Genomic DNA, 267379 nt, shown 5'->3' on the forward strand with positions numbered 1-267379 from the left:
AAACCCTTACATTTATGGTCAATTGATTTCCGTCCATAATGCCAAGACAATTCAATTGGGAAATGAATAATGTTTTCAACAAATAATGCTAGCATAACTGAATATCCATATGCAGAAAAATGAAGCTGGACACTTACCTTACACCATACACAAAAAACTAACTCAAAGATCTAAGTGCGAGAAAATCATAGAACTATTAGAAGAAAACATGTGAGTAAATCTTTTTGACCTCAGGTTTAGCCATCATTTCTTAGCCATGACACCAAAAGCAGCAACAACAAAAAATTTGATTAATTTGACTTCATCAAAATCAAAATGGTTGTGCTTCAAAGGATACCACCAAGAAAATGAAAATAGAGCCTGTAGAATAGGACAAATTTTTTGCAAGTTATATGTCTGAAAGAAACCTGTATTTAGACTACATGAAGAATAACAAGTCAATAATAAAAACACATTAAAAATTAATTACCAATTAAAAAATGGGCAAAGGATCTGAATACACATTTCACCAGAGAAGATATATGAATGGTCAATAAGTACATGAAAAGATGTTCAACATCACTAGTTATTGGGGAATTGCAAATCAAAACCACAATGAGATGTCACTTCACACACACTAGGATGGCTGTGATAAAGAAGACAGGCAGTAACAAGTGTTTGTTGTCTTGTTAGGCTGTGGAGAAACCACAACCCTTGCTCACTGCTGGTGAAAATGTAAAATGGTGCAGCCACTTCAGAAAAGAGTTTGGAGGTTCCTCAAAGGTTATCTATAGAGTTTTCATATGACCCAGAAACTCCACTCCTAGATATATACCCAAGACAAACGAAAACGTGTCCACTCAAATACTTGCACATGACTCTTCATAGCAGGATTATTCACTCTAGCCCAAAGCTGGAAAGAACCCAAATGTCCTTCAAATGATGAATGGATAAACAAAATGAGGTATATTTATACAATGGAATATTATTTGTCAGTAAAGAGTAATGAAGTATTATACATGCTCCAAAATGGATTAAATCTTGAAAACAATATGCTAAGTGAAAGAAGCCAGATGCAAAAGGCCACATATCGTATGAGTTCACTATATTAGACTGCTAGGGCTGCCAGAACAGAATACTGCAGACTGGGTAGCTTAGACAATAGACATTTATTTTTCTCACAGTTCTAGAGGATAGAAGTCCGTGATCAAGGTGCTGGCAAATTTGGTTTCTGGTGAGGCCTCTGTTCCTGACTTGCAGACAGCCACCTTCTCGCTGTGTCCTCACATGGCCTTTCCTCTGTGCTCTCACATAGAGAGAGAGAGAGATCAAGAGAGGAAGAGAGAGAGAGGGTGGTCTCTGGTGTCTCTTCTTATAAGAACACTAATCCTATTGGATCAGAGCCCCACTCTTATGACCTCATTTAATCTTAATTACTTTCTTAAAGATCCCCATCTCCAAATACAGCCACACTGGGGGTTAGGACTTCAACATGTGAATTTTGAGGGGATACAAGCATTTGGTTCATAACAGCCTGCCATAATAAAATACCACAAATTGGGTGGCTTAAGCAACAGAAATTTATTTTCTCATAGTTCTGGAGGCTGAAAATTCAAGATCACAGTGCTGACAGCTTTGGTTTCTCTTGAGGCCTCTCAACTTGGCTTGCAGATTGATGTCTTCTCCTTGTGCCCTCACACACTTTTCTCTGTGTGCACATATTCCTGGTATCTCTTCCTTTTCTTATGAGGACACCAGTCTCATTGCATTAGGGCCCCCTTTAGGACCTCATTTAACCTTAATTACCTCCTTAAAGGCCCATCTCCAAATCAAGTCACATTGAGATTTAAGGCTTCAAAATATTAATTTTGTGGGGAGATACAATTCAGTCTATAAAATCCACTTATATCAAATGTTCACAACAGGCAAATCTATAGAGATAAAGGGTAGATTAGAGGTTTCCAGGTTTGGGGAGATGTGAGGATGAGGGTGTGACAGCTATGGGATATGTAAGTTTCTTTTTGGGTGGCAAAAATGTTCTGGAGCTGATTGTGATGATGGTTGCATATCTCTGTGAATATGCTAAAAGCCATTGAATTGTACACTTTAAATGAGTGAATCACATTTTAAAAAAAAAAAAAAAAAAACGCCTAAGAGACAAGAGAAGTCATCAGGGAAGTCTTTAAGAGGTAGCAGGATTCCACCTGATAACATGGAGCTCAGAGCCAGGACTAGGGTCTTTAATATGTGCAAGGAAAAAAGAGCCCAGTTCTGATCTTAAACCTCACACATTAAGAAGCTCTGGGCAGAAAGGCAGGTATCAGATCTGTAGCCCATGGTTAGGGCTTCTTTGGCTGCACACTTGGCTTGAACCTGAGTAGCACAGGATTGGCCTAGAGCTCCTTCAACTCCTGTCCAAGGCCAGCACTCATATTTGAGAGCAAGGAAAGACATCCCAGCCTGGGGAGAAGAGAGTTCCTGAGACTGGAACTCAGCAGAGTCTGAGGCTGGGTCTGAAGTGATCCCTCATGTGTTCCTGACTTCCCCCTTCCATTCCTTTAGAATGAGAATGTTAGACTTTAGGGAGCATGTAATCCTTTCGGTATGCTTCTCTCACGAGCTCTGGGTTTTCAAAGCGTAGGTCTGCCAAACTGCATTTATTAAGCACATATGCTATATTGTCATTGTTCGTTTCCTTACTGATCTGCTCCACTGGACTTCAAGATACTGGAAGAGGGGCACTGTTACTTTTATATCTGCACTTCCGTTCCTTGCCCACTGCCAAGCACACAGAAAAAACTCCACAGACATTTGTTAAAGAAATGCGTAAATGAGTACTTGGCTTTCTCATTTTTAACTTGTTGGAATGCACATAACTTCTTGCTTGTGCTAGACTGAAATATTTTCAGAGCTATAATCCTAGTTTTTTCAACTTAAAGAATCCTAACTAAAACATTGGTTTTTCCAGAGTTGACATAATTATCAGTAATAATAGCTTAATATTTATTTAACATTTCTGGACGAGGCCCTGCACTAAGCAATGTGTATTCGTTATCTCATTTAATCCTCACAATAAACCCCTGAGTAGATATTATTACCCTCTTTTTACAGATGTGGAAACTGAGGCCCACAGAGGTTAAGTGACTTGCCCAAAGTCACAGAGGCAATAGTAGTGGGGCCATGATTTAAACCTTGGGACTACAAAGCCTATGCTCTTACTCTCTATGTAACATGACTTCTCCATACTTTATCTTGCCAGTATACCCTTATCAGAGATAAATGGAAAAAGAAACAGGAGCTGTGACTTGAGAGTGTTCATGTGCCTTTCAGGCCCAGTCTGAAGGTCTCCTGGCCTCAAGTGTTAGCGAATCCCTGCCTGGGTCCAAAAACCAGACAGCTGCCTCAAACTCAAACTTGCAATGTTGTAGGGTTACTATACTCCATAAGCAAAAGTTACTGCCCAAGCAGCCGCTTACATTGAGGAGGGGACCATAAAAATAAGGCACAAATAGAAAGAATGAGTGGGCTTCTTCCCCTTGGTTATAAATTAAGTCTGTAATCAACCAAAACCAGAAAGCCTTTTCAGATTGTTTTCACTGTCTAGTGACTCACAGCTTCCGCGGTTTTCATTTTATTCTCTTTCGTTCCCCTTACACATTTTAGCTGCACTTCACAGAGTTCTGCACAAAGGAAGAGCCCCATACAAGTTGAATGCTTACCAGCCTGGAACATTCTGACATTTCAGAACACAGGCTCAACTTGAGGTGTTTCAAAAAGTCATGCATCAAATGTCTGGAAAGTTGTTATAAGAGATTCAACAGCTTTCACGTTGACCTCAATAAACAAAATTAAATGTTTGCTCATTTCATTGTTACCACATCCCAGTGCAAACGGCCCACTATTTTTCCTGCTTTCTATTCACCTCTGTTACCTTGGCCATGTATTTTTTATGACTGGATAGCACTCAAAGATCGTTGTCTGTAAGGGGTGCAGTGCAGATATCCCTGTCCAAAAGGGGGCAACTCCCATTCCAGGAGCATTTGGAATGATCCAAGACCAATGCCTACAGTTAAGGAAGTCAAAACAGAACCAGTTAATCCTCACACTCAGGGTGTGTGTGTCTAGGACTAAGCTAAAGTTCTATGAAAGGGCAGGGTTGCCATTGCCAATAGTATAAACTGACCTCAGACTTTAAATAAACTGTATGGGCAGAGAGAGAGGAAGTCCAGATGTTGCTCTTGAATTCTTCTTTCAAAGCAAGGGCAAATGGCCTCCGCCCTCCTACCATCCTTACCAATTCTCATGGGTAGGTGAGCTGCTCCTATGACAGTCCTTGTGAATAAATAACACTCAGTCTTTGGCCCATCTCAGCCCTGGTTCCATGGCTGTTGCTTGTTTCACTTCCTGTCACTGTGTGCTCCATGAAGGCAGGGCTAGGTCTGTTTTGCTCATCATTGTACCTGCAGAACCCAGCATATACATAACTTAATAAATTTTTATTTGTTGCATAAATGAGTTATAAGGCTGATGGAGAAGAAGAAATGTCTGGCAAAAATTTGGGCTTGGATCCCACAGAGGATGCTCCTTACAATAAGAATGAGCCAAGCCTTATCTGCTGGGGGGAGACCTTTGTTGGGAGGATAAGGTCTTTTAAAGACCAAGGCATGTTTCATCATTTTAACACCTTTTAAAAGCACTGGAAAGCTTGGCTTTTTAAATGATTCTTTCCTTGTTTTTATTTCTAATCAAAATAGCATATTTCAAAACCAATATTTTTCTTTCGTCCAAGTTTAAAATAATGTGCTTACATATTTGAAATACAGAATATTTTGAAAACACTGAAAGAACAGAGATCAAAGGAGACCGTTTTCATAATGTTCCTTTCAATCTTCATGAAATTTGAAGAAGTTTAATTTTTCTATTATGAAATGTTTGTTGGAAAGTATTTCTATTTTAAATAAAAACAATTAAGTGTCACTTAAATTTTCACATTAATCATCTAAGAGTTGTCCCCCAAAAAACCTTATAACACAGACTATGCATTTTATATATAAATATAATAACATTAATCAGTTTCTTCTGTTCCTCATTTTGAATCTGCATATTTGGTAAATCTCCTAGAACGGCTTTTTAAATACTAATGTACTGTCTGAATTTTCTACCACTGAAATAATCATCGGGAATATTTCCACCTGGTGTTTGACAACAGAAAGTCCATGATAAATCCCTAGAGAGAAAGTCAGCCTTCCCGTTTCTGTATTTCATCCAAACCCAGATCACCATTGGAGGGATTTGCTGCACCACCGAAGTCTTCCTGAGTCAGAAGCACATCAGTTTGACATTTACTTCCTGTTATGATCGTTTGGGTCCCTTATGTTTTTGCCTTCTTCCCACTTCCAAAACAATGCCAATCTGCCTAGGAGAAAGGAGAGGTGATCAGAATATTCCAAGCACCAAATGGAAATGCAAACAGGGCAATGTATGGCAAGTGGAAGCTAAACCTGGGAGGAGAGGGGACTGGGTGAGTTTCACGTCCTCAGCAAAGGATTCCTAGATACAAGTGGTGGAAGCAAATTGCCTGTCAAGAGATTCACTTCATAATGAGGCCAGCCATGTGGAACTGCCGCAGCACCACCAGGGTCCCGTCGCTGCTGAGCCAGATCTTTGGGGCTCCGAGGCAAGCTGTAGGGATGATGTCTGTGCTCCCCAGCAACAACCACGTCTCAGCAGGGTGGGGGTTGGGGGAAGGACAGACAACAGGGTTAATGCCACCAGCCACCCCTTCATGCTGCCCCTACCAAACCATCAGTCAAATGAGGAGTGGGAAAGGAACAGAAATACTGAAATCAGGCATGGGGGGGTGGGGGAAGGCAGGAAGGAGTGGAAGTGAATACCCACTTATCTTCGGGATCTTTCTGTCCTCTTTGGTTAACAGTCCACAGGTCTACAACGAGCAAAAGGATGAAAGCATTGAATGACCTATGTCCTGACTGTGTCTTTCTCTTGTTTTCCCCCAGCTTGGTGCTCTCAGATGCCCATGAACACACCATACGCTTTTCCAAGCTCACACACAAACTACACACATGCACACGCACATTTCACAGTGTCTTACTTGTGTCTGTTCACCTCTGAGCTTAAAACTGAAATGACAGTAGGAGGCATTGTGGCCAGTGTGCTAACTTTCTTCTCACCATTTGGATTCTGTATAAGGCGTAAATTTCCCTGCACAGCAAAAAAACAATGTCATTCTCAAAGTCAAGATCAATTCTCAACTGCTTCCTCATGCTGAGGAGAACCCATTTTCCCTCATTTTTATTCCATCCCTAACAGGTGACTTTGCATTGAGGACCCAGGCAGGTGCAGTGCTGCAGCAGCAGTGGCCCCTTGGGTATATTTCCAAGCCGATTGTCAGATCCCGGGCATCCACACTGGCTTGGTGGGGCCATGTCAGGCTGCTGGGTTAAGTGCAGGACCTGCAGCTGCCCGATTTAAGGAAAAAAGCAGCTTCAAGTTTGATAGATCCCAGGGACCAAGTTGAATAACAAAAAGCTCAATGAATGGTGAATTCAAGCTTAGGGTAAAGGAGATGCCAGGGCTGTAAATTCAGGTAAACATCCAACACTAGAAAAACACCATGATGTTAGGACTAGACCCTCAGGGAGAGGCAATGGAGACTCAAGGTTTGAGAGACGATTCTGAAGAAGTTGGAAGAGCAGAAACAGCAGAAATCATTGCAGGGCACCTGGGGGAAGATTCCTTGGCAGGATCATCCTTGACTCCTCCGGGGTACCTGGCACAGGAAAGATGCCCAAGAAAAACCTGATGGATCAATAGATGAGTATGCCGTGACTGAAGCTTTCACGGAAAATGCAGAAGGTGGCAGGATGAGTTTGACGTTCTTAAGAAAACCTGTGCCTGCCTTTTGAGAGCCCAGCCTTCTTGCATTCTTGAACACGTTTTCTAAACTCATGTCCTGGGGAAGCAGAAGGCAGTTCTCAGGTTCACTGAGCTAGAACAGCATTTTGATACAAAGAGACCTGGGCCCACGGAAAGAGTTATGCACTTGGCAGGAACACCACCTTGAGTTCAGACAGAAAGCACATCTGTGCCTCATTGATAACGTAATAACCTACATTACATTTTTGGCCAAGAACACCTGTGCACAGCCCAGAAAGCCAGCCCAGGGCAACTGTTCTGATGGAGGTGATATTAACAGCTCTCATTAAAAATGATGACTAGAGCGGTGCCCAGTAGCGCAGCTGCAGTGAGGCGTCTGTCCACATTTCCATTACAAGCCCCATTTTTGGAGTTCATAACTTAGCCATAGGAATATGCTTTCATTGAACTGAAACCTGGAAAGGAAACTGTCACTGGGTAAAGAGAGTTTGACTTTCAGAGCTATAAAAGTATGTCAGTTGTCCATTCCCATCTGGACATGTTTGACTCTACCTTATGCAAAGCGTTACTGTTTTCCTGCCACATCTAGCTGGTGGAAATAGAAGACTCCATGAGGATGGAGGATTCATTTCTGACCTGGCTCAGGCAAAATTTGCATGTCTTAACTTTTATGTATATCAGGGATGCTAAGAGTGCCGCTATCATAATGGGAAGTAACCCATGTATGGTAATCATTTATCCTTCGCCTTTTGTTTACTGTCACCTGTCCAAAACGAGGACTCAAGAGAGTTCCTAGTGCTCCACCTGGGATTAATGTGGTCACATGTGGCTGGATCTTGCTCACTTTCAACACAGCACCTTTCTCTTATGAAAGGGAGACCTGAGACATGTATTTCACTGACAGTGATTTGGAAGGACTCTGTTATCTTTCATTTTGACCAAAAAAAAAAAGTGTTGTGAAATGCATTCCTGTCCTCAGCTAGGCAGGTTAAAGCTTGATGGTCTGTATATACATATCTCTGTCCCAATTGTGAGTGTAGAGCAACTATTATTCCTATTGAAATATGAAGGATTAGGTTCAAAGAAGATTGCTTTAAAAATACAAGCAGATTATAACTTCTGCTTTTTCTAAAAAGTATTGCTTGGGAAGAGAAAGGTCATTATTGTCTTCAACATCCTCCAGTTCCTTTCTCCACACACCATAGGAATTAAGGCATGGATAATATTGTGTTGCTTCTCTGCTTAAAATTCTTCAATGGCTTGCTGTTGTATGTCAACTGAAATCCATACTGTGCCCATGAGTGCTGTGTGACCTGGCCCAACCAGAACCTTGTAGCCTCACATGTGCCCTCTCTCCCACACCTTGCACCCTCCAATCATACTTGACATTTTCCAGTTTCTCAGTTACACCAACCTTTTTCCCCACCTCAGGGACTTTGCATTTACAAATCTCTTTGCCTGTGATGCTGTTCTTCCCACACTCAGACTAGCTGGCTTCTCCATAATCTTCCAGCCAAAATGCCACCTCCTCCTGCCTGCCATATCTGAAGCGGGGACCTTCTCCCAGAAGTCTCTATCTCAGCTCCCTGTTGGTTTCTTTTTTAAAATCCTACAGTTATTGTTTTACTAATCTGTCTTTGTACTTGTCCTTTGTTTGTGTGCCCATCGAAAACGCATGCTTTGTCAGGGTAGAAACCTTGGTTGTCGTCGTGTTCCCACTGTGTAGCACATTCTAAGTGCTCAGTGCATATTTGTTGAATATATCAAGATTTATATATAATGTAATACATTGTAAGTTTAAGCTTTAGTAGCCATTATTTTCTTTGTAGTGTATATAAAAGAAAAATTCCCCCTCAGTCTTTATAGAACCTCCACTTTGCATTAAAGGAACTAGGATTTCCACACCAAATGACAATCTTGGAAATTGGAGGATTAAAGAAATTCTATTCTTTTACATTTTTCTCCATCTTCATAGCATCATAAAGTGATGCCAAATTTCTGTAAAGAGTTTATGTAAGTAACCAAGGGGCTCCTGTTGCCTCTTGAACCTCTAGAGCCCAGATTCTTGACTTGATTTACTTTGAGCTCTGAATACTGAAATAACAAAAAATAAGTTTAGTATTCTGAAAACCTTAGAAAAATAGATATGAGAACATTGATTAATGTTCCAACTTGGCCTCATTCACTCAAAACATTAAGCCTTGTCCTGGATGTGACTGGCCCCCCACCCCACAGCTAATATAAAGCATTTGGGACCCAGGCCCAAGCCTTCTGATGCCAGATATAGGACTTAATTCAGTGTACTGTGACTGTCCCTAGGGAGGCAAGGTTAGTTCAGAATTAACAACCCATGATTCTCCAGTTGAACTATTTAAGTGCTAGATACTCATGCATTTCAATGGCTGGCTCTAAAAGTTTCTTAAATATCCAATCCCCTTATTAGAGTGATAATACAATTCAGAGAAGCTGGAATCATCCATGATACCTTATTCTGAAATACTTTACCAGATTCTTTCATCTCTGCCACTTGCTAAAATTTGGTTGATTGAAAGGAAAATGAGAAGAGATTTAGATAAAGTAAGAGAGTTGCATAGCAATGTGACATTTGACAAGTCACTTACTCTCTAAGCCTCAGTTTCCTCACCAGTAAAATGGGGACGTAACCTACCTCACAGAGTCCTTGAGCAATTAAGATAGTGTATGCAGAGCACTTAGCACAAATGTATAGAAAGGGCCTGTTGTGAGCTGCTGCTGTTTTTATTAGTATTATTATTAATAACAATTCTGATGTAAGAGAAGCTCTAGGCAAACAAGAGTTGTGTTTTGGTTTTGGTTTTGGTTTTAAAGGAGGGTGAAAAAGCTGGAGGGCTGATAAGAGGAAGAGGAATATAGAGAGGTACAGTAGCAGAGTACCTAACACAAACCTCACAATTCTAGAATCTTGCTCAGTGTAGGACCTCAATCAAGCCACTTCATCTCTCTGACCTTAAATTTGCTTGTCGATAAAAGAGAGATAATATCAACTCTACCCACCTCCCCAAGTTGTCAAGCATTCAAATAAGACACATGCATATAAAAGCATTTTCTATATCCTAATGGGAAAGTTAGATATTGCTTTCCGATGGGTTACAGTTAGCTGGCTGTTGTTTCATTCAGGGCAGTGGTTCTCAGCCCTGGATATGCATTAGAATCACCCAGAAGCTTCAAAAAATCCAAATGCTCAGGCCACGTAGACTCTGTGGGTGAGACCCGTGATCAGTAGAATTTTTTAAAGCTCCCCAAACGATTCCAATATCCAGCCAAGGTTAAGAGCAGAGAACAGAGTGTTTCTCACACTTGCCCAATAATAAGGACCCCCAGAGTCCCACCATACCTACAGAATCAGCCTTCCAAGGGAAGGGGGCTGGGAGTCTGTATTTCCAACAAGCACCCTTAGCTGCCTCTTGTCAGTGGGCGATTACGAAAACCCAAGTGTTGAGTCATAGCCTGAGAGTTGGAAGGATTAGTATTTAAATTCTCCACACTCAAATCATCTCAAAACCATGTGAAACTTTATGAATCCCATGAACAGAAGGCCCATGCATGTTAACTGTCTATGTGGACAATAAATAATATGACTGTTAGCTGTTTCACTTTGTGCAGGAATTATCACCAGCCACTTTCTAGTTCAGGAAATTTTGGCTGATGGAAAAAAATTTCAATGTTATGAAAATTTTCTGAATCAGACAATTTGGAATGCCAAGAAATGCATCAAAAGAAGAATTCTTTCACTTAAGAAGAAATGTTTGAATATTGTGAAATAAAATAATAACTGAGTTTTTGGTGTACACAGTGGGATTTGACCTCCAGATGGGACAGATATGATGAAATTTTTTTTTCCCCTCCAAAAAAGATATATGGCACAGCTCTATAAAGCTTATGCTATTACTTTTAGATCTCATGGGAAAGTGAGGCAGATCAGGTTTAATGTAGATAACATACAGACAAGCTACTACGTCATACAAAGTAGCAAATATTTTTTAAAAAAGAAAAAGTTAATCAGCTGCTGATATCCAAGTTGCAAAACTCAGCTCAGCTTTGTGTATGGCAGCAGATAATTTTCCTATTCTCCACCATTTCTAAAGCATCAAACTCTGCCAGAACCATTGCTCTATCTATTCCTACTGAACATTCTAATGTTGTCTTTGAAAAGTTAAGCCCCGTGGAATCTCATTTCCCTTGGGAACACATCCACCAGCTTGGCCTAGGTAGTTAACCTTAAAATATTTCCTCCTTTCTATTTCCTGTGCTCTTTGAGTCCAGCCTTCGTCTCAGCTTTGATTGAGCCATAAATACTGTCAGTATTTAGAGACTATATTTATCCCTAAGCTTTTTAAGAAGAAATATAATAGAGCTTGATTTTATAAATATATAAGTTTGGAATATTTGCACTTCCTTCATAATGGCTTCGTTTAAGTTACTCACTTCTAAACTTTGTCAGATAAGACATTTGGGAATAATGATGCTGGATCCAGTTTGAATTTTATCTTTGGAAACCACAGCAACGTGCTCCATTGTAATAAGTGCTTGCGTAAATGTTCATTCACCATGCCCATTCCTTAGCATTTCCTTTTATTTTTGATAAAATCAAAGGGAAAATCAATGTAGCCTACCTTTTATGGTATGAAATAACAATACATTATTGCTGCATCTGTTTATATTTGGAAAAGTTTTTATAATTAGTAAGAGGGTGTGTGATAAATGCCTGGCTCCCATTGCCCATGGAGGCGCCAACAGGAAGCAGAGCTAAGCCCTGACTCGTGGTGAGCCGGTGCACATGATGCCCTAACAAGAACGAAATCATGGGCTTCCCAGGTATGTGCCCTCCCCACTGCCTGGTTTCTTTAGGGTTATATATTTTTTGTATTTTCCTTAGCTTTGTTGAGCCATTTCAGCGTTAGATTATGTGTCTGGGGGGTGAGGGACAGAGACATATTAGAAACTTTTTTTTTTAATTTGAAAAATATTGCTGCGGAAGACCTTTCCCCACTGTCACCCATTCCTGGTGCCTGTTTCTTCCAGCACTCACATTCCTTAGCTCCAGAGTGCCTTGATTTGTGTAAAGTGAGTGTCTGACACATAACAGGATGCAAATGTCATGGCAAGCGGGATTCAGAGGATGCCAGTTGTCTTGGTCTGCTAGGAGGGCCATAACAGTACACAGTCTGAGGACTTAAACAACTGAAGTGTATAGTCTCACAGTTCTGGAGGCTGGAAGTCCAAGGTCAAGGTGTGGGCAGAGTTGGTTCCTTCCGAGGACTATGAGGGAAGGACCCATTCCAGGCCTCTCTCCTTGGCTTATAGGTGGCCGTCTTCATGTTCACACAGAGTTCTCCCTATATGTGTGTCTCTGTGACCACCTTTCCCCTTTTTATAAGGATACCAGTCATATTGTATTGGGGCTCCCCCTGATAACCTCATTTTAATTTATTTACCTCTGTAAAGATCCTATCTTCAAATAAGGTCACATTCCAAGGTAATGGGGTTAGGACTTCAATATGTGAATGTCGGGGAGGCGCACAATTCAGCCCATCACACCAATATTATACATGATTATCGTTTTTTCTTTTTAATTTATTTCTTCTTAATTGACCCATGATAATTGTATATATTTATAGAGTACAATGTGATATTTGGGTGCATTTATACAGTGTGCAATGCTCATATCAGGGTGCTTAGCATATCCATCACGTCAAGCATTTGTCACCTCTTCATATTGGGAACGTTCAATATCCTCTGGACTAGCTACGTAAAGTTATGCAGTAATTTGTTGCTGGCTGTAGTCTCCCTATATTGCTATAGAACACTAGGTCTTTTTCTTTCTAGCTCTACAGTTTTTATGCATGATTATTTTAAAGAATGTTCATATATTATCAAATCATAGCTGAGAAATAAAAATAGGTTTATGGGGAAAAAAAAAAACCCTTAATTATGATGATGTGTTTGTAACAGGACTTTACTGGGGTATCTGAGCTCTTTTCTGCAGGTGAGTGGATATTCCCACAACGTGAAAAAACATCAACTCAGGTTAGCTGTAGATCTTTGCGTGATCTAGTTATTATCTGATCTATGCTGTACACTGACATACACTGATTTTATGGGCTTGGCTTCTGGGCCCCTAAGGGCCAAACTCTAAAACAAAAGTGGCGTTTCTCTTTTGGTTTTAGGGAGAGCAAGAGGATGGACAGACCAACATCTTCTTTGTGCAGACAAGGAAAGAGAGGCCTAGAATGGGGAAGCACTGTGGCCAAGGGTACAGAGTAGCAGTCCTGGAACTAGAACTTGGTCAATCTGACTCATAAACGCATAAATTCTTTCACTAAACCACACTATATTCCACCCTGTAGTATTCCCCACCTGACCCCATCTATGAAAATTACCCACTGCTCAGTGACAATATCTGGATTTCCTTATCCATCTTAATTTTTTAAAAAAAAAATTATTACACTGATCCTAATTGCTAAATAAGCACATTATTGATGCCCATAAGCAGGATCAGAATTTTGGAGTTATGCCTTTGGTAACTGTTTCCCTAAAATCCTGTCAACCTAAGAAAATCTAACTGTTTAATATGTAGAAGGTAGTAGGTTTCTTACCCTTCAAATCCAACTTGTTAGCTAAAATCTGCCTTACCACCATAATTGGAAATATATGCTCCAAGGGGTAAATAATTGTGTTTGGAATATCTGGCTAGTGGCCATTAGTAATTACTTTTGAAAACAAATGAATGAAAAAGCTTTTACCCTTTGTTTTACCTGGTCTTGGTTAATATATCATGGCTGATATTTGAGTTTTGCATTTTAGAAATCATCTGCCTAATTCAGCCACTTTACAAATAAGAAAACTGCCTTGGGCAATGGCTTGTCCAGGGCCACTCAGTTAAAGAGAGATGTGGGGACAGATCCCTTTCTGTCTCATCCAGAACTCTTAATACCCCTTATAATGCACTTACTGGTCATTTTAGCTCATTCCTGAGCTACAGGAAGTTCAATTGGAAGTTTAATCTATCTCTCCCCATGAAGATAGGAGACATAGTAGCCCTAATGTGCTTTGGTGACTTGATGTCTTACCATGCAGCTCTGTTATGTCACGATCATAATATTAATTTCAAAGAACAGACTGTGTTTTCTGAGTGTATATTTTGAATGTGACTATCTTCTGACTATTCACCAATATTACTTATACCTAAACTGATCTGTGTGGGGAAATGCCAGGCACATTAACTTTGGGGGTTTTTTTGTTTATTTGGTTTGGGTTTTTTACAGATTGTTTTTATTAAAATAGTCTAATTAAACCAGAATTAACACAGTGTTTATTACTAAAAGCTTCAAAGCAAGTATACGTTAGACAATTAAATAAATGCTCCTCTTTACTTTCCCCTAACCCTTCCCATGTTCAGCATATCAACTGAGTACCTCATAATGTGTCAGAGAGAAGCAACGTGAATATGTCAGCAATAAAACAAGATGAAAGTCGCTACCCTCACGGAGCTTCCATTCTAACAAGGAAAGAAAAAAAATTATATAGTATGTCGTCAGGTGGTGAGCAGGGAAGGAGAATGGGGAACGTGGGAGTAGAGATGCAATTTTAAATAGGGCGTGCACATTAACTTTGAATTATTTTAAAGGATTCTATAAGACTTTTGTTTTATTTTATTGAAAGTTGTTTTATTAATTTTTTTTCCCTTTAGATGTCTTTGAAATTAGTGTGGTTTTTTAACTGCTTTTCAGGGTTATTAAATTGAGTTAAACTATATTAAACCCCAGCTACGTTTTTTCAGAATTTAAAATCTGGCAGCTGAGCCAACTCTAGAGAGTGGTTTCAGAACAGGGGGTGTTCTGAGATGTAGACCGTTCATACCACGTGAACGCTAATTCTAGAACATTAAACTTAGTGTTAGATGGATTTCTGGGTGTTTCTCTGTGGAAGCCTTGGAAGAGTTCTCCTCGTCCTTTTCTTGAGCCAAGAAAACTCTGAACCAGAGCGATTTAATTTGGATTTGTGGAAAAACTATATTTAATGAGCCAAGCAGAGCTAATATAGTTTTGTGGGGGGCAGAAGGGAGGAGCATTTTGGTCACCGTTGTATGTTATTAAATATCTGAATTTCTATTTACATGCTCTGAGATATATTTACCAGCTTTGTTTCTGATGGGTATTTGCAAACTTCGATTTAAAGTCTGAGAACTTTAAGAGCAAACTTGCTTTTAGGTCGTAGTTATTGTGTTATATGTTAAGCCTTTGGAAGGAACCCCAATGAGGCCTCCGGAAGCAGTTACTGCCTCTCGACTTATCATTCTGAAGGCGATTTGTTTTAAAGTTGATAATCCCTAGGGCTACAAGAGTGTCTCACATCTGCCCTGAATTGAAACCAGATTCCCATTAAGAGCCTTACATCAGTGCTGCGGATTCATGAGATCTGAGTCAGAGAGGAAGTCAGAGACCATCTGAACGTATGGCCCGATAGACGCCAGAGCGGCTCCCTTCATGGAGGATCAAGATTGCAGGGTACGTTGGCTGTCCGTTTCGAATTTTCAGTGTTTTGGGTGTCCTTCTGACACTTAGGCAGGAATATGCAGGAGGGGACTATTGTGGGAAACAGGTATAAAGTAACCGTCCGTCTCTCAGGGTTTTCAGTGCCATTAACGAATTGATCAAAATTGTGAGGCTAGTCAGTTTCTGCTTCGGAGTCCCTCTGCCAGGTTTTGCAGTTTTGTGGCTTATCATTTGTTATATAAGATATATAATTATGGAGATATTTATTTCCCCCCCAAGACTCTGAAAGAGTCTTGAAAGCCAAGAAAAGTTTTTACTGTTAAAGACCAGAGCTTTTCCACCCTCTGCTTATCTATGAACTTTTTAGGAAGATTTCCACACATGCTAAGAATGAAGGATGTAACTATGTACTTCACTTTATAAGCCTCGGGGGACAGGAACCATCAGATTAACTGTGCAGCCTCTAATATTCTGCCGAAAAAGTTTTCTTTGCAGATCGCTGAACAACTTTATTCCTGTCTTCTCTGTAGAAGCAATATTCTATAGATTGTGAAGTTCTTTTCCTTTTTAATTAAAAAAGCAATTAGATTTGCTCATGCAAGATGATTAAAGGAAAGAGGAGTTGTAAGTAAGGGTCTGAGGGTCCAGCAGCTTGAGGCGTGGGTGCTGAGACCTCCAGCCTGGCTCCACGGGCCCTTGTTACTCCTTCTCTGGTTCTGGGCTGGACTTTGGTGAGTGGTAGCCTCTTGGGTTGGCTTCCAGAACTCTGTTTTGCTCACCAACATCTCTGAGGAACTGAGGACAGTTCCTGGCACAGTCAGTGCCCAATAAATACATGTTGAATGAAAGTAGAATTATGGAAGGGAACCATAGAAGAGATGTCAGTTTGGACAAATTGATTAGTGAGCTTCTGCTTGGGTAAATTTCCAGTCATCTTCTTGGTAAGGTTGTGACCAGAAGTAGAGAATAGGTGGTGATGGGTAACTGAGAGACAAGTGCAAGAGTGCCAGTCAGAGCAACTATGTATAAAATGTATGATTCCACAGTTATGGCATTAACAGAGTAAAAATCTCTGAAATGTGAGTGGTGAAAAGTAATAGCTATGCTCTATGAGGGTATTCAGGAGTCTAAGGAAAGCTGTCAAGGGAGAAAGTGAACAGACACGGCTGGTCCTATGCCCTTCAGCTTGGTGCAGATGTGCTCATCAGAAACGTTCTGACAGCACAAAGTCTGCTCTTGTTACATGTGCTTCCCCTGGTTTCAGAAACAATACGTTAAGAGCAGCCCAGTTGGCAGGTAACATTTTCAGTCCAAATGCCAAAAGACTGTTCCCTCTTGACTGGTTGCCCACAGTTCTTGAGAGAGGGAAGATTTTTCTGATGCCAAAATTTGACTGCAAACTGTGTCATGGGACTATGCCCTCTTAATCCCAGCAAGACAGAGGTTTCTTTTAGAAAAGGAAGCAAACACATTTGGGTTTTTGTGCTAAAGGATGCAAAAAGATGTATTGATGAACTCAGACAGAAAAGAGAATTATCAGGCTTACAAATGTCATTCTTGTCCTACCTAAAGAGACTGGCAAATGAGCTTTGAAATCTATAGAAATGATTCCAGTTCGGACCAGTTTCCTTTTGGGGAAATGATTGTGTGTATATCTTAATTTCACTAACCTAATTAATCTACCTGATTAATTTCTGAATCCCAGAGGTTTGGGGAAAAAATGAAAGCCGTGCAGTAAACACTTCCACAGAGATACCTGGATTATTATTACCTCAGGTAAAATCCACATCCAAAATCTTTCTGCCTCTGAGTAGCAAAATAAGCAGATCTTCATTTGGGACAATATCCTCTTTTGCTGCCCCCTCCTCTTATACCCCATGTTTGAACACCAGGCATTTGGAGATATACCACCAAGGTGCCCACAAGCTATGCCATTATGCCAAGTCACAGCCTCACTGCTCTTCAGAAGTTTTATAAGCCATTGTTTGAAATTCAGAACACATTATTCCCTAGAAACAAGGTTAGGCTCCCAGCTCAACAACTGAATGCAAATTTATTCTAAACTTTAGAGAATTCGCTACAAGTTTCTGGAAAAGGACAGAAAGATTTTTTTTATCATTTTGTTTAGTGGCACCGGAAAATAAATTTTACAATGAACTATATTCATGCTTTTGAGAGCGTTTTTAGTATTGCTGAAAATTCATCCTTGGCCTTGCACATTATTCCTTTCTTATCTGGACCCTAACCACCTATCCTAGGTGCTTTGTCTCCTGCTGCTCCCCCAAATAGTACCCTCGGCTAGCTTCCAAGCAAACTATTTGCATGTACTTTTCCACTTGTGGTTTCTTTTGCCTGGATGTCATTTTCCTCTTCTAATTCTTGGCACTCTTGATCAGCTCAAACATTAACACAGCTAAACTCCCCTGTGATGCCCCAGTCAAACTCCCATCTCCCTCCTCTCATGGCCACAAACCCCTCTGAAAAAAATTTTGCACAAACTTCAGGTGGTTCCTCCATTGACCTTCTAAAGTTCCAAGGATCCCAGTTTAAAAATCCTCCCTAGGAAAAGTTAGAGATTTACCTCTCCACCCCTCCTGCATTTCCATAGCACATTATTAGTACTGCTATATATGAACATTTACCCCATTATATTGTAATTTTTTTATATTTACATGTTTCCCCCCTTCCCTAAACTGAGAACTCCTTATAGATGGGGATTTCTTCAGAAGTTATTACAATGCCTGTAACATAGCAAACAATTAATAAACGAATAGATGGATGGATAATTAGATGGATGAATATGTAATTGGGTGAATAGATGAATGGGTGGAGGGATAGTTGGATGGATAGACAGATAGATGGATGGAGACGTGATTGGTTGGGTGATGGAGTACTGGAGAAAAAGTTGATTTATTTAAAAAAGGAGAAAGAGCTAGATGAGGGATCTTCAAAAAGTTCATGGAAAGATTTGTTTTTTCCTTTAATTCCATTTTTTCACAAACTTTCTGAAGTACCCGCATACAGAAACTTCTGTGAAATTCTGACTGAGACTTTCAGACACTTTTAAGAGCGTGAGATTGATGGGATCTGTTCACTATTATTTCATTTCTACTTTCATGTGAGGAAAGGACTGTGAGTAGAGAGAAGAGAAGAGAGCTTGGAGTCAGGATACACGGATCCCAATTCTAGCTCTGTCCTTTCTAGTGGTGTGGCTTGGGTAAATTGTTTCCCTTTCTTTTTTTTGCTGTTTTTCATCTGTAGGATGGGGGTAATACCTGCCTTCAAGAAGTTGTAAGGATTAAATAGTAATCCATCTGAAATCCCTAGCCTAGTGCTTAAGCCGTACAAGGTGGAAGATAAGTGTTAGTAAAATGTGAATCTAAATCCGAAACAGCAGACACAAAACTTTGAAACCAGAAAAAAAAAAACTGGGCCCCTCTGTCCAGCTCTGGATTCCCTACTTTTACTGCACACCCCCTTACTTTTGATGCAGCGTGTCAACAGCCTGGCTCTACCTTTTATCAGTCACCTCTCATACTGCATGGGTGATTAAAATAAAATAAAATGAAACTTGGAAGAGTGAAAGAAAAGAGGAAGAGGGTTCAGGGGGTTTGTGAGTGTAAGAAAGAAATTGCCCAAAGTAGAATTAAGTAAGCTGTGCTGCAGGAAGAGGGAGCATTTTATGTGCAAAGAAACATGGGTGGAGATGCTGAGAAAGCTGCTCGGTGGCAGGTGGTAGCCAAGGGAAAGGAAGAGAAGAGAATCTGCACTGTAGGGAAATTGCATTCCCAGGATTATAAAAGGAGCAATTGTTAATTTAAATATATATTCCTGCAAGTGCCCTCCTGTGCGTCTGTAACCCAAGAAGTACCTTGTGTAGTTCCACGTACTTTATGTAAATAATAATGATAATAATACATTTCTTACTGACACATATACCATTTACCATGTGCCAGGCACTGTTCCAAGCTCTTTACACATATTAACTCATTTAATTCCCTCAACAACACTGTGGAGTAGGTACATAAAATCTTTATTTGACTGATAAAGAAAGAGTGCACACAGGTAGTCACATAACTAGAATGTGACAAATATTGTGCTTGGTACATGGTGGTGAGGAAGCCAGACAAGGTCTCAACCCCCATGGGACTTACCTTCCCCCATAGAGCACTTGACACAAGTGCTGCTGTCACCTCTCACTAGCACCTTCCTTAGGGTGGGCAGCAAAGCACCCCGGAAGGAGCAATCAGCTCGGAAGTCAGACTGATGCCTATTTGCATCCAAGCTCCAGCACTTGCCAGCCTTTCAGCTGTCAGAATCCAGAGGGTCTTGGGAAAAGTTTCCCAGCCACAGTGCTTGTCTGTAAAATGGGTATAATAATCCCCACCTTGGAGGTATTCTATAAAGACAAAATGAGACATGCTGAGTATAAAGTACCTAGCACGGTATTTGACATATAGTAGGCGCTCAATAAATGGTAACCCTTTATTACTTTAGTGAAGAAATAGAGAGATCAGAAGAGTGTCACAGAAGAAGGATGCCTAGAGGTAAGGAGGAGAGTTAGGGGGCAGTTGCTTCCTCTGGGCACGTTCTACATCTTCAGTCATTTTTGAGGGAGTATGTTGACCTGGGGTTTGCTGACAGTGTAACGTAAGAGAAACCTGACTTATTCAAATAGCAAATTGAACATATGCTCTTTTTCTCCACTCCCTCCTCAAACTCCTGTAAAAGGAAAAAAAGGGGGGATCTACATACCAACAGTAACTGGGGACGGGGGATGCGAAACAGAAAAGAGAAATGCCAGCAAAGCTGGGACGATGAGACGTGGACTGAGGGAAGCAGAAGCACCTGACACAGTATCATGGAGAACACGGAAAATGAATTGCGGGGGGTGAGGGGTCTGGAGAACGCCCGAGCTCTCTGGAGTCAGTAATCCCAGAAAGGCCCTGGGAAAGGAGGCAGAGACTGGGGTATTCTCCCCCCACCCAACCAAGACCAAGGTCATCAGGGTAGGGCTGAAAATTGTTTGAAAGTCTGCAGCCGGAATAGCCAGAAACAGAGCCAATTCCTTCCCCTTCAGAGCAGGAAAACCCAGGAGATGCTGAAACAAAAGAACTCGCAGAAATAGACGAAGAAGGAGTTGAGGCACTACCCAAAAAACAGGGGGATTCAGTGGGAATCTGTGCACCGGAAGACAAGACTTCCCAGTGACCTTCCCAAATTCAGCTCCCGAAGTGCTGTGAGCCAGCTTTTTATAGCCTGTCCCCACTCCTACCACGACCACCAAGAGGAGAGATGGGAGGATTCATCTTTGTTGAAAATGGTCCGCCCAACAGTAGAGGTCTACTGACATTCAGAAATCCCCAACAAGAACCTGAGCCCTACACCAGATCAATCCACAGTGAGGCCAAGAATGTCCAAAGAGGCAAGAACCCCCACAACGCGGGGCTCCAACCTGATTTCTAGTGCCTCTGTCTTAAGTATGAACAGAGGGCAAAGAATCATCATCAGACAACAGGGGAAGGCGTGGACGGGCACGACAGATACCTACACAGGAGAATGGGGGCCGTGAACTCAGAGACAGCACAGACAATCTGAGAGACAGAAGAATGCGTCAAAAATATATGGGTATCTTCAGGGAGATAAGGGAAGCAAAAACAAAACCGACATTTTTAAAAAGGAACATGTTTTGAAAACAAAAACAATCTGTAGAAGATTTAGAAGATAAGGTTTAGAAAATCAGTCAGGAAGAGATAGGATACAGGACAGAAATTCTAAGGAAGTTAGATGGGCAATCCAAGAGATCAAATACCCAAATATTCTAGGAGAGAGCTGAAAAAACAAAATCAAGGGAATCAATGAAATAATAACCAAAATTTCCCAGAAGTGGAAGGCATGAGTTTCCAGATTAGAAAGACCCACCTAGCACCCAACATAGAGAATAAGGCACCTCACTGGGAAATTTCAGAACAGTAGGGATAAATAGGAGATCCTGAAATCAGGCAGACAGGCAAGGAGGAAGGAAGGAAGGAAGGAAGGGAGGGAGGGAGGGAGGGAGGGAGGGAGGGAGGGAGGGAAGAAAATGAAAAAGAGAGAGAGAGAAGGAAGGAAGGAAGGAAGGAAGGAAGGGAGGGAGGGAGGGAGGGAGGGAGGGAGGGAGGGAGGGAGGGAGGGAGGGAGGGAGGAGGGAGGGAGGGAGGGAGGGAGGGAGAGAGGGAAGAAAATGAAAAAGAGAGAGAGAGAAGGAAGGAAGGAAGGAAGGAAAGAAGGAAGGAAGGAAGGGAGGGAGGGAGGGAGGGAGGGAGAGAGGGAGGGAAGAAAATGAAAAAGAGAGAGAGAGAAGGAAGGAAGGAAGGAAGGAAGGAAGGAAGGAAGGAAGGAAGGAAGGAAGGAAGGAAGGAAGGGAGGGAGGGAGGGAGGGAGGGAGGGAGGGAGGGAGGGAGGGAGGGAGGGAAGAAAATGAAAAAGAGAGAGAGAGAAGGAAGGAAGGAAGGAAGGAAGGAAGGAAGGAAGGAAGGAAGGAAGGAAGGAAGGAAGGAAGGAAGGGAAGGAAGGAAGGGAGGGAGGGAGGGAGAGAAGGAGGGAAGAAAATGAAAAAGAGAGAAGGAAGGAAGGAAGGAAGGAAGGAAGGAAGGAAGGAAAGATACATGAAGCATCAGGAATCAAATGGCATTGACTTCTCAACAGGAGCTCTAGAAGCCAGGAAATAATAACCTCAAGATTCTAGGGGCAGATGATTTCTGACCCAGAGTTATCTATGAAATGTGGACATGGACTAAAAACTTGCAAGAGGTCAGAACATTTGCATCACGTACAGCCCTTCTCAGCAGGCTCCTGAAGGACGTGCTCCAGTAAAATGAGGGAATAAGCAAAGCACAACCAGCTCAGATGGGGGCCCCGGAGGAACAGCTCCAAAAAAGAAAAGGAAGGAACTGCTGATGGCCTCATGTGGTAACCCACTGTGGGGGTGTTATAGTTCTGTCAGAGAGTTTGGGGTGGAATAATGGACAGGGACATAGAAAAGTAAGCAAATTTTAAAAAGAAAACATCAAGAAAGGAAAAAATAAAAGAAGTATGGTGATAGTACACAGTAATGTAAGCACTGGATATGAACAGAACCAAGAATTCAAATCTAAATGTGGTGGCCATGGAGCGGCACCACTGAGCCCTCCCTCAGAGGACAGCCTGCTTGAGGAGAAGCTGCCCTGGGGACCCACTGCTGGCTGCACAGGGAAGGCTGGCTGTCCTGCTCCCGCCTAGTCACTGAGCATGGCGGGGGCTGGAGCAGCCTTTCCTGCCCGGGGAGGACTTCTCCAGTGGGCCACCTTTATTCGGGGTCTCCCCATGGGCCTGGCCATGGGTTTCTCCGAGCGACACTGCAGCCTAAGGCTCTTCGCACCCGACCCTCCTTCCCTGCCCCTCTCCTTCGAAGACTTCGGACCAGCCCTAGGCAGCCCTTCATCCTTCACGGGCCTCTTCCCCAGGCGATCTCGGGCATTTCTAATTCTGCCTTGGGGTTCCTGCTTCGCAGAGGATCAGAACTAACAACACAGTCACTGCCCTGGGAGGCCAGGGAAGGAAAAGTGGCAGGGGAGGGGGACGGAATGGAATGTTATATCGTCACCTTCTCTTTTAGGAAGTTGCTGGATAATATCTATATGTCTATAATAAAAAAAATAAAATAAATAAAAAAAAACAAGAAATAGCAAGATAAGCACATGATTTAGAAAGGAGGAAGAAAATGCCAGGAAAAAAAAAAGCTAAGGGTGGCTGTGTCGGGGGTGGGTAGACGAGGGAATTGAACGTGTGGGGAGGGGGAGGAATGCCTTGAGTACTGTTTCACTTAAAAACTTTGCTTCTTAAGCTCTAACATCATGACAAAATATACATGTGTGTGTATACACACACACACACACACATTTAGGTGGAACATATTTAAAGACATTTGGTCAAGATTGTGATAAGGCGTGAGACGGGGCGTCCACTCACCAACCTACAGCCCGAGGGCTGTCCCCAGCCCCCTTCTCTGTCCTCAGAACCGGTGCAGCCTCTGGCTCTGCACATAGCTCATTTCTCTGCCAGAGAGGACAGACCAAAAGTTGTTTCCAGAGAACACCTGGAAGCAGGGAAAAATACCCATGTATCCCAAGAAGGATTGCTGAAGAGATCCCAAAGCAACTGCTTCCTAGTTTTATCTGGGCTCCCCGCTCCAGGAGGCTTAGTGTGCCCTTGTACTGGAGCAAGGATTTGCTTCTTTATTCTGAGGCTTCAGCATCTGGTTAAGTTCATCAAATACTTTCCTCCTGTACGGTTGGCTGGGCTGAATAAAGAGGGGGGGACGTGAAGAAGAAAGAGATGGTTGCAGCTCAACTCCTTCCTCCTCCTCTCCCCCACCTCCCCCTGCAGCTGTGACTGCTGCCATGCGGCCACCTGGGCCCAGAGACAGCTGCCACGAAGGCCCCTGGACTCCTGCCACATACCTTCCTTCCAGGGAGCTCAGGCCGGGTGGAATGTAGGCAGGGAGTGTGTGCGTGCATGTGTGTGTGTGCACACGAGAGAAGCCTCACGTCATCCCATGCCATGGTCACAGCAAGAACAAAAGTGTTCCCCACCTGGTCAGAGCATGAGTATCTACAGGGTCCACACGGAGCCAGCAAAGAGCTTTCCTCACCTACAGTATCTTGTCTTATGGTAGATGGGGCAACACAGGGACATGCTGCATTATTTGAGAGGAAATATCCTTCTCCATATAATAAAAAAAGTGCAGTAAACAGTACCTACCAGGAGGGACCAGAAATTCCGTAACGCTTGTCCACAACCCAGTACAACTCTCACCGTAGAGTCTGTTCACAGCTACAGCACGTTGTCCACTTCAGGCCAAGGGACAAAAGCCATCCTAATTACCAATATGGGGACCTACTCGAAGATTTTTGAAGACAAGAACCAATTGCCAGACTAATTTTTATAATTTTTTCACTACATAAAAGTCACACATGCTGTATTGTATAAAAATTAAAACTTAGAAACAAGTGTAATAGGACCTAATTGCACAAACCATATGCACCCGTTTGCCTGTTTTCTTTCAATCTTTTTTTTTCAAAGTTGTTTCAAGAGCTTTGAAATCTTATTTTTTAGTATTATTTTATTAGCATATTCATTATTACAAATCATACTTATTCTTTATGCCCCTTACCCAATCTCTCCCTGTCGTCCTCCCTTGCCCCCTTAAATAACCATAGATTTGTTCTCTCCATCTGATAGATTAACTGTTTCTCTGCTGATTAGTTGCCTAGATGATCTGTGCAGTACTGAGAGAGCTGTATTCAGGTCTCCCACTATTATCATATAGCAGATGCTTCTTCTCTTACTCTGGAATGGGCTTTGTGGAGAGAGAGGACCTCTTCTTTTTTTTTGGCTGCACAGTGTCTGTGACTACTGCCATAGCGAACTGTGGCAAGTGTAGTGGCTGTAGTGGGCCACCCACATGGAAATGGTGTTTCTGCTGTTCTCTTTACTTGGTTGTGACTGGGTTTGGCTTCCCCTGGCTCCATACCTTAGGACCCCAGAGGGGCCCCAGGGCCGAAATCTTATTTTATGCATAATTTAATATACTGATTTACCACTTAAAATATTATCAAATGCATTTTCTTATACCATTAAAAACTCTTTGTAAGCATCTTTTTTTTTATTTGTGTAATGTTTCAGCTCCCAAATTTAGCAAAATTTGCTCAATCATTTTACTTGGTTGGACTTTTTAAGTTATTTCAAGATATTCAAGTTTGAATAATACTATGATAAACTTTTGGCCTATAAATCTTTGTCCTCAGTTCAGATTATTTCCTCCTAATAGATTCCCCAAAATGGAGCTGCTCAGTCAAGTGGTATGAACATTTTTAAAGCTGTCAATCTTTTTTTAGGCAGACTGTTGAAAATTTTGTTTAATATTTAATAATTTTCAGACAACATGAATAAAGAAAAAGTACATGCCCAACATCCAGTTAAGAAATATTAGCTATACAGCTAAAACCACCCTGTACCTCTCCCGTAACACATTCCCCCCTCCCTCAACTCCACAGGTAGCCATTATTCTGAATTTGAATTCTCACAGATTTTTTAAGGAACAGCACTTCAAGGATATGGGTTGTTTCTGTAAAACCATGAGAGAGAACAAGAGAGACGGGGAGAGGGCTCAGACATGATTGTTGAACCACATAACAAAGCAGAACAAAATGGAAAGACCCAGATATGAAGGACGCTGCCTGCCCTGAACCCAACTTCCAATACTTGCCATCTCCCGTCTTAGAAACGTTGCCTAACCATTTCCAACATACCATTTCTTCACCTAGAAAATGAGGATGAAGATAATACTATCTACCTGCTATGGCTGGGGCATGGGTTAGCCAAGATAAGCACCTAGCACCCTGCAGTGTATAGAATATTACTTTGAGTATGTGGGGTACAAGGAAAGCCATTGTCCAGAACGGTAGCTGGAGACTCCTTTACAAGGTTGCTGGAGACCTGATATTGACACAGCATTTGTCATTTTTTCCAAAAGCAGTGAGAGGCCGTGTATTTTTCTCTTTTCTACAATTGTCCATGTGTTCTAAAACAGACATTTATAAAATGTCTGAGTAGGGTTCCATACAAGTAATTCCTATAGAATATTTTTTCCCTTTTCTTTACTGTTCAAGTGAAAAGTGAAATGGTCTAAGTATATGTCAAACCTGCAACTCTGGACTCACTTTTACTATGTTCTCACCAATTGGGCATAGACGTTCCAACAGTTTTCAGTACAATTGCACACATAACTGAGGTAATCTGATGTCTGGAATACAGGTTTGGTGGACTATGATGAGCAGATGCCTGAGATTTTTTCTGTATTACCTGAATCTCTGGTCTCATATATGGGTTAGAGATTGAGGGGATTGTATTTTTCAGGGTTGAAGTTTAGATCTAGAAAGAACCTTATCGATAATCTAGTGATAGTCAATGGTTAAGTTTCTTGCATCAGGAAAATCCCTAAAAATATGATTCTTTTCTAAAGAACATGTCCTTTCTCTAAAGAGTGCACATATGTACAGCCACACAAAGTGTTTACAAACATTAAGGGATTTGAGATCTCCCTGAAGCCAATTCATGGACCCTCTGGTAAGACTCTTGTATTAGTTAGCTAGGGCTGCCATGACAAAGAACCACAGACTGGCGAGCTTAAACAGCAGAAATGGGCTGGCCAGTTAGCTCAGTTGTTTAGAGCACGGTGTTATAACACCAAGATCAAAGGGTTTGGATCCCCCGACTGGCTGGCCACCAAATAAAAAAAAAACAGAAATGTATTTTCTTACTATCCTGGAGGCTGAAAGTGGAGATCAAGGTGTCAGCGATTAAGGGTTTGTTGGGAACTGTTTTCTTCTGAGGCCTCGCTCCTTGGCTTGGAGATGACCGTCCTCTCCCTGTGTCCTCACATGGTCTTCCCTCTGTGTGTGTCTGTGTCCTAACCTCCTCTTCCTACAAGGACACCAGACATATTAGATTAAGACTCACACTAATAACCTCATTTTAATTTGATTACCTATTTAAAGACTCTATCTTCAATTACAGTTCCATTCCGAGGTGCTGGGAGCTAGGACCGCAACATATAAATTTGAAAAGGGGGGACATAATTTAGCCCGTAACAAATTAGGAACTGTTAGGGACTGAAGTCTAGGAGGTCCAGAGGACTTGCCCACAGTCACACAAATACTTAGCAGCAGATCTGAACTACACCATATGTCCTATCACCCAGGCTGCTATACCACCTGCCTTTTCTCCATGTGCTCTGTTAGACTGCAGAGTGCTGTCCCGAGAGCCTACGGACAAAGTCCAGAGGGCCAGTTTTGAGAGATGGGACATGAGTGGAGGAGCTGTTCTTACCCTGAGTCTCTGATGGCATCAGGGTGAGACTGAAGACCAGAATGCACTCCTTTTTCCTCCCAATTGTGCAGTGCCCCAAATTGTGCAATACCCAAAACAATATGAGTATCTCAAGACGTCTGTTCCTAATGCCTTCCGTGTGGTGATTATGGGGTGCAAATGTGATCCAGTGTGATCGCTCCTCTACTGTCAAGATCCATAGAATGGTCTGGGTCGATGGCTCCTAGAGCTTGTAAAATTAAAGATTTGATAACAAATGTTTAGCATCTGTTGGCATGTTACCATCCAGTGTTCTTTAGTCACTGTTCTTACCTCTATTGGTGTCAAGTGGCTCCTGCTCTCTCTCCTTCGGGGTGTGTTTCAAATCTTTTCCAGGATTCTTGGGGGTATTCATGCCCCCCTGCCCCACAGCCAGAGTCAGTCTCCCCCCCGACCCCTGGCAGTGCCCCAGTAACATTCATCAGAGGCAGAGACTTACTATGCTTGAGTCGTTGCCTCGATTCTGTATTAAATCTATGCTAATGCTCTCATCGGATGTCTGTATTTAAGATTATTTTATCTTGGATTTGTTTTCCAAGCAGAATGTTAGTTCATTTTCTGCTCTGTGTGTGTGTGCATGCATGTAATTGGCGTATATGTGTGTCATAGTATTCTTCTGTTTGCAACACCTCCCTGTTGGGAATCCTTTGTAAGTGTAGTTAATGAGCATTTAACACATTCCCTTTGATAAAGCTGTTAAATCTGAGCTCTGTGCTGGCATCCCAGCAGACATCTCTCCCTATCCCAAGCCATTTGTGTTTACCTATTCTTAACTACTTAGTTATGGTTTTTTGTTTGTTGGCACAATGTGGAACTAACCTTTAGTACTCTCTGGAAAAAAGTAGAGATTGAGCTTTGTAAAAAAAAAATGCCTAACTGTATTCAAAGCAAGCCCAGTTTACTGGTGGGCTTTCATTTTTACCAAACAGAACAAACTGCAAACAGAACAGACATTTCATAATGACCCTGACTGGTCATGCATGTGGCAGTGCGGTGGCACATAGCGATAGCTGCGGGCTTTCACAAGAACAAATACAAACCCAAAAGCTGTGAGCTCCAGCTGTCAGAGAGTTTTCCTGGATTTAATTATAACTTGATCCCTGAAGAGGGAGAGTGTGTCAAGTGTGCTTTTCCGTCACTTAGAGAAATCAGAGTAAATGACAGAGCGGCCCTGGGATTCGCCTGTGAGACGAGCCCTCATCATTGTCCCCTACAGTAGAGGCATCGTGGGAATCATGTTCCACCCTGTCCCAGTCTCAGAAACACAGGCTGTCTCGGCTGTCAGCTTGAAAAGAAACAACACATAGATGTCTCCAGAAATCAGTTATTTAAAATACAATATAATGAAAAATATAAAAAGTAAAGCAAAGGAAGGGATTGGACTATATATGCATCCTTACATGAAACAGGAAGTGATCTCTCAGCTTAAAACATTTCTCTCACTGCTATATTTCTTATCTACCATGTGCATGCTTCTTGCTCACCTTTTCCTGACTTCAGGAATGATATTTCAGCTTTACAATTTTCTGCTTCTCAGCAAATCCCATGCCAGCCCTAGTGCCGACACAGACATACACAGAATACACCTGCACAGGGGTGCACACATGCACATACACACATCCATAAACACATACACACCAATTTAGGGCCACTCTACGATCAGAAAAATGTCCTGGTAACAATTAGAGTAACATTTCCAACCTGGTTCTCAGCAGCAGATCCCAGAGTCTGTGCTTCCAAATGTGAACACAGCATGTTGTTGCCCAAATTATTCACCTCAAAGTCTGGTTACCAAACAAGATGGGCCAGAGAGATTTTTCCTTCTAGACTTTAAGTTACCAGAGAGGCAGTAAACTAGAAACAGCTGAATCTCACACGGTGAACAATTTAAGGGCACACCTATGCCCTTCTCCTTCTTACTGTGCCAAAAACTAAAACAAAAACAAAACCAGAATACAATGTTAGTTTCAAGGGATGGTTTGGGCTTATTCCCAGCCTGGGCCACCTGACAATCCATAGCTTGAGAAGCATTTATACTCTGAGCTGATGGCAGGCGAGAAAAGAGAAGGAAGGGGACTGTCGGTGTTGACTCTGGGCAGGCTGGAAGGTTCACCTTGTGCAAACAGGACCACCGGTCCATTCATGTGTAAAGATGTGATCCTACCCAATCCTGCCTGATTTCAAATGCCACACAGTCTCAAGACTAGAGCCTCTAACCTCATTTTTGTCACTGTTTTTCTTTCCTGTCGACCTGGGAGAAAAACGCAGTGAAGTGGCAAGAGGAAGGGCTCGCCCCCACGCGTCTGTCCCCTGGCCTCTCTGATGGTTTGTCTGGAGGGGCACTACAGAGGTCTTCACAGTGGCCGGTAGTAGTCCTGCCACAGCAGAATACGCTTAAAGAAATGGCTTTTAGGAAAAGTTTTCCTTTTAAGCCTGGTTAGCCTCAGAGACAGACAATTGTTACTGCTAAGACTATTGCACTAAGGGAACATCCGAAAAATAGGAACCTAAAAACAAGTGCTGTGAGTTCTGTATGTTGGGGTGTGGGGGGTGGGGACACTGCTCCCATTAATATACAACCAGAAAGTGATTTCCTTTCTATCCTGCCAGCATACACATGACCTATGGCAAGTGCGAGTGCAAATAAAAGCCACTTGATTCTGTAAGGACCGTCTCAGTGCTAATGAAATGTTTAGTTTTTATCTGTGACTACAACCAACGTGCTTTAGATGTTAGTCTTTGACTCCCAGATATATAGTCAAAATTTCCTTTCTCTCTCTTAGGTAAGTACTGGAAATTAATTAAAAAGTTATTATAGATTTCAATATGTTTTATGGAAGAAATGAAAAGGCATCTTTTCTTTATGCCTGCCTTATTCTGCTTTATTCTTTATTCTATCCCACACCATTCCTGGCATTTTCCTATTATTATATTTGTGATATCAGCACCAGATGATACAGAAATGACCATAATATCACTTCTTTACTTTCTTTATTTTGGAGGGAGAGCTGGTCGGTACAGGGATCTGAACCTGCGACCTTGGTGTTATCAGCACCACACTCTAACCAAGTGAGCTAACCAGCTGGCCCCAAATCTCTATTTTTGATAAGGCACTAGGTAATTAGGACAACCTTTTGTGGCACCGATTCTCTTTATTGGTGTTTTTAGAGTATTGCTTGATCCATGCCCGTATTCTTTTAAACATTTTTTATACTGAAGAGTGACTATCATAAAAATATTTTCTGACCAAAATATTACATTTTGGTCTTCTCATTGGGAAATCTTCAGAATATGGTAAAAGAAGGGGCCTGATCCCTGCAATCGGGACTGGGAGCCAGATGTCCATGAGGATCTGCCTCCCAAACACTCTTTCATTCACTGAAAGTGCAATTAAGATGATGTCACACTGAAGGGATCACAAGTACCAATTTTCAGTGTATCTTAAATATTAGGTAAACTTGAATTTCTACAAACTTAAGAACCATGAAGTAGTGTTATTACTCAGACTGTTTCTCTTACTCTTTTAGAATAAAGTTCAAAGTAGTTTAAGTCCTGTTTAGCAAAACACAGATTACATCACAAAAGAAAAAACTGTTCAACTTTATTAAGAAATGCCAAGGCTTGTGATATGGCTGAGAGCCAAGGAATTTCTCCTGTGGCATATTTTGTCTTGCATTCCTCTCACTCGCTTGAATTATGATCTAACTTAACCAGAATTGTCCAGACTACTGAGAATTCTCAAACAAGAGCAAACAGTAAGTATGTAAGTTTGGGTTGCCATTCAATAAACTAAGAAGTTTTAAAAGCAAAGAGATCGATGGTAAGCACATGCTATATGACAGAATTTCCACTAAGGTGAGCCTTGTGGCCTTTGTCTGTGTTCAATCAACTAGGCTGACATTGGCAAATTTGGGCAGTCAGGAAAGTTTTGTCTCTGTCTTTCTCTTTAGTCTTCTGGATTTCTTCTTCCTGTTCCCTTTGTATGACATTCCTTTTCCCTGCTTCTTTTTAATCTTCTTTCCTTATCAAAATCAGAAATGATATATTTTAATTTTCTACTTTGGCTACAACTCATTCTTGAATCTCTCTTGCCTTTTCTAGGACATTTGTACTCAAGTCTCTTTTATCTACTTCTAGAATGAAGAGTTAAAGAGATTTCAGGGGTTGGCCATTTAGCTCAGTTGGTTAGTGCCTGGTACTGAAAACACCAAGGTCAAGGGTTTGGATCCCCATACTGGCCAGGCCACCAAAAAGGGGGGAAAAATTAAAATAACAACATGTGGTCAAGGGAGATATTTTAAGGGATAGGATAGTAAGAGTTTTCACTCAGTTTAAGATCTTGTAAGACCTGCTTAGTAGGTATATTGGGTCACTTGGACCATGTCTACTCTGATTTCTCCTACTTACCCTAACCTTAATACTTCCCTTTCTCTGAGCAAAGTCTCCAGACATGGGGGCTCAGAGGCCATTACCTGTGCATTCTCTGATTCACCAACTAGAGTGGATATCCAATACTCTCTGCTGCACAGCTCTTTTCTCTCTTTTCTAGCAACGGCATCCGAATTTCTTCACAGCCCACTATTGCCTACTCCCAGTCTACATGGACAGTGGGACTGAATCTACTTCCAGCTTTAAGGGTTGCCCTGCGACAGAGGCCTGGCCATTAGAGCACCATGTGCCCCTGGCCTCTCTGTTTAGTTCAGGGAAAGTACAGGCAAACCAAGTACAGCAAACCAGAGAATTTTGCTGCAACTATTGGAAAAGAGGAGCTTCCTTCTGTAGTTTCTGAGACGATTGATTTAAGCCCAGAGCTGCTGATGGTCATCTTCCCACAATGCAGAAAAGCCTGCCCAAGACAAAATCATCACAGAGAAAGCAGAACTTAGGTAAAAAGAAAGACACATTCCCAATGACATCCCCAAATACTTAGATCCACTCATGATATGTCAGTTATTGGAGCCAATAAATTCCCAGTGGTCTAATCCAATATGAATAGGATCACTTGCAACAAAGAGATCCCACACTCAGCAGGCCACCTAGGCCCAAGCCTTTCGTTCTCCATCCTGCAGCTCTGTTTCATCCTCTTTCACATTAACCCCAGCATAGCTCCCCTGCACCACAGCAGAGCCTAGACTTTAGTCACCTCAAGCCTTTAGCATCTAGGATGTCAAAGGAGAGGGAAAAGCACCGCTTCAGTGGCTGCTCCAGGACCCTTCAGGGTGTGAGTTTGCACCTGGCAGGTGCAAATGGAATGAACAGAATCCAAGAAGCAGCTGTCCTAGTTTAGGGATTGGGGAAAGGACAAGGAAACCCCTACCATTGAGGGAATGGGTGCACAACCCCATGCTGGCCAGCACGTGTGATGATGATGATGATGATGCATGGAATCAGGGGATACTCCATATTGGTACCCATTATTGATCTTAGAAAACAACATGATCAGAGAAAACCTAAAAATTTGGTTTGATTGTGTAAAGTCTCACCAACTACAATCATTTATGTGAAATGCTTCCCATTTATGTTTAATTGCCATGCGACATAATAATGATTATATACTTCATTAAGTATGTGTCAGACTAATTTAATTTCTTAGTTTATTTGATGGCATCTATACATACATTTTCTGGACTTCTACTTTGTTCGTAACGCATACAAATTGGCTATCTGCCTACAGCTTTAGAGTTTTTAATGTCAAAGCATTTCTACTTGAAGGAAATGAGGGAGCACAGATTGATAAGTAAATGTCACTGTCCCTACAGTTCCCTTATCCACAGGGAGGCATCACCATCCTATCTTGGGCAATTAGGACATGGCAGAAATCAGGTGATTAATAATTTGCTCATATTTGCTTCAGGCAAAATCATTTGAAAAGGAATCCCAAGAATAGCTTCAGAAAGGGGGAGAGTTTAATGCAAAGAGGAGCAGCACAGTAGCTGAGGAGCACAAGGGGAAGCATGAGGCAGACCCCCTGCATTCAGACTTCCAAGCCTTGGGTTCAGATCTGTGAAATGGGAGTCATAATTCCACCTTGTGAAAGTGGCGTGAGGATTAAATGGCATGAACAAGTATGGTTCAATAAATACCAGCTCTTATCATCTTTAGAAAAATGTGGTATTCAGCCCAAAGGCAGTCTGTGAAAGAGGGAAAGACGATCTCATTCCCTCTGCCCGAGTGGTGTTTACAGGGGGGTTGTGTGGTTCACTGCATGATCATGAACCTCAAACTCCTACCTTCTGGTATTAATTTAAACCATGTGAAGTTACTTGTATAGATCAAAACAGTCTATTATTGGCAGTTTCATGTGGCCAACTGAAGGTGAGTAATGGAGTGACTTCTCTGAGTCCACCCCGCCTCAATGCCTCCAAATCGTCAGGGACATTTCCCCAGTCTGGTGAGGTCGGCTAAGCTTTCTCCAAGAATGCTAAGTCTAGCAGCACTCTTGAGAAACACATGATGGGAGATGAAGGGAGAGGCAAGATGTGAGTGATCTGTTGACATGCTCTTTAAAATCTAATAATAGCAAAAATAAGGGGCAAGAAGACGAAAGCCACAGTTTAGGGGCATAAGGTATTATCCCTGCTGGTGGCAGTTTCCCAAGGGGGCTTGGGGATAAGGAAAAAGGAAAAGAACCAAAAAATCCAGACTTGGAGAAGAAAGAAAAGTTAGAGCCAAGAAAAATAGATACAAGTATTTGTAAGAATTTGGTTATTTTAAGTTTCTCCTGAAAAAGAGCAGCTAGCATATCTAACACTGGTAACAAAAGCAGGCAAAAGAAGGGCGGAAAAACACTGAATATGAAACAAGAAGGAGCCAACTTTGTAAAATGTATTTAATGGAGTGTTTTCAGTGCTGCTTGAGATTAGAAGGTAGGCAGAGCTGTCTTCTGTGATGATCTTTTCATAAACTCATGCAGGTGGAAGAGATAGGTCAGTCTTATTTCCTGCCTCAGGGAGCTATATAAGTAAGCCGTCCAATTTGGATGGTTATCCAATTCATTTTTTAAAAGGTTTTAAACCATTGCCTGCCCCGAGTTCTGAGCTTGCCTGCCATTCACCACGGGCAGAGGATGACACAGCTACCTCGGGGCTCCCGTCGACCCCAGGCTCCTACCCTGCCTGCTTCATATCAGGATATGGGCTAATGGAACCATCCCCAGAAATGGCATTTTCTCTGGGATATTACTGATATTGGCAACACTAGGCCTTCAGTCCCTTTTAAGTGTTTATAGAAATGCACTAGCCTGTGGAGCTCTACAACTCAAAAAAGAGCCTTTAGACAGCTCTAGCCCTGGAAGAGAGCCGTGAAGGGCATGCTGCTCAAACATTGAGTCCCCTGGGAACTCAGTCACTTGGGATGTGGCGGAGCCAGAACCAAGCCTGGGCAGCTCTGCTTCTCTCTCCAGTAAATTAGCATCAGGGCAGAGCAACAAAGGCAGATGATATGTGGACTCCATCAAGCCTAGGTTTAATGCCAGGCTTTAACAGGTCCACTTGAATCAACAGCAGCCAGAGAGGTGGCTCAGATCTACCACATCTATAATAATACAGAAGAGCTCATTTAAGCTGGATATAGTCCATCCCTGAGTGACCACAGAGCAATCTGCAAACCCTAGATAATCCAAACTCTATAGGTAGCAGCGGTGCTGGCAATGCCTCTCCAGATATTCCCAGAACTATAGCACTCCAGAACTAGAAGTGAGCAAAGATGTCACCCTTTTTCTCTTTGGGCTTGGCTCCATGCATGCAGCAGGAAATATCCCCAAATGGTCGGATAAATGCCTGGTTTGAAGAGGTGCCTTTGAACTGTTTGCTTTTCTTCCCTTCTGAGTGGAAGAGGAGGGACTGCATCCCATGGGTTTCAGAGAAGGCACTAGGTTGGCATTCCACTGGCTTGGCCCAGGACACTGGGCAGCAGTACTGTGAGTGGGGCTTTCCACCTGTGCTTCTCTGTAGCTGCTCTTTCCCAGGAGGTGAGGGCACACACTGGAGCCAGAGATCCAGCTAGTCCTGGCAGGGGATGGGAATTGGAAAAAACTCATTTATTTCACTAATGCCAGGATCTAAATTTTCTAAAATCAGCATGCCAGCCCTCCGTAGCCTGCCCACGTGGCACAGTGAATTAGAATTCTGAGGGAAGCCATCAGCTAAAGCCTCCCCGCAACTCACAAATCATGTGCTCCTGATTCTCTGCCAACGATACTGTTACACAATCCTTACCTTGGAGCAACCGTGTCAACTGACCTGTCAGGAGGAAAAGTGAAGATTCTGGTTCCTTATTGGAACTTAAGGAATATTTGTGATTATTATGCTCCCTGCAAGCATTAACAATCATCAGAGAGTGAGAGAAACTTGAGAAATAGCCACTGGCCTAATTTGGATGGCTGAATTCTTTCACAGAAAAGCTCATGAATTTAATTGGGCCCTTGGCCATTCTGGGGAGGCAAAGGGGAACCTATTGTCTGAAAGGCACGATGTGTCTATGTCCGCCACACCTGGACTGGCCCCACCACACAAAGATGCTCACGTGGCACTGGTCACTAGCACATTTTTGGAGTGGTGCACTTGAATTTTGCACAGAGAAATTCCATTCCTTGGCCGCAAATGGCTTAACAGATGTGTCGTTGGCCATGAAAGAAGGCAGACAAGAATTCAAATGAGGCCACCCAGCCAAGAAACTGTCAGAGAGTCGACGGTCAAAATGGAGACCACTGGCAGAATCCAGGAATGGTTGAGAACACAAGCTTCAGGGTCAGAGTTGTACAAATTCTGGATCTTTCCCTGTCTAGCTTTGAGACCGTGGACAAATTAGTGAACCTCTCTGTACAGATGAGTGATAGGTCCTTTCTCACCAGAATGTAGGAGATTAAGCAAGAACTGGTAAAACATTTGGTTAGCACCCTGCCTAGAATGCAACCAAGTAATTGATATATGGTTGCTTAGCATCCTGCCTAGAATATAATTAAGTACTTGATACATGGTTGCTACTGTAATTTTTATTATTCTTCTTACACAGAAAGGACTACATGAGACATGGAGTTGCTAATGTGCAGTTGCTAATTCCTCACATTTTAAATAACACCTTATAAATGGCAGTGCTGAGCTGTGAACCGCAGCCTTTGTGATAAAATTCCGAGCTCTTAATCATAATGAGAAAAGAGAGTGGAGCAAACAAATTGTCATGAAAATTTGAATTGTCCTTATATCTTGCTGGATGGAAAAAAACACCTGGGAAAAGTGCCTACTTTCTTCCTAAAGTGGTTCAAAATCTCAGTTGGGTATTCTAGCCTCAACTCTGTGCTGCATAATGACATTTACGTTTTCCAAAGAATGGGGGATAAAAACTGCTAGTATGGCCATTTTCCTTAAATATGTGGAATCTGGTTTCCATTTTTCAAATAAGCAAAGAAAAATTTCATGGGTGCCTAGTAAGTCCTTTGTACCAATAAGACTTATTTTTACAAAAACACACACACATACACAACAGTGTTGACTTTGCTTTGCTTTTATGGTGGTTTCCATCCACTGTCCCTAATTCAGTTAAATTCTAGAGCATTTTAGATCTGGAAGGGCCTGAGATTGTGTCTAATCCAATGTCCCCATTTTACAGACGAGCAAACTAAGACCCAGGATAATGAGGTAACTGAGTACCAGCCTTCCTGGCTACCTACTTTTTTTAAAAAATTATTATTTATTTTTTTTTTTTACAAAGATGACCGGTAAGGGGATCTTAAAGACTTGGTGTTGTGAGCACCACGTTCTCCCAAATGAGTAAACCAGCCATCCCTACGTAGGGATCCAAACCCATGGCCTTGGTGTTATCAGCACCACACTCTCCCAAGTGAGCCATGGGCCAGCCCTATGGCTACCCACTTTAAAGGTGGTTTAACTGTAGCTTTGGGGGAAAAAATAGCTCTAGTTTTGAAGACTCAGTCGGATGGGCAGGCTCATTACAGAGGCATTTTCAGCACTTAGAGAAAGGAGTTCTCTGTTTGTACACACACATGGATATTCTGTCTCTCTCTCTCCCCCAATTTTTGCTTTGTTCCCAAAATTCTGATAGTCTCCTTCAGAGAAGGAGCTGAGATAAACAAATCAACAGTCAAGGCATTTTCTGAACAGAATGGATGCATTATTCTTGGGGTGAGCAGAATCCAGATTCTGATTTTTGTTCTTAACTCAGCTTCCTCTCCTGTGGAGAGAGGGAGTACTGGAGAAAAACTGAAATATGCAATGTTAGTAAGAACTCTTTCAACTCCTTTTTGACTACTGACTGGGTAATGATCCCACAGGGCAGAGAGGCATTTTCGTGGTGGCCTGTGGTACATTCAGATTAAGCTGACAGGAGCATAGCACAGAAGACAGCGGACAGGCGCTGTCCCCCACCTGAGGGTGCACACAGTTGGCCAGAAGACCAGTGAAACTGTTCCCAGCATGCCTCCCTTCCTCAGACCCCAGCACAGGTGAGGGCTGTGTGATGACAGCAGCCAGCGCCACACCTAGTGCTTGGAGACAATCTCTGCTTTGCCCACACTCTGCCCCTCAGCGAAATGACTAATTTCCAGTATTCCGCCAGTCTGTGTTCTATCCTCTGCACTAGCCCAATGGAGGCACGAACACTGTGCAGTTCGTGTAGTCTCTCTGTAAGTGTTGGGAAGCCAGCTGCTTAGAGTTCTTCCAAAAAATGAAATGTAGATCTCCATATTATTCTAATACCACTTATTACATGTATTATATACCACAGATTATTCTAATACCACTTATTATGTGTATTATTACATGTATTATATATGTATATATAAGCCTTTTGTTACTTACCATTAAAACTTGTCAGAAATCCATTACTTTAAAGGAGGCAATACTTGTTAAAAAGCAAATTTCTGTGGGATAGTTGCATATTCTTAAATATGTTTTTTAAATACTAAAAATAGTAATATTTACTTAGTACTTACGATGTCTCTGGAAGCTTTACACCAACTCACATGACTCCATGGAATAGATGGTATTTATCGCCCCATTTGACATATGAGGAAACCGAGACTCAGTAGGATTGAGTAATTGACCCAGTGACGACTGGTTTTAAATGCAGTTCTGTCAGGCTCTCAAGGCAGCACATTGGAACCTGCAGCCTCCCTGACCCTGTTTACCCAGAATGTCACACAAATGTAGGTATGTGTTCACTGTCGATCTGGGGGCAGTTTGGAGGAAGGAGGCAAGGGCAAGGGAAAGAAGAAATGAGTTTTGGCACCACAGAGCATTTAATGAGAAGGAGTTCACATGGAGGACACCAAAGTAGGAAGTCATTTTCTGCTCTGCTCTGACTGTTGCCTCTTGTTCAAAGGATTTGGAGAATTTAGCAAAATATTGAAGGCACGCATTTCCACGCTTGTGAAGGCAAAGGCCAAGAGTCTGCAGCTGTGGATACTTTTACTTCTGTGTGAGGTTAACCTGAGGGAAGAAAGGTCTTCAGGGAAGAGAATCTCTCTGTTGCTGCATTCTTAAATTTTCTAGTATTTTCACATGGACAGGGCTGCTCCTGCATGTGTGGGAAGAAATATCTGGAAGAGTACCCTCATGATGGTCTGTATTGTGAAATATGGTTTATTCTGCACAGAAAATAAAACCTTGAGCCCTGGTGACCACTGCCCCAGGGAGCTGCTGACCTTACAGAACTACAAAGGAGAGGCCCTGTGGAGAATCACACCAGGGCCAGCACTCAGGAAGCCATTTTCTTCCTGAGTTTATTTATTTTTCTGAAGAAAGACAATGGTAAAATAGTTTAGATTAAAAATAATGTGTTTGAAGACAGTCAATTATAGCTTTATATATTGAGCAACCTTTATTCCATTGAAACAAAGGGGAGAACAATGATACTTTGAAGCTAAGGTGGTCCAATTTGAAGGAAAAAAATATAGTGCATCCAGTTAAATGTGAATTCAGGTAAATCGTGTTTTTTTTTTTTTAGCATGCATATCTTTCATACAATACTTGGGATATATGTGATGTTGGAGGAGGGGGTCTGGGAGGCCATGATAGTTGGCCTCAACCCACGCTGTCCTCTTACCAGATTCTTGGCACGACCACAGGAAAGAATTCAATGACATAGTCATAGTAGAAAGTGAGAACAGGTTTAATATAATGAATAAGAGATACAGATTTCACAGAGAGTGCTCCCTAGCTCCAGAGACTGAGCAGGGCCCACGCCAAATTTAACACACAAAAAAAGAAATACTTAAAGTTCAGTACAGATTGCAGGCTGGCTCAAGACACTGAGCAGCCAGCCACCTGCTAAAAGCAAGTTTGATACAAAGTAAAGCACACACACCTCAACCAGCGAAGTGGGGATTGGCCCCAGGAAGGTGATCAACAGCCCTACCTTCTGCTGGGATGTGGTCCTTATAGTTTTGCTAACTAATGCATAGTAAATTAAGAGGGTGGTTCCCAACTATGTAACATCATCTTTCACATGCTCAGTTGGTCTCTTCCTGGAGCATGTTCATGGGTCAAATCCTATCACATGGACCAGGCATATTTAAGAATATTCTGTGCTCTCTAGCATCTCTAATGGAAGGTCATTAAGAGGATAAACTCCACTTTACTGAGCATGTCCAGAAACCAGGGTTATATAACCCCTCTCTACCGAGCATGTCCAGCCACTGGATTTGCATAAGCCAGCCCCTTTGGTCTCATTTTCCCTGCATTGGTGCCAAAAATAGGTCTAACCAGCAACAGCAACTTTTCTCTAGGGGAGAGCCTAGAAGAGGGGCCTGAGACCTTGGAGAATGACTTGAAACCCAGAGGTATGTCATGAAACACAAGTCCGGGGAAACTAAGAACCTCCTATCTCATATGTATACTAAAACATTACTCATATGTTGTCTGGCAACCCTATTGAGGCATCAATGTTAACAAAATACGACCATCTTTAGTGTAAATTAGTACATGGCTATAATTTACAAGTTTTAAGAGAAATACCATTCATTAAGAGAAAATATAATGAATTGTTGATTTGCAATTAATTTTACCATAATTAGTTTCATTAGTATGATCAAATTCATAATTTTACCATACATGGCAATTTCTCACTTTAAATAAATTTATAAGTTTGCTATCAGAGAACCAGTAGGTTATGTTTTCTCTTGAGTCAAAGTACCGTTAAGTAATTCATAAATAAAAACATACAGAAAATTTGACAAGCACTTAAAAATACTTTAAACCGTATATAAATGTTTTTGTACTAAAGGAGGGAATTCATTCAACAAATATCTATTGAGCACTCTATGCTTGACACTGTTGAAGGTGTTTAGGGGACAGCAGGAAACAAAATGAATTTCTCTGTCCTCTTAGGCTTTATATTGTAGAGAATGGTTTATGAGGACATGTGAATTTTAAGTTATAGCCAATTGTAGGAGAATTAGAAATATTGTGTGGGACAATCTTACATCATAAGGATTTCTATTTCATAATGATTTTAAAGATGGATATTTATTTTTCAGCATTTATTGATGATATAAGATTTATACATCTTGATATAATCTTAGTCCTATCAAAAATTCTCTGAAATCTTATTCCTGAAAATTATATAAACTTAAGAAGACTTTGGGGTGAAAGGCCAAGCTAAATTATGAGGACACGAGAAGCAAGACATTATTTGAGGATGCTACTTTCAGTTACAAAGACTCAACTCTTAAATCAGAATAAATTTACAGGATTTCTGTCCACTTCTCTCCCCACATTTTGGTGAAGATTTTTAGGAGCAGAGAATGTTGTCAAGATGTTAGTGAGGAAAGGAAACTACATTTCTAGGGCCTGTTTTTATTGATGAATGGATATCAGTTTAGCAACACATTGTAGTTCTTATTCTACATTTGAGAGGCAGTAAATTGCTTTTGGGTAGAAATGAATTAACTCTTTCCTAAGACTACATTACCCCCAACATGCTATCAGAAGTGATTTAGTAATCTGAATATGGAAGGCTAAAAACCTGAATATACTTCCAAGAAATAACTTGATTAATGTGTCTTTTTTTCATTAGTGTGATCAGATTTACAAGACGGTTTTATGCTACTACTCATTTTCATAGCCTCTATCATCTACCTCAGTAAGCTAAAGGTCAGAAGGATGCTAAAAGTTATCCAGTCCATCCTTCCTATGCCCATCTGATGTAATTTCCTTCCATAATCTCCTCACCAGCTGGTCCAACCTTTTTAGGTGCCCTAGAAAAAGCTTCAAGGAACCGGTTAAAACAACAACAGCAGCAAAACAAACAGAGAAACAAACAGAAAAACCTCTGATCCTCTCAGAAATAGATATTTTGTTCCTTTCATTTAGACCAAGGAAACAAGAGCAGGCCAGAGTTTCAAAAACCCTAAAGCATTATAAAAAAAAAAGATTTCCTGTATCCTTTAGGGAGGAAAAGGGCTGTAAAATCCATCTTTATTAGTAGTAACAGCAGTTCTATATCTTAAAAACTTAACATTTATTGAATGATTATTATTTGCCAAACATTGTGCTAAGTAATTTTCATGTCATTTCTCATTTATTAAAAAATTTCACCATTTAGTTTTTACAAGACCCTTAAGAAGCTAGTACTGTTATGATCTTGGTTAATAGAGGTGATGAAGTGAGAGGGGGAGAAGTTAAGTAATTTGCCTACCACTTAACATTAGAAGGGATCTCTGGAATCATAGAATCCACCCTTCTAATATTCTAGGATTTGCCTTGATACTAGTGTGTAAGAGTCAGAGTTGGAAATCTTTTTTATTTCTTTCTTTTTGTTTGTTTGTTTTTTGGCAGTTGGCCAGTGTGAAGATCTGAACCCTTGACCTTGGTGCTATCAGCACCATGTTCTCATGGAGTGAGCTAACCAGCCAGTCCCTAGAGTTGGAAATCTAAGTTCTTTGCTCTTTTTATTACTGTATACTCCCTTATTCCCAAACTCATATAACACATCTCCTTGATGCAGAAGTTATGTATGTGTGTGTGTAAATGTACACACACAGATGATTGCAACTATTCTTTTTCTCCCAGTTTGACCATGGATAAGATAAAGGAGAATGAATTTGATTAATGTACCTCTGTATTTTAAACTCAATTAAAAAACAAAAACATGGCTTCTCCCAACAGCAGCAAAAAACACATTCATCTCAAGCACAAATGTAATATTCTCCAGGATAGACCATATGCTAAGCCATAAAATGAGACTCAATCTAAAAGGATTGAAATCGTAATATGATTTCTGACCATGATAGAATTAAATTAGAAATTAATAACAGAAGGAAATTTGGGAAATTCACAAATATGGGAAAATTAAGCTCCTAAATAACCAATGAATCAAAGAAGAAATCAGAAGGAAAATTAGAAATGCTTTGAGATGAAATAATACAGCATACCAAAAGGGATAGGATGCAGCTAAAGCAGTGCTCAGAGGGCAATGTATAGCAGTAAATGCCTATATTAAAATGGAATAAAGATCTCAGATCAATAACCAAAACTTGCACTTCAGGAAACTAAAGAAAGAAGAACTTAAAGGTTTAAAATTTTACAACTTGTAGAAAACTTTATTAAAATAACATCTGCATTCTATAGTAATCAGTTCTTTCTATTTATACACTTTTGGTAATTGTTTCTGAATCATTTTCTCATTGACATTCTTGAGCTGAGCCTTATTTTCTCAAGTCTTTTACCTCCCTTATCTACTGCTGTGTGGTTCCTGAGGAAAGTTAATGATTCCATTTGTTCCTGAGTTTACAATCAGGAGCTCACTAAAACTCTTGCTTGCTGTAGAAACTTTGACATTGATCCCTATTTCAGTCAAGATTCAGAGAGTAAACAGGTGGTAGACTCAAAGAGTTTGACAAGAGTTAAGTGAGGACTCTATTTAACAGAGGTGTGGGCAGGATTCAGGAACAAACAAAGTTGATAAAGCACTAGAGACTACTGACATCAAAAAGCCTGTACCATCTCTAAGCTTGAAGGGAAAATTAGAGGAAACTGTTTTTAAAGCAAAAACCAGAACTCTGGAAGATGGGTTACCTCTCCTGATCCCTGGCCTTAGAGGAACATAGCAACTGCTGAAACTTTGGCAGGTGTGGGGCACAGGTAAGGACAGACATAAATACCCTACCCTGCCTCTCTCTCCCTCTGCTCCCTGTTCTCCACCATTGACCCAACTCAAAGGAGCCAGAGAATCATCCATAGACATCAGACTCCTAAGGACAGCTGGCAGAGAAGGCAGAGAAGGATGTCTGGTGCAGGGGGAGATGAGCCAGCACAGGTCCTGACCCACCACGATCACTGGTGTCTGAGCCCAGATTCAGCCTCCAGCTTGGTCCCAGGAGCCTCTTCTTGATTGTTGAGGAACTTCTCTGCTGCCACTTCCTCTGTTGCTGATGTTGCTTCTTGCTTGCAATGCTTCGTGGTCCTTTCAAAAGTAGCTGCTATTTCAACCCCTAGTAGGTTTCTCCAAGGAGTCTTTGATCTTGCTGAGGTAGGGGAGGTGTCTCTTCCCCACTAGTATTCACACCTTTCCTTTGACTTATTAAAGTAGGCTTTTCCTTCCATTTTTACAACCTCCTCTTCCTAGGAACAGAGACAGGTTCCCTCAGGGCCAAGTATTGTGTGGTTATTGCATGTCCCAAGCTAAGCCTCAGGTCTTTTTACACTCTCACATACAGAGAGAGTTCCTTATTGGCCTTATTTCAAACTGGGGCAGTAGCCAGAGGAGATTGTTGCTAAGAATAGCCTTAATATTTTGAAAATCAATTATTGTGTTTTGCTTATAATGTAGTCATGACCTCAGGGACTACTACCAGATCAAATTGGACAATGTGCCCCTGCAGGTAACATTGATGTTTGTGCCTTCAAATTTCTTCGGTGGTTGTCGTGCAGATGATGCATCTTAGCTGATCCATGTGTATTGGCTTGCTTTACACACAGACCTAAAGGGGTCTCTTTGCTTTTGCCCCATGCAGAGTACCATAACATTTTCATAGCTCTATTCTAACAACTTAAAGACCTTTTTATCTTACTTCTGAGTTTGCAGCTAAGTTCCAAATAGTTGAGGTTGCCAAAAATCTAACTTCTGTAAAAGCAAAACATTGTTGGGTTTGCTTAAACTGTTTTCTTGCACTATGGAATCATTCAGTAGTTATTGAATTCTGAAGTTTCCATCATGTGTCAAGTTTAAAGAAATAGAAGTAGGAAACGTAATCCCAACAGATGCTGCTGCAGTGGTTCTCAAATTGTGGTTCCTGAACCTGCAACATCAGCACCACCTAGGAACTTGTTAGAAATGCATATTCTCAGGCCCAGCCCACATCTACTGAAGCAGACCCTCTGGGAGCCCTCCAGGAGATTCTGATGCAGGCTAAAGTCTAAGAAACACTGCTCTAGTCTACGACGATACCACAGGAGTATGTCTTAGTCTGGGTTCTCTGTAGTACCTAAATAATGGCCTAACCATAAAAAGTAGGCCTTGCAATATGACTGGCTTGTTGCTTTTGTATTTTTTTTTTTTTTTTTTTTGGTTATGAAGATTCTTGGGGTACAAAGTTGATTGTCACCACTTATGCCCAAGATGTAATGGCCAGATCCATACTGGCAGCATGCCCATTACCACAAATTGTTATTATACTCCATGTCCCCCACCCAATTATCCCTGACCTCCCTCCCCATCCCTCTTTCTCCACTCCACTTTGTATCCCTAGTTGAGCTCTCTCCTCTGCAAGTCCAACTCACCACTGCAGCCTTTCTTTTCTTCCTTCTTTCTCTCTTAGCTCCCACTTGTGAGTGAATACATGCAGTATTTATTCCTCTGTGCTTTGCTTATTTCACCCAACATAAGCTCCTCCAAGCTCATCCGTGTTGTTGCGAATGGGAGAATTTTGTTGCTTTTGTATTACTGTCCAAAAAGAAGGCGATGCGGGGCTGGTCTGAGTTCATCCAGTGGTATCACAAGTAGTCAGCCCACTGAGTCTCAGCAACCAGCTGCATCTGAGGATTGGGAGAACTTCACCCTGGCCACAGGACTCGGTTAGTGTCTCTAGGGGCTCACTGTATACAATATGCTCAGGTAGACATGGCTCATATGACCAGAGCTTCGTATTTTTAAACATATGTGGTGAGAGCTCCTCTTAGTCATCCTTGCGTGCCCTAGAGAACTGGCTACTCGCCACATCCTCAGCACGACCTTCACAGGCAACTGGAGAGGAAGTCGGGAGCCCTGCCCCAAAAGAGCTTATAATATAATGAGCTGCCAAACCCATAAAATCATGGCATCCTCCCAGAACAGGGTGTCTGTGAGCCAGGTTGCATAGTGTCCCAGTGCTTCATGCAGCCTGTTGTGTTTACTATTCTTCCACCTCTGCTGATCTCAGGCTTCAAAGGATGATGTGTGATTTGTCCCAAGAATCCAACCCTACCAGAATGACCTGTCATCTCCCTCCTGCTGCTAATGGGCAGCTGCTTGCTGAATGAGGTTATTAAATTTTTTGCTCAACCTATTAGTCAACTTAACTTGGCTTTATTTATTTGGGTGAGAAGTAAATCATTGGGTCAATAGAATTTTGTTAATTGGTCACTTGGCTCAGGGTTTGATGACTTTTCCATTAATATTTATATAACGAATAGATTTTATTTAGTTTTCCCCTGAAATAACTCAGCTGACTCTGAATGTTCAAAATGTGCAAAGCACTGAAGAGGAGTCATGAACCCAGAATGAATTCTATGATAATACGAGGATAGAAAACATGGTAGACAGATAGCCTGAACACCCAGGGATTTACCATGAAGGTAAACAAGATGTATACACAACCACAGTGTTTCACAGTCTTTTACATCTTCTTTGCTACATTTGGGTTATCTTTTTCTTTGGGTTCCAAATCTCTATGTCCCTCTATATTTCTCTCTTTCTAAGTGTCTCACGTATTTGTGTATGTGTGTGTGCACATGCATGCATGTGTATATGCCTTGCACCTTGTACTAAATTTAATAATGGCATTTTACCACAAAAAAAAAATAGTTAAAAAAAAATATGTATATATATAGTAATGGCTAACAATATGACATTTCTAAGAATTTGCTCTGTAATGGGCCCTGGGCAAAAAACTTTTATTATGTCAGTTATTCATCACAAATTTGGTTGCTTTTTGAAGTATTTTCTGCTTTTCTATCTTGTGATCCAGTTGCTCAGGTCTGGAAAACAGAATTGTTTCTTTTCAGTCTGCAAGACTCTTTCTCTAAGTGGCCCCATCAGAAGTGGTTTGGTGCTTGTAGTAATACGGCCTTGGAAAAAAAGAGAATCTGGAATATGGGATAAGAACTGAAGGGTATAATCGTCTTAAGAGAGGGATGGATGGGCCGAGCCCGTGGCGCACTTGGTAGAGTGCTGCGCTGGGAGCGCGGCAACGCTCCCGCCGCGGGTTCGGATCCTATATAAGAATGACTGCTGGTGCACTCACTGGCTGAGTGCCGGTCACGAAAAAACGACAAAAAAAAAAAAAAAAAAAAAAAAAGAGGGATGGAGTATAAATGCAATAGCCTTTGAGAGAGACTTTGCAAGACCTTCTTACCTTTTCAGTGGCAAAGGCTGAGCAGTGGTCTGCTGGCCTTGCCCTTGGTAAGCTGGAGAAAGGCCTTTGCTCATAAATCCATGGAGCTGAAGGTCATGTGGAGGGCTTGCCCACACTTGCTTGTTTACTCTAGGATCAGAACCAAGACCTCAGTTAATCTCAGTTACACTGGTGTTGCATATTTCCCGCCTCCGCCCACATCCACCCACTAGTTCTGGCCCCAAATTGCTTCTGCACTGACCCTGCCCACTGGTGAGAACAGACTGGCAAATGATCATTCCTTAGGACAGCCAGGGCTTGTACAGCAGGAAGGAATGTGGTTAGAAGCGATGCAATTGTCCTCATGTCATTGGTAGACTCATGTTACCTTCTCACATTGCTTTAAGGAGAAGGCTTGTTCCTTCCTCCTTGCATTAAAAAGCCTTAGGGTGTAGAGGTCAATTGTAAATATTAAACAGGTGACCTTTGCCTGCTTGCTGGGTGGGTCAGAGCTCTAAACACACAGGCACCAGTACACTGTTCCTTTCTTAGGCAACAGAGAATAAGGATTGGCCAGCTTTTAGTGGTTATTATTCCACCCTTCATTTAAACAGTCAATCCAGGGAATTTAGTGAAGGCATGCTATGTTCAAGGCACTGTGCTATGGGAGATGTGGAGAAATCTGTCAAGGAGTTTAGAATTCAGTGGAGGATTAGAAATATAAATAAACATAGTACCAGGAAGTAGGTTGTAAGAACTTAGCCTCTAAAATCAGAAAAACCTGAGTTCAAGGGCCGGCCGGTGGCTCACTTGGGAGTGTGTGATGCTGATAACACCAAGGCTACAGGTTCGGATCCCTATATAGAGATGGCTGGTTAGCTCACTTGGGAGGGTGTGGTGCTGACAACACCAAGTCAAGGGTTAAGATCCCCTTACCAGTCATCTCTTTAAAAAAAAAAAAAAGAAAAGAAAAGAAAAACCTGAGTTCATATCGTTCTATCTTTTTAAGAGGTATCTTAAAGATATCTTATCTTTATCTTTGCTAGAACAATTGGAGAAATGAACCTCGAGCCAGGCATCATAGCTTATGCAAAGGTTAACTCAAAATAGACCATGAACCTAAATGTAAAACTCAAAACTAGAAAAATTTCTAGAAGAAAACACGGGATTTGGGGCGTGGGGAGCAGGGCAGCTTCCCGTTAACTCGGTTGGTTAGAATGTGGTGTTACAACACCAAGGTCAAGGGTTCAGATCCCATACTGACCAATCGCCAAAAAAGAGAAAAAGAAAACATAGGAGAACATCTTTGTGATTTTGCTAGATGAGATTCCTTAGCTAAAACAACAAAATATGATCCATAAAAGAAAATAATGAATAAATGGGACTTAAAAATTCTCCTTGAAAGAGACCATAAAATGAAAAGGCAACCACACACAGAGAGAAAATATTTGCAAAGCACATATCTAATAAATGATTTGTGTCCAGACTACATATGCAGATATCTCAAAACTCAATAGTAAGAAAGCCCAATTGTAAAAATGGGCAAAAGATGGAGCAGAACACCTAAACAGATACTCAACATCATTAGTCATTAGGAAAGTGCAGATTAAAACCTCAGTGTGATAAGTGTTAGAATGACAAAAAAAAAAAAAAAAAAAAAAAAAGGACTGGTAATACCATGTAACAGCAGGGGTGCAAAGGAAAATCTCACACATTGCTTTTTGGAATGCAAAATGATAGACTGCAGAAAAACAGTTTGGCAGCTGTAGTGGCTTTGTTCATAAACTACAAAAACTGGAAAATATACAAATGTGCTTCCACTGGTGACAAACTGTGTGCATCCACACAGTGGACTACTACTCAGCAATGAAGAGGAAGAAACTACTGAAACATTCGGCAACCTGCATGAACCTCAAATTCTTCATGCTAACTCAAAGGATCCACACTCAGAAGACCAAATACTATATCGTTCCATATATGACATTTTGGAAACGGCAGAACAGTAAAAACAGAAATCAGATCATTGTTTTCCAAAAGTTGGGGCAGGGGGAGGGGTTGACCTCTAAACAGCAAGAGGGGATTCCTTGGGGTGATGTAATTGTTCTATATCTTGATTACGGTGCTGGTTACATGACAGTAAAACCCATAGCCCTGCACGGTAAAAAGCGTGAATTGTACAATGTGTAAATTATACCTCCACAAACCTGCTTTGCAAAAAAAAAGAAGTCATACCACAGACAGTACTTAGGCATCAGAAACCACGAGAGTGATGTGGCCAGTTAGTTTAGTTGATTAGAGGGTGATGCTGATAACACCAGGATCAAGAGTTCAGATCCCCTTACTGGTCAGCCGCCTACATAAATAAATAAAATGAGACAAAATAGTAGTAGCAATGCATAAAAATATGTTCTGAGAATTAAATGACATAATATATGAAGTAAAATTAGCTAAAGTTTACTGACTATTTACTTTCTGCCAGACTTTAGACGTGTCTTTATGTCCATGATGTAAGTCTATTCTAACCACCTTAGGAAATATGTTCTATTATTAACATGCTGAGAGCAGTGCCTGGCACATAGTAAGAACTCCACAAGAGTTGACTATTATAACAGTATTTATTGAGAAGCTTTTTTTTTTTTTTTTTTTCTGGTGGCTGGCTGGTACAGATTGAGAAGCTTTTCTGTCCAGGCATTGTGCTAGGCAGTAATAATAAAGAAGAAAAAAGAAAAATCATTGTGGTTCCTGCCCTCAGGCAGCTTCCAGTCTAAGAGAAGTGTCAATGAGGCACACTGACAATTAAGATTCAGTGTGATACATGCTGCAAGAGCAAGAGCGGGGTCTGCAGGCTGCTGTGCCCCAATCCTGGAGGAGGAAGGAAAGGAGGAGGCTCTTGCTGGAGGCCAGAAATCATCAAGAAAATCTTCCCTGGGAAGGTGGCATCTGTCTGTGCCTTGAAGGACAGGTAGAAGTGACAGCAGACAGAAATCCAATGCGGTGTGGAGTGACTGAGGAGAGAGACTCACCAAATGATACCAGCAAAAATGACACCCCCCAAAACAAAGAAACAGGTTATGGGAATTAGTGGCAGAGGAAGGGGAGACGAAATGAGCCAAACCTCAAAGATAGGCTCAAATATTGTAGAAGAGGGGAGACTGCGTTAGCAGAGACAAGGAAGGAAGCCCAAGGAAACTGACATCATATCCTGATTCTGACATACTATCCTAATGTCTAGATCATTGGAAAAGAGCTTTCATAGTTTCCTCTATACCCATTTCAGTGTCTTAGTATTCACCCTGAGAACATTTCATTTTAGCTCAAACTGAAATCCACTTGGCTTAAGTTTTCCTTCGTGTTTATTTACAAATATTTGCAGAGGATGGTTCAAGAATAACATAAAGCTATTATTTTCTCTTCTACTTGAGGTATATTGCCTGTTTTTCAATGTCCTGTGATTTCTGGGCCATGATATTTAAGTGCAACTAATGCTCTTCTGGGCACCAAATACCACGGCAAAACTATTCAAAAGATTTTTGGCAAGGAAAGGGAGTAGAAGGCGGTGGTAGAGGGAGAACATTGAATCAAGTGGCTCTTTGTTTGTATAAATATACAAACCTGTGTCAAGGCTCTTTACCCTTCTACTGCCCCGACAACCCCTCAACAGGTGGTACAAGCTCACTGACATTTGTAGAGCAGATGGGATGTCATTTTAATACTGTTTCTAATTGACAAGGGCCTTGGTGGCTATGGCACGTGCGGCCGCATGCCTGGTTTAGGGTGAGCAGTGAAATTAGAAACTGCTACCTGCTCCTTGCAGCAGCGAAGTGAGAGCTGTAACTGTGTCAACTGGCTTGAGCATGTTGTGTTAACTCCTCATCAAAGAACTTCTTTTGCTGGTTTTATTTCCCTTAACTTGCTAAATCCTTCCCTCCCCATTATGTAGCTCTGAATTTTGGGCAACTTCAACAAAGAAACCCTGTTCCTCTGAAAATTACCTTTAACATATGCTCAGTGTTTTTTCCTGTCCAGGTTTTCATAAGCGATTCAGGTTGCATTAAATTTACACCACAAATAATCTTGTGTTTCTCAGAAATGGTCCAAAGAGGAAGCAAAAAGGACTGGAAAGTAGCCCAAGCAATCCTGGGAGCCTATCAGGTATTCTAATCAGAGCACAAACAACATGGAGTCAGAAATCCTGTTCCTGAGCAGCCATAATTTTTGCAGTTCTCATTTTATAAGCCATATGGTGAGTAGATGCAGCCCCACTTCCTGCAGTGGACACATGCCACAGCAAGGCCACAGCTCATACAGGATCACGCAGCACCCACAAGGACCTGGCATACTAATTAGAATCTTTTTGTTTATAAAAAACAGACCAAAAAACACATACTTGATCAATTTAGAAATGGTCTTTTAAACTGTATTGGGTTCCCTTCAATCATCCAGCTTCTTAAGAGAAAACAAATCCCAATTATTAATCATATCCTATTAGATCAGACTTGAAAACAATTTATATGGTAATGAGGAATTTACTGAGCCTGCTGAGTGTATTATTTTGTGCCTGAGCCTAGGGGTTATTTCTAAGACATTCTCTGTCATTTCCTCCTAATCAGCAGCATACGTTTTCACTTTAGGCCCTCAAACAAAAGTTTGAAAATGGACTTTCTGTCTTCCTTCTGTCTTCTCCACTCATCATCACTGTGTCTTTAGCTCATGAGGAGAAACAAGAAAGAGAGGGTGAATTTAGAATACCTTTTGCTTTCCTAAGCCCCAAGTCTATTAATGAAAAAGAGAATAAATTAGTTTTTAAAAGCAGTTATAATCTGCAAGCATTCAAGAGATTAAGTGAGCTATTTATCACTGGTATTAAATAGAATTGAAATGAAAATTTTAATTATCACTACGATCGTTTATTGAGTGCTCCCTTTATGCCAGGAGATATTATATGAAGTGCTTTTTCCACATAAAAAGTAGCTAATATGTTTTCATTGATCATTTACTATATGCCACTCATGGTGTTAAGTTCTTTGCAAACTGTCTTATTTATTCCTCATATCTACACGGTAACAGACACTATCATTAACCCCATTTTATAACTGAAGAAAGTGAAGCTTAGAGAATAACCTGCTGGGGGTTGAACTTGGTCTGTCTCTGAAGCCAAAGCCCATGTGGTCAACCACTACCTTAGATTCTTTGAAGAATCCTTAAGAGAACAGATTTTTTTTTTTTTTTTTGATGCAAGTAAACCCATTAATTGATAAGTTTCATATAAATTGAAACTTTTTTAAATGTAGGAGGTTTTCTTACCTTAGCTATAGGAGCTTCCTTACCATGTCAAAATCTCAAAACTAAGAATAGTCTGCCACATCCCTGAGCATCACAGCCTTCCTGAATCCCTGTGCTGGGGACCAGTAGATTCTTCGCATAACTATGAGGTTACAGTTGCTCTTTTGTTCTTTGATTTCTTGGAGCACCACTGTTTTCAAAATAGAATCAAAACAGTCCAAACATTACTTCTACCTAGCTTTATTGAAAACTCTCATTATTTTTCTAAACAATTGACTTAAAATATAATATTACTAGAGTCAGATCACAATGTTTGCTATTTAACATCATATTTTCCTCTTTTTTTTGTTGTTTGGTGGCTGGCCAGTACAGGGATCCAAACCATTGACCTTGGTGTTACAACACTGCACCATAAACAACTGAACTAACCAGCCAGCCCCACATTTTACTCTCATCTAGGTTTTTCCAGTTGGAAGCAGCTTCCCTCATCTTCCCTCTGTCTCTCTCGTTTTAGATGAGAGAAGCTGAGAGAAACCCACCAGCATCCCTGGCATGGGCATGCAAGGCAGGCTGGACTCTTTATTTTTAATTCACTGACTATGAAGTGAACCGCTCTGAAGCTGTTTTCAGTCTAGACAGGATATGATGATAATAGCACAAATAAAAGTTCATGTATTCCAGCCAGGGACAAATTAAGTGGGTACAGGGCATAAATATATGTCATGCTGTTATTGACAGCAAGCAGCACACAGCCCACTTCAGGGCATGGTGCCCAGATTAATTGGCTTACCCAGAATGCATCTATGAGTAGAAGAAAGCTCTGGGAAATGCTGGGTGCCTGCATATGGACTCTCTATTTTTCTTCTCCTAGGGACTGACAGCTAGACATTTTATTTTATAGACCAAGAGAGTGAGTGGAGTTTGACACCATTCATTTACAAAATGTTTTGCTGGTTTTCCTTCACAGATTATAAATGTTTCCAAGAGAAAACAGTCACCATATGTTGAGATGATCCAGGTAGTATTTAAGATTGCTTTACAGAGGTGCTTGAGCTCTTGAACAGTTGGGGATTTTAGAATTATGGGAAGAGGTGTGTATCTTGGGTATACATGTTCATGAAAGAACAAACTGAGGCTCTTTATGTCTTCCGAGCTACTGAAATAGAAGAACCCCTGAGATTCCTGTGCTTAAAAATATTGCCATGTGTGCTGCAAAGAATATTAATGGTGTTCGTACATGGCACCTAGCTGACTCTGCCTCCATTCTGAGTCAGCTGGAAAGGGAAGGAATCAGGAGAAATAGCCAATGGCACGGACCAACTTCAAAAATAATATCTCTCATTGGAAAAACTAGAGATGAATAGTAAGGAAAGTAGATTCTGTATCCAAGAAAATCAAGGGTGAAATTGCTTGTATTACTGACCAAAGGCTAAATACTTCTCTTGGATGCAGACAAGCAATTCCAGTGGCCTCTGCAGAACCTATGCATGCATAAGCCAATGATAAGATCTGGTCCAATAAAGAACTCTTGTTCATCTGTGACACTATGTTTATTATCAAACCTGAAAAACCAGGAAAGTTAAATGCTATGGGTGGATCAAAAGCGGTGCTTCCAGAATATTTGTTATCATTAAGGTAATTTAAGGAAATTTTGAGAAAACTTTTTAAAATGTTACTCTCAACAATAAAAGCAAGTTCCTGCTTTTATTGGATGCTGGGTCCATTCGGGATCCATTTGTAAAATATTTACCATAGTGCATTCCTGCTTTTTTGGAAATGCTGCAATATGTAGACCTTCTGTAACACATTCCATTAATTAACAATGAAGCATTTAGGAATTCATAAGTAATATGAAAGATTATGCTTTCTGAAAGTGTTTTAAAAAGAACTCTTTCTTTGTTTCTCACCTTCAGGAGCTCAATCTTTCCAAATCTAGCAATTACTTACATAGAGAATCTAGAAACCTAGTACTCAGACTGATGAGTACTGAGAATTCATACCCATGCATTATCCCAGAGACCTTGTGGTCTAAGGTACTGGTATCATGGGCCTCAGTCTCTGACACTCTCAGTCACTGACACATTCATTCATTCATCACACTAACTCTTAGGGCATTTCTATGTCTGGCTGGCATTGAATTTGGCTCCAAGAATGCTTGAATTTGGCTCCATGAATGCTTGAATCTAGAAGTGGAAAAAGAGCAGGCATGTTTTGGAAGATGATGAAAGGTAGCATTACAAAATATTTAATATATAAGGCCTTGTCTGTACATAATAAATATTCAATAAATATTAGTTATTAACATTAACTGTGTTTATCATTGAAAAGCATTGTTACAGTATAGAAAGTTTTTCAAAAATAATTTAATTCAAAATCTCACCATCCTAATGCATCAACAGTTTTTCATTTTACATTCATTTATTTGTTCAAAAAATGTTTATTGAGCCCCTACTATTTTGCAAACACTGGCATAGAACATTTGAAGTTTCTCTTCTTGCCTTTGTACATATGCACTCCTAATTTTTTAGAGTTAAGTTTTTCATACAGAGGATATTTTCCCATGCTGTAATGTGTTTTTATATTAACATTTTAAACTGTAGATGGTATTCCTTTAAGATACCATATCATCATTTATGTGACCATTCTCTTGTAATGGAATATAAAGCTTCTTCCCAAATTTTCTGTATTATATAAAGTGCAATCGCAAGCATCTGAGCACAGAACTTCTGATTTCTTTCCAATAATTTACTAGGATAAATTCCCAAGAATCTAAATACTGGGCCAGACGATGTGAAACTCTTTACAGCCTTTGATGCACCCTGCCAAATTTCTGAATCTTATGCCAATTTACACTGATAATTTTCTTCACATCAGTCACATTCCATTGGTATTTCATGAAGATACCGCTGATTTCTAGATGGAGAATCAAGGCATACTCTAGTCTCATCAACAATGCATGCATTTCTTGTGTGGGCTTCCAGATGGCTTAACCCATCCATTATATAGATAGGTTTCACTAGCAGGAAAGTTTTCTTGCTTCCTAGTCTTCTACTGCCTCTCTTACTGCTTTATTCCTTAAGCCAATTCCTGCACCTAAAATCCACTCATGGGTTACAGAATGTTAGAAATGGAAAGAATCTTGAATATCTCTTTTTACCCCCTTCCATTTGGAGATAAGGAAACTGAGAACCTGGGAGACTGTGAGATCTTTCAGATCACAGAGTTGGTGGGCAGGTCTGGAACAAGATCCTCTGAATGAAGCTCATTGGTACTACAGCTAGAAAATATCAAGGGGAGTGGCCCATATGCTGATATTGGAGAGAAAAAAATAGCAGGTATGACCTGCACATTAGTAAAGAGTTTCAAATTTTACTTCCTCCCTCCCTCTCTAATGTGTGTACTCTGTTAGAGAAGGCTTTGGAATTACCCATTCGGCCCAGGCACTGTCACTGGTACATGGTACACTTTGGAAGTAAAAGGAAGGTTACCATCCCACAAAGGAAATTAGGAAGCATCAAGATACAAAGAATGAGCTTTTCCAGAGCATTAAGACCAACCTCCTTAGCTTACAGCATACAAGGTGCAGAATCGTTGACCACCCACCTACCTTCAGCTTCAGATCCAGCCATTTCCTCATTTGTATTTTTTAAAACAGAGAGCTTCAAGTTCCTCCAACACATATGTCATTTTGTGTCTTTGTACCTTTTCTCCTGTTGTTCTCATAGTCTGAGTCCAGCTTAGCCACCATATGGCTGGCTAGTTTTGACTCTTCCTTGAATACTTTTTAACTCAGGCAAAGCATCTTACAGAAAGTCTTCCTTGATGCCGTGATGCCACTGGCTGTCCAGTCTGTCTGCCCATAAAGCACCTCGGGCATCCTTTCATCACATTGGGTTGATAGTACTTGTTTATGAGTCTGTCTCCCTCACTAGGCTGAGCTTGTCAAGATCCGGGTCTGTGACTTATTTTCATATTCCCAATGCTTAGTACAAAATAGACATTCAGGAAATAGTCATTGGACTGGAATCCATTGAAGATGGTCTGGGCATCACATCAGGGAAATGTGGCTAGAATCCAATCCTTACTTAAATACTTAAATCTGGTCAATTTTGATGTTGCTACTGGGTCAGAAAAATGTTTTAATAGGGAAGTAATAGTCTATTTGGCCTCTAAAAAAGAGAAGCTCCACAACGATAATTCATCTTAAATGTAGATTATTATCATCACCATTACCTCCTCTGGGATCTTGTTCTAGAAGAGCCCTCCCTTAAATCTTCAATTTCTCATTCTCAACTAGTTTTTTTCTGCTTAATTCATAAATCTGTTCAGATCTTTCACATTCTTAAACACCTTGCTTCAGACCTTGTGTTCTACCCTATCATCTTTCTTTTTTTTAGCAGCTGGCCAGCAAGGGGATCTGAATCCTTGTCCTTGGTGTTACCAGCACTGCACTCTACCCAAGAAAGCCAGCTGGCTGGCCTTGACTGTCATCTTCTTTCTTAATCCATTTTTCTCTCAGTCACTCTGCAATCCACTGCAATCTAGTTTCTGCTCCTTCTCCAACCCCGAAATTGCAGTGGCTGAGTAAGGTTACCAAAATGCACATGCAGTTGGTACGTCTCCCTTTTCTGACTTTTCCATGGTGTTGGACACTGCTCCTTCCTGTAATTCTCACTTTCCTGAACATCATGCCTTCCTAGTTCCCCTCCCACTTCTGGGATCACTCTTTCTCCCAGATATTGTGTCATTTTTCTATGTTGTCCTCTTAGTGCTGATGCTCTCCAGTTTTTGTCTTTCACAGTTTTACATTCTCACTTACATGAGTGGATTTCATCCCTGGCTCTGCATCAGAACCACCTGTGACTCTTTCAGAAAATAAGTAGTAAAGGTACCTGGGCCCCATCTCCAATGATTCTGACATAGTTCTAGGGAGGGCCTGAGAACGTGTATTTTTAAGTGTCACGGTGGTGCTAATGTGTGCTACATTTGATATTTACTGTTCTGCTTTGTCTCTGTTGGTGATCTCCTTTATCCAGTAATATTTGAGTATCTACCATGTGCTAGGGACAGTGCTAGTCACTGGAGTATTAACAGTGAGCAACACATCTATGGTCTTTCCCATCACAGAATTTGCAGTTAAACATGAGAGACATGGTTCAATAAGCAGTTACGAGGAAGTACGATAACTGTTGTAACAGGAAAATAACTGGATCTTAGAGAGATGCGTAGCAGGGGCAGTTCTCCCAGTCTGGGGAAAGGCCAGAGAAGGCTTCCAGGATGACCTGCATTTAAGTGGATACCAGTGACAGGGAAGGACTGTTCAGGCATGCATGACCCACATGTATGAAGGCCGCATGTATGGCCCACATAAATACAAGCGTGAGATACTCTAATAAGGACATGGATAAATGTCATATGTTTGGCTGAAGCAAGGGAAATGGGAGTGGGGGCAGGCTGGAGGGACCAGGTCAGGAAGAACTGAGAAAAGTAGTAGAAAATCATTCAAGGACATCCCTGTAGACAAGTCTCTGATGCAAACTCCTCTCCTGAGTTCTAGATCATTCATGAACTGTGGATATGGTTATTCTACAAGCAGTTAAAATTCCACACAGATCAAACTGGACTCCATGCTTCCCTTCTCAAACCTGCTCGCCCTTCTCTGTTCTCTTCCTCAGTGAGTGGCACTGTCACTCACCTGGCCACACAAGCGAGAATCCTGGGATTGGCCCCGATTCCTTCCCTTCCTCATCTCCCCTATCCAATGAATCACCCAGTCCTTCCAATTCAGCTTCTGAATGTTCTCAAATTCTTCTCCTCCACTCCAAACCCCTAGCCATTGCTCATGGCTGTCTTCCTCTGAGTTCTTAGCTGCAGAAAAAATAATCTACTTCAGTTGTTTTTGTTTTGTGGGTTTTTTTTTTTTTTAAGGATTTATTAAGTCATATAGATCACTCAGAATTGTTGGAAATACTGAAGAAATAGACTCTGGGCTGGGCTTTTAGGAATGATTGCAATTTTATAGAATGACTAACAGTCCAGATTAGGCTGAGTAGGAGGGTTTTACAGAATGCAGGATTTTCAGTACTAAAACAGTGACAGTCCTGAACAAATTAGTATGGATGGTCACTAAGACTGCAAACCACACCCAGAACTGAGCCACCAAGAACTAACTGATGCCTCTGCCACCCTTGGGCAGCCCCCAAATCAGGGAGCCAGCACTACGGGGTCCTGATACTCTGCTTCCATCTGCATGCCAGCCACGCCATGCACAGAACAACTCCCCACTTATGAACCAAAGCCTTATGCAAATGTATTAAATTGGTAGAACCTCGATTCCATCCTTTACCACAGCTGCAAGGGAACTGTGAGAAATGTAATTTTTGGCTTCCCAGCCCCTGCATGCTAGAAAGTTGTAGAAACGGGTGTTGGGTGAGCAAATCCATAGTATTTGTCATGGAGCCATTGTAACCTCTTGCCTGGATTAGTAGCACGGTGTCTCTAATCTCATCCTCTTCTAGGCTAGGCTCTGCATCACCATTAGTTTTAAAATGAACTTAAATCGGACAGTTTGACACTTCCCCATTTAAAACCCTCAGTGACTCCATATTGCTTAGGTTTCAGTAACTGGTAAGGCTTATCAGATTTTATTGCAGGCTTGCATTACCACTCTGTTTTCTTGGTTGGAAGATAAAGGAGGTGGAGTTACCAGCAAAGCAAGACACTAGAAGGGGTGTCCATAATAAAATGCTCCCTCTTAGCTGGGAACACAGGACCATTTATCCTTACTGCTTCCTTCCCCTAATATCCTATTGCACCCTCCACATTAGGCCTTTACACTCTGTTTTTCCTTTTGCCCAGAAAGTCTTTCCTTTTACTTCCTTGACTGGCTGGTGAATCCTGGGTCTTCAAACCTGTCTTGGGATCGCATCCTTTGTGAACCCTTCTAGCACTCCATCAGGTTGGCCACTCTCTCCTCTGAGCACCTCTTTATTGTGTATATTCCTATTATTTACACTTCTATTTCCCTTACTGGATTAGATGATCCTGAAATCAGGCCTGTTTATTTTTGATCATTAACACCTTACCATGGGGTCAGACATAATCAGCACTCAATCTGTATTTGTTACACAGATAAATGAATAAATGAGTGAATGATGGACACTATAAAATCTCTATAATTTGTGCTGGTAGAAGAAAGACTAATCAAAATTAGGGAATATTTTCAAAGGGTACAAAAATTAAGTTAAGTAAATCAAGTGGCAAATTTGAGAATTATAACAGGAATGTTCTATGGTAATTTTAACCAGCTTTAAAAGATTATCTTATTACATTGGTTAAACTTTGCCCCAGTTCTCTTCAAGTTTTATCCTGTTAATTTAGTTAGTAAGCACCCCCCGCCCCTCATAGCACAAAAGTAAATCTTGCCCAGCCTGAAATGAATCATCATGAATTGAGATTAGCTGGTCTAGATTTAAGTAGACTTATTCATAGCTTTACCAGTGAATGACTGATTTGTCCCTTTGTTATCATTTATCTTTATGTTATTAGAGAAATAAAATTTTCATACAAATATATTACTGTTTTTGTTTATTTTGGTAATAACAAAAAGAGTAGCTCTTTTTTGGAGAATCCACATCTATGCTACTATTGAAGAATTCTTTAGCATATCAAAGTTTGTATTTTTCATCTTTTCTTCTTTCATGTGTGTTCCATTTAGATCAGGAAATTGACATTTCAGCCTAGAAGACTTAGGCCAGATGTTAGTTCACTGGCTGAAAGATGGATTTCCTGCCCCGATAGGTGACCTCTGAAAGCAAAATAGGCTTTTTCTTAATGGTTAGACTGTCCAAATGACCTCATTTCTAGAACAAGGGTTCTTTGTTAAGTGTCTCTTTGCTATTGGAATCAGCATCATCTGATTTTTGAGAACATTCATTAGATAAAGGGTAGCTAGTACCTAATTGTTTCATTTATAAGGCATAGGAAAAAATATGCCTAAACAATCCATTTTTCAAAAAAATTTACGTTCATTGAAAAGGAAATGGTGCAAAAAATCCAGTGCCTGCTCATCCATATTAATATTTCTTTTAGATTTCAACCCTCACTCAGGCCAGCACTAACCGTATAGGAGCAGAACACGTTACGTGCTTCCCCAAACAGAGAATTGTTTCACTAAGCTTGACCAAGGCACTATTTAAAAAGTAGCCATGACCCAAGTGTCCTGTCACTCGAGGCTTCTATCTCCACATGTGAGAGGCTCATTGAGACATTCCCATGGTGCCACCTCTTTGATGAGTTCTTCACAGAGTTCATTTATTTATATCTTCAGTTGTACAAGGCAGCTCAGAAAAACTGAGATAACTGTGCCTTTGTGTGTGTGTGTGTGTGTGTGTGTGTGTGTGTGTGTGTGTGTGTGTCTGTATCTGTGCATCTGTGTGTATCACAGGAAATGCCATTTAAAAGAAAGTACCCAGGAGAGAAAAATGAACTTGAACAACTGGGGGAAGTCCATAAGACTTACTATATACATGGAAAGGAGGGGAGGTAGATTGCATGAGAAGGAAGATATAGGTTTCTGAGATCCTAAAATAATAGTGTTTTATAGCTGGGGGAAAGGTGAGATTTTTTTCTTTTCTTTTTTCTAGGAACAGGAATAGGAGCGTCTCTTTGTAATAGCCAGCAGGTGAATTTTACTACAATCAAAATCTTGCTTCTTGTGATCCACAATGTTGGCTCCTCCCTGAAAGGCATAGATCAAGAATGAAGCAAGATCACATCAGGGCTGGGCAATGCATCTAAGACTTACGGTTCTTCCTCAAGTCTTTGATATAGTAACATACATGACTCTTTTTTAAAAAAATGAGTAATAAAAAGGATATCACAGTTTCCTTTGTTTTAATGAGCCAACATATATTTTTCCCAGAATATTAGAGTCAGCTCAATGGCTTTTTTTTTTTTTTAATACTCATACACAAATGTCATTAGTCATAAATTTGTTGTTTTCAGCCAAAGTATTCAGGATAATACTTCAACTCTGGATAAAATTGTAATAATCTATGTTTACCAGGATTAATTATGTAAGTGAGAATCTTTTGTCCTATGTACATAACATTATGGCATTTCTAAGAAGCAGACCAACGGTTTTAACTGGAGCTTTTAAATTTAATGGAAAAATATTATTTTCCACAACCATGTGTAAACAATAGAGACAGCCAGGTAGGCATTCTCATAGGGTAAAGTTTATAAAACAGGCAAGATTGATGAATGAATTTGGTTGGTGGATATTTCCCAGCTGTGCTTTTAAGTCTTTCCTTGCATAATTTGGAAATGTTTAACATAATCTCTGGTCTTTTTATACATTCTCTCTCTCTTTTTTTTCCTTATGCTCTCATAGACTGAAAAGAGAAATAGCAAAAAGTGTGATTGGAAAAACCATTCTTTCTCCATGTTTCCTTTTTATCCCCTTCCAAGTATCAACTCACTCTCACAATACCGCACAGCTCTTCACAGGAGAGACTGCTCTCATCTTAACTCAGGAGTCACTTAATGAGACTTAAAGTCTTTTCATTCTCTGCCTTAAACAATATGGATCAGACCCCTCCATACTGGCCAGCCATCAAAACAAAAACAAAAACAAAAACACCAAAACAATACAGAATTCAGTTCACTTAGCACACTTTTTTAAGCTTCATGGGCACCTGTAGACAGCCCACCAGAACTTTGTTTCTTGTCTATAAAGTGTGTTATCAAATAATTCAGAATCCTCATAGTTCAGAATTACAAGTGGATTTAGAAATCATCTAGTCTGACCCTGCTGTGTAAAGTGAAATACCTGTCACGGTACCATTGTGTCTGATGGAATAAATCCCAGGCAGAACTTGGTGTTTATATAGCGTAAACATATATGAAACCCTTCTAACTGGCTGGGCTAGTGGCATTCCTTATCAGAGTAGAAGAGATTTCAGAGAAAAGTATTTATAGCCCTGCATCCTCACTTTGCTTATTTACCCTCTCTCCTTAGCCTGTTCTGGCTGTCTTCATTTTGTTTTAATTTCTCTTTAGTTTGATCTTAACTCTTTCCTCATCTCTCCTACCAAATACTTCCTAATGAAGGGGCTTTTAAATAGGTAATGCTTTAGCCTAGGCTTGATTCACCTTTAAGGCATTTGTGGAAAAAAAAAATTGTTTCAGATTGTGATGGGGAAAAATGTTTTAGCATATCAGTCTTTCCTTGAAGTCAGTTCCCGGAGGCACTGTGGAATGCCCCGGTAGGAATGCCAGAGAGGGTTGCTGACTGTAGGCAAAAATTAAATGAGCTTATCTGTTTTCATTGCTCAATTTCAGGGGTAGGCAGTATGGTAAAAATGAATCGGACTATTTATAATCTTTCAGATTTAATCTCTGCTATAAGCAGAAAATGTGTTGTCATCTTTTAAAAATAACAAGTATTTAAGCTGTGTTCCTAAAGCATGGTGTTCTTATGGAGAGTACATTTTAATTTCAATATTTCATTGTCTGCCTTTTAAAACCAAATATCTCTGAATATTTGATTTTAGGATCTCCCTTCACTTGTCTCATGACAACTGCTTTCACCAGAGAATTTTTAAAAACAATATACTGGTGTAGCTTTTTAATATATTATATTTTAAAACTTTACATTTTCTCAGCAATGTGTTCCCGTTTTTGACATCCTTATTTTGACATACGCATAGTTTGCAGTGGCTCTCAAATTTGAGCACACATTACTATCCCCTGGGGGGCTTGTTGAAACACATATTACTGGACTAGCCCGCAACAGTGTCTGACTCAATAAGCTTGGGATGGAGCCTAAAAATTTGCATTTCTAACAAGTTCCTAGGTGATGCTAATGATTGTGTTGATGGGTTCACACTTTGAGAAGCATTGTTCTAGATAATACAGAGATGAGGGCAGTATGGTCTCAGACGTGGTAGTGCCGGTAGAGAGAAGTGAATGAATTTGACCTAGATGGGAGGGATAGTTGGAAAGGGAAGGATGAGGTTGGTAGCTTGAATGAACCGACAAGTGTAACAGATAACTGGAAATGGAAAAGGAGTGGAGTGGGAGCATTGGATCATGATGGGAAATCATCAGTTCCATTTTGGGAATGTTAAAGTTTCAATGAATTTTTTTTCTTTTGGCGGCTGGCCAGTATGGGGATCGGAACCCTCGACCTTGGTGTTATAACACCATGCTCTAACCAATTGGATAACTGACCATCACTCAAGGAAATTTTTTTTTTTTTAAACTTTTTGATGACTGGCCGGTATGGGGAGCCAGAAATATTTTTAAAATTCAAGCAAAATATTTAAAAAATTCTGCCTGGCAGAGAGCAGGTTTTCAATAAATTATAGTTATTGTTATCCTTGCTATGACTACCTTTACTATGAAAAGTGAAGAGTTCTAAGATCACCCCATCCTGCCAGGGGTAACCTCCCAGCTCCATTACTCAGCAACCACATTCCAGTGCTAGGAATTACTCCTTTGTGTGATCCAAGAGATTTAGGTATGAACAAGGCAATTTCCTTTTAATAGATATAGCCTCACAGGACGAATGGGTAGGGGAAGGAAGAGTGAAGAAAGAGAAAAGGGAGAAAGGTTCTAATTCAGAGGAGTCTACATGATCACAGATAACCTCACAGCAACTGTGTTAAACAGGTGGCATTTTCCCATTTTACGGATGAGATAAATAACTTGCCCCAATGTGTTATAGAAACTCAAGTAAAAATTCAAACCTAGCTTTGTTTCGACCCATTTATATTTGTGCTTTCTACTATGAGACTGTACCTTTAGTGCTGTTAAAAAGGTAAACTAAGGCACAATAAAATTTTTACAGTTTATTTGAGCAAACAACAGTTCATGAATCTGGCAGCTCCAAACCAGAAGCAGTTCATGAGCTCCACTAGGGTACGCAAGGGGGAGGTCTTCATAGGACAGGCACAGAAGTAAAACAAACAACATATTTGATTGGTTATAATTATACAGTTGCCTTATTTGGTCCATCCCATTGGAAAGTCTCTAGTTATACGTTAATTGGTACGTCTGATTGGTTGAGTTTGAATTCTGTTGTTTTGTTTTTTTTTTTAATAAAGGCATTTACAAGAAATAGGTCAAGTTAAGTTTTGCTTATGTTTGCAAATCAAGCAAGGTGGAAGTCACTTAATGAGGCCTAACTGATTTTGTCTGATCAGGGATTCTTCAAGCCTGGTCTCCATTTTAATTTAATTTTTACTTTAATACTGCCAAGCAATAAACTAGTTACCTTTCTTATGTTGGCATAATGACCTCAGTAGGCTGCAAATATATCCTATGCACCTGCAACTTCTAGACTTTTTTATTTATTTATTTATTTATTTATTTTTTTCTTTTTCATGACCGGCACTCAGCCAGTGAGTGCACTGGCCATTCCTATATAGGATCCGAACCCGCGGCGGGAGCGTCACCGCGCTCCCAGCGCTGCACTCTCCCGAGTGCGCCACGGGCTCGGCCCTAGACTTTTTTAACTTTTAGACTTTTGTAATCCTGACCCACATTAAGAAAAACTTTTTACAAAGCAGACCAGTATAAATAGGTATGTGTATATGTGTGTATATGCATGTATGTATTGTACACTTCTATATGCAACAATGGGATGGAGACTCATTTTTAACAAATATACTTTTTATGTACTTATTTTTGGTGGCTGGCGCCTACAGGGATCCAAACCCTTGACCTTGGTGTTATGAGGCCATGCTCTAATCAACTGAGCTAACTGGCCAGCCCTAAATATACTTGTTGAGATCACTACATTACCAATATTCTCAATGAATACACTGTTATAGTTTTCAGTTCATTTATTACAACAATTTTTATCAGGACCCACAGAATTAATTTCACAATCAACTTTTTTTTATCTCTACTAGAAGTCTGGAAAATCTTTTTCTAGTTCCTTTCCCTGGAATTCACTCACTGACATGATAATAATTCCAATAAGCTAAATGACAGCCCTAATGGAAAGGGAAAAGGGGGAAGTAGAATTCTTGTGTACACATCTTCAGTGGAGCATCTACACGTGTCTGCAAAGCTTTGAGGGAATCAAATGTGATGAGAGAACTTTTAAGATAATCAGGTTGTTCTTATTTTTATTCTGTCCCATGTAGCTTGGTTCACTTAGACTTGTCATTCAGGTTCTCTGGAGCCCCTGAAAAATGAAATGGGGGATTTGACCCAGATCTTCTTCAAGGTCGTCCCCCAACCCCATCATGGGATAGAGTTCTATTATAAAAAGCCCTTGGTAATTATACCCTATGAAACTCGGAAGTACTGATGATGGTGATGATGATAATGATGATGATAATGGTGATTCTTTTATAAGGAAAGGAAAACATAAAATTTCACATTACACGCATAGGCATCAACATTCTCCCAAAATATTAATTTCATTTTCATATCTATTTATTAGGGAGCACCAGGAAAAGCAGCTTAAGTATATGCAGATTGATTTCTCTAAGTGTCAAAATGCTGGCTAAGGTTTAATCACATTGATGTGTGTGTATGTGCTGTCGCTAAATTGGACCTACCCTTACATGACCCCCAAACAGAGAAGGTGGGTGGCAATTAGTGTGGCCTTGCCTCATCTGGGATGGGGAAACTGCAGCAACTTTGCCCCAGAGCATCTGATGAGTCAAGAAGCAAAAGACTTCTGACTGCACTGGAGAGTCAGTGCTTACCTGACCTCACCCCCGCCGCCCTGGTTGCAGGACTCCCGGCTCAGTCACTTGATGGAAAGTATTTATGCATAGAACAAGCTGACCCTTGGTGGAAGCAGCACAGTTCTCTTCATTTTCTTGAATTCAAAAAAGTACCACATGGCTAATAAATTGAAATTCTTTTTTTTTTTTTTTTTGTCTTTTTCGTGACCGGCACTCAGCCAGTGAGCGCACCTCGGCCCATAAATTGAAATTCTTAAAGATAACAGTCAAGTCCACTGTAAAGGCTATTTACCTTTTCTCATCACTTATTTTCGTCTTTGTAGAAATGACAATTTTTTAAAAAGTACCCACCTGCTGTAACTGAATTTAATTGGATGCACAGCATCATAGAGCTTGAAGGAGCCTTGGAAACCCATCTGACCTAACTCAGGCAAAGCATCAGGTCTGGCTACGTTGACTCATAGTCCAGGGCTCTTTCTACTTCAACACAATGCCTGGTTACTACCAAGGCAAAACTTTCTCATTCTTTTTTTTTTTTTTTTCTTTTCAAAAATATTATCATCAGGGATTGTGCTTATACATTTAATGATTTCTCTTTTTAAAGCTCCTGCACTGCAAGGGAGCCTTTGAACTTCGCTTATTTATATGGTCGCTGGCCAGTATGGGAATCCAAACCCATGACCTTGGCGTTACAAGGCTGAGCTGTAACCAGCTGAGCCACCCGGCCAGCCCCATATGTTTAATGATTTTTGAAAAAGTTTTTACATTTTGGATTTTCCTGTAAGGACTATTCATCCCTCCCAGCAATTAATACTTTAGCAAAGAGATTTCAAGGACATGGTTTTATCCCCTTCCTTTTATGTGGGCTTAGAAAGAAAAAAAAAAAAAAAAAAGCAAAAACCAGGAGAGACCTCTAAAGCAAGCAAGGGCCCTTTCCCCGGGGACACCACCCTTGATTTTTTTTGTTGTTGTTCTTACCACCCAGTTCTTTAATATAGGAAATGGTTCCTTGTGGTTTCTTAGCTGTTTCACAAAGTGATCAATTACCAAATCAAATGTGACAAGTATTGTCATCTCCCAGGGAAAACTCTGAGTGGTTTTTTAAAAGTAAGAATCACAAAAGGAAAAATAACCTCTACAGGGCTATTTCCCTTATAAAATAAATCCGTCATGGGTCTTCCCCTTGGAAAAACACACATAGGGCCCCGAGTGCGTATAGGTTGAATGGCTACAACCATTAACTTTTAGTTTTGAAAATAGCCCTTCCCCCATCCTTAATGTCAAGAAATCATTAAAACCCACAGCGCATTTTCCCTAATTAGCTGAAAGCCCCAGCAATGCATGGCATTGTAGGCACTCAGGAGCCAAAATGTCCCCACTCATAAAAATGACACAAACAATGGCTCGTGCCCAAGCTTTCACACTCGTTTCTCAGCGAAGTCTCGGCGGACAGAGGCAGGGTTGCAGTTCCTGAGGTCGCTGGACTTCACGAGGGGCGAGGTGTGGGTTGGAACGACACTGACTTTCGGCAGGAGAAGCTTAAAGATTAACTTTCTCAAGTTTCTGTGACCAGAAGCGTCTCTGTGAATAGCGTGATTGGAAACTTGTGCGGGGCCGGAGACTGCAGCGCGGCTGCCCTTTCAACAGGCGATCTGTTCTCCTGTGTGTGGCTCATTTCCATGCAAAGAGCCTGACATCAGAGCACCTTTTGTTGCTAAACGCTTTCTTTAGCCTCGAGGGGAGAGTCATGTGGAGCTGGAAGAGCTCATTTTGAAAAGAGGGGTCCCGGGGAGCTCCTTCCAACCTCCAGAGGCACCGCGGCCACCCCTGCAGGACCCTGCCCAGACTTGCTGGAAGGCACCGGTCGCGAGTCCTAGTTCCTTGGTCCCCGTCACAGGAAGAAACGCCTTTGCCGTGGGTTTAATTGCCTCTGGGCCCAGCGCATTCCCCGCCGTAAAACTCAGTGGTGCGGACTTTGCCTCCTGCTGCCCGGTTGCTGTGCCCAGTCGGGGTGGGAAACTTTCTGGAGTTGTCAGTCGCGCCGCCCGTGTCGACTTAAAGCCGAGGTGCGGGCGCCTGCAAAGGGCCCCCGCCGGGTGGCCGGGTGGCCGGGGCCACCGGGGCATGCTGCGCGGGGGCGCGGCTCGGTGACGCCGCGGGCGGGGACCCGGCACCGGGGGCCGGCCGCGCGCTGGTGCGGGGCGAGGGCGCCGCGGGCACCGCGGAGACCGGGACGCACGGCCCGCGCGCGGGACGCGGCCATGGAAGACGCGGGAGCCGCTGGCCCGGGGCCCGGGCCTGAGCACGCGTCGGAGCCGGAGCCCGAGCCCGAGCCCGAGCCCGAGCCCGAGCCGGGGGCCGGCACGTCCGAGGCGTTCTCCCGACTCTGGACCGATGTGATGGGCATCCTGGTGAGTTACCTGGAGAGGGGGAGGCGCGGGAAGCTGGGTTCGCAGCACCCCCGCCCCCCATCCCGAAGCGCCCACCCACTGGGCAACCCCGCTCCTCAGAGTCTTCCTCTTGCTCTAGTTCTTAGGGGGTTAAATACACACGGTATTGGATTTCAAACCCTAATTAAAAAATAACCAACCACAGATCACATCAAAGATACTTTTCGCACAATCGGGTATGATACGCCACAGTTTAATCTGGGACACCTGCTGAGTTGGTGTGGAAAAAGAGCCTTCCAGGAGTAGATGTCAATAAAGAAGATCTGGATGATGGACGTTCACAGTTGGATTTGGGAAGAGGCTGATGTTACTGATGTTCATCTCTTCACCATTTGTTGTGTGACCAGGAGAGGAAAATGACCATTTCCTTACTCAGAACCGCCAAAATGTTTACTTAGTTTGCAGTTTTTCCATTTGTAGAATTACAGGATATTTGTTTTATATGTCTAGGGCTAAAAACAATAGGACTTATTTTGCTAAATCTGTGCTGTCATGTATTTTGAAATGTGCAGTGACTAAAATCGCCCATGGATTTGGCATAATTTCTGGAAAGTAGTTCTTATACAAGAAGGATGAAGAAGCTTTAACCTGCTCAGGGTTTAATACCTTGGGGAACTAGTAGATTTGCTTTGGTGGAGCTGTGGTTGGGCAGGTAGACTGGAAACAGATGGGAAGGGGTTATTACAGTCAGACACCTTAATGCACACCTAAAAAGACAACTTTAAAGATTTGGAATTGCCAGATGTGTAGATTATCTGGAAGGGCTCTAGATTTACTTTGAGATCTTTCATTTTTCAAATAGAAGAGATGTAGTTTTAGAAAGAAACTCTTCTTTGGGAATGATAAACAGTGTACAGTTTTTAGCACAGTGATTAAGATCTGGAGCTTTGAAGTTGTTAGCTGAGCTGTCCGCATGACTTGGTCAAGTTATTCAACCCCTCCCATCCTCAGTTTCATCACCTGAAAAATGAGAAAAAGAAGACTGAAGACTGAGTTCTTGGGGTTTCTGAGATTAGCTGAGTTGGTGGATACCAAGTGCTCAGCGTACCGCCTGGCATATATATAGTATATGCTCAACAAATGTAGCACTCTTCTTTTTTTTTCCCCCTGCAAATAGAGTCTTGTGCCTCATTTTTTCCAGACATTCTAGTTAAAGTTATCCCATTTTCAGGTGCCCCTTGGTATTTATGATTATTACTATACAGAGAACTGGGGAAGGTTGGTTAAAGATTTCTGTTCTTCTCACTTGTCAGTATTTTAAAATGTATATACACACACATGCATATAATATACATCTACTTGCAGTATATGTTTTGCATATGTATACAATATGCATACAATTTATGTTTTGAGTTTAAAACCTTCTGTTTTTGCATTTTCTGAACTTTATGGATGAATATGTCCCTTCACTGAAATTCCAGAAAACCCAATGAATATTTTAAAGTTGTGGTGATAGATCGATTTTTAAGTTCATCACTCAGGAAGCTTGTTTTGTTATTTCTTGCTTACATCCTTCTCTGTAAATTTTCAGGCACTGAAAAAGTTGGTTTGATAACATCACATTGCGTCCCTTACTAGCACGTGGGCTGGGGGGCTGGCATCAATGAAAGAGGGACTGAGGGTAGTTTTGGGGGAGGAGGGTTGGCTGGTGGCACTTTTTGAAGATTTGCTTTCCCTTCCCTGGCAGATTCCAGCACTGTTGGGTCAGCTGTAGCAGTGTTCTTTGGCTGAATTAAAAGATGGGGTGGGGCTGGAGAAGCTCAAACCTGTTAGTCAAAGGGCAGATGGGGGAGAAAAGAAAATATGTACATACTTCTTACAGAGCTAATAGTTCAGTGTGAGTCTGGAAAAACAGAAAGCTTGTCGCAAACAGGTTCTGTCCACCCATGTTTTCCCATTCTTTATACAGTTTTATTTTATCTTGGAGATACACTTATGCATTGGGATTGTTCCTTAGTAAAGTTTAGAGGAAAAAGATATGGCTTACCTCTCCTTCGCACTTGCTTGTAGGGAGACACCAGGTTAGAAGGGAGGACCTTCTTTTAGTACTAGAAAGTCATCATCCAAATGCTTCTAAAAACTGCATTTTGAGGGGAACATATCAAGACACGAAACTGCTGTAAGACACCATTTCCTTCATTTTATCTTTAAAATACAGGATTTTGTAATCCTCTATCAGCCTAGACAGGTGAGATGACTTGACCAAGGGCACATATCTTATTAGTGACAGTGTCAGATTCAACCCCAGTTCACTAGCCCCCACCAGTCAGGATCCTGCTGCCTTGATACTCCAGAGTTGACTATCACCGATCAACTTAGTAGAAATGTAATTATATCTAGTATTTTAGGTAAAATGAGACAAAGATTCTTTTTTTCCCACTGAACTTGAAGAGGTAGTGGGAGATTTATGCATCTGAACATCATACTTAACAGATTTCAGGCACAGTTGCTACTTTACTTTTTTAGATTCTTCTAAGTGTAAAAATCACACCTCACAACCTGGTAGGTAAAAACATTTTTAGGTAAATGAGCAGTTTCCCTTTTCTGAGCAGTGAGAGGCTCTGAGCACATGTCCCCTGGGGATTTTGTTGGTTATAACCCATTGAAGGGTGTTGCCCCAGAGTTGTGGATCTCTGTAAATACCGGATGGTTGTTTGAGTTCATTAGGACATGTTCTGCATTTAAATTAATTCAGTCCATGCACAGTTAAGCACCAAATAGTTGCTTTCAGATAATTGTTAACAAAGTGCTCATTTAGAGAAGAAATAATAGTATAATTTGCAGCATGAAAATGTTTGAGCGGTGCTAGAATAAATAAATGCTAATAAGTGAATATATAAATAGATATAGAATTAAGAGAAAATGAGTTTACAGAAATACTGGATTGTGAGTGCCTGGAGGGCAGGATCAGTATCTTACTTTTTTTTTTTCTTTCAAGGATGCTGAGAATATGGCTATGTTGAATGAAAAAGAAAAAACTTCGTAGAATACTATTTGAATGCAGGAATCACATCAAAACACTGTCTTTTCCCCCCCACTTTTATTTATTTACTTTTCATTAGTTTAAATCCTTGAGGGGTACAGCATCACACAGATTCTATGTCCAATGAATGGCCTTAGCAGAAAGGTTGCTTCAGAATTTGGCATGAACCATGCCACTATTTCCATGGGCAAGAGTTACCTTTCCCCAGATTACTTTGGTTTTGCAAAACACCATTCTGTAAAGACTCATGTACCTGCTATAATGGGGTGTATTTATGAAGACTTTAATAAATTCTGCTCAGGCTAACTACCATTTGGGCAGTTTCATCATGCAAATTAAAATCCTGGCACTTCCACTCGGAATGGTAATGGTAAATTGTGAAATGTTTGTAAGCCCTGAGCAATTAAACCGTGGCATTCTTGTGAAATGTGCCATCTATTCACTAAGTCTACAACGTGTGGTCGGCCTGTGTTTTCAAAGTATGTCACCTTTCCCTATGACATGCTTAGACTTCTGCTGAGAACTGCAAAATGAGTTAGAATCCTGTGCGATTTTTAGTCTTTTATCATTACTCCACGGTTGCAGACACAACATTCCTTTTAGTGTGTGTGTGTGGGGGGGGGAGGGTGGTTGTTTTTAAGAGTAGGAATTGCTGAAGTTATTAGATATGGTTAGATATGACAGATCATTTTTTCAGGACTGATTATCCATTTGGTAAATTGTGATGGTTCTTTAGCTTCTGCCTCAAACTTTGAGAACCTCTAGAGCTGAGCCAGGCCTTTAAAGCTAATTGTTAACTGGAAAGGGGGTTAGTAATCGCTCATTGTTCGCAGGATCCTGCAAGATGCACCTCCCCCAAACCTGAAATTTCCTCCGTTCCCAGCTCTGTTCTTACAGATTACGCTCACTCCCCAGCAATGCTTAGAAAATGTCCATTGTGTAGAGATACTTCGAACCTTCCCCTTCTCTGACTCCTATGCAAGCTTCGGAAAGCTACACAGTGGGCTTCAGTGCACGAGACTTGTTATATTTATAATGCCTTATTGTTTACCCCAGTCCTAAAAAACAGCAAGCAAAAACCAAAACCAAAACAAACAAACTAACCCCCTGCCTCCTTTCCTTTGTTATTTTAGGCCAAGTGTGGGGAGCGGAAGATGCCAGTGAGATCTTTGAAGGGACTTTTAAAATGCTAACTCCTTTGAAAGCAGTTCATTTACCTATTGAGAGGTGTCTTGAGTTTAGCCTATCAGCTCATGACTTTAAATTTTTTACGTCTTGGAATTTGAGAGTCAGCCCCAGTTTCAAATATTCTGACTTCATCTTCATTTTATGTTCCTTTTAGTCAGTTGAAAGCTTTTATAAGTGGAGAAGTTGCAGGGTGTTGTAGAGGGAAGGGCTGAAGCATCCTTGGAAATGAGCCCTTGACTCCCTTATTAAGAGAGGAGGGATCGAAGGGCTGCAGAGTGTAATGCCTCACTCAAGGTAACAGAGTAGGGGCAGACTCAGATGTCCAGTTTTTTGCCAGAGACAAAGTTAATAACTTTTATAATTCCGGCTGGGGTCACAGAATCTTTTCCTGCCAAAGGAGACACTTGTGTTGAAGTGACCTTCTTTAGATTCGTGTTGCCCTTCTCCGGCCTCTCTGCCCTCATTTGCCTTTCTCTACTTTCTCTTTCTCCTTTTGCTCAGCCATACAACCCTTCCTCTTTACCTGGCTTGTTACTGATGTCCTTGTTTTTCATCAATGACTCCAGCTTCTGATGGTAGATCACAGCTCTATGGAGAGGAATCCCAGTGCTGTGCTGGGTCTTTCATCTCTCAGTAAGTGTGTGACCAGTGAGTCTTATTGTCCCCAATTTACAGTTCAGATGTGAATGCCTGTGTCATAAATCATGCAGATATTAAATGGAGAAGTTGAGAGTTGGATCGTGCATTTCCCTGAGATTAACTTGCAGTTGCAATTTTATAGTTCATTCTTTCTCACATCTATCCAGACATTTATTGGCTATCATTTTTGTTTTGTTTTGTTTAAGCTATTGAGCTAAATATTAGTTATCCATGCCCTTGACTTCTAAAAAGGCATAGTATTGCAGGAAAAACAGCCTCAGCCTCTCCTTCCTTCCCATAGTCCGCAGCCCCACATGATGGGGGCAGGGCAGTGCCCAGACACAACTCTGGATTTAGACCATGGTAGGTGAGTAAGAGTTTCCAGAGAGGTCTTCTCAAGTTAGGGTTAAGGAGGAAAGGTGGGAGGAAGGGCCTTTCTGTCAGGGCGAAGAGGGACAAAGGTGGGAGGGCACAAAGAGCCCTAGAGGTGGGTGCCAGGTCTAGTGCTAACGTGGCTGGGCATCATTCTGTGGGCTCCAGTGAGAAGCCACTGCAGAATTTCAAACTGACGTGGGACATGTCACTTCTATGTTTTAGAAAAGTAACTTCGGTATCACTTCTATGTTTTAGAAAGGTAACTTCGGTGGGCTATGAGATTGCAGGAAGGCCACTAGTGATCCAGGCAGAGATGATGAGAGCCTGCACTACATGTTTATGAATCACCTCACTGTCTATCATCTGGTTACTGTCAGGCCCAACATTTTACTCAATATCTAAAGTAATCAAGGATTGCTCCATGGTAATTTTCTTTTGATATTTCTTTTAAACTCAAGCGTGGGCTGGGTTAATGGAAGAATTTATAGAGATGTTGTATGTCTTGTGATTTTTTTTTTCTTTTTAAGAAGAAAATATCTACTCTCTCTCTCTCTCTCTATATATATATATATACATACATACATATCTGTATACCTGTCTCTACTAGAGTGAATGATGTGATTCCTTAAAAAGGGGAATTATTATTTATAACAATATATATATGCCATACCATGGCTAAATGATTTTTAATTTCATCTTTTAAAAGCTAATTGTACATTACAATGAAATAGCGGGAAATATTCAGTTGTGCAAATTGATTCATTAGCAAATCCGTAGCTCAGTTTTACAAAGGACATGAGAGGAAAACCTGTCAGTTTATCTAATGTACCCTTTTTAAGAGTGCTGTGGTGCTCCGACTGCTTTCTGCTTAAGATTAACATCTTAATCCCACTGTAATAGATGCATACCCACGGTTTACACACATTCCTGTCATACAGTAGAAAGGAGATCGATCTCAGAAGAGTGAATTTGAATGGATAGAGGCTAAGATTCATTTAATACCAGTGAGTACAGACTAAGACTATAAGAACTAACCGAACTTTCAGACTAATTTTGACGTAAAATGTATTCTTGTGATCACATGAAATTGTAATTTTTCAGATGATATGCTCTTTATTTATTAATTTACTTGTGGTAACAAGACCCCAAAGTGGTAGGTCTGTTCCTCATTAGCTTTGCTCCTAGCCAGATGTCTAGGGTCCCTTCTTTTGTTACGCAAAGTGTTTCACTGGGCAGCATTAATTCTTTATGAGCAAAGACATTGTATAGAGGTAACCTGTCTTGTATCTTTTCTGTCATGTCAAGTCATGTAATACAGACATCTTCATCCTGGAGACTGGGTACCCAGGTATTATGGTATCTCTGAGACTGAGAAAACAGACGCTTGATAATGGGATAGTATTTCCTGTTATCAGCATTCTTTTTCTTTACTAAAGGGATCTCCTATGTCTTTCACCTTTCCAAGATAATTGGTGAAAACGTGAATACTTTTGTATTTATAATGTATGCTCTTTTTTAATGCATGTTCCATGTGTCTGTAGAGATACATTGCAGTTCTCCTTGGATGTCTGTGATGCAGATTCCATTCGTGGTTGCTTTGGGTGTTTCATTCACCATTTGTTAGTTCAGTTTTGCAGCATGTAGTGAGCGATAAAGGTCTGATGTTTCTGCCGACGACTCTGTGCCTGGTAGTGGCTTCATTCTTTCTCCTAGCATGCAGATAATATGAAAGAAAATAAATCCATTATCAGAATGACATGATTTTAATTAAAGATGCCATTGAGAGGCAGAATAAAAAAATCTTGCTATGTGTCCTGAGACCTTAGCTACTTTTAAAATTTCCTAGGCACCCTTGACTTTGTTGGCTTTAATAATTTTGCCTAAGCCTTGCTGTCTGTCAGCCAACAAATCTTTTTCATTTAGAGCTAAAAAGTTTCTATGCTTTTTTGTTGCTTTAAAAATATGTTTCTTCTGTTGAAAGGAATATTCTAGTTCTAGAACATATATCTTTGCTATAGGATTACATCTACTATCAGAGGACTTTAAGACCTCACTTATAAAATTAACCATTAACAATTTTGCAGATCTCCTTGTTTGGAAATGCCCATGGTTTAAAAAAAAATTTTGATGGCTGGCTGGCCGGTTGGTTCGCTTAGTTGGTTAGAGCGCCGGGTTATAACACCAAGGTCAAGGGTTCTGATCTCCGTACTGGCTAGCCACCAAAAATAAAAATAAAAAATAAAATAAAATAAAAATAAATATATTGAAAGGAGAGTAAAAACTAAACTGTAGATTAAAACATTTAGAAACAAAAAAAGTCAATTAATCATCTCAGAAAATTGAAAGGTAGTATTAGAGTAGCTAAGAGAAAAGGAACTGGTTCAGATTGTTGAGTTCAATTCCTGGCCTCAGTCCTTAGTGGACATGTGACCTGGATGAGTTACTTAACCATCTGTATCTCATTTGTAAAATGAGGATGATAGCCACGCACATCATGGGGTTCTCAGGAGGATTAACTTGAATTGCTAGAACTGTGCATGGCATATGGTGAGCAGTTCAAAAATGTTAGTTATTATTAACTATTAAAAATAGTTGAACCTCTTTAGTTAAAATACGAATTAATTTTTCCTCACTTTCATCCACTTACGTGTTTAAAAGGAGGCATGATGTTCTGATTCTACACGTTCAATTTAGGATTAATCTTAACTGTTGATTTCACTGAGGTCAAATGCCCCCATTTTATACACAGTTTAAAAACAAATACATAAATTGCTTCAAGGTATTAACCTTCAGGTAACATGTTAAGAACTGTGCATTTGAAATATCCTCTGAGGGGCTGGCCAGTGGCTCACTTGGGAGAACATGGTGCTGATAACACCAAGGTCAAGGGTTCAGATCCCCTTACCAGCCAGCCACTCCTCCCCTCCTCAAAAAAGAAACAAAAATGTTTTCTGTATTCAAAAGAGAAAATATACAAATGCTTTTCAATAGCCAGAATTTTCTGAAAGCAAGAAGATATTTGTAATGAAAATATATTTTCATTTAAATGGTGTAGTCCATATTGCTATTTTTAGTTCTCTTTGTATCTAAGTGGCACAATAAAATATAAGAGAGCTTCTTAATAGTTGACTTATTAGAAACAGGTAAAATATTAAAAGCATCCACTTTAATAGTGACTTCATTTGTTGAGTGCTGGACTCATATGAATGTATTAAATATGTTTTCATTTTCCTGATTTTTTTTTTGGTAGATTTTTTTTCAGGGTTCCATCCAGTTAGTAGCTGTTTCTGTTAGGGTTGCAAATCATTTATTCTTTATGTAAATGTGGGTTTTAATTAGGAGTCGTTAGTCTCCAATCAAGAATTTCTAAAGGCATCACTTGGTGGTGGCCCCATCAGAGCTAAAAGCAACACATTTCAGTGTGAATATGGCAGAAAGTGGGACTCATTGTGGCTTCAGGAAGAATTGTAAGCCTGTAATGAATTAACTTGCTCCTTACATTAATTTTTACTCTTAGATGACTTCATAATGAATCTAAAGAAAAGCCCAAAGGAACTTGAAATCTTTTGGAAAGTCTGTAAAGACTGTGAACATTTATTCTGGAAAGCTAAATCATTTCATTTTGAAAACATGTATTATTGTAAATTACAGTTTCATGAAAACTCTCTCAGAATGGATAGCATTAGGACATGGTCTACAGGGGTATGGTCATTGCTGCCTTCTTCAACATGTTGGTGTAAGTTACCTAACATGTGGCACCCAGGTGGTAATTTAATGGAAGAGCCTGGTAACACTGAGGCATAGTAGCAATTTGCCTTGATTGGAATGTTACAAAACTGAGACTTCCTGATGAGCATTAAATAGGTATCAAATGATTCATAAATGATACGTGAAATATATTGTAAAATCTATGTGATGTAACCTTAGCATTAGCAAAGAACTATCTACTGTTTCAACAGCATAAAATGTCAATGTCAAGAACTCTTCCACCTTGTCTCTTCACCGAGTGGCTGCACATTCTGTGTTTGTGTCTTTAGGAGGCAGGCTGGGGCTAGCTGGTTAGCTCAGTTGGTTAGAGAGCAGCCTTATAAAGCTAAGGTCACAGGTTCGGTTCCCCATACCAGCCAGCCACCCACCAACAAAATAATTTTTAAAAAAGAAAGAAAAATCAAGGTAGCAGGATGCCTTCTATAGTGGAAGAGCCTCCATAGAGACCAGGAGGGGAAACAGAACTAATACACTCACTCCTTAAACATAAGAGATTTTTAGCAGTTTACATTGCCTACTGTAAGAAGTGCTGCTCTAGAGATTAGAATGATAATGTTTACATTTGTAGAAGTCCTTGCACTTCAAAGTGTGCCTCCTACGTACATTGACCGGTTTTCTACCCTTGTACCTACCAGTATTCCGTTGTTGTTGGCATCCACCATCTTTTAGCTGTGTAAGTAATCTTGGCTTCCTGGTTTCCTTTTTAAACACACCCACATTTCATTGCCTGTATTTCACCTCAACTATTGCTGGTTGATTTTGGCTTCTGCAGATTTTAGCCTTCCAAGTTCATCTGTTTTATCTCCTGAGGTTATATATCTTTGCAGAATGTCTTCCAAAGTAGACCAGACCCAGATGCATACTGGCTCTCCTGTCCTTGAGCAGAGTTTGGGAGTAAAGGCAGAAAGTGACCTGCAGTCTGGGTTTTCCCAGTTTCCACCCAGGCTGCCTGGTTACTGGGGTCTTAGGTGCTATAGCGTGAGTCAGTGTGGGAAACACTCAAGACATTTTAGGCTCACCTATTCCAAGGACGTGGAGAAAAGCCCAAACACCTGGTCCTCATTGTCACCAGCTTGTGACAAGCTTTGGGTCAGCACAGCTTCAGTCTCATGACTTCCAGTTTGTTCAATTGTGGAAAACAGGAAGGCCTGCTTCCAGGACATTGGGAAAGACAGTCTTCTATTGTCAGCCAAGAAGTGTTTCAAGCTGCAGAGGAGTTTGGTTTTATAATATGAGGTTTAGCTTTAAAAAAAAAAAAATCAAGATTTTAAGACACATAAACCTGTATACCTGCAGACTTACTTAAAGACAAGTTTGAGTATGTTCTATTTCAAGTCTTTACATATAAAGAACAAAGTCCAGGACAGGAATTGCTCAATGGCACTAGGTTATGGATGATTCTAGAGGATCAGCCAAAGACCAAGTGAGCAAGCCAAAGCAGATTGGTTTGAATCCTGAATTTGCTAGTCAGGTCTAGATAAACAAGCACTGAATTACGCAATGTAGTTGGCAGGGAGTATTTATGAGGCTCCAAATGTTGTTTTGGTAGAAAAATGACTTAGCAAAATGGATGGGGGGAGGGGGTGGTGACACACTACCTTCTGTGGTCCCAGGAGGGTTCATATCAAAACAATCTTTATTAGTGCAGAGAAAAGCATGCTGATGTTGTAATAGTGCCTTGGTTGTGACTGATGGTCACCGCTGTAAAATAGGGATATAGCCAGACTCTTCAGTGTCTTTTAAAATTAGGGGTGATCACCTTTATTTTTTTCTTTTAAATTTAAATCACTCCTTCTTAAATAGTCAGTTGGTTCTTTGGTTTCTGGTTTTCTAATGCCATGTTTTTTGTTTGTTTGTTTTAACATTTTGTTTGTTTGTTTTGGTGGCTGGCCTGTGCAAGGATACAAACCCTTTGACATTGGTGCTATACACTGTGCTCTAACCAACTGAGCCAACCAGCCAGCTAATGCCATGTTTCAGTATTGTCCTTAGACTTTTTATTAAAAAAAAATATATATATATATTTTTTCTTTTTGATATATATATATATATATATATATATATATATTTTTTTTTTTTTCTTTATGGTACTGTAGGGAGAGTGTAGAGTAAAATCAAATTTTTTCCTACCAACCAAAAGAACTTAGAACTTCAGTTGTGAGCAGATTTTCCGGAGGATTTCCTACACAGCTCCGCATCCCACGTTTTTTCGACACTTCAGAGCTCAGCAGATAGAACAAAGAACATCCTACAACTTACTACCCAGTCAGCCATCGTAGTTACTTTTTTCCCAAGGAGTTTGGCTGGAGGTTGTATTTTTGTGTGATCATTGGAATATTCCTCTTTGAAACTTGACTGCCACAAAGACTTACTTTTAATGCCTTTTTAACAAAGATGCTATGGGAAAGAAAGAATGGCTGACCTAGTAATAAGAAGAATATTAATGTTAGCCACATATTTATTGAGCATGTACTATGTACCAAACACTACTAAGCTCTTTCCATACATTACCTCAGTTAATTGTCCTAATGACCCTGTGAGGTGGTGTTATGGGTTGAAATGTCCTCCGCCCCCCCCCCCAAAAAAAACATATGCTGAAGTTCTAACCCCTGGCATCTCAAAATGTGACTTTAGTTAGAAGTAGGTTCTTTTCAGATTTAACCAAGTTAAGATGAGGTCACTAGAGTGGGCCATGAATCCATTCCAACTGATGTCCTTATAAAAAGGGGAAATTTGAACACAGACACCGATATGCACAGAGGGAAGAGGTTGTAAAGACACATGAAGAGAACCCCAGGATTGGAGTGCTGCATCGGAGGAAGGAGTGCCTAGGACTGCTGGTAAACCACCAGAAGCCAGGAAGAGGAAAGGAAGGATCCTTCACCTACAGATTTCAGAGGGGGCATGGTCCTGCTCACTTGATCTCGGACTTCTAGCCTACAGCACTGTGAGACAATAAAGTTTTAAGCCACCCAGTAGTTGGTACATTGTTATGGCAACCCTACAAAACTAGAGCCCTAGGAAAATATAGGTGGGTATGTTATAATTACAGAGGAGCAAATTTGAGCTGTTCAGAGAAAGAGAAAAATATAAAGAAAGCAGAACTTTTTCCAGTTTCAGCACATTGCACAGTCCAACCAATTCCTTGACCTGTAGAGAAAGAGAATTGAGAAGACAGACAGGCAGTGAGCCTCAGTAAGAACCTGGCCATGGCAGCGCAGAAACCTGTTCAACACACGATTGCTGGGTATGGGTGGGACCGTGTGGATGAAGGGGCCCGGTGCCTCCCCCGGGTACTTACTGACAGGAGAGACAAAGATAGAGGGAGGGATGGTCACTTTCTTTGACAAATGTTTCTTTGATGAATTTCTTATTAGGTTATATGAGATGAGCAGTGAAGTAGACTGGGGGATGGGAAGAAGCTCAGTGTGTCCCGTGTTCCCACCCGAACAAGGCCTCAGCCCAGTGCCTGTGGCTTTCTCTGCTTCTGCTGACATCACTACAATTATATATATATTCTATGAATATACATATATGTATTTACGAAGGTGAGGAGAGGGTGGGGGGGTGGAGGTGATGAGAAAATGGTGACATCAATGCTTTAAATCTTTGTTCTGAAGTGGTTCCATTGAATTAAAGCCCCCCCCCCCAACCCGCCCTGTGTCAACCTCTGTCCAGGACAGAGTTGGGAAAGGATGTGGAGAGAAAGTCTTACCTCAACACAGATCAAAGTCTCCTTGGAATTAGATTTCTTTTCTGTTTTTTGGTGGCCGGCTGGTAAGGGGATCTGAACCCTTGACCTTGGTGTTACAAGGCTGTGCTCTAACCAACTGAGCTAACTGGCCAGCCAGGTGCTAGATTTCTTGAAATGACTTCTAAGGTGAGGCAGATTCCCGATGTGGGGCAGGGACTCTGGCAAAGGGTTTTGAGGGGTAGGGCTGCGTGGCCCTAAAGGATTGTTGGTGGTGATGGTGTCCCTAAGCCCAGGCCTGCTCTGCTTCACCCCTTGGGCTCACCCTTTGAATTCCTTGCCCCAGTGCATCAAATCCAGCAACAGAAGAATCATGGCACTCTGTGAGAACTGTGTTAGGGAAGGGAGTGATAGAAGTTTCTGGATGAAAATGTTAACTTCTGGGCCGGCCCGTGGCTTACTTGGGAGAATGTGGTGCTGATAACACCAAGGCCATGGGTTTGGATCCCCATATAGAGATGGCTGGTTAGCTCACTGGGGAGAGCGTGGTGCTGACAACACCAAGTCAAAGGTTGAGATCCCTTTACCGGTCATCTTTAAAAAAAAAAAAAGAAAGAAAATGTTAACTTCTGCTTGAGACTTCTCATGATACTTTTTCACTCCCCTGGTCTTTGATGCTGTGTGGAATATGAAGGCATCTTACCTATAGTACAAGATTTTGGGGAGTCTGAAATCACTCCTTGCTGTATTACTGAGTGTTGGGAATGAAAGAAAGGATATGGAGAAAATGGAAACAATTTAGAGTATATTTCATTCTCTGTGGGTTCTATATTAGATATTTTAATTAAAATCTAATGGGACATTAATTCTAAAAAGTTCAGATCCCTAAATAAGTTTATTTTAATCCCCACAATTTGTTCCGAGTAAATTCTTTTAGAGAAATTTCTACATAAAGTATAAAAGTGGATAGTTAGAAGAGTAAAGTGTCCTAGTCCATCTGTAGGCCATCCTGTTAGTAAAGGACTTCTCCCTGTAGTACATTAGGGCTGATTACTTTTTCCAACTCCGGTTGAATGACTCAAGCAAAACCTCCATCGCTTCCCTTTGGATACTGTTACACAACCCAGCAGACATCCTATTAAAAAACTTCTGATTTTCAGTGGAAAAGGAAAGTTTTAGAATTGAAATCTAGAAGGAAGGTGATGCATGGTCCCAAAGGAAAAGGACCTCAGAAGTTTTAAGAAATGGCCCACACTGCCCGCCTTTGGAGGGGACACACACATAGTCACCAAGTAGCTGCAGAAAGTCGGTGGAGTGAGTGGATAGGTGCACACATGCATAAGAGAATGACAGAGGAATCAGTAATTTGGAATCAAGTTCAGCAATGGGTAAAAAAGAAAGGGTGTAGACACCTAATTAGTGCAGTGTGGAAGTTCAAATGCAAAAGTTGCCTGTCCTGAGCACATTTAGAGTTTGTGATTCAGTATCCAAGGAGAACATAAAACCAGCAATTGCTGTAGTTGGGGCAGGAACTGACTCAGGACCGAAAGGAAGGTGTCCATAGACGCAAGGTCAAGGTGAGAGTAAGTCTGCCAGGGGAGGTGGGTGAACACAGGATAGAGTGAGCACTGTCCCCAAGAGTTCTTATGACAGGAAATGCTGCAAAATAGTAACAACAAAACACGGAGCCAAGCATATTGGTATTACAAAACAAAGAACATTTTATGATTGGCAAAATCCTTTTCTCCAAGTATTTTACTGTGTCCCGTTATGACCACGCACGTTCTTGGCTATCATGCTGCACTGTCATATGATTTACAACCTGGGAATGTGGTTGGTTTTTCTTTTTTTTTTTTATTATATGGTCTGGACATTGCAAAATCCATATTTCTCAACCTGCACATTCTTTAGCACCTACTATTTGTGTCATTCATTTGACATTTACAGTGTTTAGGAGGCCTGTTTGCCATTTTGTGTTTTGTTGGATTAAGCTCTTTTACTATGTTTTTATTTTTTACTGAGACATGTTGGGGGGGGGCACAGAGCTCCCTATGAAGATCTTGTTTTCCTGGTAGAGGATCTGAGGAGGGGGTAACCCTCATGCTCCCTGACCTCATGACCAGATTGCTCTGTAGAAATTCCAGTGATGCAGCCACCACCTTCTTTAAGCACCTTTTACATCTTGCTCCCCTCTTTCAAAATGGCTCATGTAATGGGAGCTTTAATTAAAGGAGAGATGGGGCTAAGAAGATAGAGATCATTTTTGAGGAAGGGGGTTTGGGAGGATTCTGTGCTGAGGAGGTTCGTTGTAAGACAGAGGCACAGGGAAGTATTGAACTTGGAAAGAAGCATACAGTGGAACAGGAAGAACTTCATTAATTTTTTATTTAGTTTTGTCTGGACTTGGTGAGGTAGGGGTGAGTTTCTAGTGTCTCACTTGGAATGTCTGAACCTTGAATATACGATTTGGCAAGTATTTAGGTTTGTCAATTATTTGAATTTTGTCATTTGTAGAATTAAAAGGGAATAGGTCTTCTAGACAGGGTACTCTTCTCCATGTAACTTCCGTATCGTCCATGGGTTTTGATGGATTCTGGAACTAGTGGGTAGCTTTTAATCCTAATTCTAGGTGTTTAGGACATCTTACACCCATATTGCCTTACTGCTTTCTTCCTCCCTTCCTTTCTCCTTCCTTCCTTTCCTTTCCTTTCTTTCTTCCCTCCCTTCCTCTCTTCCTTTCTTCCAGGAGGTGAGCCATGTTAGCAGAGTTCTTTTGGTTTAGACCATGGAAGGCAGATGAAGGATGGCCCTTTCTTTACTTTGCCTCTTTCAAAAGTCGTCATCACTTACCACTTTGAATTGCTACCTCAAACTCATTGTGAAACATGGCAGGATATACATATATGTTATATAATTTATATTTCTGTAGCCTCTGCATTGCTAAATTATAAACTCCTTAAGAATTGGCTAAATAGTATAGTCTAGTTTCCTGAGGGGCTAGATTTAAATAGAGTGACCAAGGAAGGAGCTGAAAATGGGCCAGATAAATGCATATTGTAGGGGAGGCGTTTCTGAGGCAGGTGGGAATGAACTTGGCAAATTTTAGGAGTAGAAACAAAGTCAATATGATTATCGCTTAGTGAGTGTGAGAGATTTGAGATTGCTTCAAAGAGTCAACCAGGGGCCAGGTGATATAGGCCATAGTTAGCCATGATTGCAAGCCATGGGAGGCTTTTCAATTAATTTAAGATCACTGACAGCGCTGTGGCAGGTGGAGTATGATCTGGCTGGGAGGCCAGTGCAAGGGAAAGATTATAGTGGCTTGGCCATGTTCTGGTCCTGGAGTTGAGGAGAAGTGGACAGATGTGGAATATGCTTAGGAGGTGGGGCCTGTAGGTTTGGGCAGGACGTTAGCAGGGCAGAGGGGGAAGGGAAAGAGGAGAATTGAGGTGGGCAGTGAGGTGTTTTGTCTAATTATCCAGGTTGTCTGGAGTCATGAGGGTGGGGGTGGGGAATCAAGATAAACCCACTACCATTAAACTGATTTTCAGTGAGAATTTAAAATTGCTGAGCAGACTGGACTACCATGACATTCTCTTTCCTGTAAGAAGGTCTGCTTGGAACATCTAATTAGGACCAAGAGGATACATGGAGCTGGGCAGTTTTGATCACACTGCTCACTCATGTCCTTCCTACAGAGACCCCTTGAGACCACCAGGATGCTCACCTCCTGGATGGCACTAGCTGCTGGCCACTCAGGGTTTGATCGGTCAGCAAGGGGCGGCAGGGCTCGGGTACAGAGCAGAGGTGCTGGGCTCAGCCCCGTCTCAGTTGCGTGTCACAGGTTTCCGTGCGAGGACAACAAGAAGGGAGTGAGGGCAGTGGAGAGGATGGATTTGAGAGCTGTCTGGTTCTCGGGGGTGGGATGAGAATGGCATCCTGCATGAGTGGACTTCATGTGGCCACACTCTTCACAGGCTTTTACATCTTGCTGCCTCAGTCAGCCTGCTCTGCTTTCCTGAAATGTGCGAGGGCATTTGGTCACCTAGGAAAGACCATCGCTATTCACTTGACCCCTTGTTATGCAGCATGGCTGCACGTCGTCTCTGAGAAAAGATGTATTTCCACATTAACTGCTTTGCTCTTCTCAGGTAGTGTGGTGACTAAAAACTGGATGGTCACTCCGTAAGATGCCGTCATTCTGCTAGAGTCCCCAGTGCTCTCTGACCCCATGACAAACAGGACTGTTGTCAGCTATTTGGGGAAACCAGGTCCTAACATCAGGTCCTTTGAGGATGGCAGAGTCCACTGCTGCAGGAGGGCAGCGGATCCCACTGTCTGGGTGGTCGTTACATCACCACAGGGAGGTCTTTCCTGGGCTGCGCTGATATCTCTAGTTGATGTCAACAGTAACACGTGTACAGTTTTTGGTACTTAAAAGCATGATTCTAAATAATACTTAAATAAAACTTGGTGTTTCAAAAGCTCTCTGGGAGGATAATTGTGTCAGACTTAATTAAATGACTCAAAAATCTTTAAAATTTCTGTGTTGCTGTTATTAAAACTAAAATACAGATAGAAGCATCCAAGGGCTTTTTAAAGACAATTACCTCTCTAATTTTGGGTAGTTAATTAATACTAGCTAAGATTTATTGAGTGCCTTCTGGGTGGCAGACGCTGCTAAATGCTATTCGTGGGCTCTCTTCTTTTAATCTGCACATGGTCCTCTGAGATGATGTCATCATCACCCCATTTTGCAGATCAGGCTAAGTGAGGTGACACAGGGCTGCAACTGGGATAAAAACCCAGGAATTCTGGCTTCACAGCCCATACTGGTTTCCAGTGCACTCCAGTGTGAAATTCCCCTTTCTCAAGAAGAGCTATGAGCCATTGCTAACCTGGACCTATGGCGATGGCTGTGATGGCCAGGTGCTGGCTTACTGTCCGGTGTGGCAACATCAGCATCTGGCAACATCCCTCCTTCTGTGTTCTGCACCTGGTGAGATGGGTGGGCAGAAAGATAGGCAGGGAAGTGGGGCAGGGGTCTGGGAAAACGTTTTCTACACGGGCGTATCATGAGCACAAATTCCATCAGGCTCTTTGGAGCCTGAATTTATTAAAACACCAGAGGAGAGAACATGTATCAGTCTTGCGTTTGACATTTTGAGTGACAAGAAAGGCACATGTATCATCCTGAGACAGGGCTGGGCCTCCTGTGTCCTTGGGAATCCCTTGGCCCTAAGGAGATTTCCAAGGACAAGCACCAACCTATGGGATGGGATGGATGGGTGGGGTTGTGTGAACAAAGGAGGTGGGTGTGGAGAAAGAGAGAGTCCTCTCTAATTCATTCTCCTCTTCCAGTTTTTAGGGCAGTGGTCTTGGTGTGTATGCATATTTTTATGTGCAGGCGTGTAGCAAACTGGGAAGGATTTTCTTACTTCAGAGAGAAAAACTTCATTCAACAAGTATTTGTTGAGCGTCTGCCATGCGCCAGGCACTTTTGGGGGGACACCAGGGAACATGGCCTCCACTGTGTGGAATTTAATCTTTAGCCAGGTGGGTACACACCAGAGACTGACTCATTCTGGACTGTAAAGCATTTTGACCTTTGGCTAGAAAACATGCCTTAGGAGTTCCATGTGTCTTTTCGTTATTTCCTGAATAACTTTCTTAAGCTGAAAGCTTAGGTGACAACACCTTACTGCTTCCCGCAATCCTCAGTTGAATCAGACCATGTGCATTGTGGACGCGTAAGTTCTCATCATTCGAGCCATCACTCAGCCTGGCTTTTTGGTTGTGCGACTGCCAAAAAATTGTTTCACCAGAGGCCCTACTCTGCGTCTGCAGGGACATAGAACAAAACACGCTGCTCCTGTTTACGTCCTTGGGCCAGAGCCACCCGTTTCTCTGTAGTGGTCAGGATTTCCTCAGGAAGCTTTGTGGGGGAGGGGGAGGGTGGGCCAGGGTTAACCAGGATGTGATGACCCATAGCCCCCTGCCCTCTGGAGCTGTCGCTGAGGTCAAGCCTACGTTTCAAGGCCCACCCTTTCCAGTCCCTACATTTCAAGGCCAATGCTCCTGCCCCGCATTGGGTTGGGGGAGTCGGTGGGGATGGACCAGATTTAAGCCCTCTTGCACTGGGCTCCTTTTTCCCTTCTCGTGCTCTTGTGCACAGTACTGGGGTAAAGAGTCTGTGTGGGGGCACCCTGGCAGGCCTCCAGAGCCGTGGGCAGCCGCCCCTCTGTCAGCATTTCAGAGTTCCAGCTTTTCCCACAGGGCCTGTGGGTGGGGTCACTTGAGGGCTGTTGGGTCAGCTGTGAGCCTGGCCTCAGGAAGGAATGACGGATTGGAGGATGTGACAATTTGTTTGGCCTGGCCAAGCATCCAGCCATATGTTTCCTCATATGTGAAGTAAATTCTTCAACTGTACGCTGTATGCAGCGTAGGAGTACTGAGAACTCACATTTTTATTTAAAAATATAATGGGGGTGGGGCACCTTCTGTGGAAAACCTTGGTAGATGGCCTTATAACTTAAATAAGCAGTAAGACTAGCTTAAGTTTGTTATATACCCAAGTGAGGTAAGCCTGTACTTCTGGGGTGGTAAAGTCAGATTTTGGTGTAGACAGGCATGGATTTGAAGCCCGGATCTGCTGTGTATTAGTCACATGACTGTGGACATGCCCTCATTGGTATTGTACTGTCAGTAAAACTTGCATTAAGCCTTGTATGTTTCAAGTGAAATATACAAACATACCTTCTATATAGTTAGGTATATAGGTGCCCAATAAATGTGAATTTTCTCCTAACTCTTATCCTTCCAACCCTCCCCCACCACCTCATTCTATTTTCTGTCTGACATAGACAGAGAAATCTTCCCAGTTTCTGAATCCACAAGTGTAAGGAAGTCAACAGAAGGCATTCAGCTTGTTTTACAAACTTGACCAAATGGAACAAAAGCAGATAATTTTTAAGGCGTCCTTATGATGTATGAAGCTGCATGCTGTCCCATGGTCTGGAAGAGAAGGGCCCCTTCAATTGTTAAGCTTTTAGTAAAAGCCTACGTTGCAGTGGCACCGCAAAGAGTTACAAAGGAAGAATGTTACTGAACCAAAGTCCGGCTGCTTGCCCCCATACAAACAAAAACGACCCAAAAGTCAAATGTTGGTGAAGGTGGGAGTCAGCTTTTATTCAGGGTTCTGGTGACCTGAAGAGAGAAGGTAGGCTAACCCATCTCTCCAGTAAACCTGAAGGACGTGGCCAGACTAAAATCTCAAAGGCTCAGATTTACTAAGGGGATTTTAAAGAGGGGATTGAGGGAATGAAGTGTGGGAGATGAAAAGCAGGAGGAAGGGGGACATGTAAGGATCCAGGTGCAAGTTCTCTCTAAGGCTCCTTCTGGCTTCTTTTCTCATCCTTGACATTATCTTAGGGTCCTATAGGATTCTGATTTGTTTTGGGGTGGAATCAGCCTAGCTTTTGATGTCTTTGGTTCTCAGTGTCTTATGGCAAGTTTGTAGCTCCAGGCTGACCGGAAAACAACTTTACATTTATGTAAATAATGTCATCTTATCCTGTAATCAAGGTTCAACATAACAAGTAACCATGGGAAAAGACAGAACTGAGAGAAACGCATGCTAAGAAAAAGAAAAGTGTCCCCATTTTTTTTTTTTTTTCTTCTAAAGCCTGTGTGGTTTTAGGTCCCAACGTGGCTTTGGTCCTGCTCACTCCAGCAAGAAGATACATGCATGGGGCTGGCAGAGCTAATACGAGTTGGGGAGAATACTTGCATGTGTTCATGTGAAACAACTAGAAATCAACTTGTGCAAGGTAGAGAGGCCATGTACACATTCAGGGAATACAGAGCAGAGGAGGCACTTGCCTTCAGCTACCCCCACTGCTATGAAAGGGAAAAGGCCATTTTGGAAACTGGGTTTATCATAAGTCTCTGGGACTTCCATACACCGAGTTTTGGGTTTTTTTCCCCGTTTATTTATTTATAATTTATTTGTTAATTGATGTGAATTGATTGTTCATATTTATGGGGTACAGAGTTCTATTTCAATACATGTATACAATGTGTGATGGTCAAATCAGGGTAATTAACATATTCCTTTTTTTTTTTTTTTTTTGGTGGCTGGTCAGTATAAGGATCTGAATCCTTGACCTTGGTGTTATCACTGATTAGCACATTCATCATCACCAAAATTTTATCATTTCTTTGTGATAAGAGCATTTGAGCTTCTCTCTTACATACTGTTTTTATCTGTAGTCATAACTGCTTCACACACTGAAATTGTTTCTACCTGGACTAAGGTGATTTCATTATGAATGTAGGAAAATTTTTGAAGATAGACAGTCTAAGAGTTGGTCATGATAGTCCGTAAAATTATAAGGAACAGTGGCCGTTATTAATGATGAGTAATTACTTACTGAATTCTGGGTGCCAGACACTGTTCTGTACGTGTATTATCTCATTTATTTGGCATTGTTACCTTGCAAGGCAGGTACCTCTCTCTCCAAGGCACAAAGAAATTTAGTAAATTACTTAAGGTTTGAGGTCACAGCCTGGGTTCTTAAACACTTCATCGTCCTGGTTCTTTCCTTGACAAAAAAGCCCAGGCCAAAAAAACCCAAACAAACAAAGAAAACCTTCCCTCAAATAGATAATGTGTTCATAACAAATAGCATTTTTTTTCCTTTGTAAGTGGAAGGTGGGAGTGAGGAAGTGTAGAAGGATAGATCAAGTGGTCTCTGAAATGTCACCTTCTAGATGAAGTATTCTGTGGTCTTTTAAGTCTAGCTGTACATCTTTTATTTGAAAAAAAAATGTGGAATAGGGACAAAATCCAATGCAATTCTAAGAAACAAGTAGGTAATTAACTCATCGGAGGTTGGCAGGATTTGGGATTAGGAGGAAATTGACACAAGTCGTTTGTGCAAAGTATTGAAATTATTCCTAGCACTCTAGTCCTTGAGTTATTGCTGTTTGAACACATTAGGTTGAAATGTCTCAATCTCAGGCTCTAAAGTCTTCCAACAGCGCCATCTTGGTTTGCTCCTATTCAATTTTTCCTCTGCTTTGGAGTTATTAGGGTCTTTTCTTTTTTTTTTTTTTTTTCTTTTTCTTTTTTTTTTTTGTCTTTTTCGTGACCGGCACTCAGCCAGTGAGTGCACCGGCCATTCCTATATAGGATCCGAACCCGCGGCGGGAGCATCGCCGTGCTCCCAGCGCCGCACTCTCCCGAGTGTGCCGCGGGCTCGGCCCTAGGGTCTTTTCAAAAATACATTCTGGGGCCAAGCCCGTGGCGCACTCGGTAGAGTGCGGCGCTGGGAGCGCGGCAACGCTCCCACCGCGGGTTCGGATCCTATATAGGACTGGCCGGTGCACTCACTGGCTGAGTGCCGGTCACGAAAAAGACAAAAAAAAAAAAAAAAAAAAAAATACATTCTGACCTAGTAAGGTGTTTTCAAATGAGGACTAAAGCATGTTATTATATGGGAACTTAAATTTTATGATGATAAAACAATTGGCCAAGTGCCTCAAGCTTAGTATCTTTCTCTTGGTTGTCTCCTTGAATGTTGCTGTCAGAATGCCAGCCTCATGTAACTATATTTTTCAGGAATATCTTGTCCTCCTTCTTCCTCCATGTTCTACCTTTTAGGGATTTTGTTGACACAAAGGGAATTGGAGAAAGAAGGGGCCCATGTCACTGGGCTAGTGTTTAGGAGAAAACGAAGTGAGTGTGAAATAATTGACTAATCTCTTTTTAGGCATTTTCTAAATTATTTCTGTGGAAAACCAAGTTGGCTCTTCCGCATTTTAGCCCAAGAGTCATATCAAGTCCCCACAGCCACTCCTGTCTGTAGGGAGATGGGTACAGACCTGATCTCAGTCTAGGCCCAGAGCCAGGATGCCCTCTGGGTTCATGGTGCTCCAAAGTCAGGAAAGGCAACAGTGGAGCAGGGAATCTTCTACTCTCCAGACTTCCCAACACACCTGCTTTCTATGGCCCAAGAGGGTGGGGAAGTATCTGCTGTTCCTTGGAGGGTAGTTAACTCTAATGGCCTTTTGAAAATCTTTATTTTCTGCATTTGTGGCCCAGGTTTGCCCTTGGAGTTCAGAAGGTCTTATTCTGGGATATTCATTAACAAAATCATTTTCACCACTAGCAGTTGTTCACAGAACTTTCTCTGTAAATGTAATACAAAAAATTATCTGGTGTTATAAATCTATATGGTTTATGACCTTGGATATGCAGGATGCCTTGAAATAGTTCTCACTCATTTTTACAAAATGGAATAGTGCAACTACTTCTTTTCTGATTACATGAGATGTTTACTTTGCAGTTATATAAGAAAGCATGCCACCACCCTGCATGGATCCAGAAATACTAGCATGTAAAAACCTGCTTCCATGTCCATGTTCTTTCACTTTCAGATTAGAGCCAGTTCTTCATAGGGCCTGTCCATAGAGTGAAATAATTTTCCTTTGCTGGTGGCTGCTTTGCAGTGTTATGTTTACTACGTGGGACTTTCTCACATGTATAAAACTAATAAATTGCATAAACATAAAAGTGTTAAGTGTTAGAACTGACATCTCTTAAGAGTTTGTTTTTAATAAGCTTATGTAATTAACACCTTGAACTATATTCCATTTGTTTCTTTTGAAACTGTACAGAGAGAACAGGATGATACACATATACAAGGCACCAGCATAGTTAATATTGGCTTTTTAAATTATAATGAAGTCACGGGTGTTTTAGAAGTGAAAATTTGCCGGTTACTTTTAAGTCTGATGACTGAAGAGTAGACATGTGATTTAGAGGGAAAAAATTTAAAACATAAAGCAACATATAAATTGTTTATATTCTTGCCAAGGGCTTGAGGATAGTGCCTGGTACAGTGCTTGTTGATTGTTCCTTTTATTTGTTCCATTTGTTCTTTCGCTTATTCATTCATTCAGTATATTTGTATTGACAGCCTGCTAGGCACTGTCCGAAGCACTGAACACAACTTAGAAAAATCTCTGCTTTCCCTGACTCGATGCTTTACTTGGGGGAAGGGGACAGTATAAATAAACAAGTAACATGCAATGTACTTTAGACAGTGAAAAGTGGTAAGAAGAAATATAAGGCAGAGAAATGGGGTTAGAGATTGTGTGTACAGGGGAGGGAGGCTGCAATTTTAAATAGGATGTCCCTTGAGAAGAGGGTATTTGAATAACATCTGCAGCAGGTGAGGACAGGTAGGTGTGGGAAGAGCACTACAGGCAGAGGCAGGAGCAAGTTCAAAGGCCCGGCCAAGGCCGAGTGGGTTTGGGGTGTTGGAGGAGCAACGAGGTAGCCAGTGTGGCTGGGGGCAGTGAGCCAGGGAGAGGCAGAAGATGAGACAGGAAAAAGGAAAGGGGGCACACAGGTGTGATGAGCCTTTAGGTCACTGTGGGGCCATTACTCTGAATGAAACGGAAGCCTGAGTGAGGTTTTTGAGCAGAGGGACATGACCTACAATATCTCTCCCACTGCTGTTCAGAGGGTGCTTGAGGGTGCAGGGAGGGAACCCAGTATTTGAGTTCTCGGTATAAAATACAACAGTTCCCCCTTTTCCGTGGGGCATACATTCCAAGACTCCCAGTGGATGCCTGAAACCATAAATAGTACCTAACCCTATATGTGTAGCTTTTTTCCCTATACTTATATTCCTATGTTAAAGTATAGTTTATAAATTAGGCACAGTAAGAGATTAACAACAACAATAATAAACTAAAACATTTATAACAATATGTCAGCATCACTACTTTTGTGCTTGGGGCCATTACTAAGTAAAATAAGGGTCACTTGCGTACAAGCACTTGTAAGCACTTGCATGCAGTGACGGTCCATCTGATAACCAAGCTAACCAAGCTGCTAGTAAGTGACTAATGGGCAGGTGGCACCTACAGCTCATGGACATGCTGGATAAAGGGATGATTCATGCCCAGGAGCAGGAGTGCAAGAGATTTTATCATGCTACTTGGAACAGTGCACAATATAAAGCGTAAGAAGTGTTTATTTCTGAAATTTTCCATTTAATATTTCCAGACTGTGGTTGACCACAGGTAACTGAAACTGAGGAAAGTGAAACGGTGGACAAGGGGGCTACTGTGTGGCTGTTGGGCTGCTGTGCTTTGTATATGGAAAAACACAGCCCATCCTGACAAAATCAGCACTTTTTTTCTTTTTTTTTTTTTTTTTTGGTGGCTGGCCAGTAAGGAGATTCTAGCCCTTGACCTTGGTGTTGAAAGGCCGTGCTCTAACCACCTGAGCTAACTGGCCAGCCCCAGCATTTTCTAAAATCACTAAAAAATGTTTTGATGGTATATTTAATTTTCTTTACAGACTTTTCTCCCACAATGTGACAAACAATTAAAATAAAAATATTTGTACTGTTTGCATAGAGAAGAAAGTGAAATTGTTCTTTTTTATAGGGCAATTGAGAAGCATAAAAAGTTGGAGTAGGCGGTACACATGTTTTTAATTAGTTCATGTCCTTTTGTGATTGTTTCGTTGTAAATATAAGAACATGAATGGGAAAGAGAGGGGAATGTGCAAACAGAAGTGGACTAGAAAATCTCATAACCAAGATTGAACTGACAAGTTGATAAAAATATTAACTTTTCAGTGCAATGAATTGCCCTTTCATAAAACTGTACACTAGTATTTGAACATTATTAGATGTCAATGAAAAAGGCAGTGGTGATGTAAGTCAATTCTCAGCTCCTTAGCAAATTGAGAAAATGGGTATTTTCATTCTCACAATAATTATCTTGGTGTAATAATGTGAATTCATCTTAGATTTTTTATTTTGTTCTCTTAGGCATAAGACCACTGTCAAGTTTACATTGAAACTCTGTGTAGGATATGGTACAAAGCAAATAATCTCCACTGTAACTTCCAAGATGTTCTCATCTACGAATGAGAACAGATCCATGTGTTTTGGATGTTTTTGAGAGCACTTTTACATTAAGTCTTGGCAAAAGTAGAAGTATTTTATGATGAAAATTGAGATCATCTTGAGGGAATATGATATAGTTAAGAAAGAACTGTTTTCCCCAAAGAAACTGAAAAGAGAGTATGCCATCCCATCATATGTAATATTTTACATAATTATATGGATAAATGCATAGATATAGGTATAGATAATACATATGTGTCCAGAACAAGAAGAGTAATTTTTTGAAGCTGACATTCTCTAAGTCTGATTTTTTTGGTATTTTACCCTTTATTCCCTAAATGGAGACCTTAGTGTGCTGACTGCTGTAGTGTGATTGGTCTAGACATCAAGGTGTTGGTTAGAAGAACAAATGCCAGAAACATAAAACATGTTTGAGAGGGTTGAGTGTGTAATGAGGAGTTGATTTGAGTTTACTTGGTGTTTTTCCAGGGTGGTGGGTGAATTGGTTTCTCCCTGGCTCTGGGAAAACACCACTCACTTTGTGTTACATGAGTGAAGGGCTCTAAAATAGTTTCCAGTCAATAGGAACAGGTTTCCCTTCAGCCTCAGGACAGCACTTACCGTTATCATGATACAACAGCATGTTGCATCTGTTTTCTTGCAACACTTGAACCAGTGGAAGGAACCAGTGCATTCCAGGTGTGTTTTCCTACAGACCTGATGGGAACAGAATGCTAAGGATTCAACTGGATAAGTTCCTGGCATATTCAGTGCCTTTTTATATAGTCTATCTTTGTTTCAAAACTCTTAATTTCATTTTTCCGTCAGCATATGAGAAGACTGTGAGACTTTAAAGTGATCTTATTTAAGTCCATTACACCAAGAAAATCTCCCTTTAATTCTTATAATGTAAGAAACTTTGGGTCCACCACAATCTATGACCCTCAACGTGTTAAGAACTATCAGCAGTAAGTGCAAATAATTAGAAATCAATAATTCCTGTACTGTGATTTCAGAAGCCTGGTTTCTTGTCTTTTGCGACAAGTCACTCAAAACCCTATGGCCTACAATTGCTATTTATTCATCTTTAAAATGAAGTCATCAGATGAGATCATATTTTAGGTCCTTCCCTGTATTGAAATTCTCAGTCTCTGTGTTTACGATAAATGGGAATCCTGGGCCCCATCTTGTTATATAACCTGGTTCCATCAAATAATAGGGGAAATTTTTGCCTTCCTGTTGAAGGAGTGGATGACTCTTATTTCATGAATGCTTGGAGGAGTGATGACTCCCATTTCATGAGTGCTCTTGAGTGCCAGATGCTCTGCTAAGGGTTGACAGGCATTATTTTATTTAATCCTATTATAACCTATGGAGAGCTATGTTATTACCATGAAAATGAGGCTGTGCAAGCTTAAGTTCCTTACCCTGGGTCACCAGCTAGTAAGTGGCAGAGTAGGATTCCAATGCAAGACTTTCTGATCCCTTGGCTGGAGTTCTCAGTAACTGCACAATTCTTCCTCATGTAGGCTGTCCTTATTACTTGAAGCCTTTTTCTCTCTGTTTGACTATGGCCATTCCTATAAAGAGGAATGACATCCCAATGGATTTTGACCCTGTGTTCACTGTTGAAAAGCTGCAGCCTTTTCTGTGACAAAGTTTGGAAGGGGTCCCCTTCCAGGTATCACAGAAGCAGGCATCATGGTGGTAGTTCTCTTAGGACCACTTTATCGGTGTAGCAGCATTAATGGTTTCTCAGTTGGATAGTAATACAATAAAACTGACCTGGCTGAGGACTGGATAGTCTTCCTGGATGATTTCCACATTCATTAGAGGGATTTTCTAGCTGGTGAGATTCAAGTTGCTATCAATTCACAGGTGCCAACAGAGTGTCCCTATGGTAAGAGATTTACATGTAGAACATAAAGTTAATGAAATTGGGGTCACTGCTTTCAAAATCTCTGGTTTGGTTGTCACTGAAGTGTATTGCAGGGAGTTTACTGCTCTAATTCATGAAGAGCCCCCAAACCTGTGTTCCTGTATGTCTCTCCAGCCCCATCCTGCTACAACGCTATGCTCTGACCCTTGAGCCACCCAGATTAATGTTTCCTTTTGAAATAGGTAGGCTGTCTCCTGATACAGAGGAAATACATTTGTTGTCCCTTCTGCCTGGAACCATATTTCCCACCCCCTTCCCCATTTCTTCACTTGTCATTGTTTCTAAAATGTTCTATGTCTCACTTACTAGACTGGATTACTGTTGTAAGTTCAGTGGGGACAGGGACTATGACTGAAAGCTTGCAATTATATGTAAAAATGCTAGTTTGGCGGGCAGTCTGTCAATTCATACATAGTTCCTGAATAAATTATGGTGCTCCGAGGAATGGGAGAGATCAGCTCTACTGCCTTCCATTCATTCACTCATTCGTTCATTCATTCATTCATTTATGCATTCATGCACGCATTTGATAGATATTTCTTAGGTAACAGCTAAGTGTCAGGTATTGTGATGGAGTTAGGTACTGAGGCTGCAAAATGTATAAGATCCAGTCCCAGGCTTCAAAAACTCCTGGTGACAACAAACACATAAAATAAAACACACATTCTAAAACCTCCTTACAGTGGAGAATTTCAAATGTCTACAAAAGTAGAGAGAATATGCTAAAGAACCTCCATGTTCTACCCTATAGTTTTCAGTCATGGCCGATCTTGTTTCATCTATATCTGCACTCGTTACCCCCTCCTGGCCCCAGGAGGGGGGTAATTTTGAAGCAAATCCCAGGCATCATGTCAAGTCATTTGTATGTGAGAGGGGAATGTATGAGTTATGTGGACGCAGAAGGTCCGGTGCCACGCCAAAGGTGTTTAGGCATTACCTATCAGTTCTTAGAAATGTGGAGTTTGGGCAACAGCACCAAGAAACAGTTTAATCAACTTCAGTTGTATAAAAATGAATGGTTGCATGCATGATGCCTGTTGTCAGTCAATTTCGATCAAGTTGGCACCTTATGTCACTTACCAGTTGTGCTAAGAAACTGCACGAAGAAGTCACCAGTCAAGCTCTGTCCTACTGCTTGTACAGGTCATACCTCACAGCTCTCTTCTCAAGCTATGCAGAGTATGATATTCAAAAAACACAGTAAAGTTGAATATTCTACAGTTTTTAACCACATTGCTAGAAATTTCCGGATTGTTCTGAGATGAATATATTCATTTCTAAAATTCTAGGAATATTATGGATCACTTTTTCCCCAGTCAGGTTTTGACTGGTCAGATGCTTTGGAAATGCCCACATCCTCAGGACTGTGTGCTAAAGGCAGCCAGAAGAAACTTGAAGTGTGATTCATACTCATCAAAATCTGTGAATCTGGTCTAAAATTGTGACTTCATTCCCAACCCAACTAGTTCTGCTTTTCTTTCCAAATTTATGATTATATTAAGCTCTTGGTAGTTTAGAAATGGAAAATGAGTTCAGTCTAAAATTGCCATCTGCTCAATCCAAATGTCCATTCTGAGTCTGAATATATACTTGCACTTTTTAAAAAGCAAATGATCAATGTTCCCATTCATTTCTCCACATTTTCAAGTTCTTAAGTTTCCTGTGTAATCTCTTTTGAGCCACTGATAGCCAGCATAATGGATCTTTCAGACCTTTAATTCCAAGAGACCTTATATTGAGTATACAGCCTACTAAATCCCTTCAACAAATTCCCATGACTTAACCAACTGACTGTAATAAAATAAAGCTATGCTTTTCTCTTGTGTAGTAATAGTAGATATTCATGTATCTTGATTTGATATTGCATACTTAGCACCTAGCACAGCACCTGAAATATAGTAGAAATTTAATAAACATTATCTGAATTAATGAAATATCCTATGAACTGTTGATGATTGAAGAGTGTAAACATAAGCAAATTTTATAGCCTTCCTCACTGTCTTCATCATACCTGACAATCAAGTGATGTGCAAGTGTTAGCGTATCCTCTCTGCAAGAGGGATGTGGAGGAGGCCTTCTCTTTCATCCCATTCGTTGTAGAGGCCCCTCTCCATGCCAGTAAACTGAGTTTGTTCATATTTAGCCCAAGCTTTTCATATTCCTTCACAACAGGTACTTAGGTATTACTTCTTCGTGCGTACGATTTTGATAATAACATTTTCGCTAAAAATCTGAAGCCTTTTGCACCCAAAGGAAAAGCAGGCTGCACTGAGCCTGAGGGAGGTAGATAGGAGGAAAAGACATTTCTGCTGGGGATTTAACTCTATCCAGCCACAGATGGCATTTCTCCAAGAGAGCAAGGCTTACAAGAAGAGAAAAATGCAGGGAGAATCCTGGGGAACTTCTGTGTTTAAGGGTGAGGTGAAGAGTCATGAGGAGACCCCTGGGCAGTGGGTTCTAAAGTAGAGAATGTGGGCGAACCCCCAGGGCTGCAGCGTGGGAGGTGAGCTTCATCAGCAACTTTCGCATTTTTGTCACAGATTCACTGGAAGGAAACTATTTTACATTGTGATCGAATATAGTGATGCATACACAAAACTGAAACAGACATTGCAGGAAACAATATCCCTGCATCATGAGATGTACTCCAACATTTTCCATTCTGTTCTGTGCCATGCTGTGCTATGCTATGCTATGCAATATCATTTATTGTATGCTGGTCTCCAATGTTTACATTTATTTTAAGACTTTGTGGTGGTTTGTACTCTGTCAACCCCTCCCTGAATGGTTCTGGATTAGTAGTGGCCACAAAAGATACCTGGTGAGAGATTGGGAAGCTTGAAGTATATCAGCAGAAGCCCTGGTTTTTAGACTCTGAAGGTTGGCAGAGAATGCCAGGCACTGTGACGGCTCACACGTGGTGACATGGATCTGCTAGCTTTCCTTGTTGGCACGAGAAAGTGCCTGGACCCACAGCAACTTCAGGAGCTGCCAGATCTCCTTCATCTTCTCCCAGGCCTGAGCCAAGTGTGTGCAGGTCCATTGTAAAGAGCTCCAGTGTCTCTTGTAGGTCACCCAGGGCATCAAGGTTGGAGTTGATGAGAAACAGTTGTGGATCCAGTTGTCTTCATGGTTCTAGTGTTCTCATGAGCTCCATTTTGTCTTTGTTCTTTCATGACTGCCAGCCTGGCTGATCCATAGTGACATTAGGCTCAATACCAGACACAGAGGCCGCAGCCTGTTCAGGCTGTTTTACCAACTCCCATAATACTCAAGTGCCTCTCTATCCAAGCTTGATGCACATAGCTCCTAATAGGTCCTGATATGGAGGCAGAATAATGGGGTTATTACTCTTTTTCTTCTTATTAGGTTCCCGAATCCATTAGCAGCAGGAAAGGACTTAGAAGTTTTTATTTATACTTGTTTTTATCTCATTTAAAATGCTTACTTTTGTGTGTTTTTAACTTAAATGTAGCTATAGATAGAATTGGTGTTAATAAGTGCTTATAGTTGTAAGTGTGTGTGTGTATATATATATATGTATATATATTCGTAAATAAATATGCATATGTTGAGGAGGTTCCATGCCCCGATTTCTTTTCTGATTTTTTTCCCCCAGACATTTGGAGACAACTGCTCTAGAAGTGGGAGCTGAGGGAGTTCTGGGAGGGAGAGAGCAGTCAATCCTGCCCTCTGTGAGGTCATTTTATTCTTCAGGAGGGGACTTGTGTTCACTGGAACCCACAATAATGACACTATGGCCATATTTGCCAAAGCAAGACTTGGATATAGGCTCTGGCATGTTCTGGATGTTTGTGGAGAGAGGCTAATGGAGGGTGTGAAATCAGCCAGCCACATGCCATCTGGGTGTGCCTCCCAGGCCCCCTCACCATCAGCATGATCTAATATGTCCCTTTACTGTATGTTTCTGGTTGTTATGTTATGTGTTAAAAACTTTTTCCTGAGACAACCGTTTTCCAGCTCAGACCATCTGTAGCAATGCTGGGAGCGGTACCTCAGAGAAAATTATTTGAGATCAGTTATTATACTTGTTTTATCTCATTTAAAGTGAATTTCTGCAGAATACATGGCAGGATGAAGTGATAGGGCTGGTACAAATAGTGACATTGCATGGATTCAATGAGGCCGAGCAAGGAAACTAGAATTAAAGTCTCTTTTTATGGTTATAGCAATTTCACCTGAAAGGTTGCTGAAGGTGTTTAGCACCTCAAAATCTTTAAACAAGCTAATTAAGAGTGAAAACACATTTTGAAGCAATTCAAGACATCAGTTAGGCTTCATTGTACTGCAGTAATTTCTTGTAGTGGATTTAACTTGTAGGGGAAATAAATAAACAAACACACACGTATCCATCCCTCTCTAGAACAACAGGGAGCAACATAAATATAATATATAATGTATGTTACATACAGTATATCATATGTACTTCTTATTATGGACTGAAAAAATAGAAACAATAAATGAGTCAGGAGTCTGTTTTGTTTCTTGCCCCTCACCTCTGGAGAGTTAGAACAACACATCTGAGTTTTCCCTTGGGCTCTGTCTTTACAGATAAATAAAATAGTACCGCAAGTTCATTTGTATTCACTTGCATACAATCTGCATACACAGATTATATTGTGTCTCCTGGTGTTTTCAGAGACTCTTTCCCCACCTTTTAAAAATTTTTCCCCTTAAGTCTTGAGATCTTCTAAACCATGAGTGACATCTGGGGAAAGAAGAGAGCAAATAACAATGATACAAATGCTTTTTGTTTTCATAGTACTTTTGGTTTTGCAGAGACAGAAGTGCATTTGGGATAAATCTCAGAAATACTGTTAAACCAATTGTTGAGAGAACAGAGCTCTGTGTCTTTTCTCCATAATTGCAACAGCAGTCTACCCGGTCTGAACTGTTTGGTACAGTGCCCCTTATCTCTATATTTTTATGTTGATTGTATGAGATGGATGTTTGATATAAATGTGCTTTGTGGCTTCTGGGGAAGGTTACGTGAGTTTGTCTTCCTTTGAGCTGCCATTGCTAGTGGGACCACAGATTTAAGTCTGCACCAAGTGAAATGGGTAGTCGTATGGACAGATGCTGGTTTTGTAATAAGAAAAGGAAAGAGAACTCGAATCTGCCTGTATCTTTTCTCGTTTTTGAAGACAAAGATGGGTAAACTCTTATAAAAAGATAGCGTGACTCAAAATCTCACAATTTACTTTAAAAAATTATTTTGAGGAAATAAGGTTTTCCCCTGTTCCTGAACTCGAGCTAATATTGCTTAAGCCTAATGCATGAGAACCGAAGGGGAAACATAGAGGCAAAACAGATTATGCAAGTAACAAACTCTAGACTGGTAACTCTGAAAGCTTTAAAAGAAAAGAAAATGCTTGGAAATTGTTTCAGTGTTTTAATAATGGCATTTATTATAATAAGTGTAGAGATCATTTAAAGTTATATTATAATCGGAAGTTTATTTTGCAGCATCAATGCCTTTTGACATCAGCATTGTAGGTGTGGAGACAGACATAAGCTTCACATTCCCAAAAACAAAACCTCAGTAAGTGTGGTGCTGTTGAAACAACAGCTGCATTATTTCAGTTGCCTATGGATGCATGTTGCAAATATATATGGTTTTTTTTGTTGTTGTTGTTTGTTTGTTTGTTTGTTTTGGTATTTGGCTGGTAAGGCGATCTGTACCCTTGACCGTGGTCAGCACCATACTCTAATCAAGTGAGCTAACCAGCCAGGCTTCATGTTGCAAATATTTTTAGTGTAAGTAAATATTTTCACTGAATGGGGTGTGTAGCTATCTCAAGTAAGAACAAGTTAGATAAAAATGATGCAAAGTTTGCCAGATAGTCCTGAAAGAGCATGGATTTTTAAAAAAGCACTGTATTGAGTTATCGATGAGTTTGGGGACATGAAACTATCACTACCATCAAGGCCATAAACATATCCATCACCTCCCAAAGTTTCCTCCCTCCCCCTTTATAATTATTAGTTTTTCTTTTCTGAGAGCCTGGATTTTGTATGAATAAGGAGAAAATCATCAGGCAGTTCATTGAGAGTTAGAGCAACAACTCTCATTGGTTCTGTTTGATTGGGACATAAAGGATTCTTTGGAGGGGATGGCAGACAGGACCTACTTTTTAAAAAATGCACACATTCTTTTATTCTTTTACCTTTCTTGGCATTTAAATCATCAAGACTGATGGTAGTGGAAATTATGCAGACTTACTGCACATCTGGAAAGTGATTTGGGAAGATGTAAAGGTGGCGGTACCACCCAGTTCTAAATTACTGTATGCTGGGCGCCAAGCAAGAAGCAATAAGTAGCTATTGCAGCTTATTGCAGGGTGTGAAATGTTGGCTTTCTTTGGCCTGACTTGAATTGAACAGCTGCTTTCTTCCTCATGAGCAATAAATAGATATGTTTTTCAGGCCCACAAGTTATTGGAGGAGTTTTGAGTGGTTTGGAATGAGATAGAGAATTAAACTTTTTCACTAGTACGAAAAAAAGTTTGATCAGTAGCTTGGAAACCTTAGAACTGAAGTGAACGTGTTTGTGATATTGTGAAATATTTATTTGGTCTTCATCTGGCATGCAACATCTAAAATCTTCAGAATCTCCAAAGTGATAAGTGTCTTTTTTTGCATGTTTATGAGATGACTGACGGCTGGCCACCCCAGGTAGCTTCAGGACGGGGACTGCTCACAGGAAATACTAAAGTAGGATTAGAGGACTGGGGCTTTCAAGCCCCACCTGCCAACCTCCAGGAATAGAGAGGGGATGGAGGTTGCGTTAATTACCAATGGCCAGTGATTTAGTCAATCCTGCCTGCGTGTAATGAAGCCTCCATTATAACCACAAAAAGATGGGGTTCAAAGAGCTTCCAGATAGTTGAGCACACCTCGGTTCCTGGAGGGTGGTGCACCTGGAGAGGGCAGAGAAGCTTCGCACCCCTTGTCCTCTCTCCATGCCTTGCCCTATGCATCTTTTCATCTGCTGTTCATCGGTATCCTTTCCAATATCCTTGATAATAAACCAGGAAACGTAAGTGATTCCCTGAGTTCTGTGAGCCATTCTAGAAAATTAATCAAACCCAGGGAGGGGGTTGTGGGAACCTACTTTGTAGCTGGTTGGTCAGAAGTCACAGGTAAAATAACCTGGAGCTTGCTATTGGTTTCAGAAGTGGGGGGGCAGTTGTGGGACTGAGCCCTCACCCTGCAGGATCAGACAGTATCTCCAGGTAGTGTCAGAATTGGATTGGAGAACACTCAGCTGGTGTCTGCTGCTTGGCGCGTGCATGTGTGTGTGTGTGTGTGTGTGTGTGTGTACATATCTCTAACTTGTTCTTACTTGAGATAGCTACACACCCATTCGAGTATATGAGAGAGGACAAAAAGGGGAAAAAAGTAGTTTGCTTTTTTTCTGTTTTCTGATGGCCGGCCAGTTACAGGGATCCAAACCCTTGACCTTGGTGTTATCAACACCGTTCTCTCACCAACTGAGCTAACCTGCCAGCCTAGAAAAAAATAGTTTGAACAAAACTACTTAAATAATTTTCTTTTAATTTTTTTCTGCTGGCCTTGATTAGCTCAAGAAAATAATCATGCAGTTCACAAATGTGAAAGCTGGCTATTTTTGAAGGAAACCAGAATTCCACATTGAAGTGCCTTTGAGTGTATGAGAGGGAGAGTGATTGATTTCCATTCACGAGCAGCAAGCCCAGAGGAAAGCGTAAGATATATCCCCCTTTAACAAGTGCACTTGGGTGTTAGAAGACGTGGATTTTCTATTTGATCAAAGATGGCAGGTGTGTTTTTTTTCCTGGATGGACAAAGGCAGAAATTTCTGCATGAAAATAGAATCACATTCCTGAAAAGCTCAGGATCTTCCAGGGGCCCGGCTGCTGTAGGGACCAGTGCTATAACTCATAAAAAGGGGATCTCGGGTAGAGTTGTTGCAAGGCCTACTCCCCTTCCCCCTCAAACACACTGGGAGGGAGCTCCTTTGTCTTTCCCAGTATCTGCTGGGAGAGGAGCTAAGAAAATGTGAGACACTTGAAGTGAACAGGCATAGCGAGGACTCTGTTTCTTTGAAGTGTAAGCAAACATCCGCAGGCTAATAGAAGGTAGATGTCTGATGCTGAAGACTGCCCGTTTCTAGGAATTGCCCAGGAACTTCCCGAATGGCCGAGCCAGGCTCTTTGCTCTCATAGTCATGGCTGATAGCAGCTGGTGATCCAAACAGATGCCCCCATCGGAGCTGCTCTCCTGCCCCTCTTCTCTCCTAAAGTTTCCTCCAGTATTTCCCTTGGTTCTCCTAGGGGGAGGGGTGTGGATGGGGGTGAGGTAGGGTGGGTGGGAGAGGGCCTGCTCAGCACCTCCTTTTGCTGCTGGAGGAGGTTCTTGCCCCCTGGCTCCTCTCTGGTCGTCCCAGCCCTTTCTTGACTGGGCTGGGGTTGGGGACCAGAGTTGAAGGGGACTGAAAGCCAGGTTGGTACCTGGTACCTTTGGAGTTGATTTTGTAAGATGGGCGATGCAGGCAGCCTGGAAGGTTCTCAGTGGAGATCTCTATGTAGCAAGGTCACTTGGGTGGCTGGCTCAAAGGCAGATTGGGCAGGGTGGGGAAGGAGACAGAAAAGCTGGGGGCAGGGGGGTGGGTTGTAGACGTTCATGTCATGGCCCATGGGGCATGTGTTGTGGAGCTGAGGCGAGTCAGGGCAATCCTCAGGACTGTGTTTTGATTTAGCATGCTGTATTCAGGAACCCGCCTTACAATGCTCTGGGCTGTTTTCAGGCAGTCTCCTTTACTGGAGGCAGTAAAGCCAAGGCTGGTGGGCTGAGCATCACTGTGCGGGTCCTCAGAGGTCCAGCAGCGGGTTTCCATCTTAAACAATACGAGTTCCCTACTAGCAATGTGACAATAACCATTTGAAGAGGGGTGGTCTCCCACATCATCTGCTGTGCCTGTCATCTCAGACAAGCCAACTCTGGTGAAGGATGACTTGCTCAGACGGTTTCAAATGTTCAAAACTCTTACTGGCTCTGGAAGAGTCCTTGTGCCTAGCTTTGTACTAGGAACTTTGAGGCAATTACCTCAAATGTAGAACATGCTATTGGTGGGAAAGGGAAGATCTTTTCTAAAAAATCATTTCTTTCTATTTCTGTTTCACCTTTCCCTTTGTTCTGTAAAATCAGTGAACACAGAAAAGTGGGTAGAGTTGATGGCTTGCTCTGACCCAGGCCTCCTGACCAGGTTTAGGTCTTTTGCAGGAAAGCTTTGGTGGAAATCTTCCTCCCAAATCCCACTTTCCTCTGTAAGGCTGCTTTGCAGTCTTAGACCTGTGTTGCTATGGGTAATGCACTAACATTTGAATAACCAAAGGGGCTGGCAAGCAGTTAGTAAAATGGAAAATGTGTGTGCAATCTTTAGGTTGTCTAAAAGCTCTTTCCTTAGTTGTCTTGGTAAAATTATTTTCCTGGGTTGTCTTGGTAAAGTCGTTTATTCATAACAAAGACAGAACATGTTGGGAGGAGAAAAGGAACAGAGGAGAGATGTCTTAATGAATGAATTGATAGAAGAAATTGCATAACTTACAAATATATGTAGCACTCCTGCCATCCTCTCTGTATGTGTTCAGACATGTATTTAAGAATCCACTCCCCTAGAGAAGACTGTAGTATAAAACATAATCTTGTAGTGAATATTGTTAGCTAAGTAAGTTTTGAGCACTTACTATGTGCCAGGCAGATTGCAGTCATGCCATGCTTAGTGAGGGCTTGTTTTGAGAAATGCCTCCTTAGGTGATTTTGATGTTCTGGGAACATCATAGAGTGCACTTAGACAAACCTAGATGGTGTAGCCTACGACGCACGAGGCTATGTGGTACAGCTTAGTGCTGCTAGGCTACACGCCTGTACAGCATGTGACTGTACTGAACACTGCAGGCAGTTGTAGCACAATGGTAGGTATTCATGTGTCTAAACGTAGAAGAGGTACAGTAAAAATGTGGTATAAAAGACAAAAGTGGTACATCTGTATAGTGCACTTACCGTGAATGGAGCCTGCAGGACTGGAAGTTGCCCTGAGTGAGTCAGTGAGTGGGTGTGAAGGCCTAGTTCATTAGTGCACACTACCATAGACTTTATAAGTGCTGTACACTTAGGCTACATTAGATGTATTAGAAATAATAAATGAAGTAATTGTGCCACGATGGCTTCATTGTAATCTTATGGGACCACTGTTGTATATGAGGTCAGTCATTGACCAAAGCGGTGTTAGGTGGCCGTGAGTGCACGTGAGTAGGCTGAGATCCAAGTGCTTCACACATGTTACTGCATTCATCCTCACTGTGGGACGGGTGCTGCAGTTACTTCAGTGTGACTGAGAGATGAAGAAATGTGTCCAGGGCCACTTAACTGGTAGGAGGCAACAGAGCTGGGTGTGAGCTTACGAGTGGGCTCCAGAGCAACTGCCTGGGCCCCTCACCTCGGTGAAGCAACAAGAGACATGTTTACATATTTATTCAGGTGAATTTGTAATGTGTACTCTTGAACCTGTATTTGGAATGACTAATGGATAATAAGTCTAATGAATAACATAAATATGAATGACTGTAGTAATAATCATGAATAATGAATACTAAGGAACACTACTGACTAATGAACAATAAGATTTTCCACTTTTCTGAAGGTCTCATGAGGGTGACGTGAGCTGTGTCCCCAATGCAGCATTCTCTGTGGATGCCTGAACTCTCAGGCTCCAATTGGTGTATCTGGGAAGGGGTCCTGGCATCTGTACCTTTCCTAAGCTTCGTAGGAGGTGCTGGTGCAGCCACTGGCCATGGTTGGGCATTAGGGAGCCTCTTGCTCACATGGTGCCATTGCTGGAGGTGCTCCCCTGCTGGCTCCTTTCTCAGCCCACTAGGCAAGCAGTGAGGTGTGGGTTGAAGCCCTGGGCTTTGGCACCAGACAGTCCTGGGTTGGAGGCCTGGCTTCTTTTCTAGTTAGCCCTGGGATCTGGGGGCAGTCGCTCACCTTCTTATAGCTACTGTTCGTGCATCTAGACAGTGAAGAAAAGAGCAGGTCCTGGCTTAGAGGGCTGCCCTAAGGATCAGCAGATCTCACATGTGAAACTTAGCCTGGCACACGGTCACCACTTGATAAATATCGGCCAGCGTTGCTATAAACGCTGTGTAGAGAGAGACCAAATGGCTGAGGGGCTTTTTGAAAGTGGACTGACCTGACCACTTCGTTCTTTTCCTGTTTCTTCCTCCCCCACCCCACTCCACGCCCCTCAGGACGGTTCGCTGGGAAACATCGACGACCTGGCACAGCAGTATGCTGATTATTACAATACCTGCTTCTCTGATGTGTGCGAGAGGATGGAAGAGCTGCGGAAACGGCGGGTTTCCCAGGACCTGGATGTGGTGAGTGGGTGGCACTGGGAATGCGCTTCTGCCAAACAGGGCTCCACCTCCGTCCTCATTACAGTCCTAGCTCTGCCTGGAGCACCCATCTGCAGGCTGCTGCACTAGTGGGGGGTAACAACTCCAGATCCCTAAAGGACCAACCCACTCCTCCTGCAGGTATGAAAACAGGCGCTATGATCAAATCTTTGCGTTCATCGAAAGATGAGATATTTATTTTTATTTTTTTTTTAACTTAAGGGGAAATGTTGTCTTTACTATTGACCAGTGTACACTACATTTTTATTGACTCTAAGCCCAAAGGGTGTCTAGACTGGTTCTCTCCATCTTTCCCTTTCCTTTTTCTTTTCTTCCTTCCCTTTTTCTTTTTGAAAAACACAGTAAAATTAAAAGAAGCAGGAAATCACCCATAATCTCTCACCTAGCAGTAACCATGTTGGTCTTCTTTTATGTTTTAGTGTTAGCAGGCCCCCTTTCAGTGTTTGTTGGGGTATTTTAAAATCGGCAATGTATAATCCTGTATAGATATAAAAAAAATCACTTCTTGCTTTTTTACTTAACATTTTATTATAGTTCTTCATGTCATTGAGACCTTTGTCATGACCATCTTTCATGGCCATAGTCTCCTCTGTCACTCAGATATATTGGAATTCATTTGACTGTTTTATAAAGACCTCAGCAGCTGTGCTGACCTCAGGACCTCCTCAGAAGAAAAGGCTTGATTCTCCATATCACCTCTGCTCATCCAGACCAACTCCTTTGGACCATCTCATGTACTGGTGGGCTGCGTGGATCTGTTTTGAATAACAGAGTTTCTCTGCCTTTCAGCAAAGTTGGAAAGCTGCTGATTCAATTGAGTCCTTATTTATTTATTTATTCATTTTCTTCCATAAATCTACTTGAGCCGGGATCAAGAAAACAGTAACTAAGTAACTAATTGAGCACTCATTATGAAAATGTAATTATTTTATTAATAATCCCTTTATGTTATATAATAAGGCTCCTATTTTATAAGGGACCCAAGAAGTAGTTGGGTACCACTCTCGTGTATTCTATAGGTGGACACGATGTTTCCACCCTAAGACTATGGTATTCTTATAATTTTTTCCCTTAACCTAAATAAAGATTCCTTGGGTCAGGAGTAACATTATATCATGACTGCCAAATATTAGTTAATTCTCCTTCCTTTTTATTTACCAATTTAGTAGCTGGGAGGGTGCGGGGAATGGGAGTTAGTCAAATAGAGTAGATAAGGCTGAGTAGTGCCTATTGGGGGTAGAAATGTGGACGTCATCATTATCAAGGGCTTCTTTCCTATAACTTTGTTCCCTGGCATGTGTGAATGGCAGGGTTATTTTCTTCTTTTTAAGAAAGTAACTCCGTGTGTCAAAAACACTCCCATCTGCCATAAAAATTAATTAGGCTTTGCTGTTGAAGCATAGGTAATGAAAAAATACTTACATTTTGGCAAGATGACCACAGAACAACTATTTAAATATTGCACTGAATTCCTGAATGTTGCTATTTTGACCTTGGAATGATAGTCTGGTAGCATACTATGTGGCCTCCTTGGACATTTCACTGTGCAAGGAACTGATTGATGTGAATTGGTAGATGATCATTGATACAACACTAAACTGTTCTTGTCAGAATTCTAGCTGGTTACCAGTTGGAGTTACCATAATCATCCCATGGTGTCTGAGAACATCAGAAGGGTAGCTTCTAGGTAGGAAAGGAAGCCTGCCTGTCAGTGGGATAAATAACCTCCTTCCCATTTAGACAGATGGGTCTAATTTGGTGTGCTCTGTTCCAGAGCTTCAAAAGACAGTCTGGGGAAAAAAACACCACATGAGCTTAATTGGTTCCCATCAAAGGTGCAAGAATTTGGTGGTGGGTAAAATTGATGGGAGCTAATTCAAGCCAGGCTGGAAGTGTGACTGTTCATTCTTTAAATTGCAGTTAGTGAGAAAAGTAAGACCCTACATTGGCATATTCAAATTTCTCTGCTGTAAAATTCCAGACACGTTGCAGCAGTAGACGGGAATTCTCAAACTGCTGAAGCTCAGCTTAGATGACCTGTTCCACATGTCATTCACATGGCTCAGAAGTCTAGACAGCCATAGTGGATGTGTTTCAAGATTATCCACCATTTAGGCCACGGGTGCAACACTGCTGACCTACTGAAAGTTCTCTTTTACGGTGGTTACCTCATCACAGGTTCCACTCCTGATGGGAACTCATTTTCTTCAAAAGCTATAACTTTCAGTCCATAATGTTCCCTTTTATTGCATCTGAATTTAGCAAATATTTCTAGGCTTTCAAATCTGCCTTCAGACAAGTAGACAAACTGCCTCCTTGCTTGGCCGCTTGGCTGGAACAGCTTTGGGTATGAGGACCTGCAGCTAAATAAAAATTGGCTTTAAAAAGTCAAAAAATGCATTGTCCGTAAGAGCTAATTACATGTTAACTAGAGAATAAACAAACCAAACAGATACCCTGCCCACAGAGGTGCTTGACTTAACCCTGAAAAATAAAAGGTTTTGTTAATTATATTAGTTCAGTAATTAAATTTCTGGACTGTATGTCAAGGTCTTTCTCTAGGACCTAATTACCAGGATCCTGACTGGAAAGCATTTGATAAAGTGTCTTTGAGGCCAGTTAGTTTTGGTGAAAGCAACAGAGTACAGATGGGTAAAAATTCAACAGTATATAAAGGGGTTATGATTCAAATTTATAACTATGATGAGTTTTTATTTAGCACAAAATGAGCCCTAAAGAACGGTGTGTTTAGACCTCAGCCTTTGCCTCTGCTGGGGATTGGGACTTCAGTGCTGTGAACAGCAGAGAAGTTGCCCATATTTACCCCACACTTGGCACATCCCTGAGCACCATGTGATTTTTTTGGCTGGGAGAAGCTGCAGTCAGAAATGACAGCAGCTTTCCAAGTCCATAATGGGACCATCTCTAGTGATGCTAAGTCTGACATCTGTCAAAGTGACACTGTGGCCAGGAAAGGAACATGCTCAAGGTGGCCTCTTATTACTGGCAGTATCAACTTCCTCGGCGTCTTTGAGATTGAATCTGTTTGGGTGCTGGCAGAAAACAAGTTTGTGCGGTTGTTGGTGCTGCAGAGAACTGACAGAGAAGCCCTCGCCTCCAGCCACACACTGCTGAAGGTGATGTGCATGTCAGCAGCCAAAGTATGGCCTGGACTTTGACAAATTCTCACTATGACTGTGTGTGTAGAAGGAAAAAGGAGCCCAGGCAGAGACCCACCAAGGCCTTTAAGATATAAATAAAAATATTGCATATTATAAAGTGAAATGAATCATTATTGATGGTGTAAGAATGATTCTGGGGTATAATGATTGTTTCTTGCACTTTTAATAACTTTCTAGATACAGATCTAGACTAAGACAATGGCAATAAGAATAGTGTTCATCACGACCATTGGTAATTCTTAGAGCTTCCTTAGACTGTACCACGCCCACTCCAAGCCCAAGCAGAAGTCCTGGCCCCTGGGCTTTCTGCGGTGGGAAAAAGGGTACAAGAAACACTAGTGGAAATAGGCTGTGGAGTTGGACAGACTGGGGTTCAAATTCTGGCTCTTTTACTTACCTGGCAAGTTGCATTAACCTTTCCAAGCCTCTGTTTTCCCATCTATAAGATGGGGTTAAAAATATCTCATAAAGTTATCATAAAGGTTAAGTGAAAAAAACTGCTGTCATCATAAGTGACCTGTAGCTGTTCATTTAGTTCCCTTTCTCTTTCTGGTTCAAAAGTTTGTGTAGTAGTGCTGAAGAGTATACATTATTTGTTCTTCATTAATATTTAGTCACATGAGTGCAAGGATTTTTTTTTTTTAGCTTTTTATTTGGGGAAATTTCAAACATATATAAAGAGCATAATATAATGAACTTCTCATGCCTATTAGATTTGGGGTTAAAATTTACATTGAAATACACAAATTTTAGCCATACAATTTTGTCAAATGGCTATAGCCACGTCACTCACACCCCGGCATGATATAGAACACATCCATTGTCCTGCAGAGTCCCCTCATGTTCCTTCTAGTAAGTCCTGGTTTGAAGGCAGGGATTTTTGTGGGTCTAGTTTGGTCACGTCTATACCCCAACGTAGAGAACAGAGCATGGTACATAATTAGTGCTCAGTGAGTATTTGTTGAATTGATTTATGCAATTATTTAAAAATATCTAATGAGCATCCAGCCTGTATTTGGGATTTTTGTTCCAGAAACACAGATGAAAGATGTATTCCCTACTCACAAAGAGGTCACAATTTAGCAGGGGCATGAGACAAGTAAACAGACCATTAAAATGCTGTGCAGGAATTCGGAAGAGGTCTCACCACCCCCCGACCCAGTTTAGAAAAATCAAAGGAAGCTTCATAGAGGAAGTGATCCATCAGCCCCCCAATCATAAAGAACATGGAAGATTGACCTACTTTTGGAAGACATTGCAGAATAACTTAAGGCAGAGGTCACTGTTTGCGCCAAGGCCAAAAGTTGAGGGAGAAAATGTGGCCTTTGCAGGCCATTGCAAGAAGCTTACTATGTTTGGAAATTTGGGTATAAAAGATGTGGAGAGAAAAGATACATGCTGTTCTTTCACAGGTCCTTGGATTATTAATGACATAAAAAATACAATAAAATGTTGTTCTGTTTCATCACTATTTACAAGACAAAACAAAAATAATTGCCATTTCGCAATCATTGACCGGCAGGGCCAAAGTGAACTTGTTCTGGCTTTGCCTGTGGCTTCACACAGGCATGCACACATAGTCCAGTCTATGGAGTTTTTGTTTTGTTTTATTGGCTATTCTTCTTTTGTTATTTGCTACAGACAGCAAAGCGTGTGGAAAACAGGTCTCCTGTACATTTGAGCTCCCTGGAATATATAAAAAAATGATTAGGAAAGTAGGTTGCCCCCAGCTCAGTCTGTAGGTCACCAGTGTTTTTAGAGAATGCTGGAGCACAGAGGCACAGAAGACAAATGTACCCCCAAATTCTTATTCTTGTGTTCACAGGATAAGAATGAAAACCCCGTGGCATAGTATCCTGAATTCTGCTAAAGCCCAGCTGTTGCTCTTAAGGGTATTTGTTCTTGTTTTGTTTCCTTTTGTCTTAAACTTAACATTATTGGCTAGCTTTGGGCTACTGTTGATTTGCAGATTGCAGTCAGAATCAGTGGGCATTAGCTGGTAAGTGTGAGCTATATTTTGCTGTGGGATTCACATACTTGATGTCAAAATACACTGAGGCATTATATCTTAAGCCAGATGGTGATACAGTTCTCTGTTCTGGCTCCTTTCAGACAAAGTGGCATTTGTAATCAAATGTCCGGTCCCAGTGTAGTCAGCATTTTTGTGCATTGCACTGCATGAACTTAGACATAAACAGATCTCTTGGTGCCAGATTAGACCTTGGCATCCCATATCTCTGGTAATGGATGAGGTTTTTATTACACCTGTAAGCAGTTCAGGTGTGTTTTTATCCTCTCACACTTAGACCCTTATGCAGACTGCTGTGTTCTGTGTGATCTAGCAGTCTAAGAGTAGAGAGTTCTTCAGATCTAACAACTTCAGCTTCTTTTTTTCTTTTTGTTTCTGAACATTTAGAAATGACTGATTTTTATTTGTTTAGCTTTAACAAAACATAATATGCTTGGGGGATTAAAAACCAAAATAGAATACTGCTTAAAATATAAATACTTGCTAGAAAGGGAAAAGTCTGAACTTTGTTGTTGTTTCCATTTACATACAACAGAGAGAATTCCTAAATTTTAATCAGATTGACACTAACTGGGAAGAAAAGCCAAGCAACTCCAGTAAAAGAGGCCACTCTGATGGCAGAGTCTAGCGCTTGGCCTTTGATTGGGGAGGGGGCCTTTGATTTGACTGGAGCATTCCTGTTTTTGGAATCAGGAGTTTCCAGAGGGTGAGCACGGCCCAGGCCGGGCGCCTTTTTGGAGCTCTGGAATAGTGAAACCTGCTTGCCAGAATTGTAGTGCGATCGAAATGTTTACTTCTAATAATTAAACACTTTTAATACAGAAGATTACAGTGTAATTTACTCGTGCTAATCACAAGTTAATTACAGGCTATTTAAAAATGTTAATTTGTAGCATACTAGGGGCAGTAAGGTCTTGAATTAAGACAATATTTAAAGGAGCAGGATGAATGTTTGCCATTTTGTGGGGGGTTCCTGCAGTCGTATCTATAATGTCATTTAACAGTGATGTCAAATGTCTAAGAAGACTGAGTGGCTCAAGCCAAGCAGCCCACCTGTCCTTTAAGGCCCTGCTTGAGGCATGAGGAAGCTGGGCATCTGGAATGGGATTAGGCCCAAATGTGCAGGGCCCAGCCTCGAAGTCCCCTGGAGCAGGGCTGTGAGCCACAACCTGGCAGTGGCCTCCTGACCTACAGGTCTGTACTTTAAACTAATCTCTCACCATAGCTCCAGCACACAGAAATGATTAAGGGCAGAAATAATTGAGTCCTGGAACACCGAGTTTATTGATTGGAGCTTTCTCTGGCCACGTCTTCTTAGAAGATCATCGCACCCATTTCAGCAGTGTGTTTTGATTTGTAGCTGCCTTTTCTTTCAGTTTGGAAGTTATAGGAATTTTAAGTAGAAGAAAGCAAGATGGTAAAATGTTGAGCTAATTTGTTTGATGCAGTTGCTTCAGTTATTATGGCTTTTAAAATATTCAATATCTGTAAAGACACAAACTGATTTGGTAACTTTGGAAATACATCTCAATACCCCCAGTACACAGCTCTTGCCTTTCCTTTAGTGTTTCACTGTATTACTCAAAAAAGAAAATCAGATTCTAGCTTCTTTCCCCCTCCCTTGATATTTCAATCTGTAAATAGAAATGGAGGTTTCATTTAGCAACCCTAGAATGGTATTTGAATCCTCCAGGAGTAACGATGTGCTCCTATCTCTGGCTATTCTGAGGCCTGTGCATAAATTGTTTATAAATAATTTATTTATAAGTGATGGTTTGAGAGACTTTCTGCAATGATTTAGAATATGAGGATGTTCTAAATTTGTGCTGTAGCAATGTCGTCCATCTCATGGGCCCCAGCAGAAACTGATGGAACTTAATAGGAAATAAATCAAGGACAAGTCCAAACCAAATTAGAAGCACATCATGAATATTCGTGAACATCTGGATGTGTTTCTGGGGGCATATGTTATTTTTTTTAATGTGTGTGACAGCAGAGACATGGCTTTTTAACAAAGATGCCAAAAGGAAGACAGATTCCCATTTGTGATTTCAAAGGGTATTTTTGTTTGTATGTGTACGTCCTTTCTCCTTAGGATGTGGATTTCTCTTTTTCAGGATATGCTTTTATCTCATTCATCTTTTGGAATCTGTTCTGGCATTTTATCTGCATTCTTCATTAAAGTTAGTCACCTGACTCATGAAGGTTAAACATTTCTTTCTGAAGAATAATTTTAACTTAAGGAGAAATTAACAATTCAATATTTTTTGATGAATCTTAAATGCCAGTGATATTATGACAATTATCAATTAAGCTGTTTTGCATCATTGGCCATTGGTATGATTTCACATGTCTAAATCTCAGGGCTCTGCCTTGTTACCTAAAGTGCTGCCAAGAACTAGGGACGAAGGAACAAAGCATGAGGAGGCCCTAATAAAAACCAATCCTAATCACAAAAATGACGTTTTTAAAAGCACATTGGAGTTTATGAGGCATCCACATCTATAACCTTATTTAGCTCTTTTTTAAAAACCCTGTGAGGTCTATAGTAGTAACTTAAGATTTCGGTTGTGCAGATGCAGACACCATGGCTCCGAAAGAGCAGGGGTTTGACCTGGTGGGTCCACCAGCCTGGACCTTCACTGAGTGGAGCCTCCATTCCAGCACTGACCGAGGGGGATGACATTGTAAAGGTTAGATAAGATGTTTGTAGAGTACTCAGCATGGTTCTTGGGTGCATGATAGGGCTCGATGAATATTTATAATAGAAATGCTAATTGTTGATAAGACTAATAATCATTAAATTGGCACTTGTGAAAAGTCAAACAGCTAGGAAATGTCAGAGATGGGATGATTGGAAGCCAAGAGGTCAGTGCCAAATTCTCTGAATCCCCCAAGCCACTCACTAACTGTGCATTTTCCTTTCTGGAGATTCCTCTGAGAGCCTCCCTGAAGGGTGGGTGATACCTTGATTTACAGATTATAATATAAAAATGTAATGTTATCAACCATAATATAATAGAAAATACTAATATAAACTCGTTTTATTGCATAAATTACAATACACTCATAAAAAATTGAAAAAAAAAATTCTTTAAAGTAGAAGTTTTAAGTCTCCTGATACCTGCTTCCCAAAGGTAACTATTGTGGGCTGGCCAGGTAGCTCAGTTTGTTGGAGCGCAGCCTTACGACACCAAGGTCATGGATTCGGATCCTCAAGCTGGCCAGCCACCAGAAAAACAACAACAACAACAAAAAACCCCGGGGATAACTATTGTAAACAACTGGGTTTTAAATAGCTTTCTAGAAGTCCACATTATTTTCTATTCATTCTCCCTTTCTCTCTTCTCTCTCTCTTTACATATACAGACATGTACACTCACATACAAACATACATGGTGCTCTACCTACGGCAGATTAGAAGCAGCAAATTAAAAGAGGGTTGACAGGTTGCTAGACACAATGATCAGAAAGCAGTAAGAAATGTTAGCAAAGGAAGAGACAGAAAAATTTTAAAAGTGTATACAGGAACTCAAAAAGCCCAAAGCCTGGTCTGTTAAGAACAGGGGCAAACAACTGACTTACTTTGTAGATTCTGTGGACAATCTTGAGTTAAAAAGAATCTATTAAATTACATTCCCTGCATGGTTTAGAGCACATAGAGTCTAGAAAAAATTTTCAGAAAAATTCATTCAAGAAATTGAAATAAAATTTTCTTAACTTTTCGCTTTTGCTCAAAAACTCAGTTTATTTAACAGAACAACCTAATATTAGAGGGTTCTGTAGTATTGTAATTTTAGTGTATTGTGTAATAACTTTTGAGAGATGGTGGAATGGTGGCATACAGTATTTTTCATGAGAATGGATGGCAGAGAAATGGTAAAACAGCAAAATAAAAACAACATTCACCAGTATGGGGATCTGAACCCTTGACTAGCTTTTAATTCTATTTTCCCATGAACAGTAGAAATAAGGTAAAGGTGAGTGATGCCTGTTGGTGGGACAACTTAGCAGAACTGGTCTGGACAAGCATGTCCCCTAGACTAGGGTCAGGACTCTACAACCTAAGTTTTTTGCTGGTTTCTGAGTAACTCAGACAAGGACATGTGTTATTATTCAGCTTATCGTATGCCATAAGCTGGTCCAAATGCAAGTAAATAGCTTAGGTTTAGATGAATTTAATAGGGCTAGACTTAAAAGAATGTTAATACCAATTATAGTAATATCCAAGATTTTATATATACATGTATTTCTTTTTCCAGGTAGATACTGTATCTTCTTTTAATTGAATGCTACAGCTGATTGTATTCTTTATGAAACATTTATTGAATACCTACCATGTGAAAACACATAGTATATATTCTCTCAAAACACTCCCATAGGGCTTTTTAAAATGAGTTTTTTAGTTGAGGTATAATTCATATACCACAAAATTTATGCTTTTAAGTGTACAATGCAGAAGTTGTTAGTATATTCACAACAATTACCCCGATTCCAAAATTCTGCAGTACTTTGAATTTTTATTTTTTACCTTTCTATAGTGAGTGCATGCTAAATATGTTGTCCACTACTGTATTTCTATGGCTAAAACAGTTCCTAGCATGTAGTAGATGATCAATAAATACTTATGGGATGAATGAATGACAATACCTGTGCTTTTGGAGATACCTGGATTCCTGCCCTCAAAAAGTAAGTCTCTTATTACCTGCTTGGTTTTTAAAAATAAGCATGACTAAGAAAAACTCTTTTTAAGCAATAAAGTTTTAGAGAGTATAATTCTGGAAAAGAAGTGCCTTTATTACAGAATGAACCCAAACTTCTAATTAGAGGTGGAAAGTATATATTTGATAACAAAAAAAATCTCTTCTTTTGCCTTAAAGTTTGCTTATGTAAACCTCCTTTCACTATGGTTCTAAGAGAGAGGCTGTTGTCTTCAAATGGGTATCCAAATGTAAATATTCAAGATCCAGTGAGGATGAACTACATAAAAACTGGAGTGCAATAGAGAAATGCATTTGGTATTCACTCCAGTTCTCTCCAAATTGACTTACCACCCCCATCCCTGGCCTCAGCCCAGCCCTGCCACATGTGGCTGCTTGTGCCATCTCCCCTGTTGGATTTTCTGTTCCATCTGATAGTAAATTCTCCAAGGCAGCAACTTTTGTTTTTTTGTTTGACACAACTGAGCCTATTGTACACTCTTCTGGAGCCACAGAGTAGCAGAGAGGGAAAAAATAATAATGCAAGTGTTGGAAGCCAAGTAGGACCCATGAAAGAACCAGCACTAGCTGGTCACAGTCTAGGCGGAGACTGTTGCTTATGCTCTAGGGCAGCTTGACTGCAAGTTTACAGACCTTCCTGCACATGAGCAGATGCTCAAACAAGGAGCTGTTCTTCCTTCTGCCTCTTGCCTCTCCTCCCCGCCTCCTTGTCCTCCCCTTCCTCTTCGTACTCCACACCCTGGATGTGAGATGATTCCATGCCCCTCTTAAGTGCATGACTGTCCCTTTAGCTCTGGCATCCTAGTTCCCACCTCCCGCCCGTGATCACCTCTGTGTGCACATTCATGTGTGTATGTGAGTGTGTGTGAGAGAGAGAGAATAGTAGCAATTAATGGTGGCTAGGAGTAGTGGAAAATATTGTAAAGAGAGGGAGGGAGAGCAGGAAGGAAGGAGAACAGAGAAAATGCACCCTCTGCCCAGGCCCCTTCCTCTTTCCCTTCATGACTTCAGTGGGATTTGGTTGAATGGTACAGAGGAAAACAGGAGGTTCTTCTGCTCTCTTCCACCATGTTTTACTCCAGGCTGGGTCCAACCAAGCTGAGCATGAAGATACCTGTCCAGCTGCTGCCCTTCCCCTTCCATCTCCTCAGCCCAGCACTCCCTTGCTCTTGCGAGCATCCTAGCTCCCTTCTCACCACCTGATTTTCTATCTTCCTAGAGCCCATCCTCACTGCTGAGCCTTTACCGCCTTCACTGCCCAGGTGAAAACAACTGCCAGTAATGATTCTAGGCAGTATGTCCTCACTCACTTCCTCTGGGGGACAGATTCATCTTGGAATTTCCAACTGGGCCCCAGCTCCATTTTCCCATAGAAACTTGTTATGCATGGCGGGTGAGTTCTGCAGTTCTGTATCCCAGCTCATCAGAAGAAAAACTGGACTTTATGGCTTCACCTAGGAATATGTCCACTTTTGCTAACTTTAAAACTTGGTTTGATACTTTTGAAAAAATCAGAAATAGACGGTGTCACCTTTGGACACCAGCTCATCTTGTGCTGGTACAGCCTCCATGGTAATGGAAAGCTTGGTGACATTTTCTCTCGGTGGAGATGTGTCCTGTATGCATGCCACACTGGTTTGAAGATGGGACAGGGAAAGGGCAGGGCTGTGGAACAGGCCAGACGAGCATTCTTCTCTTTGCTGGGTGCCAGTCACCTGGCCCGACCCCAGGAGATGAAAATTTGGAACTCAATCCAGCTCTTTAGCCAGATTTGAATTTATTCAGCAATCTGCTTGCTTTTTTTGCTTGCTTGTTTTGGCTGGCCATGTGAATCCTGAAGAATACTTCTGAAGGACTTCGTTAGAGGCCCAGGGTGAGCATTGCTGTTGAGTGGAATCTGTTACTGAGCTGCAAGAGATAAAAAAGAAGTTATAAATAAAGTCAGTTAGCATATGTTTAATGTTATTTTAATTTGTAGCGTTATGTTAAATGATGTTACTGTTTGCATACAGATTCCTAAAATGCTAGTGCTCAAACTTAGAAACAACAGTGTCCTGTCTCTCAGCACCCAGCAGAGGCAGCAGCAGATACATATCACTTGCTAGTGCAGCTTGTGGGGGGTTGTGGAGCATAGATGCTAAGAGCCTGGGTCTAGGAATCCAGGTAAGCAAGGAAGGGTCTGGCCCTCAGGGACTGGCCGGGTGAGTTCACGAATGTCAGTGAAGGCGGAGAGGAGCAGGGAGAATCAGGGGCCAGGGGGACAGGCCCTTCTCAGGTCTAGGAAGGTGTTGTCCACAGCAAGGTGGTAAGAGGAGAGCAGGATAGTAGTTTTATTATTTTCATTTTTATAAATTATTTTATGTTATTGTTTTAAATTGTGATAAAATATCCATAACATACAAGTTTTTTTTAAGTGTGCAGTGCAGTGGCAGTAAGTGCATTCACACTGCTGTGCAGCCATCACCCCGTCTATCCACATCATTTCTTTTCTTTTTTTTTTTGGTGGTTTTCCGGTATAGGGATCTGAACCCTTTGACCTTGGTGTTATAAAACCATGCTGTAACCAACTGAGCCAACCAGCCAGCCCACAAAATTGCTTTCATCCTGCAAAAGCAAAACCTTGTACCTATTAAACAACTCCCCTTTCTGTCCCACCTCCAGCCCCAGCCCCAGCCCCAGCCCCTGGCAATCACCATTCTATGTTCTGTCTCTATGAATCTGACTTCTCTTGATACCTCATATAAGTGGAATTATACAGGATTTTTCCTTTTGTGATTGGCTTATTTCACTTAGCATAATGTCCTCAGTCTTCCCCCATGTTGTAGCATGTGTAAGAATTTCCTTGTTTTTAAGGCTGAGTAATATTTCATTGTGTGCACACAGTACGTTTTATTTATCCATTCATACATCCACAGACAGTGGGATTGCTTCCACTATTGGACTATTGCTAATAATGTTGCCTTGAACGTGGGTGTTAAAACATCTCTTCTAGTCCCTTCTTTTACATACCCAGAAAAAGAGTTGCTGGATCATATAGAACTCTATTTTTAATTTTTTGTGAAACTGCCTTATTGTTTCCATAGTGGCTTCACCATTTTATATTCCCAGTAACAGTGCACAGGGGTGCCAACTGCTCCACACCCTGCATCCATTCTTCTCCTTGGTGTTTTTGGGTGTGAACTGGTATCTATCACAGTTTTGATTTGCATTTTCCTAACGATTAGTGACGTTTTCATATGCTTGTTGTCCATCTATGTATCTTCTTTGGCTCATTATCTATACATGTCCTTTTCCCATTTTTGAGTTGAGTTGTTTAATTTTTTGTTGTTGAGTTGTAGGAGTTCTTTATATATTCTGTACAGTAATCCCTTACCAGATATATGATTTGCAAATATTTTCTTCCGTTCTCTGGATTGCCTTCCCCTCTGCTGATAGTGTCCTTTGATGCACAAAAGTTTTTACAATTTTGATGAAGTTCAATTTATCTGTTTTTTTCTTTCACTTGTGTTTTTAGTGTCATATCCAAGAAATCATTGCCAAATCCCATATCATGAGGCTTTTCCCCTGTGTTGTCTTCTAAGAGTTTTATACTTTTAGATCTTAAGGTTAGGTCTTTGGTCCATTTTGAGTTAATTTTGAATATGGTATAAAGCGCCCCTGTAGCTCTTATTATCATGCAGTTTATGCATTGTTAAATAAATTCAAGAGATTTGTTATGAAGAAAAACAGTCCCTGCCTCCCCTCCACCACCTTTCTTGCCTCTAGACCATCATTTGCCCTGTATACTTGTCACTTCACTCTGCTCCAATGTCACTTTCTCTACAGGTCCTTCCTTGGTTTTCCAAAGGAAGTGGCCCCCATCTTTCCAAATCGCCATTGCTGTTGTCATACTTCCCATGTGGTGTCATTCTTTTCTACCGTGTGTTATTACTCGTGCACTTGGCTCATCTCTTCTACCAGATTGTAGCACCAAGGCATCTGGGTTGAAGTTACATCCCTGTACCTTTCAGAGCATTTGCCACAGTGCCTTGTGCCTCACGGTTACTTGTTTTTCACAGAGGTTCAACAGATATTAACTGGCTATGCAATTACCAAGAGTCATAGTTAGACGGTATTATGGGAATAGCAATATCAAACTTAGAAGTTTTTATGATCCAGTTCCTGCTTAAATGAATCCTCAAGATCAGTTTTGTTTTCTTTAAAGTGTCCAAAATGCTACGAAAGCTGCCAGCGATATTACTAAGGTAAGAGAAACGGGAAGCATGTTATATCAATACCACTTTGGGGCTATATAAGAAATTTCATACCTAAGTTACTTCAAGGTTGTCCTTAAAAACTGCAAGCCACATTTAAAGCCAGACAACAAAAGGAAATTTCCTTGTGCTTTTAATAAAGTTGAACTGACAGAGGCATTCATGAAACATGTATCAAATGATGGTCTGGTCACTTCGAGAGTCAGTTTCACCAGAGACGGACCATAACAGAACACACTCTTAGCTTGACACAAACAAGTGCAGTTCTCACATCACGATGTTGCCTGTGGAAAACCTCCTGGCATGTGTCAATAAGAGGTTGTAAATGCACCTGTGTTAGAGGATCAGCAAACTTAGAGAGTGTTTTCCAGAGCAGTCCTGATAAGCATTCACCATGAGAAGCCAATGAATAGTGAGGTGGGTATGCATTTCTGTTACAAGACAAAAGGAATGTTTGTGAAAGGAGTTCTTCGAATTTATTTAGTGGTTGCATTTTCTAATCACAGAAGAGATTACTAATAATTTAGAACAGATGTTTCTTATCTCAGGAAGTTCTTAAGTATTCAGAATTGGTCCTCCTGAGACAAGAGCCATACCTTCCTGTAAACCGATGAACCATAATGATCAGCATTACATTTTCTCTATAGGACAGCCTTAATTATAAGTTGCACTTAACAGTGACATTCTATGGCAAACAGAAACTTCATAAGGTAATAAACAACCACATTGCATTAGGGATAAGCATACTGTCTATGGTGGATTAGCTATAAGGAGGACCTCATTGTAAACTAACACACTGTAGTGCCACAGGCTATCCAGTTGTGTGACATAAAAGCTTTGCCCACGCATCTGTGACACAAAATTGCCTTCTGGGTCTGTATTTTTATTTAAGCAATTTCATGAATTCTAGTTAAATACAGTATGTAATCCTTTGATTCAATCAGTCACTAAATATTGATTGAACATTTACTAGGTACCCCGGGAACCAAGACAAATGCAAAATGAAAAATGTTCCCCACTAAACAAACACACATGAAATAGTAGGTGACAAGATTTATGGAATTCAGCATTATGCAATTACATTCAGTCAACATTTCTTGAGCACGCAGCATGTAGAGGGCTGTATCTAAAACTGTATGGAATTTTTTTAAAAAAAGACATTTGGCCATTTAGTAATTCTCCTTGTAAAATTTGATGATTAGTATGAAACATAAAATCTCCTTAAAAATCTCATTTGTCTGAAAATTTATTTCCAAAGACCACAGTGTGAATATTTGCCAAAATGTCTATGCAAGCTTCACCCTTAATAGATTTTTCATCCGTTTTCATTTTGATATAATTCATGTGTTACATAACTTTTTCATGGCCTGAAGTTAGCTGAATGTTGATACTTATGACTCATTATAACTTGTAGTTGAGGAGTTGAATAAGCATATTTAAGATGGTTACATTTTTTTTTGCAAATAAGAGGGATGGTTTTGGCTAGATTTTTAATTTAAGGATTGAGAAGATTACAGTTCATTTAAGAAACAATTTAGCACCCAATGCTTATTTTTCACATAAATTTCAAACTGTACCTCACTTTCCTGGCAACAGTAGCAGGTGTCTATAAAAGTTTTGGCATTTTGAGATTAGGTTTCTTTAGAACATTACAGTTATACCTAAAACATCCACAAATTAAAGAAAAAAAAATTACTTATCTCAGTAAAAATAATGTAAAATGGTACAATGAAACATTTAGTGATTGGTTTTTAAACTTAGAATTCGTACATTCGTACATTCGTTTCTTCAGTTTGCAATGAGTTCCCAAAAGCTAGAATACTCTATCATAAAGGATATTGGGGGAAAAAATCATAGGAAAATCATTACTGTTGGAAAAAAGAAAAGAAAAGCAGCATTTCTTAAAGAAAGCAACACAGTGCATTAGAATATTGCTAAGGTTTTATTTAATAAGGAGACTGTAAGGAAATATTTACCATTTTGGAAACTGTGTGAACCTGGTGTGGGTATTGGTTTCATACTGAATGCACAGTTCTTTACTATTCCTTTAGTAATTTGAGCTCCTTTAGTATTTAGTAAATTTAAGTTATGTATAATGGTCAAAGGAGTTTAGTGGAGTTCATTTTCAATTAAATTAGTGAGATTAAGTAACTTAGAGAATACGTTGCATCCATATTGTGGAAGCCTTGAATGCCAGTTTAATAGTTTGACATTTTTCTGTTAAGAGGAGCATAGGACAGTTTTTGATTAGGAGATGCAATGAGTATTATTTTCTTGGGAAGTTTGACTTAGCAATAGTGAATTCAGTTACAGTCATGTGTCACTTAATGATGGATATACATTCTGAGAAATGTGTCCTTAGAAGATTTGATCGTTGTACGAACAAAATAGAGTACTTACACAAACCTAGATGGTACAGCCTACTACACAGCTAGGTTATATAGTATAGCCACCATCGTATATGCCATTTGTCGTTGACTGAAACATCATTATGTGGCGCATGACTGTACTTGGAAGGAGGAAGAGCAGTTGGAAGGCTGTCGCTGCAGTACAGAATAAAGCCTAAGCAAAGATGCTTGTGTAGAAATGGAAATGAGGAAACGAACAGAAGAAACGCTTTGTTGGAGGAATTTAGAACTTGATTGACTTTATGGAGTAGACAGGGATGAGTGAAGAAGTTGGGAGGTTAGTGTGGCCATGAGCAGGTGAGAAAGAGGGGACTGGGTGTGCAGGACAATCAGGAGATCGCTTGGTAGTGCGTGGTTTGAGGTACCGTGCTTGTGGTGCCATATGGCCGGGGACTTAGGAATGGTGGCTTCAGATTCAGAAAGCAGCTGGAGTGAGAGAGATGCATTCTGAGGTGCATTCATTGTGTTCTTAGCTCCTGACGGTGCATGGACTTAATGATCAATAACGGTGAATGGAGGCAGTGGGTATAGACAGTTCATGCAAGAAGTTTGAACTTTGGTTCTGAAGCATGAGTGCAGTGAATGAGGAGGGAGTTAACCAGCTTGCCTTTCTGCCTTTCCCCTCCACGCCCTGCCTCCCTCCCCTCTCCTCTTTTTCTTGCTATGAGGAGAGCTGAACATGTATGCCAAAGGGAGGAGAAGAAAAGAATGATGGAGAAGGATTAAAATAAATAAAGATAATGAATGTATGTTGAATTGCTTCTCTTTTTAATGAAGTCTGTGTAAAACAATTGAAGGAGTGTGACCTTCCCTCCTTGCAGAATGGAAAGTATTTAAAGCGTGGGTGGTGGCTTCGGTGATCTTCCTATTGTCTGGGGCACATCATTAATATTTAGAGCAGACACAAGTCATCCCACAAGATTCGTTTCTCTACTTTTGTCACTAAAAGAGAGAATTATGTAAGGAAATAGAAAAAGCACCAAGACAATTAGGTTGGAGAACGCAGGCATGGCATGCTAAACATTAGGTCAGAAGGCACAGTCAGAAAACACATAATGGGAAGAATTTCTGTAATGCTCTTGTATGTGTATTCTGTTTATTCATGTGGACATTTTGTTGGATGCAAATGGCTTTAGTAGGGAACTAAATGTAGGAGATTTTCAGGTGGTAGCACTGAGTGGTTCAGGGTGAGCTTAGGAGGCAGAAAGACCTGGGTAGAAATCTGCCTTTGCCACATGATAGCTATGTGATTTTAAGCAAGTTACTTAATCTCTCTGGGCCTCAGATTCTCCTTCTATAAAACGGAGATAAATATAATACCTACTTTTGAGGGCTGCAGTGAGAACTACGGGTAAACAATTTATCCAACACATATTTATTGAGTACCTACTATGTGCCAGGCATTGCTCTAGGTCTTGGAGCTTGCAGCAGTGAAGAAAGTGGGTGATGTGTCTGCTGTTCTACAGAGTGTGGGAGGAGTTAATACATTTCTCGAGAGGGAATATTTTTGTGAAGCGCCGAGCATAAAGTCCTGGCTGTGCTTAATCAGTGTGAGCCAGCACCATCGACTTCCCACAGAGCACAATATTTTCTTATTTTCGTCATGACAAATGAGTAGGGCTTCCATTGACAAATGAATTTTAAAATTTTACATTGGATATTTTTTTTATTTGGGAGTGGAAATTAATTAGTGCTATTGGTGTACGCATGCCAGCTGAATAATTTGCATGTTGATAGTAGTCAAAGATAATCGTTTGTATGCCTAGGAAATTCTGATTACTACAAAGGGGCCTGGGTACTGATTTTCATGTATTTGTGCTGCTTTCATTCCTGCTGATTACGTGGTAAGCACAAGGGAAGAATTTCACTTTTCTGACATTTGCTCGACAAGGGCTTTTCTCTAAAGGGTCGCCATGTTATGTCACACATCTGGGGAAGAAGACAAGATTGATAAAGCAATACTTGAAGACATTAATTTTGTAGGAAATATACTACAGGATTGTTTTCTTAAAAAATGAGAACAGTTTAAATCAAAGCAGGATCACTGTTCAGGTTTGACTAAGTAGCTTGGTATGATCAGCAATGTTGTCTGAGAGCATAGATATTAGAAAGATAACTACAGAAGGTTTGTGAACAGGCTAGAACCTGAACCTGCAAACTTCAAGAATTTAAAAATTGATGGCAATCACCTGAGAGCCAGCAAGACAATGGTCGCCACAGAGCCGTCATGATTGTATCTTACAGAAGGGAGAGCCCAGGCAGAAACTAGGCAATCTCCAGTGTCTCTGTCATTGGAAGAATTTAATGTAACTATTCTGGAGGAGCACCCTCAAACCTCTCAGCCAAAGGCAATTCATTAAACGTACCCACTCATTCATGGATTCCCTTTGACAAAGGGAAGCTCTTTTAAAGAGGGAATTAGGGACTTGCCCTCATTAATTAAAAATAAACCTTTTATTTTTCCAGAAGCCGGAAAAGCTTTGTGTAATTATAGTCTGGGGAGGTAAAGGTGATCCCACAATTCAAACCTATACCCTTCAAGGCACTTGGCTTAACTGCCTGAGCAAGCCTAGCTAGGGCTTCAGAGAAACCGGCCTTTGTTGCTACAGGTTATGGAGCATTGCAGAATCCTCTCCAGTGTGCCCTGGGATGGCCCACTAGCTCCATGACTCACGCACATCCAGGAGGTAGAAATGACATCTGGACAGGAGAGAAGAATCGTTCCCTCCTTTCCCCCTTCAATTGCTTGTTTTCAAAAGAATAGATGAAACAAAGCAAGCTCTTTGAGGTTTCCTTGAAAATTTGGCATGAATTATAACTAGTTTTGTTTTGTTTTTCAAGTGTTCTTTGTATTCTATTCAATAATCCCCGCCAGTTGTGTGCTGTTTTTGAGGTATTCTCAGTGGAAGAGTAATGGGTTTTAAATGGTCTACAAAAGAAAACACTCTTAAATTTTGCTCAGCTGGTAGCTAGAGTTTAAAAATAGCTCTTGAATTTTGCAATGTGGAACACCATGTGTGAGATCCTGGACAACATGTGTGCTACATGTCACAAAACCCTTCACAAGTGTTACCTAATTAACTGCACAATATCTTTGACAGGTGGCAGGCCCCTCAGTGGCTTGCAGGCAGAGGGAGCTACCACACACACAACCACAGCTTTTGTGTCTTGGGGTTGTGCTGCCACAAGAAAGAATGTGCCTTCTTTGGACTGCAATCAGAATAGTTAGATAGCCCAAGATCCTTCTTGGGGGCATGGGTAATTATTAAGTGAGACTTATTACCATCTTTAGAAACTTCAGGTTTTTGCCACACAAGGCCAGTTATTGGTAGCAGGAGTAGAAACAGCACGAGACACCAGTACTTGGATATGGACCCACCCACCTGGGGACCCATTGTTGCAGGGATTTGCTGGAGAGGCTCAGTCCACCAGTGGGAAGTTAAAGTCTGGAAAAGCAGCAGATGATGGGCTTCCTCAAGACAGGGTAGTTGGGTGGGGTGGCACTGGGAAACTGAGAGAAGAGCAACTCATATTTGGGTGTCTGTCCATTGTTAGATCTGTGAGCAGGTGGAAGAGATTCGGTCACCAGACTGAACATGAATAGGGCAGGACCCTTGATGTGAACGAAGATGGGGGTTATTGTACAGTTGTCAGAACAAGGCCTTAGAAAAAACAAAATGAAACAAAACACTTGGGTGTAGGCTAGAGAGTAGAAGAGGAGGAGAGGGACTCAGGAAGATAAAGAAAGCCTGTTGTTAGCACTGGACCACTGACAGGAAGCGTTAGTACATGTTGTCATAGCAATTACATGGCTACCCTGGAATCAAGTCAAATACACTCAACAGATTCTCCCACCTTCAGCATGTGGTCTTGGGCAACATAATCTCTCCACATCTGAGTCTCCTCGTTTGAAAAAATGGAAATAGTAAAAGTTCTCACCTATAAGGTTTTTGAAAAGGTTTTTAAAATTTATACATATATAAAGTGCCTAGAATGGTGTTTGGCACCAAGTAAGCAATTGAAAAATGTTGCTAATGGTGAGAGTGAGGTGAAGGAAGATGATGATGATTGATGATGATGATGATGATGATGATGATGTTGATGACGACAACGATGACGACAACGACGATGATGGTGATGATGGTGATGGTGATGGTGATGATGATGGTGATGATGGTGGTGATGATGGTGATGATGATGGTGATGATGTTGATGGTGATGATGATGGTGATGATGGTGATGATGGTGGTGATGATGGTGATGATGGTGATGATGGTGATGATGGTGATAGTGATGATGGTGATGGTGATGATGGTGATGGTGATGGTGATGATGATGGTGATGATGGTGATGATGGTGATGGTGGTGATGGTGATGATAGTGATGATGGTGATAGTGATGATGATGGTGATAGTGATGATGGTGATGATGATGGTGATGATGGTGATGATGATGGTGATGATAGTGATGATGGTGATGGTGATGGTGATGGTGATGATGATGGTGATGGCAATGATGATGATGATGGTGATGATGGTGATGGTGATGATAGTGATGATGGTGATGATGATGATGATGGTGATAGTAATGATGGTGATGATGAAGAAGAAGATGGTGATGATGGCGATGATGGCGATGATGGTGATGATGGTGATGATGATGATGATGGTGATAGCGATGATGGTGATGATGGTGATAGTGATGATGGTGATGATGATGATGATGAAGAAGATGATGATGATGATGGTGATGATGAAGAAGATGATGATGATGGTGATGAAGAAGAAGATGATGGTGGTGATGAAGAAGAAGAAGAAGATGATGATGGTGATGAAGAAGAAGATGATGGTGATGATGAAGAAGAAGAAGATGATGGTGATGAAGAAGAAGAAGATGATGATGATGATGGTGATGTTGATGATGTTGATGATGTTGCTGAAGGGGCCATGGAAATGTCTACACCTCAAGACAGGACTGGCCTGGGGACATAGACTCAATTTATAGGTGGAGATCCAGCGATTGCTAGAAAGTGGGGAAGTGGAGGGCAATCTGAGAACTAGCCTGGGAGTCTTGGTGGACACTCAGCAAATAGCTGGGGTTTATGAGGTACATTGATCAGCTAGCACCAATTCTATAGTTACTGTAACACCTTGGTGTTTAGGTAACTGAATTAGTCCATCAGTTCAGTTTTTAAAATGTGCACCATTTTGAATGGAATTATTTAAGAGGGAATTTTCAAGAAAATAGTTATTTCTTCTGTGTATTCCCAAACCACTCCATTCTGCTTTTCCCCTGTTTGCCTACTCAGAATAAAAAGGAACAAATGGCAGTCTGTGTGATCCCTAACAAAACCCTTGACACATGTGCTGGAAGATATATATAGAGCTTAACACGGTTTGTCATTGTTCTGCTTTACTGCTTCAACGTACTGCCTTTCTCATGCTTTGTGGATCAAATTACACAATGTCAATACCCAGTGACTAAAAACATAGTAGATTAAAATTAAGTTTAATTTATAAGCATTTTTCGATTTCCTACTATGTGTAAGCCACTAGGCTTTATGTGCCATGGTGTCTCCACTTCCAATCTCCTATCCTCTACTGCCTTTCATTCATTTATTCATTTAACAGGTATTTATTACATGCTTAATCTGTACCTGGTACTTTGTCAGGTCTTGTGATGTTAATGGTGAGCAACCTTTAGCTTCTGCCCAGTGCTACACTGAAGCCTGAATAGACAGCATAGTGTGGGTAGGTGCTGTGATGGGAGCATCTGACCCTGTCCTAGGGGATCAGGGAAGGCCCATGAAGAAGGAGACATTCTTAATTTTCCCAAAGTTCTGTCAAAAATGCACATTAACCTCCAGACCCTAACTCATGACTTTTAAAGCCCTCTACCATTTCAGGGCAACCAGTCTTTTCCACAGCATTGAATGTTGGCTCGTAGTTATTCCCTTCCCATCTCTTGCCTATTCCAGTCATTCTTGTGTGGTGTGTTGCTCACCCCAGTTTTATCACATTTTTGGTGACATTTGAGAGGTTTACTTATTGCTCTGTGAATAATTCATGCAAAGAACTGAAGAATCGGTCTTCTCTATTTCCAAAGATCATTTCTCTTTAGTATAGTAAGAATTTTCATGAGTTAAAAACATTTATCTAGTGATTAAAACTTGGAATATTCAAAGAGAGTCTTCATAGCAACTTTCAAAATGTTATGTATAACATTTAAAATTTGTACTAGGATGCTAATGGTTTCTTATTGTAGCTTGGGGTTTGGTGACAAAGGTGAACACTCCTGGGATTCTCTTTATGTTGAATTGTATAGAATGAATGAAAAATTCAAATAGTAGTGCTTTTAGTATGCATACATTGTTTTAGGGCTTGATAGAGTTACTGGTGACTTAGAAGTGATACCATATTACTATAGGAATTGTGTCCTTTTTTAGAAACAGATCTCATTGTACCCCTACAAGACTCTTTATTGTCTTGATGCTCTAAATAACAAATCCTATCTCTACATTCATGTAAGTCTTAGATGTACATGCAGCATTTGGGGACATAGTTAGCCCTCCTGTACTGTTTCCCAGGCACATCATTCCTTGTATTTGGACTCACTGCTTTTATCTACATTTCTCCAGATGCTAGGAAAGAACAATCTGTCTGTTTTCTGCCCTTAGAGGTCAGGTCCTAATGTTTCCTGTTTTCTGAGGTTTTTGTTTGCTTGCTTTTCCTGAGAAAAAGCGCTGTCTGCTGGGGGAAAATTGGCTTAATGTTTGTGTATATGCAAATTTTCTGTGCATTTAATATGCATAATCTTATATGAAATAACTATTTTCTAATTAGCACCTTTATTTAGTATTTAGGCATTGAGCCCAATTAAGAGACAACAAGAAAATGTTTTCATTCTTCCTGTCCATGCTACAGGAGAGGAGCATTTGACGAGACATCTTTTAAAAAAGGGAAAGTAAAGCAAAATTTCCTTGAGGAAAATCTAAATTATTGATGTTTGGGAATCTTTAATAATATAATGCAATTTTAAAATTTAGGTACTGTGATGTAGTGTGGTGTGTATGTTGGATACTGTATATTTAAGTGAAAAATGCTCCACAAAGATCTATTTGTAGAAGAGAAATTAGTTATCATATCAGATTTAAAAAATTAACATGGAGCTTCTATGTTCCAGTTACGGTATGGAATCTTGATAGTGTCCATATGTGGTATATAAATTTTGAACCAAGTCTAACTCTGGGTCTACAGAAGGAATAACATTAATACAAATACATTTTAAGTAGAAACATTTTTGTTTTGCTTTTTGATTATGAAAGTATATATACATAGTGTAGAAAAATAAGAAAATTCAAAAAACTTAAAAAGAAAATGAAGATTGTGCTTTAGCCCCTCACTTGCACTTCCAACTCGGATATAACCACAGGCTTTTGCTTGACACATATATTCATTTAACAAATATTGGATCTGGGGATACATCAGTGAACAATATGTAAAAATTTTCCTGTCCCAGTGGAGTTTACACTCCACTGTTTATATATGTATACAGTATGCTAAAATACACACTGGGATCCAGCTGTATGTATAGTGTGCATGCTTATATTCAAGTATTCCTCCAATTTGAGCTATTTAGGCAATTTCCAATTGTTGTAATTATAAAAATAAGTGACCATGAACATCTTTAAATATACTCCTTCATCTTAATAACTTATTATCTCCTTAGGGTCAATTATTAGGTATGAGCAGGTTGAAAAGTAGAAGTATTTTAAAGACTCTCAAAACACTAATAAATGACTACCTGGAAATATCCTATAGTTTGCACTCCTATCAGCAGCATATATGTTCCTCTTCTCTTATTTCATACATCCTGGTACTTAATATTATCAGGGGGAAAAAAAAAAAACTAAACTAAACCTGTGCTGGTTTGGTGAAAAGAAGTCTCATGGTACTTTTTAAATTGTATTTCTTTGATTATTTGTAAGAACACACATTATTTTCATGTCTTTATTTCTGTGACTCATCTCTTAAAGTCATTTGCCTGTTTTTCTATCTAAAGTAATGTTTTTCTTTTTTATTTATCAGCACTCTTTATATATGGAGCCCTTTGGTCCAATATCATGCATGTGTCAAATTTTTCCCCAGGTAGAGAATATGCATTTTCCCCCAACTTCTTCACCAAGTAAATCATGACGTGGAACATGAAGTGTGGAAGAGAAGTTGAATTTGTTTTCTTTTGTGGGGTAAGCTGGCTGGTACAAGGATCCAAACCCTTGAACTTGGTGTTATCAGCACCACACTCTAACCAGGTGAGCTAACTGGCCAGCCGAGAAGTTGGATTTTATTTCATTATTTTTTTTTGATGGCTCCTAGTAACAGGGATCGAACCTCAGACCTTGTTGTTATCAACACCACACTCTAAAAAGTTGGATTTTAAACCAGACTCTTTCTTCCTAGCTGTAGCAGCAATGACCCACAAGCATTAATATACGAAAAATACAATAGTTCTATAGACAGGGTTGACTTTAGTGACTTTGCTGTCAGAATCATGCAAGGTACAAGTAGGTATGTTAGCATGGTGGGCGAACTCTGTACTGGCTAAATGGTACTCCACCTTGCCCCCTCCCTCCATGGTACTAATTAATGGTGCATGAAAGTTTAAATGGTTTCCAAAAAAATGAGTGCTATTTATATGTACCGCAGTTTGCCACTTTTGAGTTGCAGAAGGAAAAATTTTGGCCTTTTGGTTGTGGATAAATGAGCAAGATCCTGACAAACAGCTGCTGTTCTGAACAGTAGGATAGATTTATGTTCATACCAGAGTAAACTGTGCAACCAGGTAATAATTTTGAGCAATGAAGTAAGTTTGCTACAGAAACCGTTAAAGAAACAGATAAATCACAGTAATTTCAACATGGCACTTTTGCCATTCAATAAATGGGTATTTTAAATTTCATTTGCTTTTGAACTAAGTTCAATAATTTATAGAGTAAGTCTTTCAAAGATTAATGCTCAGAAGGTAGGAAAATCACTATACAGGAACAGAAACATATCATTTATGTATATTACATTGGGGCTCTGTCTGCCTGTGTTTCCATTACAAACCTGATTTTGCAAGCATTTATAATAGAGCAGTAAAAAGTTTGCCCTGGGCTAAAGTTTGGCTTTTGTCTCAACCTCCTGAAATTCCAATTTTCATTTTATTTGTTTCTTTCTCAAATAGCATGGCATCTATCCTTTTTTTTTTTTTTTTTTTTTTTTTTGCGGTGTGTTAAATCATTAGGCAACACTACTAATTAAAAAAATACATTTATTTTAGAAGTAAGTTCGTGGCTAATGCTTTTTTAAGATGGTTACACAATTTTTAAAGATGTTTTGAACATATGCTTCAAAGAGTGAGAAGGAAAGGAGGTTAAATGCCAGCATAGCACCATTTGATTTTACAACAACAAAAACAACAATAGTGACACTTCATCATGATAAAATGTGAGCTAATCTGTTAGAGGAGTCATTAAAATTTAGCATCTCCAGTTTGGTCAGGCTACATAATTTTGTAAAACCCATATTCATCACCCAATCTGCATACTAATCAGTTCAGATGTTGTTTATGTGATAACATAGAAGCTTTTGGTTTTTTGCATTCTGAGTTTTGTTTCTCTTACTCGACCACGAGCTCCCGAAGGTCAGTGACTGTTCTTTATACTCTGCACCTAGCGTGTTAACTGAGTACAAAGTTGACAGGAAATATTGTTGGTTGAATGAATGATTGTTTAGTTACAGACTGTCACCAACATCTGAACGTCACTGTTCCAAAACCCTTGAGCCATTGGCGTAGGCCTTGTAGTTGATTTTCCCATAAGCTTAGGACTTGTAGTTCATTTTCCCATAAAAAAATACAATGTAAAATGTAAATTGTATCACAAAAACTTATTTATTCCATGATCACACTCCACCCAAGTAGCAGAATTACAGAAGTAGGTCAGAGGTCTGACCAGTTTCTGAAAGAACCCCCATCCTAGGCAGCAGGCAGCACTGTGTACAGTTTCCACATGTTGATTCTACTGTTGGACACCTGACTTTACTTGTCCCCACCCTCTTTTTATAAATGATATTGATCTCTTTCTTTTTAAGTTTAAAATCATTAGTCTGAGCACTGAAGACCAGGCCAGACTTCAGGTGTGGCTCCAAATATATGCAGCTTTCAGCCTGCAGACCACTGAATGCCAGACTAGAGGCAGCTCTGAGCAGCCTTGTCTGAGGCAACAATTCTCAAAGTGTGGTTCCCCAGCCAGCAGCATCAGCATCAATTGAGAACTTTGTAGAAATGCAAATCAGCAGGGCTCACCCCAGACCTCCTGAATCTGAAACTCTGGGGTAGGATCGAGTAATCAGTGTTTAACAAGCCCACCAGGGGATTGCAATACACTAAGTTTGAGAACCCATCACTGTTATAGGCCTTATTGTAGCCTGGTCCCAGGGCAGGGTGTTTGTGTGATTCCTATGGGCAGAGAGCACAATGGATGACAAGCACTTCAGCAGCGAACTGCAGAGCACACTGCTGCTGTTATGTCATGGTCAAGGGAACTTGGAGCTCTTGGAAGAGTTTAATTCAAAGTTCAGGCACATAGTCCAAAGGGCAGTGGTCAGACATGGTGGTGGAATACCTCTGGTCCACTGTGGCCAGGCGAGCTTCAGTATAAACATTGCACGTGCAAGGCTGCACATTAGTACTTGGTCAATATGTTGTAATACCTAATTGGAATATTTCAGATGGACTTGTAATCTATTACCTTTCATAAGAAATTTCACTATGACCGTAATCACATAAAGTGCTATTAGAACCCTGAAATAGACATTGCTGTCTTTAAATGGTTTTAAAAATGGCTAAAACAATTTTTATCACTTATGTGAGTAAAATATCTTGTTACTAATGACCAGCAAGAACATGAAGGGGTCATCGTTACAAGTCTTGATCTGAAATGCCTTTAGCTCTTTCAAGCTTATGACCTGATTTTCAAAAACAGAGTTATTTTCAAGGAAGCAAGCTCAACGTCCTCATTAAAAAAGAAAGAAAGAAAATAATGGAAAGGATTTATATTGGGGGGGGGTAATTTTATAATATCTTCAACAATACTCTGATTGTTTTATAGTCATTAGATATTAATTTATTGCCACCTCACATCCTCCCAGTTTCCCCCAGTGTACAGGGTACTTTCCTTTTTGGGGAACCACCATTGTCAAAAAGTTGGGAAGGTCTGCACTGGGCACCTCTCTGTCCTCTGCTCCTTGGAACCCTTCTCATGTTTGTATTTCCTTTCTCTAAATAAACAGCACCAGTTCCTCCAATTGATCCTGTTTATCTGATACTGTTTCCAGACACCATTCTAGTGAAGGTACAAATGGTTTTTATTATATCCCAGAAAACGTGGCATCCAGAGCTGAGCAGAGTTACCCAGATGTCATCTGACTGGGCCAGAATATTGCACCTGTGACTTAGACATGAAATGCGGATGATTCCCATGAGTTCCCTTAGACATCACCAGGATGGAAGCCCCATGAAGTCAGTGACTGTGTCTTTCGGGTTTATCCTTGTTGACTAGTACAGTGCCTGGCATATGGTATGTGCTCAATCAATATTTTTAAAATGAAAGAATGATTTGGTGAAAGAGAAGATGGAGAGAAACACAGAGAGAAAGTGTAAGGAAGTGGCTCATTTAATGGTTGCTTCCTGTCAGTTTTGTCTCAGTTTCATCGATTCCAGTGAGCATCCGGTTGCACGCAGAAGATTGCTTGGTGAGCATGGAGTGTGAAGAGTGAGTGAGGCTGGGTTGACTTAATGGATGGTGACCTGTAAGGATGTCTGTTTGTCTAGTTTATCTATTACTTGGTAAGGATCTCTCCTGAGAAAAAAACATAGTATACTTTGCCAACTGGGAGATATCACAATTTCACATTCTTCTCGTGAAGTGGTAGATGCCACGTGAGTGTGTGTTTGTCGGTTAGGAATGTTTATTTCAGGGTATGACAAATCTGGGAAGGAAAAACAAATTGCATGGGCATAAATATGGAAGGAAAAGATCTGCATTTATGTTAGCAACAGTATAAAGGTTATATGAAAACTAAATACCCATTCATTTCATCCCATGATGCTAGAATACGCAAATTACATAACATAGGCATTGAGTAGGAAACAAATTTTGCAAAGTATACCATCCTACATAAATGAAAGTTATTATAATATTAATCCTACTTTTCAATATTCTATCATTTTTTTAATTAAAAAAATGTTTTTAGTACTTAAACCTCACATAAGTTTTTAAGTCTACCACCAGCAGCAACTTTCCCCAGCAGTTTAAAGCTTGGTTCTCTCCATGAATCAAACACATTAGTAACAACATGTGGCCTTTTACTTTCTGGCTTTCCCCATCTCCTCCTTCCTGTACCTAGCGTGGAGGAGGAGGACTTGGCACTCAGCTGAGCTGGTGGGTGTCTGATGTTCTTCCTCTCCATTTTGGAATGGGAAGGGATTTATCCTTCCTGCTTTTCCAGCTGTGAAGTTCATTTGGCTTGGAACACTGGCAGCATGAAGAGAGGGAGAAAGGGTGGATTTCCACAGGAAGGTGGAAACAGAGTTGGGGGGGAGGGACGAGGGCATGAAATTTGATATTTGTTTTCCAGGACCGTATTCTACCCTGGGTGGGTTTTTGATTGTGATGTATTACAAATTGGATTGTAGCACTCTAAAGCAAAATGTAATCATGTAGAGTCAGAGCCTTAGGTTTTTGTTTGACTCATGCCCTTTGAGTGTGACCATAGACGTGCATGTGCATGAGCAGGTGGGTGCACACACGTGGACATGTTTTGGTTTTATTTTGGCAAACCACTGATTTCATCTCAAAATATTTGTTGTTGTTTTGCTTTTAGGTTAGACATAGTAAACATTTAGGGGAACTTTTGTTTCCACAAATTGTCCAAGTTGACAAGAAATGGATTTGAGGTGTGTCCCCCCCCCCAGTAATATTTGTGGTCATTTTATTTATTTATTTATTTATTTATTTATTTATTTATTTTCACCAAACTATACAGTACTGATTTATTCATTTATTTTTCAAAGTATACAGTACTGTAGTTTAGCCTCTTTCAGTCAAAATATAAGTATGAAATGATTTTAGCATGGACCTTCTCTATTAATAATGAAATGAATAGTTTTCTATGGTACTTATTTTTAAAAATGTTAACACCTCAAGAAAATATTTTAATGCAGGCTGTGACCTAATTAGACAAATTGTTTTAATATTTCTTAGGTAGTTTTTAAAGTTTAACTGTTGAAATACAATTTAAGTTGTTATCAAAGTCAATTTAAGGGACTTTTATTATGTTTTTTAAAAAATATAAAAGTAATATATACTTGGAAAAATGTTAAAAACTGAGAAATATAGTGGCCTTTACAGAAGTAAACATTGGTGTGTAAGAATCCTTTTAGATTCTCATGCATTTATAAACATATACATGTAGATAATTTAAAAACATGTATGGGAACTGGAGATTGTATTTTTTAAGCTGATCTTTCATCTTTTGAAAGAAATAATGTAAGTAATACAAGGCTAGGCAACTCTGGATCCTCACATTGAACATGAACCAAATTATGGAGTTATTTCTCACTAAATACTGATTAGAATACTTTTGTCAAGTGCGAAGTCAATGAGCATATCAGAAATTAAAAGAATGATGTATTTACACTTGGGAAACAGTACTGAGCACTTTTCTAATGAACTCTTTGCTTGCATTCAACTTTGGAATGCATTTCATGAATATGGTTTTTTTATGCAATGACCAAAGAAAGTCCTGGAGTAGTGAAACCATAAGAAACCCTGACAGCTAATCCTTAAACTTAAAACTTGTGATATTTTGTGATACGGTGTCTCAGATTTTCTTCAGCATACAATGGGATAGAGTTGAAGCATAGGCGGGTACGGATGAAACAAAACTGACATGAGTGGATAATTGTTGGAGTTGGGTGGGAATTTGGGAGTTAATTATACTGTCTCTTTAAATTTTATATATTTGATATTTTCCATAATTATAGGTTTAAAATGAGAGAGATACTAATTGTAGCCTAAAATTGTGTGGTATTTTGACCATAAGTGTGGTCAGGCTGGAATATGTTGCCAAGCTATGCTACTTGGTTAAACTTAGTAAAAACCACAAAATAATCCTCATGGACATTGCCATGAATAAACAGACTCATCTCGTTCCTCATTTCGAAAACTTCCAAGTGCTTCCATCTCCTTGGCAGTCAGTGTGGCAGATTGTAATTCCCAAAGCTGGCCACGGTGATGTCTCCTATACCAATGCTGTTGTCACAGTGTGACTGTGACACTCCTGCTGCTGGGAGATGGTGGTGCACCCTTTTGCACCTGGGAGGGCTGTGACTCTGGCAGACATCACACCATAGGGGAGGATATGTTATAAGAGGTGACACAGCTTCTGCCAGGCTCTCTCCATCCGCTTGCTCTTGGAACCCCGCATTGTGCTGTGGGGAAGCCCAGGTAGCCCATGTGGCCCTGCTTGGAACATCTCCTTGTAGGAGCTCCAGCTGATCGCCCCTGCTTAGGTCCCAGCTGTCAGCCTGCAGCAGCCTCCAGACGTACGAGTGAGTGAGATTTCCACTGATGCTGGCCCCACCCGTGAAGTCGCCCTCGAGTGGAGGGTGCCTTTCTGTATTCTTACCCACAGAATCTGTGAGCATCATAAAATGCTTGTTGTTTTATGCTGCTGCGTTTGGGATGATTTGTCACATGGCAGTAGTAACTGAAACACTCAGCATATGTTAGCGAGGGAGAAAAGAATCTTATTTCTCAGTGATCATTTCTTTCTATAACATGCCCCAAAGATAGATACTTCGTGACGGTGTTTCGATGGTAGTCACAATTTTTACTATTTTTGTCCACATGATGATTTCCAAATCTGGAGTTATATGTTGTGGACAGTCAGGTGTTCTCTGAATAGAGGGTTGTGGGACAGTCAGGTGCAAGTCTAGTTCTTACTCCACCTCTCCTTTACCAGGACTTCCTCCCGCTGCTGGGCTTCCAGGACTCTTGACTTTTTGCCCTGTCCCTCATGACACTGGTTGAAATGGGGGTAGAGAAGTGGCAGCATACTCCGGAGACTAGACAAGGAAGGGGGATATCAAGGAGCCCGTCTCCGCCCATTCTGTCTTTGAGTCTCTGCCTCTTCTTATGACAATGATAACAACCCTCCATGCTGCACACACATAGCTGTGGCTCATTCTGCCTGATTCCATCATACGTTTTCACTCCACATTGTGCCACGAAACAATGTATTTTTTTTTCAGTGACAAACAGAATAAAAAGTTGTTCAGTACTTCTTCCTTATATATGTATGACACATCTACTAAGACTTGTGTCATATTCAGCACATAAGATGTTTTATCCAAGTGGACATTGGAACATCTGATTGCTTTAACTCTCCTTGTAATGTTCCATTTCTTAGGCTGGATGGTGGGGGAACAAGGGTTTGTTGTATTTTTTTATCATGTATTTTGATATATCTTAAGCATTTCATACTATTTACATGTACATGATAGTAATTACTCTTCTGCATTTTTATCATTGATATCAGGTTACACCCATCAGTGTTACAATAATGGCATTTTGCCAATAGTCCATTCTGTTTTCTCTCCAAGCGTCATGAAGGTTCTTAACTTAGTGGATAATTTTACAAGCTTCTCTTTAGTTGGGTAATATTCTTACTTTAGGATGAGCTTGCTCTAAAAAATGCCTCTAAATTATAACTACAGTCTCCTTCTTTACGAGAGAATTAAGACATGCCCAGAAAAATTATTTTGTTGCATATTCTGAGGGGGAAAAAAAAAACTAGAAATATCAGTGTACAAGATCTCCTGCTCAGCATCAATAAGCTGTCCCTGATAAAACATTAAGCTGTCCCTTTGTGAAACATTATCTGGTTCCATTATTTTAATGTAACAAATTTTAATACATTGCACATCAAACCACACTCTCATACAATTTCCTAAAAAAGTAGCTAAAACACAATGAGATGCCTATTATAAGTAACAAGCAAACACATTAAGATGAAATGTTCAAAATGTTACTTCCTGAGCATCAAACATTTAAATGGTTGATAACAGGCAACTGCCTTATGTGCAGGAACAGGTGCATTTTGCATAGTATACCATAAATGTTATATTTATAATATGGCATGACCAATGATACACTCAACAAATAAAATCTATTAGAAAAATGATGATAAATAAATGCAATTAAAATAGATAATTTCCTATCATGGACTATTAGTGAGGCAGAAAAGGCAAGAATGGAAGAAGTAAAGGAGTTCACTCATTTTTGTTGATGGTTATAGAAAGATGTGCTGGAATTAGGTGTTAAAGGGGCAATTTCAGAGAAAATTTCAGAGGAACTAATAGAGATTCATCATCATTCTGAAGTTTCTGTACCAACTCTTGAACAGGAAGACTTAGGTTTAAAAAAAAAAATTGTAAACTATACTTTGCTTACCTCCTGCTGTTTAAGTTTCTAAATTTCTCTGTGTGATGGTAGAAGTTATGGATCTGGGAATCATGATTGGTCTGTAAACACCAGGAATGCCTGAAATATATATTGTCCTTTGTTGACTGTTCTTGAGTCTGACAAGTGGACTTGGAATATAGGTCAAACGTTTTCCATACACTGTTTTGTAAAAATCATGTATCGAGTTTGGTACAGAAATATAATTTTTTTTTATTATAAACAACAGCAGCAATAAAAAGTGGGAGGGTGTTACTGAGAGAGAGTTCTTTGGGGCTTCATGCCACTCTTATCTTTTTATAATAAACAAGGGCCTGGGACTAGGGGATGAGTGCATTGCCAGTCCATTAAAACACTTTTCTCTTTCTGGCTGCTTATCATCCACAATCATCTCATTCTCAGATTTACTTATCCCAGCACATTCATTTATTTTTTTTTATTACTGTGGCAAAAAAAATTACATAACATAAAATACACCCTCTCAACAATTTCTGATATTGTCAGCCACATGCACATTGCTGAGCCGCAGATCCAAGAACACACCCCTCCATACCCCCATCCAGGATGAAAGTACATTCATTTTGATACTCTATATTTATACTGGTTTCCTGTTACCTATTTATATTTATGACTTTCCTCTGTTATAGTTATTTTAATATTTCATTGCTATCTTTATACTTAAACAAAAGTTTTTCAGTATTGGTCTAGTTACGAAACAGGCAACTTTAATAAATTGAACAATTCAATGCATGCAAGGATGTGTAATTTGAGATGATCTTGCCCCCTTCCTGAATGTTAGCTGAGACTTATAAAACAATCTTCATCTACTGCACGTAAAGTCCTGAAGAATATAACAATTATTAAGAATAAAACAAGAGGATTATTGGAGAAATCGTAATTAACCTGATATTCCCAACTTGTATAACATTAATGAAATTACTGCTCTAGACTGCCCGTTGTCCTGCTTATTACCACTTGACCATCAACTGAGGACCCCTCAGGTCCGTGGACCACACTTGGATAAGGACCTTTACTTGCACCTATTTATTTTTTATTTTTATTTTAAAAAATTTATTTATTTTTAATTGACACGTATTGATTGCACATACTTATTGGGTGTAAAGTTATATTTCAGTACATGTATATAATTTTTGACGATTCAATGTGTGATGATTAAAATCAGCGTATTCATCATCACAAAAATTTATCATTTCTTTGTGATGAGAGCATTTGAGAATATACAAGATTGTTAATTATAGATGCCTAGCACTACTGTAGACCACTAGAAAGTATTTTTTCCTAGCTAGCTGTGATTTTGTATCCATGAACCAATTTCTCCATCTTCCCCTTCCCCTACCCCGTCCCAGCCTCGAGTAACCACAATTCTACTCTCTACTTCTATAAGCTCAACCTTTCTTTAGCTCCCACATGTGAGTGAGAACATGCAGTATTTATTTTTCTCTGCTACGTACCTGTTTAGTCTTAGAATTTTTCTGTGCTTATGAAAAATACCAGGGTGGTGCTCTGTACTCTGTTTGCTAGGACAACTCTTATTTCCTTATAGCAATATCTAAAACATTTCATAGTGCACTTTTCTTATTTTGTTATCAAAGTTTATTTCAACATATTGTTTTTGTCACAGGTTAACTGGTTTACCTCTCCTCTTTTACTTTCGAAAAGGATACAGTGTCTATAACGATAAAGTAAGGGTGTTAGAGTACACAATTTTATCTCTAAAATTATGTGGTTCCCCTGCCTCTCCTTTATGACTAAATGATTTTTTAGTACACTCATAGTATCGTGTATGTATATTTCATTTATCAACTGGATGCTGAGAATTCTTTTTAAATTTTCAGATAGGCCAGTTAACTTTTGTGTTATAGGAGTATGGTGAGTTTTAGGCCAGAAGATAACGTTCAGTTAGCTTTTCAACTTCCTAAAGCCACTTACAAGTAGTCCTTCTAAATAATCTAGAGTACATTCAGAATTTAAAAGTCAGATTGGAACTCCATTGTTATTGAAAAGTAAATGGAACTCAAATGGGTTGCAGTAAATTCAGTGTCTTAGTGATGGTCTAAGTATATCCAGAGAATTATTTCACCATTAACTGTCAGCAACCTTCAGTTAAATGGTGCTTTTTTTTCTTCTGCCATAAAATTGTCAGCTGTGTGTAGCAGTGAAGTTTGGAAAACAGTTCAATTTTAAGAGGCCAGAGCTCCCACTTTAGAAGTACTTTAGTTTTTTTGAGAAAATCTGTTTATGTCCACCATCTCCTCCCACCATGTACCCTAGCATTTCCCAAATCCTCCCATCTCTTCTTACATGTCTATTTGTCTTTCTGGTGTGTGCCACGTTTGGGAGTCTCATTCAACCAGCATCTGTTCTGTTTTAGGAGAAACCCGATGCCAGCCCCACGTCACTTCAGCTGCGGTCCCAGATCGAAGTAAGCACAATGACTTTAATCGTCTATTTTTGCTTGTGTCTTTTAAAAAAGTTTTATTCTGTACAAATCGGATGAAGCCTGCTGCTCTGCTGCACTGACGCTACGAATCTTCTCTCGTAGGAGTCGCTTGGCTTCTGCAGCGCCGTGTCTACACCAGAAGTGGAGAGAAAGTAAGTCTTCCTCTCTCTGCCCAGGATCCGAGTTTCCAGGAAGGTATCTTTTAGGTCCATACTGATGGGAATCAAACAGGCAGCCATGTGCATATGTACAGAGTTTGATGTCATTTTCCTTCGTGTGTGTGTGTACATATATCCAGGTGGTTAGAGGGTGTTTTGTAATCCAATTGGTGATGCCTAAAAATTCTGTGAGGGATTGTTCATTGCACACTGCTTATTGTGAGTGAAACCTAAGTAAATAAATATTGGGAAGTGGCTATAGAGAAAGGGACATGACAGGTAAGTTAAACAAGATGGGTTTTCATACATTAATTTTGAATATAGGATGAAAGTCATAAAGAAGCAAGGTACAAAAATAAAATACTATATGTTCCAGAATAAAATGACAATTAAAGAACCGTTCCCTGTACCTCATTTTGGTCGGTGACCTTAAAACAATAATGAATATGTGTGTCAGAAGATGGTAAATGCTCACTAACCTTTCCTGCTAAAGGTAATATTTTCACTTCCTGTCCTAACCTGGACTCTGTAATTTCTACTCTCCTGGGAGATAATTCTATGTTTTATCTTAAATTTACAGTATTTCTTCTAGGCAACTTAAAAACAAAAAACAAAACAAAACAAAAAACAAAGACAAAACAAATGTTTTCACCCTCCATAACCTTTCCCTTTTCTACTTTATTCCATAATAATTAAGCTAGAATGTTCTATTTATGATCTTTTGAGGTAAAGAAATTTAAAGAAAGTCCACATCTCTAAACAGACACTTCCTTTGGCAGAAAGCCACTTGTACTGATGCATGCCAAGAGAGGCATAGAAGCAGTGTAGGGATAAACTATTTCTGGAATGAAAAGCACACGTTGGGAGAGCGTGTGTGTGCTTTGCAGCACAGCTCTGCCTAATCCGTCCACGTGTGTGTGCTGCTGGCACAGAGGCAGCTTCAAGGAGTGAAGGCTGCTTTACCAGAAAGCTACGGTTCTAAACTTAAGAGGCTAAGGAGGTTTGGATCAGGACTGAGGAACATTGCGGGTGACACAAGCCAAAGAAAACCAAAGTCATTGCCCACTCAAGGTCAGAGGATAAATGTGCACATGGTCCCACTGTATCCTCCCAGGAGCCTAGTAAGGTGAAGGTTGAAATAAACAAGAGATTTAAGTTGACACTGATTTTGAACTTGGAAGTACTGTGGTGTTGTGGAAGCACTGAGTGAATGGGCTGTAGGTTCTCCAGACTTAGTTTACTACTTACGTAGTGGGATTCAGGCTGAGAACTCAGGTGTTCTCTCAGAATCTCTGATCTTCTGGAAACAAGAAATGTTTGCCCTTCCTCTTAAGAGGGAGTGACTCAGCAAATCTGCACCAACCTTAGTTCGGCTGGGTAGTTCTTCCCCTCAATTGTGGGGAGTCATTCTTTCCATGTTTATATCCTTTACTTAGTAAAAATGTGTCATGACTCTGTGGCCAAAAGAGACTAATGGCCTCCTGAGGTTAGCAAAAAATGTTAAACACATGCTATTGATAACCTCCAGCCTCTCCGTTTGTAATATACTTCCATTTTGCCTCTGTACTTTTAAGTGGTTCAAAGTTATATGTTTCTAAACAATTGGAAAGTTTTAAAACATTTTGTCTTCTATTTCCCTGTTAATGGTTTTTGAAAACTACGCACCCTTTTTTTTTCCAACGTAAAAGATCCTTTCTTTTGAAATCTTTTAAACTTACAGAAAAGCTGCAAGAATTGTGCAGCGAACTTTCCTATAACTTTCACTTAGACGCACCAGTCGTTGATATTTGCACGTTCTTGCTTTCTCCTGCACACGCACAATATGCCACTAATGGTTACTATTGCTGACCCATTTGAGAGTAAGTTGTAGACATCATGACCTTCACCCCTAAGTACTTTAGCATTTATTTCCTAAGGACAAAGACATTCTGTTACAGAACCATAGTATAATTACCAAGTACAGGAGATCTAACAATGACTTTTCCTAATATAAAGTTCATATACGGTTTCTCTGATTGTCCCAATAGTGTCTCCTATAGCACTTTTTAAAATGATTCATGGCATTTACACGTCATATCTCTTGTCACATTTAATCTGAAAGGGTTTCTTAGCCGTTTTTTTGTCTTGTATGATATTGACATTTTTAAAGAGTGTCGGCTAGTTGTTTTGTGAAGTATTTGTCATTTGGGGTTTATTTCTTTTTTTTCTCCACAGTGCATTACATCAGGAAGGACATGATGTCTGTCTTATTATTAGTGATATTAATTTTGATTATTTGGTTAAGGTGGTATCTGCAATTTCCCTTTGTGATGAATAAATTTTCTGTGGGGAGATAGTCTGAGACTGTGTAAATATCCTGTTATTTCTCACCCTTTTACCTAATAGTTTTAGTTTCTTTCAGTGATTCTTGCTTGAATCAGTAATTACTGTGAGGGTTGCAAAATGGTGATACCTATTCCTATATTGATGATTATTCTGGATTAAATCTTTCAAGAGGCTTTGTTTTGTTTTTTTGTTTTATTTGTTTCTTAAGATGAGGTATAACTGTGAAAACCCTAGGTTGGATTATAATTTGAGTAGGTTTGATGCAGTATTTATAGTGAATGATATTGATTGGACTTGAAAATGCAAATACTTCCAAATGGAAAATCCTGTTCCTAACTAAGATCAAAATGCTTGCTGATAGCTTTGCAGTTGAATATTAAAGCCCTAGAGGATGACCCAGCAAACCAGTTTGCTGTGTCTGGTTAGTGTCTGCAGGGTGCCTGCCAAACAAAGTATCATTCTGAGTCAAGCGTGTTGCTTTACAGGAAGAAATTTTCTTTTGCTTTTTTTTTTTTCAAAAGGCAAGAGAACTCAAAGCAGAGGTGTAGATGGCAATGGGTGAGGTGGGGACTTGAACAACTGGCCCTGTGGCTCCTTCCTCTCCAATTGTCTCAGGGACCCCAGCACGTGTGCCGCCCTTGCTTCTCCCCCAGCTAGAACCTATTCTGTGGGAGGTGTCTGACATGTATTATGATGCAAATGTCTGGTATTTAGTATTTAACAGGGTTTTAACTCTTAAGTTGCAGGAAGTTAGCTCTGACCAGAACAGGTGGGGGAGGTAGGTCTTTTGCTGGGAGGGAGGGAAGACCAGCAGTGAGAGTTTTAACATACCTGGCATCATAGCACCTGGACAGTCCTGCCTGGTGGGGCTGATGGCCTCTGGATGTGCTTTACCTGAACAATAGATAGATATATAGAGATAGAGATAGGTGTGTAGATAGGTGGGTAGATATGTAGGCAAGTAGGCAGATAGATAGGGACCCTGTCCACCCCTCTCAGTAGTTTCACAGAGTCCACATTTTCTTACAGTCTGTCTGGTCCCTCCATACTGTTAACGACAGACGAGGCGTGGCCTGCCCTCTTGCACTAAACAAATGACTCAAAAATCCAAAAGTTGGTGCAAGGATTGGAAGGTTTATTCAGGTTACCGGCACTCAACTTAGTGTTTAACCAAGCAAACAAAGAGAAAAAGGGAGCAGTGGGGTCCACTTTATCCTAGTCCCAATCGGCAGGGCCAGCCATTCCTCTGACGCAGTAATTGATAAAAGCAGTTCACCCCACTGTTGTCAGCACAAAGAAGAAAAGTGTTGACTAGATTTAAGTCCAAGAAACAAAACATAGCGGGGGAGGGTGCACCTATACAGAACAGCAGGAGAGGGCTTGGAAAATCAGAAACAAAGCATAGCTGGGAGCCCTCCAGGGTGCACCTACATAGTAGTGGTTACAGTCCAACCAAACAGCAGGAGGCCTCAGAAAATCAGAGAAAGGTAAAGAGAATTTCAGTGGCTTCTGGTCTTCCAGTCACTGCGTGGCGTGGGACTGAATCCCACCACTCTCGTGAATCCTCCATCAGGGGAAACCTGCTCAAACAAGGTCTTCACGGTGCAGGACTGGGCTTCCCATCTCTGCTAGTCACCTGTCGGGGCAAGTCCCTGCCGGCCAGAGGGAGCAGCTTCTCACAGGGCGAGAGGAGTTTAAGCTGTAGTTGTCCGGCAGTCCCTTTAAAGAGGAAGAAAGGAGAGTAAAAGAGGATAAAGCATTGCCTTGTCAGAATTTAGGCTGGGGACTCCAGGAGAGACTTACTAGCAGCAGAGACATGGGAGCAAAATAGTCCCAGTGGCCACTTGCCTCTTGCAGCTGGAGTCTTCTCTGGTGCCCAAAGCTTTCCAATTGTCACCAGTGACTGAATCAGGCTCCTGGGTTCCAAAGAAATGAACAGTGTACCCAGCAGTAAAGCAAATAATACTTTATTAAAAGAGGAGATAGAGTCAGGCATAAGGGGGGTAGTGACAGTAAAGCTAGCCCCCCAGGGGAGCTGTTCAGGGTCTTTATAGGGAAAGGAGTGAAGGAGTGCAGGCCAGCGTCACTGGAGGTGGTCCGTTCTGTTCTTCCTGGTTGCATCAAGGGTGCATACTCGTTTAGGGCTTTGGTCCTTGCACCTGCTTGGTAAGTCCAAGATGGCGGTGGTGTTCATCGTCACCCCACCAGGGTTTTTGTAGTGGTCGCCTTGAAGCTTTGTGTGTATGCAAGAATTCCTAAAGGGGCTTTAAGGTTAATCTGTAACTTAATTTTTACAGTTACAGTAAACAAGCCTTGGGGGGGAGGGGTTTTGCAACTCAGTGAATATCTGTTCCCCTCTTATCTCAGTTTACTTTTATCAGGGCAGACCATTTGCCCTGAGGGATCTCATGACTGAGGAGTGGGAAAGTCACAAAGTGTCCTTTGCAGGGGAAAACTGGAGACAGTCTGGTTCACAGGCCTAGCCTTACTCTGTTTCACACATGCTTTCGTCGCAAGTATAATAAAGGAGGCCAAGGGAGCTTTCATCGAGCCTCTCCTATTATATCTATTTACATTGCATATCGATGAGGCTATTTACTTTATTACGTCAATCTTGGACTTGTGTCAACCAGCTGAAAAGGTGAACGTTAGCTAAATTTCTTGTTACTCACCATCGATTCTCTAATATCTAGAGTGAGACTTTTTTTTTTAAATCTGGGAAAATCTTTATAACTGTATCTATGAGGAATGAGTTTAGGTACAAATAACAGACAATCTGACAAATAGTGGCATAAAGAAATATGAGATTCATGGGTAGGCCCAGGGCAGGCACCATGGCTCAGGTGGGCCTTTGGGAACCCGGACTGATGTTTTTTGTTGTTTTGGGTTCTCATGGCCTCAAAGTGGCTGCAGCCTCTTCTAGTGGGAAGGAAAACAGGGAAAAAGAAAGAAGGCAGTAGGGCAAAAGGCCAAAGGCACATCCTTTTAAAAAGCATTTCCTAGAAGTGCTGCCCAACACATTCCAGTTCATCCCACTCGTTTCTTCATGCAGCACCTGTTTACTGAGCACCTACTTTGTGTGGACAGCATCTTCTGTGCTCCAGGATCTAGCACTGAACAGAACAGACATGCACTACGTGCAGGTTACATTTAAAGGTAGGAAGACGTAATAGAAAAAAATATATTCTAAATGATGCTATGGAGAAAAATGAAACAAAGAAGGTTGGACACAGAACTGGGTCACTGGGCCACCACAGATATAAGAGTGTTTAGAGAAGTGAACATTTTTAATTGAGCGCATTGCTGCCCTGAAGAAAATGGGGCTTTTTCCTTAAGGAAAGAGGGAGAATGAACATTGAATAGGAAACCAGCAGTATTTTACATAAGTCAATCCTTTATTTGTATATGTACACGTACAGAACAAAATAATCTGAAAATTAGATGTCGGATAAATAAGTTATGACTGTTTAGATTCATTATGTTCAAGAGAGTCAATTGTAGACCTAAGGCCATCTGTTTATTTCTTGATATGTATCTATATATCAGTAGTCTTGAAGGGGTTGGTTCATATGGACTGAAAATTGGAAAAGAAAAAGCAGGTAATAATAGGTAATGTTTATTGAATGGTTATTACGTACCAGGAACTGATCTAACCACTTATTATTGACTCATTCAATGCTTAGAATGACCCTGTGATGTTCCATATGATATTGTTTCCATTTATAAATGCAAAAACTAAAGCCCAAAAGGTTAAGGTGCCCAGGGCTACACAGCTCCTAAGTGCAGGGCCTAGATTTGTTCCCGGTTGAAAACTCATGCTCCTGACCACTAAGCTGTAATTCCAAAGTTCTCATAATTGTTTTGTTTGTGGAAACACAGAGATTAGGGGCAAATTGAGTTCATTAACATTAAATAAATGGCAAGAGTTAAACCTGCACACCAGGGGTTCTCTTAGAAATACGAACAAGTTCTACTCTCATCCAGAAATAAGCTGGATCTCAGGTATATATCTACAGAGGCAGGAATGTCCAAAATAAATCTGAAAACTTCACTTTAGCCAATATTTATAACTTGTTTGCTACTAAGTCTTTCACCAGAGTTGAAAATTCACTGATTTAGTTTCAGTTTCTTTCATTACCCATGACTATACTTGAACTATTTTATGGTGAAAAAGTCCAAAAATATATAGCATGATGGAAAAGGAAGATAAATAAAAAGCGAGAAAGCCGGCAGCGCCGTGTCCCGTGGTTGAATACGTGGTTGGATTCAGTTTGTAAGTGTTCTGTGCAGGTGTCTGCTCTCTTTGCACAGCGCTTTGCTCTCAGGCATGTTTCCTCTGGCAAGCTGATTATTCTTCAGGCTCTGTCGATTTTCCATTTCTCCCCCGCAAACACCTCTGTCTTCACCCCTGCTTCCTCCTGTCGCAGCTGCCCTCACTCCCCGCCTTGCTGGGTCGCCTGCTGCTCTCTGCACCACTGACACCTGTGGTCCTGCCTTCCCTTTCTCCTCTCCCCTCATGGTTCGTCCCCACCTCCCAGGCCACCCCATCCCTTGCCACCTGCTCCCCAGACAGGCTGAAGCTCCTGCAATTTCTCGACAGACCCAGTGCTCCCAGGACTCTGTGAGCCTCAGAAATGGCTGCTCCTTTTAGTGGGGTGCTCTGTGTCCGCTCTCTCACCATCCCTCCACCCCCATCCCACTTACCTGGGCAAGCTCCATCCAACCTTAACCACTCAGCTCTGGTTTTGGCTCCTCCCAGAAGTCTTCCCTAATCCACAGAGTTGAGGTGAAGTGTCCTGCCACTGGGCTGTAGTCCCCCTGGATTCTTTTGCTACTGTTGCAGTGGTTGCATGTGTGTGTGCAGTGTCACCTCCCTGAGTCTTGAGCCTCCTGGGCCTTTGACTTCTCTCCTGGCACACAAAAGACATTCAGTAATGTGGAATAAATGAATGAATGAGTGAGCACGCACAAACATGCTTACCTCTTCTCTACCGTGTAAAAATCTTGCCATTCTCCCAAACTATAACTCTATTTCTCTCCTTCCGCAGTTGCTGAACTTCCCTTGAACCCCAATTCCTGTCCTCATTCCCTGCTGAAAAGTTCTCCTCCAAGGCAAGGGACCAATCGTGGCCTAACCAGAGGCCTCTTCCCACGGGCAGTCCCTGTTGCATGTGCCCTCCCAGTCTCTTCTTTGGTCACGCTTCTCTCGTCCCTCCTGGTGTCTGTGACATTACAGCTTCCAGTTTCTCCTCCTCACTTTATACCCCCCTTTGCAGCTCTGCCCATCCTTCCTGTTTTAACCAGCCTGCAAGCTCTCCCGGGGCACATCCCCTTCCCCTGGCTTTGAACTCCTGTCCCTAGACGCCCACCTCTGCGTTCCCTCCAGCTCCACCTCCTTCCCGACCTGGGGGTCTGCCCGTTGCTGCCATTTGCTGGATGCCGGCTCCCTGCTGTCCCAGTCACTCCAAATGGTACATCCTGCAAACAGAACTCATCACCCCCCTTTGTCCTTTCCTTCTCTGTCTGACCACCTGATTTTTGTCCATACCTTCCCCTTTTTGGCCCCTCACCCAGCCAGACTTTACATCATGCTCTCCCTCCTGCTTTTCTTCCCTGACCCCAAGTCATCGATTGCTTCTACTTCTGTAACTTTCCCTTTGTTTCCTCTTTTTTATCTTCACAGCTCCAAGTGACAGCCTTAATACTCTTTTCATGAACTAAAGAGCATTCAAGAATCACTTCCATATTTGTCTTCCTAAAATACAGTTAAGCCAATCATACTGACGGTATGCTCAGATCCCCCCAGTGGCATCTACAAATTAGGATCTCCACACGTTTTCACCTTGGTAATCAAAGCCCCCAAAATGCAGCCCCAGCCTATCTTTACTGCTCGATCTCCCACATCTACTCTCAAGACCCCAAAACTCCAGCCCAGCTGGATGCTCTTGTTTCCCAAATGCCTCCTGGGCTGCTTGTGTTTCGTGCCTTGAAAGTATTTCTTTCCCTATGTCCTATTTTAAAGACTGCTTCTTCTCGAATGCTTTCTCGGATTCTCCTCTGGCTGTATCCTCTCCCTCTCTGAACTCCAGTAGTATTTCACATGGCTTTGAATGTACTATAACATGTGTCATCCTATTTATCATCATCATCATCATCATCATCATCATCATCATCATAACATTGCTTCTTGGCACTGGACTAATCATTATTATTGTATTTTATCATTTAATTTTTCATAAACTGAGTTATATATTTTTTCTTAAGAGCAGTTAGCTTGCCCAATGTCCCAGAGCTAGAGACAAATATTTAGATCCACCCTGAGTGTCATGACAGCCTTGGGGTGAAGATGCCCTGTCTGATAGCACATTGCTGGGTTCAAGTCCTGCCTCTCTTTCTTACCAGCTCTGCAAGTTTCAGACTTGTTATCTGACCTTCCTATCTCCTGTTTCCACAGCTATAAAATGAAGATAGTTGTAGCACCTTCCTCCCTTCTAAGCTATCATGCACATAGTAAGTGGTCAGGAATCTTGTCTGTTATCACGTCTGTTCTGTCTGGCCCCACTTCATGCCTTTGCTCACGGCTGTAGCCACTTGCGCATTCTTCACGTGAGCCAGCCTGGGCAGGAGCTCTGAGGCTGCAACTTGCTCTCTCTTCCTCTCTGGGTTTTCTTCAGTGTCCAAAATAGGGGTTTGCACAGAGCAAGTCCTCATTCAGTACTTGCCTAGATGTCATTGAATCCCACCAGTTCTTTGAAATAGGGTTAAAAATGGATTGTTCCCAGGACTGGAATTACAGAAGCCCTACCCTTGGTCTTCTTACCTGTTATTGAGCATGTGTCAGTGTCTGCCCAAACTGATAGCAGTGTAATAAGTAGTGTTTTATGCTTGTAAGTACTAAAATTAAAGAGACACCTTTAAAAAACATTTAAGGGAGAAATCTCTAGTTTCCACAAATATCCAATTCTATTTGTAAGGCTGCCCCTCCTCCCCACCTGGTGCCATTCTGCAGTCTTATTTGAGATTTTCGTTCTCTTAAAATAGAAATAGCAGACTATGTAATATCTCCAGATAGTGGTGTGATATCAAGAAACATATACAAAATACTATAGTTACTTTAAAAACCTTTAAAACTTTTTAAACCTGAAATTTTGTTGGGAAAGTGCTTTTATTTTACTTTTGGTAACAGCTTTATTGAAATGTAATTCACATACATACAATTCACTAATTAAAAGTACACAATTCAGTGGTTTTTAGTGTATATGAAGTTTTGCAACCATCCCTACAATCAATTTTAGAGTATTTTTGTCAATTAAAAAAAAAGCTTCACAGTCCCTAGCTGTCACCTCCATATTCTGCCATTTTCTCCACTTCTGAGCAGTTACTCATCTATTTTCTGTCTATAGATTTGCCTGTTGTGAACATTTCATAGACGTAGAGTCACGTGTGTTTCTATGTGACTGGCTTCTTTCACTTAGCATAATATTTTCAGGGTTCATTCATGTTGCAGCATGTCTCAGTGCTTTATTCCTTTTTCATTGTCTGTTATGTGCCACATTTTGTTTTTCCATTTATCAATTGATGGGCATACAGGTTGTTTCTACTTTTGGTTATTATGAAGAATGCTGCATTTGTATACAAGATTTTGTGCAGTTATATGTTTTCTTGTTTCATTATGTACAATTATGTTTCAATTAAAATAAATGAACAAAAAATAAACCCATACTAGTTAGCTATCACTTCCCTATGGCAGATAAAACCCTGAGTAATCATCAGTCTACTGTCTCTATAGATTTGCTTATTCTGGACATTTTATATAAATGGAGGGAAAGGGTGTTTTTGAAAGAAAATTAGTTACAGGTATTTTAAGAATAGAACCTTGAATTCAATTCCTGGTAACTTTGTATCTAGCCTCTTTGAAATGCATAAGAAATTATTCTCCTTTTAGTAAATTGTTTCCTGACTGAGACATCCTCCCTCTTCCTCAATGGGCATGTTCCTGGGGACTGAAATTGAGGAGAGGGGCTTAGGCTTCATCCCTTTGTGGAGGTCCCCTTAGGACAGGGTCTGCCAGCTGTGGTCACATTGACTTTTCCTCCCATGTGACTAGGCTTCAGGTCTGCAGCCCACTCGCAGAAGTGAGGGACAGAAGTCCTCATGCCGTGGGATTTGCAGTCCTCCTCCAGAAGTTGACCAGATTCAGTGAGAAGAGCTGATGTGCTCTGTGAGTTTGTCAGGAAATGCAGGTCAAGCCACATCCCCTGCAGCTGAGACCGATGCATCCTGTCTCCACATCCTGTTTGTGGCAGGGCTGTGGGCTGGGAGGGGACCCCAGTGTTTTCCCATGGGGAATGTGCACATGTCCCCAGCTGGGGCCTGCATCTGTGCAGGAGTGAGGGAGTCACATGGAGGCGTGCCCATCACAGTGTCGAGGCGGGTGTACCCTCACTGTGTGCACTCTGTTCCCAGGACGGGGCGGTAGCACTCATGGCCGGTCAGAGCAGCTCCTCGGAGAGAAACAGAACACTCGGGCCACCGTCGCTTGGTCCTTGGAGCTCACCAGGGTGGGACGTGTAGGTGAAACAACAAACTTAGGTTTCAGAACCTCAATGGGCTGGACCAGGAGCTGGGTATTAGCATATCTATTACATGTTCTTTTGCCCTAACCAATTTACTGACAACTGTCTATAGAGGCTGAGGGCACGAGGGTCATTGGCCAGGAGGCTTGAGATTTAAGTTCACTCTCCGTCTGTGACTTGTTGTCAGTGTCACTTCACCCCTCCGGGCTGCAGTTCCCTCATTCACACAGTGGCGAGTCTGAGGCAGGTGGTCTCCCAGGTCCTGCCGGCTCGGGCCACCTCTCATTGTATGCCCCAGATCAGTGCCTGGCCCGCACTCACCAGCTCTGCTTGGACTGTCTGCGCCTACAGTGGTGCTGTAGCTGATGCAGGCTCTGGGACTGCGCAGAATCTGAGCCTGAATTAAGCTCTGCTAGTTGTGAGATTATAAAAAGTTATTTGAATTCTCAAAGCCTCAAGTTCCTAAGGAATAAAGTGTACACAATAGCAGCTCTTTCCAAGGGTGGGCTTGTGTGAAAGCCCCAGTACAGTGCCGGCACAGGGTAGGAGCTCAGATTCCGTGGGGTCCCCCCGGCCCTGCTAGGATGTGCAGTGCTGCCCACAGCACAGGTGGTGTGTCTGGTGTCTGGCCTCAGTCTCATCACATGGTGCCATACACAGAGCTTGTCAATGGCCATGGTCACTTAAAATATGCCCTTCCCTCATTGAGTTGTTTCCTTTATGATGCCCCAAAAAGGGGAGGCTAGGAACAACAGCCATTGTCACAGAGCCCTCACAACAGCACATGCTGAAGTATGTGATTGTGAGTGCAGATCTGTGTGCACACGTGTGCGTGCTCCATCGCGCAGCATATTTGAGGGGCTCAACATTCCAGAATGCAGGGTAGGGGGTGGGAGCAGCTGTGCCAGAATCCTCCACCTCAGCTGTTCCCAACTGAAAATGCTGTGGCCCTTCACTGTCTGGTGAGCGAGCCTCCGGCCAACCAAGCCACAGCTTGAGGCCACGTGCCTGGCTGCAACCTCCCCGTAAGGCTGGGCGCACTCCTGGATGGTCGGGGACAGGTGCTGCTGCCAGGAGTTGATTACTGTATGGAGGTACTGCTGTTCATTCTGTCTCCTGCATAAGGTGTGAACAGAATATTGGGCCAGGGCTGGGGTAAGGATGGGAGGGTATAAGTAAATAAACAACATTCCTATACTGGCAGGAATGGGGGAAGACTCACACCTGCAGCTATGAGTGCTCTCTGCATCTTATTAATTCTCCTAACAAATCTATAATGTAATGGTATTTTACAGTTAAAGAAACTAGGATTTGGAAGAGATCACAAAACCTCGGTCAAGGCAGAGCTGGGTTTCATATCCAGGTCTGTTTATCAGCGAGGGCCAGGCTTATCATATACTCCACTACAGGTACGGTAGAAGACTGACACACCTCAGAGAGACCAGGGATGGGCTAGGCAGCTAATGAAGGTTAATTTAAAAAACAGTTGTCAGTTTCTGCCGTATGAACAAATAGGCTGGGCTCTGGAAAAGATGCATAGGATAGGAGGGGTAGCTGTTCTCTTATAGTCTGAAGACATGAAAGGATGATTGGAATGCAATGTGAAAACCATTAGGACAGGGAGACAGGATGGGATAGGAGTCGGGCTGAGGATCAGGAGGACAAAATAAGGACTTTAGTACGGGATTTTGACCTTGAGCATTTGGGGACTGATTACACAGCCTAGGTGAAGCTTTCTTCTAAGTCAGGTGATGGAGACTCCTGGCAGCAGGGTGGGCAGCCAGGGCAGAGAGGATGCATGTGAAGAGAGGAAAGCAAGGACAGACTGCAGCCCACCAGGATGGGCTGAGACCCATGCCGTCTCTCAGCACCTCCACACCAGCCTCCAGCTCTGAGGATGCAGGGACCTGCAGGAGTTGCTGGCATCCCTCCTCAGGAGCTCAACATGCTCAGGGACCCAGGACTCAGAGAACCTGGGGAAGGGGACCCAGCAGGAATGTGAGCACTGCAGGCCAGCTGCTGACCCATGCCACCCAGGACCCAGGGGACCGGTGTGACATGTGTCAGCTACAGCAGGGCATCATGTCCACCCTGACCTAGAAAGAAAACAGCTACTGCTGTAGTTCTGTGTGCCCTCATTAACTTGGAACAATGGAGGAAGATAATTCCAGGAACGTAATCCCAAGCTAAATCCTGAACTAAGTTGTGAGACTCCAGATCCACCACAGGCTCCTGAAGTAGTGAGCACTTGAGGCATGACTCGGGGACTTCTCAGGCAAAGAAAAATAAAAAGAGGAAATGAGAGCACAGCCTCTGAGGGATGATGTAGTGTAGGCCTTCAGAGCCAGCTCAGGAGCTGCCTAGTGATGGGCCTTGTGTGTTAGAAGGACTGATGTCAGCGTGAGGCAGGGGACTGAAAGCCTCACAGGAGGCAGGGAGGCCAGTGGTAGAGAGGAGATCCTGTTCTGCTTCCACTTTATAAATTCTTTCATCCACTGGCTAATTCCTTCATCAAATCCTTAAGGAATCCTTCATACCAGGAATACATGGTGGTCAAGACTAAACCTGGACCCCAACCTCTCGTCTAAAAGCTTTTTCTAAATAAAACTTTACAGTTAGGATAATGCTTGAAGAGTATTGCCCATGGGCTCTGTATTGCTCTGTATTCTTTTCTGAAAATCTCACTTGCAATGTTGCTTATTTTAATTTGGAGGTGTTGGTGTAGAAGGATTCAAGACAGGAATGGAGAAGGAAGGAAGGAAGGTTGGGGAATGTGTTCCCCAGTCTCTTCTGGGCTAAACTCTGGTTCTAAGCACATCTACACATCAGCAATACCTGGAGAGCTTATGGAAAAGACAAGTCCTCAGTCCCCTAGTAAGTTAGATTCTCCAAATGTGGAACCCAGGAGACTCTTAAGCAGCCAGCTTGGTTTTATGAATCACTGCCCAAATCAGTGTCTTGTTAGTCATATTAAACTCTCTGCTTCTCCTCTGCATCTCAAACATGGGTAGAATTTGGGGCGTTCAGCTGGGAGATCGTTTTATTGTCATGGTGACCCTGGCAAAGCTTCCTGGTGTTCAAATTGTCTCCAGCAGGTGCTGGGGCACTCACTTTGGTTAAAGCCACAGAATCAGAAGGGGGAAGGATGTGAAGCAGTCAGAGGGTACAGTGAGACCAGCCAGTGGAATTACAGAGAACAGGGAGCATGGCCTCTGATTGTGTGCAAATACAGCGGGCGCATGATGTGACTGAAGATGTCTGGGAATTTTAAAATGAGATCTGAGGCGATAGGAAAGCTTGAGTGCCACCTTTCATAGTATTTAATTTGTAGACAAAATTTCCATCAGCTGTGTCTGAAGGAATTAAAAGTGGGGGAGAAAAAGGCTCAGGTGGCTATGGTAGCAGTCACCAGGGAGAGGACCCCAATCAAGGCTGCCACATGGTTTCTTGCTGCTGCTGGAGAAGCAGGGCAGGCAGGCGGCTCCTGTCCTGGAGGGTGGCTTGTCAGCGTGCCTCCCACCCACAGCCCCCTCAACCTCGGCCTTCAGAGGCCACCTCACCGACCTCCCTGCCACCCCTCGGAGCAGCTGGCAGAAGAAAGGCTCAGCAACCCCTGGCCCCCAGTCCCTCCCCGGGTCCTCTAGGCCCAGACTGCACGGTGGCCCTTGTGGCTGGCGAGGCTTGGGCGGCTTGAGGGACAGTGAATGAGAGAGCCCCTGTTTACTTCCACTGAGATTCTGACCCGCTTCCGAGCCGTTGCCATGGAAACGGAAGGAGGAGCTAATTGAATGGAGCCTCTTTAACTTCCATCTCCATCTCCTTCCCCAGCCTGAGGTCAAGGCTAGTAAGCAGGGCCCTTTGCATCCTGGCCTTGTAGGTTCATGCAAATCTGGTAAGAATTTTTTCCCACATTCACCCTGTCCCCAGTTGTACTGGCAGTCACTTTCATGCCGATTCTTGAGCCAGCCCGTCTCTATTGCTGATAGCCAGCCTTGAGCACGTGGAAGCTCCCTGTCCATCAGCCGGCCCCAGGCCCCAAGCCCCAGGCCTCAGCCACGTGTCCTTGCAGAGGAGCCTTTCTTGGACCAGATAATTATTACAAAGATGCAGGAAGTTTTAAAGTGGAAATAGGGGGAAGGAATCATTCTGCTCCATTTACAGAATAAGTAGTAGCCATAAAAAAATGTAAACAAAGGTTTGTTTTTTTTATTTTAGTAGACTGCTTAAGCTCGCATGAAGTTATTTATAATTTTTTTCTCATTTGATAAAAACTAGCTTTGTGGTGAAAATAATGTGCTACAGCCAACTCTGGTTTGTTTTATTTTATTGCATTTTGCTGTTGACAATCATATAGTAATTCTTAAGATATAAAGACCTAGATAAAATTTAAAATGCACATTGAGGCCATAAAATGAATAAATTAGTTTTTACTGGTTACAACAAAACAAGAATAATAGCAGGAGAAGCGCAGAGCCCTTTCCTTTTTTAAAATACCTTAGTTGGTATGCTTGTTCAGGAATCATCAAAGTCAGGGGCTGCAAACTCCAGTGGCCAAGTTGCAAACTTACATTGCACTTTTGATACCAGTAATTAGAGAAAATGCACACTGTTTTGGCTTTGGGCTCACAGTGCTGTACCTGGCACTGTAAATACAGTGTAAGACTGGAGAGGCCCTGTCTTCCTGCAGCTCCAGTTTTAGTGGGAAAAACATTTGCGTTGGGCATCGAAAGAGCTGAGTTTAAGCCCTAGCTCTGTGGCTTACAATAACAACTTGTGGGACCTTGGACAAATCACTTACATAAACACTCTGGACTTCAGTCTCTTCATCTGTACCATGGAGCAAGTTCTTTTCAGGGTCTTTGTGACCCTGAAATATGATGAGATATATAAATGTGCTTGATAAACTATACCAATGCTTTGTAGAAGTTAATCGTTTTAATTTCTTAACCACTGAATCTGCTAGGATTATATTCAGTAACTGGCATCTGACTTCACTGCTGAGACAAATGGAGCATATTCTCATATAGCAGGGAGTCTGAAGTGGGTATTCCAGGGCTCAAGGCAGCTGCTCAAGGAATTATTGCCTCTCCTACTCCACCACCCTTAGTATGTGACTTCCTTCCTTCCGATAACATGATGACAGCTAGAGCACTGTGCCCATGTTTCAGGCAGGACGCAAAGAAGAGCAAAGAGAGAAGTCGGGTGTACCACGTCAGTCCTCTTCACCAGGGAAACACTCATTTTCTTAGAAACACCTGTCTGTAATAAAGTTCTAGTATTTCTTCTCTGCCAGACCCTGACAGCTGGCCTCTGCTAATTGCAGGAGAGTCTGGGGAGGTGAATATTTTAACAGGGTACCCTGCCACCGCAAACAAAATCGGGGTTCTGTAAGTAAGACAGAAGATGAGAATGGATATTGAAATGGCCACTGCCTCCACTGTTTTTATCTTTCAAAGTGTCAGTAAAATCTACCAATTAGTTGTAAACTCCTGGAAGATGTGGATTGTGGTGTGTCCTGTTTCCCCATCAATCTGCATAGAGCTTCATTATCTCCTCCAACCAAACAGTGAATCAGCATTGATTGTTTTTATACAAGTATGAGACTGATCAGTTACTGATTCCTTTTTATATAACCTTACTCAAAAAGTATTATGTGCCCTCTAGCATGTCATGGGGGTATTCTGAAGATTAGTTACTCCATTTGAAGGAATTGGGAAGGCATTTATAACTTCTCAGTTGTAACAGTACTATAGTAACAGTAATATGCTGTTACTATAGTAGTGTTAGCAACATCAAAGCTTGTTGCTTTGCCTCCCACAGATTCGTTGCCCCTTTTCTCCTGGGTGATGGAGCTGCAAAGGATTACACAAAGCCCATTTCTTCTGAGCAGTGAGAAGCCCCGAAGGGGTTAATCTCCCAGAATCCTCGAGAGAGAGGCATTCCTTCCATTTGGGAAATTAACCATGAATTGGGGTTCTCACCTCACATTTATTCTCCAGACCAGGAAGTTACAGGAAAAGAACATAGGTGGGGTTATGACCAATTATAGTTTAACAATAAAGGCTGGTAACAAGCAAGGTGACATTCCATAATGCAATTTGCAAAAGGTTAAGTCGATCCCCCAACAAAAGCTTGATCTTAGCAAACACTGTTTTTCCCTACAGCAATTTCCCAGTGTCTTTACATATCAACCAGTAACTTGTCTGTCCTTGAGCCAGCAACCTTGCTGTGCCACAACTCTCCATCCACATCAGAGACCCTAGCCTGAGGAAAGTTTCCTGTCTTTTGCAAGGTTAACATTTCTATATGTAGTTTTAAGAAGTTAGACTAAACCTGAAACTGCAGGGTTTTGGAAACTGGGCCCTGTGAAAGACATTTGCTTTTATAGTATACTCTACAAAAGCTGGCATTAATGCAGCAATTTTACATCAACTTCTTAGGCAGCTCAGACTCTGAGGCCACAAACAAAGAACCTGTCCCAGATGCAAAAGTGAAGACCCACAGAGTGGTTTTTAAAAACCTTGCAGAATGACTTTCCTTACCCCAGATTTGATTCCCCTGCCCCGAGCCCGCATCCCTAGGCATGTTCAGTCCTGCACTTGTGCACCGTGTAGTCCTGGCTTCCATGGGGTTGTGGCCTGGACACAACCAGGTGCTGGTCCTCCACTGTGGAGAGATAGCACTTGGCTTCTTTTCAGACATGAAACTTAAATTTTTTCCAGCGAACTGCATTATTAGCTTTCAGTTCAAGTCACCAGTTGGTGAATGAAAGGACACAAATCTCTTTCAATGCACCTTTGTGAACGATTTTCAGATTCTACAGGGTGGCTGCCCTGTTCTTGGGCTGGAGAGCTTGTCAGCCCGCCCTGAGATGCCAGAGAACCAACCCCTTGCATGTTGAGAAACTGAAGTACATTTTCAGGAGGACTAAGAGAGACTTGACTCATAGGTTGAGCTGGTTGAATGAACAGGCCAGGAATAATAGCTAGTGTTTTTAATTTAGTTTTATTTTTTAGTGCTTAGCATGTGCAGGCATGTTTTAACTGCAGCACAAATCATGACGCACTGAAAACTCTGGAAGACTGGTGGGATAGGTAACATGAGGGGTATTCAAAAAGTTCACAGAAAGATTCATATTATCTTTTAATTTTATTTTTCCATGAATTTTTTTGAAGTACCCTTGTATTATTGTCTCTATTTTGCATAGCAGGAAACTGGGATTCAGTGGGACTAGGTAACTTGCCCAGAGTTACTAATTAGTAAGTGGTAGAACTTGGCTCTGAACACTGGCATTTGGACTCCGGAATTCACATTCTGAGCCATCTATTGTGTTGTGACACTTTCTGGGTAGTGGGCCACATGACAACATTTGAGACATTCATGTCTAGATAGCAGTCTAGAACTGATAGCAGGCCATGAACTCCACCAAGTACAAAACTAAAGGAGATAGGCTTGATTTGCAACAGGAAAGAGCATGTTTAGATACCTGGAATTTCCTTGTCTAATGCAATTAGCAGGAGATTAAAGGATAACGAAGGTAATCATCATTAGAACTAAAGTTGCGTATCTAAATTGGCTGTGTCTTTTTCCTTTATTTTTCTGAATAAGACATCTTTTTTCGAAGTCTATTTTAATTGACACATTGTAATTGTACTTGCTTATGGGGTAAGATCTGAGTTCTGATACATACATATGTTGTGTAATGATCTGGTCAGAGTACTTAACGTAACCATCACCTCATGCATTTAACATTTTTTTGTGGCCAAAATTCAAAAGCCTCTCTTGTGTAATACACAGAACTTAACTGTTACCCATATTCACCCTACTGTGCAATAGAATACCAGAACTTATTCCTCCTATCTAATTGTAATTTTGTACCTGTTGACCAGCCTTTCCCTATTTTCCTTTCCCTTTTCCCCTCCCTGGCTTCTAGTAACCTCTGTTCTACTCTGTTTCTATAATATCAACTTTAAAAAAAAAATTGATTGTGCTTTCAAAGTCTTATTTAAAAAATCCTTGCCCAATGCCATGTCATGGATCATTTCCCCTGTTTTCTTCTGGTAGTTTCATAGTTTTGGGTTTTACATTTAAATCTTTAGTCCATTTTGAGTTGATTTTTATATATGATGAGAGGTAGGGGTCTAGTCTCATTCTTCTGCATGTGAATATTAAGTTTTCCCAGCGCTATTTACTGAAGAGACTTCCCCCTGCCAATATGTGTTCTTGTCACCTTTGTCAAAGATCAGTTGGCTGTAGGTGTGTGAATTTATTTCTGTGCTCTCTATTCTGTTCCATTGGTCTATGTGTCTGTTTTTGTGCCAGTACCATGCAGTTTTGGTGACAGTAGCTTTGTACCAGAATTTGAAGCCAGGTAGTGTGATGCCCCCAGTTTTGTTCATTTTTCTCAGGATTTCTTTGGCCATTCAGGGTCTTTTTTTGGTTCCATAAAAATTTTGGGATTGTTTTCCTATTTCAGTGAAGAATGTCATTGGTATTTTGATAGGGATTGCATTAAACTTGTAGATCACTTTGCACAGGATAGCCATTTTAACAATATTAATTCTCCTAATCCATGTACATGGGACAATTTTCCATTTATTTATGTCCTCTTTAATTTCTTCAAAGTTTTATGATTTTCCTTGTAGAGGTTTTTCACCTCCTTGTTTAAGTTTATTCATGGCTATCATAAGATAGCTGTAGTTATTTGTAAAATAACTTTTGTAGTTATTGTAAAAGGAATTGCTATTAAATTTCATATGCTGATTTTGTATCCTACAACTTTACTGAGTTTATTAGTTTTAACATTTTTTTTGGTAGAGTCTTTAGGGTTTTCTGTATATAAGATCATGTTGTCTACAAACAGGGACAGTTTGACTTCCTCCTTTCCAATTTCGATGCCTTTTATTTCTTGTTCTTGTCTAATTACTCTGGCTAGGACTTGCAGTACTACGTTGAATAGAAGTGGTGAAAGTGGGCATCTTTGTCTTAGTTCTGGTCTAGGAGGGAAGGTTTTTCCTGACTCAGTATGATGTTAGCTGTGGGTTTGTCATATTTGGCCTTTATGGTATTGAGACACATATGTTCAATACCTGGTTTGTTAAGAGTTTTTATTATGAAGGAATGTTGAATTTTGTCAAATACTTTTTCTGTGTCAATTGAAATGATCACATCATTTTTGTCTTATTTGAGAGAAGTTAATGTTTAAAAGAAATTAAAAAGGAGGAAGCTAGTGACTTGGAATCTGTTGGAGTCTAGAATAGGAGATGTGTAGTGGTGATGCTTGGCACAATGGGGATGCTGAATCCTGTGGAGAGGACTAAGAATATTTATCTGTCTGGGGCTACTCCTGTGATTAGTTATAGGAAGTAACATTTGTTTGGAACTTACCAAGTGCCAGGCACTGTGCTAAGCTTTTTTCATTCACTATCTCACATACTCCTAACAATGCGTTAAGTTAGACACTGTTTTTATCATCACTACTTCACATAAAAAGGCAATCAAGGCTTAGACTTGTGGCAGTGCTGTCATTTACTCCCATGTCTGCCTGACTCCTGAGTGTGTGAGCTCTTAGCCTGTATCCTTGGATTTGGTACTGTTGACATCTGCCTTGATCATTTATGAAGGTGACCTTATAGCAAAAAGCCAGAAAGTACAGGCTGGGAATAGACCATGAAATGAAAGAAAAAGCCTGTATGGGGTATTTTTTGACTGGTTGACAAAATGCCATCAATGTTGTCATTGATCCTAAATATTCATGGAGTTCTAATAACATTTTGGCAATAGAATGACTGTTGGCCTAAGCCAGTGAATTTGCAAGCTAAATGATGTAATGTACATGAAACCCAGAAGCTATTGGCCGTGGATTGCCAGATCTAGAGGTAAAGCAGGAGAGGTGTAGGGTACATAACAAAGGAGACATGTGCTCCCCGCACCTGCCCAACCCTGAGCAAGATCACCTCCCGCTCCCAACCCTGAGCAAGATCACTCAAGCTTGGGTGCTTGGGATATGTCCTGCCTCACCCTGCCAAGTTCTGGCCCTATGGCTAGGGAAGGGTGACCCTTGAATTTTTATGGCAAACAGTTGATGGTATGAACTGAATTTCATTTTATATTTATTTCTGTTAAATCGGGGAACACATATATATGTATCAAAATATTACACTGCACCCTATAGGTATGTACAATTATGAATTAATTAAAAAATAATAAAAGAAAAAATAAATAAATAGAGGAGATAAGTTTGCATGATAAAAACACTTTTTTAAACCCAAAGGATAATAAGAAATAATGAACTAAGGAATTACCTACTTTACATAAAATGATTTGTCACTAAATAAGCAAAATATAAATATTCATAGTTAATCATACTTAAATAGGACATAAAGAAAATATTAACTACTTATAAGCCCCGCAACCTTTTTACCTTCTCCCACCTCCCTCTGTACATGTACAATTAAATAGCACAGATACATCAGTCCTTTTTTTACATCTTGAGGAAAAGGCTATTGGCTTTGGGGACTGTCTTGGCAGGCCTAGGATGCAGGAAAAGACCTCGACATAGCAAAAGGCCTTGATTCAAAATTCAGCAGGAAATACACTAATGGAGAAGTTTATTTCCTGAGGCTCAAGATCAAGGAACCTTAAAAATCTTTTAAGTACAGGCTTTCTAGTAACATATAACATATGTTTCTTTCTTAGGAATTGGGTTATAACCGCTTCCCCCCCACCCTTTTTTTTTTTGGTTATAATGAAGTTTCTGGATAGCCCATCAAAGCCAAAATGTGAAGTCTATTTTGGGAATTTCTTTATAGCTGGGCACACATTGCACTGTTCTAGTGTGCCAGACTCAGTGTGTAAAAATGAGATAGAGTTGTCCTTGCCTTGATGTACCACTTGTGTATAAATAGACATAAGAAGAAAAATGAGTTTGGGCCATATTCTTTGGCCTCCTTTTCTTCTACAAGCAGACAAAAGGATCACACAATAGCAATATAACAAACTCCTAGAAAGTATTCTTGAAATACTCAGTTCTTATAAATACCAGAGACCATGTTCAGATTTGGTGTTGAAAATGTTCTATCTTCAGAAGTTCTTCTGAGTTTCATGCTAGTAATTTACCGAAGAGTGGGGCAATTATATAATGGTGTCCCTTTTCAGTCTCTCCCTTAAATAATAGAAAAGAGGCATCATGTAAAGTGGATAGAATATGAATTTTGTGACCTCAGACAAGTCATGACTCTCCCGTCTCAGTGATAATCCTACTCTGTGATTATGTGTAGGAGGTGGAATGCTAGGGCTGGCCGCTTTGCTCACTAGTAGAGTGTGTTGCTGGTAACACCAAGGTCAAGGGTTCTGATCCCCATACTGGCCAGCTGCCGAAAAGAAAATAAAAAGAGGTGGAATTCTATACACGTGTAAAGAATTTCATTTTGACCGGTATTTGCTCCTCCTTCTACTCTATGGTCTTATGAGGATCTCTGCTGCAAAGCAATAAGACTTAATAGAAAAGAAAATTTAGCAATCTAGAATTTACTCTGTGGTGTTTGAGGCAGCAATATAATTTCTAAAACCAAGTTTAATATCATTCTAGCCAGAAGAGGTAAAGCATGCTCTCCTGGTTTTCCTTTTCCCTGCTGACCACTCCTTCCAAGGCTCATCGCCTTGGCCTCACCTTGTCTTTGTGATCTCTAAACACCGGATTGTCCTAGAATTCCGTCTTCATAAATGCTTCTCTTAATTGTATTCACTGGTCTCATCACTTTAAATATGCAAGTGACTTCTAGATTCTTACCTTCAGCTCTGGACTCACATATCCAACTGTTTCCTTAATATTTCCACGGGGATGTTTAATAAGGACCTCAAACTATACCTCTTGGTTTTCTCCCCTACCCTGCCCAGCCTTCTCCATTTCAGGGCGTGAACATCATGTCCCACCCATCATTTAGATCCCTGCCCAACTGTCATCTTTTCTGAGAGTCCTTCTCTGCCCATCCCATCTAGAACACTCCGTGCTGCTCGACTCTGCAGTCCCAACCCTGCCTCTCTCCCCGATCCCTGCTCCAGGGTGACAGGAGTCCCACCTGTCTTGTTTACTGCTGTGTTCTCAGTGTCTCAGAGGATGCCTGGCTCGTACTGGGTGATGCATAAATATTCATCGGAGGAAAGAAAGACTGAATGAGAATGAATAAACAAAGCAATTTAATCAAGAATTTGTTAAAGACAGAGGAAGGATGAAAGAAATTAGTTAGGTTCTTGGCGTCCCTTAAATTGTTTTTTTGATCTAATTAATAAGTTTTTTAATTAGAAATTTTCTTCTGTGGATTTTGCCATCATGAACAGCTAGAATAGTTTAGGGAACTTGAGGAAAAATGTTTACACTTAAGTATTTTGGGGGTCTAGTAGAAGCAGTTACTGATGGAAAGGTATTTGCTAAGGTTCAGTTCTTGAGACTTTAAATGCAATACTTGATGATCATCAAATATTTACATAGATTTTCAAGATGCAACAGAATGTTAATTATTGCTTCCCGGTCACGGAAGTCCATGCTGGAGTTCCCGTCCTTTCTCCCCTGTGAACAGTGCAAGTGATGGGTATAAAGGGCCCACAGATCTGCTTCCAGCACCTGCTGTTCTCAAGCCTGCAGCTCTGGCTGCGAGAAGGATGTATACGAGGAGCTAACTTTCTGAGCATTAATTTCTTCCACCAGGAGATCAGTAAATGGACTCTTCCACCTGCTGCCGTCCAAATTTGGAATTTGGTTACATCACTGATTTTTGCTTCTGCTGGATGAATTTTATAATCAGTCTCAAGGAGAAAAAAGATGGCATTTTTCCTCACTGCTCTGCCAGCTTCTGTTTGCAGGGAGAATTCACTGCATCCAAATTCATAGGGTGACATTTTCCTCCTTTGCAAATTGATGAGTTGGGGAACCTCACGCTTATGAAACATTGGCTCGTTATTCTTTGTCCAGAATGTAGATTGTGAATTTGTGAAATTTTAAAAACAAAATCTCACTCGCAAGATGAATAAAGAAACTACAGTGCCATCTGCTGGCTTAATAAGGAAATGCAGGCAATGACTAGGGTACATCTAAACCCGAGGATAAGACTATTCAAAATGTGTGATAATTTGAAGAAAATAGATAAAAATAATGAAAACATTTCAAGGCAGCATTTTAGAGAGGAAAACACTTTCATGTTTTATCATAATGGTGTATTAGTGAGAAGTTTTTTTCTGCAGTGTAAACTTTGACATAGTTTTACTATATTAAACATTCCCATTTGGCAGAAAGAATGAAAAATAGGTTGGGAAAATAGAAATGAACCTTTGAATTTTTCAAGGATAGAATTGAGGTGATTTTATATACAGTTCATCCAGATTAAGTAAAGTAAGGCTGGTACTGGAAAGAAGATGGGGCCTGGGTATGGTCCCTTCTTGGCCTCGGAGTAGCCGTGGAACTGGGGGCCTCTACCTTGATTTCTGCAGCCCACAGGTTCCTGTAAACGTGGGATCTGGGTTAAATGATTGGTAGAATTCCTTGAAACATGATACGGTTTATTGTTCTAAAACAGCAAAGGACTAAAGAAAAGTGATGTTTCTTTAGACCGTTTTCCCACAAGGCTATTTCTTTTAGAAAAAAATAAAAGTTCACATACGTATTTTTCCCCTTATTACATAGTTAACTAGTTTTATGCAGAGCAAGGGAAGCTTGACGTATTTGGTCCTCAGCAATCAGGTCAAGACTTTCTTCGTCCTTAGAGTGAGTGAAAAAATACCTGTGGGGCTTCCTCTGCTGTAAGTGGTCACCTGCCGAGAGCATGCTTAATCCTGCGGGAGGTCATGGCCAGCTGAAGGAAGGGGAAGGGATGTGTATCACCGTGACGCATGGCTTTGAGTTCAAAATGCGACGGAGTAAAGTTTTTTTAAAAAATTAAGAATCCAGGGGCCGAGCCCGTGGAGCAGTTGGTAGAGTGCTGCGCTGGCAGCGCGGCGACGCTCCCGCCGCGGGTTCGGATCCTATATAGGACTGACCGGTGCACTCACTGGCTGAGTGCCGGTCACGAAAAAAACGACAAAAAAATTAAGAATCCAAACGTAGCTTAGATGCTATTTCGCTTTGAAGGATTTCCTGCCGTAATCCCCAGCGAACTGGCCAACTGCTTGTCCCTGCTGCCCTTTTGTTCTGCTCGTCCTTCCCTGTGGCCCTGAGATTGTTGCATCTGCTCCTCCCCCTCCTCCCCCCCGCCTCCCTCCTCCTCCCCTCCCTCCTCCCCTCCTCTTCCCCCTCCTCTCCCTCCTCCTCCTCCTCCTCTCCCTCCTCCTCCCCTCCCTCCTCCCCTCCTCCTCCCCTCCCTCCTCCCCTCCTCTTCCCCCTCCTCTCCCTCCTCCTCCTCCTCCTCTCCCTCCTCCTCCTTCCCCTCCTCCCCTCCCCTCCCCCTCCTCCCCTCCCCCTCCTCCCCTCCCCCTCCTCCCCTCCCCCTCCTCCCCTCCCCTCTCCCTCCTCCTCCTCCCCTCCTCCCCTCCTCTTCTCCCTCCTCCTCCTCCTCCTCTTCCCCCTCGTCCTCCTCCTCCTCTCCCTCTTCCTCCTCCTCCTCTCCCTCCTCCTCCCCTCCCCTCTCCCTCCTCCTCCTCCCCTCCTCTTCCCCCTCCTCCTCCTCCTCCTCCTCTTCCTCCTCCTCCTCCTCATCCTCCTCCTCCTCTCCCTCCTCCTCCTCCCCTCCTCCTCTCCTCCCCTCCTCTTCCCCCTCCTCCTCCTCTTCCTCCTCCTCCTCCTCTCCCTCCTCCTCTCCCTCCTCCTCCCCCCCTCCTCCTCCTCCTCCTCTTCCTCCTCCTCTCCCTCCTCCCCTCCTCTCCCTCCTCCCCTCCTTCCCCCTCCCCCCTCCCCTCCTCCTCCTCCTCCCCCTCCTCCCCCGTTCCCCCTCCCTCCTCCACACGCTGCTTTCTTCGTGTCCATCTCCCTCCTTGACCTGTGAGTCCCACTGCTTCATATTTTTCTTTCTTTTTTTTTTTTTAATTTTATTTTGTCGATATACATTGTAGCTGATTATTGCTCCCCATCACCAAAACCTCCCTCCCTTCTCCCTCCCCCCCTCCCCCCCAACAATGACCTTTCTGTTTGCTTGTTGTATCAACTTCAAATAATTGTGGTTGTTATATCTTCTTCCCCCCCCGTTTGTGTGTGTGTGTGTATGTGTGTGTGTGAATTTATATATTAATTTTTAGCTCCCTCCAATAAGTGAGAACATGTGGTATTTCTCTTTCTGTGCCTGACTTGTTTCACTTAATATAATTCTCTCAAGGTCCATCCATGTTGTTGCAAATGGCAGTATTTCATTCGTTTTTATAGCTGAGTAGTATTCCATTGTGTAGATGTACCACATTTTCCGTATCCACTCATCTGATGATGGGCGTTTGGGCTGGTTCCAACTCTTGGCTATTGTAAAGAGTGCTGCGATGAACATTGGGGAACAGGTATACCTTCGACTTGATGATTTCCATTCCTCTGGGTATATTCCCAACAGTGGGATGGCTGGATCGTATGGTAGATCTATTTGCAATTGTTTAAGGAACCTCCATACCATTTTCCATAGAGGCTGCACCATTTTGCAGTCCCACCAACAATGTATGAGAGTTCCTTTTTCTCCGCAGCCTCGCCAGCATTTATCGTTCATAGTCTTTTGGATTTTAGCCATCCTAACTGGGGTTAGATGGTATCTCAATGTGGTTTTGATTTGCATTTCCCAGATGCTGAGTGATGTTGAGCATTTTTTCATATGTCTGTTGGCCATTTGGATATCTTCCTTAGAGAAATGCCTACTTAGCTCTTTTGCCCATTTTTTAATTGGGTTGCTTGTTTTCTTCTTGTAAAGTTGTTTGAGTTCCTTATATATTCTGGATATTAATCCTTTGTCAGATGTATATTTTGCAAATATTTTCTCCCACTCTGTTGGTTGTCTTTTAACTCTTTTAATTGTTTCTTTTGCTGTGCAGAAGCTTTTTAGTTTGATATAATCCCATTTGTTTATTTTTCCTTTGGTTGCCCGTGCTTTTGGGGTCGTATTCATGAAGTCTGTGCCCAGTCCTATTTCCTGAAGTGTTTCTCCTATGTTTTCTTTAAGAAGTTTTATTGTCTCAGGGTGTATATTTAAATCCTTAATCCATTTTGAGTTGATTTTAGTATACGGTGAGAGGTATGGATCTAGTTTCATTCTCCTGCATATCGATATCCAGTTATCCCAGCACCACTTGCTGAAGAGGCAGTCCCTTCCCCAGTGAATAGGCTTGGTGCCTTTGTCAAAGATCAGATGGCAGTAAGTGTGTGGGTTGATTTCTGGATTCTCTATTCTATTCCATTGGTCAGTGTGTCTGTTTTTATGCCAGTACCATACTGTTTTGATTATTATAGCTTTGTAGTATAGCTTAAAGTCAGGTAGTGTTATGCCTCCAGCTTTATTTTTTTTGCTGAGCATTGCTTTGGCTATTTGTGGTCTTTTATTGTTCCATATAAATGTCTGAATAGTTTTTTCCATTTCTGAGAAAAATGTCTTTGGAATTTTGATGGGGATTGCATTGAATTTGTATATCACTTTGGGTAGTATGGACATTTTCACTATGTTGATTCTTCCAATCCAAGAGCATGGAATATCTTTCCATCTTCTTGTATCCTCTCTAATTTCTCTCAGCAGTGGTTTGTAGTTCTCATTATAGAGATTTTTCACCTCTTTGGTTAACTCAATTCCTAAGTATTTTATTTTTTTGGTGGCTATTGTAAATGGGCAGGCTTTCTTGATTTCTCCTTCTGCATGTTCACTATTGGAGAAAAGAAATGCTACTGATTTTTGTGTGTTGATTTTGTATCCTGCTACTGTGCTGAAATCATTTATCAATTCCAACAGTTTTTTTGTAGAGGTTTTAGGCTGTTCGATATATAGGATCATGTCCTGCTTCATATTTTTCCATGTCCCTTACTTGTGATATTGTTCAATACATTTGGGCTGAATGATCTAAAAATTTGAAATGGCTACCCCGTAAAAGCCATTCAAGTAACATGTTTAGGTATTCTCATTTTCGCATGGATAGGAGGAAGGAGAACGGACCCTAGATAGTTAGGTGCAGTCTGAGGATAGGGTAGGTTTTCCTTACATTTCTGTGTTCACAGCTCAGCAGTAGAGGAACGTAAGGAGAGTTCCAGCCTGGCTCTCGTGCCTGCAGCCGTGTCTCCTGCTTCTGTTCTTAGCATCCACTCTCTGTTAGTTGACCACAGAGGTCTTTCAGATTTCCATGCTAGTCAAAGAGTTCTCCCCTCAGACTTGAAGGAGGACGGTGCCTGTAGGGCCTGGGCCTTCTGCTCTGAAGTGGCACCAGAGGTCAGCCAGCACCAGTGCAGCTATGCCAAGGGTAGACTAAAGGTGGCTGGACCTGAGAAAAGCCCCCTCCCCTCTCTGGTCACCTTAAGTTCTCCAGGTCCTTTTACCAGCAAGGTAGGCAGAAAACCACTGTTAGGTTATTCTGATGCTCTGCTTCTCGTCCCTAACTTTTTCAGTGCAACTCATATCTGACCTCCCAACCTCTGTCTCGAGCATTCAGATGCTCAGGAGTGTTTTGCCAGACACCTCTTCTGTCTTCCTTCTTGGCTGTGAACTTGTAGCTAAGATTCAGGTGTTTCCATGCTGTTCCGTCATCAGCGAGCCCGAGGACACTGAACTTGCCCTTTGAGCTTTGGATCCACCTAATGAAAGACCTTCCTCCAAGCTTTACTCTTTCCTTTTTGAGACAACCAGTTTTTAACTTTGGTTTCCCTGCCTTCTTGCTTTAAGTCCAGATATTTTCTGGAGAAATACTTAATTAACTGGTTTGGGGCTGTGTACACTTTTCAGGTTATTTGGGTTCATCTGTATCAGGAGTCATACAGTGGCAGCCAGGGGGTAGGGGGTAGGGTATGAGGCCAGATCGGGTGCCCAGACGTGTTGATTTATTTGCACACATTTCTAAAAACATGGAATTATTTGCCATCACTTAAAAATGTAGAGCTCTCATATAAAAATGCAGATTTCTGGCTTCTCTTTGAACTCTGGAAGATTGCCAATTGGCAGCAACCGGCTGGAAGAGCTCCTTCCTGGCTGCCCAGTCTGTTTGGAGCATCCAGTCTGTTGCTTGGCTCCTTCCCCTTCTCCCACCGCATTCTTATTTTACCTACAGGTGGCCACTTGACTCACCTGCTGGCCAAGTGGCATTTGTGGTGCTGAGTTTATATTTTCATAATTATTCTCTTTCTGTTTTCCCCTTCCACAAGAGACTTCTTCATGGTAGCAACTTGTAGTTAATACTTCACAGAAACGAAAGGAGCTTCAGCAATCCCCTAGTGAAGTCTGTCTTCTTCATTTAATGCAGGTCTTACCCTGGAGTGAGTCGTTAATAAATGTTGACTCATGGCACATGAATCTCTTTCTAGGAAGCCAGAAGACAAGTAGAAAAGGCCAGTGGTAAATATCCTATAAATATTTCCCTGGCTCTGCTAAGTAATATTGATGCTGGGTCAAACTAGTTAGGAGGATTTCCAGTTCTCCTACGAAAGCAAGGATCTCTGGTAATCCAATTTGTTTTTCTTTTCTAGGAACCCTCTTCACAAATCAAACTCAGACGACAGTTCTGTAGGTCAGTACCATTTTTCTTGATTTAACTGATTAATTATTTTCTTTTAATAATTTATAGAAAACCTAAATGTGAAAATACAAAAGCCACAAAGAACACCCAGAAATAAATACTGTTAAGATTTTGATGTACAACTTTTTTCTCCTTTTTCTTTCCCTATTGTGTGGGGTTTTTGCTTTTTTTTTTTTTTAGTGTGTGAGTTTTTTAAAACCATAATTGGGACCATATTCTACATACTATTTTATATAATTTTTCAATAGAATATGTTGTGAGCATGTTTGCACATGATTGAATATTCTTTACAGTAAATTTTTTAAGTTCGCACAATACTCTGCCATACTGTATGTGCCATAATTTAATTAACCAATCTCTTTGCCGGACATTTAGGTTGTTTCCAATTTTTTCTCTATCATAGACAAATGATGCTGTCATAAAAATTCTTCAGTCTATGTCTCTGATAATGCCCTTAAATCCTTCAATTTGGAATTTTAGATCAAAGATAATGCACAATTAAGGCATTATCTATTTCATATGTCCTTGATTATTAAATCCAGTCTTGATTTAGTAACAGCTCTTCTATCTGATTCCAAGCATGGGTGGGGAAAAGTAATTAGGAGCATAGTGCTCCAATCAGGCTGCTTGGACTTGAATCATGACTCTGCCAACTCAATGGTTATGACCCTGGGCTAGTCACTTAACTCTCCAGGCTTCGGTTTCCTCATGTACTTAATGGGAATAATAACACATCCTATGAGTGAGTATTAAGTGAGATGTACCATCAGATAGCAAAGTGACTGGATAGTAAGTACTGAACAAATGTTAGCTGTTATCGTTTATTTAGGCTGCATCTCCATTTCAGAAACATTAAAATGGGAGAAAGAAAACTTATAGTCATAGAAATACATCATGTACCCAAATTGCTGGAGAGAAAGATTGAATTTAGGAATAATCAGTCTGCTTTAACCCTTCATGGCTGATACTTGCTTTAGAGTTTAGTCTGAAGGCAGCAGGCGCCTAGAAACTTGACGTCAAGATCTGGGTCCATAGGAAGTCTCAGGTTGGAGGGCTCTGGTTTCATTCCCAGGGCTCTGGGGGTTGTCAGAACTTAAATGAGGACATCCTGTTTTGAGAAATGATGCCTTTTCTAGCCTGGGAGCGCTGTGGATGGGGTTTCCACAAGCATAGCTTGGCACCACCAGTCTAGACAGTGGAAACCCATCAATTTCCAGTGGCCATGGAGCAACCAGACAGGCACTAAGTGGTGCCGAAGCTGCTGCTTTGAGTGTGCCACGCCAGCAAGTGGCAGATGTCACTGCTGCTGCTTTTTATTCTTAAAGAATAAAAGATTGATGTACTCATTCCCCCTCTCCCTTTGCTTTTTAAAAGGTAATTACCTAGTATAAGGGATCAGACCCCTGCCAGGATTAAAAATGTCTACCAGTGGCAGTGAGTTTGTTTTCACATGAAAAGCACCCAAAATAGTCTGAGAAAGATGAGAGATTAGAGGGAGACTCAGCTAGTAGATGTCCCAGCAGGATTTGCAGCCTGTTTTTCTTGTCATCGCATCCTGGGGAAGATATAGGTAGGTCCCCAGGTAGCATGAATGCCAGAGAGGTGGGAACCGTGCTGCACCCATGCCAACTGCACAGCCTAGAGAAGCGGTGCCAGCCACCCTGCACACCCCTGAAACCAGCGTTGTTGACCAGTGGGCACACACGATGTCACCACCATTCTGTTCTCTCCATTAAATCCGGAGTATCAGAGATAAACCAAGGGTAGACCAACAACAGAAATAACAACAAAACTTTACTTCTTCAAGTATCCTATTTGTGGTGCAGCTGAAATAGTTGTGGCTAAGACCAAAGGGGGAGAATATACCACAAGACGAGGCAGAATTAGGCATCCCAGTTAAACAAACATCAAAGTCAACACAAGAATGCACGTTTTGCCTGCCTTTTTGATGTTTCTTTAGTTCTCATCTTCACCCCACTGCTCCATTTCTTGCTACTAGGAAATTTGCATTTCTTTTAAACGACTTTGTAGGCATTTCCCAGTCTTTCACCAACTGGAAAAGAAAAACTCTTTTTGTGAAATCAAAGTATTCTTCCAAGCTTTGAATTATAAGGAAGAAGCTACTTTTGTTATTAATGAATTTATTGCTTGTGCCCTTTCTTTTTCTTTCTTTTTTTAAGGAAAAGGAGATTGGAAGAAGAAAAATAAGCATTTCTGGCAGAACTTTCGAAAGAACCAGAAAGGAATAATGAGGCACACTTCAAAAGGTACCGCATAGCAGCTGGCAGACAGTAGGTCCTCTTAGCTCTAAAATGTTAAGAAGCCTGTGCTGCCGATCGCAGCGGATGCTGCAAGTTAGCACAACTCATTGTGTGCCTCCGCACAGTGTTTCAGCTTTCCTGACATTCCTATCGGTACTTGTCCCGACAACATGGGAAGAGTTAGCAGTCCTTACTTTCCAGAGCTCTGACAGCAAAGGCCAAATCTTTAGTTTTTTCAGTCACACCAACCTCAGAAAGATCTTTCCTCTTTCCCCGTCAAGATCTAACCTAAAAGGGTCCAGAAAGTCTTAGCATTTCATTAATTTTGGACCTTCCTGTCCACTCCCCTACTTGGAGCCTCTGCATTCTTCTGAACTTTTGATGCTCTTCTGTGGCAGGGACAGTTGTGGGGTTGTTGCCCCTGGAAACTCTCTTTTGGTCTGACATCATGGGAATTTGCCCAGGCGCTTTGTGAAAGGGGTCTGCCCTGCTCTTGGCTATGTCTTTTGTTGTTGTTTATATAGTAAGTAAATATGTCCTCCCTTGGAGGCCCAATTACATAATTTATGTTTCCCCAGTATTCAGAGAGGAAACTGGAACACAACTACTTCCAGATTCCAGTCTGGCTGAATAAGGTTATCAATTAATGGGAATTTTTTGTTGGCACCAGTGACACTGTTTTCCTCTACAAACTCTTGGTGTCCTGCTCTGCACAGAATGCCTCTCCAATTATTCATAAAAGAAAAATGGACGTGGACAGCTCATACGCCAGGAAGACACCTGGGTTCCTTGGCGACATTCAGTGTGGTTATTTTTTTAAGTTGTCTTGCTTTAAAGGAACTATTCTTAAGCATTCCCAGTTTTTCCTTTTGGTACACACCCAGGATCATTTATGATTCAAAATAAACCTCGGGTTCTGATGAAGTCTTACTTAGAAAGAAAGCTAAGGAGAAAGAGAGGTAAAGAGAGGAGGAGAGAGGGAGAAAGACAGCAGTTTGCCACCAGCTCACGTGGAGTTTCTGAAAACCCAACCAACTCCCCATCACCTCCTCTGCTATTAAAGGCGACACAGATAGTAAGTGAATGAAACCGGCAAGCTTCTGTCCTCACCCAGCACATGCTATTACTCTTCCTGTACAAGTAGATGAGTGGCAAAGGGGACCCGAGTGGTATTTCTAGACCGATTGATTATAAAATGGAAACAAGATCAGAAAACACAGGGAAACATAAATTCCCAGGTAGGCCCTCCCTGAAACAGGTTCCTACAAGTCAACAGCCAGACTCTTTTACTCTCTCCCTCTATCCCAAGGGCACGTTAAGCCACAGCAGGCATCCTAATGACATCGGAAGCTAGTGCAGTGTGAGGAGAAGGGTGATGGACTGGAAGGGGGGCGTCTTCCCAGTCTGCGAGGGACAGCCCACTGTCACGGACACCCTTCCCCACGCCTGAGCAAAGGCTGCCTGTTGGCCAGCATGCTCCCACATAGGGGAGGCAAGGGCAGTCTGTTCACTTTGCAGGGAAAGACTATAGAAGGAACCTAGGGGGGGGGGGCTTTCTTTTCCTCTGCATTGCTGGCTGCCTTTAGTTTTGAGTTGGAAGTTGACTTTGCCTCACAGTTTGGAAACCTATTGGTGGCAGTAATACTTTCAGATATAGGCATGTACAGCACCTTCCTTCAGGGGGCTCAACATGCTTCATTCCATGATTTATTTATTGCTCTTATCCTGTGAGGAACCACAATGGCCAAATAGCTTAGCAGGAATGGAGGGTTTTACCAGGCTGTGGCTTAGACAGTGTGACCTTTTTGCTGTCAGGACTGAGGGGCTTGCTCCCACTTCTCTGCAAAAATATTTTCTTCTCCTGCATATTTCAAATGGAAGAATGACGAACCCCAGCCAGAGGAGCCGTGGAATGCTTGTTGGATCTAGTTGGCGTTTAAATGACATCTCTGCCCTTCCTGTAATGAGGACCTGCCTGTCAGCTTTCTTCTCAAACTCCTCCACTGGACAGATGCTCCATCTCCAAAGCTCTGACCATTTTGAGGGATTGATGTCCCTTCTAACATCCACATGTTCTTGGAGTCTGTTTCCCAATGAGATGTGCTCACTGGCTTCCTAAAAAGCAGCACGTTTCTGCTACCCTGTTGCTGCATCAGTAACACATATGTACATTGTAGATGGGGCCCCTGAGTGACGTCCTTCCCCAGCCCGAAATGACACTTTCAGGCCTGGCATTCATTGTTGTTTTCCTTCCTGTTGTTCTTTGTCCTCAATCCCCAGGAGAAGACGTTGGATACGTTGCGAGTGAGATCACAATGAGTGATGAAGAACGCATTCAGCTCATGATGATGGTTAAAGAAAAGATGATCACCATTGAGGAGGCACTGGCCAGGGTAAGAGTGCAGGTGCTTGTTTGTACTTGGGAGGACTTGGCCTCCTTACGTTTAAAAATGTTCAGAGCATCAGAGGATAGAAGAATATAATATTTAGAGTATTGTTTTGATGATATTTTAGTGGCCATTAGGTACCCATGTAAATAAAATGTTTATTTCATTCTGTTTACTCCATACAAGCATTTCACCTGGTAGGGCGAAGCTCCCATATTCAGTGACTGCATGAATGAATGAATGGCAGATATTGTTGATCTGTCGACCACTTTAATGAGGAAAATGACCCCGTGAAAACCATTGCAAAATTCACCAGCCATTTGAAAAGATTGATAAGAATGTAATCAGTGGCAAAATATTATTAAATAAAGATTGAATTAAATGAAATTCATTACAAAAATTATAAACATCAGTTCTCTGAGATTCCTCACAACCCGAACTTTGAATAACCTAAAGATTAAGCTTCAAAAATATCTCAAAATTTGCTTCCTCTACCTTAAATTTACTTAAAAACACCTTAAAATTACTCATATCTAAGTAAATATTAATTGCAGTGTACTGTCTTCTTTTTTAGTTTTCTTTGAGTTAAATTAGTCACTAAAAAAAGCCCAAGTAACCTTTAGAATACTGGAGTAGCATTTAGGATAGTGAAGCAGCAAATTATGAAGAGATTTCCTGCTTTGCTGTTGACCAACGAGCTGATTGATTCTTCGATTTTCACTTTGAACAGTTGGCTCAGTACTGTGCAGACAGGTTGTAAATAGGTAGGTTTAGAAACTGTGAAAACCTTCACATCACTAAGGAACCATTGAATGAGTTACGTCTTTACCAATGTCCTAATCCATTTTGTGCTGCCATAACAGAATGCCACACACTGGGTAATTTGTAAAGGACAGAAATATATTGGCTCACGGGGAAGTGTAACATCAAGGAGTCCCCTGGAAGGTTTGGTGGCTGCCGAGGCCATTCTCTTCTCCCTAGATGGCTCCTTGCACACTGTGTGCTCTGGAGGGGAGGAAGACTAGATGGTCACTTGACTGAAGGTGGAAGAGCCAGGAGGCAAAAGGGGACCAATCTCGTCCTTTCATAACAGTGTTAATTCCACTCAAAGCCCCACCTCCTATCACTGCCGCAATAGCAACCACTTTTCTTTTCCTTATTATTATTTTTTTTTTTTTTGGTGGCTGACTGGTTCAAGGATTGAACTCCGGACCTTGGTGTTAATCAGCACCATGCTCTAACCAACTAAGTTGATCAGCCAGCCCCCTGCAACCAGATTTCAACATCAGTTTTGGAGAGTACAAAAACTCAACCCATAGCAACCATTAAGTGGACTCTTAAAGGTCTGAAACCTTGTAAACTGAGTGACAAGCATACTCAGTTTATTTTCATGTACCTCACTCTAAGCTTCAATAGTTTAAAAACAAAAACGTTTAATTTGATGATGAGAGAACATGCAAAAAAAAAAAAAAAAAAGCACTTAGGAGGGGTGGAGGTTGGGACTGGGTTTAGCAGGATACCTGGGGGCCAGGACCACCTTGGAACACCCATCTGCTGGCTTCTGTTCTTGATTCAGAGACTTCCAGAATGAAATGGCAGCAGTGGCGGGAATGGTGTTCCTGGACTTAACTGCAGAGGAGCATGTTGATGCTTGGGCAGGTGATGGAGCAGGTGACATGCGACAACCTTCTGCCCGTGTCACCTGCACCTTCATCCCCATCCTGGTCCATCTGCTTCGCCATGCGGTCAACCACCTGGCCTAGCTGCCTGCTGGGGCAAAATGTCCACCATATATTTTCTCACCAATTTCATTCCTTGGCCATGCCATAGCGTGTAGGAAAGGTTGAATTGAATTCCTAGGAAATGCATATGAGAAGTATGGGCCTGTATTTAGTTTGGCCACGGTGGGCAGGACATTGCCTTATATTCTTGGGAGTGATGCTGCTGCACTCTTTTTAATAGTGAAAGTGAAGATCTGAATGAAGAAGTTGCCTGCAGTCTTCTCACAACACCTGTGTTTGGGAAGGAAGTTGCATGTGATGTGCCCGATCCGGTTTTCTCGGAGCAAGAGAGAATGTTAATAAGTGGCCTTAATATAGCCCACGTAGACAGCATGTTTTCTATAACTGAAAAAGAAATAAAGGAATACTTAAAAAGTTGGGGAAGAAGTGGGATAAAAAATAGTTTGAACTCTTCCTGAGCTCATAATTTTGACCTCTAGCCATTGTTTACATGGAAAGGACATCAGAGGTCAACTCAATGAGAATGTGGCACAGCTTGTATGCAGATTTGGATGGAGGTCTCAGCCATGCAGCCTGGCTGCTTCCTGGTTGGCTGCCTTTGCCTAGTTTCAGACATAGCCACAGAGCTCATTGAGAGGTCAAGAATGTTGTCTATCAGGCAATCCAGAAATGTAAATAGAAGAAAAAATTGGTGACAGTCTCCAAACTTTACTAGATTCTACTTACAAGGATGGACGCCCTTTGACAGGTGATGAAGTAACAGAGATGCTTCTGGGGCTGCTCTTCTCAGCGTAGTGTGTATCCTCAACTAGGTCCTGGGTGGACTGCCTTTTAGCCAGACACAAAGCACTTCAAGGAAAATGGCATTTAGAACAGAAAACAGTCTGCAGAGAGGACTGGACTTCTTCAACTTACAACCAACTCACGTATCTAAATGGACTTGATGGTTGTATAAAAGAAGCATTAAGAGTGAGACCTTCCGTAATGACCATGATGAGAATGGCCCAAATTCCTCACACTGTGACAGAGTATAACATTCCTCCAGGACATCAGGTGGGTCTGTCTCCTACTGTCAGTTAAAGATTTAAAGACTCATGGATAGAACATCTGGATCTGAATTCTGATCTATGATTACAGGACAATCCATCAGGAGAGAAGTTTGCCTACCTGCCATTTGGAGCTGGGTATCATTGCATTGGGAAAAAAATTGCCTGTGTTCAAATCAAGATTATTTGGTCCACTATGCTTCATTTATAAGAATTTGATCTCATTAATGAATGTTTTCCCACTATACATTATACAACCGTGATTCATACTCCCGAATACCCAGTTAACCAATACAAATGAAGATCAAAATGAAAAAGGCTGTAAAGAACTGATACGTGAAACATCACTGTAAGCCGCAAAAACACTTGAAGAGAATTTCAGGTTTACAGACCAGCTGTCAGTGTACTGTCTTTGGACGTGAAAATTAAAAAGATGGCCAGCTTATCTTATGATTTTTATATTTTGTTAACTGAATGGTTTCATCCAATCTAATGGCATTTCAAACATTTTTTTAACAGTTTTATGATAGATAATTAGAACGTAGACTGTAAGGGAGTCAAGCTCATTAGTAAAATACTTGTTTAGGGGGATCTAGGTAATCAGCAGATTCTAAATAACACAGTTGCCAGGTACTAATTTTAAGAGAATAGCTCTCGGCAAGTAAGTTCAGGGTATTCAAATCTTGTACAAGTTTTGCGAGGTGCAGAAAGCCCGGTGAGATACCTGGAAGCTATAAGTTACTCATTTGCCTGGGTAATTTTGTGTGGGTGGGTGGGTGAGGATAAGAGGGTAAGGAATAAACTCATATTTAAAGCCTTGGATAAAAGAGAATACTATTAATTGTTTAGGCTTATTGATATATGGCAGTGATGGAACTATGTTATAGAAAAATATGTCCTTTGAAATTTTAACTGGAAGCATTGTCTGGAAAATGAGAGAGATCTATGACCATGACTTAATACTCATATTCTTAAAAATATGTAATGATTAATACTAAAGACTGCTCATGTAATGTGATCTAATTACCAAATATCATATATCTATCCATCTGACAGGTATGTGTCTGGTTCCACAAGTCCTAAGTAAAGTCCTTAGGAGAGTGAAAAAAACAAAACAAAACAACACCTAATGTTCGTCATTATTGCTGATGTTTTAGCACTGTGAACTTCAATTAATGCTAGGTGTCTTCTGTCAGGTTTCCTCAAAGCAGAGCCTGAGATGGGAATTGTTGTGCAAGTGGCTTATTGAATGGAGGCTTTCAAGAGAAATCTCTAAGTGTGAGAGGGAAACAGGAGGGCAGAGGAAGAAACTGGACAGACATGTGGTGTCTGTAGAAGTCTAAATTCAGCCTGATCCCACAGGGAGTGGGAGGGTCTGGAAGGTGAAGTGCATTGTAGGGTTCATCCTGCCAGTGAAATGTGTCTGAATGCTGACTGGGGAGAGCTCGGGAGCAGTCTTCTAGGTGTGTCTGGGGAGACAGCTCCCATCTGTTGTGTTCTCCAGAGCAGGGTGCAGGTGTGAATCCATACCTATAAATAGCCAAGGGATAGGTGATCTGGGCATCTGGTATACCAGAGGACAAAATTATGAACTGGGGACCTATATGTGTCATGGAATCATTTCTTTGTAGCAGCTACTGTGTATCAATCACAGAGACTTGGACACAGAGAGAGGCTCATAGAGTTCAAAGGAGGTTTTTAAAAATTGGTCCCATGGGAAGAAGTTGGAAAGGATTTATTTCAGAGAATAAGAAAAAGACCTAATCACTGTCCTCAAGTGTTTGAAGGGTTATTAAACTGTACATATTCAGGATGTACTCAAGAGTATTTTATTTGTTTGTTTGTTAAAAATCTCTACTGGGGACAGATTAGAAAGAAATAAATTAAATTTGCAGCTGTAAGGCATTTAGATTTGGTATAGTTCTTTACAGTGAGTACTAGTAGACATTAAAACGTTGCAAAACCTCTCCCTAAAGGTCTCTAAGAGAGAATAAACATTAATCTACTAAAGATGACCATCCCTCTAAGAATCATGTCATGAACTTCACCTGTGAGGAAACAATGAGACTAGCAACTTGTAGCAGATGAGAGGGGTATTTCCACTTAGGTCAGACAGACAGACAGACACACACACACACACACACACACACACACGTTTAAATGTCATTATTTTATAACTTTCGGAATTAATGTAAAACATTACAGATTTGCTTTAAAATATATAAATTCTCAAATGGAAACCATAAATTGCCATTCCTTCATAAAATTATAATTAAATAAAAAGTGAAGCAAAGTAGAATATAAAAATGCAGTTGCATAAGTAATAACCAAGTTGTTTTTCCCCTGTACAATGTACATTAAAAATTTTTTAGAGATCTTGTTTTATAACTTTAAAACACAGCATTTTTGAAATTAGTATAATTTAAAAAACAGTTAAGTTTGGATAGGGCACAGAATTAAAAATCAGTATGAGAAGAAGCACGTGTACTTTTAGGCCCCAAAGTCAATGATGGAGATGGACATGTGGCAGGAAAAAAATTAAGTCTATTTATGATTGACTAGTTAGGAATTTGTATATTTTTTCATTGAAGATGAAGCTTATTTAGTGGCTCCTAGTAGTTGGGGATGAGACTGAGTATAAAAATGGAGTTACAACCTGGAGAAAAACTGATAAGTCATTTTCCAGCTGGCAGCTATTCCTGATCATACAGGGAGAATATAGCATTTCAGAAATAAAAGTACCCAGAAGAAAGGAGAATTCCAGTACATACAATGTAGATACAAAGATTAGAACACAATATGTGTCCTTAATGTACTAGAAAGATAAAAATGATTAGTGCACTTAATAGCAAAAAGTTCGAACATGTCTCCAAATAGCAAAAAGTGTGGCCATGTGGGGTTAATGTGAACTCTGAGCTTTGTCTGAAACCACAAGGGTGATAATAATGTGTAATAATACCTCTATTATGTGGGTACAGTGTACTGAGAGCTTTGCTGCCTCATCTTACTTAATTCTGGTAACAACCCAGTGAGATAGATTTATCATCGTCCCTGTTTTCCAGGTGGAGTAACTCAAACGTGGAGGGGTTAAGTGATTTTTCCCTGGGGCTCTCAGCTAGAATTTGGCTCTGTGTCCATGCTCTTACCTGATAATCAATACTGCTTACCTCCTCCCACATAGACATTCAGAAAAGAATTTCGTAGGTAGAAATAACTCTTGGGACAGTTGCTTTGTCCTAGAGGGGTAATTGTCAGGGTGGAGGCTTTGCCACACGCACTCTAGTGGCTGAGGACTGTTCAGACACCATCACATGCGTTCAGACCATTTCTGTTTTTAAGTTGCTTGGTTCATGGAGCATGGTTGGATCAATGTCTTAAACAGCTTTTCATATCTGAAAACTGCTTTATAATAGGATTTTAATGCATTGACAACTTAATTGTATTACGTAGCAGAGTTCAATTTCTATGTTTTAGAAATGTTTAGAAACACACCTGGAACTTGGCACACTCTGAAAAATCATTCATTTGATTTTGCCAAATTAAATTTGCTCAGTTCCATATAGAATTTCACTTTCTCTGTTTTTCAAAAACCAGAAATTTACTAGTTTCTAAACCTAAACTTCCTGATTGTCTTGTTATTTTCCTCCTCATTCTCAGTGGTCCCCAATAAACCCCAAAACATTTGTACGTGATAACATTGAACTAGCAACTTGAAGCAGTCTTGAAGAAGAAAGCAAATGATTTTTAAAAATCAGTTTCACACTTCCACCTGTTCTACTAATTTATCTGTAGTCTACGCCATTGTCTCTTTCTACAGGAGTGTATGTTTTTGACTTTATATACATGGAAAGGTAATTCAGAGGCCAAACCTTAGATGATTTCTGTTTTCACACTATCATTAAACTGCGGAAAGATGAGTTTGGATGTTAGAGGATGTTGGAGGGGGAAAATCAAGGTTCTTTTTGGGATGCTGGATACAAAGAGTTGTTGTGTCTTTCGGTTTGATTTAAATGAAAATTCTCAGGGTACAGTATTTATCTTCTTGCTTCTGGAAAACTTAGTCACCCACACTGGCATGAAGAAGGTGCCCAAAATGATCTCTGCTGCTTGGTTGACAGCGCTTGGCCATTATTTCCATCTCAATCTTCTGTTTCTTCTTGCTGCAGCTCAAAGAGTACGAGGCCCAGAACCGGCAGTCAGCTACCTTGGACCCTGCTGACTGGCCAGACGGTTCCTACCCAACATTTGATGGCTCCTCGAACTGCAATGTAAGTTTGCCATCTCTTGAGGATCTCCACCACCTCTACTACTAAGGGACAGCCCACACAATTTCTTTTGAATTTGTTTTCACAACTCCCACCTGGCTCTGCAAAGCGGTATCTCTTCTTACAGGTTACTCAGTTTTCTCTACCTGATAGAGACTCGTCCACAGTCAGAATAGTGCTATTCATGCTGGGGTTTTTTGTTTTAATTGTAGTAGAGTATACAAGAATATGTCAGAAAGTTCACGAAAAGATTTGTAATATTTTTTTAATTCTATTTTTCTCCAAGCTCTATGAAGTGTCCTTGTATGTAATATAAAATTTACATACTAGCCATTTTTATGCGTTCAGTTTAATATCATTAAATACATTCACATTGCTGTGCAACCAGCACCATAATCCACTTCCAGAAGTTTCTCATCATCCCCCTGAAAATTTTATACCTATTAAATAACAGCTCTCTAGTCTTTCCTCCCTCCAACCCCTGGCAACCACCATTCTACTTTCTGTCTCTATGAATTTGCCTACCCTAAGTACCTCATATACGTGGAATCATACAATATTTGTCCTTCTGTGACTGGTTTATTTCACCCACATAATGTTTTCAAAGTTTACCCACATTGCAGCATGTATCAGAACTCAGTTCCTTTTTAAGGATAGTAATATTCCATTTTATCCGTATATCCCATTTTGTTTATCCATTCATCTGTTGGTGGACACTTGGGTTGTTTCTACCTTTTGGCTATTGTGAGCAATGCTGCTATGAACATTAGTGTACAAGTATCTCTGAGTCCCTGCTTTCAGTTCTTTTGGGTACGTATCTAGGGGTAGAATGTCTAGATTATATGGTAAATCTGTGTTTAACCTTTTGAGGAACCGCTGTGCTGTTTTCCTTAGTAGCTGCAAAAAAATTCCAAATTCTCTGCTTCCTCACCAACACTTGTTATTTTCCCTTTTTTTGATAATAGACATCCTAATGGGTATGAAATGGTATCTCATTGTGGGTTTGCATTTCCCTACTGATAATGATGTTAAGCATCTTTTTAAATGCTTATTTGCCATTCATGTGTCTTCTTTGGATAAATGTCAGGTCCTTTGCCCATTCTTGAATTGTGTTTTGTTTTGTTATTGTAGGGTTGTAGGAGATGTTTATATATTCTAGATATTAATCCCTTATCTGATAAACAATGTATAAATATTTTCTCCCGTTCTGTGGGTTGCCTTTTCATTCTTTTGATAGTGTTGTTAATGCACAAAAGTTTTTAATTTTGAAATTAAGTTAATCTGTTTTGTTTTTGTTGCCTGTGCTTGTGATGTCATATCCAAGAAATCATTGCCAAATCCAGCATCATGAAGATGTTGCCGTATGTTTTCTTCTAAGGGTTTTGTAGTTTTAGGTCTTAAGTTTAGGTCTTTGACCCACTTTCAGTTAATGTTTGTATATGATGTAATGTATGAGTCCAACCATATTTTTGCATGTGGATATTCATTTTTCCTGGAACCATTTGTTGAAAAAACTGTTCTTTCCTCATTGAATGATTGGCCCCATTTTTGAAAATTAACCAACTTTGTATATGAAGGTTTATTTCTGGGTTCTCTATTTCATTCCATTGGTCTATATATCTGTCCTTTGTTAGTACCATACTGTTTTGATTACTGGAACTTTTTAGTAAGTTTTGAAGTTGAGAAGAATGAGACCTCCAATTTCGTTTTTTTTTTTTCAAGATTGTTTTGCTTTTTGAGGTCCCTTGAGATTCTATATGAATTTTAGCATGGTTTTGTCTATTTCTGCCAAAAAAAAAAAAATACCATTGGGATTTTGATAGGGATTGCATTGAATTTGTATATTGATTTGGACAGTATTGTCATTTTAACAGTATGAAGTCTTTCAATCCATGAACATGGAATATCTTTTCATTTATGCCTTCTTTAATTTCTTTTAGTAATGTTTTGCAGGTTTCAGCATATAAGTCTTGCTCCTTGATCAAGCTTATTCCTAAGAATTTTATTGTTGATGCTATTGTAAATGGAATTGTTTTAATTTCTTTTTCAGAATGTTCATTGTTAGTGTATAAAAATGCAGATAATTTTCATGTGTTGATTTTGCATCCTGTGACTTTGCTGAATTTGTTTATTAGCTCTAACAGTTGTGTGTGTGTAATCTTAGGGTTTTCTATATATAAAATCATGTCAGCTGCAAAAGAAAAGATATTTTACTTCTTCCTTTACAATTTGGATACCTTTTATTATTCATTCTATATTAATATGAACAGAACAGTGCTTCTTAAACTAGGCGTTCCATTGGGATTGTAGGAATTAAAACTCCAGAATTTCAAAGAGACATTTCAGGATGCCATTATCAAACTGTAGATCAGGAGTGGAGGGAGTTATTCTTTTTCATGTATTATGTAGTTGTTTTGTTTTGTTTGTAAGGTTATTTCTTCCTTAAAATTTGTAAGCAACTCTACCTTCCTGTCTTCAGCCTCCTGTCCATGCCCTATACATCCAGTCATCTTTATAAAACATAACTTTTTTCTTGAAATCATATGTTTTAGAAAGGCTGATCATTTCCCATTTCTGTAAGATAAATCCCAAACTTCTTGGCACACACAAGGTCCTATGTGATCTGGTTTTAATCAGTTTCTCCAATCTCATCTTTCATCCCCATATCAATACCCTCTACTCCAGCCACATAGGACCCTGCATGCATTACTGAACAAACCTTGTACTTTTCATACTTCTGTGCTTTAACTCATGCAGTTTCTTCTATCTAAAATGTCTCCTTCCAAATTTTTCCTGGTGAAAATCTATGCATCTTTCCAGGTGAAGCCCAACCATCACTTCCTTTGTAAAACTTTCCTTAACTTCCTCAAGCTTATTTATTGCTGCTTATTCTGTGATTTTGTTAAGCTAGCTTTATACATCAAGCCTAAACAGCTGTCCTAGAATATTGGAATTAATTGTGCATATTCCATCCTCCCTGGAAATGGTGAGCTCCTTGAGCAAGGAACTCATGCTCTGTTCCTTTCCTCTCCAGTGAGTGCCTGGTCCAATGTCCAACTCATACAGAAATGTTTAAAGAACAAAATTGTATCCGAATGTTCATCTTTCCTGGCTGCTTTAAGAGCGTGTTTTATGTCTTGCTACTACAGATTCAGTCTTTACCTTTCTTTGCATCTAAGCAACAAATGGTGGCTTATTGGAAGTAAATATAATCCTCCCACTACCTTCTTGTCCCTGATTTCCTGAAACAAGAACCAGATTTCCGTTGTAGCTAAAAAACAAAGGATTATAAATTTGAAAGCCCTGCCTCGTTTACTTTTGTGTGAAAGAGACTGAGATGTTACCATTTGTAATAATAAATGTGTCATAGGCTAGCCAGCAGTGTGTCCTGGGACTATGAGGTAATCAGAAGAATCGTGTCCATGGTTTTCAGTGTGCCTTTTTGGGTCTCTCATTCCCAAGTCCTAAAGACTAACATAATATAAATGTAAATCATGAGCCTAAAGGATCGTGAAGAATAAATACAGTTACTCAAGACTGATGTGATTCAAACCCAGCTCAGGGGAGAAAACAAAAACCCTGTTGTCCATATTGGGTCCTTTAGTATCAGACCCACTGTGTACTGTCCGGATTAATATGTCTCAGTCAAGGGAGAAATTAGAGGACTTCGTCCGTTCAGAGAAACAGGACTGCAGTAAAACCCCAGGCACTTAGACTTCAAGGAGAGAAACTTGTCGCATTTAGGAAAAAGTCCATGTAAGTTGAGTACTGTTGGGCATTTTGAACAAGCTGCTAAGAAACCATTATTAAGTATTGCCTTGTTGGACCCCTTTCAGAGGGTCACTTGGAAGCATTACGTGGATATACATCATCAGAATGAAATGGGTTCTTCTTAAGGTTGGGCATTTTATTCTCTTGAGCATTTCTGTCTTTGTTCATCTGGGAGACATTTATGTAGCAGGCACAATGCCAGGTGTTTGGGGTACAAAAGTGAAGGAGAAAGACAGGAAAGTCAAGGAGAAAATGCAGAGGTTAAAGTCACACCCACACGTGCACACAGATTCAAGATTCCACATATACATTTACGTTATTAACTTTTTACCAAACTGTGTCTTCACAGTTGGTTCAAAAATAAATTCAGCTTGTCCCAGTCAGACCAAGGGCCAGAAATAAAATAGCCTTCCTCCTCTAGGGCACAATCTTCCAGAAGCTCTAAAGAGTGACTTCTCTTTTTGCTGAGAGGTGTAGGTTATTCAGCAACGGGGAGAGTTTTCTGAAGCAGAAATAGTTACCCTGTGTATTTTGCCAGTTGACTTTCTGCAATCACCCGTGTCTACTTCTAGTCATGCTGTTCAGAACTACCACCGGTCACCATTGTGACTAGAGTTTGCTTGAACCTGATTGTTATCCTACTGTATATGACTCTTGACCCTCTTACCCTGAGTTTATCCTGTTTTATGTTGTTATGGAGATTAGGGCAGAAACTCCATCCAAAATATTTCTTCTCATTATTTCAGATCTGCCTCCATAGCAGAGCAATTAATTTTAGATAATTCCCGATGTGTCCTACTTCAGCCACCATGGGATAGGCACTTTGATTATCTTTTGTGTGAGGGTCAGGGCTTTTCAGTTTCTATCCATTCCTTTCTACACTGAGATGTAAATAGCCCACTGGCTCTAGTCAGGAATGCCCAGGCCATGAAAATTTCAGGGATCATAAGGCCTTTGTCACCAGACCTCAATGCTTATATTGATGCCTGTCATGCCTTAGGATTTCATTTGCATTGATTTCATAGGCTTCCCCACCCCCATAACTGACATTAGATAATTGCGTGTTGCCTCACAATAAATCTATGTGCACATTCCTAGTTTCCAAGAGAGTAAAGTGCTAAAGATAGTTACCAGGGGAAGTAAAAAATAGTCTTCTCTTTGCCAGAGAAGAATCTGTTCTGTGCTGTTTTTCATTAATAATAAACTTCTGTTGGGAGTGTTAAAATTTTTCAAAAGAATTTTTGGTGGAGAACTTAACTTGATTTTTTGTTAAATATCTGAACATTTATTTTAATATATTTTATTTAATTAATTTTGGTAAATTTAGTTTTTCTTTTGCCTCTTGCCAGGGGGAAAGGTGGTAAGAGTTCTCATTTTATGCTGTCAACTTTATGCCTTGAGGTTCGGTGTACCTTCTGGTTAAGAAAATCTTTAAAGAAGTGTTATTCTCTGCCTCACTGAGTTTTGTAGTTTTTTTACTCAACGTATACGTTTGAGTAAGTCATAGGTTTTATGTTTTTGCAAAGCTGATGAGTAGGAGTTGATGATCTGTACCTGGTACTTTAATATCAATGAAAATGCTTGCAATGAAAGATCATTCCCAAAAATGTCAAACTCTAATTATTTGACTATGATGTTATCTAAATAATTTTCAAAACATACAGTGTGTAAAAAAAAAATTCAAGCAACAACAGTGACAGCACAAGAGCTTGTAGAGGCCATTGCAACATTATTTTGGTCCCTTTTATTGCTTCAGTTCATACAAAGTGTGTTCCAGAAAAAGTTAGAATTGTGTTTCTGCAGATGGAGCTTCTTACTAGGATGAAACAACTTCAGTGAAATGTTTTTGTGAAGTGAGTTATTTTATAAAGCAAGTCATTACTCTATAATTGATCACTTTTACATTTGGGGAGATTTAGAGTTGAGAAATATTTGCATGAAGAATGTTATAATGTTATACCTACTGTATTATAATACCTTATGTCGTGTGTGCCTCTCTTCAGAGCTTTTCATTCCAAATATAAATGTATCTTTGCCACTGACCTGGCGTGAGGTACAGGAGAGCCATGTGATCGAATTGTGTCCAAAACTCTGGGCCACAGAGAGACAGAATGCCACATGGTCATTTCCTTCACTTTTTATGAAAAGCTATTTTAAGTGTTTCCTTGATTGAGGACTTTCAAGGTCTCGACTAAAATATCTCCGTATTATGAGGTGTTTTGGTTGGCATCTGTTAAATCTTTTTGGGGCTTTCTAAAATTATAAACCAGAAACTTGTTTATCTTCAGCATCCAGATTTTACTTAGGTTTTCCAAAGTCATTTCACCTGCCTCAATAGCAGACGTGGTCTTCAAGCAGGAGGATTCAGGTTTGGTGTTTTGGAAGCAGAGGTTGCCACAGCCTTAGTCTAAACGAGAACTTCCTAAAAGATCATTAACAATTCTGATACATGCCAAAAGCCAGAGCATCCCACAAAGTGACTTTTTAGTGGTTCTTGTGGTGAGTGGCTTAATTTCTTTTATGGCAAAAGAAAAGGCTAAAGATTTAAGATTTAATTGCTTTATAGAGGATGTGGTAGGAGAGCAGTGCATATGCTCATGGGGGCCCAGAACATTCTGTGTTGTTTTGTTTTGTTTTTAAAAGATGACCAGTGAGGGGATCTTAACCCTTGACTTGTTGTTGTCAGCACCACGCTCTCCCAAGTGAGCCAGGGGCCGGCCCTGAACATTCTGTGATTTGACTCCTTTCGGAGAAGAGTGGCTGCACCTTCTACCTGTAAATCCATGGTGCTCCTTTTGGAGCCTGGTAGTCTAGACTGAAACCAATGTTTTAAAAATTGGCTATTCTTGATGTGTTTACTCTGAATATGTTTCTTTTACTAGAGGGAACTATTATATAATATCTGTATGTTAAACTTTATTAGAAGTTTCATATTTTAATGGTGTTAAAAGAAAACATAAACCTGTATCATTAGCTTCCTCATTTAGAGAAATCTGACCCCAAAAAGCCTTTTTTCTTTATGACAGCACGTGATGGATTCACAAAATCTTCTCTCACCTATTAATATTTCTGGAAATTTAAATAAATAAATAAATAAATAAATAAATATATGATTTGCATATTTTTGCTGAGTTGGATGACAGTGAATATTTATTAGATGCATAAATTATGTGAAGATGCATTATAAGGTACCATGAAGATATCTCCAAGAAAACGGTTGGCCTTGTTTCTACTGTCTTCTTTCTCTTGTATTGTTGTGTTTTATGATAAGGAAATTGAAAGGAGGGTACATTCCAAGCATAAAAATACTTACATTTCTGAATAAACTCTTTTCTTTTAATGGTATTTACTTTTTTTCTGTTGTATCTCTTTTCCTAGAGAATTTTTTCTTAACTCTCAGTGTGTGGGTTTCAATTAAAAGGGTTTTAATTGGCAAAATGCTTTCTGATTTATGGCTAGAAAATGATTCTGCTCGTTGGAACTTTAATCATTATATTAGCTAGGCTTAAACCTGGGATGATTGGTGGTGGGCTTTAGTCTTTGTTTATCACACAGAAGAAGTGTTTACTCATTTGACTTGTAATATGACCAGGAGAAAGAAGGAAAAACAAGACCTAGCAGCAGTTTACCCGGGGGCTTTAAGTCATGTGTCCTTGGGACAGGTATCAGTAACTCTTTACACGTGCTGTGTTACATGGTGCCCGAATAATCAACTCTTTTCTAAATTTTTCTAAACGTAACTTTGTTCAAAATAACTTTTATCAATTCTGATCTTTTAGCGTATACTTGAAGCCCTCTGATGATTATTCATATAATTTTTATAAATGTCCATTTTATTTGGCTGGGTAGGAGTGTACAGAAGGAAATATTACCCTGTACGTATGTTTTAATAAAATGGTATTTCTGAAACTTAAAATGATAGTAAAATAGGGACATCTTAAAATTCCCATTAAAACAGTAAAAGTAGTGATTCTTTAGATCTTCAGCTTAAGGTGAAATTTAGAGGCAAAATCAGTCCACTGGAAAAACATACATAACATGGTCTTTTGAGAAATATGAATTCTGTTCCAACTGGATATAAGCTGCCCGAGGGCCATTGCTTAGGTGACTTGTCGTTTTTTCCCTGCTGCTCTCCCATTCCCAGCCTTCTGCCTGGGACAAGGGCCAAAGTTGGAGGCATGTATTTCCTGGGTTCCTTAAGATCACCATGTTTAAACAAAGTTAGAAAAGAAGAGGAGAGGCTCCTGCCTCTCCTGGCCTCTAGAAACCAGGCCTTTACCCAGTGTGGGCAGGAGGGGGAACCTGGTTAACCTCAGACTTCAGCCAGCACTTGGGCTAAGATCCCAGCTGTCCCACCTCTTAGCTCTGTGTGTGTGGGCAAGTCGCCTGCTCTCTTTGTCCTTCAGTTTCCTCATCTGGAAAACAGGCCCATCATGTCCGCCCCGTAAGGATACTGCAAAGGTTAAATAGCGCAGAGTAAATACCGAGTGGTGGTTAGCTTCTAGTATTTCGTGTGAACATCTTCTGCCCTTCCCATCAACTGTCATTCTTAAAATGCTTGAGTTCCCATAAAAGTGCTATTTTTGTACATGCCATTAAGATGGTAGCAATGATTTATGTTTATGTATCAGCAGATAGGCTAGAATTGTCAGAATAAACTTAAAGTACATGTTTACTTGGTTATGCTTTTACCGAACACATAATCAGTTTGTTTTCTGTGTCAGAAGGTGTTACTGTGCAAGTGGGCTTAAGGGTGGGTCCAGTATGATTTCAGTAAGCCTGTTTGGCTTCAGGAGTACTGTTGGTAAAGAATAAGCAGTTAATTGTTCAGAAATTGTCTAGGGTCTAACAGTGTTGCTAAGGTGGCCTCAGTGAGTGTGTGCGTGGCTCCCATACCTGTTACATTGGAGGACACTCTCATGGCAGGCCCAGAAATAATTGGAAATTTGGCTCTTTGCATCTCGGAAATTAACCAGGTTCATTTCTATCTTCATTGGTTTGTACAGTTGCAGGCAGTTTAGGGTTCTGGCTGCAGACTCTCCTTGACGTATCAAGAGTGAAGAAAAATAAATAATGACAAAATATACAGGTCCTACATAATCTGAGGGTACCTACCTGAATTTTTTTAAAGTGGAGGTAGCTCTTGGATGTAATTTGGTCTGTTGTTTCCTTTATTAGGTTGAACCCTGTGAAATTGGAGATATTAGGCAGCTTTTGACCTATAAAAATGGCTATTTTGTTTGTCCAACCTAATATATGAATACCAATTAGGTTATATCACATTTCCTCTGCTAGCTGATTATATCTAATACAGATATTTGTACTAACCTGGGTTAGGGATTGGCATTTAGATTTGCAATACCAGTTTCTTATTTTGCTCTTGGGAGCAACTTGAGGGAGTTTGGAGACAAGAGAGGATTTCCGTCACTTGTTCAGTGTTATTGATTCATCACATGTCAACTCCTCATTAAGTCATTTGCCCTAGTGCCAAGCCCTATTTAATAGGTGGGTTAGAGATACCCAAGTGCCACTGTGGTTCATGAACAGGATCCAGAATGAGGGCCATTTCCAACCTAAGGCAGTTTATTGAAATCACAGGCTGCCCATCACTTGTTAAGAGTCTGTTTGAGTTCTGTGACCACAGTCACCCATTATATCACAGCTCTCAGAACTAGAGTCAGCCAGCAGACAATGACACTCATTTGGAAGGCAATACTTTAACATACCCAAATTCTAATTCATCAGAATTATTTCTATAAAAATATTGTTTTATTCTCTTCTGTCTTTTTTCCTTTCCCTCTTTATGCCATACTACACCCTCCAATGTTCCAAAGTTGATTGTACTATTACTAGTATAATGCTAATAGCATTGCATAATTAGCTCCTAAAAAGATGTAAAGCACTTCTTGCCATAGACATTCGATCCAGACTGTAGGTGGAAGAATGCCATTTGAACATTCTTTTATTCATTCATTGTGCACACATTTATTGAGTCCCTACCATGTGCCAGTTTCTGTGCACAGGGAGCTATGTTTGAGAAGAGGAGACAGACTAATGGATGGCCTGGTTGTAGACTTAATGGCTGTGGACTTAATTACCTAGTGCAATAGGTACACAGAGAAAGTCAATTAAGGGTCAGCAAGGAAAGTCTGGGACACTTTCCTAGAGAAGGTGACTGAATCTGAGTAAGAGTTCTCCAGGAGAAGTAAGAGAGATGTGTCAGGTAGAGGAAGCAGCAAAGTCAAAGGTCTATGTGAAGAGATGGGTAAATCTTAAAACCTGGGTAATATGAGAAAATTGACAAGTAATTTGAAACTTTTCTCTATATCAGTATTTTGATTTCTAGGATATAGGCTCTATTCTTTGCTCATTCTTATTTATAATTGGTTCTGTAATAGGTTGTTTTAGCCCTTTATTTCTTTATGTCTGCAACTTTTAAATTCATATCATTTATGTTCTTCTTCTTGTCTTTGAAGTCTCCTTTAATTGGATTCATATTCTTGTTAAATTATTTTATAGAGTGCAGCAACTGTTAGGAATTTCTTCCTGTTCCTTGAGTTATATTTTCTCCTGATGGAAAAATGGGATCAAAAGTTGGATCTTTGTCTTTTTGTATGCTTTCTCTTTTTCCCCCTCCTTGCCGTAGTTTATTTAAATAGTTTTCATGCTTTCTGCCCCCCACCCCCCCACACACACTTTGGTTATGCTTGGGTGGCTCTAGTCACATTTTCTATTTCTGCTGATATAATGAGGGTTATTTTTCATTTGCCATGCTATGTGACAATGAATTTTTTCACCCTTCTTGCAAGAGCTTTATTCTGTGGTCCACTCACGTTTTTTATTTCTATAGTCTGATTTAATTGGTAGGGAAATGGTGGAATGTGGTCTTCAGTGGGATTCCTGGGCTCTGCCTTCTCTCTCTTGAGATTGTGATAATGTGCTGTCCAGTATCTCAGTTCATGCCACTTGGTTCATGGCTGGAGTATTGGTGGGGCATCGCCATTCTGTCTTTAATTCATTTCTTCAATTCGTAGTGAGTTCTCGAGGTTTTATTTCACTTAAAATCAGCCTTACTATTGTCTTTCACTCATTGCTGCTCTCTGTAGCCATTTCCATCACTCCTAGGTTAAAAGAAGATAAAGAGCCATGCAGTTTCCTTCCTTCTAGATTGGGGATTATATGAAAGAATTTTCTGGATTCCTGCCAGTCTGGCTTTTGAAGAAGTGGGGGCCTTCTCCAGTGACCTTCAGAAATTTTTTTCTTACCTCAGTCGTGGAAGTTTAATACATTAGATTAATTGTCTTTCCTTGTTTGGGTGCTCTTGGTAGAATATTTTTCTAGTTTGTAGTAAGTGGGGAGTGGCTGTTGCTCATTTTGTTAGTTGTTGTGAGAAGGATGTTTTGTGGTTCAGTGTTCAGCAGAGATTGTGACCTGATAGTTTTGCCAGTTAGATAACCCCAAAAACCTTTCTAGCCCTAAATGATTCCTTTTTAAAGTCAGGGATTCTGCTTTCTTCAATTTGGAACTTGGAGTGAATTTGCTTATGGTTTATTCTACAAACAAAAAGAGAATTATGTTAAGATTGTAGATTGTGACTCTAGGGGGTGACATTGGGCTTCTAGTTTCAACAGGTGACCGCTGACCTGGTAGCATAAGTTCGGGTTGGAGGAAAGAACTTAGTGTCTACACCTTCCCTCCATTGCCCTTTGACTTCACCAGTTCTCTGTATTTCCACATTGTTATTTGCCAAGACAAGGTTGTTTGGCAGCCCTGTCCGAGAAGTCATCATGCTTGATCTATGAGTCAGTCAGTCAAAGAGGCCATAAAAGTAATGTGACTTTGCAAACACCACCCAGTCCCTTAGGAACTTACCACTTCTGGGATGAACACTTCCATCAGCTTCAGAAACTGGAGCCTCACTGCATATGTAATTGCCCTACTTGGCAGTCTTGTTCTGAATCATCCTTTTTCCATGGCACCAGGGCTATGTGAGAGTCTAATGCCCTTGGGAATGTGTGGGTTTGGCATTTTGTCTTCAGTGTGCCTGACACCATAGCCCCACTCTTAACAGAAGGATCCGTAGAGCTGTTGCTACCTTCTGGGTGCAACTTGGTGACCTTAGCCTATTTAATATGAACAGCGATCTCTCTGACCTGTGGGCAGTGGGCATAGTCCCAGGCAGAAAAATCTTCTGAAGATTTACGGAGTGAAGGGGAAGTCAGTTCCCTTTCCTCCACTTACCACCCATCCCTCTTCCTTCAGGGAAGGAAAGGCATTTTCTTTGCTCCGTGGCATCTTGTAGAATTGGGGTGGGTGGGCTCACCCATATCCTTAGTCTCCTTAGACTTGGCTGTAGGACTCCTGAAATCTTGTACTTTCTCCCTCCACCTTTTGGGGAAAGTAGCAACGTTATATGGGGGGTGGTTAAAAGCAATTCAAGAAGTTCATGAGTGTAAGAAATAGAATAAAGTTTATTGTGGAATGTAACATCCATTTGCTGCTGCTTTGATTTCATAGTTAAGATTTTAAACAGTTTCTTAAGTGAATTAAGTGCTGACAAGCCTTTGTCCCTAGGGTATGGTACTGTTACCTCAAATTCTCACATACTCTTTCCAAATAAAAGTGTCTTGTAATTATCTTCTCCTCTTCTGCCTCCTCCTCCTCTTTCTTCACATTTGGCCACAACTAGTTAATTTTGAAACTGCCAGAGAGATTATTTCACTGTTACACGGCACCTCTGGGAGCAGGATGGAATCTCATCTTTTTTTCCATATGCTGACAAAAATCTCCTAATTTCAGAAGGCAATGATGTCACCAGCTAATGAGCAAAATATTTCTTACTAAACAGATCAGTCCTTCCCTGACTCCTTTGTGATAAAATAAAAATATCCACAATGTGTTTTGTATTTTATATAATTACTTCTGGCAATTCATAAACACATTTTTAAGTAATTCTAATTTCTTGAAAGTTGTTTTTTGTAAACACAAAGAATAACACATTAACCTAAGGACTGTGACCAGAGGTCCTTGCCATGGCTGGACACTGCTCGGTCCTCAGTGTTGGGAAAATCTTGACTATACTCAGCCAGGACCAGCGTGCTGCCCCCAAGGCAGGGAGGGACCTTGAATGCATCACTTCTTGGACCGTGGAGGGAGATCAAGCATGTTGGAGAGGTTATGAAATCAAGCTTGAAGAGGAAGCTGTTGTTGATTGGTGTCACATGCTGTTTATAAAGTCAGCATTAGCCGAACTTCTCAGTCTGTGTAGATGGGCGGGCAACTAAGGTCAGTGGAGGGAGAAAAAAGTGGGACCCCAGTACCATCTAAACACTGGTCTTCTAGATTCCTGTAAGAACAAGGAAATGTCCCCAAACCCGTGGCAAGTGCACTCCCCCTCCCAGAAACACTTCTCAGTTCCCCCAGCTAAAGGTGAGTTGTCCCATGTCTGAATCTCTGTGTGTCTGTGTTTTTCTTATGCAGTTATCACAGTTGATTTAATATTTATCATACTTCGGAACTTCTCTCGGGAGAGAACTTTTCCTCTCCTTATTCTCAGAGTTCTAGAATATAATCTTTATTAGTCCAGGGAATGTGGCTTGTGCATCATGTTTGTGTTCTCTGCCCTTCCTAATGCTTTGAAATCAGTGCATTTCATTCATTCATTTCAATCAGGAAATATCTATTAGCACAAGCATAGATACTATTTTTACTTATCTAAGTGGAAGAGCACGTTGTAATTCTCAGCATGTGTTAGATGTGTTAGAAATTTTACCACAAAGTGTGCATCAGAAGATTGTGTATAATGTTGAAAAACCAGCCCCATGCAAATGTCCAAAGATGGGGGCATTATAAAAGTAAATTATGGTCTACTTTTATGACCGAGTAGTACTGAATCATTAATATATTGTGTTTTATTTGTTGAATATTTGATGACATGGGAAAATGTTCAAAACCTATCAATTTTTAAAAATGGGTTATAAAACAGCTTGGACAATGGTTGCTGAACACCCATGGTTTCTGTAAATGAAGCCTTGAGAGGCAGCAGTGTGGCTCACAGAGGGATCTCGGTCATGGGCAGGCGTGTTGTTTCTACGTAGACTGTGTGTGTTTATTTATTCCAGGGAGGCTTTGGGGACACTGATAGTGACTGGGAGCTAGAGCAGCTAAAGATCAAAGGTCACCCTTTTTTGCAAAAAAAATAGAAACATAAGTGTGTTTAGTGTTGTGCATATGTGAAAAAAGTGAGAAGACATAAACCAAAATATTACCAACTTTTCTATGAGTGTAAGGGAAGAGGTGATTTCTCTTTCTCCTTTGTTCCTGTGTTTTCCAAATTTTCTATAATTAAATATTTCTCATGTGTAATGAGAAATAAACAATAAATGTTATTAAAATACAGATACATAAGTGAATATGACCGTGCTCATTGTCTTCATGGCATTTACTGAGGGGTAGGTCATACGGTGATTACAATATATGTGCTAAGTCCTTGCATAAAGTATGTTTAGGTTGCTGTGCAACCATGCAGCCCAAGAGAGATGAAGGGCAAGGCAAGGAAGGCTTTCCAGAGGAGGCAACACGTGGACTGAATCTTGAAGGATGAGCAGGAGCTATTCCCAGAAGAGGAGCCAGAAAGTGCAGGAATGTGCAGCACACTGGGGCATGGGCTGTCTGAGATGCTGTGAGAACATGGGCGGGAGGAGAACCAGGAGCTATGAGAAGCCCTTTCCACAAAGTATTTGAGTGGTGGAGCTTACCGTACACAGAAGCTGGAAATAAGGGTTGGGATCTGACCACACAAAGTCATATGTTCCATGATAAGCCTTTGGGCCTCGTTCTGAGGAGCTATTAGTGAACAGTTCTTCAGCATGGCAGTCAAATGTTCAGATCTGTCCTCAGCACATCTGCACACTTACTGTGTGCTGGGCAAGTTCAAGACCACTACCCAGAGAACAAGACCAGCCATGGCCTTCCCTCTTAAAGTCTGTTCCCCCCGCCAGGAAGCTTCCCAGGGTGGCCTGGCATAGCCTAGACTTTCAGATTCCCTGCAGTTTACTCTGATACACGGCAGTGGCTGGGAGCAGCAGGGTTGGGGAGTCTAAACTTCATTCCACATTGATTACACAAATACTTATTGAGGGCCTGCTATGGGTGGGCACTGTGCTGGGGACTGTGAATACAAGGGGAGGGGGATAGACAAGGTCCACGTCCCTGTCCCTGTGGAGCTTCCTGTTTTCTGAAAGACAAGCCCATGTTGGGTCCCCACATAGAGCCCAACATTGAATATCATCCTCTGAGACGTGGTGGCAGTGACCTTAAAAAAGTGCGTGCAGGGTCAGCCTCTTTTCCGTTCTCTTAGGAGACTCTCCAAGCCATGTGCTGTGAGGAGCAGGCCATTGGGGGAAAGAGTCACAGATGTGTCCTTCCCTCCGTCCTCCTCCCAGTGTCTGAATAAATCAATTCCCAAGCATCATGTGTGTCACATTGACGAGGCTTCCCTACCTACCAGGCACTAACTTCACATGCAGAGTCTCTTCTCATCTCTTCAAAAGCCCTAGGAGGCTTCTCACTGCCTGTGTTAGAAATGAGAGAAGTTAAGAAACATGCCCAAGGCCACACACTCTTCCCAAGTGGCATAAGGGGATCTGCAGATTGCAGAGTTCTGGCTCCTAATCCTGCTCAGTCTTCTCTGCATCTAAACAGCTTGTTCGTACCCATCCTCACGTGTTGGCCAGATCACCAGCTTTCCACATGTAAAAGTTTTCCTTTGACTTTGCTACTTAGCATCAAAAAGAGCTTTCACAAGAATTAAAATGTGTTTGAACTCCAGTCAGTAATAAATAGAAGACTGCAGAGGTAATAAGCACTTGTTGAACGCCAGGTGTTGATATCTGTACACAGTTTTTAAAACAACACTGTAAGATAAATGTTATTATACCACATTTACATGTAGGAATAGGAAGGCCATGGAAGCAAAGTAATATGCTAGAGATCTTGGCAATTAAACCCAGGTTGTTCTTAGTCCAGAGGCTTAGGCTACTCCTTCCTTTACTGCACTCTCACTGGGGCGTTCTTACTTAGTTTTCATCACAAAACAAGCGAATTCAACCAAGGGCTTCTACGGACAGTTTTAAGGAGCTCTGACCATAATGTCGCAGCATGGTTGTCAGTTCTGGGTGAAGAAAGGCTTTGTAGAGGTAGCGTGATACAGGAGCAACACCACAATGTCCCAAGTTCTGCTCCTGCCATTTACTGCTTGAATGGGATCGTGTATGTAATACTTAGCACCGTGCCTGGGAATGGTGAGTGTTTGATGAGCATGAGTGTTGGAAGTCCAGCATTGGAAAAGCACCTGCCACAGTTTGTGGCACGTGTGGGCCCTCAGATGGCAGTGGGGAAGGGAGAGTTTGTGGAAGAATTAACTTGCGAAATGAGGAACTGGGCTTTATAGGGAATGTGTGGTAAACCCTTGCAGGGAGAAAGAAGAGGAAATTCCATAAAGGCTGGGAGGAGATGCTTCTGGGACAGAAGCCTCGGGGGAGAAGGGGTTGCTAAAATTCTCGCGGAAGAGTGAGAGATGCCAGAGAGTCCAGGGAAGAAGAGCAAGACTAGAGCCCTTCAGAACCTGGATCTCTGCATAGTAAACATGACCTTCCACTCAGGAGCTTTGGATTCCAATTCCCCGCTTTTGTTTTTAGTTTAGGTTACCTCTGGACCCCTTCTAAATCTAAAGTTCTGTCATTTTAAGGCAGGACACCAGTTCATACTTGATGGTGAGTCCTGTGCAGCCAGGTATTTTATTTGTGTAGTGCGATGTCCTACAAAGAGAGGTGCCCTTTATAATATGTAAAGTCCCACGCAATGGCAGAGACACCTAGGAATTGGCAGCTCAGACTGCGCAGCAGGAATGAATGACGTACCCAACTGAATGAACTTAGCCCCGAGAAGGCAGACATGACTTGGAGCCCACGTCATGGAGTCTTTATATGGGTTTTCAGTCCTGTCTTGTTTAGACGATGTTCTGTGTAAGTAACAGCATGTGCCTGGTGCTCCCCAGAGACCCTTGAGAAAATTAAATAATCATCTTGTGACACAGTCTCCATGCTTATGTTTCTAGAATGCAAGAGAACTCAGCTGCTCGTTTTAGAAGCATCCCTATAGGAGAAATAATCCTACATTTACTCTAGTGGTTAAAGTAAAAAAAAGGAGTGGAGAGAGAAACAGGAAGGGACAACTCGAGAAAAGTTTTAATTCAGTAATTTCAAAAATAGCCACTGGAAGGTGTCTATTTTCAATTGAGACTACTCCCTGAAGGGGGTGTTTAGAAGAGTATCTGCAAAAGAGATCTTTTTTTAAGTTCAGTCACTTTTGAGGGTTAGTCCTCGTCCTGGATTTGCTCAGATTCTCGCGTTCTTTTTTTCTTTCTCTGGAATTCCATAGACAGTAATTAAGGAACCGGAGGCCAGCGGGAGGTCAGGGAGCCTTCCTCAGTGAAAACAGGGATTGTTGGCCACGCACAACACTCCCTTTTTTCCTTGTGGTGAATAGGAGATTTGCTTAGAGCTGATGACTTATGCCTTTCTTGCAAGTTATGCAGTTAGCAAGCGACTGGGGAATCAGTCAGCAAGCAGAAAGAAGCTAATTGAATGCAGTGTCTTTGCTTCTTTCTCCTGTGGATACTAAGCTGTGACGGTGGAGCCTGCCTGCCTGGTCATGTAACTCCAGAGGAACATGTTCGAAAAGTGCCTGATCGTAACTGTGAGATTGCGGCGTTGCTGCAGCAAGAGTGAGGACGCTCGCAGAGTGGGGAGGGGGTGGGGGTCCCGGACCTCCTCAGAGTCACCCCTTAGGCCTGCTAAATGCCGAAGCCGGTGAAGCCGGTAAGTCGCTAAATGAGTTTAATGTGAAAGGAAGCATGCATTTTCCATTTGCTCCAAGGAAAAGCTTTCTAATTGCTCCTGCCTGTGATGCTGCTTTCTTTTCTTCTCAAATTCCTCTAGATTTGTTCTTCGTCTCCTGCTTACTCCCCTACTTTGTAACCCTGAGCATTCTTGTCTGGTGGGCTCACCCAGTGATAAAGTGGAGCTTTTGGAGGAAAGGAGTGAATGTTATTTTAAGAGTGCAGAGGATGAGCGTACACGGGTTGGAGCTCTGTTGTGAATTGTGGAGGCTTTTCGTGTGGAGGACTTGAATTCAGACAGTGTCGCACGTTGCTTTTCAGAAGCCTACAACTGACTGGCTTCCTTCTCTTAACTTTAACACTAATCGCATGACATTTTGGACCTAGGAAGTTGAAGCATATATATCTGATGATGCACTAGGTTAAAAAGAAACCATGGTGTGCATTTCACAAGAGAGCACATTTCCAATTTCAAACTACTTTTCAGAAATGCTTAAATATTTTACAGTGTTACGTGGCACTGGGGGAGATAAGTTGACTTAGTCTGGGTGTTAATTGTGACAGGATGTTGCATGTTCAGAGCTAGGGAAGCAAGCTGAGAGCGTGTGTTCCTGCAAAGGGCACAGTTGTAATCCTGTGCCCAGCATGGTCTCAAGCGGTCCCCAAAAGTGCTCCTTGCAAGTTTGGTTTAGTCTTTATTACAGCACATTATGACTGTGCCCTCCCGGCTGTGCCATATGGCTTTTGGAAAGCATTTGTTCTGTGTGTGCATCATAGTTGCAAGAACTCTTTGTTACAGGGTCAAGGGAAGGATGTTACCAGCCATCAGTGACAGGCTTGCATTGAGCAGTGAGGGGATGCTTTTAGCGTGCTCCAGCACACAAATCTTCCTATTTACAGATGCTATTAATGTTGCTGCTTTTTTCTGATCAGCCTGCCTGTAGCTGTGTTGTAAAAACTTCTCCACACTGGCTCCGTGTCTTTCCTATTAGAACATTGCAGATGTGTCAGGGATGCACTTGTTCCAAAAGAAGCTGAGAAGGAAGGAGGCGCCACCCTCCCTCGCATGCCAGACGGGCCCCACAGGTTCCTCATTCAGCGCCCTGGCAGCCGAATGGTGTGCTCTCTTTAAAGCAGCTATAGTTTTGTGCCTTGGCTTGGTCAATTTGTTATGGTTTAAAACTGTGGAGCCAGCTGTCTGCAATCTGATGTAATGTTGCTATGGATACCAGAAATGAAACACTTAAGCATTCACCACAGAATTACTACATATAGCATTAGCCAAAGTAATTAAACGTTGAGCCGTATGGGCTTTCTGGTGGAAAAATCTGCAATAGAGGGGCTGGAAATCAAATGTTTCTATTTACAGTATTGTAAATTCACTTTTCCACATCCTTTGGGGGGCGGGTAAGTTGCCTTTTCTCTTGAAGGTTTGGGGGTGGGTACACAAATGATTGAGTTCACGTTCTCCTTTAGAAGATGATCAAATTAAAGTTTATTTTAGTACTCTGACCCTAGGACAGGACAGGGAGGGGAGGTGACACATCCATGTTTGAATGTGTGTGAGCATATACTTTTATTTTTCACATTAGTTTATTTAAGACCCATTCTATAATACAAGGGCACTTCGAAAAGTTCATGGAAAGATTTGAATTATCTTTTAATTCTCTTATTCCATGAACTTTTTGAATTACCCTTGTATTTGTGAGCCTGTTTCTTGGGATTAATCATTTAGTTTACATACAATGCATATTTTCTTTATCTTGTACAGAGTCCTTTCAGGTGGGAAGACTTCTTTTGAAATATAATATTTTAATTTAAAATTTCACATGTATTTCTTAATTTTAAAAAATTCTCAAACTCCCTTGCCTGATGGTGTATTTCCTGAATCAAAAGACACGACATGTTATTTTTCAGCATTTGGGAAGTGGCACATGCTTATTTAAAAAGAGAAACATGACATGAGGAATTTAAGCTTTACTCCCCAAGTTTAGAAGGAATGCAGGACCTTTACAGCATCTTTCTGTTAAAACAGCTGGAGAGAATTTTTTAAAGGCAAGTATTTCGCAACTCTTCTCTTCCTCTGGACTCAGGAGGAAGCGAGAAGTCAACACCTCTCTGTCAGTACAAAGCATCTTTGGGATGCATTGTTGAACTCAAGTAACTTCTGGGTGGACTTAAGAGGAAGTTTTCTATTTAAAATATATATACACGCATATGTTTCTTGAATGGCATGGGTTTTACCTTACGTTTTTCTTCATGTAAATTGTACTGCATCTGTTCTGTCTAGTGTCCAAAACATGATAACACAGAGGAACTTCTTGGTTGTCATGGTCTGTGATTTGTCAATGGCAAACACCTCCAAAACCTCCTTTTTTTAAAAGAAAAATTAAAATAACATCAGTTCAAAGTTCTAAAGCGCGGATGTTTCTCAAAAATAGACGGAACGTGTGAAAGCAATTAAATAAATACCTGGACTATGTTATTTTTCACCGCAATGAATCTGTGCAGAGGAAAGTAGGGCTTTGTGAAGGGGGCACTGCCTTTAAATCTGCTGTCCTAGTTGATTTTGATGTTTTACTGGAAAGGTCACTCGAATGTGCCTTTTCTACATGTGATTTATAGCTTTATGGAGTAAGATTTTTATATTACTTCTTTCTCTATCCCACTTCTCCTTTTACTTCCACCTACCCCATATACACACACACCACCACCACCAGCAACAACAAACTAGGCATGAGGTATATATACATCAGTGATTTTTATCCTGCAGTACAGCTTCCCATGTCTTGATCATAGACATTCTGTGCCTATTTCATTTTCACTTGATTTCAAAATTTCTTATCGTGAAATGGTTAGATATGTATTCTAGGTTTGTCCCATTGGTAGGGACAGAGACTTTCTGTAATGTAGTGTTGTTTCTTCTATTAGAGTTGTGTGGCTTTTGAGTTACATCAAGAGGGCAGAATGTTTTTCAATGTTTACTGCCATTCCATGCACTGTGGGTTTATCCAGGTGCTGATTACCCAGAATGAGGGTTAACCAAGTTCTCATTCCTTTGGTTGACCACTCCGACCCTTTCATCACACACCAACAATTCAACCAAGTAAAAATGAAATTCAAACCAGACCATACCATTAGGTATTAGGAGCTATATTTATTTTAGCGTTTTAAATCTTAGGCCTAATTACCAGCATTCAGTGTGACCTCCCTCCATTACCTGGGGATCCAGTCTCTATTGCTCATTACCAGGTAACCAGTAGTTGTCTTTAATTCTGAAATCTGAATGCAACTTTTTTATCTAGGAATTTTAGGGAAATCGAATATAGGTATTGGTACACTTCACAAAAGGGAATTCTGAGAAATATTCCTGTCCTGATGACTTGCTGATGATAGGTTTATAATAATCAATCATGAGTGGGTGAATGGTTTGCTTACAGACACATAATGGCTCCATGCTGGGAGCCCCAGGGTGAGGACAAGAGGCCAGGAAATGATTTGTTTTTATCCCTTATAGAGTACCATAGTGCTAAGAAAATATTTGTGGACTCACAATGTGCGGCATTTTTCTGCCTAAGTAATTATTATAATCTCCACCTCTTTTCCTCTTAAACTGTTCTCTGCTAGCTCTTGCTTATCTATTTTATTGTCTATAAAATGGGGATTAATGAGAGCTGTTCTTGGGGGGGCAAAGTTTCCACAGGAGACTCATGTTTAGCAACATAGTTTGTTTTGGTTTTGTTTTTTAATTCGAGGCATTTCTCTCCCTACTGTTTCATGTGGGAGGTTTGAGGAAACGGAGAGAAGGTCGTTGTCCGGATGTGCAGGATTAGCGGGGATTGCTCAGGAGCTGGCCGGGGTACGCCGAGGCCGTGCGCTCAGGAGTGCGGGGGCCCCCGCCAGGCAGCAGGCGCACTTAGTTTGGAGACTTCTTTTGCTGTTGCCTATTTTAAACAGATACAACAGAGGATGCCACATATTGAATGTTGGAGCTGACGTGGAAGTGAAACCCTCATTTTGTTCACAAGGAAAGGATTGTTTTTAGCCTGGGTCACTGCAGCAGAGAGAGGATTTTTTTTTTCTCTCTGTAATGTTTGATACTTGAGGGAAAACAGCTGGGCCTGAGCATACTTGAGTCACTGCACAACGGAATGGGATGCTGGGGAATATGGACTGTACTGTATGGCTGAAAAGGTCAGCTTTTTCCCTTGTCTCTCATGGAGGAATGTGGGGTCTGTCCTCATGCTTGCCTTGGGAGCCCTTGGCAAGAGCTGGGAAAGGCGGAAGGGCTGGCTGTGATGTGGCAGACAAGGCCTCACGAATGGGATAGAGGAAGGCTTTTTGCATCTCTTCCTCTTTCCTGCCCTGCTGTTTTTGATTTTCGGGGGAGGACTGGAAAAAGTCAACAGAATTTGGGTTTGGAGAAGTAGTTGATGACCACGTTTCACAGCATGTCCTGATGGGCCAGACAGATGAGAGCTGGCCCAAACCGCAGCAGCGTAACTGGAACCACAGGGCCAGCCTTGGAGAGCGAGTCCTGCCGCAGTTCTGCTGAAAGAGGACAGGGAATAGTTGGGACAAATGCCCCACATGCAACTAAAGGGCAAGGGTGTCGGTTTCGGTGCCTAGGACCTAGTTCCACACCGAATTAGACCTTAAGATGGTATGTGGAGCTTTGTAAACCTGTTGGGCAAATTTATTGGTGCCCCGAGTTCAGCGCAGCACTGCCGAGGTTTGCAGAGCTGCAGTGAGGCTCGCTACATCCTGCTGCAAGGGCAAAGCTCTGGAGCAATTATCTGATTAACTTTTCCTTTGTTTCTTTGCCAGTCAAGAGAACAATCGGATGATGAGACCGAGGAGTCGGTGAAGTTTAAGAGGTTACACAAGCTGGTAAACTCCACTCGCAGAGTCAGAAAGAAACTAATTAGAGTGGAAGAAATGAAAAAACCCAGCACTGAAGGTAAAGAAGCCAACTCCACCCTGGTTATTCCAAGTGAACTCATTTGGGGTCAGTTTTTCAGGAGAAAGAGAATATGATTTCAAGTGGAAAATGGACTGAGTTTTGGCTGAGGCTGACAGAATTATGTCTGCATGTTTAGAAGGGCATGCTAATTCATGCATGTTAACTCAGCATGTTATGAAATGAAGCGTCCTGGTGTCAAGCAGGATGCTTAGCAATGTAAGTGTAACAAAGATGGGAAATGGCTAGTATATGACAAATTTTCTCAAGGTGCAGTATAGCTTTAATTATGAGGCATTTTATGCCATTTTATATAAACTTTTAAAACTTCTTAGCATTCTCTACCCTCCCAAAAGGACTGTGGTTCTTGCTCAGTGAATTTAGTTCAAATTTGATATACTGTACATTCATCTTGAACAAACATCTAACAATCAAGGCACTTAATATCCCTTCAAATCTCTGAGGGACAATTTGTTCTTCCTGTAAACAGTCTCAAGCCTCAATTCTAATGGAGCTTTAAGGACCTTCAATTCTAAGGGGATTTTTAGAGCTGTATTGCTGGCTAAACCACTTGTCAGATGAAACAGTAATGTCATGTATTGTAATGAATAGTTAACCTTTGAAGTGTAATTATGACAGTTTAGATCTCAACCTTATTCAACTTTCTTGTTAGTAATGTGCATTTGAAGCATCTTGTAAAGTTCTCCCAAAAAAGATGAAAGAATGAGATTTTTCTGCTTAGAAAATGACAATAAGTGAATTGGAAAAAATACTGGAAAGAATATGCCTTGTTTTAAAAAAAAGAGCAAATTACTTGTTAAAATGTCACATCTACATTGTAAGGAATTTCAAAATTTTAACATGTAGGTTTTAAAATTATCATTGTAGAGGCCTTTTTTGGTTATAAATAAATAAAATCAAGCCATGCAGGGAACTGAATTTCCCCTTATTTGCAAAGGTAGGGGTTTCTTTTTATTATTGTTGCTTTTTATTTTTTGTTGTTGTTGTTATTATTTATTGGTTTAAATCCCCTAGAATAAGACTAAAGGTGAGAAGGTTACTGTGGGAGGGTGGGGGTTAGAAGGTTTCATGTGGGTGTCTTTTTGCACAGCAATTCTATTTACATTTGGGTGCAATGCTGATTTTTCATTTGGATGTTTTAATACCTGCCTGTCAGACATGGTTTCCACAGTATAGATACCTTGATTTTAGTTCTTACTGAAATCACACACAGGTTGTCAGTTGGTACTGTCAGGAAGAACCATATGGAATTGCCAACATTTAATCTTGAGGGCACATTTTAAAGAAAACCTCATGCACAGTTGCCAAAATCAAATCTCAAATATAACAGATAGGTGGGTCTCGTCCGTAAATGAGATCAAATGGATGAAGTACCTAGTATTGGGCCTATCGCCCACTAGCCCCTTCACACTGATAGTCGTGTTTCGGGGCAGCCTTTCCACTAGAACAACATTTTTTTAAATGCAGAAATATTCTAATCTGCATATTTAAGTCCGAATAAATCAATTCTACTATCTCTGAGAAGCATGGTTGAAAAGAAGAAAAATATACCAAAAGAGGTAATTGTAGGGTAAAAAGGAATAGCTGTATGGACATCTGGCTCTGAATTTCAATTCATCTGGGTGTGAGTTAGGTTTCACAGGTGGAAGATGGACTTATTGAGCCCTAGTCCCAAGTTATGTTCTAGTGTCATGAGTCAGGGAGCTGGGGTGCTACTGACTGGGCATGTCCATGTCACCAGGAGAGTCTCCAGGTGTATGTGTAGCTTAGGGCATCTGCTTTGGGCTGTCCTCCAAAACCCTGCTAGACTGGAATTCCCTCCAATCCCTGGATAGTAGAACTCTCTGAGGTTCCTCATTGGCAAAAGAACTGGCATGTGGGAGAGGCTATCTTGGTCCCTGATGCTCATGCAAAGCAGGAAAGATTCGTGCTCCTAATCACCCTCCTGCCCATGCCCTGGGACTTACACAAAGTTGATCCTTTGACTTCCTGCATGCCTGTCCCAGTACAAAGTTGTCTGCATCATAATGACCGTGTACTGAGAGCACTCTCTGCGCCAGGCACTTTGCTTGACACTTGAGGTTTTATGTTCCCTTTGAATATGTCACACTCAGGAGAGCCACAGGAGGCAGGCACTTACACCATCCTCATTTCACAAGTGAGGAAACTGGGACACCAGGAGGCTCAGGAGTTAATCCAGGTCACCAGCCAGTCAGCAGAAGGCCCGGAATTGAGTCTTGGCAGCCTGACTCCCCTACAGCATCCAGTGTCTCCCCCGGCCTCCCACCTCTCTTCCCCACCAGCTCTAGAGTCCTGGGAAAGCCAGGAGAGTTATGGTTCTTCACCCAGTCTGTCCCCCATAACTTGAGGTTTGAGTCCATATACCGGCACGGGTGACCTGGACCATATTTAATATAGGCCATGGCAGTGCCCTTCATCTGTCCATTGCTGCATGTCTTTCCCCCAGAACTGACACCCTTTCCCTCGTGACTTCAGCTCGTGTATAATCCGATAATGAATCATCAGCTGTTGTACAGTACGTTTCAGCTTATAAAGCAACTCCATATCTCTCTTTTCATTTAATGTTATCCTCACTATAGCCTCCTGGGGGATGTTATTAAAGGTGGGTGGGGAAGCATTATTATAGATGAGGAAACAGGGGTCAGAGAGCTAAAGCCATTGCCTGAGGTCACGGAGCAGGTGAGTGGCAGTGCCAGGCCTGGAATCCAGAGCATAAATCTGTGTTCCTAGCATGAAGTCCTCCTTTATCCTACTTCCCTCCTCTTGTCAAAATAGCCTTTCCTTCCGTATTCCAGTCTCCGCTGAATAAGATGGATAAGGGCCCTTGCAGGGAGCACGTCACACCAAATGCGATGGAGTGAGCTGATCTCGCTTGTCATTCTTCCAGCAGTGTAGTTATATACTGCCCACCAGAGGAGCAAGGCAAAGTCATTCTCTAAGCCCGAGGAATCCAGGTCAAGGCTGGAATGTCAGGCACAGGCAGAAAAGCCACACAACGTCAGGCCTGCGTGCAGCACAAGGCTGAGGCAGCCACTTCAGGAGCACTTGCCACATTCTCTCCAAACTCCTTACCAGATGCCTCTTTCCAGAATCAGGAAATAAGAGCCAGATATGTTGTGGACATGCGTGCACCAGCTGGTTCCATACTCAAATGTGACACAGAATATTGGAATCTCTGATGACAACCCTAAACATAGAGTGTAGAAAATGTCCAGACCACTGCTGAGTGACAGATCCTTAGCAGATCCAGGGTAGGCCCACTTAACTTCCCTGAAACCCCTTAAGACTGTGGGTCGATAAGGGCCTTTGCACATGTTTGTGGACACCTGGACTGAATGTAAAGCCATGGCCATGCTCAACTTGTTTTATAGAGAAGTCCACTGTGGGGCTGCATCTGCCACCCCACTTCTTCCTGGAGGAGGAGAGTGGACTGTATCCAGGAGAGCTTGCCATTTTTACTTCTAACATCATGAAGACCCTTGGTCTCCATACCAAATTAGTCAGGTGTCTGAGGAAGGAGCAAGAAACTTCCATGATATTTGTGCATGGCCTCTGGCCAATCCCTGGCCCATTCTTCAGTGGACTTTGGACTGGACATAGTTTCGAGTCTCCTTCCCTCCTTCCCTCCACACCTCATCATCATCTCCTCGAATTAAAGTTGATCTTGGGTCATATTTAATAGCAGCAGTGTTTTTGTTTTGTTTTGTTTTCTGTACATTTGTAACTACAATTCCCATCGATTGGAAAAGTAAGCCATTTTTAGAATTTTAAAGTCTCAAGACCATTTTGATCATCTTACCCCCTTCTGAACTGAGCATTCCTCTCCCTTTATCTCTGACATTTAGCCATGCACTGGCACCCTGTCCCAGCTGGTAGACTTAGAGCCATACTTCTCTTCCAAGGAACTTTTTATTTTTTCCTTTTCACAGTTCAGCTGGTGGAAAGCTGCAGAGCTCAAAAGTTTCCTTATTAAAGGGACATAGCCAGTTAGGGTTACTACACCCACAGTGTGACCTATTTCTTTTCTCACATCTGTTCACATAACACATGCAGAAAAGAACTCGGTTTTCCTGCCAGCAAGTCCAAACCTTTCCACTGTGCTCCAGAGGGCTTGGCTCGCTACCTGGCTCCAGCAAGGGCTTCGAGAGCTGGAATCCTTGAGACAGAGTGGAACACTCGATGGAGCTGCTTGCGTGTCGAGGCCCTTAAATGCCCTTGCTCCTTCCCCATGGGACCTGAGTTGATGGAAATATCTGGCTGGGTTCACCCAGTTCCTTAACTGTGTTTGGCCTGTCAACTGGAGACCATTTGTCAGTCACATTTGCAAGATACAACCCTTTATGGTGTTCCCTCACCCAAACTCTCCTAGAGATTTAATCACTTAAATGGCGTATGTACCCATAAAAAAATCACTGTCAGCCACGTGGCATTCATGACACTCACACTCCAGCTATAAAAAGCTACCAGAGCCAACATAAAACAGCCTTTCAGAAGCAGGAAAAATTCTGATTCCTAGCTTCTGCTGATTGCACTTATACTGGAGAGGTGTTTATCTTGAAATGCTAAGGCATATTGTGATCCTGACTGGCTTAGATTTTGCAGTTGGCATTTTTAATAGGTCTGTGGAGGTGTTTGGTTTACAAAGATATTTAAAGAAGGAGAAGAAAATACGTTGGAAACCTTTTAACATTAAGCTTGTGTGAAACCAGCCATTTGCATAGTTGGATTATTTTCTTTCTCATGTACATATTTAAATGGGAGCCAAGTTTCTGAAGAGTTATGATCTGGAGAGGGGGAGGTCACCGTGGTTTCCGTGTGGACTCGCTTATTTGTTGCAGGGTGGGGGGTGTAAAGAAAGATCTATGACAGAGCGCAGAAGGATGTTCACGGGAGACTCTGTGTTGGTTCCCTTCCAGGTGGGGAGGAGCAGGTGTTGGAGAATTCCCCCGTCCTGGATGAAAGGTCCGCCCTTTACTCTGGAGTGCACAAGAAGCCATTTTTCTTCGATGGCTCTCCTGAGAAACCTCCCGATGACTCAGATTCCACGTCTCCATCATCCAGCAGCCTGGACACCTGGGGAGCTGGCCGGAAGCTGGTCAAAACCTTCAGCAAAGGAGAAAGTCGGGGCCTGATTAAGCCCCCCAAGAAGATGGGGACGTTCTTCTCTTATCCAGAAGAAGAAAAGGCCCAGAAAGTGTCCCGCTCCCTCACTGAGGGGGAGATGAGGAAGGGTCTCGGGTCCCTGAGCCACGGGGTAAGTACAGATGGTGTTTGCTTCTATGACCACCACCGTCGCAGGCACCACCTTCTGGTGTCCCTGGAGGAGGTTCAGAGTGTCCGGAAGCAGATCCGCTTGAAGAAAACGGATACTAATTATTCCTGTTCCAGAGCTTTTCTCTGCCAGCGTCCCTCCAGGAAAGGAGTGCACAGCACCCCCTGTGACCTGCAGCTGCTGCGGCAGAAATGCAAAGGGGGCGGGAGCTGCGGCCTCCCCGGCAGGAGGGCGCGCGGGCGCCCCGCGGTCAGCGAGTTCAATGTCACCTACGTGGTGGAGCGGAGTCTCTACAGCCACCTGAACGTGACCCAGCTCGTGCGTCCTGCCTCAGACAGGACCCTGAGCAAGGCTGAGAAACAGGACCTGAGGCGGTGCCTGCTGGAGGAGGAGGAGGAGGCAAAGAGAAAGTGGGCGGCCACAGTCGACCGCTGCACTAAGAGGGTTCTCTTGAGAATCCACCAGAAGTCTGTGAGTCACAAAGACGGTCATGGGCACGGCCTTGTCATTTCTGTGATGTGCAGTCAAGCATTATGGCCTGTCTTCTGGGGAGCCCGGCTTCCTCCCGCTCTTCCACTCAGAACCTCGGGGTCCATTCCACCGTCACCTCCGCTTTCAGATCCTGCTGTCCTGTACTCCTGGCTGTCTCCTCCTTTCTCCATTTGTCCTCTTGCCAGTCGAGGCTGTTCGAGTTTTAATTAAAAGTGAAAATCCAGGGAGGGGCTTACAGGGGACAGGGGTGGGGTTTGGCCGCCTCCTTAGAGTGGTTGTCCTGAATCCCAGCCATCACGTCACTTGACCTCAAAGAAGCCGCATCAGAACACAAGGACATTTCACCCTCACAAGAGATGCTTACTCTTTCAGATAATTAAAACAATAGGATCTAGCTCATGGAAAGTTTGCCATCATCACAGTCACCAATTCAGTGATTCAAAAACATTGTAAAGTACGTTTTTATTTTATTAGGAGGGCCGAGCAGAAAGTTCCTAAATCAAACAGGGAAAAAAATTAGGGCTCTCTTGTTTTCCTTAAGTCTATTCAATGTTCTTATCTTTTCAAACAAAAAAATTGGCCTTTGGAAATGTCCTCCACTGCCGCATAAATTCTGCTCTACATAGCAAGGAATAAAGTACTACTTTCAAATAATAAAATGTGAGACCCAGTAAAATTGATTTTCAGGGCATGACTTATTTTGAACTTCAGAATATAGATATTTTTCCTCCTTGAAATTTCCAGCTAACTTTCAGCTCGCAGAATAGCCCATATTAAATGGTACAGAGTGGGGTGGGGGGGGCATGGAGGTCCTGGCCCTCCTGTCCTCTGGCTCCTTGTGTAACCCACTTGGAATTGCTGGCTGCCCTCCTTTTTTAAAAGTCTGGAAGAATAGAGTATGCTTCCATAGTGGCTTTTCCCAGAGTTCCTTCACATTCATGAATAGGATGTTCTTCCCCAGACAATTACTGTCATTTAAATTCATTCAATCAAGTTCTGCCTTTGCGAAAATGAAGACTGATGGGTCAATGCCCTCCTTAAAATGACCTTCTCTTTTCTGGAAGGATTGTTAGGTCCTCCCTATCCCTTAGATTTTCCAAAAATTCCCACATGTACACTCTTCTTTCTAGATCTTATTTTCTATCTTTTCTCATTCATTTAATGCTTTTAATACTATTAATATGTAGCAAAAACTTTTCTCCTGGCTCTTTCTATATCATGGTAACAGTTTTTTATTGGTTTTGTTTTTGTTTTAAAGTAGCAGAATTCTCTTTCTGACTCACGCAGCTTCTGGTTTGCTCTGACCCACAGATCTTTTATAAAATACCAGTCTCAGAACAATTTATTTTTTTTGCTTTCAGAAGTATTCTGCCCAGTTGAATCCGCCTTTGTATGGATGACTTTGATAGAACAGATCCACTTCCTCTCTGTTAGTTGAAGACTCACCTCTGTGAGTTTATGTCACGTAATACTGAGAATTTATCCAGTTTGAGCACCTGCCATTGCTCATGTACCTCTTATGTTACTTTTTGTGAAATTAATTACAAAACTTCATCAGTACTTTATCTCTAGAAGTTATATTTCTGAGATTTGTGCTAATTAACATTGTGGGGTAGTGATTAATTCATCACTGACATTGAAGGTAGACATCTGGGCAAGTTTGTTTCCAGGCACCACCCACAGCCCTCTCCCAGGTGATGCTGTGTAATCTCTATCCCAAGTATCAGTCTGAGACTGGGCATTTTTAAGAAACTGTGAACTTGAGGCAGTACTGGACAGTTTTAGTATTTGCTGAAATATGGGTTTGATGCAAAATTAAAATTTTGCATGTAACTTTTTCTGTAAGTACAATTGTATAATCAGGAAAACAAAATTAAATTTTCCAATTACCCAGAGAATGTGAGGGAGAATAAGTGTTTTAACAATAAAAAAAGCTTCTTTTTCTTTTTTATTTTATTTTAAGGAATTAATCTCATTTCTTTGCTTGGTTTACTTAAAAAATTCTTTTCCATTCTCTTGTCATACATTTTCTTCATTTTATCCAAAAGGACAGAGTTTCCTTTAATCTTCAACCTTGATCTTTTTGTCTTTCAGTAATGCCATATTTGCTTGATGAAACCTCAGGGAAATGATAATGCTTTGTATTCACTGGAAATACTCACTTGTCTTGCATTTTATTTGGTCATTCAATTTTTGTTTGGGAGAACAGACATGCATGACATTTTGGAATTTTGTCCATTTAAAAAATTCAACACCCCCCCCACACCCAAAACATGTTTCCAACTGCATGGCCATTCCATTGATTAGCTGTCCTCATCTGAAGCATTTATATAAAATGTCTTTATAATTACTATACAGTAGATGTATGAACTAAAAAAAAACTTCATTTAGGCTTCATTTATTTAGATCACCAAAATAAAAGATTGGTTCATTTTTTTTTTACTGTTCTCTTCACAATCCATTTTCTCTGTTGAAGGAGTGCTGCTTCGAAAACTGCATCTTATAGAAAAAAATCAGAGATTAATTTAAGCAATGTTTATTGTTAAATTCTTTGTCAATCGTCCACTGAGAAAAATGAATTTGGTCTAGATATCTTAGCATATCACTGGGAGAAGTTTTAGTTGGTAGTTAGTTAAGTAAACCAGTCCATTTTTTTCCTTTAAGCTTTTTGTTTTAGGAATAAATGCATACAACAGGCATATGAAAACTTAAGTGAGCTTCTAATTTATCACAGTAATAGTTTCCATATAAATTCTTTGTCAGTTATTTCATATGTATCAGAAATAATGTGTTCGGCGCCAGTGTTGCAGTAGATGCTTTAAGTTTAAAGCAGGGACATGCAAAAGCCATAAACTGATCAGGCATCTGTGTGCCATACTGTGTCTGTGAAGCCCTGAGTCACAGGAAAGGAACTAGAACAAATCACTGCCTTTGCAAAAATGAGGAGAAAACTTATTGGGCATTATAAGTTGGAAAGGGAAAGTTAATGTTAAAAAGTAGCCTTGACAGATGGTTGTAACATTGCTTGCCCAGCTGGGTGGTTTGCCCAGTTAATGTTTTTGTGTAGAAAGGTCTTTCTCTTTTTATAGAATGTGTGCGTGCGTGCGCGTGTGTGTGTGTGCGTGTGTGCGTGCGTGTGTGTGTGTTGTTAAATTGGCCATAAAGGAAATCAGATTACCCATTGATGTTTAATGTAAAATTAGGATCATATCCACTGGTAGTAGATTATTTAAGACAGCAACAACAACCTTGAAGTACAACAGTTCTGTGACATCCTGAATGTTGGTTATCCTGAAATGCATCCTAACTTAGCTCCTGGCCCTCCCTTGTGCCACAACTGCCATCTTTTACTTGGTGGCTCATTTCTGGGATTCTCTGGTCTTAAAATTGAACTTCCAGATTGTAAGGTCCAGGATAGAGCTCCAGCCCTTTATTTGCATATTTATAATGTTGACAAAGGCCTAAATTTCAATATAACAATTGCGGGGCGAGCTACCAAATTCTCAATGTAGCCTTAATGAAAAGTAATGGAAGAAACCAATATTCATAGAGTGTCTGCTATTCATAGGGTGCCAAGAGCTGTGCTAGAAGTCTTCAAATATGTGATGTAGACATGATTTTACTAATGAAGAATCCAAAGCTAAGAGAGTTTAAGTACTTTACCTGTGTTCACACAGCAAGTGGCAGAAACAGGATTTGAATCTACATCAGTGTGGTTCTAAAAACCTAGGCATTTTCCTTCCAGGATGTTTCTATTATCTCAATTCAGTTAATTAAATATATATCTAAAGCATATTTATTTTAAATAAGCAATGTTTATAATATACATTGTACTTTTATACCCATTTCTTCCATTTAATAGCTGTTAACTAGAATTCTTTGAGGAAACAGGTAATGCAAAATATTGGAGCCCAAATCTACCATTAAATTTCTATTACCATTCATTAAAAAGATACTTAGTTCTAACAAAAATTAGTGTGCTTTTAGGGGGGTGGGGGTGGCCAGAGTGGCTTTTGATAGAAAAACAACAGTGAATTTGAACCCAGTTCTTGAAATACAAAAAGCACTGAAATATAAGCAATTCCATAAAGTTTGAAATCAGCCACAAGTACTGTAAAGTTTTCATTCTTTATAATATCAGCATTTTTCCTGTTGAAATTAAAGAGTGTGGTCAAAGACAGTCACTGAATCAACCTCTTTCTGGACAAATGTGGTGTCTTCACTTCATCGACTGTGAGAAAAAGGGTCATAATTAATTATGCTGGGCGGTTAGATGGGAAAGTTATCAGCATTTTTGGCTAGCGCAGGGAAGCACTGAGTGAGTAATCCTCTTGGCCTGATTGTACTACCATAAACATAACCTTTTTCCCCCTTCTCAGCAATTTAAAACCAAACCAAACAAAAGTCTGTTAGAAGAGTCTGCTGTCAGGGCAGAGCCTTAAGATTTCAGACCTGGGTTTCCAAGACCACCGAGCTCATGGATCCTCTAATACAAATTCCATCTTTATCGCTATTGAATGTAGCTGAGATTAAGGGAAATTGAAGGGGAAGTTCTGTCCTAAGAGACAGGGAATCTTACAGCACTAAGCTCCTAGAGGGTTTTTTGTTGTTGTTTGGTTTTTAACAGTTGCTTTTTGCAAACTAAGGGGATTCTAGATTCTGGTGTAGGCAAAGTTCCAGTGGTCTGTGAAAGGGCAGAATGAGCGAAGTTTCCTTATGACGTGAATCATGTGTTTTCTCTTCACCATGTCTTGTTTCCTCCTTTCATCTCGTACACATACTTGTGATTCAGAGATGTCCTGCAAATGGAAGTGTGTTGGGTTGGGGCACTGCTGGCTGTCTAAAGCATAACAGGATTATTCCTGCTCTACCCTGTGTTTCCACAGAGAACCTGCAGTTTTGGAGGATTTGACTTGACAAATCGTTCTCTGCACACTAGCAGTAATAATTCTGACCCGATGGTGAGTATAGGTTAGAAGAAAGCAGAAGGTTTGGATTCAAGCCATATGGTTGACGATAGTTTCTCATTTAGTGTCTGTGAGAATTGATATTGGGTAACCTTCTCCTTGGTGATCTTAAGTCATATTTGGAAAGAAGCCCTATTTCTCCCATCTTAAAGACTCCGCTGTTCCACATGGAATGAATGCCGACCACCTCTGGCCTCTGTCCACCTCCTTGAAATAGCACAGTTCCTTTAATGCCTTTGCTTCCAGCATCTGTTATGTAACAAATCCAGATGAGTTTGGCTTCTACAGTCTTAGTTATTTATGCACACAGGCTTTCCTTCACACTGGTTGCAAGCACATGACTACTATGCACACATAGTGTGACAGGATAGAGCCTTGTGATTTGGGTACAAATATATGCTAGCACTTCTACAAACCATGGGCTTAGTACATGGCCCTCCAAAGACTATAATAAGCCTATGTCTTTGCAATCTGAGGTGACATGGAAGGAACCCAGTCTCTTTGGGACCGAAGCCAACCAGACCCCTCAGGGCCACGGTTACTGCCTCCTCAGACCTGCTTCTAGGTCACAGTCTAAGGACAGGCCACCACTGAAGTACACAAGTTCTGTTCCCTGAAGTTTACTCTCTCAGGCCTCAAGGGTATAAATGAATTTTACATATATTTTTGCTTTTCCCTTATGCATTTGATCATGAAACTGTAAAATGAAGATTTTGAGCTTGATATTTGTTATGATCATGGGTCAGCTAAAATATCTATCTGTGATATGAAGTGTGTGAGACATTTCTGGAATAATTAAACTATTTTACTTTGATATCAAATTTTATTGATTCTTTAACCAATAATTTCATGTAGTTAGTATTTTAAGAAATGAAAATATGATCTTTTTTTCTTCCTTTCCCAGGGGAAAGTTTTTTTAAAAATGTAAAATATAATGAGGGATGACCACAATCTAGCTTATTCAGAGAAGGAAATTTACACGCTAGGAGTTGACCACACTAAGCACTGCAGTGCTATAAATCCAATCAGATGTTCTACTTCTAATGACCGAGCTTTTACCATTGTGATCTTACCACTTTCCTAGGGTGATTCAGTAGTATTGTCCCTCTTTCTGCTCCACTGCTGGGATTATTGAGCATTGGTTCATGTAAATTACTCTTTTTCGATGTAATGCAGTCCGCTTGGGTGTTTGAAGTGGTGGAAAAATCTAATCAAAGGAGAATGTACTAAGATTAAATAAAATAAAAAGTGATTCACATCCCATTTTAAACAAACAAACAAAAAGCCCCTTAAGGTTTAATTTTTAAACAAAAAGATACATGACAGAGCAGTAAGTAAACACAAGAAAAACTTCAAGATCCTGGGGAATGCTAATATTTTTCTGAGAGCTAGGACATTAATGATTTGGTTAATAAAATCTGTTTTGGGAATTCATGTTCTGTGACTAAAGGTACTTACAGTGTTTCATTTTGCAGGGTAAAGAAGGAGATTTTGTGTACAAAGAAGTAATCAAATCACCCACTGCCTCCCGCATCTCTCTTGGAAAAAAGGTGAAATCAGTGAAAGAGACAATGAGGAAGAGAATGTCTAAAAAATACAGCAGCTCTGTCTCTGAGCAGGTATGTAGCCACCTAGAAGAAAAATTTCTTGGTTTCTCCTGACAACAGGGAAGCTGAGGTTGAGCTCCCTGACATTTTAAGTGGTGCTAAATACGTATATTCCTTAGCACTAACCTGCTCCAGGACTAGGATTGTGTAGACAAACATTCAGTTCAACAAACATTTGAGTTATTCAGGCATTGTGCTTGGTTCTGGGAAAATAAAACACGGGCCCTGCCTTTTACATACAGACAAGAGGAGAGACAGGCATGTAAAAAAATGATTACTCTTCAGTGCAAAAAGCACTATAAATTTGAATACAAAGGAGCAATTTTATTGTCTAAAATATATTTTCTAAGATGGATGTTACCAGAATCAAATCTAAAAAAGTTTTCTTAGCCAGCAGACTTAAATGTAGTGTCAGTTCTAGAAGCACATAGCAAGTCTGAGATAAAAACTCAGAAAGTGCCCCTGGCTACTGGACTTCCATAGTAACCATGTTTCCTCAGGGGGTGTTTTCACTAACTGGCCCTATCTGTAGCCAGGAAGATATCACAGAATTGATTCTCTGCCCAGTTCTATTCTTTTGTCACTAGAAACATGACTGGCTTCTGTCTTAATTGCACGGGTGGTGGGAATAAAGACACTTGAAGAGCTGGGCCTTGAGGTAATCTTGACCATTAGACTTTCACAACACTCTCCTCTGACATCTTTTTAGTACTGACTTTGTAGCCGTTGAACTACCTGTGTACGAGCTGCTTGTCTGTGAAATATGTAGGGAATGCCACTTTCTCCTCCAAATAAAAACTGCAGGGAAAGCAGACATTTTTGCTCAGCTGCTGCCCTCTGGTGGGCATAGTGAGCTAAAACCAAGCATCCCCTGTTGGAATCACTCAATGCCACCAGCTAGCTAGCCACCCGCACTTTGATTCATACAAGTCTGCACAACCTCTTCAGTTTATTACGGTGGTTCTCACAGGGGAGGGGAGGGGCGAGAGTGTGATTTTGCTTCCCCACCAACCCCTGGGCAGTGTCTGGCATAGTTTTGATAGCCACGCCAGGTTGGGGTAGAGTGTGGTAGCTGCTGCTGGCATCTAGTGGGTAGAGGCCAGAGATGCTCTAAACATCCTGCCATGCACAGGATGGCCCCACAGCAAAGAACTGTCTATTCAAAAGACCTGTAGTGCTCAGGCTGAGAAACCCTGGCTTATTAGACCTATAGGCGACCTGGGCTGCCTTCAGTCTGTCGTATTCATGATTTTTTTTTTTTTCCTTATTCTTTTCATTTTCTTGTGCCTATGGGTGAGGGAGTGATGGTGATTTTGTGTTTCTGTCCAGCAATGAGGCAAACTGTGCACACTCCTGTGAACAGGCAGCATGCCCATGAAAGCAGTGCCACTAATTCAAAGCACTTTATTAAGTTTGCTTTTCCCCAAAATTGAAACATCCACTAAAAGCCATTGTGAGCTTATGTTCCTAGAGGGTTTCTGTTTTATGGATCATGAGCATAAAATTTGAATGTCATTTTGATCATTTTTCTATAACCTTACTACCATATAGCAGTCTTTGTATACTTAGCTCTCTGTTTTTTTTAAGCAATTACTTCACATAAGTTAAGGGAAACTAAGGAACAATTGATCATTGTGATGCTTTCTAGAAAGAGGAAATTAATGTGAGATTTTGTGTGGGTTTTTAAAAACTTTTTTGTAAATATACCAACCATCATGGTAGGGATTTTTGTCTTCTCTCCTCCTGCTATATGCTCAGCACCTGGAATAATATTTGGTCTTGTAGGTAATCAATAAATATGCTATGAATAAGTTAGGAATCTTTGTAGGCATTTTAAAACATATAATATCAGGTGTATATTTAATATTGCTTATTTTCAAAATGTCTGCTTTTTTCTGAAGCATCAGAAAAGGTTTTATATGGATAAATCACTTATTTTGTGATTCAGAAAAGAGGAATGAAAATTTATCCAGGAATTCATATTTCACAGCTTCACTAGCTTCCACTAGTGGCAACTCTGTTTATAGTTGCTGCTTTGAGGTTGTCTGCTCACCTTCCTTAAATGTAAAGCACAAGTGTGTTTTGAATTAGAAGCTGCTATTGCTGTCCTTAAATGTTTGCAGGGCCTACAGAACCGCCTTAAAGCCCTTCTGATGATTTGGCAAATAACAGGTTTCACTGAGATGGTTTTGTGCTCATGTGGCTATGCAATATGCCAGAGACTTTACTATTTTGTCAAGTAAACAATTCTTACTGCAAACTTTTTGAAGTGTAATATTTTCTGTATAGCATTGCCACTCAAATAAGCATGCCATCCTTCTATGTGCAAGTGAGGAGCTGCAGCGTTGATACTTAGCCACCCAAAAAAGTGAAAAGTCACGACTGTCAGCATTCTGATCTGAAAGAGACTTCTCACCTTTTTACGGACAACCCTTAAAAGTCATGAAAGACGCTAAAACCATGAGGTTACATATGGAAATTTTATTGTAGACTGAAACTCAGTATTTTTGCTGTGTATCTGGGTCTTAAGATGGTATCATTTAAGTCAATTTCAATACTTTATGTAAGTAGAAACAAGAATCTGGCCAAATTTTTTCAAGGCGTATATTTTTTTTTAGTGTAAATGTTTCCCTTCAACGTAGATTGAATATCCTATAATGGTAGTTCCAGAGAGTACATTAATAGTGGATTGTACTTGATCAACATTTGAAGTCCGGCCTTGGTACTGGTCTCTTGAGTATGCTGAGAGACTCTAACCCTTTAACTAAATATTTTGTCTATGTGGTAGACAGATTTTTCTCAGAGATTTCGAGAATATCTATTTGAGCATGAAAAATAATTTTTGAATGCTTAATAAATAGTAACCTGTGCCACAACTTTAAAATTAAGCAGGAATATAGGCTAAAAAGGAGGAGAATATTGTGTAGAGAATCAAATATGGGTATCAAGGTCGACTCGATCGATTTCGTTGAGGACCACATTGCTGAGTATTAGAACAACGCCTGTCCACTCTGGTGAAATTTAATTTTGTTGAAACCCATTTCAGGACTCAGGCCTTGATGGAATGCCAGGCTCCCCTCCACCTTCACAGCCTGACGTGCACCACGCGGACACACCCAAGCTCAAAGCCGGAGGTTCTGTGGAAAGTCTTCGGAGTTCTCTGAGTGGGCAGAGCTCGATGAGTACGTCTAGTTAGTAATTATGGGTGGTGTTCTTTGGAGGTAAAAAAAACAGACATTTATTGAGTGCCAGTTTCAGGCGATTAGAGATAAGTAAGATCAAGTTGCTACCCTTAGGGTGCCCTTAGAGAGTCAGCGCTGCAAAATATCTGGATTTAGAGTCGTATTTGTTTAGTAGTAGACGTATAGCAGCGGCACAAAAGAGGGGGTGATTAGTTTTGATTGGAGAAGATAAGGGGAAGCATCTGAGAGGAAGGATCTGGAGAACGGGAGAGAGTAAGCCAAGGGGAAATGCACAACCAGAATAAGGGGCTTGGGGGAGGGAGGGGAATTATAAGTGTCACTGATGACAAATACTGTTCCACCACCCGAGGGCCAGTGGTGGCTGCTGTTAGCCAAATGGTACAGGGGAAGAGATCGTGTATTACATCTGCCACTCTAAGTCCTTCCCCTTGGGCAAGTTGCTTGACCTCTCTAAGTTTGTTTCCTCATCTGTAACATGGGGTAAAACCGATACAAATGAGAGATCTGAAAGATTGGTAAGGGCAGAGTCTAGTGCCTGGCACCTCAGGTCCTCCATCGGGGAGTCTCCAAGTCACGTGGATTCCCAGGTCATAAGGAGAACTTGCTGTGAGTCCCCTGTCCACTTGGGGGCTTGATTAGTGACGACAGTCAGAGAACTTACAACCGGGCCTGTTCTGGACCTGACACGTGGTTGTGGCTCATGGCTTCCCTTCTCTGGGCCTTTGTTTCCAAACCTGTGATCCCTTCAGTACATTTCAGCTTTGCTGTGCGGGAAATCTGTATTTACTCTCATTCTTCCCATCTCTCCTGTACAGGTGGTCAGACGGTAAGTACCACCGATTCCTCAACCAGCAACAGGGAAAGTGTCAAGTCGGAAGATGGTGATGACGAAGAGCCGCCCTACCGGGGCCCGTTCTGTGGGCGCGCCAGGGTGCACACTGACTTCACCCCCAGCCCCTACGACACAGACTCGCTCAAGCTCAAGGTATGTCCCTCCCTGGCCTCGGAGCAGTTAACCCGGGCTCTTTTGCTCAATGAAGAGACTTTCTTTCTTCCTTTCTGTGGAATGCTGGGTATTACGGTGCAGACCTGACAGTATCTCAGCTGCTTTTTAATCCACCAGTTTACTCCATAGCAAAAAGCAAAACTGAGAAGACCAGCCAGTGGTCAGGGAGAGGAGGGTCTTGTGTCAATCCCTCTTGACACCAGCTCATCTTCTGGCCCTGTCCTCTGACCTTAGCTCCCTTCTGGAATTCCTATTGCTTCCCAACCCGCAGCTTCTGTGCTTTCTCCATCTGAAGAGAGATGACTACCTTCTGTGCATGGACAGATATATTTATGTGGGACAGATGGAGTACTGCAAAATGTATGAAGCGAGTACAGGACAGGGATTGCCACTGGCATGTGACTGGTGGGAAATTCTTTTTCCAAGAAGTAGGAGCCGTCCAGATGATGGGAGGATGTTCAGAGAGCTGGGAGAGCAGCCTGGCTGAGAGCCCTGGAGACATCTGTGCACACCTGGTCCTGCGGGGCAGGAGGGGGAGGGGCTGAGACCTGGGGCCTGCGTGGGATCCAGCAGCCAGAAGTGCTCCGGCTAGCCTCTGCCAAACTCCCAGGCAGAGCCCACATTAATTGCTCAGAAAGGTGACCTGTGGGCTCCTGATTCGGGCCTTCCTAGTGTTTTCACGTCTCTGTGACTCATGCATCTGATTCATGATTGGTGCTTAGAAATGTACCTAATGGAAAGATCTTTGTTCCTTGGGCCACAGAAAGGAGATATCATTGACATCATCAGCAAACCACCCATGGGCACCTGGATGGGCCTGTTGAACAACAAAGTGGGCACCTTCAAATTCATCTACGTGGATGTGCTGAATGAAGAGGAGGAGAAGCCCAAGCGGCCCACCAGGAGGAGGAGGAAAGGAAGACCACCCCAGCCCAAGTCCGTGGAAGACCTCCTTGACCGGATCAACCTGAAAGTCAGTCGCTTCTTATTTGTTTCAGTCTATTGTTGCTTATAACAAAATACCTAAAACTGGGTGATTTACAAAGAAGCTAAAATTTATTGCTTACAGTTGCAGAGGCTGGGAAGCCCAAAGTCCAGGGAACACATCTGATGAAGGCTTTCTTCGGAAAGAAGAGAGAGACTCTACTCTCTCTTCTTTTAAAGCCCTCAGAACCACGCCTCTGATCACCATTTTTAATCCATTCACTACCTCACGGTCCCACAATCCAATCACCTATTCAAGGCTCCACCCTTCAGTTACTACAAGGGGCTCTCCCACCCTCTTAACACTCACCATGGAGCCAAGTTTCTGATACATAAAGCTTGGGGACACAATTCAAGCTTCAGTGAGTTTTGGGGAAACATAATTCAATCCAATCCATAATTGCCTTCTCCTCATCCTAAACTAAGAAAGTGAGGGACATTTAGGGTAGGGTAGGTGTTGACCTCCATTGTCCAACAAGGGTGGCCCATTACTATGATGGACCTTTATTCTATAGAAATAGTTATCAGCATTCTAATGCTGCGTCTGACCTCTGCTGTGGTTGACAACATAAGCTCCGGGTCAGCATTTGCTGCTGGAATGATTGTGAGCCAAAGCCCTGGAGCCCTGCTTGCAGCCAGCTCCACCAGGGCCAGGAGGAGGCTCCCCCACCCCCCTCTCCCATCATCGTCCCCAGTATCCAACAGGTGGCTCCCCAACAGTGCATTCTGTTGCCTTCTTGCAAAACCCTCTTGCTCCTGGAATTCGTGGGGCTCTCTAAGTTGCATTTCAAAGCTCTGCAAATAAAGGAGGAGTCTCCTCCACTGTGGGCCATGTGGCATTAAAGGAATTAGCTCACACCAAGGGCACAATTATAATGCAAACCAGTGGGACCCCTCCCAGCCTACAATGGACATCTTCCTAACCCATGATTAATAAGATGCCCTGCCTGCCGACTAAGCTGTAGGATGGGGAGGTACAGGATATCTTATGAATGATACTAACTAATGTTTTGATTAGCATGAAAGTGACTATGGGAAGTGAGTTTAGGGTTTTGAGGATAGTTTTCAGTCTTGTATCACATGGCCGGGCTAGCTGACTTTGTTCTGTCTTCTTTCTCTCTCTCACAGGAGCACATGCCCACTTTCCTCTTCAATGGCTATGAAGATTTAGACACCTTCAAGCTTCTGGAGGAGGAAGACCTGGATGAGTTGAATATCAGGGACCCAGAACACAGAGCTGTTCTCTTGACAGCAGTGGAGCTGTTACAGGAATATGATAGTAAGTCCCTCACGCACAGAGGTGTTCATTGTCAGATCAGCCACATTCTTCGGTCACCAGCAGGCCTCCTATAAGCTGCCAGCGTGTGCTTAGGTTCCTGGAGTCACTCATTAGGTCCTGCTTTTTCCAGAGCCAAGGTCAATTTTATATTATGTCAAACAGCAGAGAGATACATAAAATCCCAGTGCAGACATACCTATTAACATGGGAGCAAAAGAAAACCTTACTGCCAACACCTTTCCTGTTGTGTTTCTAGGAAATAGGTGAGGATAATGTTGGACCAAGTGTCTGAGAGAATTGAATTACAATTTTCTTATGAAACCAGTGGCACCCACCTCATTCCTGCATGGGAGGCCAGGGGGCTTCTAGTGGTGGCTTAGTCACTGCTGGGCTGGGTGCAGATGTCAGAAGGGTGTAGCTAAAGCCCTCACCCCACCATGGCACCAAGGTGCTTCCTGCAGCAGCTCAGTGGTCGTTGCTTGGCTGATTGTGGGTGTCAGTGGGACATGGCTGAGGCCCTCGGTCCCCTACCCTCAGGACTGGTTGTAGGTGTCAGGGGGCATGGCTAAGTCCCCCAGCCCTCTCCCCTCCCTGGCTTGGTCGCCCAGGGGACTTCATGTCCTAGATTTTATAGGTGTTATTTGGTGATGTGAGGCCTTTAGTAGTTATTATCATACTTTGTCTCTGGTCTGTGAGTATTTTGCTTTTTCTTTTACTTCTGTGTTGGATCATTTGCTATTCCCAGCACTTAAACTCTGCACTGGAACTAATTTGTTGTCTTCGAGTTACTTCTAAAATGGGGGAACTTCCTGTGGGGACCAGTACTTGAACTCTGTGGTTGAGCTAAATTGCTGCTTTGCTGCTGATTCCCTGGGGAAGGCTTTTTGTGCAGCTCAGGTTTTAATGGTTGACTTTTTAGGTATTTCTGGGTTACATGAGATATGGTGCCCCTGGGTTGTGTAGAAACTCTGGCTGGGCCTGAGTCTTTTCATCAAACTGCACCCCATGCAAGTCTGTATTCCTGACCAGTCTCCTCTGAGTGGTCCTGCACTGATTGAGGGGCAGATCAGCTGTACTTTTTGTGCCCTAGTGTTCCCACAGGGGGCCGTCTCCCCCACCGCCCATACTCCAAACACTTCCCATGGGACGGGCTCTCCCCCCTTCCCTTGCAATGACTCCCAGCCTCTGACTGGCTCCTTTTTTTCAGTTGTTGTGGCTCCTTGCTTCTATATTGGTCCATGGGAACCCTATTAGTAGTCTTGCTGGCCTGGGGACCACCAAGGCCCTCTTCTCCCCTGCTGCCTCCAAGCAACTCCATCTGAAGGGCACAGCTGTGACTTTTGGCAGCTCCTTCTCCATGCACTCAGCAGCTCCAGCCTGGAAGTGGCCAAGATTCGAATGATCATCACAGCTTCTCCCACCTTCATGCACTCTGTAGCTCTCTCCTCCTCTTCCCCTGAGCTCTAGAGGCCCCAGCTTGGCTGTTGTTGCTTTTTAATAGTTGTAAATTGGTTGATTTGTGGAAGAGAGTGACTCAAGGGACCATCTATTCCACCATCTTGACCAGAAGCTGGTTTCAGAGGTAATTACTTCTGAAAGCACACGAAGAGCTATTTTCTTATTGAATAGGTTAGTTAATAAATGACATTCATCAGCTTCCATTGAAAAGGAAGGAAGGCTCTCTCTGCAGTCAATACAAGGGTACTTCACAATGTTCATGAAAAAATAGAACTAAAAGGTAATACGAACCTTTCCATGAACTTTTTGACTTACCTACTCTTATTTAGAACAGAGAATTCTCTATTGGCGTGTGAATTCCCAACCTAAATGACAGCTTATTTTTACAGCCTGTGAACAGAATTCAGTGAGCTCACTCACAGCTTTTATGGAAAGTCGATTGACATACACCAAATCCTTTGTTCCATTTACACAGTCTTGCTCTTTATTCTTCAGTCGGACCTCAGAAATATTCCTGAAATTATTCATCATGAAGGGAGTATCCTTTCCAGTTATTGAAATCAAATGCATTTTCATCCAAGTGCTGTGCTTCGGGGATATTAGTAGCTAATAGTATTTCTATTGCTATAAGACACAACAAAAGCATGGTTAATAGTGGGGAAAAAAAATATGTATTACTGAATGTATCAGACCCAAGAGATATGGAAGCAAGCGTGTCAATACAGTTCAATTCACTTCTGCTTAATAGGTACTCTCTCTAAATTAACTGATAACAGAGGAGCACACGTCATCAAACAGATGTCTGAACCCTAGATAAACAGGCTGCCTTCAGGGATAGATTTGGAAGGAATTGTGTTTCATCATTAATACCACTTTATAACCAGCTCTCTGGTATTTGAGCCCCCCAGGAGACATCTTGGGGCCTATGGCCAGGTTGTGTGCAAAGAAAGAGCCTGGCACAGTGACTGGTATAGCCAACCGGCTATATTAACATGAATTAATAGTAAGTCCTCTATTCTTCTGAGCCATATCTGCTCTGTAACACAGCTCATGTGCTCTTCCTCAGCCACCAAGAATAGCTGGTTTATATACTCTATCCATTACATTTCCTTTATCATTCAGAACGTAGGAGGAGCAAAGCTAACACCGAGTGTAAGGCATGGATCTGTGTTTGATCTGTTTCGTGTCACATTGTCTCAGATCCATTGTCCGTTCTAGGATCACATCCTGAGATTGGCACCACAGGACATTTTGTAGGAGGGTACCTTTATCCCTCACGATGCTAACTCAGAAGGCCACTAAGGCCTTTTTGCTTCTTTATAAATCCCATTTAGCATCTGTGCTATACCAATGTTTTGAACTTCCCTGATGCATAAAGTAGTACTTCTTTTTGTTCTAAAACAAAAGCTTCGAGGGCTTAGAGGTACCGATTAATGCCAAGAGTCTGGGTCCAGACTTACCCTAGGGTTAGTAGATTTTACATCGAATGCACTTAAATTCATTGTGTTCAAGAAGTGCTCCCCTAGTAACTGATAACTTAGAGGAACACAGTAGGTTTCCTCCAAATGAAATTTCTGTACACTAGAGAGATACAGAGGTCTACTGAGATCAGTGACGACATGTAGGGATCTTGAATGTTTTCTAGTTCAGCCTCCCAAAAAGTACATCTCTAGCACTGCTTGGAAGTCAGACCTGTCCAACCTCTCCTGATGCATGTGGAATGGCAGTCTTCATACAGGGTTTCATTTGGAAAAGACCTTAATTTTCAGATAGCTCTTCCTTACACTAAGCCCAAACTACCTGTCTTAGGTCTGCCAAATGAAAACTCTCCTAAATTTTTTAAAACAATTTTTAATTGTAGTAAAAGACACATAACATGAAGTTTACCATGTTAATTATTTCTAAGTATACCACTTTAGAATACACAATAATTTTATTAAGAATTCAGAATTATTTCAAATATGCAGAAAAATTCAGAGAAAAATATACTTATACATATGCACATCCTGAATTTAACTAAAGCTAACATTTTGCCATATTTTCCTCAATTCTTATTTTGGTAAGAAATAATGCTATATGCCCATTGAAAGTCCTGCTATAAATCCCTTTCCCTTCCCTGCTTCTTTCCTGAGGTAACTGCTCTCTAGAAATGGTGCGTGCCCCTTAGCACACCACCTTTTGATGCTTAAAGATCTCCTAAGTGTCATAGCATATTCTTCCTGTGTGTGTGCATGTTTGGGTGGGTCCAAGTTCAGGTGAGGTTTTGGTCCCACAACCCAGCCCTTCCCTCTTATTTGACTATGAGAATTTTCATGGTTCTAGCTTGTCTTTCTTATTTTTCGTACCTTAGCATTAATACTAATAAGTGTGGGAAAAGGTTATAGCTTTGATTCTGCAGTATGTACGAGGCATCTACCCCTTTTTCTCCCTAATGAAGACAGCGGTGCTAGCCCCTTGACGCATGCCTCATGATTTCATAAATTATACTATGGTTTCAGGTGATGGAATAGGTCCCTTTTTTCATCATAAAAACTTCAGCTGTCCTGCCATGTCTGGTGAGACTAGGATCCCCAAAGATGCAGACACAGCATGCATTTCCCTGCAGCAGCAGGGAACACGCTTTCTCTTTTATTCCCATGAGTCAGCACTCTGGGTGTTTTGGTTGTTGTGGTACACTGAAATGTTGTCACCAGAAACAAACTACACCAATTTCTCTTCTTGGGTTATACCAGATAGCTCAAAGCCCTCATTTTATAAGTATCATTTTTCTAAATAACATGCTAGGCTAGAACAAAGGCCACTCCAAATCCACAGGCTCTTCTGCACAATGAGGACATCACTCTAGAATGTTCCACTTTTTGGTGAGGAGGGCAATATTTGCTCTTGTGCTTCTAATTTGTTAGTTTTTCATTAATCATTTTAAAAATAGCACTCTTGATTTGAGGTTCTAATTTAAGGGCTTATTCTGCTGTGATCTCTGCCATAATTTGTGTTAAAAAAAAAAAATGCTTTCCACGGGAGAAATACAAGCCAGAAGTGGGGACTGGACAGTGGGAAGAGCCAGTGCATACGCAGAATGGCAGCCCTCTGTCTGCCCACAGTCTTGCTGATGACCCGAGAAGGGACATCATATTTCTGGTTTATTGATTTCTTTTTTCTTTGTGTATGTGGTTGGAGTGGGTGGTGGTGGGAGGTGAAGAGCAACTAGCTATTTTATATACAAAATGTTTTCTTGGTTTTTGTTTTATGTGACCAAGCTCTTATTCTGCATGATAATACAAAGATGTTCTGTATGTAACCTTCATATCCTATTTAAGGCCACACGTATCCTCTTCATAGAACATGCAGGGCGATTTTGCTGGGCTACTGAAGGCCTACATGATTTCCCATGTGATTTGCTCTAGGCAGCCTCACTCAACAGAAACATCTGATGTTTCTCTTGATTTTTTTTCCCCCCAGATTTATTGAGGTGCAATTGACAAAGAATGATGCTTCTCTTTAGAAGTGTTCCTCAGAATGAGGATGTTCAACTTTTCAGCCATCCACTTTTAAGTGGATCTGTTACTCGTTTTCTAGGTTAGACAGTTTCCTGAGATTTCCCTGTCTTAGACTGTGTGCAGGAAATAGAAATGCTTACCCCAGACAAAGGGAGAAGGCAGAAAGGAAGGAAAACTCTCTACTCATTCCAAACAACAAAAATAAAACATTTGTCACTGGCCCCTCAGCATAGGGGTTTGTACCCCTTCCTGACAATCTTACTCCTGCCAAGATAGAACAAGAGCCACCATGTGTTACCTAGGGCCAAAAATGCTCCTAAACGCTAATACAGTTTATACTCTGGTTTCTTTTCAGATCTATAAATCTTTCGCCTTTTACTAAACGCTAATACAGTTTGATAGTTCACTTGACACTTTTATATTAGCTCCCGAATTTGGAAAGGTGCTAATAAGCACAAGTCTCCTTGATCTCTGAAAAGCGTGTGACCCAATCCCATCTTGTGAAGGGAGCATTTCTTCACTCTGCCTCTTAATGGTACCATCATGCAGAAGTGACTGGGAGTGGCCTCCCCGCTGCTGACACGACACCCTGCACTTCTCTCCTCATAGCCTTGAGCCACAGTCAGCCTCTGTTTGGGTAACTTACGAGGCATCAACATATTTCAACTTGGTACCCTCTCTTCAAATTGATCTTGATGTGCCTGATGCTTTATTTGAAAGAAAAATAATCTGATCTCACTACTTCATTTTGATCTTATCCACTTGAAAGTAACTTGTTCTGTTCTAATAGTCCAAGGCTTAAAAATGTCTGCTGATAATTGAGGGTAAAAGCGGGATCTGGTTGACTTTGGACCCTCTGCTTTCTCATTCCCCTTGTGATCCCGTGCCGTGTGTTCACTTTCTCCAGGTAACAGTGACCAGTCAGGATCCCAGGAGAAGCTGCTTGTTGACAGCCAGGGCCTGAGTGGACGCTCCCCACGAGACTCAGGATGCTACGAAAGCAGCGAGAACCTGGAAAATGGTAATGTTAACACAGAGCATCAGGAACTTGCTTTGATTTCAAAAGTACAATTTTCCCCAAAAGGGCAATTCTATCACCATTACAAACTTTTTGTAAATCACCATTGCTAATCTCCTTTTTGACCTCTTCACCGTCCGAGTCTGTGTTAGCCTCCCTATCTGTTCCTCTTGGCTGCTATGTGAGGTTGATAAATTCCATCTAAAATACCTGAAGCTGTAAAACCTAAATTGTGAGTCTCCTATGCCCTTTTCTTTATGCAATAAAAACCAGCATTGGAGTGTTGGGAGCTATTAGGTCCATACGGAAAACAATTTACCAAGTAGACCATCCATCAGGGTCGCACCAGCAGCAGTGTCTTAAATGCTTCAGCTGTACATCCTGCGTATAGAGGCAATTATGGCAGGACAGGGTGACTGGACAGCCACATGTCGTTTGTTGCTTCCCTGCACTAACAGTATGAAATTTCAGACAATGCACTTGTCACAAACAGAAGAGGAGTTTTAGCAGAATGAGGTCAGGTGGGTTAAATGTTATGGGTCACTCTGTGGTTTCCTGTTGTGACCCCAAAATTCCCATTATAGCAAGATCAGCAACAGTAGTAAAGGGTTCACGCTGTCATAGTGACCTAAATCTCTGTCGAACACGTGAAGACCATTGTGAAAAAATGCCCAGGTTTGATAGTTTTTAGCTGCCTTGGGATCCTATCTAGTACCGCATGTGTTAACATATCTATTAATTACCTACTAAAGCAAACTATTTAAAACTGCAGATCGCAATTCATTAATGGGTTGAGAAATCAATTCCGTGGGTCATGGATAGCAGTTTTGTAAGACCAAATAGAATAGGAAATATCAGAGTGCATTCCATAAGGCAAGGTGTAGTATTGTCAGTGTTGTTACTTGTAATCTGTTTCAGTTATGTTTGTGTGTGTGCATGTATGTGTGCATGCACACGCACGGACCCAAGCATGTGCACCTGTGCATACTAGAAGACGAATGTAAAATGTGTTTCTTCCTATGGATCAGGGTAAAAAAATAGTTTGAGAGCCATTGTCGACACCAAAACCAGGACTAGGGTGAGCTGAGCGGGTGCCCAGGGGGCCACACTCTAAGGGGGTGCTCAGTCTCAGGTACCAACCCTATGCTTGCGTGACTCCGAGAGTGATCATCTCCTTGGAGTGTGCCCCTGGGCACTTGGCTTGCTTCATTCCCAAACCTGATTCTGATGAGCATCTTGGGGACCTCAAAATTTGACCCATGAGCCTTTACGCTCAAGGTTTTGTATCAGTTTGGAAGATAATAGTTCTCCCCGAACTCTAATGTTCAGATAGCCTCAGTCAAGGTGGAATGCAAAACCGACCTAATATCACAGCACCTCTTCGGTTCCAGTAAACATTAAAGTCCTCATGAGGTCCTGAAGGTTTTTCTTTTCTGTTAATAACTATTCCATGTCCACAAATTTTCAGTAAATTAATTCCCCCAAGTGTACTGGGTTGCCAAGGATTTCACAGCTATCACTGGCAGAATTTTTAATGCCCAAAAGAATTCAGGTGCACCTGCTGAAGAACTAGGTTAAGCCAGTGAACCATACTTTGAACTCAGAGTACATTCAGGGATCTTTCCAGTGTAAGTAGAATGTGAAAATAGAATTTATACATATAGTTTATATTGGAAGTTAAAGGGAAGGAAAGCCATATTTCTAAAATTATGCTAAAGGGGTTTTAAGAATATTCTTTTTTAACCTATTTTTAAACTTTAATGTAATATGCTTTCTGAAGAGGTTTTTCCCTTTTCCATTTTTCTGTGATGATTCTTTATTAATGAAAAATGTGACTAAGGTCAGTATATTCAGTAGTAACGACTAGGTTAATGGTCTCCATGTAACAACAAAATAATAACCTACAAATGCCTAGCGTGTTGCTGTTTATCAGTGTGGAACATGCAGGTCCCACATTATTTATATAAGAAAGGAAAAATACCATTTGACCATTTCTTTACCAAATGATGTACTGATTAATGTCTTACCAAAAATGATGGGATCATTAATAAAAAATCAGATTGAAGAGGCCACTATTCTTATCCATCAGTCTTAGTGTCTGGAATTATGCTTGTCATGATACATTTAATATGATCAGTTTGAAATTAGAGTGGGCTTGGTAATAAGCTGTGAAGTCATGCAAGGAATCTGTCTTTCTCCCTGCTAATAGCCAAACCACTTGTAATGTCACAGTTCCAGACCTTTTCTTTTTTTTTCCCTTTTTCCTCATCCATACAGCATACACATAGAGATTTTATCAGATTGTCTTTCATTTATCCCAAAGTTGACTTCTCCTTATTTGAGTCGGCACTATCCTACCCCTTCTCTCCTCTCCCAATCAAATTGGCCCACTGCCTGATTTCTTCTTGCTGCTTAGTTATTGAAAGGATAAGATTATTTAATGGGGAGAGGCTAAAATTCTATATTAAAATATTTAATTTAAAATATTTTCTGAAACAAGAGATTAGGAAGAAAACGTTTACTTACAAGATAGTGGATTTTCAGAGATTAAGAGCCGGCCTTTTCTCTGAACCTCCAAACCTGATCTGGGTTTAGGATTGTCATCTTTTTCTACAGGCCTAGAGTAATAGGATCACTTGGCTCATACAAGGGTACTTCAAAAAGTTTATGGAAAAATAGAATTAAAACATAATACAAACCTTTCTATGAACTTTTTCAAGTACCTTAGTATGTTTTATTATCTGGGGTGTTGCGCTCAGGCATCTCAGCCCAGTGTCAAAGCATACAACAAACATGTTATTAAATCAAAAATATAACAAAGGACAGTTCATTAGTGAGTGTGTGTGTGTGTGTGTTGTGTTTGCATGTGCATGTGTGTGTGTATGTTAAAAATATTGATGAGAACAAAGCATTTAGCACAATGCTTGGCCTGTAGATAGTATGTTCTTGATGTTTGATAAAAGCAGCAGCAGCAGCAGTTAATACCAATCAGTTATCAAATAAGTAGATTTATGTCTGATTGATGGTTTTGTAATCAGTCTGACAGTTTATTTTAACCAGGGCTATTGTTTTTCTGGGACCTAGAGCAATACCAGTATTTTATAGATTTTCTCTGGCGAAGTACTCACTTGAGTTTGTTTATTTGTCTGTATTAAGGTTGGTTGGTTGTTTCTAGGATCAATTTATCAGAGGGCAACAGCTTCAAGGAAGGTGTGATCTGAGTATTCATTGATCACCCCTTAGGGTGCACAGTTTCTAGAGCCTGTTCTGAGTTCAGTCCACCTTTCCTTTCCAATTAGGGCCCTAGAAAATTTTACTCACCAAAAGAAATCTTATCAGTGTGGTTTCTAAACGGGTATAGACAATTAACCTTCTTCCACACCGATTGCAGCAACAGGCATTCAGTCTAGATTTATTTACTGCCTTACACAGCATATTTCTTTTCTGTGTTAATTTCTGTCTCCCTGAGTCCTTTCATAAGACTAAGAGTTCTTTCTAAAAAATAAAAATGGGAACATAATAATCCTATATCACCCAATGTCATAACTGGGGATTTTATGTCCTTAGTGTAATTCAACAATGGGATACAGGAGTTGGAGATTTCAGTTATGTTAGCACACCTTTATGGCTCAATTTGATTGATTTGCTTTTAAAATGTGACTGTAAAATATTCCCTTTAGGCAAGGCTCGGAAGACGGGACTCCTATCTGCCAAGTCATCAACCGCGTCCAGCTTGAAGTCTTTCAGCAGGAACCAGCTGGGCAACTACCCCACGCTGCCTTTAATGAAGTCTGGGGACGCGCTCAAGCAGGGAGAGGAGCGCAGGCTGGGTGGTGGCCTCACCCCGGACACCTCCCTGTGCTGCGACCCACCCTGTGTGACCAGTTTCAATAAAAACCGACGAAGCCTCCCTGTTTCCATCTGTCGGAGCTGTGAGACCCTGGAGGCCCCCCAGACTGTGGAATCGTGGCCCCGATCCCATTCCCTGGATGACCTTCAAGGAGAGCCTGGTGCTGAGCAAGATGTGCCTACTCAGGTGACGGGACCTCCCCCTCCGACTGTACCAGAAGTGCCACAGAAGACAGCGGCCTCCTCTGCCAAGGCCCAGCCCCCCGAGCAGGCCTCTGCTGTTGACAGTGCGCTGCTACTGACCCAAAGCAAGAGATTTTCTGAACCTCAGACAGCGACTACTAAGAAACTGGATGGCTCCATGGCAGCCTGTTGCCACAGCCTCTCCCCTCCCCAGTGTTTGCCCAGAAGCCACGATTCCCGGCCTGCTGGAGCTAAACACGCTTTAGCAAGGACACCTCTTGAGGGTCACAGGAAAGGACATGATTTTGAAGGAACATGCCATCCCCCGGGCACCAAAGAAGGGGTAGATGCTGAGCAGAGGGTCCCCGAGCCAAGAACGCAGCCAAAAAATCCATCACAGCCTCCACCTGTTCCTGCCAAAAAGAGCAGAGAACGCCTGGCTAATGGACTCTACCCTGTGCCTATGGGCCCTGCTGGGACCCTGCCCAGTCCGGATGCTCCATGCCTGCCCCTGAAAAAGGCCAGCCCCGCCAGCCCCACCAGCCCCAGTGACTGTCCCTCAGCACAGGTTCCTAGGCCTCCCTCGGGGCAGGAGCCTGGCAGCCCAGCAAGCACAAGACCACCCCCCTGGCTCTCAGAGCTCCCAGAGAACACGAGCCTTCAGGAGCATGGCGTGAAGCTGGGCCCAGCTCTGACCAGGAAGATCTCCTGTGCCCGGGGAGTCGATCTAGAAATGCTCACTGAAAACAAGCTACACGCCGAAGGCATCGACCTCACCGAGGAACCGTATTCTGATAAGGTATCAAAGGCCCTGGCCCCACGTCCACAGGCCCTTGTTTGTATAAGTCTCGCAGTCAGCTGCAGTGAAGCCCACAGCTGCCCAAGAGGCTACCCAGTGGCCTGGGCTGTTCTGAGAGGGCAGAAGGACCCACAACCAGTGGTTTCTGCCCTTGGGAGAAATGGGAGAATGATCTCCAGATTAAACACAGATACAGCCTTCGAGTTTCCTTTGCTTTTGCTTTTGCTTGTTCGTTTTTCATTTTGGCAGCTGCACTTTTGCGGTGAGAACGATCAGTACCAGAACTGGCTCCTGTAAGGAATGGTTTAGTGGACAAGAGAGTCTGATTTCACATGTCCATGTCTTACTCGAATGAACGAGGATGTGTTCAGATATTAATATCTGCCCACTTCATTTCCCTATGTGTAAACTGGGATTCAAAATAACCTGTTTAACGACCTCTTAGAGGGATTACTAGGAGCAAATGAAATACAGGTGAACATATTTTGAAAATGGTAGAACCCTATTTAGATGTAATAATTTTATTGTACAATTATCTGTAAGGGTAACGGGGGCAAAAAAGATAATATGAAATACCCCTATTGTGCCAAAAACACATTGAGATCTATAATGAAAATCATTTCTCATTTGAAAAAAAATTAGTAGAGCTACCAATACCAAAATGACTTTGAAGCCAAATCAATGATATTAATTGGCTGTATTTTACTCCTGGAAATGCATGTTTTGTTTTAATGCATTCCTGAGAGCCCTTGTTTATAAGTCTATGAATGCATTACAGTGAGATCCTCCCCCACCTCTCCTTCTCTCTCCTTGATATTTCATGAGTAAACTTCTTTGAATAGAAAGTAGTGAGAAGCCTACTCTACAGTAAATGCTGGCCTAGTGATGCAGTTTATGTGTAAATCTTAATAGATGAAGTGCAGACAGTAGAACACCTGTGGAGTAGTTTGTCCTTCCCTCCTGCAGTTGACAAGACCCTTCCACAACAGTAGAAGAATTGTATTTTGTAATATGATCAGGTAGAGTGGGGAGAAGGCATTGGTCCAAAAATATAGCATGATGGTGCTCTGCCTTAATTATGTTTCAAAACAGTTTCCTAGAGCTCACTGTACTTTTACATCCTTGGAAGATAAGCATGTAAAAGTACAAGTGTACTACATAAAGTTTATGAAAAGATTTGTATTATCTTTCAATTCTATTTTTCCACAAACTTTTTGAGGTACCCTCATATTACCTCTAAAGCCTTCATCCTGACAATAAAGAAAACATATTCATTTCAAATGAAAACTTCTGGTGATACTGTCCAGCAGCTAAATGTCTTGTCCTGCCTTATGTTTGGTGTGCCTTAGAGGGGAAAACATCCTCGCAACTCTGATGCCGCGTTCTGTTCTCCTCTCGCAGCATGGCCGCTGTGGGATTCCTGAAGCCCTGGTACAGAGATATGCAGAAGACTTAGATCAGCCCAAGAGGGACATCGCCACCAACATGGACCAGATCCGGGTGAAGTTGCTTCGGAAGCAGCACCGCATGGCAGTGAGCACCTACCTGGTTTTTGAAATACGTTTAGTCATAGTGCTTAGTGTTGGTCAGACTGACACCTGCCGAGTTGGCAAGGGTTTGTTACTGCTATAGAAAAGGGGACACCTGGGGAGAAAGTAATATGTAGTCAGCCTATGCACTTTTTTAAAGTACAGTTTTGGAGAAATAGATAAATAAAAATTATCTGCAATCCCAGCACTGTGAAAAACCTTTAAAAAATCTGTTGTATAAAGGATACAAAATTTCAGTGAGAAGGAATAAGTTCTTGGTGGCTACAGTTAATGACAATATATTATATACTTGCAAATTGCTAAAGGAGTAGATTTTAAGTGTTCTCATCACACACACACACACACACAAAAATGTGTGTGAGTTCATGCATATGTTAAATAGCTCGATTTAGCCATTCCACAGTGTGTACCTACATCAAAATATCAGGTACACTATAAATAAATACAATTTTTACTTGTTATTGTAAAAAAATCTGTCCAGTCATTTCTCTGCACAAGTGCAATAGTAAATGTACAATTTTGAAACCTGATTGTTTTCAGTTATCAGACTATGAGTCTTTCTCTATTACTAAAAATGCTTTTACATTATCAGTATTTCAAAGTGTTTGAGTAGGTGAATGTACTGTAGTTTAGCCAATCCCATATTGGTGAAACATTTAGATTGTTTCCAACTTTTTATTTTAAATAGTGTAGTAAAACACATTCTTGTTAATAAATCTATGTAGACTTAGAAGGTTAATTCTTGAGGATACATTTCCCAAAGAGGGTTTGCTTCATCAGGTCTGTACAAAATTCAAGATTTTCACACTTGTTAGCAAATCGCCTTTCTGAAAGATGTAGCCCTTTATATCCCCAGTAGTCAAGTTTAAATGTCCATTTCCCTGTCCTAGCCAATGTTTGATATTATTATATTATAACTATTAAATATTAATTTTCCGGTAGTTAATATAGATTCAAAATACAGTGGAAAATCTGCTTATTAAAAACCCTACCCATTAAGTGTCACTGTTCACACTGTCACACAAATTTCTCTCTTCAAATCAACTTAGGAATCTGTCACTGAAGAGCCCATCACAGTGAGACAAAATAGCAGGATATATAAATGCTTACAGTTTGGAGACTTGGACACATAACCGGAGATTGATCTAATTCCAAATACCTTCCAGAACATTCTAGAGCACTTCCTTGAAGCTTAGTTTCATCTTTCAGGAGAATTCTTTATGCTAATCTTGCTGTACAGTGTTTATAATATTGCTTTCTTCATTTATCCAGATCCCAAGTGGTGGACTCACGGAAATCTGTAGAAAGCCCCTGTCTCCTGGGTGCATTTCATCTGTGTCAGATTGGCTCATTTCCATCGGTCTGCCCATGTATACCAGCACCCTCTCTGCAGCAGGGGTCAGTGCACTGAGCCAAGTGCCTTCTCTGTCCCACACTTGCCTTCAGGAGGCCGGCATCACAGAGGAGAGACACATAAGAAAGCTCGTGTCAGCAGCCAGACTCTTCAAATTGCCGCCAGGCCCCGAGGCCATGTAGCCAGGCCTGTAGAGGACCTCCCTGGACAAAGAGCCACCCTTTCACTGTGCTCATGATGCTGATGCAATTCCTCTAACTCTGGACATGCAGACCAGATCCAGAAGAAAGGCCCAACCTGTGGCCGAACAGTGCACAAAACCTTGGCACAGGACTAGGACCCACTCCTCCAGAAAAGCTAGCTCCCTCAAGGAAACTGGTACAGTTCTCTTTGACCCCCAAAGAAAAGACAAGCACTTGTTTTTATTTTCAGAACACAAAAGAACCAAGATGCCAACTGACTACGAATGCTGTGCCTCCATTCTGTCTTTGTGCACTGGCAGTGAGCCCGGGGGAAGAGGGCAGGGAAGAATTCCATTTCTGATAGTGCCCTTGCCCTTCTGTCTGTCACCCTGCAAGATGCCCCAGGGCCAGACAGGCTTAGCTAGGCTAAAGTCATAAACTTGGGAGTTATTGTACACTATTGACCATGCTCATTTGTTCAGAAGTTAGAACATCGGGCTGCACCAGAAAAAAAAAAATCCTATTCTCCTTTAGATAAACAAGAGATGTTTAATAATTGCTTTCTTGCAATCAGCTTTTATTTGCCTTAATATAAGCTTTTAAGCAGTTATCTAACTAGTGTCCACAACCCTGTAACCATAGTTCCAAATCTTCAGCTTAGACTGCCATCTAATATATCTGGGATGTTTTCAGCAAAAATGGGCTTTTCTAATTGTCTCATTCTAACATGGCTTAGTTTGTAGGGGTGTTTATCAGGCACGCATTTCAGTTTTTAAACTAACTACAAATCCAGTAAAAAGCTGTGTGAAATTCAAGAAGATACTGTGTGTGTGTGCGTGCGTGCGTGCGTGCGTGTGTGTGTGTGTGTTGCAACTGCCTTTCATTTGAATCAGTTTAGTATCATTACCATGTTGGTCGTTGTGCTGCAGTATTGACTTGGAATTCTGACCGTGTCCATTCCAAAATTCAGTCGTCAGCTAATGGATCGCCTTTGCAGAAAGTCATTGTTATGGTGGAATATTTCAGAAAGATGTTTTTAAAAAGGGAAGTAGCTTATGATGTTTTTAAAGTTTTTTCAGTTTTATAATTAAGATACTGTTATCCTTTTCTTATTTAGATATTCTTTCATTTGCAACAAAGGTTCACTATGGAGCCAGACAAACCACATTAGCCATGTATTAAGTATTTGCTTATTTTCAATTGTTTTCCAACTGATTTCAGCACCTTCTTTCCTCTTTTAATCTAGTGGCTGATTTTTTAGCAAACAGCAAGTTTAGACAACTAAGCTATTAAGGTTTCATTGTTTACAAAATGATTTTCCCATACGTTCTTATCATGAGCACTATTTTAAGCATCCAATGTGATCATTTATCATAGAAACACTTTGAACACCCGGCTTTGATCAAAAGTTCTGTAATATTTCCTCTACTAATTAAAACAAATGATTTCCCTTGGGGGAGAAAAGTGACTTCATTCATTACAAAGCTGTCTTTAGCATGTGCTTTATACATCTGAATCTGAATCTGAAAAGGACATTTTCAGGTGATGTGTTTTTTCATGCTTTAGGTATATATTTTTAAAAATAAGGTATGTTTCTTCGATGCCATGTGAAGAAGTTGTGGAAATGAAGAATTAGAAAGGTAAAGTTGCCAAGTTTTTATAGAACTCTTATAAGCAGCTCATTTTTGCCCTCTGGGGTTGTGGCACAGCCATCGGGAATGTAGTGAGGCCACAGGGCTCTCCTAATGCTGTAGCACTCAAGCGTGTCTCGTGTGCTAGGGTGGAGATGGGCACAGAAAAACCCTTCTCTTCCTGCTTTCGAAATACCTCGCCTTGACATTCTGACAGATCCTGCTTATCGTTTAAGATGAGCAAAAAGGCCACGCAGGTCATGTAAGAGGTAACAAAGGAGAAGAAATCCCATGTGAATTTCCAAGTTTTAGTTCATTCTCAGTATGTTTTTCATTTAAGTAAAAGTAGCACCAGAAAAGGTAACTTTCTGATTGGAGTTTTTGAGAATGCCAAACCGTATTTTTATTACTCTCCTTTGGAAGTCATTGCCTTCGCATAGAAAATCAAATTCAGGGACCACAAATAATTTTCAGCGGGAGCGTCTGTCTAATCGAAGGGGTCTGAGTTGTTTTTACTTTTCTGTGTTGTTTTTGACATTAAAAAAAAAAAATCTTTAGTGTGTGTTTGGTCTTCTTTTGCTTTAAACTTTTAATTTGGTCTGAGAAAAGCCTGAATGTTTGTGTGTGACATTTGACTGAAGTGGTTTGGGGCCACCTGTGGACATTTGTAGACAGGTGGTAGGCTTCAGTGATGTCCCATTTTGATCAGTTGCATTTGGTGCAGAATTTTGAATAAGGGTGAAAATTGTTGTCTTTGGAAAGCACAAAAGAAACCTGGAAAGGCAGTTTGGCTCAGGTAGCTACAATAACACTGTAATTTTTACTTCAAAGCTGTTAATGCAGCCAGCTCCTACTGCTATTTACATTCCCAGATAACCAAGAAGCAGATATCTTTTCATGGTCTTGCCTTAGTCAAAAGGCCCTTTTCTCTGTCCTAATCCTGGCTGTGGATGAAATTGGAAATTACTAGTCTATTGGAAATCAGTTCCTGACATAGCAAGGTTTGTTTTCATAGCTGCAGCAAAAGAGGTCAATTAGCCAAGTCACTGCTGCATGTTTGTACTGTATTATTTTCAGAAAAAAATATAATAGTCTGAGTCCAAGTTATTTTGATTTTAAATTGAGAGAGAAAACAAACTGTCAAGCAAGTTATATAACAACTAACAACATTGCACTTTCTGTATATGAAATCAATATTTAAATAACTTATTTTTCTCCATTGCTGTTCTTAAACATTGTAAGTAGCTGTAATATACCAGTACCAATATGTTCTTGCAATTGCTTCAGCCCAAGAAAGCTGTGTATTGTTTTAAAAATTGTAAAAATTATTGTGATGATTCATTTAGCAAAAAGAAAGGTTGACAGAAGGGTTTTCCTATGTATCAAAACTTGTCTATAATTATGTCATCTATGTACCTAGAAAAAAAAAAGTAAAATAAATTTCTTCAGTTGAATATGCCTCTTTTGTTGTTCCTTGGGTATTTCATAGATGATTGGAATAGAAATGAAAGGGAATTGTAAAGTGTGGTTAAACAATGAAATATATTGTGAAAAGAGTAGCTGTATATGGTTATTTCTGCCACATCACCAAAACTCACTATCTGACATGCAGGCAGATTCTCTTTGCCAGTTTATTGCACTTTTTAAAAGATGCATAATCAAGTTATACATAATAGAATTATTATACGATAATTATAGTCACAGCATTTTAGATCACATTGTATAATAATAACAATTATACCCATTATATAATAATTATAATAATGTATAATAAAATTATAATTATATAATAATTATACACATTACATAATAATTATAATCCCGACATTTTAGACCAGAAAGAGATTTTTAGAAGTCATCTCTAGCCTAAGCTTATCATTTTCAAATGAAGAATCAACCACTTAGGTGGTTGACTTGGCCAGCATTACATAGTTAAATAGTAACAGAACCCACATCTTCCATTGAGACAGAAAAAAATCTAGGTCTGGATATTCTAGAAATTAATCAATTTGACAAATTGCTTTTTGATGTTGGTGTACCAACAGATGTTGGTGTACCAAATTGCTTTTTGATTCTGGTGTACCAGAATTGATACAAAGACATGTTTTTATTGGGGGAGCAGAGTGTTTGTAATAAAATATTTTTGAGTAGGTTATCTAGATGCACTTGAGAAAAAACAAAAAAATTACCTTCTACTTTCTCCCCAGCCACCTCATTCCTCTCACTGCTGGCAACTATTATAACCAGCACTGGCCTGTCTTCAGAAATACCCTATGTATTTACAAATATAATTGCATATGTATATTTCCACACAGAAGTGATAACGTATTTGTCACACCTCACCCTGCTTTTAAACTAATTTATCTTGGAATTCTTTCCATGTCAACACCCCTACATTCTCTTAAAGGCACCATAGTATTCTGTTATGCAGGTCATTTAACTAATCAGTACTCTATGAAAGTATAAACTTTTGCTATTATTAAAAAAAAAAGCTGTTAGGAATATTTTTATACCTCTCACTTAGCAAATGGAATCGCTGTGTTAGTTATGCATATTTTAAATTTTGATAGAATATTTAAAACCCACCGGTGGATTTCATTAAAGAAAACTTTTGCTACAATAGGAAGCACTGTCTTGCTTCCCACTCCTCCAATCCATTTTGCAAATGGAGATATTTCATGTATTCCTAGGTGGAAGTTGATGAACAGCTGCATTATTTTAAAGAACTAACCATACACCTCAAATCTTATTTATCCCAGGCTGATTCCTAGGATTCAATAGTTCATTTAAAGAAGATACTTTTTTTTTATGATGCCTAAGAAACCTTGACCGGATTCTTGGTGTTTGTTCTAACCTCTTTTCATACGTGGGTACCCATGTTGCATTCACTTAAAAGTTATAAAGACCATAAACATATGACTAGGGAAAGGAGAAAAAGAGAAGCAGATTGTCATACTTTGACCACCCAACTCATTATGGAGCCCTTCGAATCATGACTTTATTCTTGGCCAAGAACAACCTCTCAGAGCAAATTACGTACACAGCATTTCCCAGGACTTTGAGCATGTGTGACTGTGTGAGATTGTGTGTGTGTGTGTGTGTGTGTGTGTGTGTGTGTGTGTGTGTGTGTGTGTGTGTGAGAGAGAGAGAGAGAGAGAGAGAGAGAGGGGATGGTTGCTCATTCAGGTAAAGGTCTGAACTACTGCAGGCAGTTATTGGTAATCATTTGAATTCCTCATTCAGTGCCCGTCCAGCAGTACCTCAGAGAAAAACACTCTGGAAAGGGAATTTAGCTGTCACCTCCTATACCCTTTAACAAAAACACCCAAAGATCCTTTTTTTTTTTTTTTTTTTAAAGATGACTGGTAAGGGGATCTTAACCCTTGACTTGGTGTTGTCAGCACCACACTCTCCCAAGTGAGCCACAGGCTGGCCCTCACCCAAAGATCCTAACCAAGCTGGAGCTGAGCTTGAAGGGACCCTGTGGGACTCATGTGAGAGCCACAGCAGTTGAGGATAATCTGACGGGAATTTACCACTATCTCCATTCATCCTCGATGGACTTTCCCCAAACGTGGGTAATGATGCTTACAGCCATAAGAGAGACCTGTACAAAGGGCTATGGGAGCCAGAGGGAAAATTGACTCAGTCTGGGGAGAGAAAAGGCCAGAAGAGGTAGTTTTATGGATTTTCACTGTGTGCCACGTACTAAGAGCATTAGACTGTTGAAGACACAAAGTCTTGCAAAGTACAAGAAAATAATGGAGAAATCTCATCTGCGCCCCCAAACTCCTGGTTCACCTGCCCTTTACCCTGCATGAGTCCTTTCCTACAGTTAGTGGAGAAAGTGGAAACCATCCACTGGGCCTCCTCTGTGATTTTTCAGCCACTTGCAAACTCCGCAGGATCCTTCCTCATCGAGTCCTTCCTCCTTGCTCCTGCCACAACGAAAGAGGTTTCCCTCCTAATCATTCTACTTGTGCTCAGAATCCTGTTGTGGGACCCCCCAGGCCATCTATTTTTTCAGTCCTCTGCAGGTTCCCCTTGAACATGTTTGCAGAAGGTCATTGCTGTGATTTTCAGGTCAGCTCACAGCCCCCTTTTTTCGATAATCATACTGTGCATTTCCTTTGGGTGATCCTGGCACAATCTTCAGTCTGGTGTTCTCATCCCCCTCCAAGCAGTAAGCACAACTCAAGCCAGCCCACCCAGGCCCTCTTCTCTGGGAATTAGGCACTTGAGCTGAAAGACAGGCATTTAAGAGGGTTGGAAGTGAATGATGATGGTGTTGCCGGTGGAGTCTGTGAAGGCTGGCAGCTGAGGGACCCTATGCCTTCCTTCCTTTCCGACACTGTCCAGCCTTTCCTTTGATTGATTCCTTAAGTGAATGGCCATCAAACATTTTTGCTCATGTACCTCTAAAATAATATTCAAAACTAAAGACTCCCTTACACATTTTGCCCTCCTAAAGTTTTTAATCAAAAGCTTAAATAGTTGCAAGACAGTAATAATTCCAGCTGACTGTATATATTTGCATTTTAAAACTAAACTGCAACATTACTTTTAAAAATATATCCAGTGAAAAATTAATACAATCGCCCTTTGATACTTACCATTGCCCATTTAAAGCACATGAGAACAAGCAATTTAAAATTTTTACTCTGCTCCCTTTTCTCCGTGGGATCCTATATCCATTCTACTCCCTAATGCACGGGCAGGATGATCGGGCAGATCAATTTTAGGACTATATTGATCTAGAACTAGATTCCTTTATTAAAGCTATCCGAGGCAGTGTACACTTTAGGAAGAATTCTAGACTGAAGGCCTCTGCGGCAGGCTACGTGGGCTTCTTCCAAAACATTCCTTTTCTTGCTCATGAGCCGGAGTTGTTTGCTAGTTTTGCCTGTGAAGAAAGATCTGTCAACTAGAACAGTGTTAACCACTTTTTCCTTTAAAAATTAAGTTTCCTTTAAAAATTCCTTTTTCTCAACTGCACATTTCTCTCGTCTCAATTATCCTTGCCCTATCTCTTGCTTTTCACCCAGATATCTTGAAAGATTTCCCTGCCCATTATCTCTTCCTCCTTATCCTCCCTCTATTTCCCAGCCCACTGTTCCCTGGACATGACCAAGGCCACCAAAGGAAGCAACATGTGATTGCTAATGCAGGTGCCTTCCTCCCTGCCTGTGACCACCTCGTCCCCTCTGCAGCATTGGACGGTGCCACCTGTTCCTACCCAGTTCCTCTTGCCGAGTTCTCACCTCACCCCACCCTGACCCTCGCCCGTCATGAGAGCTGTGGTGCCTCAGGGTCCTTGGCAGCCTCTTTTTCCTCTACCAACCTCAGAATCCCATCCCAGGGCCTCTTCCTGCCCTTGGAGATCTCCTCACTTTTGTTTCCTTTCCATCTCAAAGAGTCAGCTTAGAGTAAAAGAAGAAATCCCAGACATCTATCACTTAAGAGAAAATGTAATGCTTTTAACTAAGAGGATGTTTTTGATAACAGGAACAAATCGCATGTTAAGATACTGTCCCAGCTATTTGCTTGTTAGACTATCCATGCACCATCTCCAACATCATCAGATTTTGTCATTGCTGCAAAGTCATCGTGCTAGCTTTAGTATCTGGGCTCTGGAATAAAGACAAAGAAGAAAAATTGTAGGCTGTATTATTGGGATCACCTTCTATTTTTAGGGAGTCAGTTCTATATTTTCTATAGAATAGGAAGGCTGCCGCTCAGAATGTCCTCTCGTCTCTTATTGGTCAGTCCGACATGTGACACAATTTGTCCTCCAATGGGTAGAAAGCAGGGAAAGGGTGCTAGAATCAACTATTTACGGGGCAAAGCACTATATTGAGTTCTTGAGGCAATTTACACACTTTATTCATTCAATAAGTGCTCATTTACTATTATCCTTGTTTCACAGAGTGTAGACTCCATGGGAGCAGAGACTTTATTCCTGTGTTCCCAGCACCTGAAACAGTGCCTGACACATGGAGGTGCTGAAAAAATACTTATTAAATAACAAGACTCAGAGAAGTTAACACACTTTTCCAGGCTAACACAGCCAGTAAGTAACAGGACTGAGATTTGAACACAAATCTGTCCAACTCTAAAACCCATGCTCTTTACAGTACGGTACTTGCCTCCAGCAACAACCTTCCCCTGCATCTCCTGCACTCTGCACATTCAGGTCTCTTCACAAATAGATGTCTTAAACTTAGCATGTCCCAAACAGAATGTCTGTCCTCCCATGCAGACCTCTGCTCACCCACCTCAGTCCCCCATCTCAATTAAGGGCAACTTTTAGTCACTCAGTTCAGAACCCTTAGTCATCCTTGATTTCTTTTTTCTTTCATGCTCCACTTGAACATGTCAGGAAATCCTTCAGTCTCTACTTCAAAGTCTCTCCAGAATCTGACCACACGTCTCGCCACCTCTACTGGTCCTTCATTGGTCAATCTAAGAATGTGACACAATTTGTCCACCAGTTGGTAGAAAGCAGGGAGAAGGTCCAAAGCACTGCCACATCCCTTGCCTGACTTGTCCCCGTGGCCTGCTGCTGTCGCTGCCCTCATCCAGCCCTCCCCCTTGCTGTCTAGCTCGTGCAGTAGCTTGACTGATCCTGTTCTGGACTGAGCACTTGTGTCCCCCCAAAATTCATATATCGAAGCCCCAATGTGATAGTATTAGAAGGGGGGGATTTGGGGAGGTAATTAGGTTTGGATGAAGTCATGAAGCTGGGGCCCTCATGATGGGATTAGTATCCCCATAAGAAGAGAGATTCCAGAGCGCTCTCTGCTTCACCATGTGAGCACACAGCAAGAAGGTGGCCGTGTACAAGCCAGGAAGAGGATGCTCGCCAGGAGGAGGATGCTTGCCAGAAACAAAATCCGCTGACACCTTGATCTTAGACCTTCCAGCCTCCAGAAAAATGAGAAAATTAATTTCTGTGGTTTAAGTCACCCAGTCTATGGTATTTTGTTATCTATGGCAGCCTAAGCAGACTAATACAGACTCCGTAAAAACATAAGGCAGATCATGCCACTCCGCTGCTCAAGTCTCTCCAGTTCCCCCTGCCTCCCCCTCACCCCCGCCACTGCCATTTCTTTCAGAGTCAAGGATAAATCCTTTGCAATAGCCTGCAAGGTGCCACGCACTTGTCTCCTGTTACCTCCTGGCCTCACCTCTCATCACTAGCCCTTTCCTTCATGCTAATCCGGGCCACAGAGGCTTTCTTATTGGCCCTCAGACCTATTGCACGGGCTCTCACCTCAACCTTTGCAGGTTTTCCTGTACCTGGAATGCACTTCTCCAGAAAACCCCCCGGACTGACTCACCCATGTCCTTCTCCACAGATCTTTGCTCCAAGGTCACCTTCTCGGAGGACTTGCCTGACTCCGTCATCTACACCTGCCCTTCCCTCAGCCTTCACCTCGGCCACCACTGTTAGCTCCTGTACCTGCGCCATTTTCCCCATAGCATTCATTTAACACCTTCCAACACACCATGTCATTAATTTCTTCATGTTTATTGCTTCGTATCGATCTCTCCTGCTACAATTTAAGATCCAGGAAGGCACAGGTTTGCTGCCCATGAACCTGAGTCCTCTCTACTCGACACATAGGATTTGTCGAGTGAATGACTCTCCCTGAATCACAAGCCCTGAATCCCAGATGTGAAAGCTGGAGAGGATCTATTTTAACCCTCTCGTTTTGTAGGTAAGGAGACAGAGACACAAAGGTGTGACAGGAGCGGCCGAGGTCATACACGGATGGCTAGCGGCAGCGTAAATAGATAAAGGCAGCTCTTGCTGCCCATCAGAGGCTTATCTGGAGCATGTGAGCATCCCTAGCTTAGAAACAAATCAGAGCCAAGCAGAGGATCCCAGAGCTGCTTCCAGCAAACATGCTCTTGCAGAGGGAGCAGTTACTGCAGCGTGCGGCCACCAGAGGGCACTGGTCTGCCAGACTGAAGGCCGAACCTGACCGCGGGGAGGCGGAGCGGGGACGGGGAGGACCGTCCCGGGAGGATCGTGTCCACGCCGCGGCAGCGGGAGGGACAGCGGGACCTCCACGACTCTCCCAGTGACCCGCGAGACTTTGAGCCCTGTAACCAAGACACCTACTAAAACGCCCCAGAATGATGATGGTGAGCGATAGCATTTACAGTCCGTTTTAATAAACGTGGTGGAGCTCTTGGCTCCCTCCGTCATTAATCCTTTAATGACCTGAGCTAGGCGGCGCGACTCCGTTTCCTGCACCTGCTGGGGCGTGTCTGTGTGTCTGTGTACGCAGGAGCAGGTTAGGGGAAGGCAGCGTTTAGGTGACTCGAGTCCTAAACTTTAGATGTCAATCAATGAGATGGAATACCAGGCGCATTTTTTCGTATGAATGGCATTTTATTGCTCATGACCCAGAGTAGCCCGACATTATAGTAAAAGTAGCAGCCACCGTTCAATCCAGATGTGCACCGAACTTATTTATACCTAAGAGCATTTCACTTTCACAACGTGCCTGTGCGGTAGACACCGTGATCCCCATTTTATAGCTGAGGGAAACTGCAGTCGCACAGAGGTCTAGGTAGAAGAGATAAGATTTGACCTTGAGTCATTTCATTCTAATGCCCTTTGGCTTAACCACTACTGACTAATTTCCTGGTTCTCAGCCTGAGCTGCATATTAAATTTTCCTAGTGCCTCAGTCAGGGTTCGATTAGAGCAGCAGAACCAGTGGGAGATATATGAGTATATTTAGAGATTTATTGCAAGGAATTGGCATATGCAATTGTGGGGGCTGGCAAGACAATTCTGAAATCCACAGGGCAGGCCATCAGGAAGGGCAGATCCTGGGATACCAGAAGAAGCTGCTGTCCACTGTGGAATTTCTTTCTCATCAGGAAAGCCTCAACTTTGCTTTTAAGGCCTTTCTAAGGATTGAATTAGGCTGAGCAGACTATCTAGGAAAATCTCCCTTATTTAAAATCAGCTGATTATAGACTTTAATCACATTTACACAATAGCTTCACAGCAGTGCCTAAATTAGTGTTTGATTGAATAACTGGGGACAGTAGCCAAGGTGACACACAAAAAACACCATTATCCCAGGGAAGCTTTTGAACAGCAGGCTGCCTGGGCCTCACCCCAGACCAATTGAATGTGAACCTCAAGGGGTGGAGCCTTGACGTTTTTCTTCAAGCTCCCCAGATTATTCTGATGCATTGTGAAGGTTAAGAACTATGAGTGTACTCAGCAAGGGAGTCCTCAGACCTTGGAATTTGAATTGAGTCCCCAGCTGGTGGTTTACTGGGCTAGGATGGTATAGAGAAAACAGCGCCCCCTCCTGGAGACAGCATGCTCTGGCCCTGCGCTTGCTCTGTGATGCCAGTGGGGGCCTCCATCCTGTCTCATTATCACCATCTGAGCAAGGAGAATGGGAGGAAAGGCCTCACTGCCCCCACTTACCTCCATCCAGCAGCCACCACCCTGCTATCTGGTTACTGAATCTCTGTTGCATCTGGCCTCATTATTACCAATCCCAGGACAAGTCATGATTGGCCCTAACCAGTCCTGGCAGTGTCAATCCCCCTCTTTGGGAAACCCCTTTATCATCTGTCCTTGCAAGCAGCAGCAGGCACCGGACCCAAAGCTAGCCAGTGAGGCACAGGCGAAGTCAGCTACAGTCTCTGGGGTGATATTTCCCTAACTCATAGAAAGACACTACTGCGACCTCACCAGCAGCCATGAGAAGTTAAGGGCATGGTGTCAGCCAGGTGGGACTGTGAGCTGAAGGCCACAAGCCCACCCGCAAAGGAGGATGATCAGAAACTGGATAGAGCTCAGCTCCTTGATGCCACGGTGGAGCCAGGGCACCATTTTCCACCTGCGATGATAAAATACCTGCTGAGAACACCTGCCTGATGAGCAGTAGTCAGACAGGGGAAGGGAGAGGATGCTCTGCAGCTGTTGTTACAGACGTTTGGAAAGTGTGGGACTAAGAGTAGGATTCTGGTGATGGAAGATTCTCAGCTCAGTGATCTAGCTGAACACGAATGCCATCTGGCTCTAGCACCTCCACATGTAGAAAAACACCTACGGAGCACAGGCTCCTTCAGGAAGTAACAGTTAATCCTGAAGGGAGCATTCAAGGGACAATACAGCCAATCTCTATCCCAGGCAGATGTGCCTTGTCTCCTCAATGTCACCAGAATATTCCACGGTGATTCCTATGTTCATCTTGGCTTGAATTTCTTTCCCAGCTTGGAATCCTCTTCCCGTCCTTCTTTCTCTGCCTGTCTGGGAGGTTAGAGGACTTTCTTTCTCAGGTGGCAACTTGATCCCTATTCAAATTTACCTCCGTCCTCCAAGTGACCACTGGGCAAAACAAAGGATAGAAGGAGACTGAGTTGTTCTGGCCGCAAATGTCCCAGGGTTACTAGTGACTACTTGCCTTACAAGGGAATCACCACGAGGCGCCACTCAAGTTACTGCACGGGAGAGACTGGCAGACCCACCCAGACAGAGGACCGGCTGACCCTTTTTATTTGGCAGCTTCTTAAAGTCCTGTTAGCCAGGCTGGTAAAAGCACAGACTGCAGACTCTGAAGCGGCTCTAGCTCCCCCCACGGTAGGAGCTCTGGTCAGAATAAAATGAAGCCGTGTGGGAGAAGTTAGGGACTCTCACAGGCCCTGGCCTCTTCTTCTGGCTCTTCTTCTTTCTGCTGTGGTATCGATGCATCTGTCTCATGCTGCTGTCAGGAAGGGCAGACCTGGGGAAGTATCCCCTTGGCAGGATAAGGCTCCTCCCTGAAGGCCAGGTGGGGATGGGACGGGCCCAGGAAAGCTGCCGAGAGCAGGCCAAAGGCTGACCTCTCTCTCCTCCCAACAGGTGGCAGGACAGGCCTGGGGAAGTCCACACCAAGACCATCATGGCACATCAGAAAATGGGACCGCACTACCCCCTGTCCACTCGAATAGCTCTTCTGAGATTAGTTTCGATCTTTTCCCAGTGGCTAATGCCAATTCTCACTTGGTTCTAATAAGCCTGCCCTTGCTCCTATCTCATGAGCCAAGCTGAAAATCTGTTTCAAGGGATTGTTTCTGCAGCAGTGGGTAATGGTAGGTTTGGAGGAAAGGAGTGTAAAGGCGGAGCCCTTAGAAGTTTCCCTGGATCTAGAACCTGAGATTTTGATGAAAGAAAGTCACCCTTTCTCCTGGTTTGGGATCATTGCCTCAGAACTGTTTACTGCTTCCAAATAGGCTCCAGTGTCTATCAGGGGCCTCCTTGGGACAGATTAAGGCCCCACATCAGACAGCTGCAGCTCCTGCAGATTCAATGCTGTCTCGCTGGACACAGAGAGTGTGTGTGTGCATTTCTTCCATCTTCCTAAGGGAGGTTCCCAAAAGTTTTCCAGGGCCCCTTTCAGCTGTGGTCTAAATTCAGGGCCTTGGCACCACCCCAGGGAGGAGACTCATTTACTTTGGCACCTGGGCACTTCCTACTCAGCCCCAGGCTCTGAATGTATGGAGTCCGGCTTTGCTGGGAGGCACACATCGTAATTCTCTGCTCTGTCAAGACAGATGGAGACTGTGGCTACCCGAGCTCTCGGGGACCTCCCATTCTAGCTCCCCAGAGTTGCTCCCCTGCTGGCTTTGAGGTTTAAGGGAGTTGCCCACAAAAGAAGGTTTAATGAGGGGTTCATGCGGGTTGGATCGTGGAGGATGTTACAAATACTCAAATTTTCCTTGCAGATATTTTTTTCCCCTCCAAAATTAGAGAAAATGTATAGTGTCCATTCTGGGAATCTACTCAAACGGTTCATGAAGAATAATTTTCACCAATCAAGAAATCAAATTTTTTCTTTAGTCACAGTCAGGTGAAGCCAAATATATGCCTGAGGCAGGAATGCTGGTTTTGCTCATAGCCCTCTGTAAAAACGTACAAAATGGACAATTAATTTGCTCTCTTATTTTTGGCAGGGGAAGGAAAGGTGGACTTGCCAGTCCCATTACTTTACCACAGCCATGCCCAGAAATGTGTTAATTACTTGGGTGTCATGAAGGTGACCCATTGTGCTGGTGTCCAGGTTATCGGCTTGAGCTTCTCTCTGCCACTTTCTCCAGCCAGAGAAACACTGGGTCGTCATTGAAGAGGACACTTAAGACTTGGCTGTCCCTGCATCATAGCCCTGCGGTCTCCCTCCGCCAGATCTCCTGGGGGCAGAACGCTCACCATGTCAGAGTGGCCTTGCTTCTCACATTTGCTAAACCACCACTTGCCCCATCCATCGCCAGATGCTCCCATGCTCACTTCTTTCATTGGCAGGGCAACCAGAATTAGTCTTCAGATTTAGTTGCTTTCTGGGGTTTTACAACCTGTTTTATCCTTGTTTTTGACTTCTCAGTGTTGTTATTGACTTTGGCAGGGAGTAGGACTGAGCAGAAAGGTGTCTCTGAAGTGGGAGGTGGGAAAATCTAGAGCTTTCTCAAGGGGTGATGACAAGTAATTGAGTCCCACTCTTTCCCCTTGACTTAATATTTGTTGCTTATGCTTCTGTACACTTAGGGTAAAACCCCTAAAAAGAAAAGCAACCTAAAGTTTAGAGGGTTTCATTGTAATAGTGTGAGTAATGCATTTGCATTTTTTTTTTTTTTAAGTGGAGCTCTTTTTAATGGGATGAGCAGGTCCTCCTGCCTCCCTGCTCCGTGGCCCCGGGTAACCTCCAGAGCCTGCAGCGTTATCACATTATGCTGTTATAATTTGCCTACTTACCTGTTCCCTCCCTAGACTGAGCTCCCAGAGAGCAGGCACTTGACCCACCTCATCACTGTTTCCCTGACATCCAGCACGTGCCTGACACACGCCAGGGCTCAACAGATATTTGCTGGATGAACAGTGCACACCAGTGAATATGCCAGCACCTTTTTGCTTTGGCTTTTGCTTTTTCAGAAGGCTGCCCTGGGGAAGAGTAGGATTGGGCAAAAAACAAACGTGCAACCTCTGGGCTTGGGTCTGTGCCCCAGCCTGTGCTTGCCTGCCTTGGCCTCTCAGCCCTATCTTCTGTTTATGGCTTCTGGGACGTTGGTTTACAAGCTGTGTAACACAATCTGGGAAGTCAGGCTTGTCTTTATCCTCACCGGCCAAGTGGTCAGTGGGTCAGTGGTCCCATCCAGCACCAGCCGTGCAAATACACAAGTGTTTCTTCTTCGCCCGTCTCTCTTGGCCTAGGCTTGAGCAGAACCACATGACCCTTTCACCAAAAGCAATGAAGTATGTCATTGTGTTTTCATGTGAGCAAGCATCGTGATGCGGAAGCTTTCCTCTTCCTCACGTTTCAGACCACATGCATTTGTGTTTTGTGTGTCTCCCTGTGCAGGAGGCGGCAGTTATGGTGGGGGCTGGACAAGAGGAGTAGCAGAGGCCGTTCAGTGGGTCATCCAGAGATGCCTCAAGCTTCCAAAACAGCATTTTATGTGCATGTAAAGGGCCTATATAGAAATGACTGGCTCTTGTGTTTAGGTGAGTGGTTTCCCTGGTGTTAGCCTCAAAAATGCCTGCCTGGTATGTAGAGAGATAAAGGCCAACCCAGTGCTAATTGCTGGAATTGCCTTTTACACAGGAGTTTTTAACTCAGGGCGTCCACAAACTTGCATAGAAGAATTATGTCTTTTTTTTCCTCCCCACTCATCTATAACTGAAATTTAAGATTTTCTTCAGTTATGAATGTAAGCAACAACTAACAGTAATAGCACCATCTGTGATGTCACCAATATAAACCACAGATATTTTCAGATCACTTCAGAGTGGCTACAAATACCCACAATGTCTCATACACTCGTAGCTACTTAGAGATTACGTAGCTCGTGGACCCACTGCTAGATCTTGGTTTTTAGAGCATTAATAAAGAGGCACTTGTGTCACTCTGCGTATTAGTCAAAGTTCTCCAGAGAAACAAAAACAATAGGAAATGTGTATATATATGTATTGACTCACATGATGATGGAGGCTGAGAGGTCCTACAATCTGCCATCATCAAGCTAGAGATGCAGGAAAGCTCCTGTTACTGTTCTGTGAACCAGAGAGCCAATGGTGTAAGTCCCATCAAGGGCAGGAAAAGACTCGTGTCCCAGCTCAAGCAGTCGGGCAGAAAGAACAGATCCCCCTTCCTCCACCTTTATGTTCTATTTAATTTAAAATTAATTTAAAATTATTTATTTAAAATGAATCACCACACCAAATCATGAACTTGTTTGTTTTTTTAAAATATTTTTATTACTGTATTTTGATGTAATTGGTTTCTTTGTAATTCTGTATACTTTGGATCATGCACTTTAAAACATTATTTTGAGAAGAGATACATGGTCTTCACCAGACAAAGGAGCTCATGGCACCAAAAGCTACGAAGAGCCCCTATAAGAACAATTCTGCCATGTAGCCACCCAGCTTCTTTTTTTTTTTTTTTTCTTTTTTTATTTATTTATTTATTTATTTTTATTTTTTATTTTTTTTAATTTTATTTTGTCGATATACATTGTAGCTGATTATTGCTCCCCATCACCAAAACCTCCCTCCCTTCTCCCTCCTCCCCTCCCCCCCTCCCCCCCAACAATGTCCTTTCTGTTTGCTTGTTGTATCAACTTCAAATAATTGTGGTTGTTATATCTTCTTCCTCCCCCCCCCGTTTGTGTGTGTGTGTGTGTATGTGTGTGTGTGAATTTATATATTAATTTTTAGCTCCCTCCAATAAGTGAGAACATATGGTATTTCTCTTTCTGTGCCTGACTTGTTTCACTTAATATAATTCTCTCAAGGTCCATCCATGTTGTTGCAAATGGCAGTATTTCATTCGTTTCTATAGCTGAGTAGTATTCCATTGTGTAGATGTACCACATTTTCCGTATCCACTCATCTGATGATGGGCATTTGGGCTGGTTCCAACTCTTGGCTATTGTAAAGAGTGCTGCGATGAACATTGGGGAACAGGTATACCTTCGACTTGATGATTTCCATTCCTCTGGGTATATTCCCAACAGTGGGATGGCTGGGTCGTATGGTAGATCTATTTGCAATTGTTTAAGGAACCTCCATACCATTTTCCATAGAGGCTGCACCATTTTGCAGTCCCACCAACAATGTATGAGAGTTCCTTTTTCTCCGCAGCCTCACCAGCATTTATCGTTCATAGTCTTTTGGATTTTAGCCATCCTAACTGGGGTTAGATGGTATCTCAATGTGGTTTTGATTTGCATTTCCCGGATGCTGAGTGATGTTGAGCATTTTTTCATATGTCTGTTGGCCATTTGTATATCTTCCTTAGAAAAATGCCTACTTAGCTCTTTTGCCCATTTTTTAATTGGGTTGCCTGTTTTCTTCTTGTAAAGTTGTTTGAGTTCCTTATATATTCTGGATATTAATCCTTTGTCAGATGTATATTTTGCAAATATTTTCTCCCACTCTGTTGGTTGTCTTTTAACTCTTTTAATTGTTTCTTTTGCTGTGCAGAAGCTTTTTAGTTTGATATAATCCCATTTGTTTATTTTTCCTTTGGTTGCCCGTGCTTTTGGGGTCGTATTCATGAAGTCTGTGCCCAGTCCTATTTCCTGAAGTGTTTCTCCTATGTTTTCTTTAAGAAGTTTTATTGTCTCAGGGTGTATATTTAAATCCTTAATCCATTTTGAGTTGATTTTAGTATACGGTGAGAGGTATGGATCTAGTTTCATTCTCCTGCATATCGATATCCAGTTATCCCAGCACCACTTGCTGAAGAGGCAGTCCCTTCCCCAGTGAATAGGCTTGGTGCCTTTGTCAAAGATCAGATGGCAGTAAGTGTGTGGGTTGATTTCTGGATTCTCTATTCTATTCCATTGGTCAGTGTGTCTGTTTTTATGCCAGTACCATACTGTTTTGGTTATTATAGCTTTGTAGTATAGCTTAAAGTCAGGTAGTGTTATGCCTCCAGCTTTATTTTTTTTGCTGAGCATTGCTTTGGCTATTCGTGGTCTTTTATTGTTCCATATAAATGTCTGAATAGTTTTTTCCATTTCTGAGAAAAATGTCTTTGGAATTTTGATGGGGATTGCATTGAATTTGTATATCACTTTGGGTAGTATGGACATTTTCACTATGTTGATTCTTCCAATCCAAGAGCATGGAATATCTTTCCATCTTCTTGTATCCTCTCTAATTTCTCTCAGCAGTGGTTTGTAGTTCTCATTATAGAGATTTTTCACCTCCTTGGTTAACTCAATTCCTAAGTATTTTATTTTTTTGGTGGCTACTGTAAATGGGCAGGCTTTCTTGATTTCTCCTTCTGCATGTTCACTATTGGAGAAAAGAAATGCTACTGATTTTTGTGTGTTGATTTTGTATCCTGCTACTGTGCTGAAATCATTTATCAATTCCAACAGTTTTTTTGTAGAGGTTTTAGGCTGTTCGATATATAGGATCATGTCATCTGCAAACAGGGACAGTTTGACTTCATCTTTTCCAATCTGGATGCCCTTTATTTCCTTCTCTTCTCTGATTGCTCTGGCTAGTACTTCCAACACTATGTTGAATAGGAGTGGTGAGAGTGGGCATCCTTGTCTAGTTCCTGTTCTTAAAGGAAAAGCTTTCAGCTTTTCCCCATTCAGGATGATATTGGCAGTGGGTTTGTCATATATGGCTTTAATTATGTTGAGATACTTTCCCTCTATACCTAACTTATAGAGGGTCTTTGTCATGAATGAGTGCTGAACTTTATCAAATGCTTTTTCAGCATCTATAGAGATGATCATATGGTCCTTGTGTTTGAGTTTATTAATATGGTGTATCACATTTATTGATTTGCGTATTTGAACCAACCTTGCATCCCTGGGATGAATCCCACTTGATCGTGATGAATAATTTTTCGTATGTGTTGCTGTATTCTGTTTGCTAGTATTTTAGTGAGGATTTTTGCATCTATATTCATCAAGGATATCGGCCTGTAGTTTTCTTTTTTGGTTATATCTTTACCTGGTTTTGGTATCAGGATGATGTTTGCTTCATAGAATGAGTTTGGGAGATTTGCGTCCGTTTCAATCTTTTGGAATAGTTTGTAAAGAATCGGTGTCAATTCCTCTTTGAATGTTTGGTAAAATTCTGCTGTGAATCCATCTGGTCCTGGGCTTTTCTTTGTTGGGAGCCTTCTGATAACAGCTTCAATCTCCTTTATTGTTATTGGTCTGTTCAAATTTTCTATGTCTTCACGGTTCAGTTTTGGGAGCTTGTGTGTGTCCAGAAATTTATCCATTTCCTCCAGATTTTCAAATTTGTTGGCGTATAGTTGTTTATAGTAGTCTCGAATGATTCCTTGTATTTCAAATGAATCAGTTGTAATATCGCCTTTTTCATTTCTAATTTTTGTTATTTGAGTCTTCTCTCTTCTTTTTTTTGTTAGCCATGCTAATGGTTTGTCAATTTTATTTATCTTTTCAAAAAACCAACTTTTTGATTCGTTGATCTTTTGAATTGTTTTTTGGTTTTCAATTTCATTCAGTTCTGCTCTGATCTTAATGATTTCTTTCCGTCTGCTAACTTTAGGATTGGATTGTTCTTGTTTTTCTAGTTCTTTAAGGTGAAGTGTTAGGTTGTTCACTTGCCATCTTTCCATTCTTCTGAAGTGAGCATTTAATGCAATAAATTTTCCCCTCAATACTGCTTTTGCAGTATCCCACAGGTTTTGGTATGATGTATCATTGTTTTCATTAGTTTCAATAAACTTTTTGATTTCCTGCTTGATTTCTTCTTGGACCCATATGTCATTAAGTAGAATGCTGTTTAATTTCCATGTGTTTGTATAGTTTCCAGAGTTTTGTTTGTTATTAATTTCTAGTTTTAATCCATTGTGGTCTGAGAAGATACATGGGATAATTCCAATTTTTTTGAATTTATTGAGACTTGATTTGTGACCTAATATGTGATCTATCCTGGAGAATGATCCATGTGCTGATGAGAAGAATGAATATTCTGAGGTTGTTGGGTGGAATGTTCTGTAGATATCTGCCAATTCCAATTGGTCTAGACTCTTGTTTAGATCTTGTGTTTCTCTACTGATTCTTTGCCTAGATGATCTGTCTAATATTGACAGTGGAGTGTTCAGGTCCCCTGCTATTATGGTATTAGTGTCTATTTCCTTCTTTAGGTCTAATAGAGTTTGTTTTATAAATCTGGCTGCTCCAACATTGGGTGCGTACATATTTATGATTGTTATGTCTTCTTGATGGATCAGTCCTTTTATCATTAAGTAGTGTCCCTCATTGTCTCTTTTTATGGTTTTTAGTTTAAAGTCTATTTTGTCAGATATAAGAATAGCCACTCCAGCTCGTTTTTCTTTTCTGTTTGCATGGTAAATCTTTTTCCATCCTTTCCCTCTTAGTCTGTGTGAATCTTTATGGGTGAGGTGGGTCTCTTGTAGGCAGCATATAGTTGGGTCCTGCTTTTTGATCCAGTCAGCCAGTCTGTGTCTTTTAATTGGGGAATTTAAGCCTTTAACATTAAGAGTTGTTATTGAAAGGTGTTGATTTATTCCTAGCATTTTATTGGTTGTTTGGTTGTCTTAGGTGTCTTTTGTTCCTTGCTTTCTGATTTACTGTTTGGTTTCTTTGTTTGTTGGTTCCTTAGGTTGTAGATAGTGTTTTTGTTAGCTTGTTTTCTCTTCATGAATGCCATTTTTATTGTACTAGTGGGTTTAGATTTTTCTTAGGTTTTTATGGCAGTGGTAGTTATTTTTCAGGAACCAAACCCAGTACTCCCTTGAGGATTTCTTGTAAGGGTGGTCTTGTGGTAGTGAACTCCCGCAGTTTTTGTTTGTCTGAGAAATATACTATTTGCCCCTCATTTCGGAAGGATAGCCTTGCAGGGTAGAGTATTCTTGGCTGGCAATCTTTGTCTTTTAGTATTTTGAAAATATCATCCCATTCCTTTCTAGCTTTTAGGGTTTGTGATGAAAAGTCTGATGTTAACCTGATTTGGGCTCCCTTATAGGTGATTTGACGCTTCTCTCTTGCAGCTTTTAAGATTCTCTCTTTGTCTCTGAGTTTTGCCAATTTGACTATGACATGTCTTGGAGAAGGCCTTTTTGGGTTGAATACGTTTGGAGATCGTTGAGCTTCCTGGATCTGAAGATCTGTGATTTTTCCTATACCTGGGAAGTTTTCTGCCACTATTTTGTTGAATATGTTTTCAATGGAATCTCCATTTTCCTCCCCTTCTGGAATACCCATGACTCGGATATTTGAGTGCTTGAGGTTGTCTGATATCTCTCTCAGATTTTCTTCCATGTCCTTGATTCTTTTTTCTTTCTTTTTGTCTGCTTGTGTTATTTCAAATAGCCCATCTTCAAGTTCAGAGGTTCTCTCTTCAACTTCGACAAGCCTGCTGGTTAAACTCTCCGTTGTGTTTTTTATTTCGCTGAATAACTTCTTCAGTTCAGCAAGTTCTGCTACATTTTTTTTCAGGACATTGATTTCCTTGTATATTTCCTCTTTCAGATCCTGTATACTTTTCCTCATTTCATCATGATGTCTAGCTGAGTTTTCTTGTATCTCATTCAGTTTCCTTAGAATTATCACTCGAAATTCCTTGTCAGTTATTTCAAGGGCTTCTTGTTCTATAGGATCTAGAGTATGAGATTTATTAACTTTTGGTGGTGTACTTTCTTGATTTTTTGTATTTCTGGTGTCTTTTTTTTGGTGTTTATTCATTGTGGCAGGGGGTTTCACAGTCCACCGGTTTAAGACTAATGACTAACTAGGATGTTGCTGTGGTTGCCAATTTGGTATGGCTCCCGCCATGACTGCTCAGTTGGCCTCTAGTGTCTTGTGTGTGTGGTTGCCTCGGGTCTTGGGCTTCTCCGGGGATCCACCTTTCTGGTCAGCTTGTACTCTGCTGGGCTGGTGGATCACGTACCACAGGGTGTGTGATCTCTGTTGAGCTTTCACTTTCTGTACAGGACTTCTCCCCGTTCCGTGTGCTCTGGCCCAGGCTGTTAGATCGTGCAGTGGCGACCCCACCGGGTGTGTGGTTTCTGTCGAGTCTCCGCCTCCCTGGCTGCACGTCTCCCCCCTCTGTGCACACTGTGCTGGGCTGGGGTGTGTCTTCTGCACCCCTCGTCTATCAGCTGGGCCTTCAAGACCCTGCTCAGCACCGCCTCGCCCACGAAGTCTACCAGGTTTCTGCTAGGCACAGACGACCGGTCTCTCTGGGTGCCTTTGTAGCACTGTGTAGATCTTTCTCGGGTCTTGTTCACCTTTGTATCCCCCCGGTATAAACCGAGTCTAGTGCCCGCCTGCAGCCTGCTCTCCAGCAGGTTCAAGCGGACCTGGGAACTCTCCTACCACACTATTCCCAACCAGAAATTCGTTAGGCTTTTTTCCAAACTGGTGGTCGCAGAGATGGTATCTGCCTCCCAGTAACAGGAAGTTTACCGGGGCGGAGTCCAGGGTGTGGTGGAGTGACAGTCGGCCCGCCCGTACTTCCTAGCCCTCCCAACACTGGTCGGGACGCCCCACACTCCCAGCCCCGCCAGAGAACCGCGGAGGGAGTGGGAGAGGAGGCCGGCCCCCGCAGGGTCCGGAAAGCCCCGCGCCAGGCCAAGCAAATGGGCTCAGTGATGGCCGAGCAGGGTGGAGCTGCCCGCACCTGGAAAAATGGAGGCAGCACCGGGACAGTGAGTGGCCTGGTGGTGCAGGCGGGAGCCGCGTGGGCATCCACCGCCCGAACAGAGCTGTGCCAGGGATCACTCACAGTGCTGTGCCAGGTCGGGCGCTCGCTCTGTCTCTGGTTTGTTGCCTTCCGTGTTCTCGGCGCTGCCGCCTCGGGCTGTTCAGTCGCGGCGCCGCTCGGGCGCTCCCAGGAATCTTCTTTAATGCCGGCCTGAAACCTCGAATCCTGAATAGGGCAGCTGGCCGCCTTCAGTGCGGCCCCAGCCTCCGGGATCCTGGCTGCATCCACAGCAGCCCTGGCGCCGTGTTCCCTGTTTCAAGACTCGCTTTTGCAGCTAAGAATCAGTTCTTTTCCTGCTCCACACTTCAAAGCTGTTGCCTATAAATGAGGCAGCCTCTCTTGCCGGGGGCAAAGTGGCGTTGAGCCCCCACGACCGGCCAGCAGCAGCAGTCCTCCCTTAAGAGATGGCCAGAGGAAGGTCCACAAGCTTCCCGGCTGCCTGAGGCCCAGTGGCCACCTTTTCCACCTCAGCTACTCCGCGCCAGCCGCCGCAGCCGCCGCAGCCGCCACCATCTTGAAACTCTCCTAGCCACCCAGCTTCTGCATGGTGACTTCCTTGGTGGAAACAAATCCTTCTCAAAATAGCACTATGTATTTTTTATTCTTTAAATACATTCAAGGGAAGGAGAGGTGAGCCATCTACTAATTTATTGCCCCTCAGCTCTAAATTCACCTTTCATCGCTTATTCCACCCTGGAGCTGAGCCCTGTAAGCATTTTCCTTTGCCTTGTCAGTAGAGAGCGCTGGAGGGACCAATGCAGGAGGAAGGAGCTTCTCTCACTAGTAGCCAGCACACTTCCTTCCTTTCTTATTTATTGCTCCTCCTCTATGACGACCAGTCATCACCCCCACCAAGCTTCAGTGTCACCCTTCAGTTCTTAGTGAGTTCCATATTGCCCTTTCCTGCCCAGCATCCACAGCCCACTGGCATCAGCAGGAGGCTTCAGGAAGTTTCCAGCAACAGCCTAACAAAGGTGGGGGCTGTTTCCTGCCGCTCAGCCCTGTAACCTGGACAAGTTCTGACCTGAGCCAATTCAACAAACTGATCTATGACCCATTGGGAAACAAGCACACCTTCCCCAATGAGCTCTGAACTCCAGTTTTGGGCAGGAGGCCTTCTCTAGCTTGCTAGAGCTATCATAGCACAGTAGCACCAACTGGGTGGCATAAACAACAGGAACTTATTGTCTTACAGTTCTGGAGGCTACACATTTAAGGTGAAGTTTGTTAAAGTTGAGATTGGCAGCATTAGTTCCTTCTGAGGGCTGGAAGAGAGAATCTGTCTCATGCTTCTGGTGGTTCGCTGGCAAGCTTTGGCATTCCTTGGCTTGTAGAAACATCACTGTGATCTCTGCCTTCCTCTTCCCATGCTGTTCTTCCTGTACACACGTCAGCAGCCAAATTTCCTCTTTTTATATAGGACATCAGTCATATTGGATTAAGGGCTCACCTTACTCCTATATGACCTTATCCTTAATTAATTATGTCTGTAATGACCCCATTTCTAAATATGGTCACCTTCTAAGTAGAACTTTGACATATACATTTTGGGGGACACGATTCTACCTATATGCTATGGGTGGAATGTGTCCCCCAAAAGTTCATGTGTTGGAAACTTGATCCCCATTGTAACATTGTTAACAGGGTAGGAAACTGATTATGGTATTTGAAAGGTGGGGCCTTTAAGAGGTGATTGAATCGTGAGGATTATGCTCTCATGAATGGATTAATCCATTCATGGAGTAATCAATTAACATGGGTATGGACTGGTGGCTTTAAAAGGAGCACATGAGCGAGATCTTGCTGTTCTCACCATGTGATTGCCTGCGTCACCAAGGGACCCACCCAGAAGTCCCTCACCAGATGGTCCCCCTGGATGGTAGTCTTCCCAGCCTCTGAAACTGTAAGAAACAAATTTCATTTCTTTATAAATTACCCAGTTTTAGGTTTTCTGTTATAAGCATCAGAAAACAAGCTAATATACCATAACAACTCCCTTTTAAGTTTTCTCCTTCCTTCAGGACTCTCAGCCTCAGGATTTTCTTCAGAGATGTGTTTTACCCCTTTATAGCTATACCCTTGTTAGTAGATGATAACTCTCTGTGTGTGATGTTTTCTTTCAATTTGTCTTGTGGTCTGTCTCAGGAGATGGTCATGAACTTTAGTGCCGCCCTTCATGCTGCTCCAGGGGATTTGGTCGTGGTTGTTTACGGTATGCTTTTCACAGATAACTCTTTATCCTGGCGGACAGCCTAATGCTTAAGAGTCCGAACTGTGGTCAGGTGTCCCTCTCTCAGGAAACATGTTTATACTGGCAGACACCTTGTGGCTCTCATCTGATCTGTGTTCAGTTTATTCCCACCAAGATAGCTACTCTCTAGGAGAGCCCTGACAGAAAACGAAGTTATCCTTGGGTGTGTTGGTCTGGTGAGACATAGAAAAGGCACCTTAGCAAGGCACCTTAGCAAAACAAAAACACATGAAATAACAGAAGTAGTGTGTTACTTACAAATCCCAGAAAGAAGAGGGCAGCATGTCTCCTAGGGGCAACAGAAAGGAGGGAGACATCTGGGACACACACACTCAACCAGCGGGTGGGGGGCAAGAGGGAAAGAGAAATGGACCCATGGGCTAAAGCCTTGATTAGGGTCCAGGGCATTACCCAAGCAGATTTCTCATGGGGAGTTCTAATTGGTGGGTGTGGAGCCAGTAGGCACAAGCTGCAGGGTCATGCTGTGACTCATAGGTGGTCACTGAGGCACATCTGCACAGTCCAGGCAGGATGGCGGGGTCAGGGGGGTGAGTGCAGTAGGCTGTATCTAACTGTCCCATAGGAAGGGGGTCACCAGGAGGCAGTGGTTTCAGGCAGATATCTGAATCTACCATGCTGAGGACCTGAGAGGAGGCAGAGAACTGGAGACGCTTTCAAGGGTGACTAAGCCCTGCTTCTGGTATGAGAACGTTTAATTTACATTCTAAATGGATTTCAAGGCAACATAAAATTACCGGAACTCACTATACTATGTGAAACTTTTCCTCTCTCCTGACCAAACTCTAGCTCGTATGAGGTTAAAGGGAACTCACATAAACAGGATTTACTGGGCACTTTACTTTCAATCTTTCCTCCATCTCATGAGGTGGATGTTACTGTCATCCCCATTTACAAAGAGGTTATTGAACTTTCCCAAGGTGGCAGCACTGGGACTCAACTCAGTTTGGGGGGGGGGGGGGTTTGTTTGTTTGATTCTGCTTTTGTCATGAATTCCAGAGGCTGTGTGACTTCCACTGTGCTCTGCTCCTTCCACACTAGAGGTTTCCAGCTGCTGATCTCTGCCTGGGATGCTGGTCCTGGCTTCCATGCAGTGGAAATGTAGGCCTCATTCATTCATTTGCTCAGATATCCACTGCATTCATCAGATATCCACTGCATATATTTACTACCATATGCCAAGTTCTGTATGCTCAGGGACACAGAGATGGCTGAGGCCCCGCTCTCCAAGAGCTGACTGTGTAGGGTGGAGACCGACAAGGGAAAAACACGTGGTAAATGCTGTGGGATGGCCTCCCTGAGAAGGTGACTCTTGAACTCTGAATTTTGGAGGACTAGGACGAGAATGAAGGAAGGACATTCTAGACAGAAAAAGAGCAGGAACAGAGCCATGAAGAGAACTGAGAGTGGCTTGTCAGGGAAACTATATTAAGAACGGCTGAAGGAAGTGAGAGTGATAAACCCACAAAACAGATCCTGTTTCTCAACACGTAGGATTCCCATGTCCTTAAATTGCTTGTGGTCTGAAACCATATGTAGTTGCAATAGACTGGTTATGACCCCAGAATGTCAGCCAAGTGTGCACATGTGCAGACAAGGACCACTGCCTTAGGACAGCCAGTTGGCCAGGAGCAAGAGAGAGACCCCATCAGTTACAAGATGCAGCCTGACTTTGGAGTTCTTCAAGTGTGAAACCAATATATGTCTCAGGACTAGTAAAGCAGAATATTCGTGAAACAAAAAATGGGAGTTTTAGGAAGGCCCACTTTTATGGAAGCTCAGGGCAGCATAATAATAAGAATATTTGCTTTGGAGTCAGTATGACCTGAGTTCAAATACAAGTTCTGCCCTTGCACTTATAAAATGTAGCACCACTTACTAAACCAAGAGTCTCAATTTCCTCATCTGTAAAATAAGGATAATTGTTATCTCACAATGAAAGACAATAGAATGTGTAAGTTCATGTTTGATATTAAGACCACAGCTGTGAATGTGAGGAGTGTTAAGGGCGGTTGGGTGGCTCTTTGCTGGGCCTTTCTGGAGCCAGCCATCCCTAGGGCCAAGACTTCCCTCTCCCGTGTAAGTCTTGAGAGGTTGTGCTTCGTGATGTCAATGCTCCCCGGACCTTACATGCCTTTAGGTGCCTTTATTTATTGACAAATACTATGTAAGTATATTACCATATTAATATAGTAAATAGGATTTAAAAGCATAAGATTAAGACAAAATAAACAATAATTTAAATAAATTGTTTTACATTGTTAGTGATAGCAAAGCCCTTAACCTATCACCAAATAAAAAAGCCGTTTTTCATGAAGCACTCTGATTACATATGTATGCTTCATTTCTGATACTCTTGATTTACGTTTTGCGACACAGGGATTTGAGGGTTTATTTATACGCTAGGTTTTAATGGCATGAGCAGCTGAATTAGATCCCTCACAAAGAGGCAAATGGAAGTAATGCATCACTGGCTGAGCTTACCAAATCGTGATAACCAGCAGTAGCTTAGCGAGGCCAAATGGTGCCTGAGGGTGGTACGGTGATGCCCCATATCCCTAGACTTGCCCAGAAATGAATAAATACATATAAAACTAGAGTGCATTCATCTGTTCAGTGCTCAACAAATGTAAGGCTATGAACTCAAAGCAAAATGGAAAGGGAAAATTCTCTGACGGGTGTCTTTGCTTTCCCCCAGAGACTAATCCCTGGGGACATAGGAACCTTTGTATTCCCTTTGCTCTCACTGGGTAGGTGACTTCCACAGAGCAAGTAAGGGATCCGAGACAGCAAGGCAGGAGCCGGTACTCTGCATGACCCTTTGTGACCTTGACTCAGAAATCGCACACCGTCACTCTCACTGCCTTCCACGTACCACACAGTCAGCCCTGGCTCAGTGGGGAGGGGACTGCAAGAAGGCAAGGACATCAGGATGTGAGGATCACTGGGGACCGCTGGACTGACTATCACAGGAAGTT

General features: G+C 41.5%; 1 protein-coding gene, 1 long non-coding RNA gene and 1 pseudogene across 4 annotated transcripts; 2 read left to right on the forward strand and 1 right to left on the reverse strand.

The window, feature by feature from the left end:
* Positions 1–68104: 68104 nt before the first annotated feature.
* On the forward strand, positions 68105–242844 carry SASH1 (SAM and SH3 domain containing 1). 3 transcript variants are annotated; one of them, XM_063098328.1, is made up of 20 exons: positions 68105–68308; positions 107175–107303; positions 142895–142945; positions 143066–143115; positions 172636–172676; positions 174866–174952; positions 177227–177339; positions 184288–184389; positions 206885–207017; positions 211976–212802; positions 217710–217784; positions 219266–219409; positions 222444–222579; positions 223416–223585; positions 224370–224579; positions 225719–225869; positions 231732–231845; positions 235523–236673; positions 238075–238206; positions 239496–242844. In XM_063098328.1, exons 1-20 carry the CDS (start codon positions 68159–68161, stop codon positions 239757–239759), a joined length of 4230 nt encoding a protein of 1409 aa, XP_062954398.1. In that variant the 5' UTR covers positions 68105–68158; the 3' UTR covers positions 239760–242844. The 3 variants fall into 3 exon arrangements, with proteins under 3 accessions (XP_062954398.1, XP_062954399.1, XP_062954401.1); XM_063098329.1 differs by having other exon boundaries at positions 211976–212313; XM_063098331.1 differs by lacking the exons at positions 68105–68308; positions 107175–107303; positions 142895–142945; ... (3 more) ...; positions 177227–177339; positions 184288–184389 and adding an exon at positions 201843–202037.
* LOC134378396 (uncharacterized) lies at positions 74620–78667 on the reverse strand. Its single transcript, XR_010023636.1, has 2 exons — positions 77933–78667; positions 74620–75241 (listed from the first exon to the last, which is right to left on the reverse strand). It is a non-coding gene; the product is annotated as an uncharacterized LOC134378396 (long non-coding RNA).
* Positions 178926–180434, forward strand: LOC134378813 (lanosterol 14-alpha demethylase-like; annotated as a pseudogene).
* Positions 242845–267379: the final 24535 nt, after the last annotated feature.

This window comes from Cynocephalus volans, chromosome 5 (genome assembly GCF_027409185.1).
Source record: "Cynocephalus volans isolate mCynVol1 chromosome 5, mCynVol1.pri, whole genome shotgun sequence".
Taxonomy (NCBI): domain Eukaryota; kingdom Metazoa; phylum Chordata; class Mammalia; order Dermoptera; family Cynocephalidae; genus Cynocephalus; species Cynocephalus volans.

Bases quoted from the DNA above. Each gene is read 5' to 3' on its own strand.
- SASH1 (XM_063098328.1), top strand. From the start codon at position 68,159: ATGGAAGACGCGGGAGCCGCTGGCCCGGGGCCCGGGCCTGAGCACGCG. The intron at 68,309-107,174 runs GTGAGTTACCTG...CACGCCCCTCAG, and splicing joins CCGATGTGATGGGCATCCTG to GACGGTTCGCTGGGAAACAT. The intron at 217,785-219,265 runs GTGAGTATAGGT...TTCATTTTGCAG, and splicing joins GTAATAATTCTGACCCGATG to GGTAAAGAAGGAGATTTTGT.